Source organism: Micromys minutus, assembly GCF_963924665.1.
Source record: "Micromys minutus genome assembly, chromosome: X".
In the NCBI taxonomy this organism is placed as follows: domain Eukaryota; kingdom Metazoa; phylum Chordata; class Mammalia; order Rodentia; family Muridae; genus Micromys; species Micromys minutus.
Window position 1 is genome coordinate 13,707,030 of NC_137970.1, and position 288,358 is coordinate 13,995,387.

The following is a 288,358-nucleotide window of genomic DNA, read 5'->3' on the forward strand; positions in this document are numbered from 1 at the left end:
TGAAAATACAGTTGCTGGGAAAAAGGCAATCAAATGTACTACCCAGACAAAAAGCTTACAGACCCCAACAATGACTGGCCAGGCAAGATAACCCGAATGGTGCAACTGTGGCACTTTTATCTTTGAGGTAACTGACAGCTGTCTAATTACACCAAAGACACCTGTATTAGAAAGGAATTTGTATCTGGTGCCATGAACTTAGTCAACTAATTGTGACTCTAGAGGAGAACCTAATACTGCCATTTTTCTAACTCAACACATTTCTAACTCTATTCTAATCATGGACCCTTATACTCAGATATGTGTAGCTCTCCTCCCTCTACAAAGAAGCTTCATTTTTGCAGCAACAGCCACTACATAGATCCACAACTAGTCAAAGCTCAGAGAACAAATGGCTGTTCTAGTTTGCTTTCTGTCTCTGTGATAAACACTATGACCAAAAGCAACATAGATATATTGCACTTCACAACTCCTAGATCACAATCTATCACAGAAGGAAGTCAGTTCCAAAATTTAGGACAGAAACTGAAACAGAGGCCATTGAGGAGTGCTGCTTACTGGTTTGTTCCTCCACTGCTTTCTTATACAATCCAAGACCAACTACCATGTGTCATAACCCGAGTGATCTGGGCCCTCATTCAGCAACCTCATTCAGCAACCATTAATCACGAAAATTTCACACATTCTACAGACCAGTCTGATGAAGTCAATCCCTTTATTGAGGATCCCTTTTTCCAGATGACTCTAGTTGACAAAACCTAATAATCAAAAGTGACCTGTTCTACCTTGTATATCTACCATGCAACACCTACACCTAAGGCTCAGGGACCATAGAAGAAGATGAGGCTCAAAGACTGCAAGGACCAAGACTGGATGACCAATGCTAAATAGCATTTTTTAGTCTTGACAAAGATGTTGTACGAATAAAATCTCAATAATATGGTTGCCTAAGTAAGATTCACATAAGAATAACACCATTCAGCATGCCATTGTCAATGGTGAAAATTTCACCAGGCCCTGCCCCTAGATGAAGAGCTATAAGCAATCAATGACTGCAGAGCATGGAGGAAAATCACCCTCCCCCAGGATAAGAACCTTGATAGATTATCCAATCCTAAACTGTCAATCTTAAATACATGTACAGATGAACAACATTAAGTGGACTCAGTAGGTTTTATGTATATATATATATATATATATATATATATATATATATATACATTATAGATTAAACGATTGTGTATTTGAGAGGGAAGGACATGGGGGAATTAAAGAAATGATGTAAATAAATCAGAATTTTAAATAAAAAACCAGGACATATGCATAAAAGTCATTATACCAACACAAATAAAATCTCAATCAGTAACTAAGAAGGGATGAGGAGATTTGAAGAGAGATATACTGACAGTGTTTGAATTCTTGGGTCTTATCTACCTAGACATTTAGGCAACCTAGTTATTCTTAGTGAGTGGCTTTCCTAAGAAGCAGACTCTAAAGGAGAGATTGGTATGCAGCTTTATTAGGGAGATTTTTTTGGAGGTAAATGTCTACAGAAGGAAATAAAACCTAAGAAAACAGAAGTAGGCCACAGAAGAAAATGAATTATCATGCAGCAACACCAAGAACTCAGCAACCAAGTGGAGATCTCTGAAACTGGAGTAACCTTGGGGAATATGAGTATGGATTTTAGTTCCTTGGTTTGGTTTGAGACGGGGTCTTGTAACTCTAGCTAAACCAGAATAAAACTTACAGTGCTCTTCCTGTTTCAGCCTCCTGAGTGCTGAGATGCTCAGAGTGGGACACCATCCTTGGAAAAGATGGTTTTCACTGAGACAATCCCTGTAGGTATTTATAGTATGGTAGAAATCACTCTGCACACTTGGAGCTAAAGGACAGTTCTTTACTAAAGTTCCTGGTGTACTGGGGTTAATGCTCAAATAACAGTCAACCTTCACTAGAAGAGGTCCCTAACTTATAAACACCTTAGACTTAGGAAGTTAATATACCCAGTGCCATCCTTAAATCTCTTCCAGGTCCTGGATACACTTTGAATGACTTGATCAGAGACAGCAAACTGAACATCTGGCCACAGACAGGAGATTGACATAGCAAAGATACTGCCAGAATTCTTTAAGTACACCAGTGTTGTTCTGAGCAGTTGTTGCCCTGTGGTCATCTTGCCTACCTGGCAGAATTATGTCTCCTGATAAGCTTTTTAGGGCTTAATTAACATACATAGAGTTTTAGTTCAACCTCTAGTTCCTTGACAAATAGAAGAAGAGAAACAAAGAGCTTAAGTGAGCACACTGAAGCTGATAGTGGATCTATCTTTAAACTAGAAAAAAGAGACCAATGCTAAAGTTTCTTCAAGCTAGAACTTCTAGCACCAAGTCCTCTTAGCATATAAACTTAGATATTTTAAGTCATCCAGTTTATGGAACATTATGACAGCCAAAAGTAACAGCTAGGTGGAGTAGGTCTAGAAGCCCCCCAGAGAAGTCTGGGACTGGTTATGTGTCTAGGAAAGACCTAAGAAAATCACAAGGACTCATCTCTGACTGATTTCTAGGCCCAAACCAAATAGAAAATGAAGATGATAGTAGGTAGAAAGGCAGTTCTGGGATGGACTGATCAATGAGACACCCACCCACACAACAGGGCAGATAGAACACAGAGCTACTAATTCCAGATGGGCCAGTTCAGGGCCTCAGAAGCAGAAAATAAGGAAAATGGTGGTGATGGCACATTCTCACTGCAGGGTAGATCATTCATACTAGCTTCCTTAACACAAAAACATAGAGATAACGCTGTTAAACTTTTCCCTAATGATTTTTTTTTTTACTTCAGTACTTATGAATCTTATATTTCCACTTAGAATGAACGTTTGGTAAAAATTGGCTTCTGAGAAATGTATGCCCTTTTCCTGGAAGTCGTCACCCTGGAGGATGGCAAAAAAAGAGAAAATAACACAGGAAAAGAGATATAAGCCCCATGTTTGCAGAGGCAAAGCCTTTTCTTCTGGGTTCAGCCCATTCATTTCCAAGGAATGTATTCTTGCTTTTTTGCTTCCTCTAATTAAACACTTGGCTGATTCATCTGCCATTATCCTCATCTGAAACACAAGAACCAAGAATGGTTCTGGGTCAAGACCAGAAAAAAACTGGAGGCATCCCCCTAACTGTAACAAAGGATAATGCCAAATTGGGAATTGCCTGGATGAGTGTTGAAAGAGTGCCCTGCCTGGACACAAAACCAATTTTTAAGGACCAAGGTATGGCTTCTTTTTCCTTTCCTTTCTTTTCTTTTTCATTCTGTCTTTTCCTGTCCTGTCCTACTATGCTATATTTTCTTTAAAAAAAAAAAACCTACACCAGGTATTTAAAGACATCTCTGTCAAATAACCAGATAACTTAGCTAACATAAACTAAAGTACATGCAGCATCAATGGATATGAAATACAGTCTTTACAGAAATAGCTCTGAAAGTTTAAAAAAAGAACAGTAAGAAGGCAACACAATTCTGGAAGAGGGAAGAGAAACTGAATAATTTCATGGCAATATTAAAAATATCTAGTTTTCCACAGACAATTTCAAGTTATAGAAAGATTACAATAAATTATTGCTCATTCATAGGAAAGAAAACAAATTAACAAAAAATGTCCCCAAGAAATCACAGTAGTATTAAAAAATTCTCATGGAATTAAAGAAAAACATGAAAAAATTAAAGAAATGAAGGCCATCATTAAAATGGTTCTACAAATATAGACTATCAATTAAGAGAAAGAAATTTCTTTTAAAAATAGAAATTTGGAGCAGTGAGACAGTGGTGAGCCGGCGTGCAGTCCCCCTGCTCCCCCTCCCAGCCCCAGCTTGCTCCAGGGAACCAGTAACCCTGCATCAGGCTATTCCCAGCTGAACAACAAGGAGTGAGGAACCGCACTCAGACCACCTGCCACCAGGATCAGCAGTGAACCAGCAGTGAGCCAGGGACACAAGACTGACAACAAGATGGCAAGAGGAAAGGGAAAGAACTTACCCCAGGGAAACCAAGACAACCTGGCAATACCAGTACCCAGCTCTCCCATCACAGCAAACAGTGGAATGCCAAACACACCAGAAAAAGAAGACGCAGACTTAAAATCATACCTCAAGACGATGATAGAGATCCTTAAACAAGAACGGGAGGAAAAGCAAAAAGAATCAGAAGCTTTTAAAGAGGAAACAAGAAAAACACTCAAAGAGCTCAAAGAACTAGAGGAAAACAGAACCAAAGAGATGAAGGAATTGAAGAAGAAATTTAAAATGGAAATCGACACAATAAAGAAAACACTAAAAGAGATAACCCTAGAGGTAGAACACCTAAAAAAGAAATCAGGCGTCACAGATGCAAGCATTTCCAATAGACTACAAAAGATGGAAGAGAGAATCTCGGGGGCCGAAGACAACATTAAAAACATAGACAAAACAGTCAGAAAAGATGCATAAACCAAAAAGCTCCTAACCCAAAATGTCCAGGAGATCCAGGACACAATGAGAAGACCAAACCTAAGGATAATAGGAATACAAGAAGGCGAAGAATATCAACTAAGAGGCACAGTAAATATCTTCAACAAAATCATAGAAGAAAACTTCCCTAACCTTAAGAATGAGATGACCATGAGAATAAAAGAAGCCTTCAGAATTCCAAATAGGTTGGATCAGAAAAGAAACTCCTCCCAACACATAATAGTCAAAACGCCAAGTGCCCAAAGTAAAGAAAAAATATTAAAAGCAGTAAGGGGAAAAGGCCATGTAACTTATAAAGGCAAACCAATCAGAATCACACCCGATTTCTCAACAGAGACTATGAAAGCTAGAAGAGCCTGGTCAGACATCCTGCAGACCCTAAGAGAGCACAGGTGCCAGCCAAAGCTGCTATACCCAGCAAAACTATCAGTCACCATAGATGGAGAGACTAAGATATTCCAAGACAAAACTAAATTTACACAATATGTGACAACAAACCCAACACTACAACGAATTATAGGTGGAAAACCGATTACTATGAGGGGAACTACATCCCAATAAAAACAAGAAACTTCTAAGCAAGACAACCAAAAGAAGAAAGACATACAGGCACAATTCAACCTCCAAAAGCAAAAATAGCAGGAAACAGCAACCACTATTCCTTGATATCTGTTAACACAAATGGACTCAACTCCCCAATAAAAAGATATAGGCTATCAGACTGGATACATAAACAAAACCCAGCAATTTGTTGCATACAAGAAACTCATCTCAGAGACAAAGACCGACACTATCTCAGAATAAACGGGTGGGAAAAAACCTACCAAGCAAATGGCCCCAAGAACCAAGCTGGAGTCACCATTCTAATATCGAATAAAGTAGATTTTTCAACCAAAAGTTATTTAAAAAAGATAAGGAAGGACACTTTTTACTCATTACAGGGGAAATTTGTCAGGAGGACCTCTCAATCCTTAACATATATGCTCCAAATACAAAAGCACCGATATTCATAAAGAAACCCTACTAAAGCTCAAAAGATATATTGTGCCCCACACAATAATAGTGGGAGACCTCAATATCCCACTCTCACCAATGGACAGATCAGGGAAACAAACCTGAACAAAGATACTGTAAAACTAGCAGAGGTTATAAACAAACTGGAATTAATAGATATCTACTGAACATATCATCCTAAAAAAAAAATGCACCTTCTTATCAGCACCTCATGGCACCTTCTCAAAAATTGATCACATAATTGGTCACAAAACGAGCCTCAATAGATATAAGAAGATTGAAATACTCCCATGCATCCTCTCAGATTATCGTGGTCTAAGGCTGGTTTTAACAACAACAAAGACAACAAAAAGCCCACATACATATGGAAACTAAACAATGCTCTGTTAAACGATAGCAGGGTCAAGGGAGAAATAAAGAAAGAAATAAAGGATTTTCTAGAATTCAATGAAAACGAAAACACAACATACCCAAACCTATGGGATGCAATGAAAGCAGTACTGAGAGGAAAACTCATAGCTCTGAGTGCTTACAAAAAGAAACTGGAGAGAGCATACATCAGCAACCTGACAGCACAGTTGAAAGCTCTAGAACAAAAGGAAGCAGATACACCCAAGAGGAGTAGATGGCAAGAAATAATCACACTTAGGGCAGAAATCGACCAAATAGAAACAAAAAAACAAAAAAACAAACAAACAAACAAACAAAAAAAAAAAACACTGAAAGAATCAACAAAACCAAGAGCTGGTTCTTTGAGAAAATCAAGAAGATTGATAAACCCTTAGCCAGAATAACTAGAAGGCAAAGAGAGAGTATCCAGATTAACAAAATCAGAAAGGAAAGTAGAGACATAATTACTGAAACTGAGGAAAATTCAAGAAATCATCAGATCATACTACAAAAGCCTATACTCAACAAAGCTGGAAAATCTGGAGGAAATGGATGAATTCCTAGACAGATACAAGGTACTAAAGTTAAAGCAGGACCAGGTAAACCATCTAAATAATCCCATAACACCTAAAGAAATAGAGGCAGTCATGAAAAACCTCTCAACCAAAAAAAGCCCAGGTCCAGATGGGTTTAGTGCAGAATTTTATCCGACATTTATTGATGACATAATACCAATACTCTCCAAACTATTCCACAAAATAGAATCAGATGAAAAACTACCTACCTCATTTTTTGAGGCTACAATAACCCTCATTCCTAAACCATACAGAGACCCTACAAGGAAAGAGAACCTCAGACCAATCTCACTTATGAACACTGATGGAAAGATACTCAACAAAATCCTTGCAAACTGAATCCAAGAACACATCAAAAAGATCATTCACCATGATCAACTAGGCTTCATCCCTGGGATGCAGGGATGGTTAAATATATGGAAATCCATCAATGTAATCCACCATATAAACAAACTCAAAGAACAAAATCACATGGTCATCTCACTAGATGCTGAGAAAGCATTTGACAAAATTCAACACCCCTTCATATTAAAAGTCTTAGAAAGAACAGGAATCCAAGTCCATACCTAAACATAATAAAAGCAATATACAGAAAACCAACAGCCAACATCAAACTTAATGGTGAGAAACTTGAAGCAATCCTACTAAAATCAGGGACTCGACAAGGCTGCCCACTCTCCCCCTACCTATTCAACATAGTCCTGGAAGTCCTGGCTAGAGCAATTAGACAGTAAAAGAAAATCAAAGGGATACAAATTGGAAAGGAAGAAGTAAAAACATCACTATTTGCAGATAACATGACAGTGTACTTAAGCAACCCCACAAATTCCAGCAGAGAACTTTACAGCTGATAAACAAGTTCAGCAAAGTGGCTGGATATAAAATTAACTCACACAAATCAGTAGCCTTCCTATATTCAAAGGACAAACATGCAGAGAAAGAAATTAGGGAAAAGATACCCTTCACAATCGTCACAAAAACTATGAAAATACCTTGGTGTGACTCTAACTAAGCAAGTGAAGGACCTGTATGACAAGAACTTCAAATCTCTAAAAATGAAATTGAGGAAGATCTCAGAAAATAAAAAGATCTCCCATGCTCATGGATCGGAAGGATCAACATTTTAAAAATGGCCATCTTACCAAAAGTAATCTACAGATTCAATGCAATCCCCATCAAAATTCCAATGCAGTTCTTCACTGAGTTGGAAAGAGCAATGTGCAATTTCATCTGGAATAACAAAAGACCTAGAATAGTGAAATCCATCCTCAACAACAAGAAAACATCTGCGCGAATCACTATCCCTGACCTCAAGCTATATTACAAGGCAATTGTGCTGAAAACTACATGGTACTGGTACAGAAATAGGCATGTGGATCAATGGAATAGAATAGAAGATCCAGAAATGAGCCCTCACATATATGGTCACCTGATTTTTGACAAAGGAGCAGTAAACATTCAATGGAAAAAGGACAGCCTATTCAACAAATGGTGCTGGTCCAACTGGCACTCAGCATGCAGAAGAATGAAAATAGACCCGTTCTTATCTCCTTGTACAAAGCTCAAGTGTAAGTGGATCAAAGATCTCCACATTAAACCAGGTACACTGAAACTATTAGAAGAGAAAATAGGGAAAACCTTAGAACACATAGGCACAGGAGAAAATTTCCTGAACAAAACACCAATGGCTCAAGCTCTAAGGTCAAAGATTAACAAATGGGACTTAATGAGATTTCAAAGTTTCTGTAAGGCTAAGGACATCGTCAAGAAATCAAAATGGCAGACAACGGAATGAGAAAAGATATTTACCAACCCCACATCAGATAGAGGCCTAATATCCAAAGTATACAAAAAACTCAAAAAGCGAGATACCAGAGAATCAAACAACCCTATTAAAAAAAATGGAGTACAGACTTAAACAAAAAGTTCTCAATTGAGGAATATCGAATGGCTGAGAAACATCTAAGAAAGTACTCAACATCCTTAGCCATGAGGGAAATGCAAATCAAAACAACCCTGATATTCCACCTCACACCAGTCAGATTGGCCAAGATCCAAAACTCAGATGAAAATAGATGCTGGCAAGGATATGGAGAAAAAGGAACACTTCTCCACTGTTGGTGGGGTTGTAAACTGACATAACCACTCTGGAAATCAGTCTGGCGGTTCCTCTGAAAATTGGACATAGTACTACCTGAAGACCCAGCTATTCCACTTCTGGGCATATATCCCAGAGACACTTTAATATACAACAAAGATACATGCACCACAATATTCATTGCAGCTCTATTTATAATAGCTAGAAGCTGGAAAGAACCCAGATGTCCTCCAGAAGATGAATGGATACAAAAATTGTGGTACATTTACACAATGGAATACTACTCAGCTATCAGAAACAATGGCTTAACGAAATTCTTAAGAAAATGGCTGCATCTAGAGAATATCATCCTGAGTGAGATAACCCAGTCACAAAAGAACAGACATAACATGCAGTCACGGATAATGGGATACTATCCCCAGAAAGCCCTGAACACCCCAGAAACAACCCACAAACTGTGTGAAGATGAAGAAAAAACGAAAAAAAAGAATATATTTTAATTAAAATAGAACTGTTTCACATCCCCCTTTTTTTTCTACAGCCCCTCGCATTTTCTCTCTCATCTCCTCAAATTAATAACCTCTTTTCCTAAAACAAAAAAAAAATTACAAAACAAGAAAACTTTAACTATTTCCATGTTATATTTTGTTTTACATGTACTTTAGCTCATTGTAACTATTAAGTTTTCAAGGCATACTCTCAAACCTTGAAAAATATCAAGTACTGACTAAAAATATATTCATATAGTTTTATGTAAAAATTATGTTAAAATCTGAAAAAAAGTACTGACAAAAATGTATAATTTTAAGCAAAAATGTTTAAAATCTGTACATTTATCTTTGTTTTGTAAAATAAAGTTGTTTAAAAAAAAAAGAGAGTATTTTGATCCACATAAGATGATAAGAGGCTTTTATGGTGATGGTGAGTTTTCCTACAGTCTTAAAGTTAATTTACTGTAAATGAATGAAGTTTGTCATGGTAGGTGAAGAAATATAATAAAAATTTATATTTATCCTTTAAAAGATGAAAAGTGTCATATAAGAAGAAAGTAAAAATAAAATTTAGCTTAATGTTTTTGAGAAAAAAAATAACCTCTTTTTCTATATTATTGTTACATATATACATGTGTGTATTGATAGGTAGCCACAAATACTTAATTACAGCCTTATAAAAATGTGTTTCTAGAGAGCGGAGACTGGCCTACCTGCCAGGCGGAGTGGCGGCTCATAGAGGCTGAGCAACTGCGATTGGGAACAGAAAATTAGAACTTCTGTTTCCACCCGGAGGCGACTTCCGGACGCAGAGCGGAGCTTGGCCTACCTGCCAGGCGGAAAGGCGGCTCATAGAGGCTGAGCAACTGTGCCTGATCCAGCAAACAGAAACAGAACGTTGGAACTTCTGCTCATACCCGACGACTCTGAGGCATAGAACAGGGCTTGACCCATCTGACACCTCAACCAGTGGAGAACCAGGGACACAGACCAGATACAAAAGAAAAGTAAGAACATATCACTGACAACAAAATGGCAAGAGGATAGAGAAAGAGTATATCCCAAGGGAACCAAGACAATCTAGCAACACCAGAGCCCAGCTCTCCCATAACAGCAAACATCAGAACTCCAAACACTCCAGAAAAAGAAGACACAGACCTGAAATCATGCCTCAAGACGCTGATAGAGTTAATTAAACAAGAAAGGGAGGAAAAGCAAAAAGATTCAGAAGCTTTTAAAGAAAAAACAAGAAAAACACTCAAAGAACTCAAAGAACTAGAGGAAAACAGAACCAAAGAAATAAAGGAATGGAAGAGGGAAATTAAAACAGAGATTGGCACAATAAAGAAAACACTAAAAGAGATAACCCTAGAGTCAGAACACCAAAAAAAGAAATCAGGAGTCACAGAAGCAAGCATTTCCAATAGATTACAAGAGATCGAAGAGAGAATCTCGGGGGCAGAAGACAACATTGCAAACATAGACAAAACAGCCAGAGAAGATGTACCACAATGTTCATAGCGGCTCTATTTATAATAGCCAGAAGCTGGAAGGAACCCAGATGTCCTTCAGAAGATGAATGGATACAAAAATTGTGGTACATATACACAATGGAATACTACTCAGCCACCAGAAACAACGACTTAATCAAATTCTTAAGAAAATGGCTGCATCTAGAGAAGATCATCCTGAGTGAGATAACCCAGTCACAAAAGAACAGACATAATATGCAGTCACTGATAGTGGGATGCTAACCCCAGAGGCTTGCACTCCCCCAGAAACAACTCACAGACTGTATGAAGTCCAAGAAATAAAGAAAACAAAAAAATATACATATATTTACAAACAAGAAGACTTTGACTGTTTCCATGTTGCGTTTTGTGTTGCATGTACTTTACGCTTATTGTAACTATTGGGTTTTCAATGCATACTGTCAAGCCCTTGAAAAAAATCAAGTACTGACTAAAAAAAATATATTCACATGGTTTTATGTGAAAAATTATTTTAATGTCTGAAAAAACAGTACTGACAAAAAAGTATAATTTTAAGCAAAAAATGTTTAAAATCTGTACGTTTATCTTTGTTTTGTAAAATAAAGTCGTTTAAAAATGTGTTTCTATACTTTTATGCAAAAATGCTTAAAAATCTGTACATTTATCTTTGTTTTTTAAAATAAAGTTAAAAAAATAGAAATTTGGAGTCTGGTAAACGTAGTAATTGAAATAAAGATGTACTAGAAGATCTCAGAAAAGCAGAAAAGGCAATCATTGTACTAAAATATATGCCAAATTAAATTATTTACTTTGAAGAACAATGAGAAAAAAAAACAAAGAAAATGAAGAGCCTGTAGTCATCACAAACCATAATACACATGAAGTAGGAATTACAGAAGAGGAGTCACCAAGGAGATAAAGCTCTGGGTATGTCTGGGACTGAGTGTCTACATTGTATTGAAGTCTAAATGTGGGTGATACCATTCCATTATTAGCATAATATTTTTGTACACTGTAAAATGGTCATCTTTGTGTTATTCAAATTCTGATTTATCTGCCCTCATATCTTGCTTTAATCCAGACACAGTATTGTTATTATGTCTCCTGTCTCAATTTTGTGTAAACACTGCTCACCATTTATTCTCTGCCTTGCCAATAAGAGTTGACCACACACTGACTAGGCAGAATAGAGAATAGGCCAGGACTTCCAATAGCCAGAGAAAGGAGAAAAAAGGGAGGCAGAGATACAAGGAGGAACAAGAGAAATTCAGAACAGATCAGGTGAAGCATGGCAGGTCTTAAATGCATTGTTGGGATTTGGGCTACGAAGTAGCTAGATTAGTTTAGGGGATTAAGATAGACTGGTCAGGTAAACTTAAAATAAATTTTAGTCTCTCTGTGTTATTCGATGAGAACTAGCTAGGAGAAAAAAGCTATCATATTAATTTTCTGTATACATTTATATTAAAATTATGATTTACATTCTATGGGTTGGGGTCTTACACTGAATTGAAAAGGGAAATGGAGATGAATGTCAACATGCATTGTTCTCTGATTTCTGAATGCAGTTGTAATGCTTCAAGCTCCTGCTGCCATGAATTTCCTGATATGATTTATTGGCTATAGTCTCAAATTTTGAGTCAACCTAAACTATTTCTTCCTTAAGCTGCTTCTGTAAGATATTTTTGTCACTGCAAGGAAAGCAACTAATGGGTTGGAGCAATTACCTAGAAATTCAGATCACTTGTTGCTCCCTCACAGGACTCAAATTCAATTCCCAGGCTTTATGCAATGGTTCCCAACTGTCTGTCACTCGAGTTCCAAGGGATTCAATATACTCTTTTGGCTTCCAAGGGCCCTGGGCATGTGTGTGGTGCACAGATATATTTGGAGGCAAAATGTTCATGTCCATAAAATAAAATAAAGTCTAATATATAAAAAGGAAAGTGACCAATACAGAAGAAAAATACATAAATAGTGGTAAAAAGGACTCTCCAAATTTGGCAAAAGTCATGAAGATATTCAGCTCAACAGTCCCTGAGTGATGGAAAAAAATCTGTTTATAGTGAATTTGAGGCCATTTTTTATGGATTCCATAAAACTATATTTCAAAACCCCCAAATCTAAAATAGAAAAATAAAATCACTGAAAGGTAAAGGAAACCCGGAGTAGTGAAATTTTAGTAGATCTACCTTATAATGATGGCTAGAGTAGATCTACCTTAATGGCCAGAATGATGCATTTCAGGCTAAAATGAAAGGTTGCTAAATGTAATTTGAAATGAAGAAGCAAAAAGTAGCAATAAAATTGAGTATTGATTACTTAAGATTTTTAGGTTTTGGTCCATATTTTTATTGCTTAAAGTTTATTTAAATCAGTAAATAAGTTTCATTTTATTTATTAATTTGAATATTGTGAGTTAAATGGAAAACATATATACACATTTATACATACACATGCACATATAGATTTTAAATGTGTTAACATTTATCTAAGAAAAGGTTTTGAATCAAATCTTGATTTTTTTTAAAATTATTTGCTGCTTTATGGATTTGACTTGGAACATATGAAATCTTTTACACACTATAAATTTATAGTTGAAAGACAATCTTTAAAAGTCAAAGTGAAACGAATAGATCTGTAGAATAGAAGAGCTTCCCTTACTTGTCTGTCACAAAGATCAAATGCACTTACTTTTGCTTTTGTCACAGGGGGAAAAAAGTCTTGTGTCGTAACAATTTTGGAATTGTGACTTATTTATAAAGCACAGAAATAATATAAGAATATATTTTTATTTTAATCCCAGGTGTGGGATATGGAGCTGCTTCAGATTATCCACAGCAGCTGACTGTGATTCTATGATTGGCCTTGAGCTCTAGAAGGGGTGTGATTTTTGCCAAGTGCAGAGAGCTTCTACAACAGTGCGACATTTGGAATTCTGCGGACACGTCAGAGGGTATATAAATGCTAGGGCCCACCCAATAAGGAGTTGTCGTGAGTGGGGTTTTGGGTGGTTGCTGATTGTCATGCACAAAGAAGAAACAGCATAAAGAAATTAGCTATCCTGACAGTGAAGCTCAAACTTGCCACGAGGAACTTGATGCCCCTAATCAGCAGGAAATTGTCTAACATAACATTACCCTGTCCCCCTCCATCCCCCATCCCTGCTTCATCCAGTATTAGGGATGGAAAAGGGGAGAAGAAGGATGGAAGAAAAAAAAGAACCTACAAAGTAACCAAAGACCAGCAAATGGCCTATTTTCTGCCAAACATCACAAGGAAACAAAATCTGGTCAGTCTCCTACTAGAAGTGCAGGTATTAAGAGAATATAGTCATTATCTCACTTTCTTGCTGAATCAAAGGACAATTGCAGTGGCTCTTTTTATATAAAATTGCCCAAGAGTTTAGGAAGCAAATTTAACTACCCAGAGGGGCAGATAGGAAATATTAAACTTGTTCTTAAGGAAGACTGAATCCCCCTCTTTCAAATACTTTGCAAGGCTATATGGGAGAAGGATATTACATTCAAAATCCACATGGGAAACTTAGTTACCTCCTTTCTCATAATAGATGCCAACAAATAAATGTTAGGGCATTGCTTGGTGACAGATCACATGCCTAGAATGAGGAATGATTTGGATTGCATCTTCAGTATCACAAAAACAAAGAAAAGTTATTAAAAATGTATAAAATACTTAATAGAACTCATAGGAAGGATCAATATGCTAAGTAAGACAAGAGGCAAGGACAGAGGAGGAGGTACACTAAAGTGATGCCAGAGGACAGCATCTGTTTGTGCTTTCACTCCAGCTAACAGGGATCAAAGGGAGTGTATCTTTTCATCTCCTAATAAAATGGTCTATTCCTCAAGAAATAGAGCTTGTGGATTGGGTGGCTCATAAATGACATATATCGAGCATTGCTGGCGGGATGGGGAGGGCTGGCTGCAATGTGGACCAGAGCATCTGCCCAACATGAACTCACCAGAACAGGCAGGAGATCTCAAGGCTTTCAAAAGAATATATTCACTGCTATCAACTTGTCACTGGATGTTGGAGAATGCTTCTCATAGTGGTGTCTGTCTGTATAGCTACTGGTGCCTGGAACTGGCTAGTAGATCCTGAGACACAAAAGGTGTCCTTCTTCACGTCATTATGGAACCATCTGTTTTTCACCATTAGCTGCATAACTCTAATAGGCTTGTTCTTTGCTAGAATACACAGAAGAGTAGTCGCACCATCAATGTACCCTTTACCACGAGTTGAATTTTGTTCTCAGAACTAAGCTGAAGGATCTCAGGTAGCTATGAATATCTTATAAGGGATGTATAATTACAGGACAATTTGTCTTATCTAGGTGGACAGTTTATATCAATATCAATTGACTCTATCAATTGACAGTGAGTTCATTGTGTGGACGTTTTGTGGGGTGAGAATTAATTGATATAAATCTGATTGATAAAACACACACACACACACACACACACACACACACACACACACACAAACAAAATAACAGACCAATGATTCATTGCAGTGGACATTTGTAAGTAAAGTTGTTTGGGCAAAAATGTATACTGTGTGACATACTACTGCAGCTTCTATGGTGATATGTGTTTGGTTTTGTTTCTTGCTTTCTTTTTTTGTTTCTTGCAAGGGTGGTGGGTAGATATGGAGGGACTGGGAGATGAATGTGATTAGGGTGCACAATGTGAAATTCACAATGAATTAACAACATGTTAAGAAAAATACTATATATAATTTTGTGTGGGTTTGAATGAGAATAGCCCCCTCGGGCTCATTTGTGTGAGTACTTGGTCCCCCATGAGAACTGTTTGGAAAGGATTAGGAGGTGTGGCCTTTTAAAAATTAGGTATAGCCTTGTTGGAGAAGGTGTGTCCTGGGGGTAGGTGGGCATTGAGATTTCAAGCCCCACACAAGGCCCAGTGTTTCTCACCCTGCTGCCAGCAGCTGAGGATGTACAGTTCTCAGCTACTGTTCCAGTGTCATTCCTGCCTGTTTCCTGTCATGATGACTATGAACTAACCTTCTGAAACTGCAAGGAAGTCCCCAGTTAAATACACTTATGTATAAGCTTTGGTCAGTAGGTAAGACCAAGGGAGGGGTATTGATGTAACAGGACTAACTGTGACATTGGTTGGAGGAATATGGAATAATTTGGGACTTTGTGCTAGAAAAGTGTTTGATTGCTTTAATCAGGGATTAAAAATAATTCTTGTAGGAACATAGAAGTCAGTAATGCTGAGTGTAATTGGGACTATAGAAACCCAGTTCAAGAGGTTTCAGAGTGGAAGAATGTTAGTCTATAGACCATTCTTGTGATATTTTGGCAAAGAATGTGGCTGCCTTTGGCCCTTCTCTCCCCCCCTCTCTCCCTCTGTCTCCCTCCTCCCCCCCTTCTCTCTCACATACTTGAGGTCACATTGAAGAGTTTGGATTATGTTATTTACAGGGGTGATTTCAAGACAGCTTATTATTAACTATGTCACTTGGTTGTTAGTGAGCACATAACATTTTATCAGCCAAAGAAAATCATCTGGATAGTGACTTAGAAGGAGTGTTTTGAAGTTATAGGCAAAAGGTGTAGATGGAAGGATGCATTAATACCCAACTAGGTATTATGAAAATCAAAAAAACATGGCAAGGAATGGTCTTCCCCGTCCTCATAGAAAATATACCATAGTAGATAGTATGTAATTGTTAATAGGCAATTAGTATAAAGTATGCTAAGTTCTAGTTCTAGTTCAGTAGTAGAGCTCTTCCATGCCCTGGATTCAGTCTGCAGTATATTGTTTGCCAATACAGAGAGTCATAATTGGTATAATTGCAATGTGCCTGTTTCCTAATCAGCAACTTAAAGCATTTTTTTACACGTTTCTTACCAAAAACTCAAACCTTCATCTACCATAAAAAAATAAGGTCTGCTTTAGATGATTTTCATGCAATTTATTGAAATTTACAAATGAACCCTAAAATGTTTTATTTTGTTGGATAGAAAAGGAGAAGATTTTAAAGAGATAAAGTTCCTGTCCTTGGTGGTCTTAAAGTCTATCGTGGGATTTTAGTCTTTATTTTCTTGTGCTCTGTGTATGCCTTCTCTCTAGTTTGTCACCAGGAAGGGAATGGAGAGAGACACTCCTATTTAAAGCATTATTGCATTAATGATTCAGAGTTCGATACGGTGCTTGGCAAATAAGCAAGGATATTTTCCTACTATGTGGATACAGCTTTAAAGCTATTGTCTTCTTAGTACTTTTAGAATTAAGTAGGAATAGCTAGTCTGTTACATAGTCACTGTGTAATGGGTACCATTTCATTTGAGGTGTGGTTCAAGTCAGAATTTGTTAAAGCCCATCTTTCAGGAGACACTGTCATTCACACATTCATGGAAATGTGCCCTTAATGTAAGCCCGAAACCCAGAAAAGCTACGGCACCACAATTAGTCAATAGTTTAACCCTAACTCAAGCTCTGCCAACTAGATTATTTCATCCTAGATTCTCAGTAAATCCTGCAGGGTGGCTGAAGCAGTAATGTTTAAACATGAAGGTAATGATGTAGCCATAATTTTGTATGTGATAAGAAGCAAAGAAATCCTGGTTGTGTTCAGAAAAGCAAATATCACTAATGTACAAAGAGAAATAGATATGGGAAATTGAAAGTGGTGAATTGTTTTAACTTAGCGACAAATCACTAAGGCAATAACACATCTTGGCAGGTGGACCACAGTTACATCTACAACAAAGTCAAATCTCATTCATTTGAAAGCTACAGAATCAGGTTTTTTCTTCAAATTCTTTTTTGTAAGCATCTTGTTTAGACAACAGAATGACCTTTAAACAAGCCTGGGAGATAAGGAAATATTTCCTAGGAGAACTGAAAATAAGAATGCCATCTTATGAACGTCTAGGATTACCAGTCAGAAACAGCCAATTAGAAATGCATGCCGCTCTGAATTGTCTCCCCCAAAGATAAGTTGATGCCCTAAATACCAACACCTCAGACTATGAACTTAGTTTTAAATAATGGCACTATAGAAGTAATTAGTTAAGGTTAGGTCAAATTGGACTCAGAAGGAGCCTTAATCCAACACATTTGGTTTCCTTATGAGAAGCTGGTGTGAAAACCTGAGACAAGAACTATATATGAGGGCCGCAGTTGAAGCGCAAGCCCAGGGTTGCCAGCAATTTCTAGAACCTAGAAAGAAGAAGGAATGAGTGTTTGCTTCAGAGCGAATGTGGCCCTGCTGACACCTTGAGTCCAGACGTCTATCTTTTAGCAATCTGAGCAAATAATTTCATGTGACTTAAAACCACCCGGTTTCTGATAGTTTGTTAGAAGAGCCAGGAGAAAGTACTTGAGCTGCCTGGTAAGGGAAATAACATGGTCAACAGTGTTCAATGAGAGTGAGGACGGCTAAACCAGAGCGAGCAAGAAGCTCGGTTGTGAAAATCAGGAGAGAGAGGCTGCTGGTGCCAAGCAATGAGGCTGGCCAGTTGAACGAGTAGGGGCTAGACTATGCAGAAGCTATGACTGAAAGACAAAGTTCTTGGAATAATTTAGAAATAAATGATAAAGTGGTTAATTTTGTGTGGTAGAAGGGTACTATACTGCACTAAAAATACATTAACATAGATCTGGGAGGATGATTTAGACAGTGAAGTGCTTGAGCCACAGGTATGAGGGGACCCGAGTTTGGATAACCAGCCAGAGTGCCATACGTGCCAAGTGGGTGTGTCTGCCCACCTATAATTCTAGTGCTTGGAAAGTGTGAGTCTTGGAGCAAGGCGACTAGCTAGACTGTCCTGCATCAATAAGCTCTGGGTTTAACTGAGAGATTCAACCCCAACCAATTAGTGAAGGCAGAGGAGGATTCCTAGTGTCCTCTCCACATTATCTTTCCTTCCCTTTGGGAACGATGGACATAACCGGGCCAGTCTCTATTATACAATGGAAGGTATACACGAGGGACTGCTTTACATGTGTATACCCTCTCAAGCCTATACCAGCGCGCTATCTCCTATACCCCGCCAGCCAAAGCACATAGCAGGCTGAGAATAATTTCAAAGGCCAGGAATAGTATTCTGCCACCTGATAAAAGAAGCTAAGGCATGCATCTAGTAAAAAGGTAAAGAATCGAGATCATTAATGCAATCCATCCACCAATTCTATGGGAAATTACCTCCAAATACATTACTAGGAAAGCCATCCAAGAAGTCAAGAAAAATGCAAAATATAGTAATGGTGAATAATGTATATGGTGTTTGGGACTTCTAGCTTCTAGAACGGCAAGAAATGCATGTTTTGAGCCACACCATCTACAGGGTCGCATTGTGGTAACATGGGAGAATGCCATAGTAAGAAAGGAGGGACCTCCAGAAAGAAACATTCTTGGAGTTTGGGTTGAGACCTAGAGAGGAGAACTTTGAAAGGAAGAGGAAGAAATGCTAGAAGAAAAGCCCTGGGGCATCAGGGTTTGGCAACCATGGGAGACTCAAAACAAACAAACACACAAACAAACAACAATTGTTTGATGCCAAGAGTTAAGTATTAAACAGGTTAGCAATGGATACTTGAGATTAGAAATAGGAAGTTATGAATGACCTCAGTAAGAGGTTTCACTAGGGAGCATGAGGGGAGTCAGACACTATGCATGGATGGAAGTCAGGGACTGAGTCACTTCAAGGGGGCCAAGACTATGATAGGGAAGAGAGAGCTTGGCTGGTTGGTATGGAAAAAGAGTGTGCACACCTGAAGGATTTAATTTAAAAAAAACAAGTTTTTAAATACTGTGTAAGTGGAACATGGACAGAAGAAGGCAGGGCACAGAGGAGCGTGGATAGCATATGGTTTCTTTCTTTTTATTTATTTATTTTTTACTGAAACAACTTTATTTTAAAAACAAAGATAAATGTACAGGTTTTTAAAAGCATTTTTGCATAAAACTATATGAATATATTTTTGTCAGTACTTGATTTTTTTTTTAAAGGTTTGATAGTATGCATTGAAAGCTTACTAGTTACAATGAGCATAAAGTACATGTAAAACAAAACATAACATGGAAATAGTGAAAGTTTTCTTGGTGTGTAAAGATTAAACATAATATTGGACATAGTACTCCCTGAAGACCCAGTTATTCCACTTCTGGGTATATTCCCCAGAGACACTCCAACATACAACAAAGACACATCACCACAATGTTCATAGCAGCCCTATTTATAATAGCCAGAAGCTGGAAAGAACCCAGAAGTCCTTCAGTAGATGAATGGATACAAAATTTGTGGTACATTTACACAATGGAGTACCACTCAGCCATCAGAAACAATGACTTTATGAAATTCTTAAGAAAATGGATGCATCGAGAGAATATTATCCTGAGTGAGGTAACCCAGTCACAAAAGAACAGACACAATATGCAGTCACTGATAATTGGATACTAACCCCAGAAAGCTCTGAACACCCCATAAACAACTCACAGACTATATGAATTTCAAGAAAAACAAATGCCAAAAAATGAAAAATCATTATGCTTAATCTTTACACACCAAGAAAACTTTGACTAATTCCAGGTTATATCTTGTTTTACATGTACTTTATGCTCATTGTAACTAGTAAGATTTTAAGGCATACTATCAAATCTTTAAAGAAATCAAGTACTGACAAAAATGTATTCATATACTTTTATGCAAAAATGCTTTTAAAATCTGTACATTTATCTTTGTTTTTAAAATAAAGTTGTTCAATTAAACAAAAAGAAAATCAGTTTCTTTGGGACACAAGCTCTTGTATAACTTGTCCAATCCCAAGGAATGGGGTAGGAACACATGTACATATGAGCAAAACTATATGGACCCATTTATATGTATGTGTGTGTGTGTGTGTGTGTGTGTGTGTGTGTGTGTGTGTGTTTGTATTTGTGTATATCCACATGTCAATACATGTAACACATGATTATTATGAGAAATGTTACATATGAGGAACTGAAAGGAGAGAAGAAGGGGTGAGAATGATAGTCAGTGTTCATATATGACTTTTCAAAACATATGTAGAGGAAATAAAAAAAGAATACTCTTTGAACTGAAAAAAATTAAACATAATGTTCTTTAAGTACCAAGGATTGCCACAAGGCTGCATTATTAGCTCTTGAGTTATTAATGACTTAAGGTCTAGGTGTACCACACTCTGAGAGGGTGCTATACACTTTTTTTTCCTAAGAAGAACTGAGGCTTCCACTTTTTAGCCTTCCTTCTTTTTGAACTTCATAATGTCTGTGGATTGTTTCTTGGGTATTCAGAACTTTCTGGGGCTAGTATCTGCTTATCAGTGAGTGCATACCATGTGTGTGCTTTTGTGACTGGGTTACCTCACTCAGGATGATTGCTTCTAGTTCCATCCATTTGCCTAGGAAGCACATGGAAAGAAAGGAGTAGAAAGGCTTCTCTGGTAGGAGGCACCTGTTTGGTGAAAGCTGAGAATGTGGGGGTACAGACACAGTAGGGTTTCCAGGGCTGCTGGCAGGGGCAATGAGACTCTTCCTCTTTGTGGTCCCCATTTCCTTTGTGAAAGAAAGGGCAGGGTCATCTGTTGAAAGTTAAGTGGTGAAGAGACATTTGAGAAAATAGATGATAGCTTCCAATACTATAGTTGCCGCTCAGAAAGGGCGATTTGACTCTAGAAACACAAAATGACCTGAAGGCTGAGTTAATGGCCCACTTGAGCTTAGAGATCATGTGTGAATATAAATGAAGAAAGATGTGTAGACAGCAGTTGGGTTTCATCTGTCAGGCTCTTCCTATGTGAGCTGGGAGGGGGGTGCAGATTTCTGAATTTGCTAGGGCAAACCCAATCCCAAGTCCCACTCTTACAGCCATTGCTTATCTATTCATGTAACCAAGTTGCTTTCTGTACTGTGTAGATGTGTAAAGAGTTTAGGTTTTCATTTTGCACCATGGGATGAGAAGCCCAGATATACAGGTATACAGTGGAAAGCCTTGGAAGGTTGGGAAGCCAGAGAGCCATGGAGCATAGAAGGTTGCTACACACTACCTATTCCACTGTCAACCCAGAAGTCAACATATGATGACAGTGGCCCTGTTTTTTTTTTTTTTTCGTATTGGACAGATTGCTAGTGGTGTGTTCCCAGATGGCTCGATAACCAAACACCTTCCTCTTCTGCTTCCCCTGCGTCAGTTAGGTTGGTGAAGTATGTAAGTTTTCTTTTGCAGTGGGAAAATACATGAAAAAATCGATTTAAGGAAGAATTCCTCCTCCTCCTCCTCATCATCATTTGGCTTACAGTTCCACAAGGTACAGTCCAGTATATACAGGAAGGTAGCAGGGCTTGAGGCAGCTTATAAAAGAGCATTTACAGTCAGAAACGAAGTGGTGGTAGGGAATCTTGGTGCTTTGCTGCTCCCCCCCTCTCTTTCTCTCCCTCTCCCTCCCTACCCCTCCCTCTGCCCCCTCTCTCTCACTGAATTTCTGTCTGTCTGTCTGTCTCTTACTCTCTTTTCTTTTTCTTCACTCTAGAACCTTATCCCATGGAATGATAGTGCCTACATTACAGTGGATCTTGATATCTCAACACAATCCTGCATATACTCATGGCCACAGGTTTTTCCTCTTATGTGATTCTATAGCCTGTCAGGTTGAATCAATATTAGCCCTCATACAACAATACACATAATTTGGCTGAATAAACCCTGAGCCCCACACTTAGCAACTCTGTGACCTTGAAAAAACCTCTTTTCATCTCCTTCTTTTACTCTCCTTATCTTAAAAAAAAATGGGGTTACTATAAACCTTGCTAAATCGATGGGAAGCTTAAAATTAAGAAAATTTTCTAGGTACGATCTGACTGGCCAATACTGAAGTGAAATCCTGATTTCCTGTGTTGTAGAAACCACAAGTCAATGGTGAAATCCCACACCAATTGTATTGCCCCTCGAAGACTTGCCTCACTTTATTGGCTCATACAGAAGTGTGCAATCAATTACAGCTACCCGAACTTTCTATATACTTTGGCAATTGTATTGGAGTAATTGATGAAAGTATCTGTTCTGTCAAGTGTATGTAAATTAAAAATTCACTTAGACCAACAATGCTTTGTAGGTCTGCTTTATCAAAGCACGTCAGGCTGTAGGGCTTACATAACAGAAACTTAGTTTTTCACAGGTCCTTGGTACAAGCCCAAGATCAAGAGTTTAACTGATGAAGTTTCATTCTGAGGTTTTACATTGATAACCTTCTCCCCCCACCCCACACCCATGGTAATTTTCCTATCCCAAACCTTTGTTCCTTATCAAGACACATCCCATTGGAAGCTCATCTATTTCTCACATTTTAACACACATTAAAAGTCCAAAAGTTGGGAAGCGGAAGAGAACATGAAGAGCATTTCAGTTAAATAATAAGAAGTTGATGGTCTTTGTAACAAAGGAATGAATCTCTGAAGGATCGTTCACTGAGTGAAGGATGTAAATGGTCGTTGTCTCTACTAAAACTCTTTTTGAAATGCAAACTGCTGAGTTTAAGGAGCTGAAAAGAATAAGCAGATGATGGTGGTGGTGGTACTGATGAGGATGGTGATGATGAGAAAAGTCACAATGTGGAAGATGGACTTTTCCTGTAATTCTGAGAAAGGCTTGTTTGGGGGCATGTGTTTCCCACTGATGAGCATAGTGGATGCCCAAAGAATACCACCATCATTACTAAAAGTTATGTTGATTGAGAATTAAGTGGTCCCAACATGGTCAAATTGTGTAACCACATCTTTGATGTTTTCATCGATGAGATATTTTGCAGCATATGTATTCTCCTGCTTTACAGTGTACACTCATTCTCTCTTAATGGGGTTTATTTTTTCCTTTTCTGTTCTTTCTTTTTGATATTTTGAATCAAAGTCTTGCTATGTAGCCCAGGGCACCTTTAAACGTCTACTGTTCCTGCCTAAGCCTTTCAAGCGCTGGGATTACAGCCATTCCCTATCATGCATGCTTCATTACTTTTTAAAGTCTTTTTATTGCAGTGATAACATTTAATATGAGAGGCAGCCCCAACAAAAATTTAAGTACACAATATAGCATCATTAACTCCACAATACATTGCATAACATGTATCTAGTACTTCCTTTTCTCGTATAACTAAAACTTTGTATCTGTTGACTAGAAACTCTCAATTCTCTCTCTGGATAGGCCACAACAACCAGCAGTATACCCACAGTCTGTGCAACTTTTGGTCCTTAGGATTCCTCATTCAAGTGAGGTCAGTGTTTTTCCTCCTGTGTCTGGCTTACTCTACTTAGTAGAATGTACTCCAGGCTCACCATATTGTCCAAATGGCAGAGCGTCCTTCTTTGTAAGACAAACAATGTCCCATTGTATTTGCACATCTATCTAGCTATGTGTATGTAAGCCACATTTTCTTGATTCCGTTATCTGTTAATGAACATTATGGTTGTTTTTCTAGGCCTTGGCTGTTGTGAATAATGGTGTAACAAACAGAGAGTGTAGCTAGCTCTGTAAGATCACAAGTCCAATGGTTTATGCATAAGTACCCTACAGTACAATTGCCCCATATTTTGATTCTAATTTTAATCTTTCTAGAGTCTTGTTTCTGTTCTCATAGTGGCTGTATTATTTGACTTGCCACCAACAGTGTATTAGGTTCTCCATTTCTCCCTATTCTAGATCCCACTTAGATTTTTTTCAACCCTAAAGAGTGGTCAGCATCTACTCATCCAGTTGTTGGTCATTTGAAAGCCATCTTTGAGAAATGTCAAGTCTCTTTTTCATTTTTTAATCAGAGTTTTTAAAAAATGATTTTGTTGTAAAGCTTACATAGCTAGACCCTTGGGATGTTTTTTAGTGCTAGGAGATTCAATCTAGGACCTTGCATATAGTAATTAAGTGTTTTATACTCTCATATGTGTTTTATTTTTTACATTGAGTTATAACCATTCCCTATAAATTTTAGCCATTAACTGTTCATCAGATATACACTCCTCCTACTTCATATTATCTGTTAGTCAATTTTCCATTATTGTAATTTATATCTGAGATAAAATCAATTCAAAAAGTGTTTTGCTTTGGCTCATTGTTATGGAAGCATTAGCCTTGGTTGGTTGGTCCCACAGCTTCTTGGCACATAGGTGACAAAATATAGTAGCAGTGTGTGGTAGAGGAAAACAATAACTTTAACACAGGAAGAAACAAAAGGAGGAGAAAAAAAAAGAGGAGAGAAAGAGAATTCATTCATATGAAGAGATAAATTACAAGAAACCAAGGTTCTACAACCCCTTTTGAGGACTCCCTTAGTGAACTAAGTTATCTGTCTCACTAGGATCCATCTGGTCAAATTTTCTCCATGTCCTAACAGCTCTACCCTGAGAGGAGGCTCATCAGCTATGAGCACTTATACAAACTGTTGCCATTTGACTTTTGCTTCCTTTTGTATGCAAAGTTTTTTTTTTTTTTTTGATGCAGTCATGTTTGTCTGGTTTTGCTTTTGTTCCTTGTTCCTTGGCTTCATATTGACTAGATTGCCCAATACAAAGCCAATGGGGGAATTACATGAATTTATAGTTCCATTATCTGTATAGTTTAATAGAAGTTATGCCACCTTGCTTTAAAAATCAAGCACACAGTGAAACAGAATGCTCACCACTGGCTGCTTTCGTCTCTTCCTCCTGTGGCTCAATGGAAGCAGCAGGAAAGAGACGGTTGGTCATGGTGATCTACAGGAGAATAAGGTCAGTGTATGGACAGCTTCACATTGTAGACAAGGTTTGTCTTCTCTCCTTTCTTCATCTTCATAGTCATCATTATCACCATGTATTTCCTCCTGGTCCCTTTGCAGAGTTGTTTCTTCCTGGGAGTGGGGGGAATGGCAAGGGCCCAGATGGGACACACCCTAGCTCTGAGTCAGGAGATCAGACACTGCTAAGAGCTCCCTTCCCATTTCTCCACATTCATCAAAAACATTCAGCCCCATGATGCCCTGTAGACAGTGTATATTTTGTTGGCCATTTGCCCCTGGGCTGAGTGCAGACCACTATGGCTCCGAAGGGTGAAGGAGAACCTGGGCAAATAGGTTCAATGGGGCCTGATCCGGCTGCATGTATTACAGCTCTCAGAAGAAAAACGAAGAGGTCTGGGCTCAGAGCGGGTAACTGAGGCCCTGTTACTAAGGAAATGCTAGCACCAGAGCCAGTGCTAGCAGTAGGGGCAGCAGCAGGGCAAGCAGGCACAAGGTCCAGTGATGAATGCTTTATACAGCTCAGTAAAAACAGTCACTCTCACACAATTCTTGGTAAAATAGCTTGTGCACTTCATTCCATGTGTGGAAGGACTTTATAATCTTTGAAGACTAGGGTGGGATCCAGAAGTAGATGCTTCCCATTGGCTCAGTTTGAGATCCTAGAGATGCTCTATTTGCATGGAGAAGGACTCTGGGTGTTTTCCTTCTGTGAGTGATTGCCAGGGTCCTCTTAGTGAGGTGTTGTGGTTGCCTGTTTCAGAGTAGGTGCAGGAATAGATAGTGTGTGGCTCGACTCCTGCTGGTCTTAAGTCTCTGAGATTCCAGGGGTCTGAGCTCACTCAACCTTACCAGTTCTTATGCCTGTCTGACAACAAGGTCCTGCATCCCCTTCAGCTGAAGTAACTGAATAGGTGTTAGGCCTTTTTCCCATGTTACTTCGGAGGGACCTAAAGTAAAGGACCTCAGCCTTTCTGGGATGCTTGATTTCTCTGCATCCCGAAATGTGAGCTTGTGGTGGCAAGAAGTAATGACATGTGGAGCTTGTGGGAGTTCAGTGACAGCATCATTGTAGTTTCAGCTCTGAAATCAGAACATGTGATAGCCTGAAAGTCCTCCAAGGAGTGGGAGACTAAAGGCATGATGTTGAAAGAGGCTCTGGATGTAATTCTGGCTCTTCCTCTTACTGAGTGCGTGACACTTTTAAAAACGAAACTGTGCTTCCCACATACATAACAGTATCGGCCTGCTCTACAGATTAAATGCGGTGATGCATCTGAATGTGTAGCTGCTGTCACAGTAGCATGGGCTCATTACTGGCAGCTGCTGCAATTAAAGCATCGTTATTGCTCCGGCAGAGGGGGAGAGCAGCTGGTGATGAGACAGTGCCTTCTGGAGGGCGGATGCATCATGGAACATCTGGGAGGGCGAAAGCTAACCCACAAACATGTCCTTCCTCAGCAAGTCATTACACTTTGCCTTCTTGCATATTGGTCACAAGCTTCTAGTATAAATTTTCTAAAAAGGATTTTGAAGTCAGGGCAAGTGGCAGTGTAGGGATAGATAGCATCAGCTCTGACCATTATGGCATACACTGGACTCTCAGGGGGCGACTGTTGGCAGGCTCACTCAGACTTTATCTCTCCTAGTCTTTCAGGAAATAACATTTAATTTTTCACGTTCTACAAACTAGCTTATTTTAACCTCTGATTTCTTGTTAGTGCCTCAGTAAGCTAAATGGGTTACGCACGTAAATCTCCAACTCCCTTATGGAGGAGCACAGTGTCCAAAGCACACATTTTGGGAGATGGTTAGGTGGGAAAGCAGTGAAGGTGATGAGAAGTGGGGGAAATCAGTCACCAGTCAGAGTACGAAAACCCACAAATGTTAGATCCTAGGCAATTTCCAAAACAGTCTAAGGACCAGTGGCCAGAGTGCTAATGCCAGAAAGGCCTGTGCCTAGATGAGCAAAGACTGCCGCCTACTGGCCATGGAGAATACAACTGCTAACGATCATATGCAAACCCACCCTCTTGAAAAACACAGAACTGGGGTGAAGAGGAAAAAAAAAATACTTAAGACATAGTGTTTTGCCATGTGCGTGTAAATCTGTAGTATCAAAACCATACAGCAGAGGCAATGGGACTAATAGGTCATTTTCCAGTGTGCATCTTGTGTGTGTGTGTGTGTGTGTGTGTGTGTGTGTGTGTGTGTGTGTATGGTGGTGGTGGTAGTGGTCTTCATCTCCTGTTCCAGGACAACGTGGACATCCCAGCTTCTGAAGAAAATGGACCACACGTGCATGTCACCGCAGTCAGCAATAACATTCTAATTTTTCATAGCTGGCAAGTTGTAAATCTTGACAATGTGCCAGTCATGCGTGTAACTGCTCCACGTATCATATTCTCTATGCTTTACACCTGTGCAAATACACATAGAAAGAAAGTGTCCTAGACAAAGTTGATCAGCAAGGAAATGGATGTGTTTGATATCAACACATGTGGTGTAGTTCTGAGCCAAAACTGTATGCAAAATAGAAAAGAAGAAAAAGACTGAATGCAAATTCCAGAGGTGAAGAGAGTAGGCAGATAGGGCAAAGAGAGAAATGTAAGAGAATGCATGAAAACAATTTTATCTTCCCATTTGAATCAAATGCACAAATATATACTAAGCAGTCCCTATGTGTATATCCTACTGTGTTAGGGAATGTGGGCCTCCAAACCCGATAATGGATTGGGTCCTTGTCTTCAAGGAGGTCTGAGTCTACTTGGGGGTGGGGGTGGGGATCACATATATGTGCTAGCATCTGAAGGCACCATAGCTGTGGTGAATTGTGTCGGGCAGGGTAGGTGACAATCCGAGGAAACTACCAGGTAGTAAGGAATGGAGTTCTAGCCTGCAGAGCCTTTTATAAACAACATTAAGTAGAGGCCTGAAGGAAAGAATTAGAACTTCATGGCATCAGGTTAAAGACTATCTAAGGAGGAGGAGCCTTACTGATGACTAACCAGTTAACATAGTCTCTCTACACATTTGTCTTAAGAATGGGGGACCCCATTGCCTTCCAAGCAACACCCTGGGAGTAGATCCCTTGAGCTGCTCATGTGTGAACACTGCGTTCCTACAGGTCCTCATGTTTGTGTCAGTCAAGAGCCATAGTAGGAGTACAAAGGGCTGAAGAGTGCAGTGAGCTAGAGCACAGTTCCTGGAGTCAGAATACAGTCATGTCCCTGGCTGGCATTTAAACGCTGTGTGTCTTTGGGCAAGTCACTTAGCTTCACTGTTCCTACATTCTCACTACATTGCATTTAAAATCTAGATGGCTTCATTTCTATGAAGGGTGCAGAACAGAGCCTCGTGGTGAGGGGCCTGTTTCTATGTGGTTGTGCTAAGAGATGCTCTGAAGATTCATTTGAGTAAACTTTTCTCCTTCTCGTTGTTTGATCCTGTCTCTTAGTCACCATGAGTTATCATTGACCTGGGGTTGGAGAATGGAAAGAAGTGATTGGGGTTGGGACATGTGAAAGAAATTGAAATGTCTCCTTCCATCCGGACCTGGGGGAAAACACCACAGTTTTCAGGGTGGACGTCATGATCTTGAAATTCAAGGTTTGTTGTGAGCATGAACTCCCCTCCCCCCCCCCCGACTCTGACATACCACATCAAAAGTCAACCCTCTGAAACTGAGGCCACCTTGCTCCCCAGTGAGAATGCGCCTCTCCTCCAACATAAGAAACATCAGATATGGGATCTTCCCCACCTAGGGAGAGGAAAATGTAGAAGAGGAGGTTTGTATGTGTGTGTGTGTGTGTGTGTGTGTGTGTGTCCCACCCATGCCTGAGGAGCTATTGAAAGTTAATTATTGTCTATGGATAGGGTATCTTTTTCTTCAGTGTTATAGTCACAGTAAGGTTTTTATGGTTTTGTAAACAAACAGCAACAACAATACAAAACTCCTTAGGCTTGCTGATACAAGCAACTCCAATTAAACTCATCCACTGGAAGAGAGTCATGAAGGTAGGAAGGAATAGAGAACAAAGCTAGACAGTAGTAGGAAGAGTATGAGAAAGGGGGATGGGGAGCAAATGTGATCATAATACACTTATGAAATTGTCAAGATTAACGTTTTTTAATTTAATTAATTAAATAAGAAAAATGATCTGAGATGAAATCAGATTAAAGTTGTAAGGTTGGTGGAAAGGCCTCTCCCAGAATTGTGTCTGAGAAGAGGCCTATTACATTGACTGAGACAATATCCAATTTGGAGTATTTTTGTGCCCCTTTCTGTTAGTGGCTATTGACAGGATGCTTCTCTGCCCCCTCCAGATCCTAGCATTTAACAAAGGAAGGTAAGCCAGCTCTTAGATGAGGCCATGTGAACTCCAGAAGCCCAGCATTACCTGGAGAGGAGAGGATGAAAGACTACAGGCTGAAAAACATCTTCTGTGGCGCCCTCTGCTGGCAGGATGTGAAATCACATGTCTGAAAAGGGGACGGTGATCTATAGGATCTACAGGAATCACAAGGTTAAGATAGAATAACTATCAAACCTATAAAAGAATTAAGTACTAACAAAAATATATTCATATAATTTTATGCCAAAATGCCTTTAAAAATCTGTACATGTATCCCTCTTTTTTAAAAAATAAAGTTGTAAGATAAAAAATGACAAAAAAATAGAAAATAGTCATAGGAGGTAGATGGGGGGAGGGAACTGGGTGGGAGAAGGGATGGGGAGGAGAATGGAAGGCCAGGATCAGGTGTTAGAAGGGACAGGGAAATGGCCAGAGGGCCCTGAGGATGAATGAAAATATACATTTAGTAGGGGAGGGGAGCAGCTCAAGGAAATGACAGAGACCTGGGATAGGGGAGGTCCCCAATTATAAATGTGGGTGACCTTAGCTGAGACTCATAGTACTGAGAATATGGAACCTAAAAAGGTAACTTTCTGTATGTAGCCAGGCAGGAACCCTAGTGGAGGGATAGGTACACCAAAACCACCCACAAAATGTTCAATCCAAAATTTATTCTGTCAACAAGAAATGCAGGTATGGGGGTTGGAGCAGAGACTGAAGGAATGGCTAACCAGCAACTGACTTGACATCTATCCTGTATATTGTCCTGAAGCTGTTTGTATTTTAATGTTAATTCCACTTCCCCAAGAAGGGCTGCCTAGTCATATACTCATGAAGGTGACTTCATCTGAACATTCCCATTTTAATTAGTAAAATAAAGGCCAGAGCCAGGGTCATTGGGTAGGGTAAGAGAGGTAGAGAGAGGAGGGTCAGAGGACAGAGGAGGACCAGGAGAGAAGCTCTAAGATGGAAATCAGGAAGGCTGAATTAGACCCAGGTGGGCTTAACTGGCATTAAGTAGCTATGAACATTTAAGAATTTTACAGATCTAATATCTCATAAAGAAGGGTAGTTTGTATCTTTGTCATTTTGAAGTAGTCTTACTGTGTAAAGGATTTGTGGATTGAGAGTTGAATATATAAACCTGTATGAAAAGCTGTCAGGCCATAGAGTTGTGTTTGTGTTGGGATTTGGGGTAAAGAAACAGCCGGGGATGGAGGCAGTAGGGTAGGCAGAGTAAATCACTAGGGAAGGGAGTCATGCAGACAGAATGAGACCATGAAGGTGGCGTGGACCAAGTGAATGAGTTCATACTAGAAGTGGCACCTGCGGAGTGAGATGTGTAGCTTGGTCTTGGTCATTCTTTTTATTAATTTTTTATTAGATACTCTTTGTTTTTACATTTGAAATACAATCCCCTCTCTACACCCTGCTCCCATCCCCCTTCCCTCTCAAAGCTTGGTCTTCAGGTGGATCCCAACGAACTGGATCAGGGGCTATCTATCCCAAAAGCTGTTGTCTATTTGTGGGATATGTTCTTTTATCTGGGCTGCCTTATCTGGCCTCAGCAGGAGAAGAAGCACCTAGCCTCACAGAGATTTGGAGTGCTAGGGTGGGGAATGCCCAGAGGGGCCCTCCACTCTCTCTCAGAGGAGAAGAGGAGGCGGAGGGATTGTGGAAGGGGATGACTAGGAGGGGGACAGCAATCAGGATGTAAGGTGAATTTTTAAAAAATTTAAAGAAAAAAGAAAACCAAGGAAGAAAGCAAGCAGAGTGGTGAGGCCTCACCAGTGGCTGACTTTAGAACCAGCTGCCAGCAAGATTAGGAGGGAGGGAGGGAAGAGGGAGGGAGCAGTGAGTGAGGGAGGGAGGGAGGGAGAAGGGAAGAAGAAGAGGGAGGGGAATGTGTATGTAGGGAGGGGAAGAGAAAGAGAGACAGAGACAGAGAGATAGAGAGACAGAGAAATGAACTATGAACTTCCCTGAACTTCCCTGCTGCAAGGTCACAATGACTATCATATGCATGGTGACTGTCTCCTTGGTGAAAGGATGACAGGGAAGCTGGTCAGCAAGACCTCCTAATTTTAATCAAAGGTGTCTGGTTCTTTTTATTCCCCTTTAACTTTTGTTTCCAAATTAGATCACAAAGTATCAGGTTTCTTTATAAGGTTTCCATGAGCTCTTAGTTTCTCCTTGTTCCCATCCCTAGTTATATTCTTCATACTTCCAGGACTGTCCCTTCCACTTCTCTATCATATGTATGCTGTTATCATCCTTACCTATATTGTATGAAGACCCTGTTTTGCCCCTCTCATGGACTTCCTTCTATTTTCTGGGCCTCTATGCATAGGCACTATTCTATACACATATCTAAAACTTTATAACTTGTATATATGTACCACATTTTCTTTTCCTTTTTTCCTTTTTTTTTCCTTTTATTGAATATTTTTTACTTACATTTCAAATGTAAATAACCATTTTTGGTTCCCCCCCCAGAAACCCCCTATCCTCCTTCCCCTGCTTCTATAAGGATGCTCCCCCTCCACCCATCCACCCCCTCTCACCCAACCTCCCCCTCCCACTTCATCACCCTGGCATTCCATTACACTGGGGAAATGAGCCTTGACAGGACCAAAAGCTTCTCTTTCTGATGATGCCAGACGATGTCATCCTTTGCTACATATGCAGCTGTATCATGTGTACTCATTGGTTGGTGGTTTAGTCCCTGGGAGTTCTGTGGAGTCTGGTTGGTTGATATGGTTGTTCTTCCCATGGGGTTGTAAACATCCACCATTAGTTAACAAACAACAAACACAGATGAGCAAGTATCTCTACAGTAGGATACAAAGTCCTTTAGGTATATGCCCATGAGTGGTATAGGTGGACAGTATGGTATACCTATTTATATTTTTTGAGAAACATCCACACTGACTTCCATAGTATTTGATAGAAGTTTGCACTTTCATCAACTTCCTGGCCAGTAATTGTTAATAGCTGTTATCCTGATCTTATGATGTGAGCTAAGATAGATCTCAAAGTGATTTCATTCACATTTCCCTAATAATTAAGAATCAAGATTTTGAAAATATCCATTAGCCATTTCTTTTCTGGAGATGTCTCTGTTCAGTTTATTAGCCTATTTTACAAATTGGGTTAGGTGTTCTTTAATGGGCCAAACAAAATTGTAGCTGAGTATATCCTTATGCAATCTCTCCCCATATTTAGCAAGCAGAGCAGCTATTACACCCCAAAATAACTTCACAAGAGCTAAAGGAATCAGGTAAGAGAATGCCAAATCTACTTATAGTATAAAAAAATTGAAAGACTTGCTGAAGAAAAAAAAATTTCCTGTAACTCCCTTTGTAATAGCTACTTTCTCTTGCTCGATCAAATTCCATGACCAAAGAAACTATGGAAGAGTTTACTTGAGTTTCTGGTTTCAGAGGCATGAGTCCAACATGGGAGTGAAGGTAGGTGATACACGGTAGCTAGCAGGCAAGGCAATAGTAACAGGAAGCTGAGAGCTTATATCTTCAAACACAAGCATGAAGCAGAGAGAATGAACTAGAAAATGGTTTGAAGCTTTCCATCCCATAGTCTGGACATCGGTGCCTCAGTGACATGGTTTCTCCAGCAAGGCTTTACTACTTAAATCTCCTTAAACACAACACGGACCAGCGACCAAATGTTCAACCACCGAGGTCTATGTTGGATACTTCTCATTCAGACCCTTACAACTTTCCTCCAGGTCCAAGAAAAACTCAGAAAGATATACTTATCACTTGGGGAGGGGGAGAAAGAAATTTTTATCTGGGATTTAGACATGAAATCCAGGATTAGGCACAGGGAACAGCAGAGATCCAGGGACACAGGTCTGGTGAGAATGCGTGCGGACCAAAAGCTCAGGCCATCTGCCACCAGGAACAGTGGAGATCCAGGGACGCAGGCCTGGTGAGACTGCACTGCGAGTAGCTGGGGCACAGAGAGGTCTGGGACGAGCATGCAGAAAGCGTGCTCCCTCATTAGTTCAGGGGAGCAGGAACTCTGCTGTAGGGACTCAGCTTCCACCCAGAAGGCCCGTACGGGCAGACCAAACGCTTAGGCCATCTGCCACTGGGAACAGCAGAGATCCAGGAACACAGGCAAGGTACACGGGAGAGATGAGAACCAATCACTGACAACAAGACTCGTATAATCACAGACAACAAAATGGCAAGAAGAAAGTGAAAGAACTTACCCAATGGAAACCAAGACAACCTGGCAACACCAGAACATAACTCTCCCATCACAGCAAACAGCAGAATGCCAAACATTCCATTAAAAAAAAAAACTCAGACCCGAAATCATACCTCAAGATGATGATAGAGATCCTTAAACAAGAATAGGAGGAAAAGCATAAAGAAATAGAAGCTTTTAAAGAGGAAACATGAAAAACACTAAAAAAATTTTAAAAAATAGAGGAAAAGAGAACCAAAAAGATGAAGAAATTAAAGAAGGAATTTAAAATGGAAATGGACACAATAAAGAAAACACTAAAAGAGACAACCCTGGAGGTAGAAAACCTAAAAAAGAAATCAGGAGTCACAGATGCAAACATCTCAAACAGACTACAATAGATGAAAGAGAGAATCTCTGGGGCCGAAGACAACATGGAAAATATAGACAAAACAGTCAGAGAAGATGCAAAAGCCAAAAAGCTCCTAACCCAAAATGTCCAGGAGATCTAGGACACAATGAGAAGACCAAACCTAAGGATAATAGGAATAGAAGAGGGCAAAAAATATCAACTAAGAGGCACAGTAAATACCTTAAACAAAATCATAGAAAAAAACTTCCCTACCTTTAAGAATGAGATGACCATGAGCATAAAAGAAGCCTACAGAACTCCAAATAGAGTGGAACAGAAAAGAAATTCCTCCCAACGCCAAGTGCCCAAAGCAAAGAAAGAATACTAAAAGCAGTAAGGGAAAAAAAAAATTATGTAACATATAAAGGCAAACCAATCAGAATTACATCCGACTTCTCAACAGAGACTATAAAAGCTAGAAGATCCTGGACAGACATCATGCAGACCCTAAAAGAACACAAGTGTCAGCCCAAGCTGCTATACCCAGCAAAACTCTCAATCACCATCATAGATGGAGAGACCAAGATATTCCAAGACAAAACTAAATTTACACAATATCTGATCACAAACACAACACTACAACAAATTATAGGTGGAAAACCCAATACAAGGAGGGAAACTACATCCTAGTAAAAACAAGAAAATACCTGAGCAAGAAAATTAAAAGAAGAAAGAAACACAGGCACAATTCTACCTCTGAAAGCAAAAATAGCAGGAAACAGCAACCGCTATTCCTTAATATCTGTAAACATAAATGGACTCAATTCCCCAATAAAGAGACATAGGTTATCAGACTGGATACATAAACAGAATCCAGCATTTTGCTGCATACAGGAAACTCATGTCAGAGACAAAGACAGACACTATCTCAGAGTAAAAGGTAGAAAAAAACCTTGCAAGCAAACGGCCCAAAGAAGCAAGCTGAAGTGGAAACTCTAATATCGAATAAAGTAGATTTTTCAACCAAAAGTTATCAAAAAAGATAAGGAAGGACACTTTTTACTCAATACAGGAAAAATTTATCAGGAGGAACTCTCAATCCTTAAGATATATGCTCCAAGTACAACAGCACCCATATTCATAAAAGAAACCATACTAAAGCTCAAAAAATACATTTCACCCCACACAATAATAGTGGGAGACCTCAACGCACCACTTTCATCAATGTACAGATCATGGAAACAGAAACTGAACAAGGACACAGTGAAACTAGCAGAGGTTATGAACCAACTGGAATTAATAGACATCTACTGAACATTTCATCCTAAAACAAAAGAATACACCTTCTTCTCAGCACCTTCTTTAAAATTGACCATATAATCTGTCACAGAACAAGCCTCAATAGATATAAAATGATTGAAATACTCTTATTCATCCTATCAGATCAGCATGGTCTAAGGCTGATCGTTAATAACAACAAAGACAACAAAGAGCCCATATACACATGGAAACTAATTAATGCTCTATTAAACAACAGCATGGTCAAAGAAGAAATAAAGAAAGAAATTAAGGATTTTCTAGAATTTAATGAAAATGAAACCACAATATACCCAAATCTATGGGATGCAATGAAAGCAGTACTGAGAGGAAAACTCTTAACTCTGAGTGCTTCCAAAAGAAACTGGAGAGAGCATACACTAGCAACCTGACAGCACAGTTGAAAGCTCTAGAACAAAAGAAAGCAGATATACCCAAGAGGAGGAGACAGCAAGAAATAATCAAACTCAGAGCAGAAAGTGACCAAATAGAAACAAAATGAACCATTCAAAGAATCAACAAAACCAAGAGCTGGTTCTTTAAGAAAATTAACAAGATTGATAAACACTTAGCCAGACTAACTAGAGGGCAAAGAAAGAGTATCCAAATAAACAAAATCAGAAATGAAAGTGGAGACATAACAACTGAAACTGAGTAAATTCAAGAAATCATCAGATCCTAATACAAAAGCCTATACCAAACAAAGCTGGAAAATCTGGAGGAAATGGATGAATTCCTAGACAGATACCAGATACTAAAGTTAAAGCAGGACCAGGTAAACCACCTAAATAATCCCATAACACCTAAAGAAATAGAAGAAGTCATCAAAAGCCTCCCAACCAAAAAAAAGCCCAGGTCCAGAGGGGTTCAGTGCAGAATTCTATCAGATATTTATTGACAACCTAATACCACTACTCTCCAAATTATTCCACAAAATAGAGTCAGATGAAACACTACATAACTCATTTTTTGAGACCACAGTAACCATCGATCCTAAACCACACAAAGACCCTACAAGGAAAGAGAACTTCAGACTAATCTCACTTATGAACATTGATGAAAAAATACACAACACAATCCCTGCAAACGAATCCAAGAACACATCAAAACTATCATTCAGCATGATCAAGTAGGCTTCATCCCTGGGATGCAGAAATAGTTTAATATACAGAAATCCATTAACATAATCCACCATATAAACAAACTTAAAGAAAAATCCACATGGTCATCTCACTAGATGCTAAGAAAGCATTTGACAAAATTCAACACCCCTTCATGTTTAAACTCTTAGAAAGAACAGGAATCCAAGGCCCATACCTAAATGTAATAAAAGAAATATACAGCCCAACTGTAAGGCTACATACACTGTCAAGAAAACAAAACGGCAACCAACAAATTGAGAAAAGATCTTTACCAACCCCGCATCTGATAGAGGCCTAATATCCAAGGTATACAAAGAATTCAAGAAGATAGACACCAGAGAATCAAACAATCCTATTTAAAAATGGGGTACAGAGCTAAACAAAAAGTTCTCAATTGAGAAATATCGAATGGCAAAGAAGCATCTAAGGAAATGCTCGATATCCTTAGTCATCAGGGAAATGCAAATCAAAACAACCCTGAGATTTCACCTCACACCAGTCCAAATGGCTAAGGTCAAAAATTCAGATAACAGCAGATGCTGGCAAAGATATGGAGAAAGAACAAAACTTCTCCGCTGTTGGTGAGGTTGTAAACTGGTACAACCACTCTGGAAATCAGTCTGGCATTTCCTCAAAAAATTGAACATAGCACTACCTGAAGATCCAGCTATTCCACTTCTGGGCATATACCCAGAGAAGCTCCAACATACAACAAAGACACATCACCACAATGTTCATAGCAGCCCTATTTATAATAGCCAGAAACGTGACAGAACCCAGATATCCTTCAGTAGATGAATAGATACAAAAATTGTGGTACATTTACACAATGGAATACTACTCAGCTATCAGAAACAATGACTTAATAAAATTCCTAAGAAAATGGATGCATCTAGAGAATATCATCCTGAGTGAGATAACCCAGTCACAAAAGAACATAATATACAGTCACTGATAATTGGATACTAACCCCAGAAAGTTCTGAACACCCAGAAACAACTCAGACTATATGAAGTTCAAGAAAAATCAAAATCCCAGCCCCAAAAAAGGAAAAGAGAATGAAAAACCCTTTTGCTTAATCTTTACACACCACGAAAACTTTGACCATTTCCAGGTTACACCTTGTTTTACATGTACTTTATGCTCATTGTAACTAGTAAGATTTTAAGGCATACTATCAAACCTTTAAAAAAATCAAGTGCTGACAAAAATGTATTCATATACTTTTTTGCAAAAATGCTTTTAAAATCTGTACATTTTAAAATAAATTTTTCTTTTAAAAAAAGAAAAAGAAATTTGGGATTAGGCATGTCACAGTGACACTCTACTAAAAAAAAATCTACAAATTTTGTTTCGTTAGGTTAGTACCTGAAAACTAAGCCACTGTGACTGAGTATGGCAGCTGTGGAGATTCCACAAATTATCATTCCCCAACCTCAGGCTGAAGAGTGGGAAGCAGAATTCAACCAACTGAGGAAAACAGTAGAGAATCTGGGTTAGGGGTCTGTGGGTCTAGTAACAGGCTCAGTGTTAGACCAAGATTTAAGTAAAAAATGTTTAGTTAGGCTTTTTATTCCTGTACAAACATCATGACCACAAAGCAAGTTGGGGAGGAAAGGGTTTATTCAGCTTACACTTCCACATTGCTGTTCATCACCAAAGGAAGTCAGGACTGGAACCCAAGCAGGTCAGGAAGCAGGAGCTGATGCAGATGCCATGGAGGGATGTCACTTACTGGCTTGTTTCCCCTACCTTGCTCAGCCTGCTTTCTTAGAGAGCCCAGGTCTACCAGCCCAGGGATAGCACCACCCACAATGGGCTGGGCCCTCCCCCCTTGATCACTAGTTGAGAAAATGCCTTACAGCTGGATCTCATGGAGGCATTTCCTCAACTGAGGCTCCTTTCTCTGTGATAACCCCAGCTTGTGTCAAGTTGACACACAAAACCAGCCAGTACATGTATGTAGGTAGTCCAAAGCTCAGACAGAGCTTACAAACCAAAGATCACATGGCAATCTGTGTACCTGTATGTCAGAGCTGAGTTTCAATTGTATCAGTTCTCCCATAAAGTAGGCTTGGGAACACCTGTCTACCCTACGAAAGTCCAAGTCCCTCTGACTGATACATAGATGTGACTCAGCTTAACTTTTGTGGCCAGGGAACTGTCTCTACCACTCTCCCCCACCTTCAGCCAGTGCAGCTATTGCTGGAGCAGTACTCATATACAAGAATCCTTAACTGCCCCAGGACTGGTCCCGGAACCATTTTGTTCATCAATTGGGATGGATTTATGATTTTGCCTGCATCACTACTATCTGACGATTTTACAGTTTCTCACAACTCGTGAGATACATACAACCTAGCTGACCAGAAGCCTGAGATGACCAATATTCTGACTTCACCAATGATACACTAAGTTTAGGCACATTGTATAGTGCAAGGCTCCACTCACAGATGAGTAGCACACAATAATAAAGCATATAAGCCTCTGTCCTGGAACCTGCTTTCCTGCTGAAGCCACACATGGACAGGTCTTCCAGGCTTATACACAGTTCTGCCTGAGAACAGTTGATGGTGCAGTTCCTGTAAGGGAAGGTATGCATCCTCGGTCTATTGGACTTCCCATCCCACCAGTTGTAGCTAGCTCCAACAGTCCTGGGTTATGGGGCTAAGAACTGGCAACCCTTTGAAGCACAGCTCTTGTTCCTAACCCACTGTTGTACCAGTCTTCTTGGGCAGTTGTCTCAGAGAGTGACACAGCTTTTATGGCTCTGGTGGATCCAGGAGCTTGTGGCTGGTCCATTGACAGTAAACGAAGCCTCCGGGACAACCACTGCAGGGCCAGACAACTCTCTCTAGGTATTCTATTGCTTGTTTTGTTTTTTTTTTAAACTGGAAAATTTGGGAAAAGCTTAACTTTGCCTGCAACACTGAAGCAATAACAACTCACCAATGATAGATTTCTGACAGCTCTGTGCCTTGGTACTATAGAGTGCTAGGATAAAGCAAGTGACTAGGATTCCTTATAATTTCTTGAAAGACAGGCATAGAAAATACCTGATTTCTTCAGTGTCAGATGATGTCATGAGCCAACAAGCCTCACCAGCTTTCAGAAAACCATGACATAAAATGACAGAATATGACCAGGCAGTAACTAGTGTGATAGTATCCTCAGAGAACTTAAGGAATTTAAGGAATTATTTTAACTCAGGAAGCTTGAAGAAAACAGAGAAACATGTCATTATTATAACATGGAAAGAACAAAAATATAGGGGCAATTTAAAAGTCAAATAGAAATTATTAAGATGAAAAATATATTTACGAAAACTTTCAATGTGAAATGAGTTCTAAATAGAATAGACAGAAGCAGAATACATAGGCTAGAATATAATGTGCTTAAAATATAGTTGGAGAAGAAAAAAAAGAGAGAAAATGCTTACTGGTACTTCGGGAAACAAAATTAAAGAAGCAAATATATGTGATACCGGGGTTTACCCAAGGAGCACCTAAGAATGCCAAAGGGCCTGAAAGCTTATTTGTGGATTAGAATGATCAGTACTGTTTAAAGGTCCCTACTTCCAAAACCAATTATAAATTGAACACAATTTCTATTAAAAAAAAAAACAGCGGCTTTCTTCACAGATGTAAGGAAAATGTAAAACTTATATTAAACCATAATAACTCCCAATTGCCAAAGATATTTTGAGCAACAAGAACAAAGCAGGAGATACTATGCTACCTTACTTTAAAAGTTACTATAATGCTATAGTAGTCAAATCAGTATTGGATTGAAATAAACACACTCATGCACACAGCACAAAGAGCATCTATCACCAAATGGCTTTTGAACAAGAGTGTCAAAAAATATATTGTGGTGCAGAAACAGCCCCTTTACCAAACAGTGTTACAAAAACTGCACAGCCACATGCAGATGAATGTTTAAGACCTTAATATAAGACATGACTTTACCAAATTACTAGCATAAAGCACAAGGGAAATGCTTCACAATATTGAAATGGGCAAGATTTTGGGGATATGATCCCCCTGAAATACATAAATAAAACCAAAGTATACAAGTGGGATTATATCAACTATAAAAGCTTTAGTACAGCGAAGGCAACATTTAACATAGTGAAAAAAATAACCTACAGAATGAGGCTACATTGTTATCTGAAAACATTCTGATATCTAAAACATAGAAGAGATCCTAAAACCAGCAATTAGACAAACCAATATAATAGACAATTATATATATATATATATATATATATATATATATATATATATATATATATATATATATATATATATATATATATAAAATTGTTCATAAGTATCTAGGATAATGACTCTTTTACATGCCATGGGACATCAGATAGAAATCCCTGTGCTAGATGGGTATCATTTCTGTGCCAGTCGGTCAGAGGAATCCCATAGTGTCTCAAAACAATGCAGGCTATTGCCAGTGCTCTTGGGTACCAACCACAACTTGAAGGCAAGAGGCTCTTGCTGAAAATACCACATATTTAAATCATAAGACAGAGAAGACTTTTTCCCAGTGTAGGGAAATGCCAAGGTGCTGAGGTGGGAGAGGGTGGTTAGGAGTGGGAGCACCTTCATGGAAGCAATGGGAGGGGGGAGGTGGATGGAATTGTTGGAAAGGGGATGCCATCTGAAATGTAAATACAGAGAATACCCAAGAAAAAGAAAAAATGACAGAGAATTCAAGCTGGTACAATAACCTGGACGTTTCATCACCACTGGCTAGCTTTCAAGGTGCTACTAGATATCATTCAGGCAGCCTTCGGAGAAAAGTCATCCACAGTCTTACCCAGCTGTGATCCCTGAAAACTACAATAACAATCAGCCTAGTACAATCTTCCCATGGGTGGAACAGTGGCATAAATGGTTATAGGGGTAACCCAAACCACGTTCTGATTGAATTTAAGGCCTATTCCTCAGGATGAAATGCATGTTCAGCATTGTAAATCTAGTTTAGAACCTACAGCTAAAGAAGAGATCATAGACCCTAGGAGGGACTCTACTACTATTATTTTGATAAATGGCATCCAACTGTCCATTCAACATGTATCCTTATACCCATAGATGAGTACATCTCTTAACTGTTTTTTACAGTAGATGGTGACAATTGATACTGAGATACACAATGGACCAGTGTTGAGAATAAGGAAATGTGGAGTGTTCGGCTCTAAATGGGACACCTTGTCATACCCCTTCCTCCAAAGGCCCGGGGATCATTGCAAAAGCAATAGCATTGAGATAGGAAGAGCCAGAAGTTGTGGGGGAGGGCTGCAAAAGTATTGTTTGACAATAACAGGGCTTCATGTAGAGACTAACAGGTGCTGTGACTGCATGCATAGGGCCTGTGGATGACCAAGCCAGGCAAGGTTATAAAATAGATGAAGGATAGTGGTTATGAGACAGAGGCACTAGAGGGGAGGGGTGGGGGATACCTTTGATCAAAACACCTTACAATCATGTATTTAATTCCCTCTCCCAGATAAAAAAAAACAATTTAAAAATAGAAATAAATACAGGTTTTCATGACAGTATTCACCAGACCAAATGTTTGAAGCAGCACTGTCCACTTCAACACAGACCACAGAAGGAAACCAAGGGAGCAATTCTAAATGTACTAGTGGTCAGAAGAAACAGTGACTTGGGAGAAGGAACATTGAATTTTACTAAATGAGGTAAACTTAGTTTGATTTCTCTTTTATTTAGGCCACTAAACTCCAAATATTTGATATCATCATGTCATCCAAGGTGAAGGTAGTCATGGATAATATAGCCATTACTTTGTTTTGTTACTGCGGTTTTAAGATAGATATCCATGTTTTATATTTACACATTTCAATTTGAAGTAGACACACTTCATATGCTTAGTAATCATAAGTGGTTAATGGCTGCCACATGTGTCTCTACTGGTGTATACATAAGAGCATTAATTAATATTAGATGCTGAATATGAGTGCTATTTAAGGACATGACATTGTAGCATATAATTAATTTACCTTTGGAAATGTGTAGATAATATCAGGGCCTTCATAATATTTGTTTTATCCTCTAATTCCTGACAGCTCTATCGGGATACAAACAGCCCTACATACCTGAATAGTTCTTTGGGACTCAATAGAAACCTTGCTTATCTTTTTCCTTCAGAATCAGTTCTCCAGAGAAAGGAGAAAATGAATTCAATGTGAAAGCTAGAAACTGTGATACAAAGAAATTCTAAGGTGTTCTAAAACCCAGGAAATGAGGTCAACATTCAGGCAGAGGAACTGGGAATTTGCTTGCAAGATAACCCATACTACTAGGTGAGATGTAGGACCCTGGTTAGGTGATGAAGATCACCTTGCCGCAATGCACTTCCTGGGCCCTTTCTCTTCCCATTACTTTTCTTTTAAAATACATTTAGTCTGGGGAAGAGAGAGTGAACATTCTCCCACTCCCCGAAGTTATGCAGTTGAGTTTCCCACATTTGGGGACACTGCAGGAGTCAGGAGTCAGCACAACCGAAGGGCAATGAGAAAGCCTCATCTTGCAGAAACCGACAACATGATCATGGTATCGCTTCCGCTATGCCTGGACCCTAGTCCTACTTCAATAAAGAAAAGTTCAGAGTCAAGATCAGACTTGAGGTCCAGGATTAGGCAACATTAAGCCTTTTACAGGGGAAAGATTTACCCTCAGGTACAAGTGGCTGAACCTTTTTTCCCAGTAATCTTGTAAATCCATTTATTGACAGAATACATACATACATAAAATACTTTTAAGAAATATAACTGCATGTCCGGCCTCGGTAGGAGAGGAAGCGCCTAACCCTGCAGACATCAGGCTGTGGGGATACCCAGGGCGGACCTTACCCTTTCTAAAGAAGGAGATGGGGATGAAGAGACAGACTCTGGAGGGGGGTACTAGGAGGGAAGACAGCGATTGGGATGTAATAAAATACAACAATAAAAACATTGACAAAGAAAATATATACACAAATTGAAAAAAAATATAAGTACAGTTCAGATAGCCTGCTTTTAAACTCAGGGCCTTTCTAAACTATGGGAAAGCATCCCTCTACATGCATCAAAGCTCCTAACTAGAGATCCACATAGAGTTTGGAGGAAGTAATACAAATTTTGCTTCTCTCTTACTATCATCTTTTGTTCTTGAGAACCCCGAAGGGAGAAATTGATGTTCTAGGTGGGTACTGAATTATTTGGGGACCTGTGAGCTGATACAGCCAGCTGCCTAAGCAAACTGTGTTTATCCACAATGGGGGCTCTTAGTAGACAGTAGAAACTAGCTTCTCTGAGAAATTGCCTCACAGAATAGTTGTCCTGTAGTTTCAATGACAGTAAATGTTTTTAGGTTTACCTGACATGATAGTGATTCCATTTTCAGGTTTTAATTCTTGCTTATGGTGCATGCTGGGAGGACTTTGATGACTACTTTGACCACAATGACAGTTTTCACTCGTTTTCTCCTATGATTCACAACAGCATCCCCATTGGCTTGAAAAGTAACTGTACAAATGTGTGTTAGATATTTCTAGTTCCTAGAGAGGATGGCAATTTTGCCATTCTCTTTAAGACAGTCCTCTTAGTAGAGACGGTTACAGCAGGGTGGCCTTCTCTGTGCTGCTGTGGTGACAGTGTGTGGGGTGGTGGCCTAAAGCATTGCTCTGAAATAAGAATTTTCCATCCCGTTTTGTTTCTTGAGTTCTACCACTTCTAAACCTAACTCATTAACTATAGACTTGAGGTAATTAAGATCAGAAGCAAACTGATAAGAAATTAAGCCACTATGCATAATGCAGATATGTCAAGAGGGTGGTATTACCACGATTCTAGGAAGTAGGCGAATCAGGTTACAATCAGAAACTCATCACTGGGAGAGAAATTTAATTCAGGATGGGAGGAAGGCAAGGGGGAAAAAGCACACATAGAATCTTGAAATCTTTCTCCACAAATCTTTCTCCTCTTTGGATGTCAGCAAAGCCTGAAATGCCTCCCCTGTATAAGATGTGGACACACTGAAGTCACTGATGAAAGGTTTCTTCTCATCATCTGCTGTAGAGATGCTGTTGTATGCAGTTATACATGCTTCAAAGATGTTCTTTGGTCTGCACCTTGCTCAACCCAGCAGTGCTGGAAACCTAATGATTTGCAGAGAAAATACAATGGGGCATTGCCTAGCAGTTGAACCTGGCCTTTGACATTATAGAACAGCACTGTCATAAACAAAGTCCGTGCTTCAGAGTCATGCAATTGATTTAAATAGTTTGTGAAAACCCACACCACAATGCTCTAAATAAGCTTATGGTTCTGTGTTGAGGCTCCTGCATTGGTATCTTTGCCATATGTGATGACAAGGTGGACACACCTAGAGCATGGCTCTGCAGAAAGCTCACCATCTTGGCATATCAAGGACCTCATCTATCAGGGCTTGTTGTGTACCTGGAAAGAAAGGGCTAAGTGTTTCTGGATTATATACCAAGTTCCACTGCTAAAAAGTATCTTTTCATGAAAAAGAAACCCTGCTGAGAATGTTATTCATTTAATTATAATGTATAATTGGCATGCTTTTCCAGTTGTAAAGACATTCCTAAAATAGCTATGTTCCTTAAGTTATAGTTAGATATGAAAAGTAATTTCTTGTGTTCTATTGCACAGTATGTGACTATAGGTGGAGACACTGTACTGTGTTTTTAAAATACCTAGAAAAAAAAATATACTTTCACCATAAGGAAATGCCAAATATTTGAAGAGACAGACATGATTTCTTCTGATGTGAACATTGCACAATGTATATACATATTAAAATATCATTTACCTCCCCATAAGAATATATAATATTTTGTCTCATTATGTATTCCTGCCTCCTGAGTGCCACCACACTCAGAAGTCTGTATATTTTTTTTGGTACTTTATTGGTCCTGTGAAGGCTCAATGCCCTAGTATAGAGGAATACTAGGGCAGTGAGGCAGGAGTGGGTGGGGGTGGGGGAGCACCCTCATAGAAATATAGGTTGGGGGGTTATTGAGAGGAGAGTAGGCATTCCTCCCTCAACATGCTGCACCTAGAAGGCATTATCCAGCAGGGATGATGGCTTCTCCACCCCTGCACATATGAAGCCCTGAGTCAGTCACAACACACACACACATACACACACACACACACACACACACACACACACACACACGGGCATGCATGCACACATACAGAAACACAATAAAAACATATACATATATACTCTACTCCCTCCCCCACGCCACATGCAGCATTGTCAGTTGGGAGGGAACAGTGGAATGCTCAGTTGGGGGTGGGGTACAAACTGTCAACAAGCCCTTTGGGGGTGGGGTACAAACTGTTAACAAGCCCAGCTGGGAAGACCTTCTGCAAGGAGCACAGTTGAAATGCCCTAAGATGTTGTGAAGGACAGTCAGCATAGCCCTTAAAATTATAAAAAGAAAAAAAGAACCTTCTAAATAAAATAAAATAAAATAAAGATGTTTAAGAGACAACTGCACTTTCATGTTCATTACAGTAGCATCCCCAACAGCCACAATAGAAGAAGGATCCAAATGAATAAAGTAAAACATAGTATGTATGTATACACACACACACACACACACACACACAGACACACACACACACACACACACACAAAATGGAATATTAACTTCCAAAGAAAGGAAGCTGCTATTACTGTCAGTACACATAAATTTAGAGGACATTATATTAACCAAAATTAGCCAGACACAGAAGATCAAATATTTTGTGGCTGTACTTAAATGAGGTGTCTAAAATAATCAAGTTTATAATACAGATAGTAGTTGCTAATGGCTAGAGGGTAAATGATTGTTACTAGATGCATATGAAAGCTCAACTTTATATCATGTAAGTTCTAGAGATCTGCTACGTAACACAGTGCCTCAAAGCTGCTAGGAGAGTAGTATGAAATTTAAGAGAATGGTTCTTTTGTCCTGTTCTTCCAAAAAGAACAAAACAAAACAAAATAAAACAAACAAACAAACAAACAAACAAAACAGACAAGTGAACAAAAATGAAATTTTTTGAGCTGTAACACTTTGTTTGTGGTGATAACATCATGGGTGTATACAAATGTCCAACATACAACACAAACAACATGTGTGCTTTTGTGCGCCAATTATACTTCAATAAAGGTATTTCTAATAAAAAAAGATCTTAGAGTTACATCTTTGCAAACTGAAAGGACACCTTTAGAAACAAACTTCTAAAACAAACCCCATCTAGTCTATGGTCTCCAAGGACCCCTTTCAATGAGTGATATTTTCCACTCACAGAAGAAATTCATTTTGTAGTGAGCTTATGATCACACTAAGCGAAAGTCTTTCATGCTTGTATTTTATTCATGCTATCTAGAATGAATATATATATCATATCTGTCTTTGTGTCACATGCAGCAGAATCTCAGTAGCACTATCTAGCAGCATGGCTTCAATAACTAGAGCAAATTCTTACAAGACAGCAGTGTTTTCATGGATAGCTGTTGTATTGTAAGCCTGAATCTTTGCATTCTTGAACTTCTCTCCATTTTATATTTTAAAAAGTACATAACCACAACAAACATTTTCGAATTTGTCTTTCAAATGGGCCTTAAATTTAAAAAGAAGTCATTTGAGGATTATACAAGAAATAAAATGCAAGAGAAAATTGAAAAAAATTAATTTATTAGATGAAGAAACATAAACAACATTTGAGTCAATGACTCCAAGAAGCAGTCCACAAAGGTGCATACCCACAATCCACGCACGGGCTGAGATGCACTGGCACATACAACCATACTAATGTTGTAAGATAGATTCCAAGGAAATGCTGGGTTTTCAAGACAATCAATACTAAGCTTATTTTCCCATTTACAGAATTGAACAGATTTCATTCACATTTAATTAATAATTCAAACCAGCCATTTAAGTTGTAATGTACAATCAAAAGATGCTGCTACATTCTTTATAAAAGATATCAAGACAATAAATGTATTTGCTATCAGAAGCACTTTCTGAGATCCACCAAGTACTAAGGGCTTAGAGGCTATTTTTAAAGTCTTTATTTTCTGAGTGAGTGAGTGTGTGAGTGAGTGAGGGAGGGAGGAAGGGAGGGAGGGAGGGAAGGAGTGTGTGAGTGAGTGAGTGAGTGAGTGAGTGAGTGAGTGTGTGAGGGGGGAATTGTGTGCATCTGTATGCATGCACACACGCACCATAGTATGCTTTTGGAAACCAGACAGTGGTAGGATCTGGTTTTCCTTCCCCCATGTCGATCCCAAGGATGGAACTTGGGTTGTTGGGTTTGGTGGCACGATCTTTCTCCTGCTGAGCCATCACACATACCCTGGGTACTAAATTTCATAATCAACTGTTGGTAAGATAGGACGACTGCAGAAAAGACCCAAGACCTGTATGTTTACTGAAGATATGATACAGATAAAACTACTTATGTCATTTCAGGCAGGAAAATAACCAGTTTATGGATTTGAAGAAGATTAAAAACTCTTTATAGTACTTAGAAATATTTTTATATCTATTACTTAATAAAATCTTTCCAACAAGTTTGTGAGGTAAGTAAAAACAGTGTATCATGTTAATTTGGCAAGTTGGGAGAGTGAGGCATAGAATAATTAAGTAAGCTTGTGAGACAGCACAGGAAAAATGCCTACATACCAAGAAACTGAAATAATACCTAATTAGCTAAAAGAAGTACAAAACAAAACAAAAAACGCACCTGTCTTTATAAAGTGTGACCTGGGCCTTTGGTGTCTGAAAGTTTATCACTGCTAGTTTAGTTTGAGGTCATTCAAGGTGTTTACCAACTGTCTAAGGTAAAAGGACTTACAATATGTTTGAAAATTAAGAGTTTTAAAGTAATTTTGAGCCATGTTTCTAAACAAGGGCTGGAAAAACTACAAGTGTCCTTACCCTGGTCTAACTCTGAACCTGCCTGGCAAGTGTCAACGTGATGCTAGTGTCACTTTCAAGGCCTGACCTGGAGGTGGAAATGTGTACTACCTTCAGCCACTGGGGAGCTTCAGGGAAAGGCTGTCCTTCACATTAAAGACTGAAAACACCTAGTGTCTGTAAACATGAGGAAATGAGTTGACAGAGAAAAGCATTTTGGAATGACCTAGGAATGCTCTTTGTACTCTCTCAACCATTTCGGACTTCTTAGACTAGGAAACGAGCAAAGCAGGAGTGCTTTAGCATCTTAAGCTTGTTTACCTGCGCTTGTTATATATTTTCAACAGCTTTATACCTCTGAGCAAGAAAAGTACAAAGAACTATCTGTCATATAAAGTGTCATTCTGATGATGTACACTAACTATATCCAGATCTATTAAAAACAGGAAAAGTAATACACGGGTCAACAGAAAACAGAGGCAAACATCAAGTTGACTTTTATATGTTACAAGTGGTCAAAAAGGATGTACTGCCTATGCATTCTCATACAAGTAAACCATAAATCCTGACAAACCACAAGAATTACAAATGAGGAAAACTACCTCAGGAAAGGAAAATGGATGCTCTATGGTTCAGAACCTTACTGAAATGTGTGAATACACAATGGTGTAAAGATTAACAGTGTGAATGATATACCAAAGAATACTTACTAATTTATGAATCCTCTAGTATAGTTAAACATTTACTGAACTGAATTTTCATTTGTTTATGAGATTACTCATCAATTTGATACCAAAAACTTTTTAAAAAGCAACTATGAGGAGTATGATGGCCAGATGAATGTGTTTTATGAAGTTATGTGGCCAGAAAGTAAATCTCTATTCTATTCCATAGAATCATAAATAGAGGTGCCTTTGAAAGTGCATTAAATTTTGTTACAATTCTCATGTTAAGTTGGTGTGGATTTTGTGATCACTTGTATGTAGACATTTCTTCATCTGCATTTAGTGGTAGAAATCATAGCACTGCTTGCTGGTATTTTTGTCAGACTATTGACAATATTCTAACCAACCCTTTCAAATAAAATAAATAGTTCCAGACCAGAGAAAAATATTCATTAGATAAAATGGTGTGGAGGACAAAGCTGAAAATCTCAATGAAATGAACTCATATCAAGTCAAAATGGATTTCATGAGGAACAAAAACTTCTGATCATTTCATTACTTCCTATAATTTAGAAAGTATCCAAGGCCAACATTTCTACTTAAGCGTGGTAGTGAGGAAAACACTTCTTTTTCTTAAAACTGTGAAAATTGAAATCTCTTATATACCTGCATCAGGGAAGAGATTTCTATAGGGCTTTCTAGAAACAACAGCAAAGGAACTGAGGTAAGTGTTGTTTAAAACTTTCCTGGCAGGCAAGGAAGGGGGACATAGGAATAAAGATTATTAGCTTTATTGTCTTCTTTCTTAAAATATTAATCTTAGCAATTTCCACTAGAAAATTCTCAGAACTATAGGACAAGACTGAGTTGTGAGGTAAATTAAGCCTACCTTCTAACCAATTCATATCTTTAAACATTAAGCTATTTATATAAGTTTCTGTCATCTTGATGTTTTGACAACTGTCCCAGTCCAACTGATTCCTACTTTCTTCAACATGCAGAATAAAACGTGGCTTTCATAAATAACTAAATCTAGGCCTTTGAAACAAAATGCACATTGCATGCCAGAGTGGCTACAGTTGGTTATATACAAAAGTCTTAATGAGGTGAAAATGGAGCATACTGATAAACTTATAAATAGCTCTCCTGTAAGCTATAATTGGAACGAAGTTGTAAAATCCCTAGTAAGCAATTCCAGCCATCATGGGAACTTTTGTATAAAGCCATATTCAGTAGTAGGAAAGCATCAGGCTACTGAGACAACAGGCTGGAGAACTAGAAAGCAAGCATTTCTACCCGATGAATATGACCAGCCCAACAGAAACTTCAGGGATACTGTGTCAATCAATGAAATGGCGAGTGAGGCCTTCAAGAACATAACAGAGTCAAGTGTGAGACAATTGTGGGGTAGCAGGCTTCCCTAGTGCTCCCAAAGCTGCCTCAAATCCAAGAGCTTTATAAAAGGTAGCAGCTCACAGGAAGCTGACAGATCATTCCTGCCTTAGTGCCCGTGCACGGCTCATGACGTGTATGAAGTGCCATTACTTGTAAGAATCCTCAGGTTCCATTAAGCAGAGCACAGATCAACAGCAGTCCAAACTTCAGTGTCCTCGGCAGTTAGTTTACTGGTAGAAGGCATTGCATCTTGATCTGTACATGCCTTTAGGCCTGCGTCTATCCTTCCTACTGGCTCAGTGGATTTTCTCCTCATGGAGGACCAGCAGCCACACCTGAGACATGACCTAAAGCTTTCAGACACACTGGAAGAGAAGAGCTTTTTGCAAGGGTGGAAAAACTGATAGAACACAAGCATGAAAAGAATGCCAGTGCAGTACCCAATGAGCAGCTGCAAAATCAACAGAGGTGCACACACGTACATGTATATGTCAGTTTTAAAAAAATACCACAGGAGCAGGAGGACCGAGTTCTCGATGAATCTCATCATGTAGTAAATCAGCAGCCGGTACCAGTTCTGGGACTTGCTGATGAGGTCCGGATTGTCGATCTTCAGCTGGACGGCTGACCAGCAGAACATGTTGATACCAGCATAGAGCAAAGTGAGGAAACAGAGTACGATGGTGGTACCTACCCTACTCAGGGCCTTCTCTATGTTCTCAGGGAATGGGGAGCCACTGCACCAGAAAAGGATCCAGGGGTACAAGAAGAAGCTGAAGAAGTTGACAAGTACGACTGCCACCACCCAGATCTTCAGGACAGAGGTAAAGAGGACCAGGACGATGACCCGAGTGGCAATCTCAAAGCTTCTCCAGAGGAAGATACAGACATAGGCCAGGGGTTTGACTTTGACCTCGTACTCATCATACTTGATTTTGATGGCTAAGATGTTGCAACGTAAGGCGCCATAGACAATAGACAGCAGGGACAAGGTCATGATGAAGCCTGAAGAGAGAAGAGAAAGAGCACTGTCAAATCTCACCTCCTCCAGGAATCCTCTGGCCAATGCCCTGTCATCTCCCACCCACAGGCCCCAGACCCCTCTGTATTACTAAGTTCCACCTGGAGATATCTTGAGAATCACACAAGACTGCTATACACATATTCCTGGCAGGCTGAAGCACCAGGGGTTTGAGAGCCATGGGGGTACCCCTCAATAACTCAATTCATAGTGAGAGCTTGCGTCCTTGCCTGTTGTGTAGACCAGCTGTAAGACATGTGTTCTATGCTATTTCCAAGTGTTCACTTCTAGTCACCTACTGTGATTTTTGTCTAATAATGTCCCTACTAATCCCTTCCATTCCTCAGTTTTCTCTTTTTGTTATACACTCCTTTCGCATCCTTCTGGGGCCTGCCTCAGAGGCAACTTAGACTGAAACTCATTCCTGATGCCAATCTTGGTCAATGAGACAATGAAGGGTCTTTTGTATAGTACACATGCTAAAACTATGTCTAAATGATACAAAAAGGAAGGTATCAAGATCTCTCGGTAGGTACCAGTGCATAGCATGAACCCTGAAAACCTGAGTTTGATTCTGGGGACCCATACACTAGAAGGAGAGAAACAACTTTGATCAAGTTGTCCTTAACCTACATATGCACGCCATAATCCACTCAAAACTTAATTAAAATAATATGTGAAAAGTAAGTTTATCACCTTAAATTCTGAGTCAATGGAAAAACATATTTGACAGGCCTAAAGATTCACATGCCTTCATTTGTAATTTGCCCAAGGGAAACTCAATTTTACTGAAAGTATCAACTTTACTCAGTTTTTAATATTGATTTTAGAAAACAGTATTACTCATTGTAAAGACTGGCATCTACTAATAATTACAACAATTCCCAGAATCTACTAATGTTTTTTCTTGTAAGGCCAGCTATTTACAAATAATATCCTTTTCTCTATTAAGAGAATTAAACAATTATTACCCACTTGGTGCTGAGAAATCAAGCACAGAATTTTGAAAATACAAAGAAGTTACCTTAAAATCCCATACTTTAACCACACAGCTATAAATGGTGGATGCATATTGTAAAATATCATAGAAATTGGGCCAAGAAAGGTAATACCCGATGGCAGTGCTTCTCAATCTTCCTAATGCTGTGACCCTTTAGTATCATTCCTCATACTGCAGTGACCCCCACCCATAAAATTATTTTTGTTGTGGCTTCATAACTGTGATTTTAATACTGTTATAAGTTGTATTATCAGTTACAATTTATAACTGTGTTTTCCAGTGGTCTTGGGTGACCTCTATGAAAGGGTCATTCTACATCCCCCTCCATTCCTCACCCCACCCCTCACCATCGCAAAAGGGTCACAACCTACAGGTTGAGAATCAGTGTCCTAAGGAAACAAAAAGCAAACACAAAATGCTTATAATAAATATTTCTGCCTCTAGAGGTGAGTTGTTACCTAGGAAATGACTAGGATGTTGGTCATGTGTACACAAACGTATATAAACTTATATGGAGAAAAGTACATGAGAGGCAAAATAGAACCCTGAGGATTGGCAAAGAATATTCTCCACCCCCACAGACAACCAGACCCTCCCTGGTACTCCTCGGCCATGAACTTTCCTACCCCGTCTTCATCTTCTTACACTTACAGAGAAGACGTCTTTAGGGGCTCTCTGACATCATCTTCTAAACCTATCTACCCATAGTAAACACCAAGTGGGAATACTTGGCAATCTTGCTTATTTAAGTGGTTCTTTATCAAAGTCTAATAACATCCTTTCATAAAACTAGCCTCATCTTCTATCACCAGCAAGACACAATTTTAGGTTAAAAAGTAAAATGCAAAGGCTTCAGTAGATTCTAAATCCTTGCCACAATCTTGTTTCCTCTTTCCTAATTCTAGTCCATCAAAGTTCTGCAAGAATTCTGTAAACTTGGAGGTGTCACTAGGTATGAATTTGCTCATTTCTTGACACCAATACCTTAGCCTTTATACAAAGAAAGGATGATTACTTTTCCTCAGAATTCTGTTTGGAGAAGGAATTCTAGTTGTTGAACAGGATGACAGTTTCTATGTGGGTACCAATACACACCAAAGGGTGCCCGTAAGATAGAGGATGGTAGATAACGATTCTCTGTCTGAAGACACCATCGTTTCAAGAAAACCACAGAACTCATGAAATGCTTAGGTCAAACAGACTTTAATAAAATTAACTAGCAGAACATGTTGCTGTATGTTAGGAATCCCAGAAGACTAAGGCAGAAAGATGGTAAATTCAAAGGCGTCGTGAGGAACCTAACTAGATCCTGTCTACAAATAATAACAGACCATGTTATGGGGATGGGGCAGGAATTAAGAAAGCCCATAGGGATTTGGAGTGTAAGGGTAAGGGAAATTGGGGAGATATGATGCATACTGTAAACGTTTTGAGATGCACTGAATCTCATATTTTGTTTCTATCAATTCAGTAAACAAAGTATCGCTTATCTGGAGCCCTGACTGTTGACTGTTACCACCCTCTATGACTGGTTTTCTTTTCAAAACATTTATTGTATCAAGTATTGTCTTTCTCCTCCAAATTCTGAATTGCTCCTTCAATGCTGGCTCTTTTATGTAAGTATATGTATCTATTTGAGTAAGCGCTATCTAAAAAGTATCCTTCATTTGAAAAAAAAACAGAAAGATGTTTTGGGAGATTTCTGTAAGAATAAGGAATGGGAGGGGAGAACAGAAAGGAAAATGGAGAGGAACAGGAACAGTGATAGGCAAATGAAAGAAGAAAGGATTCCCCTTTTACACTATATTTTCTTTTGTCTGCTAATACAAACACACACACACACACACACACACACACACACACACACACACACACTCAGTTAGCCACTTTCCAGGCCATTCCCTTGAGCTGTTTCTAATCAAAACCCTCACTTCCTAATCCTCCACTCCATGCTGTCTGAGTCACAACTTTGTGTTCCCTCTAGGATACCTTCAGATGTTCACTATCCTCTTCATCAAATTCTGCCTGGAACATGAGCCACAGTATTTCCTATTGGTGACCATGTCACTTTCATGGCAGCCCCTATTCAGCACCTTCATGAGCACATCTTTCTTTATTTACTCAGGAAATAGTTACCTTTTCTCCCCCTATGCCCAACATATTTCTGAAAAAATACACCCCCAAGCAGATAGAGCAAAACCATTATTTCCCCAACAATGTCTTACACACCACCACCATCCATCACCCTACCCTATTCATAGATCTGTGTGTTAGCTGGAGCTCCTCTATCTTCTTCTCTCATTATATTCCAATAGATCTGAGTTCTTGCTATTCAGAATAGTTATGAGCCAACAGCTTTAGAATGGGGAGCATCCCAACTCATGTCACTGAATTAGAATCTATTTTTCAGCATTTTCTAAGTGATCTGTGGGAACATTCAAGTTTAAGATTTTCTCAGATTTTTCTCTCCTTGTCTCATTTTATCCTGTCTGAGCATCATATGCTCTTGCTATGTGCTCCTATATTTCTAAAACACAAGCCATCTTCTACATTTTCTGGCTGCCTAACTAAACCTTTTAATCCTTTTTTGTTGGGAGCAGTTTTTCATGTAGACCCAGATAGCTTAGACCATGTAATATAGTCATGGATAACAACACATTTCTTGTGTCTAGTTGCCGAATGCTGGCATTACAGGAGTATGCCACCAAGCCTGGTTTACTTCGTTTATCCTTTAATTAAGGTTCAGCTGCTATCATCTTATCAACAATGTTTTCTTCAACCTTCATTCATGTTCAGCTGTGCTAAATGCTTTTAAGGCTTTCCCAGGCTCAAATAACTGCTTATGTTTTTTTTTTTCCTCCAGGGCATATTGTTAGTGTCTTTTATTTATTTATTTATTTATTTATTTATTTATTTATTTATTTATTATTGGATATTTTCTTTAATAACATTTAAAATGTTATCTCATTTCCCTGTTTCCCCTCTGAAAACCCCCTATCTCATCCTCCTTTCCCCTGCTTCTATGAGGGTGCTTCCCCACCCACCCACCCACCCACTCCCACCTCCCTGCCCTGGAATTTGCCTACACTGGGGCAGAGTCTGACAAACGGAATGTTTTGAGCATCCACAGCTACCTTTATCTCATTACCTGACTTGTATAGGTTATTTTCGTTCCTATTAAAATGCAATCTCATCAAAGTAGCTACTCTTCCAAGTAGCTGACGTGAAAAGGCCACAAATCTGAGCAGAATAAGTGCTTGACTAATGGCAATGTACAATCGTACAATTATCTCTTCTCACTGTTGATGATGCCTTCAGCTTCAACACCCCCAAAGAAATAGCTGGAGAAAACAGTAAGAACTCTCAAACCTCTTTACCGTATGTTAACTTATGGGGTTATGGACCTACGTGAATCTGCCTGCCTCCACATATTTTTGTAAGTTTAAACGTTGCACCTTTCTCCAACATTCCAGAGAACTAGAATCCAAATTGGAAAAGGTGTTTAAGGTTTAAGCCAACAGTCTAATGATGCCATTTGAGGCAAATCAGAGGCCTGCTACACGGGAATATATAGGAACAAGGTAGTGTTTTCTGACCTTGAGGTTAATTAAAGAAGCTAAGTAAATGCTGTTTCAGAATATGGGGCCCAGGCAAGGGCTAAAACAATTCTGAATTTTGTTGTTAGTGCTGCAGTTTCCTGGCCAGCTAACTGCTTAATGTTTCTATGGATTCTAACACTTGCACTTTGGGGTTACCTTTGAATATCTAGTCTAGTGTTCAGTTTTGTTCTCATTATTTCCCAGCCTGACCTTGAAAGCCCTGAGCAAACTGAAAAAGCCATGGTTGAAAATAGGTGATTGTCACCATCGTAAGCTTGGACAAACCTTTGCCACGATTCCTCCTGGTTAACTTGCTCTCTGGCTTCTTTAGTTCTCCCATCATGAACCAGCTCCCTACCAGCTTTAATCAAGAACCAATCCACCTTCTGTCTCTAGAGATTTCCTTAATTTGGAGTTTCATATTAATGGAATAATATAGTATATTGGCGCTGTAAGACTGTTTCTGACTTAGCTAGGTTTTAAGGTTCATCCACGCTGTAGCATATATCAACTCTTTGTCTCAGCCAAGTAACATCTAGTTTGTTTCCAGTTCCAAGTTACTGTAAATAGTAGACTTGAACTATTTGAATACTGCTTTGAATAATCATGTACAAGTCTTTTTAAGCCACATTTCCCCTTTGACTAAATAAGAGTAGAGTTCTTGGGTGCTATAATAATTTTATATGTTTTTGTTTTTGTTTTGTTTTGTTTTGTAGAACTGCCAACCTGTTTTCAAAATCACAGCATTTTATATCACAACATGCAGAGGAAAGATTCCAATTTCTCTGTATTCTTTCTAACATTGTTTATTATCTAGCTTTTGATCTTAAACACTCTAAAGAATGTGAAGGTTTTTCTTAGGATTTTTATTTTATTTTCCAGATGACTTAAGGGTATTTTTATGTGCTAACTGGACAATTTCATTTCTTTGATTGCTTTAGTTTCTGAACTATGAATCAAACTTAGATTTTTGTCATAAATATATTCCCATAAACTCGTTGGTTATGTCTGCAAAGACTGAAAAACTATAGAATGAAACCTTTCATTCATATATACATGTCAATAAGCACTTACAATGGAAGGGAAAGGGGGAGGGGATGGGGTGGGATGAAGCAAAACCAGAAAGTATTTCCATGATGGTAAAAAGCAGATTAAACTTTTTGCTTCAATATTCCTGCCAAGAACAACTAATCAATCATGTGTTCAAATGCATCAAAAACTGACCAAAGCAATGAATACTTCTGTGGTTTAACATATTAGAAAGAAAAAAGGTCCCTTTGTAAAATTCTGAAGCTGTTTTTCCCCACAAAGTGTGTACTCAAATGAAAGTACATACTAAGAGATTAAAAATTGGAACAAAATTTGTAGCAGTCTCAAAACCTGATATGTGTGCGAGTAAATATTGACATCCAGCCTCAAAATATCACAAGGTTCCTGGCAGCAACACAGAGGAAATTAGGTTTAAATGTAACTGAAAAATGGACTGAGCCCTCAGGACTGAAGGACAGGTTTCAACTGATTGAGATTGAGATTCACCCAGGTTGATTTGCTACTTTGAGGCCTTGGTGTGATCAAAATAAAATTTCTAATTCAAACCTTCAAACCAAGAAGGATAAATACAACCCATTTTTAAAACATTATTTCCTGTATTTTTATATTATATTTTGATTACAGCATTTCCCCCTTCTCTAACATTCTCACATATACCTCATTAACCGATTTCAAATCCGTGACTTCACTAATAGTGTGTGTGTGTGTGTGTGTGTTGTGTGTGTTTGTGTGTATGTGCTTGCATGCATGTGTATCCCTAAATATAATCTGTTCACTCTGTATAGTGATATATATTTTTTTTTCAAAGCTGACCACTTGGTAGTATCTATTTTTCCCTATCTCAGCATGCCTTAATTACCTGTAGTTCTTTGTATTTATATATATATATATATATATATATATATATATATATATATATATATATATATATGAAATGTCTGGTGCCTGAAAAGCTCAGAAGAGGGCACTGGATCCCCTTGACATACAATCACAAGGGCTTGAGAATTGCTACATGGGTCCTGGGACCCAAATTGGGGTCTTCTCTTAAAGCATAAAATCATTCAAGTATTTCTCTGGCTATAAAACCCAAAATTAAAAAGACCTAAAAGACTAAATCACAGTACATGTGCATACACACACACACACACACACACACACACATACACACACACCCCAATGGCAACTAAAAATGTGAAAATAAAATCAAATTGGCTAACTATCAGAAAATGAAGATTCAAACTATCAGACTACTGCACAATCAGTAAATTATACAAAAAGAATAAAATCATCACATTTTCAGAAAAGGGATAGGACTGGTCATCGTTATGTTAAGCAAAGAAAGGCAGACTCAGAAACACAAATACTACACGATAACTCTCAGATGTCTGTGTTACAATAAATGTTTATTAAATTGAAATTTAAAAGACAACCCATTATCTTGCTGCCACTGTGAAGTTGCTGCAGTGGCACTTTCTGAGGCCTCTACCATTGCAAATACTGAATAGAAAATAACCTCAGTACAAGGTCAACATGCATTACTGCAGTGAAACTTGTTAACACGGATCTAAGCAGTATCATAGACACTCTACTCTGTCAAAACCTTCCATCTAGTGACAAAGACATTACCTTTTCCATTTTTTTTTTGTTCTTGAAAGCAGAAGGCTTTAGCACTTGTTTACTTAGAAACTTAAGACTGTTCCTAAAATCCAAACTTACATTTTATTGAGTTGTTAGATTGCCAGAGCAAGTATTTTGGCCCATCAGTAACAACCCACATGATGTCAGCATAGCTGTATACTCTACGTTCCACGGAGACAATCATTTCGCTCTTTTCCTCTGCAGACATACTTCAACTTGTTGATTTCCATAACACTGCCTCCTGACAGACGCTGTTTTTGTTCTCCAAAAGTAACCCTCCCCCACCTCTTTATCCTTTTGTTGTACTTATTTCATGCCAAAGACATAAAGATTTTTACAGGGGCTAATCACTTAATTATATCAGTTCTATAATATAAATTTAAATTAGATAGTGTTATCCTCATATACCAATGTTCAATAACCTCCCTGGTACCACTCAGTTCAATGAACAGTGCTGATATTAAAAGCTAATCAGTCTCGTTCTAGAAGTTTGGTCTCAGCTATTATGCTTCTCTGTGTAAATAAACATATGTGGGTCTATTTCTCAGTTTCTCCTTCTTAATCTCTATCATTAAGAAGAAAGACTGCTATCCTTCCAACTACCTGGAGCCCCACTGGGACCAGAGAATCTTTCCTGACTCCTTTTAAGTTGATCAGATCACACAGCTTTGCACTGATCTCACATTTCCACCTATTTTCTACTGTACACGTAGCCCATATCTAAAGACCTTTAGAAGTTATACTGCCTCTACCCAGAAAATGGATAAGCCTTACTTCACTAAGTTAATTTCTAGGAATCACCTCTGAGGTTACAAGCAATGCTCACAAAGAAGTGGGGCAGTGAAACACTCCTCTATCTGCCCTACCAACTTGTCTCCCTCCTTTCTTACCATCCTGTCTCAGGCAGAGTGAAGCATCATGAGTCAGTCTAGCTGGACAAGCAAACTCTGGCTTTGGTAGTACATCACAGCTGGGAATATGTGGTAAAAAAGACAACTTTCCTCATGGCAGCCAGAAAGCAAAGTGAGGGAGAGGGCCAAGGATCCAGGATCTTATTCAAGGGCATCCACTCAGGATGTAAATTGGGAGACCCGGCATAGTGGAATATAACTTTCCCAATAATGCCACAGATTGACAACTGTACCTAAAAACAAGATCCAAACTAGTTGTAGGCATTCAATAATTATGAGTTAGTAACAAAGATTTATTATTGAACCAATAAATACTACAGAAAAAAAGGAATCCTCTTCCTTTCCTAATTCATCATCCATATATGGCAGTATACATAGAAACATTTCCTCTGATTAATATTGATACCTGGATCCTGATCTATATGTACAATATGACACAGACAATGTCCAGAAGCACATAGTAACTTTATGTCTAGAACTGCAGCCCAAAGGAAATTCTCAGATATCCTAAAGATATGAACTTATTGTCCTAATTTTTTGTAACATAATAAATACCATGTGTCCTTGAACTAACCCTAGTATAAGACATATTGAATTTGTTCCATATTATTTGTCCTAGAGAAGGTTCAATTCTATTCTGAGTCTAAATCATTGATAGATCTCTTGAAGTACAATCAGAGATGCCAGAAATAGCTTTCAATGTGTAGTAGGCAGCACAAGCTACTTATACATGGAAATACAAGGACTGAATATTTAACCCATCTTTCTTAGTCTCCCACATAATTAACTGAAGAACCAGCATTAATAAGAAAAGGCCACTAACATCAATGACTCCTATGCATACAAAGACATCTCTATGAGGGCTACATATCTCTATATATTGCAAAAATGCACTGCCATGTGCGTCAGTTTAACTTTTTCTATATATTCACCTTATTTCTTTATGAATATATAGCCATTAGTCAACTTTTTATTTTCTCACTTAGCACATAGAGTGACTACAGAAAACAGAAAATGAGAAGTGAAAATATATGCATGCAATTCACCTTCAGAGAAAACCATAATAAATACATAAATATCAAGCAAGGGACTATAAGAGATGTGCTCTAGGCATTAAAAAGATGCTTAGAGTGATGTAGGAGAATTGTGTTGTTATGTATAATTTTTTTCTCAAACTCAATTACCTATATTAGGACAGTAATTCTAATACAATATATCATAAAAGTTATTTCAACATACAAAAGTATGTTGAAAACACCAACAAAATTGATAAACATCAATAAAGATTGATCAGCAAAGGCATGAATTATAACATAGAATAAGATAGTCATAAAGATATTACATGTATAAGGGGACTATATTAGTGACTTTTCTATTAATGTGGTACAACATCATGAGAAAAGGCAACCTACAAAAGAGTTATTTTGCCTTACAGTTCCAGAAGGGGTAAAAGTTCATCAGAAAGGAAGGACTGCAGGAGTCAGAGAGGTCGAGGACACCAGGAGCACACAGTCCAAAGAAGCAAGTAAGCAGGGTTTATGGGAACTCAGAGACTGAAGTGACAAACACAGATCCTGTATGGGTCTGAGCTAGGACCTCTGTACATGCCTTATCTTGATCTTGTGGGACTCCCGACAATGGAGGTGGGGCTGGCTTGGACTCTTTTGCCTAAGCTTGGGACCCTTTTCCTCCCACTGGGTTGCCTTGCTCAGCCTTGGTGTATATGCCTGGTCTTATGACATCTTATTCTGCCATGTTCAGTTGACATCAGTTGGGAGGCCTGCACTTTCTGAAGGGAAATGGAGGAGGAGTGGATCTGGGGAAGAGGGGAGTGGGGGAATGGGAGGGATGGAGGGAGGGGAGGCTATAGCTGAGAGATATTGTATGAGAGAATAAAGAAAAAGAAAATGAAAGAAAAAAGTCCATCATGGCAGATAAGCACAGTAGCAGAAGGAATCACATCTTCAAACACAAGCACAAAGCAGAGAGAGCTGTGCAGCCTCAATGCCTGACCACAGTGATACAGTGCCTCTGGCAACCAAATGAGAAACAATATTCTAATGCTGTCATAATCTCTCCCTTAACTTCTGCAACATTCCTGCAAATTTTATGTTGATATATGCAGTTTGCATATTACAAAGATCTGTGGCATTAGTGTGGCAACGCAACTATTTGGTAGAAAGCTATTATCCTTAGAGCCAAGAGTTCAGCAAAATAACAGCTTAGATTCGTGAAGAGGCTGTTCCACATGCAAACATGCCTCCTGAATCTATTATTATTGCACCACATCAAGAAGAAACCTCTAAGCAAGAATGCAAACCCTGTACTCTCTATGTCTAGGCATCTACAACTCCCAAATATCCAAATGCAAAGTAGCATATATCTTGGCAACCTAGGTTTCCCAATAACCTCATATGAATATGAAATTCAATTCTGGGACTCTTCAGGCCAAAATGAAAGAAACACACACACACACACACACACACACACACACACACACACACACACACACACGGGGGGGGGGACAGAAAAATAAGGTAAAATGAAAAAAAATGTAAAACAAATATTTACAATATTTAAGTCATTTTTTAGAAAGAATTATCTACCTTAAACCTTAACATGGTTTGTGTTAACTGTCACCTTGCAGAATCTAGAGTCATGTGGGAGATGGGCATCTGGCCATGTCTGGGGTTGGGAGACTATCTTGATCGTGTCAATGGATGTGGGTAGATCCATACACTGTAAGTGGCACCATTCTCCACCTAGGATGTAGGATTATATAAGTTGAGAAAGAGAACAGAATTGTAATGTGAAGCATTTATTGATTGCTCTGTTTCTTGACTGGATATGGTATGCAAGTTGCTTCAGCTTGCTGCTGTCTTGATTTCCTGTCATGAAGGATTTTACACTTGAACTGTGAACTCTAATAAGCCCTTTCTCCCAACGTTGTTTTTTTGTGAGTGTTTTGAAAAAACAAGACAATTTTCTAGCCTTTTAAGGAAACAGATGACAAAAATAACCATTAACACTTTTGCTCTAAAAGAACTTGTGCCAAGGAAGTCACACAAATTAAGGAGAAATGCTGATGTAGGTTGTAGCCATAGAGAACAGTAGATATCAAACTGTGTCCTATCTTTATATGAATCAAGAGTTAAGAATGTGACAAAGGGAAGCCATTCGCCACCTGAAACAGCAGAAATCCAGGAACACAGGCCTGGTGAGACTGCACTGCAAGTAGCCCGGGCTCAGAGAGGGCTAGGCCTGGCACGCAGAAAGCACAGCGCCCCCCCCCCAATTGGTTCAGGGGTGCAGGAACTCTGCCTTAGGGACTCGGTTTCCACCGGAAGGGCCTTGCATTCAGACCAAACGCCCAGGCCATTTGCCACCAGGAACAGCAAAGATCCAGGGACACAGGCCTGGTGAGACTGCACTGCGAGTAGCCAAGTAGCCGGGGCTCAGAGAGGTCCCGGCCTAGCATGTGGAAAGCTCGGCCCCCTGATTGGTTCAGGGGAGCAGGATCCCTGGAATAGGAACTTACTATCAACCCGGGAAAACCATCGCGTTCAGACCAAAGGCTCAAGCCATTTGCCACCTAAAACAGCGGAGATCCAGGGACACAGGCCAGGTACACGGGAGAGAAGGGAAACAATCACTGACAACAAAACCACAAATAATCACAGACAACAAGATCACAAGAGGAAAGCGAAGGAACTTACCCAATGGAAACCAAGATAACCTGGCAACATCAGAACCCAGCTCTCCCATCACAGCAAGCAGCAGAATGCCAAACACTCCAGAAAAAGAAGACTCAGACCTGAAATCATGCCTCAAGATGATGATGGAGATCTTTGAGAAAAACATGAATAACTCACTTAAACAAGAACGAGAGGAAAAACATAAAGAAAAAGAAGCTTTTAAAGAGGAAACATGAAAAACACTCAAAGACATCAAAGAACTAGAGGAAAACAAAACCAAAGAGATGAAGGAATTGAAGACGAAATTTAAAATGGAAATGGAAATAATAAAGAAAACACTAAAAGAGAAAACCTAGAGGTAGAAAACCTAAAAAAGAAATTAGGAGTCACAGATGCAAGCATCTCCAACAGACTACAAGAGATGGAAGAGAGAATCTCAGAGGCTGATGACAACATGGAAAACAGACAAAAGAGTCAAAGAAGATGCAAATCCCAAAAAGCTCCTAATCCAAAATGTCCAGGATCCAAGACACAATGAGAAGACTAAACCTAAGGATAATAGGAATAGAAGAGGGCAAAGAATATCAACTAAGAGTCACAGTAAATATCTACAACAAAATCATAGATGAAAACTTCGCTACCCTTATGAATGAGATAACCATGAGCATAAAAGAAACCTACAGAACTCCAAATAGAGTCGACCAGAAAAGAAATTCTTCCTGACATATAACAGTCAAAATGCCAAGTGCCCAAAGCAAAGAAAGAATACTAAAAGCAGTAAAGAAAAAAGGTTATGTAACATATAAAGGCAGACCAATCAGAATCACACCTGACTTCTCAACAGAGACTATGAAAGCTAGAAGATCCTGGACAGACATCATGCAGACCCTAAGAGACCACAAGTGTCAGCCCAAGCTTCTATACCCAGAAAAACTCTCAATCACCATAGATGGAGAGAACAAGATATTCTAGGACAAAACTAAATTTACATAATATCTGACCACAAATCAAGCACTACAACAAATTATAGGTGGAAAACCCAATACAAGGAGGGAAACTACATCCTAGTAAAAACAAGAAAATACCTAAGCAAGAAAACCAAGAGAAGAAAGACACATGGGCACAATTATACCTCTAAAACCAAAAAAAAAAAAAAAAAAAAAAAAAAAAAAGCATTTTGCTGCATACAGGAAACTCATCTCAGAGACAAAGACAGACAATATCTCAGAGTAAAAGGTAAAAAAACCTTCCAAGTAAACGACCCCAAGAGACAAGCTGGAATAGCCATTCTAATATCAAATACAGTAGATTTTCAACCAAAAGTCATCAAAAAAGATAAGGAAGGACACTTTTTACTCATTACAGGGAAAATATATCAGTAGGAACTCTCAATCCTTAACATATAAGCTCCAAATGCAAGAGCAACCATAATCATTAAAAAAAAAAAAAAAAAAAAAACTACTAAAGCTCCAAAAATACGTTGCACCTTACAAAATAATAGTGGGAGACCTCAATAGCCCACTCTCACCAATGGACAGATCATGGAAACAGAAACTGAACAAGGAGGCAGTGAACCTAGCAGAGGTTATGAACCAATTGGAACTAATACATATCTACAGAACATTTCATCCTAAAACAAAAGAATACATCTTCTTCTCAGAACCTCATGGCACCTTCTCCAAAACTGACCATATAATCAGTCACAAAACAAGCCTCAATACATATAAGAAGATTGAAATTCTCCCATGCATTCTATCAGATAACCATGGTCTAGGGCTGGTCTTTAATAACAACAATGACAACAAAAAGCCCATATACACATGGAAACTAAACAATGCTCTATTAAACGATAGCATGGTCAAAGAAGAAATAAAAAAAGAAAATAAGGATTTTATAGAATTTAATGAAAATGAAATCACGACATACCCAATCCTATGGGATGCAATGAAAGCAGGACTGAGAGGAAAACTCATAGCTCTGAGTGCTTCCAAAAAGAAAATGCAGAGAGCATACACTAGCAACTTGACGGCACAGTTGAAAGCTCTAGAACAAAAGAAAGTAGATACACCAAAGAGGAGTATACAGCAAGAAATAATCAAACTCAGAGCAGAAATTGACCAAATAGAAACAAAAACAACAATTTAAAGAATCAACAAAACCAAGAACTGGTTCTTTGAGGAAATTAAAGAGATTGATTAAACCCTTAGGCAGACTAAATAGAGGGTAAAGAAAGAGTATTCAAATTAAAAAACTTAGACAGGAAAGTGGAGACATAACAACTGAAACTGAGGAAAGTCAAGAAAATCATCAGATCCTACTACAAAAGCCTATACTCAACAAAGCTGCAAAATCTGGAGGAAATGGACGAATTCCTACACAGATACCAGACGCTAAAGTTAAACCAAGACCAGGTAAACCGTCTAAATAATCCTATAACACCTAAAGAAATAGGAGCAGTCATAAAAAGCCCCCCCCCCCCAAAAAAAAACCCAGGTTGGGTTCAGTGCAGAATTCTATCAGACATTTATTGATGACATAATACCAATACTCTCCAAACTATTCCACAAAATAGAGTCAGATGGAACACTACCTAGGCCACAATAATCTTCTTTCCTAAGCCACACAAAGACCCTACAAGGAAAGAGAACTTGAGACCAATTTCCCTTATGAATATTGATGCAAAAATACTCAACAAAATCCTTGCAAACAGAATCCAAGAAAACATCAAAACGATCATTCACCATGATCAAGTAGGCTTCATCCCAGGGATGCAGGGATGGTTGAATATACAGAAATTTATCAATGTGATTATATGATCTACCATATAAACAAACTCAAAGAACAAAGTCACATGGTCATCTCACTAGATGCTGAGAAAGCATTTGACAAAATTCAACACCACTTCATGTTAAAAGTCTTGGAAAGAACAGGAATCCAAGGCCCATACATATACATAATAAAAGCAATATACAGCAAACCAACAGCCAACATCAAACTTGACGGTGGGAAACTTGAAGCAATCCCACTAAAATCCGGGACTTGACAAGGCTGCCCACTCTCCCCATACCTATTCAACATAGTACTGGAAGTCCTGGCCAGAGCAATTAGACAGCAAAAGGAAATCAAAGGGATACAAATTGGAAAGAAAGAAGTAAAAACATCACTGTTTGCAGAAGACATGATAGTGTACTTAAGTGACCCCACAAATTCCACCAGAGAACTTCTACAGCTGATAAACAATTTCAGCAAAGTGACTGGATATAAAATTAATTCACACAAATCAGTAGCCTTCCTATATTCAAAGGACAAACATGTGGAGAAAGAAATTAGGGCAAAGATACCCTTCACAATAGTCACAAACAATATGAAATACCTTGGTGTGACACTAACTAAGCAAGTGAAGGACATGGATGACAAGAACTTCAAATTTCTGAAGAAGGAAATTGAGGAAGATCTCAGAAAAATAGAAAGATCTCCTATGCTCATGGATTGGAAGGATTAACATTGTAAAAATGGCCATCTTACCAAAAGCAATCTACAGATTCAATGCAATCGACATCAAAATTCCAACCCAATTCTTCATAGAGTTGGAAAGAGCGATGTGCAATTTCATTTGGAATAACAAAAGACCTAGAATAGCGAAATCCATCCTCAACAACAAGAAAACATCTCTAGTAATCATAATCCCTGACCTCAAGCTATATTACAAGGCAATTGTGTTAAAAACTGCATGGTACTGGAAGAGATAGGCACGTGGATCAATGAAATAGAACAGACAATCCAGAAATGAGCCCTCACGTATATGGTCACCTGATTTTTGACAAGGGAGCTGTAAACATTCAGTGGAAAAAGAACAGCCTCTTCAACAAATGGTGTTGGTCCAACTGGCCCTCAGCATGCAGAAGAATGAAAATAGACCCTTTCTTATCTCCTTGTACAAAGCTCAAGGGCAAGTGGATCAAAGATCTCCACATTAAACAAGGTACACTGAAACTATTAGAAGAGAAAGTAGGGAAAACCTTAGAACACATAGGCACAGGGGAAATTTTCTGAACAGAACACCAATAGCTAGTGCTCTAAGGACAAATATTGACATATGGGACTCAATGAGATTTCAAAGTTTCTGTAAGGCTAAGGACACTGTCAAGAAAACACAATGGCAGCCAACCTATTGGGAAAGATCTTTACCAACCCCGCATCTGATAGAGGCCTATTATCCAAGGTATACAAAGAACTCAAGAAGCTAGACACCAGAGAATCAAAAAATCCTATTAAAAAATGTGGTGCAGAGCTAAACAGAAAGTTCTCAATTGAGGAATATTGAATGGCTGAGAAACATCTAAGGAAGTGCTCCACATCATTAGTCATCAGGGAAATGGAAACCCAAACAACCCTGAGATTCCACCTCACACCAGTCAGATTGGCTCAGATCAAACATTCAGATGACAGCAGATGCTGGCGAGGATGTGGAGAAAGAGGAACACTTCTCCACTGTTGGTGGGGTTGCAAGCTGGTACAACCACTCTGGAAATCAGTCTGGCAGTTCCTCAGAAAATTGGACATAGTACTACCTGAAGCCCGAGTTATTCCACTTCTGGGCATATACCCCAGAGATGCTCCAACATATAACAAAGACACATGCACCACAATGTTTATAGCAGCCCTATTTATAATAGCCAGAAGCTGAAAGAACCCAGATGTCCTTCAGTAGATGAATGGATACAAAAATTGTGGTATATTTATACAATGGAGTACTACTCAGCTATCAGAATCAATGACTTTATGAAATTCTTAAGAAAATGAATAGAGAATATCATCTTGAGTGAGGTAACCCATTCATACAAGAACATACATATTATGCAGTCACTGATAACTGGATACTAACCCCAGAAAGCTCTGAACACCCTAGAAACAACTCAGACTATATGAAGTTCAAGAAAAACAAAGGCCAAACATAAATGAAAAATCATTATGCTTCATCTTTACACACCACGAAAACTTTGACTATTTCCAGGTTACATCTTGTTTTACATGTACTTTATGCTCATTATAACTAATAAGATTTTAAGGCATACTATCAAACCTTTAAAAAAAATCAAGTACTGACAAAATGTATTCATATACTGTTATGCAAAACTGCTTTTAAAATCTGTATATTTATCTGTTTTTTTCTAAAATAAAGTTGTTCAATTAAAAAAAAAAAGAATGTGACAAAATGTAGGCACAAAGCCAGCATACATAATTCTCAGGGCATACTGTCTCTACAGTTCATACATCCACTAGATTAATAAATACTATAACCTTGACAAGGAGAACTCATAGAAATTCCCCTGACAGGAATATTATTTCCTAAAAGGAAAAAAAAACATGTATCTAAAACAAATACATCATGTGAAGATTTGATTAATCCAGTAAAGAGGTAGGTAGTAATATAATTTTCTGGTCCTATTTAATAATACATTACCAGTGCTTTGAGTTAAAGTCTAAAAGTGTATCTGTAATCAGTACATGAACCGGCACTATATACATTAGTGTAGCTTTATCAGAAGGCCTCCAGGAAACAAAACAAAACCAACAGAAAATTGGGTACTGTAGCTTGAGATTGTAATCCTTGAATGTTGAAACACAGAGGCAGGAGAATTGTGGAGAGTTCTGGGTCAGACTGGACTAAAAAGTAATACCCTGTCTCCAACAAAAACTTCCAGAAATTTAAAAAAATGAAACAGCAAAAAAACACAAATAGATTATTTTCTCACAGTAACTTTATGGCTAAGTTTAGAAACTGCAAAAATGCTAAATCTAAGCACAGTTATGTGAGGTCACAATTAGTTAGGCTATGATTTTCAGGCTAAGATGGTTCTAAAGTCTCTGGGCTTTTCGCATTGCCCCTGAACAATATCAAAGTTGTCAACTTTGAGATGAAGACAGACTAATAGCTGGGGTAAAACTTGGAAGTTTTCCAAAAACCCAAGTCTAGAAGACCTAAGAATATAATGATTCAAACTTTTATTTCAGCAGTATGTTATCTTGAGAATGAATCCAAGGAAAGGAAATATAACAAAAACAATATTAAGCCTTTAATTTAAATATTTAAAATTATACTATAAGTGAGCACAACTATTTTGGAAAGCAGGGAGGAGGTCACTCAATCAAAAATGAAAAGAGAACTTCTGGATGATCCATCAATCCCTACTCCTGATTACATACCCTGAGGAAATAAGATCCCATAAGGTTATATTTGCTCACCCTGGCTTAACGAAGTACTATTGAAAAGAGCCAACGGAAAGAGAGGCAGGGGCTACAACAGAAATGTTTGCTCACTGATGAATATACATACCTATGAATATATGCATACAAAGGAATGCTATTCAGCTATAAAACTATTAAATCCTGTCATTTGTAACAACAGATGAAACGTTAGGTAGTTATATCAAATGATGAAACCCTTCACTCAAAGAAAAGTACCAGATAATCTCATTCATATGCAAGACAGTAGGCTGTGGAGAATAATGGGGTGTGACAGTGAGGGTGAGTGGGGACTGATGTGTCAAAGGATGAGCAATAAGTTGTAATCAGATAGGACTAGTAAATTCTGGCATGCTGTTACACAGCACAGCAATTATGGATAATGATAATCTATGCTTCCTAAAATAAAAGAGATTGTGTTGAATCATTTGATTATTGTGTCTGGTACCAGCAGAAGTCAGACGAGGGAGTTGGATCACCTGGGACTGCAATCAAGATAGGTTATAAGACAAGATTGGGATACTTGGAACCAAACCTAGGTCGAGTGTTCTTAACCACTCTGGGTGGTCATTTGAAGAAGCTCTGATAGTTAAAATGACAAAGATGACATTAGAGAGAGGATATAAAGAGTCAAATGGAAAGAGAGACAGGCTAATTGTTTGTGGATATATAGAGCTAAGTCATGAAAAGGGAGAGAAGATGTAGCATTGGTTGAGTTTGGGAAAAGGCTAGCGATTAGAGAGCTGGTTTCTGTGCATTTAAAGTGAAAACATTCTACCCAGTAGTGCTAATTCAGCAGGCAGGTTACCAAGGGAGGCATTTGCATCTGACTCTCAGTCAGGATTTCTGAAAACATGATCCATAGCAACTGACAGAATCCTTGGCTTATGGCTAGACCAAAGAGACATTGCAAGTTTCTATCCTTAGACTGTTTCAGAGCCTTGGATCACCAGAGTGGCCTACTGGAGAAGTAGAAACTATACAGAAGAGGGTAATTTTCGATGCAGCCATAATATATCAGACAGCTCCTAATAAACATCCATATCCAGTAACTCACATGGGTTCACCCTCCTGCCTCCTTCTAAAAACCTTACACATAAACATATTTTAAAAACACATATTCTCACTATGTCACCATTTCCATGTATTTTACACATTCGAAAGATCTTGTGCATGTGTAGGCATGTGAGTAAGCATATAAAACCCTGAGATGGATGAAATAACTGAAATGTGTAAGCCTAGCTCATGGAAAGGACTACATACATATACACACAAAAGCCTCTCCTCTAAATCATCCTCCTAATTTGTCTCCAAGAACGTAGAAATTGAAGCTACTACATTTACATTAAGTCATAAAATGCAGTCAATTCTGAAAACAAGCAACATAAGGTGTGTGTGTGTGTGTGTGTGTGTGTGTGTGTGTGTGTGTGTCCAGAAGCTACAGAATGTGTATGGGTAGTACAGAGCTCTAGAATATGACCTGGCCATACACATGGATTTATCAAGTCACCAAAGTTCAAAAATTGTATTATAAAGCTAAACCTATGTATCCTAGTCTATTCTTCTTTCACACAAATGTAGTAGAAATGACATGATGGGAGGGAATTATTAATTACGATTTCCAACAAACACCTCTAAACTAATTTAAGTACCTCACACTAGCCAGCCTCTACTTGTCCACCCAATGCACGTGTGTAAGAACAATTGTAACTGTGTCCTGGCTAATGCTTATTAAACTCTCCAGTAACATAAATTCTTTATTTCCTCCTGTCCAGCTTAGTGTAAACCTTCATTCACTCTTTCTGAAACCTAAATCATTCATTTTCCTCAAAGACTACGTAGATCTTGCAATATTTGTTTCCAGATGAAACTACCTTCCTTTCCCACAGTTGTACATGCCATGACTCAAGTTATCATCTCTATTCAGATGACTACTTTCAAATACCACAGGTTAAGACAGAAAAGCTCAATTGGGAGGCATGCCAAGAATGAAGTTGGGGGAGATAGAAGAGGGAAAGGCACTAGGCCGACAGAAGCATCATTAAGCTGGTTACCACTATAGGATAACGCATGCTATTCATGCCTACTGGGGATCCACAGAGATTCATCTAGACTAGATCCTAGTTATCCATTTGAAGGATACAATTTGAGGCTTTGCCTATTAACTGCCAGCTCCTGTGGTTTTAAACTGCTCCAATGACTGTTATCTTCCACACACCACCCAGCAGTGCCCAAGCTACATTCTCTAGCACAGGTAAAAGCCCTAAGAAAGAAAAGAAAACACCGTAATGTGTGTAAGGGTACGTGCTCAGAGCAAGGCATTGGCCATCTGCACTGAATCTTTTACCACAGCTGCAAGGATATGTGGCTCAGGGTATCCAAGAATCTGCCATGCTTCCCATTTTATCTCTCCAGTCTATATATTAATCCCCAACTGTACACAGAGTGCTCATAATCCCTAGGGTACATTTACTTAGATGTCTCACAAACAACGCCGGCTAAAAACAGCCATACTAGGAGAGAAGCCTGAAGCACATCGATAGATTTAAAGTCTGTGATATCTGATGATGGCAGCAGCAAACAATTTTCTGAGCTGTGCTGTGCTTTTGTCAAAGGATGGGGCTAGAATGGCCCAAAGGATGGGGCTAGAATGGCCCCGACCAAGCTCTAACTGCCCAAGCATCAGTATTTTTTTGAAACATGTCATCATCAATCGGTTGTACAGCCTCCGTGTAAAATAAAAGGTGGTTCTTACAGTTATTTGCTGCCATCTCCAAATCCTGGGGCAAGTCATCCCTGTGATTGTCGAAGGCCCTGCTGCTTACTAATTCTGGGCTATCTGCTGTCAGGTCACTCACATAAATAGGGAGCACGGTGAATATTCAGGTTTCAATAGTTTTCCCTTCAACAATATAATAAAACCAAATTATATCTAATTATACATTTATTTTAGTATTTCCGGTCAACATTCTTCTACTGAACTGGATACATTTGTCATTTCCTTCATGAATAGATAAAGAGCATATATTCAGGTAATATGATTTTACCATTTTATAAAAAGTGCCTTTTAAACACTTTGCAACATGGGAAAAAATGACCATAGAATCACACAGAATCACACAGAAGGCAGATATTGTTGACAAGTACACTTTCGAAGTAAAAGCCTGCCCTAGAATTTTCTTCTTGACTTGTACAGATGAATCCAGAGTGCCAACAGGATACTCATATTTACTATTTTTATGGATTTTGCTAACTTTATGCTTCTGTTTGTTTTGTGGGGGACAGATTTTTTGAGACAGTCTTACATAACTCACACTGGCCTCAAACTCACTATGTAGCTACAGATAGTCAAAGTCCTTATCCTCTTGCCTCCGACTCCCAAGTGCTGGGATTACATTCACTACCATACATTTAATACTGTTAAATGATTTCCTATGACTGGTAGAAAGAGGTAAGCATTTGACTTTAGGATGTTGGTGTTTTTCTAATTGTAGGCAAAGTTTACATAGAATAGAGTCATTAGGTGAAAGCCAGCAGAAAATGTGGTCTGTCATTTTTATTCATTGGTAGATCAGTTAATACATTTGAATTTCAAACTACTAAAAATTCCATGGCATACGGGAGAACATTTCTGATTTTAAAAATATTCAATAAATAGATCTAGATACAAGTTTAACATAAATAAGCATATCTTTTCTAATTTGTCAATGTTATATGTAATAATACAAACATGTTTTAAGTATCTTAGAAATGTTTTCCTAAAAATATACATATTCATGACCAAATGAGCTAGAATTACTCATAACAAATATTTACGATTATAAAAAGCCTAAATTTATGTTGAAAGAAAAGGAATCATTGTTCTATTGAATTATAATAAAATATTCTAGTCTGTTATTTTGATCACTATTTCTGAGGTTTTTAGAAAACCAAAGATCAAATATTCAGTGTATTTTTCAAAGATAATTTCCAAGTAATACAATAAAGTAAGAATGAATTGGTAGACTTAACACACACACTTTTTCTCTGGAACCACAAGAAGCTTCTTTAAAGTTATGTGAATGAAATTTTACTAGGAACCTCAAGATAATAAGGCTTATTAATTTTTATGACAGTTTCACACCATAAGTCAGGATGACCTGGGCTTCTGGATTCCAGACTGGCCTTGAAATTGTGGCAATTCTCCTGCTTCATTCAGCCTCCTAAGTGCTAGAAAGATTTCTTAAGGGCAGAAAAGATAATGTGTCTGCCCTAAAGTACAGTGATTTGCTGCTCTGGAATAGGAAAATGGAAGAATGGTAAATGACAAATTGGAGCATTCTAGAAAACCATAAATGTTATATAGAAAAGAAATCTAAACAGGAGCACAAATAGACACTAAAATTTTGCCAAACATGTGTTAATGTCTGTCTGTCTCTCTTCTTTGTGTGTGTGTGTGTGTGTGTGTGTGTGTGTGTGTGTACACAAAAGAATGAACAGTTATTTGTGGTACCACAGGTTAACCAAGAATGTCTGAGGACTTCCCCTTCCCAAGCAACAGTTAACTGCCAGTATTTCCTCAGGGAGGGGGAGGATATTTCATCAACTGCCTATGAACTACCTATAACTCAGAGAGCGGTCAGGCCTCTTGCTCCCTCCATGAGGAGATGGTGATGGCCTAATCTTGTATGGGCCTTATATCACAGCTGCTAAGAGTTCAAAATCGCAATACTGTCTTTTATTGGGTTCATTAGTAAGACAGTCAAAAGACACATTTGGTTGTTTTATCAAACAAAACAAAACAAAACAAAACTTAAAACTGATTTTCTTTCTGTGAAAATGACAGTTTTGGGGGTAGTAATCTGCTCTTATCACAAAGTGCTAAAAACATTATATTGCTTTTTCAAGGCATGAAATTAAAAATTCATGTTATCTCTCATGGTTAAACTTGTCTAAGATTTCCAAAGAAACCTTGAAAAGAAAACATTTGTTCTTTCAACTTGTAAGAAGCAATGCTAGGGAAATCAACTTTGCTACATCAATACCGAAAGTCAAAGCAAAAGAGGTGCTCAGCCTTATCTACATTAATTTTAATAGAGGAAACCATGTGAACATAAGTATGGTTAGGATTTTAATGTGCAGGTTCTCCATCTACAATTCAAGCAACTGTAGACTGAAACGTTAGGAAAATGTGCTTGTACTGAAGAAGTATAATTGTTTATCAACCTTCCCTAAACAATCAAGAAAAACCACTGTTTCCGTTCCATTTACACTGTGTTGTTTCTAAGTGACCCATAGTTGGCATGCATTTCAGGGAAGAGCCGAGTGTAGTGGTACCTGCCTGCAGTTCCAGATACTTAAGAAGCAGACATAAGAGAACCACTTGAGCTCCCAAATGTGACATCAGCCTAGGCAATATAGCAAATCACTGTTCAAATGAGATACTGAGAATAAATATAGGGAAATGCTGTATAAGTAAATGTAATACTACTCTATGTCATGAACTTAAACATGAATCAGATCTTCATATCTACAAGGGTCCAGGAACCAATATTGAATACTGGGGACAGTAGTATTTTCATTTACAAGTTCTAGGTTGTACTGGAAATTTCTGGAGCCCTACTTTTGATTATCAGGATCCTGTTGGTACTGTCCCTCATAATATTAGGCAATAAAATTACGGTGTTACCAGTTGTTATTTCTGTAAATTAAAAAAAGACTTTTAAATCTTCCTTCTTACAATTTGTTAGGTATCTTATAACAATAATTTTTAAATAAGGATGCATATTACACTTTTTATGTACTTTATTAACACATACACACCTACAAATTACTACATGTGTCTTTGAAATGCACTTAGTCATTATTAGTTATTTTTTAAATCCTTTTAGAATGAGGCAGAAATTCTAAAAATTCAAAAGGGAAACCACCTATATGTTTTATTTTGTGTGTTATTGTTTAATCTGTTTTACAGTGCAGTCATTATTCCTCTCCCGGACTGCCCTCTGACTATTCCTCACTGGTGTCTTGACTGTCTGTCTCCTCCTACTCTGTCACCAAGTGTTGTCCCTACCCCCAACACCACCCCATGAGACCTCCCCACTCCCTAGGGCTCCAAGTCTCTGGAGGTTTAGGTGCATCTTCTCTCACTGAGGCCAGACCAGGCAGTCCTCTGCTATATATGTGTCAGGGGACTCGGACCAGCGGGTGCCTGCTGCCTGCTTGGTGACTCAGTGTCTGAGAGAACTCAGGGGTCCAGGTTAGTTGAGACTGCTGGTCTTTCCATGAGGTCACTCTTCTCAGCGTCTTCCAGCTTTTCCCTTTACTTTTGGTTTCACCATCATTGTTCAGTGCTCCAGGAAGGCTTCTGACCCTTGAACCTCAGGCCAACATTGTGCCACTCATGGTGTCCCCACCCCACTGCCATCATCTTCTAACCTGAGACCTAATCTCCAAGGATGACTTTCCTACCACAATCCATGTCTCCATCTACCCTTCTCCAGTTAGCAGCATCCACTGGGAATCCAATGAGCCTGGGAGGCTGAAGCCAAATTCCTGGCCTCCCAAGGCCTTGTGGGCTCACAGACTATCAGCACAGCTTCTCTGCCCTCTACTTCAGCCAAATCTTCCCACCCCACCAGGGTCGACAGTGCTTACACCTCACTATCCCTCCCACCGAGATCACTGCCCACATGGCGCCCATTAGACATTTCCCCTAAAAATCAAGTTTCCCATATTAACCACAGCTTCGAACCCCACCGTCACCCTCCTGGGTGGTTCACGGCCACCTTTAGCTTAACACGAACAAACAAAAGGAGTCAGGACCACTAGCTTCAGTTTAAATGCTTTAATAGCATGCTTGACTAGCTTTCCCAGCTAGTTGCACACTGGGGCTAGTCGAGGCTGAAGGTGTGGTGGGCCTCCAGACTCTTGAGACCCAGGCATCATCAGTCCTCATCAGGCTCTGATGACTCGAGCACGGATGCGGTGCCGTCCCTGAAGAGTTGGTAGAGTTGGTCGTTGTTCTGTACCACGCGACACACATGCTCTGGGGCTATGCGCTTCCTTCCGCTGGTGTGAGCCTCCTCGCCAGCTAGTTCAAGGATGTTGGACGTCAGGTACTCGAGTACACCCGCGAGGAATACAGGTGCAGACAAGCTCAGGCGCCTAGAATAGTTCCCCTCTCGTAGTAAGCGGTCTACACGGCTAACGGGAAACTGAAGCTCTGCTCTCCTTGACCGGGACATGTTCTGTCTTCGTCTTTTCCCAGCCATGGTGCCTGTTCGTGATGGTTCTAGCTCAGCTGCACCTTTCTGCTGGCCTGAGTCTCTCCAAATAACCAGCCTTCTTACCCACGCATGCATTTATCCTTGAGAGGACATTGTTACAACATACATTATGATGTCACTGATAGCCACTGAACTCTGAGGTTCAGTGCAGAAATGCCCATATTAGGAAATATCTCACCTTACTGGATATATCCTTTATATCCTTTCTCATTTTCACGTATTTGAGGGCATGTTTGCACATGCTCATTTGTGGACACACAAATAAAGGCCTGAAGTTGATATATAGACACACCCTTGATCACTCTTCTATCGTATTTACTGAGATGAGATTCCTCAATCTGAGCCAGAGCTAACCAATATAGATATTTTTACCAGCCACCTTGTTCTGGAAAGTCTGCCTTAGCCTCCCACAACTAGAATTACAGGCAGGCCACCAAGCCCACCTGGTTATAGCCTCATCTTAACAAGATCTATGTGTGCATAGTTTCTTCTTGATATGATTTTTTCTAGATTTCAGAATCTAATATGATAGGTAATGGTTATCACAGCACAAGACTATAAATATATTAAAACTACTGAGTTTTTCTATGAATTAGACTGAATTTAAAGAAGGAAGGAAGGAAGGAAGGAAGGAAGGAAGGAAGGAAGGAAAAGAAAATGACTTTTCAATTATCATGTAGCTGGCTCCCATGATTCCTAGTCAAGCAAAAGATGACAGTTTCCAACTTGGAAGCAGTGCTATGCAATAAGGAAGTCTAAACTCTTTTCACATGGAAAAGAAGTGAGAGTCCAAAATCAGGTCAGTAAGTCAGTCTTCAATGATGTAAAGCTCCCACACATTTGTACGCCCCTCAGCTGGTCCACACTAGAGGAAGTGAACTTCTCCTTTTGAGCTCTGGCCAAAATACAGACTTTAAAACTACTCTCACCCCCCAAAAAGTGTTACTATTTTAACTCACTGGGATTTTAGGTTAGCAAATGGAGTATAGACGCAGAACAAATGAACATATTAACTGATTTTACCTGAATAAAACTTGTTTTGCTTCTCAGTTTGAACCCTAAATGTAAGCAGATTTTTTTTAAACAACAACAACAACAACAAAAGCATGTATACGTACCTCTTCCAGTAGTGATGTGCTGTTCCAAGACAGTTATATACAGTTGTAGGGTCAGTTGTGGAGCAGAACCTAGGAAAGCCTGTATCACTGATGCCCTACTGAATGCAGAACGGTGGGTAAAGAGCTTGCCTTCTGCCTGGCCGACCTCTTTCTCGACCTCTTCTGAAAGGCCATTTTTTGGCATCTGTCGTTTCTTAGTGATGCTCACATAAGGTTCTTCATTCTGATTGGACTGACAGTAGATGCAAAAGACTTCACAACACCTAGAAACAAATCAGTGAGTCAGAGACAATAATGACTGTCAGAATGCTGTCCTTTCTCCCAGTCATCCTGCTTTTACCTAGCCTAATCCCCAAACCCATGCCTGGCTATTATAAATCTCTCCAACTCATTCACTCTCGGAATCAGTTCTAGGGCGTTGGTTTTCTGCACGCCCTCCAGTCAACCAGTAAGACTTGAGAATCAAGCAAACGTGACACTGAAAGCTATTAAAGCTAAGAAATATTGAGAATGGGAGTTCTCCACACTCTGGAGGCCCTCCAAATGGCTTGGTTTTCTTCCTGAAACACTAACTGTGCAACTGTAGGTAAAGCACTTACCTGAACTTTCCCCCTCAATCAGAAAATAGAGAAAATACCTTGTCATCCTGCTGTGAAAGAGGACTAGCAGGGTGTAATGCCGTTGTGTGTAAACGTTCCACAGTTCCACATAAAACCAATGCCATAAACCACCCTAGTTTAATGTGTGTGTGTGTGTGTATGTGTGTGTGTGTGTGTGTGTGCAGGCTCAGCACTCTCTAGAGTCAAGAGTTCAAGGCCAGCGTGGGCTACATAGTAAGCTGGGCCGGAGGCTGAAGTGGGGAATATGAAGATAAATAAAGTTGGATAAGTGTACAGCACAGAATTGCTTGTCATTTAGAATTTCGCTGGAAGACCACAACTTATTACCTATTTCTTGGCTCTAATAAGCCCATGTGGGCCACAGCTAAATGCCAACTTGCCCAGGGTTTGGCAAATACCTTATTTAAGGAATCCCAAACCGGTTCTAGGACAGATCCTTCATTAGTGACCAACATTTTCTTCTTTAGATAGATACTGACAGAAAGAGAAAGTACTGATGCCTATGATTTACTTGAAGCAGACACAAATTCATACATACATACATACGTACATACATACATACATACATACATACATACATACATACAGAGAGATAAATGGGAAAGAGGAAGACAGAGGTTGAGCTGTTGCATGGAAAGATGGAAAGACACAAGAAACAAAATGACAGTTGTAGAAATTAGTTTGTGGGTCCTTGGGTGTGTAAATCAGAAAGATTTTCTTCTGTGTGTTTGAAAAGTTATAAAATGAAGTGCTGGGGAAAACATTTTCCCTAAGTGCAAGAAAAATGATCACAGCCTTGGGTTTTAACACTGGCAGACTTTTATGCCCTGAAACAGACACTTCCATAACAATCGTACAATGCGGTTCAATTTTATGGCTTCATCAGGTTTATTGAATGTTGTTAAGTTTATAATATCACCTGGAGGAGTCTATGACAAACTCGGTATATTTGTAATTTGAAATAATACAGCCTTTGATGCACAACAGGAAATATAAGAACCTTTCTGGTGAGCACAAAGTGGACAGAATTCATAATATATGCCTTTGTTCGTTTGTTTTTGGGGGGTGTGGTTTGTGTGTGAGAGAAATCTGTCTACTCCTTTGTAACAAATATGCAATAAAATATGTTTTAATGTATTACATCAAGACATGGTAGCATAGTAGTCTACTCTGTTCAAAAGAAAATGATAATATTTAAGTTTAGTTCATGAATTCAAGCCCATCTCCTCCAAAATGTAACCCTTTAGCTGACTACTGAACACCCCTCAATACTGTTGGACCACTGAAAGAATCAAAGTATAGAAGAAAGAATAAAATGGTCATAGTATTTATTCTCAAAGAGGTGATAGTAGCAAATGTACTTTACTAAGAGATCTTGAAGACTCCAACTACATTCATTCAGAGGGATTCACTATCTTGATGGGGTAATGGGGGCACAGAATAAGTATAATAAGTAACAAAACATTATTTATGCTGTACTTTTGGTTCACATGATAGTTTCTGATATGCCAGCTCATAAAGAAATCTTACCAAAAGAATTAAACCAGCATCATTTGTAATAGCAAAATAATGGGATTATTTTAGAGGTCCTCAAAATGAAAGGGCATTTAAACATATCATATCCACTCACTTAAATACTATGGAGTTATCAAACTGATCGCTTAGAAAAGCACAAGGCTTTGGGGATGGTGCAATGGCCTGGTGGGTAAAGGTGCTGCTTGCTGCCAAGCCTGAACACTTGAGTTTAACACCTAGGTCTCTCTCACATGGTGAAAACAGAGGACTGACTCTCCCAACTTGTCCTCTGACCTCCACACAAACACCAAGACATGTATGCGTACATGCACAGAAACACACAATCAATCAGTCAATCAAAATTTTAAAAATTAAATTAAAATACTGGGCTTAATAACAGTCTGCTTTGCATGTGTTAGGGTCTAGGCTTAATACCCAATACATTTAACTACTTAAAATAAAAATAAATAAACAATTATTATACTTTATAAAGTAGTTTATGATATTTGATAAGAAAAGCAAATTATAGGAGAAAACTTTATACATATAAATGTATAAAAACTCTACATACATGCATACATACACATATACAACAGTAGAATGACAGAATGGAATTATACTGATGCAAAATGCCAACTGTTAAATGAAATGACAGTTGTATATCCAAGTTATTAAACAACTAGTCTCTTAGTTAGACTTGATGGGGATGACTATATTTGGGCATTAGCAAACCGTTGAAATCCAAGCTCATTTTCCCTGATAGTTTACGATCATAACTATATATATATATATATATATATATATGCAAGTATATACAACAAAATCATTAAGAATTATTCTCTTTAGGCAAATGAAAGGTTTTATTTTCTTCACTGTGGAAATATTTTCAGGTTCTGTTATTTTAACAATTATTCTTTACTTGTGGTATAAAGTCAACCTTTTTAAAACGTTTAAGGACCAAAATAAACAACCAAAAAGGTAGAGCACACTAAAAGCTGATAAATGGAGGAAATAAGAGTTTGCAGGATGATGTGATTCTATTGATGCTTGGGAGGACTACGTAAAACAGAGCTTATCTGAAACTTCAGAGATCAACCATCCAAATGAAAACCGTTTCTAGGAAACAAACCAAAACAAAACAAAACTAATGGCACAGGTAGCCCTGAAGGTGGAGCTTCTCACAATCCACTGCTTTTCTTAAGTGATACTTGAGTGGCTCTTTTTTCCCCTTTCACACAGGATCTCTCTGTGTAGCCCCTGGCTGGCCTAGACCTCACTATGTAGACCACACTATCTTTAAAGTCACTGAGATCTACCTGGCTCTGTCTTCTAAGCTCCAAGATTAAAGGTGTGTGCCACCACACCTGGAATGTCTTAATATAGCTTCCTACTTCATATCATAAATTTGTCAACCATTCCAAGGCCTTTTCCTACTAGTACTTAAGACAATTAAGAAACAAACTACTATGGATCTCTAGACATTCTGCCAAGACTTATTCAATTATTCAAATTTTGTTTATTTTCACTGTTGAGTCTATGCATGAACTACTTGACTAAAATCACACAAGGTAAGAGCTACATGTGGAGCTCAGTGGTGGAGAACCATCATCTTTCATAAAAATTAGTAATGGTACTTCTTCAGTATTAAGTACTCCATGGCTCAGGAAGTTTCTGTGTAATGTATATACAAGTATTTTAGGTTCTACAGGCCTCTGATCAACTCTGCCTCTGCATTTCTAAAAGGAATAGTCAATGAAGGAATGACTATAGTTATGTTCCAATCAAGCTTTATTTATAGAAACAAATGGTGGTATGATTTACCCAGTGGAACATAGACCCCATGATGATCCCTGCTGAAGAGAATTAGTAATTTAACTCAACTGGTTTTTCACTTGGTTCCATCCTCAAGAATACTATAACTCAATTATCAACCATAACAGCAGTTTGTTCCATAGCTGAAACCAGACATATTGATGACAGCACAAATGATTTCAGATACCAAGGGCCCTAATGAAAATACCTTTTCCAGGGGCTGGAGAGATGGCTCAGCAGTTAGGAGTACTGACTGATCTTTCAGAGGACCCTAGTTCAATTCCCAGCACGCACATGGCAGCTCACAGCTGTCTGTAACTCCAAGATACATACATGAAGGCAAAAACATACCAATGTGTATAAAGTAAAATAAATAAATAAATTTTTTAAAAAAGAAAATTCTTTTTTCAAAGAAATACTATGATTTCCAATCAGCCACCTTATGTTCATGTAAGGCACATGCTCTGAGAAGCTGTACTAGATAACTATGCTGGTTAAATAGAAAATATTGGGAAACCTTTGACAAGTCACTTGCTTAATCTCCTGGATTATAGAAATAAGATCAAGCCAGTTAGCTCACAGGGCTCTACTCTAGATGGAGTTAAATAATGTGTGTACATTGCCTTACAAATGTGGGCTATTATTATTTTAAATTATTTTAAAGTGCCCTATAGAGAAAGACTACTGTGCACTACTTTGCAATATTCTCTAACAATTTTAGACTGTTTTAACCTACATTTTATATACCTAGTTTTTTTAACCTCTCATTTTGTTTGCTGGATTGTGCTAGTAATAAAAATAAGGGGATTTCTTGAAGTTATCATTCATTGATATTTATTTCTCTCAATTTATGAAAAGTTAACATAACTGGAACAATAATAGGAAACGAGGTTAAAAAAATAATTTCTCTTTAGTTTTTCCAGAATATCTGTGTAATTTACAGTAAGTTCGTTCCTTCAAATTAGAAACAAAGATAATTCAAGACACTGCAAATTTCATATTTAACCCCAGGCCTATGTAGAAAGAACTAAAGAAACTATAGCTATACTTTTAGACATAAGACTAAAATTATAGTAAATAAATGTAATAAGGGGTTCTACTCATGCCTCCCTGAAAGAAAGAAGGCACAGAAGTGAGTTAACAGTTTTGGCTCACAATCATTGCTGAAAGGTATCCATTTTCCAATACTGGGGATCTGACACAGGGCTTCAAGCTTGTTTAGGCAAGCATTATATGCAATAAACTGTTGCATATCACTTTAACTGGGTCATCATATCTCGTATGAACTCAAAAACTGCATCTACCTGAAAGTGATAGTTTGGCTAATTTGAATAGAAGTGAACTGCCCCACCCCCCGAAACAACCTCAAACTATAACTAAAAACCATTGCTAAGGAATAAAAGTGAGAAGCATTGTGAGTCTCTTGTTTGGGGGATAATTTGATCTTTCTGAAAAGCTGATGATTTAAGAGTTCAAATTAGAACCAGTCAGAAGGAAGAAATTCCACCAGGGTTCTTTTAAAGTCCAATTAAAAAAAAAAAAAACAAATTCTTTTCACTTTCATTTGAAAGCTAAGAGTTTTGGAATTACATTTTATGTGTGTTAAGTTCAAAGACCATGGGTCCAGTACTTTCTTGACATAAATTTAAAAAAAAATTTCAAAACCTCCTGTGATAACTGAAGGATACAAAAGAGTTTATAATAAAGGATAAAACTGTATAGGTTTATGTTTAAGAGAAAAAGCTACACTCCCAGTGTGCCACTGGGTAATACTGTCCTTAACATCTGAGTACGTTTCCTTGCACTCTAGTTTGGAGTTGCTGTGCCATTTTTTAATATGTGTAATATTCTATTCACTTTCTCTTGAGTGACTCTGAGCCTTAAGAGACACTTTTAAATGACAGGGAAGAGAGAGGAGTCTTACTTACCTGGTTATTTTGGTTGTTTAATGTTGCCCACAAATGATGGAGCATTTAAAACTTTAAAGATGGAACTGCTGATAAAATGTACTACTGCACACCCCACTTTCTTTTATGGCACACAGAGAACATCATGAACCTAATTGCATTTTGAAAGAAAGCAAGCCCTGGGAACAGGTTCCAGATCCTCATTTGCCCGGTGCATAAAATGTGGACAGGAACTGAGGGAGCCTTGTAGCCAATGGTGGAACACTGCTTTAGACCCAACCTCCAGCACCCAAATAATAAACATACAAACGAATGCATCCACTTCATGGAAAGGTGTCAGTTGGCTAAGGCATGTAGCTATGAAGCAAACCACAAGCAACTTTTGAGAATTCTCAGTTCCCCAAGTCACCCCACCCAAATATGCCCACAGGTGACATTAATGACAAGTGCCTTGTCAAACCTCACTTACTGAGCAGAACCATTCAGCTCAGTTAAGGACAAGGGTTCTCTACCAGCTAATTAATTATAAGGCTTCGTAAGTAGCCCTCAGCCCCCCCCCCCTTTTTTTTTCCTCATTCCCCATGACTGTTGGGGCTTCGAAGCAGTTTCTTCTCACTACATGTCAGCATGTTTCTTGTCCTTTCTAGAATTCCCTGGCTCTTCAAGAATGGGAAACCTGTTTACCAAGTTTGCCACAACTGTTGAACTGTAAGTCAATACAGTTAAGTTAGAAAGGTTGTGTTTAAAATGGCATGCAAAGTTTTAATATTGTGAGTGGTTTTTTAAACCTGAACATGAACTTTTACTTCTGCTTTTCCTATGGTAAGGTAAAGGATATGAAAACAATACATTTCCATTCCCTTCATGATCTGAGATTAAGGTTGTCTGTTCGTGTTTATGAAGATTAATTCCCAGGGTACCAGGACCTACATGCTGTCCACAGCACCACAAATAGCAATAACAACAAAAATACATTTTTTCCAGAAATGGCATTAATAGTTTTTCTTAAACACAAAGCATGTTCCTGTCTTCAAGGCACCCTGGGTACCAGCTTTCATGACTATGTTTAAAATTGTGCACAATCAGAAGACATCTCTAGACAACTTTCATCACACCAAGAGAAAAGTGAAGTTCATGGACTGCTAGACTTCAGTAGACGAATTAAGTACATTTTCACAAAGCACTTAGAATAGTGCCTGGTACACATGCTTGATAAACTAAATTAAATAACTCCCAAGGGCTCTGACTTGAACTGCACTTAGTAACTTCCAAACGCTTGTACCAGGGCCACACAAGCCAATCTTACGGGAGTCCACTTGACCACAAGGAAAGACACATATTTTAAGGAGAACGAAAAAAAAAAAGAGAGAGAGAGAGGCCAAACTAAAGTAAACAGTGGTAATTGTGTATGAGGACTCCCGAAAGCAGGGGCATCTCAGTTTCAGCGACACACTAGGATCCAGTTTCATTTCCAAGATTGGAATGGCAAGGCTTGGCAAGGCAGGGCGAGTGAAGCCCTGGTTCGAGCCCCTTGTCAGTCTCTTTCAAACAAGGGCCCCTCATCCAGCTGAGACAGTAGAGGTGGGGACACCCGGGGCCCTGGGGCCTAACGGTCGCCTGTGGGTTAGGAACGCACCTGTACAGGGGCCCGAGCTGGAGCAGGTGCATAAGCAGCGCCAGTGGGCGATCGCGGCTGAGGTCGCGGTGGACAAAGAGGAGCGTGAACTGCACCAGGGCGCAGGGCATCAGCGAGAAGAACAGCGTCAGCGCCTGCCACATACGGTCCCCTCCCGAGCGGTAGGTGCTGCTTAGGTAGAGCGCCGCCGTCGTCTCGGCCACGAACAGGAACAGGGACGCTAACACCGAGGCCGGGAATTTCATCTCCGCGCCTCGGGGACTCGCACCGCGGGTGGTGGTGGCGGCGACGGGTGGTGGCGGCAGTGGCGGTTGCCCGAGCTGCTACCAGCATGCCCAGCCCCGATCGGCCCTCGCGCAGCACAGCCCGCTGAGGGCACGCGGGCCCCGGCGCGCGCTGTAGCCCGGCCCGGGGGCAACTGAAACACTGGGGGGTGGGGTGGGGCGGGCAAGCGTGGCCCCGCTCGGACACGCCCACGCGCGCCGTGCGCAGCCGCCTGGGCGCCCCACACGGCTCTCGGGCGTCTCTCCCGGGACTGTTCCGGGCAGGCCCCGAACCCGCAGCTTCTGAAGGCTCGGGCGTCCCCCCTCCCCCCGCCCCGCTGGGGCAAAGTCCCCTAGGAAGTCGAGCGGGCCCGCCTTCAGCCTCTGGGTCCTAGAGTCCGCGTGTTCTGGGCCGAGTTGGGAGCCCTATGGCAGTCAGTTCAATACACAGCAAGCAGTAGACAGTAGAATTGGGGGTGAGGGAGTGTGAGCTCTGTATCCTCTGTCTGTTTTCTGGGCGGAAGAAAAGCCTGATAAAAAGTTCAGAGCCACTGAGATGCTTTTCAAGGAGCAAATGTATTGTCATGCTCTCCACATACTGGGAACTATGGTTCACTTTTCTCTGAAACTCTTGAACGCCTTCTTTGTCTTTCTAGTACAGACTGGGAAGGAGCATCAGAGGGGTTGTGGGAGCCAAAGTTTTCTCTACCAGATAAAACTGCATATAGGATATATTGCTGTATCACTGTGACTGACTCAAAACAGGTCAAAGACCAGAGCCTAATCAGGAAACAGTTTTCTAGCCCAACGCATACCTCTCTCTGTTGGTGTGCCAACCCTACAACTAACATACTTTTTTTCATTCACTGTTTATTTAAAGGAGTTAATACAATATATTCTGAATCTTTCCCCTATCCCACTCCTCCCAGATCCTACTCACCTTCCTACCCACCAAACATCATGCTCTGTCCCAAAACAACAACAAAACACCTAAAAGGGCAAATGGTAAGACAATATATATATATATAAACATATATATGTATATATAAAATACATACATATATATATATATATATATATATATATATATATATATATATATATATATATTAACACCAACAAAACGAAACAAAAAGTGCAGACGAAAACAAACACAGAGTCCCTTTTGACTTGGCCCACTACTCCTACCTGATAAACTCACTGAAACTCAATTGGAATAAAACAACAACAACAAACAGGATCCCCACTTCCCCACCTCTAAGCATGTCTCAAGCCTTCTTTGTTTGGAGTCAGACTTTGTGTCCACTTCCTCATCTCACTGCTGGGGTTTTGTCTGGGTGTAACCTATGCGGGTCCTGGGTACATTCACTAAACATTTGACAACCTTTTGGACATCCATCTGAAATCACCCCCCACCCCCGCACCCCACCCCCGCACCCCACCCCCAACAACACACACCCTCACACCTTCTGAGGTCATTTTCCATGAAGAAGTTGGGTGATTTTAATTTTCAGGCATCTTGGGCGTTTTTCTACTTTGGAAAACTGATAGAAATACAAATAAAACCTGAAGATTCCTAAGATACCGAGACAAGAATACTCCTAAAGGGAGAGGATGAGAGCTGTGCTGTTGTACTTGGTTGGCAGAATGTCATCGGGAAATCTATTTATAAGGATTGAGGGGAGAATTCAGCCAAGGACTGAGACGTACCAGGCCCTTTCTCCAAAAGGATTATGAAGGCCTATTTATAAAACCCAGCAGGCCAGCATGTCCTGGATCCAGATATACACAGTCACAAACAAAAACGACAGCAGTACTCCACAGAGTATTTGTGTAATATTTTATTTAACACCATCATTAGCTTTAAAGGAAAATTAACAGTGAAGCTAAGAATTATCAATTAGAACACAGAAATCATTTAGCATCTGACTTTAAGGCAAAGGATGATCACAGGTTTTACATTATTAAGTGGACCGTGTGAAGCAGGAAGGCAGTAAGCCAGAGACATCACTTGCAACACGATAAAGTCCAGTTTGTGGCAGATTATTTCCCACAGTACAGAACGACCACAGAAAGCACACTGGAAAGATCACAGGGTTTTGGCGAGATTGTAACAGTGGGTAAAAAAATAATAAGGTGCATCACTAAGTTTCTGAGTCTGTTTTGCTTCTGAAGAGCTTTCATTACATCATGCAGTAGACCGTTACCAACCCCCTCTGTGAAACCGAAGCAAATTCAACCGACAACTGTCCTTCCTGTACTTGGAACGACAGAGAACAGGAGCTAAATGCTGATGAGCATTTAGAAGTTGATTCTTTCTGGTCATGGTCTGCACATTGCTTTATCCCAAAGACTGTGTCTTTCTGAATTGTCATTTGCCATTTCATCCTTGAGAAGAACATATACAATCATAGCTTAGTTTCCCTGCCCAACACTTGAGTATATTTTCATTAAAAAGAAAAAAAAATCAATGTCATATATTGTAATATACTTCCTCATCAGGACCAAAACTCAGTTTTTAAAAAAAAAATTCACATATATTAATAGACTGAGAGAAGGTGATGTTTGGGTATAATCATATTAATTATTATGTCAGAATACTTGATAATTTGGTTTTATTAGAAAATACCATTGTAAGATATGTTCTAATATAGTAAAATGCTTAGCAAAATATTCCGCACTAAGTTTAGAAGTAGCTGCTACAGGTATATTTTTTTAAACAGTGCAAAGTACACCTAAGGAAACAGAATAATTAGCAAAAAGTTAAAGAACTTGATTTTTGGCCAAAAAAGGCATTCTTACAACGCCTCTCAACTGGTGTGTGAGTATCTCAAAATTCTTGCTAGCTATAACAGATATCATGTTGAATTTGATGTTACTAAAAATTAAAAGGATTTTAAAAGTACTAATAATATTTCCTATTATTTAGTTTATCTTTTATAATTTTTTGTTTTACTTATAATTCTGTGGAAAAAAAATACAGCAAATAGCACAACTTTATCAACAGTACTCATTTACTGAGTAGTCTTCAAAATTCAATAGTTCATTAAACGATGGTGCTTGGTTATTCTTAGGTACAATTAAGTGTAAGCGGTTATACTATAATGTTAATGTCAGTTTACTAAAAGATTATGGAATTGCACGTGTTTGCTGCTTGTGAAATATACCATTAGGAAGATGAGCATTTTAACCCAATAATAATACAATTATATTTTATAAGTAGTGTAAAGTGTGCAGAAATGAAAACCTTTTTGGTAAAGTAGATTCTATTCTCTCTAGCACATAATGCTTGACCATTCCCCACCGACATATGGCTTTTCAACATGTTTCACTGAAGTCTGCAAAATACATTTTAAAAGCTCTGTTTAGTTTCATTACATCCAAGAGACTAAAATTCAGACCCACCTTCTTCAAAAAGCTCCCCAAGAAGTTTCCAGCTAGAGAAGCTCTTATGTTATTAGAGACTGGATTGTCCTTTCCCAGATTCTGAGACTACACTATTGCACTAAGAGTGCTCCACTTTTACTTACAGAACACCTACATAATACATTTATACTGAACTTTCAAGAGCAAAAGGTGTCTACTGTTGCTACAGTCTTCAGAAGACACCTCTACTAAAATACTAAAGTCCTAATAGATGGAGACAAGACTGATTATTTGAATCAATCTGCTTATTTGAATATATCCACATATAAGCATTACTACATTCAACTTGAAGCAAATTCAGTGGCATAATTTATTTTACTGATAATTTCCACTTACACGGAGATATTAAAACATCAGGGGATGGTATCAGACATCCCATTAAAATATGTTGTAATAAGGACTGTTGCAAAGACAGTAGACACGTATAGAATTTGTGTCTTCTTTTACCTGATTGCTAATTTTTAACTACTTCACACATGATACGAGATTATACATTGAGGAATACAGAATACACAAAAAATATGAAGAAAATCCAGCAGAAGTGCATTATTCTCTATGTGTGAGTTCTGTTTGCACATAAACGCACTCCCCATCTTCATTCTTTTGTAATACTCTTCATTTCTGAAAGCATAAGAGGGAGCATATTTGGGTCCTTTCGAAAGAACTGTATCTATATGTAAGACCCTAAAGTCCCAATTCTTTAATAAATTTTTCTTTACAAAGTAAGGAGGGAGATTGCACTTCCAGTCAAGAACTTATGACCACAGGCAGAGTCCATATAGGAACTACTTCAGTTTTTGTTTTGCCCATAGATAAGCAATTGAAGCCAATTTTATATGTTGAAATCCGAGGGTATGAAAATGGGACACTAAGCCAACAAGGTACATATTTTACAAAAATTATTTTGTCCCAGTTCATGTTGATGATTGTAAACATACAAAGAGCCATACAGTATAAAAAGGATTGTTCTTTTCTTTGGTAAGATTCTTTGAGAATCTTATGAATATGAGAGGCCCTCTTTTCCAAAATAGGATTACACATACAACATGCATCCAAACCCACACAAATCCACTTTCATACAGCTCCATACGCCAGCACACACACAAATGTTTCTGGGAAGCAGAAGTCTATTTACAGTTCAAATAGTGCTTCCGTTTATATGGGGATATATGTGCATCAAACACACACACATACTTATGTATAGAAACATATCCAAATATCTAATGACTATAAATCATGACACTGTATACGGTACAGCTGTCTTCTTGACATGATGTCCGAACTTCAGTGGTTAAATATCAGGACTGCGGAAATCTCATGTTCTGTATATTGACAGCTGCTCCTATTAGTGATCAGCAATCCACTATGGACGCGAAAAATTTTCATAACTTGCATTTGTAGCAGAAGTAAACTATATATGATAACTAGAAGCAACTGGCATGATAACCAATCTCTAGTGTGTCCCCTGTTTTACAAGGTGAGGTGACAAGCCAGGGAGTTCAGTCCACTCCTAATGTACTAGGATGAAATGGAGCAACCTTCTTCCTAGAACCACTTCGAGTTTTCTCACCCCATGTATTTCACAGAATTCTATGAGATACAGAAATGACTTCCTTTCGTGATAAGTTACCCTTATGTGGGAGATGACTGGTTTTCACTGAAAGCATATTTTACAGTGTAATAGCTTCATAGACATCACAAAGATAAAGGCATTTGAAAAAATTACTGACATACACAACATACAGGTCACACTTCCAGTTGAGACAAACACATGGTATTAACACTTATTTGCTAGGTATACATTTTCTGTATCCTTTTTGTGATGTTTTTGTTGTCTTTTGCTTTGTTCTGTTGCTTGCCAAGGGGCCTTATGTACACTAAAGGAGCTACACACTAAGCTAGTGAGCTTAGACCCTGTCACTAAGCTACACTCCTTCCTGACCCGAATCTCACTATTCTAAGCTCTAGGGAAAAAAAAGAAACTAGGAAAAGAGATATCCTAAGGCCTAAGGCAGCTTCAAATTTCAATGTTCAAAATAAATTATGATATGTTTTAGAAAGTGCCCAGAATAGTAGTCAAAAATAAAATGAAATAACCCCCCCACACACACATACATCTCCACACATCTACACTCAGAAAAGAATTATGAATTTCAGTAAGTAAAGTCCTAGGACAACCAATGACTGCTTTGCCTGCCCTTCATCCTTACACTTGATCCCTGCTAAGAGTTTTTAACATGGCAAAATCCTTTTAGATTCAGGTTGTCTTCGCTTCTGAGTTTAGGGGTCTTGGGCAAACACACAAATCGTCACACCTGCTGTTCAGTTTTGAAAGTCTTGTCATTTTATCCCTGTCATCTCCAGCTCACATTTGTCTTTTGTTTCATGAACTGAAAAAAAAAACACTGAATGTTTTCCCCCTTTCTCTCTGAAATTGGGTTGGACATCTCTCCCCTGAAACATTAAATCGGTGGTTTTTAGATGAGTTGCGGCATCTTGGTTTGGCAGGCTCGCTCTGCAGTCTGGTACCCCACTGTCCTCATCAGACTCGTCTCATCCATTTGGCAGCAATGGGAAGGCTGATGGTCATGAGACCATCAGATGTGGATTATGTGGAAAACTGCCTAGAGGAGGCTCAGGAAATCTCAGGGGACTTACACCAACTGCAAGGGGAGATGGAACCTTTTAAACAAAGACGCTGAAGAGAGGAAATTCAGCCTGGTTGGGCTGTAGCAAATCGATGAGAAAGCAAACAGTCCCCGAGAAGCCTTCATACAAGCTGTATATGCTTTCAAGGACCCGTGAACCGGCTTTGAACTCTTCTGAGAATAAGAACTGAGCAAACCTGAGAAGAAGAAGAAGAAAATGTGAACAGTTTCAATACAAATGTAAACACTTTCAATACAAATATGTCCATATGACCAGACACGGGAGGCTATTCTTTCATGAAGTTAAAGGTTTTAGTGTCATTTTCTCATCATAAATATATAATTAATTTAAGAATACTCCATTCTCTGGAGAAAAAAAATGGTTAGTTATATGAATGTTTATATTTTGCAAATGGTTTTGTTGTCATACAAATCCAACTGTTTTTAGGAGTTGCAAATCAAAGCACATTAATATTTTCTTTTTGAAATTCTATTCCTTCCACTGTCCAATAATTAGAAATAGAAAAGCTCAGCATAAATCTTCCTACTTTCCTTTAACTTGAACTGAAGCAAACTGATACAGCACTGTTCCTTTAAAAAAAAGGAATCTAAGTATACTGTGTTTCTGGAGAGATATTTTTCTGAACTAGGTTTCATTTATATGTGACAGACAGCAGAGGCTGAAAATAAATATGCCGGATTTTACATAATCTGCTTTGGGCAATAAAGGACTAAGATGAATGGTAAGAACACAAGCAACTTTTTATATGATGCCAACAAATAGCAAATTCTACTATGCTGCATTATTGTTAGGAAAATCACCTTTACAACACTGACCTCCGACCTCTACAAGCTCGATTAAAAGCATTTTGTAGCCTTTCAAGTACTCTTGCCTATGTCATTGTTTCTTTAACTGTTTTTATTCTTTTTCTCATCAGCAACAAATGTAATCACCAATTCTGACACAGGTGTCTACCTGAGACTTGGTACTGTCATAAATTTAGATCACTGCTGCCACACAGGGGTCCTATAAAGAGTAATTACTTATTTAATCTTTTATGGAATGCTTGGAATTGTTGCAGGCAACTTAAAATACACAGGGAGGAAAGACAATGCAATTCCATTTGTCTCCAATGTTCTACCAACTGATTTCTTGAACGTGTAACCATTTAAATAGGATTTTACACTTTTAAACGGCCCCCAAATAAGGTGTTTTAAGAATCAATTCAGTATTTATAATTAAGTGATAACTAGGAATTAAGAAATGACTCTGGGGACCCTGCATCTTATGAATGTGATGACTTATTTGGAAGTCTGAGTATATCAGAATTGTCCTCAAGTGTATAAAATACAATATGTAAAATTCTAAAAGAACTCAACTATAGCAATGCATAGGTAGTGGATTGGGGTTTTGTTGTTGTTTCTTTTTGTTTTATTTTTGTTTGTTTGGGCTTTTTATAGATGCTGGGGATTAAAGCTAGGACCTTGGGCATGTTCTGTTATTGAGCTACAAGCCCAGTACCAGTTAAAAAAATTAAAACCAACCCAAACATTTGGCACAGTCACACGCATCATTTGTTAGCCCAATAAGCAGCACTATCTAGTGGTGGCCTATTAGGTACTAACATTGTTAAGTACTAAAAGACATAGACTGTATTTCTCACAATCTGCACCAAAAGTAATCGAACATGAGAATACTTCTACCAACTGCAGAGGTGTCGCTGTTGATAACGTGCTGTGAATTATTACGTATGCTCAACATTTAAAGATCATAACATCGAGCAATTATAATCCAGATTGAATGTGCACACAAACCCCAGACTTAAAGCCACCTAAAGATAAAGAACTTTGAATTGAGGTATTGGTCTTATGTTATATTATACATAACAAGCTTTCACAAATGAGTAAGCACTGGATAAAAGGAAACTACATTTTTACTTTGTGTGTAAATGTATTTTGACAGAATATCTGTATAACAGAAAACCAGTCCATCATACTGTGAAAGAAAACGTACCCTAAAACCATGGTTTCCTGCACTTTTTACCTACAGATGAGACAATGAACATCTTCTGTGCTTTTAAAAATAATTTCTAAGCACTGCACAACATTGTTCGTTTTTGAAAAATGTTGTCAATAGTAAAGTGAAAGTTATTGTTTCAAAACTGTGCCCAATATTCTGCAAATCAAATTAACCAACTAATTTCCCAAAGAATTCTCAGTCAAAATTGAAGCATAAATGGCAATTATAGAGCCAAAAGGAATGGACACTATAGGCCACAGTACATATAAAAAAATTTATTTTTAAAAACCTGAGCTAGAACCGTCATTATAAATGGCTTTATAAATTATTATGAATTGATCCCGAGAGGCTATCTACTTACATATTTTAAGCTCTAGACAATAACACAAAAGAAGGAAGAGTGGGGGAAAGGGAGCCAGATAACCATGAAGAATGGACACCTTGGCGGACAGTACAGGAGTATTGAATTAGAAAAATGTATAATGATACATGTGCATGACTGTGTCATAATGAAACCCATTACTCCATATGCTAAGTTTAAAGTCATCTAAAAGTTACAAGAGAAAACGAATATTGGAGGGTTGGAGAGATGGTTCAGTGTTTAAGAGCACTGGCTGCTCTTCCAGAGGTCCTGAGTTCAGTTCCCAGCAGCCACATGGTTGCTCACAACCGTCTGTAATGAGATCTGGCGCCCTCTTCTGGTGTGTCTGAAGACAGTGACAGCATACAAGACAAGTACAGTGTATATATATATATATATATATATATATATATATATATATATATATATATATACAATAAGTAGATGAATCTTAAGAAAAGAAAAGTAATATTGGGAAACTAGGGCAGAAATTTGTAGGAAGCAAAAAAAAAAAAACTAAATAAAACTAATGAACAAAACCAAGAATCTTTTCCCTGAAATGACAAACAAGAAAAGGGGGGAAAAAAAAGAAAAGGGGAAAATGTTACTGTCCCTTGACAACTACAAAGAGCACTAGGAAGACCATCATATATATTGAAGTCACAGACATCACAGCAATGTGGTATCAAATAACTATGTCAAATGTATCAACAGCTGAAAAACCCTTCTCACTGTGGACAACCACCAGAAAGCCATCTAAAGAGACCTACATCTTAGGTTGAGCCATTGCATGAGTTTGTGAGCCACTAACAGATAATAGATGCTCTATTGAGAAGAAATCAAAACATATTAAACTAGTTGGTTTTTCAGAAATAGGATTGCTAGAAAAAACAATTTATATCATACTTAACTTTGAAATATAATGAGATATAAAGTTTGCTACTCAGAGCAACAAAATTCAATGCCAAAACAATACTGAATTATTACCTGCATTTTACAATCTTCTATTTGTGAATGATAAATGTATATTTTATAGAAAGCTCTGGAATTCAAAATGTTATAATTACATCTCTAAACACTCACATTGGCCAGACAACAGAGAGGTTTGTCCAATATTTTCAAATAGATGTTTTAGGGCAAAAGGACCTCGGATAGGATAAAACTTGTTCAAGGGATGAAACCTATTGTCCTAGATTATGCCCTAATGATTTTCTTTTGATTTCTTTGGAAAACAACAGGTCAGATTTTGGTGAATCGTGTTATAGAGCTATGTCATTTGCATGCTAAGCAAGCACTGTACTACTGGGCCATATCTCTACCTGTCAATTGTACCTTTGGTGACAGGGTCTCACTAGTTGCCCATATGGCCCTTGTCTTCACTTTTATAGCACAGGAAGGGTTCAAGTTTATGATCCTCCCACATAAGCCTCTTAATTAGCTACAATTACAGGCCTGCATCATTACAGAAAACAAATAGAAGACTCACAAGTCTGTTCAGAGCATGTAGGCAAATAACAAGATATTTTTATTTTATTTTCAACACTGAGTACTGAATATGTTATAAATAGAAGACCTTTCTGGGTTATTTAAACATTTAAAGAGTTAGGAAACATACAGATAAAGCGAACATTATAGGTAAAGGGGCCTATAAGCTAAATGTAGCCACACTAGGAAATAAGGAGACATAGGTAGAAATTGTAAATTACAAATGGAGAGAACCAAAGTTTAAAAGGGATTGGGGTCTACCATATATAACATGTTAATGGAATCACAAGAAGTTCCACATGGTGGAAAGAACAGTGAGAAAGAGAATAGAATATAAAATCAAAGGGAAAGAGAGCCTAGGTCCTGAAGGACTTCTGAATCAAAGGGTAGACTTTGGCCTTTACCTTCAGTCATAGTGGAAATCTAATGGATTACCTTAACCATAGGAGTACAATTCTAACATCCTAGACATTATCAAAAGTAAATATAAAAGATCATGGTGAAATGAAGGTTTCTAGTATAATCAGCATAAAAGCAATGACGTTTTCTGTCACTCCTATTATTAAAAGTCGCTATGGGGATGCACTATTGTAGAGAACTCTTGCAAGAGAAAACCAAAAAGACTATGACTTCCTGTGAGCAAGAAAGTTACAGTCATCATTTTTATTAATTTATACATTTTATAAAATGTTATTATAGCTCACAAAATTTGTTACATTACAGTCACAATTAATTACACATAATGTGCATATATATTTAGATAATTCAATGGACTTAAATAGAGAACTGGTAGAACAAGAAAGAAACCAGTAATGTCTATGAAATATATAATAACAGTATATGATGACAAAAACTTAGACATTTACAAGGTACAGTGGGGAGTTACATGAAAAATAGACACCAATGATAAACAGTAATAATATGTTTTATACATTTTAATAGACACCAGCAATAAATAGCCCAAAATATAAAGGCTTGAGGAAAAATCATTTATAATAAGCTTAGAAATAAAATTAAAAATTTTAATGCTAATGAGAATTATAAAAATACTTCTTATAAGATCAAGAATTAGCCAAGTGGTGGAATTTTAGGGTTGTTTTGATTTACATTTCCCTGATGGGGATGTTGATCAGTTTTTTAGGTACTTCTTAACCATTCAATATTCCTCAATTGAGAGTTCTTTGTTTAGTTCTGTACCCCATTTTTAACAGGATTGTTTGAGTCTCTAGAGTCTAACTTCCTGAGTTTCTTGTATATATTGGATACTAGCCCTCTATCAGATGTATGATTGGTAAAGATCTTTTCCCAATCTGTTGGCTGCTGTTCTGTCCTTTTGAAATTGCCCTTTGACTTACAGAAGTTTTGCAATTTCATGAGGTCCCATTTGTTGATTCTTGATCTTAGAGCACAAGCCATTGGTGTTCTGTTTAGGAATTTTTCCCTATGCCTATGTGTTCTAAGCTCTTCCCCACTTTCTCTTCTATTAGTTTCAGTGTACCTGGTTTCATGTGGAGATCTTTGATCCACTTGGTCTTGAGCTTTGTACAAACAGATAGGAAAGGATCTATTTGCATTCTTCTGCATGGTGACTGCCAGTTGAAACAACACCATTTGTTGAAGAGGCTGTCCTTTTTCCATTGAACATTTTTAGATCCTTTGTCAAAGATCAAGTGACCATAGTTGTGTGGGTTCATTTCTGGGTCTTTGATTCTATTCCAGTGATCTACCTGCCTGTCTCTGTACTAATACCATGCAGTTTTTATTACAATTGATCTGTAATACAGCTTGAGGTCAGGGATAGTGATTTCCCCGAATTTTTTTTTTACTGTTGAGAATGGTTTTTGCTATCCTGAAATTTTATTATTCCAAATAAATTTGCAAATTGCTCTTTCCAACTCTATGAAGATTTGAGTTGGAATTTTGATAGGGATTGCTTTGAATTTGTAGATTGCCTTAGGCAAGATGGCCATTTTTACTATGTTGATCCTTCAAATCGATGGGCTTGGGAGATCATTCCATCTTCTGAGATCTTCTTCAATTTCCTTCTACAGAGACTTGAAGTTCTTGTCATACAGATCCTTCGTTTGCTTGGTTAGGGTCACCTCAAGGTGTTTTATATTTTTGGGACTATTGTGAAGTGTGTCATTCTCTAATTTCATTCTCAGCCTGTTTATCCTTTGAGTAGAGAAAAACTACTGAATTGTTAGAATTAATGTTATATCTAGCCACTTTGTTAAAGGTGTTTATCAGCTGTAAAAGTTCTCTGGTGGACTTCACACCAGTCAGAATGGCTAAGATCAAAAACTCAGGTGACAGCAGATGCTGGCAAAGATGTGGAGAAAGAGGAACACTCCTCTTTCTCCACATCTTTGCCGGCAACCACTATGGAAATCAGTGTAGCAGTTGCTCAGAAAATTGGAGATAGTACTACCTGAGGACCCAGCTATACCACTCCTGGGCATATACCCAAAAGAAGCTCCAACATCTAACAAGGACACATGCTCTACCATGTTCATAACAGCCTTATTTATAATAGCCAGAAGCTGGAAAGAACCCAGATGCCTTTCAATAGAGGAATGAATACAAACATTGTGGTACATATACACAATGGAGTACTACTCAGCTATTAGAAACAATGACTTTATGAAATTCCTAGGCAAATGGATTGAGTTGGAAGCTATCATGCTGAGAGAGGCAACCCAGTCACAAAGAACACTCATGGAATGTACTCACTTATAAGTAGATAGTGGCCAAAAAAGCTCAGGGTACCCAAGAAACCATCCACAGAACTTATGAAGCTCAAAGAGAAGGAAGGTCAGAATGTAGATGCCTCAGTCCTTCTTAGAAGGAAGAACGGGAGGAAATAAAGGGATAAATAGAGGAGCAGGAATGGGAGAAAAGATCATCCAGAGGCTGCCTCACCTCGGGATCCACCCCATATGCAGCCACCAAATCCAAGCACTATTGCTGATGCCAAGAAGTACTTACTGGCAGGAACCAGACAGAGATGCTTCCTCAGAGGCTCTGCCAGAGTCATACAGATACAGCTGAGCATACTTGCAGCTAACCATAGGACTGAACACCGGGATGCCAATGAAGGTGCTAAAAGGACTGAAGGAGCTGAAAGGGGTTGCAACCTTATGGGAAGAACATTATCAACCAAGGAAACCCTTCACAACTCCCATGGACTGTATTTACATTTAAAATGTTATCCTCTTCCCCCACCCCGCTCCCCTCCCCCATCTATCTCCACTTGTCTCCAGGAAGGTGAACTTGCTCCTAATGACCCTCTCCACCTCAGTAACTTGGCATTCCCCTACATTAGGAAAAGGTGCCCTCCCTGGACCAAAGGCCTCTTCTCATATTGATGCAAGGCATTGCCAACTTCAGCTACATATGCAATTGGAATCATATGTCTCTCAATGTTTGCTCTAGCTCCTTCATTTGGGGCCCCTGTGTTCAGTCCAATGGCTAGCTGCAAGCATTCTCATCTGTATCTGTATGACTCTGGCAGAGCCTATGAAGAGGCATCCATATCAGATTCCTGCCAATAAGTACTTGGCAACAAGAATAGTGCTTGAGTTTGGTGGCTGCATATGGGGTGGATCCTAAGGCAAGGCAGCCTCTGAATGATCTTTTTTTCAATCCTCACACCTCTATTTAACGTTGTATTTCCCTTCTAAAAAAGACTGAAGTACACACATTTGGGCCTTCCTTATCTTAGCTTCATGATGTTTGTGAATTGTTCCTTGGGTTTTCAGAGCACTCTTGGGCTAATATCAGCTTATCAGTGAGTGCATACCATGTGTGTTCTTTTGTGACTGGGTTACCTCACTCAGGATGATATTCTCTAGATGCATCCATTTTCCTAGGAATTTCATTAAGTCATTGTTTCTAATAGCTGAGTAGTACTCCATTGTGTAAATGTACCACAATTTCTGTATCCATTCCTCTGTTGAAGAATATCTAAGTTTCTTTCCAGCTTCGGCATAAATAAGGCTCCTATGAACATGGTGTGTCCTTATTATATGTTGGAGCATCTTTGGGGTATATGACCAGGAGTGGAATATCTGGGTCTTTAGGTAGTATTATGTCCAATTTTCCGAAAAACTACCAGACAGCTTTCCAGAGTGGATGTACCAGCTTACAACCCCACCAACAGTTGGAGTGTACCTCTTTCTCCACATCTTTGCCAGCATCTGCTGTAATCTGAGTTTTTGATCTTAGCCATTCTGACTGGTGTGAGGTGGAATCTCAGGATTTTTTTTTTTTTTTTTTTTTTTGCATTTTCCTGATGACTAGGGATGTTGAGCATTTTCTTTAAGTGCTTTTTGGCCACTTGGTATTCCTCAGTGGAAAATTCTTTTGTTTATGTCTGTACCCCATTTTTAATAGGTATATTTGATTCTCTGGAGTCAACTTCCTGAGTTCCTTGTATATGTTGGATATTAGCCCTCTATCAGATGTAGGATTGATAAAGATCCTCTACCAATCTGTTGGCTGCTGTTTTGTCTTCTTGTGGATGTCCTTAACCTTAGAGAAGCTTTGCAATTTCATGAGGTCTCATTTGTGGATTCTTGATCTTAGAGCATAAGCCATTGGTGTTTTGTTCAGGAAATGTTCGCCTTTGCTTATGTGTTCTAAGCTCTTCCCCACTTTTTCTTCTATTAGTTTCAGTGTACCTGGTTTTATGTGCTGGCCTTTGGTCCACTTGCATATGAGCTTTTTACAAGGAGATAAGAAAGGATTGATTTGCATGCAGACTTCCATTTGAACAAACACCATTTGTTGAAGAGGCTCTCCTTTTTCCATTGATTGTTTTTAGCTCTGTTGTCAAAGACCAAATGACCAAAGGTGTGTGGTTTCATTTCTGGGTCCTCAATTCTGTTCCATTGATCAACCTGCCTATCTCTGTACCAGTACCATGCAGATTTTATTACAATTAATGTGTAATATAGCTTGAGGTCAGGGATGGCGATTCTCCAGGAAGGTTTTTTTTTTTTATTATTTTTTATTTATTTTTTTATTGTTGAGAATAGATTTAGATATTCTAGGGATTTTTTTTTGTTATTCCAAATGAATTTGTAAATTGCTCTTTCTAGCTCTATGAAAAATAGAATTGGAATTTTGATGGGAATTGCATTGAATCTGTAGATTGCTTTTGTCAGGATGACCATTTTTACAATGTTGATCCTTCTGATCCATGAGCATGGGAGATCTTCCCATCTTCTGAGGTCTTCTTCAATTTCCTTCTTCAGAGATTTGAAGTTCTAGTCATACAGATCTTTCACATGCTTAGTTAGGGCCATACCAAGGTATTTTATATTGTTTGTGACTATTATGAAGAGTGTTTTTTCCGTAATTTCTTTCTCAGCCTGTTTATCCTTTGAGTAGAGGAAGGCTACTGATTTGTTTGAGTTAATTTTAAAACCAGCACTTTTCTGAAGTTGTTTATCAGCTATAGGAGATTTCTGGTGGAAATTTGGGTGTCACTTACGTATAATGTCATATCATCAGCAAATAGTGATATTTTTACTTCTAACTTTCCAACTCGTATCCCTTTGATTTCCTTTTGTTGTCCAATTGCTCTGATTAGGACTTCCAGTACCATATTAAATAGATAGGGAGAGAGTGGGCAGCCTTGTCTAGTTCCTGATTTTAGTGAGATTGCTTCAAGTTTCTCACCGTTTATATTGGTGTTGGTTACAGGTTGGCTGTATTTTTTTTTACTATGTTTAGGTATGAGCCTTGAATTCCTGATCTTTTTAAGACTTTTAACATGAAGGGGTTTTGAATTTTGTCCAATACTTTCTCAGCATGTAAAGAGATGTTCATATGTATTTTTGCTTTGAGGTTGTAGATAGATAGATGATAAATATAGAGATAGAGATAGAGATAGAGACAGAGGTAGAGATATAGATATAGGTAGAGGTAGAGGTAAATATAGATATGGAGCTAGAGATAGAGATAGAGATACACACTATATAATATATAGTGGATGACATTGATGGTTTCCATATATTTAACCCTGGGTTTCCATATATTGAACCCTGGGTTTCCATATATTGAACCCTTGTATCTCTAGGATGAAGCCTACTTGATCATAGTGAATGATTGTTTTGATATATTCTTGGATTTGAGTTGCAAGAATTTTCATGAGTATTTTTGTATCAATGTTCATGAGGAAAATTGGTCTGAAGTTCTCTTTCTTTGTGTGGTTTAGGTATGAGAGTAATTAAGGCTTTGAAGAATGAGTTAGGTAGTGTTCCCTCATTCCTTCTGTTTGTATTTTATAGAATAGTTTGGAGAGCATTGATATTAGGTCTTCAATGAAAGTCTGATAGTATTGTGAACTGAACCCATCTAGTCCTGGGATTTTTTTTCCCTTGGGAGGCTTTTGATGACTGCTTCTATTTCTTTAGGTCTCATGGGAATGTTTGGATGGTTTATCTGATCCTGATTTAACTTTGGTTCCTGGTATCTGTCTAAAAAAATTGTTTTTTTCCTCTAGATTTTTCAGGTTTGTTTGTAGTAGGACCTAATGATTTCTTGAATTTCCTCAGTTTCTGTTGTTATGTCTCCCCTTTCCATTCTGATTTTATTAATTTGGATACTCTCTCTGTGACCTCTAGTAAGTCTGGTTAAGGGTTTATCAATTTTGTTGATTTTCTCAAAGAACCACCTCCTGGTTTTGTTGATTCTTTGAATGGTTCTTTTTGTTTCTATTTGGTCAATTTCTGCTCTGAGTTTGATTATTTCCTGCAGTCTACTCCTCTTGGGTGTATCTGCTTATTTTTGTTCTAGAGCTTTCAGCGGTACTGTCAAGTTGCTAGTGTATGCTCTCTCCAGTTTCTTTTTGGAGGTGATCAGAACTATGAGTTTTTCTTAGTACTGCTTTCATTGCATCTCATAGGTTTGGGTATGTTGTGTTTTCATTTTCATTGAATTCTAAAAAATATTTAATTTCTTTTTTTATTTCTTCCTTGACCATGTTATCATTGAGTAGCACATTGTTCAGCTTCCATGTGTATAGGGATTTTTGTTGTTTTTGTTGTTATTAAAGACCAGCCTTAGTGCATGGTGATCTGATAGGATGCATGGGTGTATTTTGATCTTTTTTTATCTGTTGATGTCTGTTTTGTGACTGACTATATGGTCAGTTTTGGAGAAGGTACTGTGAGGTGCTGAGAAGAAGATATATTTTTTTGTTTTAGGATAAAATGTTCTGTAAATGTCTGTTAATTCTAATTGGTTCATAACCTCTACTAGTTTTGCTGTGTCTCTGTTCAGTTTCTGCTTCCATGATCTGTTCATTGATGAGAGTGGGGTGTTGAAGTCTCCCACTATTATTGTGTGTGGTGCAATGTATGTTTTGAGCTTTAGTAAAGCTTCTTTTATGAATGTGGGTGCCCTTATATTTGGAGCATAGATGTTCAGGATTGAGAGTTCATCTTGATAGATTTTTGCTGTGATGAGTAAAAAAAAATGTACTTTATTATCTTTTTTGATAACTTTTGGTTGAAAATCTGTTTTATTCAATATTAAAATGGCTACTCCAGCTCATTCCTTGGGATCATTTGCTTGGAAGATTTTTCCCCCGAGCCTTTAACTCTGAGATAGTTTCTGTCTTTGTCTCTGAGATGAGTTTCCTGTATACAGCAAAATACTGGATCCTGTTACATATCCAGTATGTTAGTCTATGTCTTTTTATTGGGGGAGTTGAGTCCATTGATCTCAAGAGATATTAAGGAATAGTGATTGTTGTTTTTTGTTATTTTGTTGTTAGAGGTAGAGTTATGTTTGTGTGCTTTACTTCTTTTGTTTTTTTTTTTTTTTGTACGATTATTTTCTTGCTTTTCCTAGGGTGTAGTTTCCCTTCTTGTGTTGGAATTTTCCATCTATTATCCTTGTAGGGCGGGGTTTGTGGACAGTTATGTAAATTTTGTTTTGTCCAGGAATATATTGGTTTCTCCATCTATGGTAACTGGGAGTTTTGCTGGATATAGCATCCTGGGCTGGCATTTGTGTTCTCTTAGAGTCTGTATGACATCAGTCCAGGATCTTCTAGCTTTTATAGTCTCTGTTTAGAAGTCTGGCATAATTCTGATTGGTCTGCCTTTATATGTTACTTGTTCTTCACCCTTTTCTATAACTTTTATTATTAGGTTTGGTCTCCTCATTGTGTCCTGGATCTCCTGAATATTTTGGGTTGGAAGCTTTTTGGTTTTTGCATTTTCTCTGACTGTTGTGTCAATGTTTGCTATGGTACCTTCTGCCCTTGAAATCCTCTCTTCCATCTTTTACAATTCATTCTGTGACTCCTGATCTCTTACAATTCATTCTGTGACTCCTGATCTCTTTCCTAGGTTTTCTATCTTCAGCTTGTCTCTTTTATTATTTCTTACTGTTTCTATTTCCATTTTCAATTCCTTCACCTGTATGGTTACATTTTCCTTTAGCTCTTTGAGTGATATTTTTGTGTTTCCTCTTTAAGGGCTTCTACTTGTTTATGTGTGTTCTCCTGTAATTGTTTAAGGGAGTTACTAATGTGCTTCTCAAAGACCTCCATCATCATCATGAAGTATGATTTTAAGTCTAAACCTTGTTGTTCTGTTGTGTTGGGAAATCCACTACTTGCTGTGGTGGGAGAACTGGGTTTTGATGTTGCTAGGATGTCTTAGGTTCTTGCGCTTTCCTCTTGCCATCTTGTTATCTCTGATGTTAGGTGATCTTGTTGTCTCTGACTGGAGCCTGCCTTTCCTGTGGGTCTGAGAGCCGGTGTGCTCAGGAGGGAGATTGCTCCTGAGTGTTTGGCTCTTTGTGGGCCGACAGTGAGTTTTTATGGCAGTGTCTTGGTTCTATCTTTTTGGGCTCCTGTAGGAGAGAGCTTGTGAGGCTCTTCTGTGTGATCAGCCTTCTGTGGGCAGGTCCTGAGTCCTAATGGCGGTGATCTATTTCTCTCTCTCTCTCTCTCTCTCTCTCTCTCTCTCTCTCTCTCTCTCTCTCTCTCTCTCTCTCATTCTCTCTCTCTCTCTCTCTGGGCCAGAACGTGATATTTTAATAATTCTCATGAAAATAACCCTTAACATTAGTGAAATTTACAGCCAAATTTTCTGGCACTCTTTTTAAAGCTGACAAATGGGTCCTAAATTTTAAGTTGAGAAATAAAAATGAGAGAGAGAGTAGTTGAGAAAATTTAGAAGTGAAGAATGAATTTGTGGATGTAGCAAAATGGCACAAGAACAATACGTAATGTTTTCATATAACAAAAAAAGGTTAGAAACAGTGTGGAGAAATGGCAAAGAAAGGGGCGAGAGAGATGGCTCTTCAGCTAAGCTCATTGGCTGCTCTTCGAGTGAACTGGGGTTTCATTTCAAGCACCCACATGGCAGCTCACAACTGCCTGTAATTCCAGTCCTGAGAAATCTGGTTTGCTTTTCTGGTCTCTAAAGGCATGAGGATTACATGTGATACACAGACATACATACAGACAAAACATCAATACAGATAAAGTAGAATAAAAGATTGTTAAGTTTTTTTTTTAAAAAGCTGTAAAGAAACATATTTCCAGCACATTTTGAGGGAGAGTTATTTATAATCATTAATATAACTACCACAATGAGAAGAAGAGAAAAAATAAAGATAGGTTCATTTTAGAGTAAGAAACAGTGATGAATGTAAAGGTTTCAATTCTGTAATTTTAGATCAGGTATCAAGTATTCAATGATAGACTGATTGCCCAGCTTGCATGCATGAAGGAGACTCTGGTTCTACTCCCATTACTGGGAATAAGAAAGGGCATATGGTAATTTAAAAATATTTCTTACATGAGTGCTTCTATCACTATAATGTGCATATATCGTATATTTTGATTATAGTATATGTATTTAATATTTGAAGCAATTTTGCCTATATTAGTAAATACTGAACACATATCAAGTTTCTATTATTTAGAAGTTAAATTAATTATAGTATACCTTTATTGAATAATTACTTAGCTGCTTAAAACAATAATGTTCATGTGTAAACTAAATTATTCATTTAAAGTAACTTTATATATGTATAATAGTCATAGGGGCCTATTGAAAATAGACAAAGAGCTGAGGTATGACATAATGATAAAGAATATCTTTAGCATATGTGAAGCCTTGGGTTTGATTCCTAGAACCAAAATTTAGACAAACACACACACGCGCACACACACACACACAATTGAGTGTCTATGCAGATATATGCACATAGACATGTATGAATATGTATTATATATACATAGACAAAAGTTAAGAATGAGAAAACTCTATTTTATAGTTATAACAATAGTTATCCCTTACATAAAGTTACTAGATTCCAGGCACTATTTAAAATAATTTTCTTGTATTTATTTGCAAGTTCCTTCTTATAATTAAGTTTATAAAATTAAAAAAAATTTCATGGATTAACTTATTTAAACCATCCAATAGCCCTGAGAAATGAACATTATTTTCCATATGTTGCAAATGAGGAAGGTATATGACTAGTTATGTTCATATAGCCATATGATTCTGAGCATATCCTTTTAAAGGAAATTCTTGCAACCGTAATGGAGGACTATTCTTTGAGCTCTACCAAGTACCAACTCAGATACAAGGAACTCAAATCAGATGGATGGAAGATGTTGAGAAGCTCCCTAGTTTAAAAGACGTTAAGTGCCACACAGAAAACTCCAGACCTCTTTTGACAACTTACATGGACAGCTTCCAGTGCTCTCAAAGGGAATACTGATTTCATGGTGCTCAGTTGTCTACCAGTTTATTTACAGTCTATTCATAGTCTTTCTGGCACAGTGTATACAGGGAATCAGTATGGGGTGATTTCTACTCAAAAAAAAATGCTGTGTGTTCTACATCTGATTTTCTATCTTTATCGGGACTTCAGGGAATAAACTACAGAGGTTAATTTAGCATTATTCATCCAAATTAGGAATTATACACACAATATACACATACACATATATATGTATATATCCTTTAGTTCAAAAACTCCACTTCTATGAATTTACTTGTTAGCAAAGTATCCATTACAAAACCAAGAGCAGAAACAAGAGAAGTGACAATTCATAGAAATTATTTCCCCCAAATTGCAAGGTCTGTATGCTCATGGTGAAATACATTGGTAATCCGGAACAACTCTGCCTACTCTGTAGCCTACTTTCTTCCTAGAGAGAAGGTGGGAAAGCATAATACAGCCACAAGGGTCTAAAAAGATAACATTCTTCTTTATAATTAAAATATTAGAAACAAATGGTGTAAAATATTTTTTATTTTAATACGAATATTTAACAAGAATGAGGGAAGAGGCCTTTATGCATTATCTTCATGATAACAAGGCACTAGCACCTGTGTGAGAATGATAAAATTATATATTCCCACATGCTTGATTTTTTTTTACAGAGAATATTCTTGGGAAGATAAACCTAGACAATGCATCCAGGAATATCAATTAAATGGCTGCAGGAGCTGGTTGCTCTGCTTCTTTCTTCCTCATTTGAAGTCAGGTGACCCTATTACCCACTTAGAAAGTTAATTAGATGAAGATTTCAAAACTAGGACTTAGAATGTAGCACTGGGTAGAGCACTTGCCTAGCCCAGGAGACGCTCTGGTTTTAATCCCTAGCACCACATAACATGCTGTGGCAGTGTACACCCATAATCCTAGAATTCAGAAGATGCAAGTAGGATGGATCAGAAAATCAAGGACATAGTTCACTATGTAGTAAATTTGAGGCCAGCCTAGGATATGTGAGATCTTGTCTCAGATCAGGAAAATAAAATGATTTCTACGAACATGCACATGAAAATAGCTGACCTTTGGGCACGGTAGATGTATTTGGAGTTTCCTGTAAGACGGTACAGAAGGAGGAAAACATAGGCACTGCCAGCCACACCGTGGCAAATCCCTGGCCCCTTCTTCAGCAGGCCTTTCTGCCATGTCAGCTCCCCACACCGGATGCATGTGTCCAGATACTGCGGTTTCTTGGAAATGAGATATGCTTTGGCAAACAGATAAGCAATTCCTGTAAAAACATCAAAGACATAGGAGGTGACTTTCAGGATTTAATAAGGTACAGTTTCTCAAAGGTATACACCTCACGAATCTCCACAGTGTTTAAACCGTGGCCTGAAACACTGCATTTCCTTTGGTTTTCCTTTTGTTTTTACATTCCTAGTTACATCTCCAATAAGAAGGCTTCTAGGTCCTATGCTTTTGTTAGCAAGACTATGCAATGTTCTCCATGAAAGTATGTTTTTTTTTTTTTTTTTTTTTTTTTTTTTTTTTTTTTCCCAGGATGATTCTCTCATGGAGCTGGCTTCTGGAGAAAGATAAACATTTCAACTGAAGTACACCAACTAATATGATCTATTATTTTTTACAAATGACTTAATATTCAATAATGCATATATACTGGTAAACATTATCCACATAGGGCTGTTCGAAAGGGCCATTTACACAGCTTACTAATTACCCCCATGGAAGTTCATAATTTGCAATGTTTACATATTTTTAACAATACCATTCTCCTTAAGAGTAAAACTAGGAGTCTTTCCAAGATTAACAGTGCAAAAATATCAAACAACCTCAATAAGAGGTCTACTCTAGCTTTGAAGTGAGCCCTTCCCATGGGTGGTGTTCCGTTGAAAGAAACGTTCTTTCAAAACTTGCCAACAAAGGTGATACCCTAGTACAGAAGCCAGAGCAGAGCACAAGAAGTGACAACTGTTCATTGACATGATCTTCTCCAAGTTGCTATGTCTGGATGCTCATGGTAAAAGAGATTAGTGATCCAGGATGACTCTGCCTCCTCCTGCATAGCCTACTTCCCTCCTATGCAGGAAGCAAAAAAGGGCTAAACCTGCTGAGTAGTACTGGGATTCACGTTCAGCCCCCTCCAAGATTCTATAAAAAGAGGGAGTGAAAGATTTGACTGGAGTAGGTATCTTGATGAGCTCACCCACTAAGATACTCTCTACCTTTTGTTGCCTTTGAACAAGGCATTTATATACAGCTTAATAGAGAAGAAGTTTTTATGTGGCCATAATACAAGGCAAGTGTCAAGGGCAAAGGAGCTCACCCCTCAAGGGTCCCATGCTAGCTTTTTGCTATTGCTATATTGAGATTATTAATAGCTTCCTTAAATTGGTTCTTCGTTTCTTGTACTAGGTCTCCCAAATTGCATAGCTAGTCCTGGCACGGAGGAATATGAAATACATGCTAATGATCGCATATTCCCTTCAGGTAGAAACTTGTGACTAGTATAAACTAAGGCATGTGTCCGTGTTGCTGTTGGGACATGTGGTGAATGGCATTCATTGTCAGGGAAACGAGAGATATCAGACAAAGTGGAATTGTCCTGGGGGATTTCTGTGGTTTGTAAGCTACAGAGGAAACTCTGGGCCCAAGATGAGGCAAGGAAAGCATCTTAGGTACCAAGATCATACAGGCTACTAGGTTCAGAGGCGTGAAGACTAAACTACTGGATCAGTGTGGAAGCATCCTTCCCATGGGCCAGTACGGTAGAAGAATGAATTCAGATTATTAGCTGGTATGCTAGCTTCTGGTAGGCATTTTAGACTGTATACTGTGGGTAACAGGAAACTCCTAAAAGTCTATTATGAAGGTGGTTGGCTTTGGTTTATTGCATAACAATGTGATCTCCCCCCAACTCGGTATTGTAAGAAAAGACCTAAAGAAAGGCAGGATAGCTCTGAGCTTGTTTTGTTGGCAAAAAGGTGGAAATAAAACTCACCAACGAGTAAGTTCATAGGCTTTGTTAGCTGTTCAGATACGAACTGAGCAGAAACTATGGCAGATGAAGATTTCAAAATGCTACCATCTTTAATGGCTTTCAGAGCTTAATCTCACTATGTTTAGACAAATATAGCCAGGGAACACACAGGAGGGCTGGAAGGAAAGGCAGTCATCGGCTAACCTAGTACTGGAGTATGCAGGAATCAGTGGGGTGCCCGCAAGTATGAAACATCTGAGTTCTTGTAACAGCTGGCTGCTAACAAAGCTCCTGGATTCCCATCTTTGGGGATTTCCTCACAGGCAAACACAAAGCATGTACTCAACCCTCCAAAGTTTACTATCACAGATAGACACAAATAACCTGCCCCCTTGCCTCCAGACAGAACCAGATTTTTCGTATATCTTGTGCGTATCAGCATCCCTGGATATCAGAGTAAATTGAAAGCCACATTTTCTGGTTTTACTTAGTCTCTCCGTCCTACAACCCTGTGGCCTACTAGGTTCCCCTGAGAGTATGCTCTGCTTCCAGACACTCAGAAAAGATTGTGTTAAGTGAAAACTGTTTCAGTCAAGGAAAAGCTAATGGGCTCCATATTATACAGGTGCCCTAACATGCTACAGAAAGCCCTTCATGATCAACATCTTGCGTGTCTGCCAACCTCTTCTCCATTTTCCGACTGAAGCTTTTCTTGTTGGTAAAATCAAATTACCTACAGTGCTCCCATCCTTCTTAGCACCCATGTTATTCTTGGAAGAAGCCTCCTGTTTTTCTTGGCACAACTTAACCCAGGAATTGCTTTCCTAGGAAGCCTTCACTGAATCTGGAAGCAGCATGAGAAATCTCTCCTCTTGCATCCGGTCTAACAGTATATATAATGTAACACTTATACAGAACCAACTTAAAACCATCTGTTTCTGCATCTGCCTCCACTACTATAAGGCACACCGGCAAAGAGCAGGGATTTTATCATATTTGTCCTTTTTATTCCTCGTATTTTTGGTGTGGTGTATTGCTACCAAATAGTCCCACAAATGTCCATTGGCCCTGTGATACCTCATTTATTCCCTAGCAGAAGCTGGAAGCAGAGCAAAGATTTGAAAAAGAAGATAGACCCAGATGGTTTGTTATACCAAGGCAGTAGTCTCAGACAACATACAGATCCTAAGGTTCTGGCCAGGGTCAAAAGTCCTTTATTAAAGCCTGGGATCGCAGAATGGTATATGTATAGGGATCTTGAAAATGTTCTAAATTTGTCAGCTCCTACTTTGACCTTAAAAAAAAAATCCAAGGCTTCTGACTCTTAAGGGGAAGCAAGTCATATTTCATTGACAGTGATGGTACCTATCACAGAATTTTCCTAGGGTCACTAATTAGCATTCAAGGATATGAACACAAGTCAGTGATCGTATATGACTTTGTCAAATACAGCCAGGAAATTCAATTATTATTTAATAAAGGTTTCAATTTTATTATGATTTTAATTGATATTATGTTTTAGTTCTATTTTTAATTTTATTTTAATTATAATTTAATAGAGATAGTTTGGGAGGCCAAATCATTGAAATGTGAGATCTCCAGAGTCTCGTCACAGGTAGAGTACACTCCTTTCAACCCACGGTAGGTGTGTAATTTTGCTGAGTCATTACAAAACTTAGTTACCAACATGCACTTCAGGAGCTCTGCTTCTTTATTCAAAGTCACCTACCCAAGAGCCTTTGTGGGATGCATTGTTAAAACTGCTCACACCTGTGTCTCACCCCGAGTAAAGGAAGCATGCCTGTCAGCGTTACCAGAGTAACGCTGTAACCAGATGCACTCGGGAAGGTTATTTTAGCCACAGCATTTGTTTTGGTGATTTTGCAAATGACTTCTCTCCTGTATTTCAGAGTGCTCAAGGTTATGAAGGGATCACATGCGTCTTCCTGCAATACTTTATTGAGTTTAGTGAGAAAAAGCTGCATGTCACTATGGGTATTTATAAATGTGGGTGTTTCTAAAAGCATCTGAGATATATCCCTTGGGAATGGCAAAGGTCCAAGTGTAAAAATATGTCAATGATGACAAAAATATCGAGTTCATTTCAGATTCTTTTAAAATGATTTTTCTCAAGGTCACTTAACTGGTCAGTTATAGTGCTACAATTAGACTCCAGAACTGTTAAGTTATGCTTAATAGTAATACATTTCATGCATAATAACTTGGGCATATGTGGGGTGGGCTGAAAGAAAGTCACTGGAAACAGAGGCATAGATAAGGTATCATTAATGAAGTTCCACGTTGTAGATTATCTCTGGCAGGATTTGAATCACAAGAATAACTTGTCATCCCAAACCATCTGTGCTGTTCGTAAGTCTATTTCTCAAAATATTTTTTCTCAAACAAACACAATTATCTTTCTAGCCAATTTCCTATTGGATTTGGGGAAATTTTTTTTTTTTACTGTAGTCAACTTCAGCAAGAACTTGACTGTCTTTGACCTGCGAATACCAGTTTTATAATCATGCTTAGGTGAGGGCTAGCATTAGCAGAAATAATGGGCCTCATTTCATTAGGGAATTGTTTTGCTTTGTTTTATTTTGATACTTCAGTGACTACATTGACTTAATAGTTCTTGTTTTGGAGCAATGTATTTATGCTACTCTTCTCAAAACACTTAGCATGACTGCTAAAGGATAAAGCAAGTCTCTAATGTCATGAATCCTAAGCTACGATATCAAAGTCCATGGCCTGCCAAAACACCTGGTACATAGAAAAGATAGAACAACAGCCATTTAAGCATCTACATCAAGAATAGGCTTGTCCCTATTTCGTGTGGCTAAGGACGAGGTGCTCTTGAATTCTCAACCCAGAGAATAATTCTGATGAACAAATGTACAAACCTAGTCCTAAGTAGCGGCAGCACTTGGGTGCTGAGGCTGGAGGATTGGGAGAGTCGGAGGGCAGCCTGGGCTGCAGAGTCCGGCCTGCTGGGGATTGAGATTAAACGTACTATACATAAATGGAAGAGATCCTGAGAATGGCAGTGTGTGGAGAGGTGAAGAAAATCCCTGTTCCTCGTGATCAATCCTGCCAGGTCTGTACAAATGCAGGTCTGTAAAGAGCTCTGGAAACACCTTCCCATCTTCTCTCTCAAAGGGCTGTGAATTCCCTCAGCCTTCACCTAACCACTTTTAGGGAAAGTGGGGGATGGAGAAGACCTCAGAAGTGAGGACTTCACTTCCTCTGTCCAACTGCTGCACAGACCTTGCTTGTCTTCTTAATCATTTTAAGTTATGGATTATGTTCTGTCAAGTCAAAAGAGGAACTTTTAAGTCATGCCAAAAATTATAATTTTTCAAAGACTTGTGATTCTTTTTTGTCAAAATCTTGAAGACAAGAGCCAATGAGAACCGATTGTTCAAAGAACCATTCAGCATTTCCCACCAGCCATATCTATCTAGCATCAGGAAGTCCCACAAAATGACCAGATTGGGTGATGATTGCCTCCTTAAGAGCATGCAAACAGTGACGATTGCTGAGCAATCACTCAGAGAAGCCAAACTGGACAGAGGACTCTCAGATAATTCCAGCCACCTGGAGCTTTCTGACCTGATTAGCTGAGCTCAGACTCCTTAAACCTCAAGCTTGACAACAGTAGGAAGGATCTGGACCACTTTCTGCCTACCACTACCTGTTCTGGAACAAGCAAGGAAACCCTACTGAGAGAGCCATGACAATCAGTCACATGGCATAAAATCTGGAATTCTCTATGCTAATGAGGTATGCAGATAGGCCCTGAGTGTTCAGCTAATGAGCTTCCCTTCCTGGGCATTTTTTCCTCTCACAAAAGGTATTTAATTCCCGGTTCACCCCAATAAGGTGTATACATTCTCATCCACCATCAAATAAAACAGGTGTGATAAAATAATAAAAGAATAGCCTTGTCTATTCATTTTAGTAAATTATCTTCATACTCTGGCAAGGGCTTTTACTAGCACACCGAGTCCTTTTAAACTATTCTACATTTAATTTGGAACATCTCCAAAATTCAAGGATGCTGGGATGTTTGGAGAATATCCAGAGACCATCACCAAAAATGATTAAGAGGGACAGGAAATAGAATTATTGAGCATAACAAGACACATTATTTCCAGGACCGTAAATAAGTGCTGTTTTCCCCCTAAAAGGTCAAAGCAAGAAGTAATGGGCACAAATTATACCTGGCAGCAGTTACCCTGAACATAATGTACTATGTCCTGGTACTTTTATAAATACAATTTGCCAGTCCTTCCTTAGTTAAATGTGGCAGGCAGAGAAAATACTGCAATAGGCAGTGGCTTGTATTACTCATCACTTCAAACTGTATCAAGGAGAAAACAGAACTCCAGTTGGATTAAGGAACATTAATTAAAGGTGGAAGGGAGGCAATAAAAATCAGGAAACAAGGCAAAGATAAATAAAATGTAATCTAAAGTCATGCTCTTTGGTTTGAAGCAGCCTTGCAAAACTGAACAACAATATCAACCAACCAGACCCCGCCAAAGCTCTCATGACTAAAACACCATCTAAAGAGTACACATGGAGGGACCCATGACTCCAGCTGCATAAGTAGCAGAGGATGGCATTGTCTGGCATCAATGGAAGGAGAGCCCCTTGGTCCTGTGAAGGCTTGATGACCCAGGATAGGTTAACGCTAGGCCACTGAGGCAAGAGTGGGTAGGTTGGTTGGGGAGCACCCTCATAGAGGCAGGGTGAGGGAGGATTGGATAAGGGGGTTGTGGAGGAAACTGGGAAGAGGGATAACATTTGAAATGTAAACAAATAAAATATCAAATAAAAATGAAAAGAAATCTGGAAGGTAAAAGTAATTATAAACCAATATACACATGTGGAATTGTCAAAGAACAAACTTAATAGCTGCATTAATTGATATTTCAATCTCTTTCTCAAATCAACTGAATTTGTTTTAACTTCTTTTAAATTGTTCCTTCTCCAAAAGAGTTGTTGGCAGTGTAATGGTATTTGTTAAAGGAGAAGTAGTTAATAAAGTCTAAGTTTCAAGGCTCAGTTTCATATTTCACTGGAGATGGATTTTAATTTCTTTAGAAAATTGATTAGTTGTTACTGGAAAGACTCAACTGAACACAAGTTTCAAAATGTCGCATCTCATATTTAAAGGCTCACAAAAATTTCATAAAGGTACTGATTAAATACATATTGTGATTTACAGGCTGTGAGTGGACCTGAGATTAGAAATTTACAAGCTGTCATGCTAATAGGCCAGGGGCCACCATATAAATGATCAGGATGCAGATGAACACCTTCATTGTAGCAAAAAGGGCTTTGAAATGTAGCATTTTATTAGCAAGTTATATAAGTGTAAAATTAACACTGAATTTTAAACATTGTCATAATTTTTAACGTTTTATTGGATATTCTATGTATTTACATTTCAAATGTTATCCCTTTTCCCCTTTTCTATTCCCCCTCCCTTTTCCCCTTGCTTCCATGAAGATGCACCCACTCCCAACTACCCACTCTCACCTCAGCGCCTTGGCATTCCCCTACACTGGGAAAACAAGCCTTCACTGGAACAAAGGCCTCTCCTCGCATTGATGCCAAACAATACCATCCTCTGCTACACATTCAACTGGAGCCACAGATCCTTCCATGTATATTCATTGGTTGGTGTTTTAGTTCCTGAGAGATCTGGGGGTTTTGGTTGGTTGACACTGTTGTTCTTCCAATGGGATTACAAATACTTTCAGCTCCTTCAGTTCTTTCTCTAGCTCCTCCACTGAGGTACCCATGCTCAAGAACATCATAAAATTGCAAAGCTTATGTAAGGCAAAGGACACTGTCAATAGGACAAAATGACAGCCAACAGATTGGGAAAAGATCTTTTCCAATTCTACATCTGATAGAGGGCTAGTATCCAATATATAAAAAGAACTCAAGAAGTTGACTCCAGAGAATCAAATAATCCTATTAAAAATGGGGTACAGAGTTAAACAATGAATTCTTAACTGAGGAATATCAAATGGCTGAGAAGCATCTAAGGAAGTGCTCAGCATCCTTAATCATCAGGGAAATGCAAATCAATATAACCCTGAGATTCCACCTCACACCAGTGAGAATGACTAAGATAAAAAACTCAGATGACAGCAGATGCTGGCAAGGATGTGGACAATGAGGAACACTTCTCCATTGTTGGTGGGATTGTAAGTTGGTACAACTAGTCTGGAAATAATTCTGGTGGTTCCTCGGAAAATTCTACATAGTATACTACCCATGGGCCCAGCTATACCACTCCTGGGCATATACCCAAAAGATGCTCCAACATACAAGGACACATGCTCTATCATGTTCATAGCAGCCTTCTTTATAATAGCCAGAAGCTGGAAAGAACCCAGATGTCCTTCAACAGAGGCATGGATACAGAAACTGTGGTACATTTATACAATGGAGTACTACTCAGCTATTAGAAACAATGACTTCATGAAATTCCTAGGCAAATGGATGGAGCTAGAAGCTATCATCCTGAGTGAGGTGACCCAATCATAAAAGAACACACATGGTATGCACTCACTGATAAGTGGATAGTAGCCCAAAAAGCTCAAAATACCCAAGATACAATTCACAGACCTTATGAAGCTCAAAAAGAAGAAAGGCCTCAGTCCTTCTTAGAAGGGAACAAACACTCATGGGAAGAAACACAGGGACAAATAGAGGAGCAGAGATGGAAGGAAAGGCCATCCAGAGACTGCCTCACCTGGAAATTCATTCCATATGCAGCCACCAAACCCAGTCACTATTGCTGATGCCAAAAAGTGCTTGCTGACAGGAGCCTGATATGAATGTGTCCTCAGAGGCTCTGCCAGAACCATAATGACACATTTCTATATTTTAAAAAAATGTGTACTCTCATTTTTTCAGTGCTCTAGATTGAACCCAGGTACTTCTTTGTCCCCGACAAGTGTTCTACCAACACCACTTTGCCCCAGCCTAACCATGTCTATTGTTCAATTAGTATCTTACTGACATAATACGATTTAGTTAATATATGATTAAAATAAATCTTACCCATTTCTATTTGCTTTTGAGCATGGAGACACCCATTCTTTTTGTGAGAATCAAACCCAGTATTCTGAGTGTACTAATCTCTCAGTCTTACCACTCAGATACCCTTAAAGCTTGCCCACATATGCAATTCACATTACATTTTAAGGGAACACTTGCTTAACATTATGGATGAAGAGATGTACTTTTTCAATCTATGGAATACTTTTCAGAAGGACCTTAAAGATTAAGGCATTTTTAGTTTTCCCAAATTTCAACTTGATACCTATGACCTATGGTGAGAAATACTCTCAAATATTATAACAATGGGTCCCCCTCCCCCCGCTTTGTGTAAGCTGGATGAATGACCCTGCTTTCAGACAAGAGTATGTGGGAGACCTGGAGCTCCGTGACACCAGTGGACTAGTTCATTCTCTCTCTCAATGGTCTCTCCAAGCTCTGGTGGCCAATTGCAATTCTGTTCCTGCTCCATGAGGAAGTCCACACACTGCCACACCAGCTCCTGATCCGAAGGTTTCAGATGCTCATGGTAAGAAAGGAGCATCTGAAGGATGGACGAAAGGCCATGAGCTGCCCCTGTGTGGACAAAAAAAAAAAAAAGCATCACTTATCCAACAAGGGAAGTCATGGTTTGACTTAGTAAAAGAAAGCCATGAGATCTCTTTTTAATTAAAACATTACTTGAAAGCACATATAGTATCATACCAACTGAGTTGTTAAAAAAATACTACTACTTTTGTATATAAAGTTTTATTGGAACATAGTTATAGTCATCCATTTGCACATGGATGCAGTGCAGTGCTCTGTAACAGGTCTGTATCCAGAGTATATATGGCAACTTAAATGGGCAAGATGCTGCCTAGGGATTTTGTTAAACATTGTTTCTATGTATGTCTTTTTGCGAGCTTGCGGAGACAATGAAGGTTGAACCTTTTCTTCAGACTCTTATCTACCATGAGAGGAGTAACTCTGAAATGTGCTTCGACTCTGCCTGGAACTTACAACACTGACCTTTTTAGATCTTGATTTTTGAGCCTTATAATCCTTTAGGCCAATTCCTTTATTATTTCTTCATTATTTATACAAACACACACCATTCATGTAAATATTTCTGTATTACCTGACATAGACGACCTAGACTATATATATAATGCATACTCTATAGTCTTAAGAGGAAGCTTAAGTTTTCAGGAAAGTATTTCCCCATTTACCAGAAATTTGGTTTATAATATGTATATCAATGGCCAGGATATTAATCTGTCTTTTAAAAAAACCAATTATTAATAAAATAATCTTAAAGACACTGCTGGCACCCTGACATATTTGGTACCTTATGCTCCATACTTTGTACTTTATATGTTTATTCTTTTGCCTGAGGTTTCTTTTTTGGACACAAAAACATGCTTAATACACAGAGACAAGGCAGAATTCATACGCCATGGATATTCCAGCCAATAAAACAGGGAATGAATCGATAAATGCACTAATTCCCTCAATCTTTGAGTTAGACAACTCTGAGGTATGTCCCATATGACCTCTAAGAATCCCCAGTGGGACTGAACCTGTCCAGTCTGAATATGAAATATTTCCTATCAAATTATACAGTGGATTCTTGTTTTCCACTAGATGGTATTATTTGGGGATGTTGAGGAAACATTAGAATGCGGGGCCTATCTGTAGTAAGTCAAAGATAAGTAAGTATGATTGAGGGTCTTCAGGCCCTCCTCTCCTCTGACTCTTATATACCATGAGAGGAGTAACTCTGACATGTGCTTAGATACCCCTGCTACCAGAATGTTCTTCCCTAATATGGGACCAGAATAAATGCAGTCAAGTGACAACAGAATTGACTTTCAAAAACCAGGAGCAAAAAAAAAAAAAAAAAAGTCTTAAAGTCTTTCTGCCCTTAAGTTGTTACAGTAGGCATTCTTTAAAAGCAATTCAAAAGTCTAACACAGAGCCTCTGATGTCTAGAACTGCTCCTTATATAGCAGTAGGTGAAATTCTTTCTCTTCCTTGTCTCATTTCTCCACCCACTTCTCAATCAATGCTTTTTAGGATTACATTTCAAATGAATTTTTGTATTCAAATCCTGGTTTAAGGTCTGGTCCTTCAAAGACTTAGGAAAAATTTCGTTGAGAAAACTCTAATGTTGCTCATTAGCCATTCACCACCTCCTTTGGGTACCCTCATTAAATGCAGGCTCTGTGGCAAAGGTCCAAGGATTACAAAGCTAAATGAATGAATCCTCATCCTGAATGTACACAAAACCTGACAGGGCAGTTATACAAGTGAGTCACAGATTATAATGTGATATGGTAAGGACTTCATTAACAGTGTGGACATGATGCCATGATGTCACCCTATTTGCTTCAAGGAAACATACCTGAAACATGTCAATGATTCTTAAGATAAGCTTTGACAACCTTTCCCCCAAGACACAAAGAGTTTTGAAGACTGTTAAAAGCAGATAAAGGGCTTGTGGGAAGGGAAATGTTCTAGGCAAAAAGGAACATAAACAATGGTTTAAAGGGGAAAGGTTGCTTTGTGTGTGACAAACTACACTAGACAGAGGATAGAGGAACGAGACATGGTTTAAATGTGACTTTCAGAGGGCCTTCCAAATCTTGCTAGGGAGTGTAAGGACGAAAACTGGGAGGAACTCCATTTTTCTTCACTTTTTTGTTTCTTACAAAAATCAGAGCTCGATGTTATTCATTGTAGTTTAGTTGCCTGTCACCAAAGCCTTAGTAGATTAATCTTACTCCCTTACTCAAAAGCATTACTTAGAATCCGTGTGACAAGTGTTCACCATATGTCAACAAAGTTAAGTAAGCTATGTCTGGTGATATATGCCCAGTTCCTTGTGAGGCTAGGGCAAGATATCTGATATCTTAGGCAATGTATTGAGACTTCTATCTCAATTAAATAAATAAAAGTTTTCGTCTTTAAGAAACATGAATATTAAAATAGTTACAGTTATGTCTTTCAGGTTATGAAACCATATTAAATTATATCTCAATTTTTGTTTTCAAATGTGTTAAAGCCATTCTTATTCCTGAATAATAATGGCCTATGGCCAAACTAAAAGCACTCCTTTACTAGGTGTTACCCTGAGAGACTCTCTCCAGCCTAGAGTGAGTGCCACTCACCCAGGTATTCCGTTCCGTAGTAAGAATACATCAGGGGGAATGGTTTTCTTTTCTTCAGAGCATACTGCTTCCCGGAGTCCAGAATTGCCTGGCATATTGCTTTAATTTGTGTTGGGCTCAATACCTGAATAAAGAAAGAAACCAAGAAGCCAAAGTCAGAGCAGGACCTTTATCTCTGTACCCCTGAAACATGAAAAAGGCCAACGGTATATTGCTACAATCCTCTTCCAGAAGACTTTATTTGCCACTCCTTCTCCTTATTTTAATTTGAGTTTATCTGCCGTCTTCAGATCGCTTGAAACAGGCACCTTTGCTGTGATAGGCCGTTATAAAATGCCAAGCCTACCATCCTGGTGTTCTATCATTAATCTCTGTCACTGGGACAAGAATTTTCTCAGAAAAGAACAAATGCTGAGGCTGATGGATCATGTTAATGAAGCCATGGCTCCAGACACAATAGGTGTTTCAAGGCTCGCCCAGACAGCAGGCCTGGAGTTTGAGCTGGTTAGGCTGTGCTTATAAAGTCACATTTACACAACAAGCTTCTGCTTGACAAATTCAGAGCTGCCACTCGCATTCCCAGAATGAAAGCAAAGTTCGATTTTGCCAAGACCAAAATCATTTAAACGCCAGAAGGACTTTGAATAGAGAGAGGCTGAAATGCAAGGACTGGGAGTCTTCCATTTTCTTCAAACTGTCCATAATCAGTTTCAGGATTGTGGAGGAAGAGTAAAAGGTTCTCAAGCCTCCAAAGCATCAGGGAGTTTCTTAAGAATCTCCTCTGGTTTGCTCAGTGTTCTGTGACCTGTCTTCTCTTAGGGGCCAACAGGATGCTTGCTTTGGTTTGTATCCCCTATCACCAGGCTTCCTGTTAGGATGAAACACTTGCCCTCCTGCTGCCTTAGTTCTGGTTCATACTAGACTATTACCCCTTAAGAGCAAAGATTGTGACATGTCATCATTTTTGATCCTTGGTGCCAAACACAGAAATTGAGATTGGGGGAAGAGGGGGCTTTGGCAACAGATAAGCAAGTTCTATATGAAGTCTAAAATACAGAGTTCTCCCTCCCTTAACCCACGTCTCTCTCTTTGCCTTCTTTTTGTGGTCATTTCTTAAGCTCGTGCAAGTTTACTGTAGGGGTTGGCACTAAGACAGTGACCATGATTGACATGGCATTTGCTCTGGGGGACACCGAGCTTCTCAAATGGCAAATGTGACTAGAAAAGAACGGGTTAGGTTGACCTGGATAAATGGCATCTATAGTCCAGCCTGATTGAATGAATCTCCCATCAAGAAAAACACTCACTGATTTTTGGACTCTCTCTTAAGGCATGCACATCTCATTCCTTTTTATCTGTAATTAGACCAATTATATTCCAGATAATACACTGATGATTGCAGCTATAACTCTCCTCTGTTTTGCCCAATATTATGAAAGAAAAATACAATCCAGTTTGTGGGTTTGTCAAAGTGAAGACTTGTTTAGAAAAAGAACTACCACAAGAGAAAAGTGTCGTTGAGAGTGGCGCACATCCTATCATTCAAGCACTTGGGACTCTGAGGCAGGAGAATCTCAAGTTCAAGATTTGCCTGGCCTATATACCAATACCCCATGTTAAAATATATTTAAGGGTAAAATAACATTTATTGAGTTCCTCTTCTAGTAAGGCCTTCACTAGATATCATGGGGGGAAATTCTTAGGCATGGGATACACTTTGCCCTACAGGGAGTGTACTATCTGCTGACAGAAATAAGACACAACTGAAGCTCGTGAGCCTAGAGATGGGAAGAAACATAGATGATGGCCTGCTACTCTTCAGCCTCCCTAAAATTTTACTCAATCCTCAGTTCCACTTTCTCAGAAGTAATAACCTTATGGCTTTCAACTTCAGTTTTCCTTTTATTGGCTGCCTGTTTCTGTTTCTTAATGCCAACCCTCTTTTATTCCTAGGGATGAAAACCCCATCTTCTTAAGGATCACCATTGCCACATCCACTCACACTCACACTTTTGCTTAGCATTTACCATATTTCTCCTAAATGATGTTACAGCTCTAAACTTACGTAAGATGCAGCCCACCCCCATTCATCTGCCATAGGAAAACATTCTCTGCACTTTAGTTAGAGCAACTGATTTTGCACTGAATCTTATTGTTCACATCATATTTCCTCCGGGGGGCATTCAAGACAGGGTTTCTTCTCTGTGCATTCCTGGCTGTCCTGGAACTCGCTCTGTAGACCAGGCTGGCCTCAAAATCACAGAGATCACCTAATTGGGGCTCATAGAAACTCACAGAGACTGAAGCAGCAATCACAGAGCCCATATAGGTCTTTTCTAGGTCCCCTGCATATATGTTATGATTGGTATTTATTCTTGTGGGATTCCTGAAGGCCTGGACCTATTGCAACTTGTTATGCTGTGTTCAGGTGATGTCCCTGGGAGGTCTGCTTCTTTCTGAAGGGAAGCAGAGGAGGAGTGGCTATGGGAGGAAAGAGATGTGGGAGTCTGGGAGGAGTAGATGGAGGAGGTCTATTGAAAACCAAAGAAGTCTTGCATCATTAATCTGAAGTCAGTCCCTCCATCCTGGTAAGATCCTTAGAGGGTTTGGACCTAATGGCATACTATCCCGGTTCTATCCACCCTCTGTTTTCCTAGGAACATATCTTGATTCTTGGCTATCTAAACGGCTTCTCTGTATTTATTCTGAGTTCACATGACAGACATTTTGTGTGTGTGTGTGTGTGTGTGTGTGGTAGAAAATGGCCACTCACTCAATTTTCAGGGCTGCACTCCTCTGAATTACTAAATTACTACAATTTTTCCTACTTGCTTTCCATATTCATAACTGAACACTGTCATATGCTCTCCCCCGTTAAACATGTGTTCATTGTCTCCTATTTGTTTTGCAGCCACGGGGAGAAAAGCAGCTTGTCCTGCATATGGTGCCCCTCCCCCATTCTCTTCATCCCACAGTTCAAAATATCGAATGAATTGATAAAAATAATATTCTTTCAAAACCTTGCCTGGTCATGCATCATGTCTGGGCGGTTTCTTCTTATCTCCCAGAAACACCGTGAAAAACAAAGCGAACCGTGCTGCTTGTTCAGCTGGATAGAACGCACACCGTTCTTTATCTCTGGGAACAGACAAGACCTACCCTTGAGTTTATTGATCAGCAAATAAAAACTGAAGATAGTTCTCCTTAAAAGTCTGCATTCGGGAAAGAATATTGAGAAAGAATGTGCCCCTCCTCACCTTCCTCCCCGAACAAACAGTACAGAGCAAAAGCAGAAGTGAATTGTAAGGGCGAGGGCTGGGTCTGGTTCTCCCTAGGCATCTGCTTTCTCAAACATCCCTTCATTTCCTGCTTGGAGCACTCAGGAAGGCGAACTTGCTTGAGCTCTGAGTAGATACCCTCAGAGTGCACTCAGACATCCTGGGATGAGGAAGTAGCATTTCACATGTGGAAAGGGACAGGAAGCTGCCTGTCCATCAGATCTTTCCTAAAACAAGCCTGATGCCTTCTCCTGTATTCTTCACATGGAGGACCTAACACTGTGTTTGTACTTTGGATTAATTAGGCTTTTTTTTCAACCTCCTTTGCCTATGCTGCATTAAAATAAAGACATGGCAAAGATGCAGAAACAGGTCTGTGGTGGTTGGCTTTAAACCGTTTCATTAGTTAAGTGATTCACTTCACTGACCCTGCATATTCATATTAGGCTGGCCTCTGAGGATAAAGAGATGAAAGAGCAATAAAACAAACGGTATGGTTCTGGATTCTGCCTGAAGGCTATGACTGAACCACATCCGTGCAGAGATGACCTTCATTAAGCAAACAAATAAAATGGACTAGGCTGCAAGATGCTTGCCCTACCCCCACAGATTCTGTCCTGGCACACAGCCCCTATGAAACAGCAATCTTTGCCAGCTATATCTCTTTGTCTGGGCATCAAATACCACTGACCTATCCCCCATCAGCAGTAATTAGATTTCCAGATAGTAGCAGTGAAATCCTAGGTTTATCAGTGTGGTAAGGCATCCTATGCTATCAGATTCCTCTTCTCGATGATTTGAAATGCATATTGTAGAAGAAGCTAAGCCATCAGCAATCGCAGCTGATGCTGACAGAACGTCAGGTGGTAGAGATGGGCCCAAGCACAAGCTGGGACTTCATGGAAACAGGCAGCAGCTATGGGAGAGAAGACTAGGTAAGCCACCAGAAGTGAGAATAAAAGGAGCCTGGGGCAGGTTCACCAGCAGAAACAGTGATGTGCAAAGAAACTTAGCATAGCTCATAATTCCTGACAGTTTAAGGAAATCTTGCCAAGTTTTCCTATGGCAGCAAACTCTTTTTTTTAATTCACATCTCCATCCTCCACGTAAACATATTCACTCTGCTGCCAACCAGTCTAAATCTACTCAGACAAAGCAAAAAGGAATCTCAAGGCACACATCCGAGAGACGTCAGTCTTGCTCTGTCCTTGGACTCCGTCAAAGACTCCCATTAACCATCTGAGATCTCAGATGTATCTGCTCCTCAATGTGTGGTCCACAGAGCAGAAGTCTTGCCATCATCTAAGAACCTTTAGAAATCCAGATTCCCGGGCTCCAGTTCAAAATCCACACTATTAGAACCTGTTCTTTAACAAGATCCCCAGGTGGCAGGCAGTAACTGACATGTTTATAAAAAGTTATGTTCCGGATTTCAGCACCAATGTTATGGAAAATATATAAAGAATAGAGGGGTATGTTCTATGGAGGTGTAGTGAGATATGGGGGAAAGAGGGTGACTCTGGTGGGCCCATGATGAGGCATCCCTTCCCACTGAAGGACCAGCCACACGATGGTATAGTATAGAATAGAGTTTATTTAGGGCTTGGGGAGGAGAGTTAAGGGAGTAGTAGGGGCAGAGAGAAGAGGAGTAGAAGCAGGCCATGAGCACGTGGAGAGAGGGGGAAAGGGAATGGGGAGAGGAGGGAAAAAAGGGCAAGAGCAAGAGGGCAAGAGAGGAGCAAGAGAGAGAGGAAGGGGCAAGCAGTCCCTTTTATGTCCCTGGTAACTGTGTGGTGGAGCATACCTGGCTGTTGCCAGGTAACTGTTGGATGGAGTTTAAAGGAGTGGTAATGGTAACATTAAGACTTGAGAAGCACAAGCTTTAATGTAAGATATTCTCCATGAATTCTTAAAGTCCCTGGAACTAGATGAGGGCCCAATGACAATGTATACTTAAATTGCCTAAGTAGGACTTCTCATATTCTAGGAACACTTTTTAAATTATTTTATTTTTTTAATTTTATGTGCCTGAGTGTGTAGCTGAATATATGTCTATGATGTGTAAGCCATGTGTAAGCAGTGCCCAAGGAGGCTAGGATCAGGACTAGATCTGCTGGGACTGGAGTTACAGACACTTGTGAGCTGCCATGTAGGTTTTGGAATCAAAGCTTGGTCCTTCAGAAGAGCAGTCAGTTCTCTTAACTGATGAGCCATTTCTCCAGCTCCCAGACCTCCATCCCCAACTAAAGCATCTTTGGCTTCTGTATGAAGGATAGGAAACTGACAAGGTTTTTGCATAGAGCTCTCTTTTAACTCCCCATAAAGCTCCTTTATAGTCTACTGAAGAAACCTACCAAATTGATATTTTGATTTTATTAAAGAAGGACTGTAAACATTTTGTCTTAAACATTGCATACCAGGAAAAAGAAAATTTGAACTCAGCATGGAATTCTTCATTTCCTACTTACATATTTTGTGTTTTTGAAACACAGTCTCACTATGTAGCCTTGGTTGACTTGAACTCACTCTGTAGACCAGGCTGATCTCAAACTCATAGAGATTCCCCTGCCTTTGCCTCTGGACTGCTGGGAGTGCCCCATGCCAGGTTCTTACCTATACCTTTTTGTAAAAGTCAATACTAGGGGAAAATAAAACAGGGTTATTACAAGTAATTAGGGTATGTACTCTCTCCTTCCTGATACTCGGGAACATGACAGCTTCAAGATTTATCTCATGTTTCAGGGTATGGTACCAGTAATGCAGATATCAACACATAGCATGTCTGCATGACAGAGAACAAGACAATTCTGTGTTTCCAGTAAGTACTAGGGAAGAACAAAATAGCGTCCTGTTTCCCATTGTACACTTTTTAAAAGTCATCAATTTAAACAATGACAAATTTTAAATGTCATGGGGGTTTTCTATAAGAACAATATTCACATGTTCTGATTTGCACTTTTGCTGTCTTTTGTCCGCTTGGAGTTCTCTGGGTTGCTGAGAAAAGCCAGGCCTTTCTCTTTAGTGGATGGATATGTATATAAGGTAGTGAGAAGGCGGAAACTTGGAACAACAATGCATACAAAAATAAATCCGAAGCTCTTGATAAATATGAAGATTTTACATCTCTTAGGTCTAAGGGAAGGCTGGGGTTCTCCATTTTTAACAGTCGCCAGATGATGCTGAAGTTGGTGCCGTTGCCTCCGGACCACATCTGAAGTGGCAAAGGATGATGGAAGCAGAGACTGGTTTTACTGCAGAAGTTTTTCTCTTAGGTAAGGTAAGAAACTAGAATAAAGGAACTATGGGAAGTTTGAAAACACAGTCAGAGAAGAAAGCGTGTCAAGCATAAAGTTATACAATCATTAAATTACGCAGAAAGAGGAAGCAATAATGGCGAGATGTCTATCAATATACTGCCTGCAGGAAAAACATGTTCAAATTTACAGACCCCGGGAGGGAGCTCTCTTAGCCAATGTGGCCAGGTTTGTTAGTTTCTTAATTAGCCTCCAAATGGGGCATGTGTGCTGGTGCAGAATGAGCAAGTTCTTTCCATCTGGTTTTCCTGATGCTCCCTGACTATTATTATGCTGGGCAATGAGGAATAAGAAGGCAGGTTGCTAGAGCAATGATTATTCTCCAGTCATTAAGGGAACTCAGCAGGGAATTCCAATTGTAAACAGTTGGTCCAATACCATTTTGCTGTTGTCTCTATTCCTTTCTCTTGGCGAGAAACATGAACCAACAAAACACTGGAAGGCAGAAAGGAAAAACAGGTTCGACTTCATTTTTGTGGAGTGCTGACTTTGATGAGTCAGAGGTACTCGTCACCCTGTCAAGATCCAGAGTCAGTAGATGACTCAGAGCCTGAAGGAAAATGAGATCAAGACACCTACCACACCTATCTTCTCAAGTGATCTCCAGACTCCTACAGAAAGGTAGTTCTTAGCATATGGTTGTACACTGCTGTCACTAGGCAAAATTTGAAAATTCTTTTTTCGTTGTTTTTTTCTTTGTTTTTTGTTTTGTTTTTTTTTTGAGACAAGGTTTCTCTGTGTAGCTTTGAGTGCACTGGAAATCCCCCTGTAGACCAGGCCAGCCTTCAATGCAGGGATCTTCCTGCCTCTCAGTCCCTAGTGCTGGGATTCATCACAGAACCAATAGAGCACGAGAAGAAAATCTGTATACGTTTGCTAAAACACGGCTTTCTAGGCTGTGGAATGAGACCCATGATACTGTATTTGCAATAGTATTTTGGATGATGGTGTTGCTGTTTATAAGAAAGCATTCTCTGAGTTATTTTGTAGTAGATGACCACCTAAGGTCCCTTGTCGTTATTTAAGGTATCAGAGGGGTCTGGTTTTTTAATATAATGAATACAGCTTAATGATACAAAAGATTATGGTGTTGAAGCTAGGCCTAATGACACGGACCTATGACCCCAATATTTCCAAAATAGTGACAAAAGGGTCAAGAGTTAAAGACAGCCTAGGTTATGCGGTAAGATAGGGCAAACCTCTGCTACATCGATCAATCAATCAATTAATCAATAAATCAATAAAATAAAAATTAAAAAAAAACCCTCAACTGGTTTGAATATGCTTGGCCCAGGGAGTGGCACTACTAGGAAGCATGGTCTTGTAGGAGGAAATGCGTCATTGTGCAGGTGGGCTTTTAGACCTTCCTCCTAGCCACATGGAAGCCAGTCTGCTCATGGCTCTTACTTTGGATGAAGATGTAGAACTCTCAGCTCATCCTGCACCATGCCTGCCTGGATGCTACCCTGCTCCCACCTTGATGATAATGAGCTGAACTTCTGAACCTATAAGCCAACTCCAATTAAATGTTGTCATTTATAAGAGTTACCTTGGTCATGGTGTCTCTTCACAGCAATGGAAACCCTAACTAAGACAGAAGTTGGTGCCAGGACTGAGTGATTGCTGTGATAGCCCATATCATGTTGCTGTTTGAAGAAGTGTGGATTTGGGGACTTTGGATTTAGAAACCTGTGGAATGCTATAAGTGGGGTGTAATATACCATCCTAGTAGTAATATAGAAAACATTAGTACTGAGGGTGATTTGAACTGTACATACCTTGCCCAAGAGGTTCACGTAGAGAAGAATTTTAGTATATGGTTGAGAGACTGTTCTTATGATGTTTTGGTGAAGAATGTTGCTGCGCTTTGCCCTTGTCTGAAAAGTCTACTGGAGGCTACAGTAAGATGAAAGGCTTAAGTCCAGGTGTGGTGACACATATCTTTAATTCTAGAACTCAGGAGACAGGGGCACGCAAATATCTTGAGTTCAAGGTCAAGCTACAGAATAAGTTCCAGGACAACCAAGCTTAGGTAGTGAAGGAGATAGAAAACAGAAAGCTAGTGATAACGTAATAGAACAAGGGGCCATGTTCCAGCCCCAGTAAGCAGCAGAACTCAGCAGCTTTAGCCATGTGGCTCTGGCTTTAGAGTCCAGAATAGAAGGGACTACTGGGACAACTGGTGCTGGTTAGTGGGAGCTAAGAAATTAGTGGTGATTAAGAAGAGACCAGCATCACTGAGGTCAAATCTTCTGGGAAGTGTCTTCTGAGAGAAAGAAAGAAGCTGTGTTCCAGAGATAGCCAAGGTTGTACTTTGTGTGGTGGTACTGGTTTTAAAGACATGAAGGGGTCATGGAGAGCAGCTGAGGCTTGGTATTGTGAGGGGCATGGAAGGTCATTGGTGAAGGTGGAGCTTCAGTTGTAATTGGAAGACCAAGACTAAAGGGGTCATGCAAAGAAGTTGAGGCTTGGTATCATGAAGGAAGCCTATGAGAGGCTATTGGTGAAGCTTAGTTGCAGTGGGAGACCCCAGCATATTGGAGATGTCAGATGATCACCAAGAACAACAGCAGTAGCGGAGTCAACTAGAGCCTTGAGTGCTACAGAGGGCAGAGCTGGAGATGTGATTTAAGCCCTTTTGAGAAGGCCAGAAGATCATGTGTGTAGATCCCAGATATTGGAACAAGAAACTGTGAAGTTGAAGTTGCCTTTGATACCCGAACGTGTTAGAAATGACAGAGCCATGGCATACCTGCCACAGAAAGCTGCTAACAGGGAGTGGAGCCAGCCAAAGAGTAAGAATTGTGTCGCAGCCAACTAAGATGAAAGGAATTGGAGATCTTAAGAGAGATTTGACATTGGACCTAGAGATGTGGAATTTGGAGTTTGCCCAGATGGTTTTCTGTCTTGTTTTGGTCCAGTATTTCCTCACTATGAAGTTGTGGAATGGTAATATATAACCTGCATGATATTGGAGGTAAGTGATCTGCTTTTTGATTTTGATTTCTTAAAGGATTACAGTTTAGAGATTGCACGAATCTCAGAAAGAGACTGAACTTTGGATTTTTAACATTGTAGAGATTGTTATGGAACTTTTGAAGTTAGACTAAATGATTTTGTGTTATGCAATGCTTAGGTTTGACCCCCATAGACTCATGTGTTTGAACAAGCCTATGGGAGCTAGGGAATGGAATGTAGTGGTTTGTATATGCTTGGCCCAGAAAGTGGCACTGTTAGAGGGTGTGGCCTTATTGGAGTAGGTGTGACCTTGTTAAAGGAAGTGTTTCTCTGCGGGGGTGGGCTTCTAGAGAGCCTACCCCTATCTAACTGGAAGTCAGTCTTCTAGAAGCCTTCAGATTAATACATAAAACTCTTAGCTCCTGCATCATGCCTGCCTGGATGCTGCTGTGCTCCTGCCTTGATAATAATGAACTGAACTTCACAACCTGTAAGCCAGCCCCAATTAAATGTTTTAATTGAATGTTTTTAAGAGTTGCTAAAATCACAGTGTATCTTTATAGTAATGGAAACCCTAACTAAGACACTCAACAAAACACGAAACAAAACCACGACAAAAACAAAAACATGGAGTTCAGAGTTAGACCAAGGCCCGAATCTTAAACATAGATTTATTACATGCTAGTAGTCTGGATTTAGACAGATTATAAATACATAATATACATACATACATACATACATACATACATACATACATACATACATACATACATACATTTATTGGTTTACCTATAAAGTATCCCTTAAAAAACCTTTATATTAAATGACTGGTGTTTCTATTTTAGAAGCCCTGGAAAAAAATGGGAAGTGAGGCTTGCTTAGAAGAATTAGGTCAGGGGGAGGGGGGAGCACTAGTACTTGGGGGCTGTTTCTTCTCCTAGGCAACTCTCTATCTCCATGCTTTCTGCAAGCTCCTTCCAGGCTCTAATCCGGTAACAGGAGAGTTTTCTGTTCAACCATACATTAAAAACTGAAACAATGAGTCAAAATAAATATCTTTTTCTTATACGATGTATGGTCAGTGAGACTCTCACAAAGCAGTGAGAGTGTGACATACTGATACCAGAGAAGTGGAATTGTTGCTGTAAACATTTTTCAGAAGCCTTTAGAACTGGTTGGTAGGATCCCAGAAGGTTAATCCTTATGAGATGAAGGCGATGCACTTGACATCAAGCCTGACAACCCGAGTTTGATTCCCCTACATGTTAGAAGGAAGAAGAGAGCTGAATTTCCCAAGTTGCCCTCTGGACTCCACATGCTTTGGCAAGCACATTCTTCCACCTGGGCCCTTCAAAGATCAGTGAATAAAATTTAATTAAAAATTGTTTTAAATAAATCAAACACTTTGCCTCACAGAAACAACAAGGATATCTTAAGAACATCACATGAATTGGACCAATCCTACCCACTACAGGTTCAAGGGTCTGAAAGAATAGTCATTTGAAAGACTGCCTTAAAAGAAGTTGCGGAGGGTCCTCAAATGGGGCTTCCTAGACAGGTACTGTCTAATATTCAACAATGTAGTCACTAAGAAACCACTTGAGCCATGCTCAAATGGAGCCAAGATAACTCAAGCTGGTACCATACCTCTCAGTAACCAACTTTCTCCAACTTAGCCCAAACCCCTAAGCTTTTGAGCATTGATAACTAGGCAGGGGCCAACATTCCAATGTATAACGCTGTAGAGAACCTTTTTGACTCACACCATAACAATATCATTAAGCATAAATGTTCAGTTGACCACTGCAGGGTAGATCTTCCCAGTAAGCCACTGTTAAATAAATATGTTATTGTAGTGTTCTTAAACGATGGCCCATGTTTTCAAGTATCTGATGGGCATATGATACAGGGCTAGAGAGATTATCAATATAACATGGGCTCTCCCCTCTCCCCACATGCCTCTGCTTCTTGCTGCTATGAAGAGGGCAGCTTTGTTCTGCTTTATTTTTCTCCTCTACCAAATACCAAGAAAAAGTAAGCTATCATCTATGGACTGAAACCATGGAATCGAGGAGCCAGAATGAATTCTTGCTGTTTAGTTGGGGATCTTGCAATAGCAGCAAGAATTCTAATTAACATACCCTTTTAGGCTTCAGTTTTCTCACTTGCCAAAAAGGAGTTATAATAATTCTAACTCAGTGACTTGTTAAGATTCTACCAAAGACCATGCTATATTGTTCCTGGCACGGAGCACATGAAAACCACAGGGAAACTACCAACATGTGGAATCTGAGGTCCAACAGTGACTCAACTCACATTCTCCAGTAACATAAGCTTCAGAAGATTTCTCACAAAGTAACCCTGCTGCTGCCCATACCCCATACCCTCTCTCCCACCCAGTCCATGCTTATGGGATGTCAGCTTCCCTAAGTTGTTGTGACATGTGACTCATTATGGACTTTCATATCTGTATTTACTATATTTCTTCATAACTGAGACTGCACTGCCATTCTTCTTCCACGGCCTTGTTTCTTTGTTCTTTCACAATAGCCCTCAGGCTCATCTGCTTTCTAGAAAAGATTTTGTCACTACCTAAGTAACTAAACAAACCAAACAATCTCTCTGGACCCGAGTTTACTCATCTGAATGAAAACAAAACAAAATAAGCAATTATAGAAAGGCGATCATTAGTAGGACTTCAACTATACTATTTTGCATTTTGTGATTCAACATGTTATGACAAATATTGACAACTCTGTATTTATAGAATTAATTTTAGAATGTGGATGCGATGGTATAGTACATTTGCTTAATTTCTTAGAGTAGGCATAAAGTCATATACTAGACATTTTATTCCAACACAAAGCCTATATTGTTAATATACTTTCTTTCTAGTAGAACAATTAATGGACCAGAATACTTTATTAAAAGGTGTCTATATATTTTGGGTATGATAAGAAAACAGTTTGCAGAAGTTGGTTCTCTCTTACCACGTGGGCTTCCACAATCAAAGACATTAGGCATGGTTGGCAGCAGGTGCATTTACATGCTGAGAAAACTTGCTGTCCCTACAATTATTTTTACATCAGTTGCTTGAATATCAGGATTCTTCACTCATCCAAGAGCCCTAAAATAACTGACTATAATTGGGTAAGTTGAACTTTGTCACTGTGACAAAATACCTAGCAAACAGAACATATGTTTGGGCAAAGATTTATTTTAGCTCATAAATGCAGAACTTTCTGTCCACAGTCCTCAACTCCATTTGTTTTAGACTCATAGTGACACAGAACATAGTTATGGAAGCAGGTTTCAAAGAAGGTGTGTTGGTTGTCTTTGTCGACTAACTTGAAACAATATCAGGTCATCTGAGAAGGAATCTCAATTGAGAAAATACCCCTATCAGATTGGCCTGCAAGCAAGTCTGTTGGGTTTAATTTTAACTGAAGATTGATGTGGAAGGGCCCAGCCTGTTGTAGGTAGTGCCATTCCTGGGAAGGTGGTCCCGGGATGTGTAAGAAAACAAACTTATATGTTGGAAAGATGGATTAACAGTTAAGAAAGCATTTATTCCTCCAGAGGACCTAAGCTCATTTCCCAGCACCTATATAGCAGTTCACAACTGTCTGTAACTCTAGTCACAGAGGATTTGATACCCTCTTCTGGTCTTCTCAAGTATCAGGCATATATGAGGTACAGAGACATACATGTAGGCAAGATATTCATACACATAAAATAAATACAATTTAGAAACAAGAAATCAGATTGAGTGAGCCAGGAAGAGCAAGCCAGTGAACACAGTAAGCACAGTCCTTCATAGCCTCTGCTTCAGTTCCTGCCTCCAGGTTCCTATGTTGCTTTAGTTCATGTCCTGACTTCCCTAGATAATGAAGTGTGATGGTGGCATGTAAGCCAAATAAACCTATTCCTCCCCAAGTAGCTTTTTGTCATGATGTTCTATCACATAAATGGAGTTTATGCTATAAGTATGCTATTTATCCAACAGTGGGCAAGAAGCAGAAAAGAAGGGAGGAAAGAACTGGGACCAGGAATATCCTTCTAAACCATACCTCTCAGTGTCCTACTTTCTCAAGCTATGCCTAAACTCCTAAAAATCCCAGCATCTCTCTAAATTGTTTCTCCAGCTAAGAACCAAGATATCAATACATAAGCCCACGGAGGACATTTTTCATTCAATCCATAGTAATAACATTAAACTTGACAACTAATGCATATTGCACACTAGTCCCTCCCCTGTAGGCCAGCGTTAAATGAGAATGTCGTTGTAGCATTCTCAAGCCACAGCCCATCTTTTCAAGTAAAGGCACCTGCTGTCAAGCAAGCTAAATGTTTGATTCTGAGAGCTTACCTGGTAGAAGGAGAGAAATGACTCCTGCAAGCTGTCAGAGCTAAAGCTATGGGATGGAAGGCGAGATTAAAGGAAGAAGGGAACTATGCTTGGGAAATTATAACCTCGAGGGATTTAGAACACCATCAGATGGTGAGCACACGATAGTGTGCTAGAGAGTTAGAAATACAGAAATATGTGCTTACTTATACTCACAGAAACAAACGAAGCCTTTCCTGTCTGAAAAGGCTAATTCTGGTCTGTATTTGTGACTTCCTCTTCAGGTTACACTCTCAGCATTCACTCACACCTCATGCCTTGATAAATACATTTCAATTTTGTTAAAATGACAGTAATATTCAGCCCCACGTGATGGTGTATAACCTTAGCCAAACGTTACAATTCCCATTGTTCCTCGAAAGAAACACAGTATTCTGCATGTCTAGGGTTGGCAGCATATTTTGATCAGTGTGCAAATCTGAAGAAACTTTTTTGTTTTACATTTTCTTCTTCAAAATAGATAAAAATAAAATGGATGAAGTCAACTGTTAGGACTTTCATTTTGGTGTTATTGCTGGTGTGAATCGTACATGAGAGACATGTATTTTGTATCCGTGGCAATCTTCATATTAAGAAATTATGAGAGATAGAGGAAAATGTGGGAGGCTTGTGAACATCATTACAGCATGTGTAGCAGAACCAGGAGCACCCAACTCCAGACTTCTGTTATGAGAAATGTAGTCTCTTTAGTCAAGTCATTCTTTCTAGAGTTATTTACAAACTTGTCAATGGGGTAGCCACTTGCCAAACTAACATTGCCAACATTCATCTCCCTGTAAAGCAATCTGCCTATGTATATCTGTTTATGCAAAATCATATACTGCTGGAGATTTTTAAGGTGGGGCCAACTGTCTAAGCAGGCAAATTCAAATGCTATCTCTAGTTCTGTCTGTACTGTAATAAACTTCTCTTCTTAAGTGCTATCCTAGAGCTCAGGGACAAGTAATGGAAAATAAACTGTCACATTTCCTATCACTGCCCTAGATGATACTTCCAATATGCCATTATGACAGTTGATCTTCGAATCACCAAGACTGCTTCGGTAAGCAGAGGAAGCCCTTGAGAGTCACAACAAGGTGCTCTGGAGCAATTATCTCATTTTTGAGGACTTTATGTTCTCTCAACTGAAGTGACTGTGTTAGGTACTGCCTACTCTTGACACCTTGGGGGACTATTCCCAAAAATGATTCTTGATGAACAATACTAGAAAAATTTGCAACATTTAGCATCTAATCTTCCTCCTAGAGGCTTTCCACAGGAGTAGCTAAGAGATGCTTTTGTCTGTAAGATTGGAAATTGGGGGAGGGGGAGAAAATGAAGGGTCTTTTGAACCGCTTAGATCTTTCTTCCTTTCCACTTATACCTTAAAATATGTTTTAATGAGCGTGCTTCTTGGGGATATGGTATGCAGTGTGATATAAGGATGACTTGGTCATGATTGGTACCTTCTGCATGTGCAAAGTTAAAGCTATTGGCTAGGAGGGAAGGATAAAGGAAGAGGGTAACTGTGCTTAGAAAATCAGAACTGCAGATTCAGTCATTATATTACCCTCAACAATTTAATCTTTCTGACTTCATTGTCCTTATGTGTAAAATGACGTGGCTGATATATTGACTTCTCTTTAGCCTTTTCTTGGTTGTAACAATACCTAAGTAAGGTATTAAAGAGAAACCATCCTTTTGGTCCATATCCAAAGCAATTTTATTGTATTGACATTACATTTTCCAATAGTTTAAAAGTCAAGGAAATTATCAAATTCAACAGGTTTTTAACTTGTTAAGTGAAATTCCAAAGTAATCACAGCAAAGAACATTTTAAACCATGCAGAAAGACCTATTACCTGCAGCATGGAAGGAGAGTTATTTCTAAAATGATTCCTCCAGAACAGAGGAAGTATGAGGATTTCATTCTCCAGGGAAGCTATGTTGTTATTCATACAGGACATGCATCCCATGAGCATATTCAGTTAAGAGTTATATTTTTGAGCATGCTCAGTTTAAAATCATAGCTGAAGAAGGAGAAATGGCAGTCCTACTTTTGTGCAGGTTTATCTCAAGGTCATTGAAGACATGTTTGAAAGGTTAATCGTAGCTAAGGAACACTTGTTGATCTTCATAGCTCCTTAGCATCAAAATGGACAGAAACCCATCTGGGATGCTGAGAACCTTTATCACAAGGTTTTAATAGACAAACAGAAAGGATACTTTGAGGGTGGTTTTAATGTGAGAGTTTTGCCTTGAAGGTGCCTTTCTGACTTAGGCAGCTAATAAAATGATTCTGTTTCTTTTGTTGTTGTTTTCCTGTTTTCTTTTAAGAAAAGGCTTTACCAAGAGATCTTCAGAAAAGCTAGATTTTAAATTTTAGATAGAATTATTTTCTATATAAATGACACATTGAAAACGGAAATTGGAGGTGCCCTAAAAATAAAGATGTAATAAAGGGACCTGCCATCAACACTGCCTCATGGAAGTGGAGGGTTGGCTAGGTGGCACTTAGTCATAATGAACAGAAACATTTCTGAGGCTAGTTTTAGTTGTAATTTTATGACTCAGAGGAAACGGGGGAACAGAAAATTTCAGAAGGAACCCAGGCTGTGGCTGAAGAGAAGAGTAAATAAAAGCTTTCAGTCTTTTAAGAGCAAGAAATTTCTCCAAGAGGAATTCTTAGATTGAGCTTTGACAAAATCCAAAATTGTTAGCATAGAATAAAGGAAGCAAGCAGGCACCTGGTCCTCAGAAAGGTTAAGAGCAAGCAGCTAGTGAATGCAGCTAGTACAAAGCAAAACAGGATTTACAACCTTGTAAGTCTGTAGCTAAAGTTCCTTGTCTTAGACAAAGCCTTATTGTGTAAACATTTATGGAGCCCCAGTGTGGCTCACTAGGAGAACAATGATCATAAACGGAGAAAAATCTTTGCTACCATGGAGATCTAGTGAACAGCCTATATAAACTCATACCCTGTTCCATATTTTATTCCACCAACATGTTCTATTTTGCCAGTCTCCAAAAAATTATAGTACTGTTCTAAGAGGGCTGTTTTTACAAAGTCAGTAAATTTACTCACTGTATGCCGTTCGTGGAAATGTTTAACAGGAAAAGAAATCCATTATGCCCCTACTGAGCCAGTGCCCATTCAACTAAGACCATTCGAACTATAAATATGTGCATAGGAAAAGAGTTGCCAACTTCTACAGGTACATAATTACATGAGCACTCTTGAAAAGCTCCTTAAAATTTCTTTTTAGTGGTAATGGTAGGATCAAACATCTTCCAAAAATTCACTTGTGATGCTGGAGCCACATATCCTGATTTCTAGAGCTCTGCACGGCAAAACTAGTGCTATTTATTATTGCAAATGACACAGGGGGTTGCAACAAGAAGCACAGGTTAGCATCACAGAGCTTGATGGGATTGATCCTGATTCACATACTAGATCCTTAATTATAGGCTTAATGATAGGTACCCTCCAGATAAATTTGGCTCATTAGCTATCCTGCAAAAATATTACTGACCCTGATCATTTGCTAGCTTCTAAATAAACAGAACCACGCCAATCCGTGATGATGCAGAGAGGAACCTCATGTTTAATGTGTAAAGGGTACATACAGGTACGTTAAAATGAAAACAGGTAAAGAAAGATATTTACAAATTAATTTCTCAATTTACTCTCAGAAGCAGTAACTAAGACAAAATTTACCTAGGTATGTGAATGTGCTTAAGTATATTTGCACGCATGTATTATATATAATGCAATATCTATAATTCAGACTTCTACTACAGTACATTGGTGTACACAGGAAATAAATATTTAAGTTTTCCCATACAGCAATGTTAACAGTAGCACACACTTAGATCCTGAGCTCAATCTTCAGCAACAAAAATTTTTATGGTCCAAAGCAACTTTATTCATAATAATGAAAACTTAGAAACCTTATTATCCATCCAATAACAGATTAATAAATCATGGCATAGTTACATATAAACAGATCCTACACACATGTTGAGCAAAAGAAGAAGTCATACTCAGAGTATTTTCTGTATTGCTCCATTCATAGAAAGTTCAAGGATAGGTAAACTTCAAGTATGGTGATAGAGGGCAGAAAACTGCTTTTCTTTTTGTATCTGTTTGTATGTCGTGAGAGAGAAGGGCATTAATTATAGTTACAGGGATAAGGGCGTTTTTCGAGATTAGTAGAAACACTCTGTGGTTCTGTTTGTTTGTTTGGTTTTTTTTTTTTTTTTTAAGACAGAGTCCATAGCTGTCCCAGGAACTCACTCTGTAGACCAAGCTAGCCTCAAATTCAGAGATCTGCCTCCCTCTACCTCCCTCTGCCTCCCAAGAAAATGTTGATGCAGATCACCTGTATATGAATTGTGTGGTTAAGTCATTGTGCTGGCTACATTTTAAGATTTTTTAAAATATATTTTGTTATATGTAAATTTTACCTCAATTTTATTTTATTTTATTTTATTGGTGAGTCAATTGGCTTTATTGTAGTTACTTACAGAAGTATAGGTGAGGGGTGAATGATATGACCAGAAATGGCTCAAAGAGAGCTGCATTAGCAAAAGTCCACCTCAACAAGGCAATGGCTCACAAAGCCTGTAAACCTGTAGCCCAGTGCACATCATGTATGCAGGTCAACATGTTAGATACTGTCTCTGTCGGGAAGCTCGGCTGCTGGACTAAGCCTCTTTAGTCTGAATTACCTCAATTTTTATTAGCTTTTTGTAAAGGTTTATATGTTCAACTCTCAATCCACAAACCCTCTACACAACAATATTACATCAAATAGACAAAGATACAAACTGCCTTTCTATATGAGCTATTAGACATATAAAACCCTTAATGTTCATAGCTTTTTAACACCAGTCAATCCCACCTGGGTCCATCTGGTCCTTCGGAACCTCCATGTTCCATGACCTTCACCCTCCATCCACTGACCTCCTCTGACCTCCTCAGACCTCTCAGCCCTCTCCACTCCCTTGCCCCGCCCAGTCACTGGCTTTCCTTTATTTTACTAATTAAAATGGGAAGGTTCAGATGAAGTCAGGTGACTAGGCAGCCCTTCTTGGGGAAGTATAATTAACATTAAAATACAATCAGCTTCAAATAGGTCACTCTATTGGACAGTCTATCCATCCAATAGTAAAACACATTTTTACTATTTTGGCTATTTATACATTTTGTATAACTGTCAAAGTCCTTTAGCTATTAAGCAGTAGTGTGCACCTTTACTAGCTGTCTGCAAGAAGAGCCTTCCTACACCTTTTTGTGGAGTAGCAAAAGCAATATTCCCATCTAAGTAGATAGATAACATTTAAACAACAACAAAAAAGTCACCTAAGATCTACTGAAGCATGGGCCATGGCTTAATGATCAATCAAGCCATGGAGGTAGGATTTCTCTTTCCTTGTCCTATTGGCTGCCATATAAGATATAACCTTGTAACTACTCAAGGAAACTGGGAAAGCTCTTGCAACCTGAGGGCAGTCAGATCTAAGAAGGCACTATTACTTGGAGCAGGAGACTTACCAAGCTGAAGGCAGAGCGCTCTCTTGGTAACATTGATTCTGTCTCTCCTTTTCCCTTTACACAAGCCTATTTTCTCCACTTCTTTCAAGCTGACCTGCTACCACACCATGTCATACCCACACATACACTAGCATAAAACACACAATGAACAAAAAAGTGGGGGGGGATGAAAAACTCCGACAGTCAGTGGCTCAATTACATGACAGACCATTTTTTCTTGCACAATTCTAAAGCTGCCAACTGCTGGTATTATTCAATGACTTGTGGTATCAGAGCCAGGATGATGCAACTCCCCCTTTCATCCTTCATTTGGACCCATGAGCACAAAATGGCTGCTATGACTCCAGACATTGTGTATCTATCCAAAGACAAAAGAAACAGAGAAGGGTCACTAATATGGCACTAGTAGTTTTGCTTAACATGGCCATCTATGTTGAAGGTCAAGATGGGAAACTCAAGTAATGGTCATATAATTTACCATGCCAACCAAGGCTTGGGTCCCTTCAGTAAGACAATGGAAAATGGAGGTCTGCTAGGTTACAAAATGCCCATGACCACACTGAATTTTAGGATTCCATTTTATCTGGAAACGTGATAACTATTCATGACCATGTCTGAACAGAAGTGATGAAAGGCACATTTGATTCTTTTAAAAATTCATTGAGGGTTGGTGATCAGGTATTGGGAAGAAGGGGAATAGAGAGAGCTAGGAGTAAGAAAGGAGATCATGGGGGGGGGGGCATCTCTGGAACTGGCTGGAGGCCTGGGTCGGGGAGGATATGGAGAATCTATGAGGGTGACCCTAGTTGAAATACCTACCAGAGGGGATCATAGAGACTGAAGTGACCACCTCCTGTAGCTAGAGAGAACTTTCAGTAGAGTAATAAGGACATCACCTCATTCACAAACCTTCCCAAAATTTGTCCTGTCTATGAGATGTGCAGGGATAAAGATGGAGCAGAGACTGAGGGAACAGCTAAACAATGATCAGCCCAACTTGAGGCACACACAGTGGGAGAGAGTCAACTCCTGACACTATTAATGATGCTCTCCTATGCTTGCAGACAGGTGCCTAAGATAACTGTTTTCTGAGAGGCTTCATCCAGCAGTTGATGGAAACAGATGCAGAGACGTGAAGCCAAACATTAGGCAGAACTCAGAGAGTCTTGTAGAAGAGTGGAACATAGAAGTGAATAAGCTAGAGGAGTCAAGGACACCACAAACCCTACAGAGTCAAATAACCTGAGCCAATGGGGGCTCACAGAGGCAGAACCACCAACCAAAGAGCATGCAGGGGTTAGACTTAGGTCCCCTACACATTTTTAGCAAATGTGCAACTTGGTCTTTATGTGGGTTCCCTAACAAGTGGGTCAGAGGCTGTCTCCATCTCTGTTCTCTGCATTGGATTGGTTGGGCCTCAGTGGGAGAAGATATGTCTAGTCCTGTTGGAACTAGATGTCCCAGGGTGGGAAAGAATCCAAGGGATTCTCTCAAGACAAGAAGAAGGGATAATAGGGAGGGATTTGTGAGGGTGGGATGGGGAGGAAAAGAAGGGGGCTGTGACTGGGCTGTAAAGTGAGTAAAATAAATAAGTACATAAATAAATGGAAAATGTCATTGCTTCTCACAGAACAATAAGCTGCTATCTACTGAATTTAGTATTCTACCACCTTTGATGCTTCATCTACATTTTGCATTGCATTTCAGATGCCATGGTGCAGATATTTGTCAAGTCCTATTTCTCAGCTTCCAGCATAGCTAAGCAGTATACAAATACCTTTTCTACCAACATAACAAAGGATTCCAGGAAGCACGCATAGAGGATGCTTCAGTTCCTCTTAATATACTGTCATTTCAGAAATACCTCATGATAATTAATTCAAAATATGAAGATAAATAAATAGCATTTCCTTAACATTTTGACCAGTTTGAAAGAGGTGTAGGAGACAAAGGGAGAATGTTTTCATTCACCAATGAACCAACTACAGTCTGCATTTCCCTTTAAGAAGAGTGGGTGGTAGGAAACAGAGAGATGGTTCAGTAGATAAATATGCCTGATGCCAACCCAATGACCTCATCTCAGTCCCCAGGACATACATGATTGAAGGAGAGAGCTGACTCTAACAAATCACCCTTTCGACTCCACAAATGCACCATGGCACTCCTGGGCATGCAAGCTCATGCATATGTGTGCCCTCCTTTCTTCCCTCTCTCCCTCCCTCTCTCTCACACACAAGACAAATAAATACGTAATAGAAAAATTTAACAGATGAATTTGTGGAACAGGATCGCTTCTCTGCACCCTTCTATAGCTGATGTGACAGTTTTGAAATGGACTGCAATTAAAATCTCTCCAAATCATGAGGGGTATTGCTAGAAACTAGTCCCAGTTAATGTTAATTTTAAATGGAGAGTCAATGCACTCTCCTGTATGAGAAAATGGCATGGAAAAAAAAGATAGAATATACTCATTCAAACTGGAAAAAGAGAAATTCAAGTCCAGCCAACATTTGTATATAAATAAGATTGTGGGAATTTTCTTTTCTTGCGAGATGAGGTCTCATGGAGCCCAAGCTACCTCAAACTTATGATGTAGCCCAGGATGACATTCAATTTCTAATCCCACTACCACTACCTTCTGAGCACTAGTATTACAGTGGTCTGCCATTGTCCCTGGCTTATGTGTTGCTGATGCTGAGGCTCAAACCCAATGCCCCCTGCATGTCAAACAAGCACTGTCAGATGAGCTACATCTTTTCATTAACAGTGTCAACAAGACACCATGTTGAAAGAAAATTGCCAGCATCTTTGTCTGTTTAATTTTTTATTTACTCTATGCCCCTTTGAATATAAACAACAAAAGAAAAAAAACCATGGTGAGTGTGAAAATGGAGAGGAGATGTTTAGATATTTGTTCATTGAACATATAGCAATTTTTTTCAGTTTCTTTCTCATGGTGATTTTGTTCTTCTTTCAATTCATATTCTTCTTAAAAAATATAAGAAAAAAAAAACAAACACCAGACATTTGTTAAATAGTCATGCATTTATCAACTGACTTTCACTGGACTTTGGGGAAACCCTTGAAAATCCGCGTATAATGGGGTCTTAATGCCTGCAGTTGGAAACTCTAATTATTGGCTACGTCTGAACCCTTGACAATTAATTTTGCCATCTGGGTTACACTCAAGGACCTTAAAGCTCACATAGTTGTTCTAAGGTTCTAGGTTTGTCTAGGTTATTCTCCAAAAGGTTGATATGGAGGGGAGTTTGCTGGAGTGGCATGAACCCTTACCTCCAGCTCCTCCCATCCTCTGCATATATTGTCCTGAGGCTCACAATCTTTCCGGTAATTCTCTGAGGTTTCCTAATACCCCGCTACTGACTCTCCATTCTATGTTAATTATATAAATTTTAATATATTATTCCAATACAGTATTTTTTCATGTATTGCTTACCCATAGTTATTTATCTCTTATTAACAATTTGACACATTTGCTTTTACAATCTATTTGATGTAAAGAGGCGTTATAGAGTATAAATTGTAGATATAATATCCTTTTGCCTGGAAATCCTTTAGTATATGCATCATATAATCATAGACATTTTTCCAACTAAACCACAATGTAATTATCAGAGTTGGAAAATTTAACACTGATATAACATCAGCATAGTCCATTTTTAAAGTTTCCTAACAATACCAATGTCTCTTAAAGCTATTTCATTTTCTAATACAGGAGTTAATCCAGAATTGACACACATTGTCACTTATTTAAAAGGGACATTTAATTGTCATACCCCCTTATACTTCATCATTATGGAAGAAATATTAAGCTCTTTTCTTTTTTTCCCTCTTCATTTTATTTTTTAAAGGGTATGAGTGATTTATTTAATAAGCTCTTTGTTAATTTGCATGATTCTCATAAAATTCAGCTAGTGCATTGAGACAGGGAAGACCCCAGAAGTGATATGCTGCTCTTGTAGAAAATAGCACTAAGAAAGATACAGTATTTAACTCATATATTGATTCTTCCACTTTTACAAGTAAGTTACTATGTGGTGGATTTCTATTGCGTTTGAGTGTTTAAAAATCATGTCAACTCTACAGTTCCACTGCTAATGAGCCAGGCACTTTTTACACTGGTTCAACAGTAAGGTGTGTCATTGTTTAGGCCTCGCTACTTCCCAACTGAGGAGGTTCAGAATGTCAGACTCTGAACAAAAGATGACCAGCCAATAAGTTCAATGTGTTATGGAAGTCAGATATATCAGTCAAATCAACAGAGGGGTAGACAGATAGGAAGTCGGAGTCCACAAGGCCAAAGTCACTTCACCAGTCAAAAAAGAAATATTGTAACCTTTGATTTCAGGGCATGGGTTATGGGCACAATTCCCAGTGTGATATAAATTCCCAGTGTTATCAAGCTAATGGGCAAACTGGCTCTGAGCCAGTTTGTTAGTCATAGGCTTTAGTGAAATGCAAAGTAAGGTGTTCCTGACTGCAGTGGAGTCTGGTAAGCCAGTGCTATCTCATAGGCATCACTGCTGACATTACCACTGACATTACACTAGAAGTCTCATGGAAGGTCAGCATCCACACCAGCAGAGCCAGTGTGTAGCACAAGATTGTATGTCTCTTACAAGTCCACAGATGATGCCAGTGGGGCTTCTTCTGGCCATCCTTTGACTTTCAAATATGTGACTGGACTATGAGTGAAGCATACTACAAGAGTTAATATTACTATGAAATAACTCTCTACATCACTGTATAGAAGCATCTTTGAATCAGCTAATTCGGAACTCACTGAATGCCCTACCAAGTCCTTTATATGCAATGTGTGTGTGTGTGTGTGTGTGTGTGTGTGTGTGTGTGTGTGTGTATGTATATATACCCAGCAGAGTAGAGTAGTAAGGAAAGAGAATAAGACATACATGGCTGGTTGCCAACACAGAAATGAAATACCATAAAAGTTAGGCAATAAAAAGTGACTTCATTTAAAAAAAAAATGAAAACATATCCTTCTGATAGTCTTAAGAATGGGTGTGTCCCCCCCCCCCAGAGAAGTAGCTCCTGCTGGGAGGGGAAAGATTGGCTTTGCAGCCGTGCTCACTTTTTCTCTATGGAAAATTATAGTCTACCTACCAAATGTAACAAACCTGGTGACTCAGGATAATTTCCTCTTAGCAAGCACCTCTAAATAGGCCTGTCACAAGCTTCCCATAATACTCCCAGATGTTCTAAAACCACAGCTTTTAGAACTGAAGTAACAAGGGCACTCATTACTCACAGGAAGCAGAGACCTGCTTATTATTAACAATTCCCATTTCTTTAAAAATTATTTTAAAATCAGGTTCTTTTGTAAGGCTCTATTTTGAAAAAAATAATCAGCACCAATTTCTATGTACTGCTGTGACAGGTAAGTTCAGGCCACGCTACCAGAAACACCATATAAAAAGGTTGCCTAGAGATGGAACAAACTGTTTATTACTGTTTTTATCAACTAAAGGGACAGTATCTATTTAATTTATTTTTTTTTAACTTATTCACTTTACATCCTACTCACTGTCCCCTTCCCAGGCACTCCCTCCTATAGCCCTTCACCCACTCCCCATTCCCTTCTCTTCTGAGTGGATGGGGCCCTACTGGATCCACCTCCGCCACACACACACACACACACACACACACACACACACACACACTGGCACTTCAAGTGTCTGCCAGGCTATGCAACAGAAGGTATCTTTACATCTTGAGAACAAAATGCTGTTTGGCTCCAGCAGAGGGAGCCTCTGAAACAGCCAAAATCAACCCTAAAATGCAGTGTTCCTGTGTTCTTGTCAGAAAGAGTTAAAAGTCATTGGCCAAAGACAAACAAAACAAGACAAAACAAAATTAAAAACAAAAATAGAGAAATGACTATAGATTATTGATTGGTGTGTAAAAACTCAATGACTACAGATAATCACTACTTGCTTAGCGAACAAACTTTTTTTTTGTCTGGGTTATTTTCGTGTACTCATCAACCTCATTAAAATCTCAGCATTAAGTCACATTTTTGTATTCTGAAAAAGAAAGCACCTAGTAAGCAACCATGTTTTTGAGGGAGGAGGAGTGCTTCCTTTTGTCTGAGGTCTCTGAAAAACAATACTGGCATGATTGCTGTTCATGACAACCCAAGGAATAAAGGTTCCATCTTGATTGGTGCTAGTTTTGATTTTTTTTCATCTTCACTCTGCTTTGATAGAATTGCATGTTCTCATCTCTGTCATATTATCAGAGTGTCCCATTGTAGCTACAGCATTATCTGTCTGCTGCTGGCGGTCTGGATCGTTTGAATTGCTCTGATCAGAGGTATGTTAGTAACATGACCGAAATTTGCAAATGCCTTGCATTACTTCTGGTCTATGAAAGACGTGGCCTTCCACTGAAACTACTCAGAACCCCGTGCCTGACGCAGAGCTATATACTAGATGATCCATAAACCTACTACTAATCAAATTCTTATTATAAACCACTAATTTTTATGAAGTGAAATTTGGCTAACATAACAGTGTTGTGAACAGCTCCAATATGGAAATCAAATTTGTGAAAGACTAAGAAACTATGTTGTTGCGACCAAACAGGGAAGCTCTCAGGGACACCCAGCAGAACTATACCCCTACTGCTTTACTGACCAGAACTGTGTGATATGACTCCGCACGGTGGCAAGAAGGGAGGCTAGGAAAGGATTTGCTATTGTAAACTTCTACTGGAGATGGCAAGATCCATCACCATGAAAAGGAATGCAGCTGGGTTGCTGTGGAGTGTCTAATAGTACCTGCTTAGCCAGTGGTGACAGGTTCTGGGGTGCATGAACTTTATTTTACCAGTGACCTGTGTTGATGCCATGTTTTATTATGAGTATTCAGAAGCAACTCAGAAGTCCCTGCAATCTGGCCTGGGTCATATATACATATGTAATGATATAGGTTTTCCTCCATATGGAGGCATTGGAAAGAAGGCCAAATCTTACCCAGAAAAGGGTTTCACAGAGAGGCGGTGAACAGGAACTGATCCACACCCTGCCCGGGGCTTTCCCAATGCTCTTAAGTGTGCTGGGGAGGAAGTGGCAGAGAGCAGGGTGAAGACTGACTCCCAAGATACCTGATAGAGGTGCTGGCCCTCTTCCACGGCTGCCTGCCTGCTGCTGCCAGCAAATGCAATGGGATTGCTAATTTTCCCCCAAAGGCAGGCCAAAATCTCATTCTAAAAGGAAGCCAGGAAAAGGAATAACAAAAATACCAAAAATAGGATACTCGGTAGGTACACTTTGGGCCACAGTTGATACTTAATAAATGTATCAGACACTATGTACAATGACTAATAAAGTAAAATTGGCCCTCATTCTTTTTGAACTTAAAGCAAGTTCAATAATATCATTTTGCAATAATTTACTAAAATAAAACATTTTGAGCCAGAAAAATGAGTAATTGTAATTGTTGTATAGAAAGAAACCAACTAACCAAACAAACAAACAAACAAAAAAAAAAACACCCAGATGACCTATATGACAGATTATATTAATAGTTAAACTTTATAAGCAAAGGAACAAAAACATTCTATGAAATAAATGGAAAATGAACATGCAATATCACATATAGTGATGTGCAAAAGGCTTAAGACATGCGCAAAGCTTATCTTCGTAATTAGAAATATGCAAATTAAAATGAGATACCGTTTTCCATCTAGCAGAGTGCATAAATTATGAGACAAAGTGACAGCACGGGCCACTGGTGGGGAACAGTCACTTTCATATTCTATTGAGGGAGAAGGCCAATATTCACTGCCAAATTAACTTGAATTAATTTGGCAACACTGATTTTAAAAAAAAAAGACCTTAATAATTCCAATGACTTTTCTTTTTTTGCTGCTGTCCGAATAAGTATGTTATATTCGGCAGTATTGCATTCTAGGTTACAAAGTAAACAATACAACAATCATTAGATAAAGTATAGTTCATCATTGTACAATGAAGTACTAGTTAGCTAGGGAAGGAATACAGTAAAACTATGTGTCTAGATGTGACATTTTCCTAATATGTTGGGTCAACTAAATAAACATGCCACATACAATGTGTGCTGTACACCTTGTTTATGGATAATTTTTGAAGGAATCTCGTTAGATTCAGAAGTAGTACATAGACATATGGATGAAACCTGTAGACTGGGAGTCTAAAGTGAGAGGAAGACACATTTTATAACCTTGAACGCATTTGGGTTTGGTTTGTTTGTTTGTTTGTTTGTTTGTTTGTTTTTTATTTTTGTTTATTTTTTGGTTTGGTTGTTTATGTTTGTTTTGTCTTACCAAGAGCATGAAATGCTTTCAGAAAGAAAATCCAGTTTACTTTATATAAAGTAAAGAATAGGTTGGGCATAGGGGCATATACACTCAAGTCTAGCACTGGGGAGGTAGAGGCTGGTGGATCTCTGTGAGTCTGAGGCCAGTTTGTTTTACACAGCAAGTTCTAGACCAGCCAGGGCTACTTAATGAGAGGCTGTAACAAACAAAAAGCATAACAAACAAATGACTGAACGAGCCAAATAGTGTGCAGCAAATAGGAACAGAACTAATATACTCTTCCTATTACTGCTAAAAGGAATTCATGCTTTTAAACGAATCATTTTTTTTCAAAGAGTAATTTATGATGAGACTGTAGAAGGCGGGATTTTTCAGGCTATCAATTTGATTACTCAGTAGTCAGAAATTGAATGGCAAACTAATGATAGTCTTTAATTTTTTTTTTTTCAGTTAGTGGAGGAAGTGGGGTTATTTACATAACTTTGAGGACATGGAAAAGACAATGTTGACTTTATCTTCAAGGAGAATGAAGGCTTACTACCCTCATTTACACCTATTCTGTGACTGTTTGAGGGTAATTAAAGTGTTTTTCAAGCACTGAGCCATAATGAAACATCATGAGAGTCATTTCCCACTGAGTTGGAAAAAATAAAAAACAACCACAATATTCATTCTACCCACAAGTAGAAAGGCTCTCGTGGGGGTGGGTGCAAAGTAGAAGGCATTTCAGGGAAGACCTGAACTGTACTTGGTTAAAGAAACTGCACGCAGTGCAGAGGACTGTTTGGCAAAAGCAACTGTTTCAGGGATGTGGAGATAGCTCAAGTATTTGGACCAGAGCTCAATTCCTAGTACCCCACTGAAAACAAAACCTGAGTGTGAGCACGCCTGCTTGGAATCCTAGTGCCAAAGTGACCAAAACAGAGAGATTCACAGAGCTTGCTGGCTAGCTAGCCTACCTTCTTGAGAAGTTACATGGCGGAAAGGGATCATTTCAAAGTGCATGACAGCACTTTGGGACTGGCATCTGAAATATTCCTTTCATTTCTGCATGTATGGGCATCTGTGTGTGTATACACAGATGTGTGCCTGCACAACACATACATGCACACACAGACACCCACACAGGCACAAGGCTACACACTGACACACATGGACACATGGACAGAAAAAAGAAGTTGTTTGTTTAACTTTTATATTCTTAAAAGGAGCTAAGAAGTAGTCCAGTTGATGGGATATAACCATAATGCCTCATAGGAATGTCTAATTATGCCTGGGACAACATGGGTTTTTTGGAGTTGTTTGTTCCTTTGTTTTTTTGAGACAAAGTCTCACCGTGTAGCTCTGGCTGATCTGGAACTCTCTATGTAGACCAGGCTAGCCTCAGACGCCTAGAGACCTGTCTGCCTCTGCCTCCCAAAGTCATGTGTGACCAATCCCAGCTAAAACATTAGATTTTAATCTTACACAGTGCAGAATGCAGTCTATGCAGTTGAATAAAGGACAGACTGGAGGCTTCACACAGGATTTGTAACATAAACTGTGCCTAAGTGTCCAAGTAGGCAAAATAACATGAGCAAAAAAGCCTGTTGGTAGGTCACTGGCAAACTGAGTAAGCAGACACCAAGGAAACAGCATGTTGTCAGTAAAGAAAGGAGAGAGTGTTCTGGTTGAATGAAGCAACTTCTACTGTGGTGAGTGAGCAATAAGAAATGGAAGAACAGGGCACAAGAATCTGATGGGGAATGGGACAAATGGTAGAATCTTTAACTAGATGGGGGGGAGATAAATACGGAAGAATAAAGTAAAAAAAAGAAACCAAAGATGTCTGGAAAATAATACATAAGGAATCCTATTATTAAGTATTATACAGCATATATAATTCTGTGTATAAATATACATATAAATAAAATTTTCCTATATGGCTTATCAATGCTCTGTCCAAGAGTCAAAGACATCTATCAAAAACCCTACCATAAACACTACCCCATCCCCAGCCCTACTAGGCAGTCCCTGGGAACTCACAGGCTACTTTGGACAGGGAAGCAGAAAGACTAATTGCAATTCCTCACCTATCCATCCCCTCCTCAGCTTTGAATCAGACCACCTGATGCAGCTTCCCCTTTTTTCTTGCCTCTGTCTCCAGTGGATCACACAGATCTTTTCTTCCAACCTTTCTCCACCTCTACTCATCTTTTTGTCTCATCCCAGCTCTGGTAGGAACTCCCTGGTAACCTACCGTCCAAGCACATCAAGTGGTTATGGAATATCAAATGGTCAGTCCTGAAAACATATATACAAGTAACATTGTGCAGACTGTGTGTGTGTGTGTGTGTGTGTGTGTGTGTGTAAAACAACAATTAATGTCAAAAAATTCCAAAATGGAAAACGTCTCTACTGAACCTGAAAGGAGCATGAATTCTCTATTATGAAAACTTGAGTTGCTTCTCAACTAGAGCTTTTCTCATTCTATACATATTTTAAATCTTGTCTTCTCCATAAGAATTAGAATTCCAGAAAATTACAAGCTGGAATGGTAATTTTGTGCTTTGGGAGCTCTTGGGGAAAAAAAGAGAGAAGCTAAGAATTAGGGGATTAAATAGATGGTAAAGAGTAGGAAGGGTGCTGTCAATGGTGTCTTGGGAGAGATTTCTGGGAGACATGTGGCAAGAACTGAAAGTGAGTTGTTTGGCCCAAGCTGCAGAAGCTGGGGAGAGAGGGCACTGCTATTAAATGCAAAGAATCGGGGACTGAACTGAGTCAAAATTAGAATATTCTTTTTTCTAAATCTCAACCTTGAACATGTCTTCATGACCTTGAGGTACACAGTTCATGAAGGTGAACCACTTGGAATCAGGGTCAACTATTCTATGCCATAAAATCAAAAAGCATTTGGATGTAAGGCCAGACATAGACCACAGTTACCATTTAATACCTTAGTAATTGCCATGACAAAGCAAACCATTTAACTAAAATAGAGTGGAAAGACATACTTTTTCAGTGAGCTGAAGGAAATTGGAAAAAGAAATCATTATTAATTTAAGGTGGCAAGATGTTATCAATATTCTATTTAATGCTGCCTTTAATGTTCTAATTTAGTAACCTGAAAGTGTTTGTAATGGGTTGACATTGATCCACCAACACTTATTTCCACCATAAAGATGACCTTCAACTAAATTTTTCTTTAGCAAAAGAGTTTTCATAATAGGCACAGAATGCTTACAGAATCTGTGTCCTTCAGAAGGAACAAAACATCTCAAATTTACATGCAATAGTCAAGCAATAGTTTCTGTGTGCTTTGCAAATTCTGTGCCATGTTCTGTGCTGTCTGAAAAGATACTCAGATATGATCCATGATATCCAGGCATGAAAAATGGGACAACAGAGGAAGAGCCATTCAAATAGAACAGGCTTCCCAAGGAGCAAAATAACGGCAGGAAGACATGGAGGCTGGCTCTTAGAAGATCCAAAACCAGCTTGGCACAAAATGTGGGGAAAATGAGATATTATATTTAAGGGTTTTTTAGGTATATGAATATTATATCTACATACATGACTGCATTCCAGAAGAGGGCATCAGATCCCATGGTAGATGTTGGTGTTTGCTGGGAATTGAACTCAGTACCTCTGGAAGAGGGTAGTCAATCTTAACCACTGAGCCATTTCTCCGGTCCAGTACTAAGAATTTCTTACTTGGATATAAATTAGACAAGGAAGCTATCAATGTGTCCGAAGCAAGACTAATTTGTAGAGATCTGTATAGAAAAGTTGTAAGCTGGGAATGTACTGATGGTTCCCCAGTCTTTTGTGTTATTGCAGGGGTGTATCATTAAGGGGAAAGTGAAAAATAATCCTGGATACAGTCTCATTAAATTTTATTCTATTTTTATATATACAATGCTTGTCTTCATGTAAGTTATATATATATCTTTTGTGTCTAGTGCCCACAGATGCCAGAAGAGAACTTCAGATCTCCTGGAACTAGTTGTAAGCTACCTTGTGGTGGGTGCTGGAAACTGAATTTCAGCCCTCTGACAGAGCAGCTGGTGCTCTTAACTGCTGCACCATCTCTCTAAACACTGGAGACAATATGTTATTACTCAATACAAAACACTCTCATTTCTAGACTGAAAGGATTACAGAAAGTAAATGAACCTCAGTCTGAGCCATGGTCTCATAGTTAACACTATAGTGTTGACCATATTATTTTTTGTTGTTGTTTGTTTTAATCATTTTATTGGATATTCTCATTATTTACATTTCAGATGTCATCCCCTTTCCCCCAACTCCCATCCCTCCTTCCCCTCCCATTGCCTCCATGAAGATGCTCCCTCTCCCAACCACCCACTCCCACCACAGTGCCTTCGTGTTCCCCTACACTAAGAAAATGAGCCTTCGCTGGACCAAAGGCCTCTCCTCCCATTGATGCCAGACAATTCTATCCCCTGCAGCATATGCACCTGGGACCATGGGTCTGTCCATGTGAACTCATTGGTTGGTCTTTTACTCCCTGAGAGTTCTGGAGGGTTTGGTTGGTTGATAATGTTATTCCTCCCATGGGGTTGCAAACCCTTACAGTTCCTTCAGTCCTTTCTCTAGCTCCTCCATTGGTGTCCCTGTGCTCAGTCAGATGGTTAGCTGCAAGCATCCTCATCTGTATCACTATGGCTCTGGCAGAGCCTCTGACGAGGCATCCATATCAGACTCCTGTCAATCATATTTTTAAAATTTCCGCAGCTTTGGGGAAAAAAAAGTCATAGAAATGCTGTAATTCTTGGCTCTAGAAGTGTATGATACAAGAATTTTGTATCCAAGGGCCGTGCTAATACAGGTTCCATTTCATTCATGCCTTTGGAACATCTTAACAAATTGTCTCAGAATGTAAAACCACATGGCAGAGGAATTGGTCCCTGTTCCCCCAAACCCAGTGAGAAGTCAATATTTGGATTTCATTGATTTAGGAAAGATTTCATCAGCTAGGAGCCAAGTGCTGCCAACTGTCTTTCTCAGTCGAAGACTCAAAATCTTTTCCCAACCTTAAACATTCTTTTACTACAGATTACTGTATTCTTTGGCTTTCTCTAGAGGTCAACTGGGTCTTATAAAGGTATCATTCATATTACTGCTTGAGAGGTCAAGAATGCTGAGCACCTTAGGCATGGCAGGCAAGTCTGAGAGAAGCAAGCCTTGTCGCATGAAGCTGTTTATCGGCCTTTCTGGTGACTTTCTTATTTTCTTTCTTCACATACAAGCTTTAGAATTCTTCCTGGGTAAGTCATGAAGAAAGAAAAAATGTGGGTAGACCATTAAGAGGGAAAATCATTTTAGTCACGAGTGAGCAACTGCTCTCCTGCTTCTATGACGACAGTGGCTCTGAGCTAAGAGAAAAAAATTCTCTGAAAAGGAGAGATGAGTGGAGGTTGTTGATAGATGGAGATAACGGAAGGAAAACAGGACATGATGGAGGCGAGGATCTGAACACAAAGAGAGCTAAATGGGGATTCTGTGCAGCTGCTTTCCGTTTCCAGGAAAAATGGGATCAGAAACAGTTTCCATGGTGAGCAGTCCTCATACCTGACAACCGAACCACTTACGAGAAAGGGAACCCTGCAGACTTCTTTTCCCTTCTGTGGTCAAGAGCAGATCGTGTCACTAAGAAATAGCATTCAATTAGGAGCTTTCAAAGTTTTCTGCTAAGGTTCTGGCATTAGGACCACATAACCTCAAAATAAAATGACTCCGTTAAATTCAAAGCCCATGTCTGTAAATGTCTCACTCTTCCCGAATGGTGGCTTTTAATTTTCATTTTCTTTCTTCCATCCACATTCAATGTTTCTATCATCCTTCGCTACGGACTACTAGGGCAGCCATAGGCATCCCACATTACTTCTGGCTACAGCATGCTTTGAACTCCTTTGTAAACTGAGCTTCAACCTGATGTTCCTAATGAATAAAGGGTTCCAAGGATTTGTTTTTATTTTATTTTATTTTTGCAGTTCTAGGGAGCAAAGCTGAGGACTTCCACATGCTAAATAGTATTCCCAGCCCCATGCACTTATAAATGGCTCAGAATTTGTTTAAGTCCCTGTACTGGCTTGTTTTGTGTCAACTTGACCCAGGCTGGAATTCTCACAGAGAAAGGAGCCTCAGTTAAGGAAATACCTCCATGAGATCCAGCTGTAAGGCATTTTTTCTACTAGTGATCAAGGGGGGAGGACTCAGCCCATTGTGGGTGGAGCCATCCCTGGGCTGGTAGAACTGAGTTCTATAAGAAAGCAGGCTGAGCAAGCCAGGGGAAGCAAGCCAGTAAGTGACATCCCTCCATGGGCTCTGCATCAGCTCCTGCTTCCTGACCTGCTTGAGTTCTAGTCCTGACTTCCTTTGGTGATAAACAGCAATGTGGAAGTGTAAGCTGAATAAACCCTTTCCTCCCCAACTTGCTTCTTGGTCATGATTTTTTGAGCAGGAATAGAAAGCCTGACTAAGACAATCCCCTAAGCCTCATCCAAACCCACTAAGTAACCACTTTATCCCTACACTTCACATTCCGTGCCTCTGTTCCTGTTTGCCCCCTACCTGAAACTGCCCTCGCCCCCCGATTTCACCTATAATATTAGTGTCTTTCCCTGTTGCTGTGACAGAAGAGCTTCAACAAAAGAAACTGAAGGGAGCAACAGTTTACTCAGCTCACAGTTCAAAGGTTCAGTCCATCACAGTGGGGAAGACATAGTACAAGGGTGTGAGACAGATAGTCACATGGCAGCCACAGTCAAGAAGCAGAGAAAAATGCATGCCCTGCCCCTACATAGGCCCATCTCCCAGGTGACTCAACATGCTGTCAAGTTGACAGCAATATCTGCTACATCTACTCAAGTAATCTTGTAGAATATACCACGGAAGACTTATACTAAAACTCTGTCACTTAAGAAAACATGCTAACATTTTAAAAGAAATCCTCTTCTAAATATGGGGTGGTATACCTAGTAGAAATAGAAAGTAGACCAGATTTCAAAATGGTGGAAATTAATGTCCTGGTTCTAGTCAGTGAGACACCAGGACAATTTGCTCAGAGGTTTTTAGACACTAGTTGTCTTTTTGATAAGCAAGCAGAAGCAGGAATGTTTGTGCTATAGATCTGTTTCGCATTTGAGTATACTTGGACAAAAAATTGATTCTTAGAGCTCCAATAGTTCTCATGATCACGAACAGTGGGGAAGAAGAGAACAAGACAAGACACCGAGTCAGAACCTAGCCCCTAAATACCTGAATCAGCACTAGCAGTAACTTACATCTAGGCTGCTTCTGGGATAAGGAACAACTCTTATGCTATTCGAAATCAAGGTTTCTGTTTTAGTCAGGTGCACTCTGAGCTAATAACTTTTTCTAATCCTCCAAGGGCCCCTAGGAAACATTTGATAGACCTTCCAACCTGCCACAGGGCAAAACCTGCTTCTCTCTCCTTTATTCTTGCAGTCACATCTTTGCCTGTTCCTTATTTACATGTTGTTCATCTTTTTTTTATATCCAACTTTTCTCTTTGAATTATAAGATGTTGCGGATCTTTTCATCCTGCAAAACTGATCCTTTAAAAGCATGTGTATAAAATCTTAGCAGGCTTATACATCACCTGAGGATCCTGTAAAAATGCAGATTCCTGGATCTCAAGCCACTGAAACTCTGACTCCGTAGGTCTAAGGAAGAGGGAGGGGCTCAAAATGTGACTTTAAAAATAAATTCCCGACTCCCCTCCGGCCCGCAGCCTGACACGCCTCGCAGTCCCCCAGTCTCCCACGGTCGCCTCCCCAGGCATGGCACAGGGCCTCGCCACACTATGGCAGCAGCAAGGCACAGCACGCTCGACTTCACGCTCGGCACCAAAGCTGATGGTGAAGCCATTCTGAAAGGCCTTAAGTCCATTTTTCAGGAGGAGGGGATGACAGAATCAGTGCACACCTGGCAGGACCATGGATATTTAGCAACTTACACGAACAAGAATGGCAGCTTTGCCACTTTGAGAATTTACCCACATGAACTGGTGTTGCTGGACCTTCAGAGTTACGACAGTGATGTGCAAGGCAAACAGGAAACTGACAGCCTTTTGAACAAAATAGAAGAAAAAAATGAAAGAATTGAGTCAAGACAGTACTGGGCGGGCGAAGGGATTACCACCCATAGTTCGAGGAGGGGCCATTGACAGATACTGGCTGACTGCTGATGGACGCCTGGTTGAGTATCACATAGATGAAGTCGGGTATGATGAAAATTCACTTTATCAGAACATTAAAATCCTACACTCAAAACAGTTTGGGAATATTCTCAAACTCAGCGGGGATGTTAATCTGGCAGAGAGTGACTTGGCATATACCCGGGCCATCATGGGCAACGGTAAAGAAGACTACACTGGCAAAGATGTACTGATTCTGGGAGGCAGTGATGGAGGGATATTATGCGAAATTGTCAAACTGAAACCAAAGATGCTCACTATGGTAGAGATTGACCAAATGGTAATTGATGGATGTAAGAAGTACATGCGGAGAACTTGTGGAGATGTCTTAGACAATCTTAAAGGAGACTGCTATCAGGTTCTTATAGAAGAGTGTATCTCAGTACTGAAGAGGTACCCCAAAGAAGGGAGAGAGTTTGATTATGTCATTAATGATTTGACAGCTGTCCCTATCTCTACATCTCCAGAAGAAGATTCTACATGGGAGTTTCTCAGACTGATTCTCGACCTGTCAATGAAGGTTCTGAAACAGGATGGAAAATATTTCACACAGGGAAACTGTGTCAACTTGACTGAAGCCCTGTCGCCCTATGAAGAATAGCTGGGGCGCCTGCATTGTCCTGTGGAATTCTCAAAAGAGATTGTCTGTGTCCCTTCATACTTGAAATTGTGAGTATTTTACACTGTTTGGAAGAAAGCTAAGCCTTAAAGATGAGCATCCCCTGAATGACGTGCTGCCACCTTCCTGACCTCCATATTCCGCATATGCCATCACATGAGTCAGACAACTGTCCAGGAAATCCTTCAAGTGGTTTTCATTTTTAATTATTATTTTTAATTTTAAAAAACCAATGGGAAAAAATGTATATTTTGATGAGTTAGGGAGTTAATTTTTTAAAGTCAGCCGAAGGACAATTAGACAGCCCAGCAAAGACTGCGGAATGCACTGACCCCCTAGAATGTGATTTTACTATCTTTTTTCTCTGTATGGGGTTTGGGTTTTGGTTTCAGTAAGACCTTTAATTTGGACATGGGGAGGAACGAACATCATTGTTTTGTTCTGGAGAGAAGTTCCCGTTAGTGTTTCTCCCCTCTCACCCCCAAATTGACTTAGTTATTAAAATCTGGCACTTTGAAAGTGTTAGAGTGATTAGCAGTGCTCCAATTAAAATGACAAAGAAGAAAAAAATAAGTTCCCATATATGTCAAATTATCTTCTAAATATGTTTGTTTATATGCATATCCATAGGTTAGTGAACAGGTGGTTAATAAGACACACTTGCATAGCTGGTCAAGGTGCCCAGAATAAGTGACTATCCAGTACTCAGCATTACAAAAGGAACATTTGTTTCACTCCTTCCAGAGTTCAGGAGTGGGGAAGATGCTTATGAGGAGCCACTGACAGTTAATGGCTGATGGGGGGAGGGTAAGTCATCCATCAGGAGCTGCCCATACCTACGGATAACTCCACATCCATGCCCACATGGGTCATGGACAAATAATGTATCAAAGTTGAGTGGGTACATTTTTGAAGCAGGAGAGGAGCTACTAAAATTGAAAAGAGATAATGGTATGGCCAGAATGTAATATATATATTATTATTTTATTTATTTTATTATATATATATATATATTTATATGTTGAATACAAACAAAAAAGTTATTAATGAGGAAAATTTGGAAAATAAAAGATAAAAACAATTTCCCAGATTATAAGGATGAGCCTGGTCCAGGAGCCATTTTCTCTAAGGAAACTCTGATAGAAGACACTACATGGTATTTGCATTATTTTTATTGAATATTATATTTATTTACACTTTAAATGTTATCCCCTTTCCTAGTTTCCCCTCAGAAAAGCTTCTATCCCTCCCTCCCTTCCCCCTTCTTCTGTGAGAGTGCTACCACACCCATCCACTCTCTCCAACCTCTTTGCCCTGACATTCCCCTACACTGGGGCATTGATGCTCCACAGGACCAAGGGCCTCTCCTCCCACTGATGCCCCACAAGGCCGTCCTCTGCTACATGTGCAGCTGGAGCCACAGGTCCATCCATGTGTACTCTTTGGATGGCGATTTAGTCTCTGGGAGCTCTGGTTGGTTGCAAACCCCTTCAGCTCCTTCAATTCTCTCTCCACCTCCTGCACTGGGGCCCCTGTTCTCAGTTCAATGGTTGGCTGTGAGCATACACCTCTGTATTTGTCATGATCTGGCAGAGCATCTCAGGAGACATTCATATCAGGCTCCTGTCAGCATGCACTTCTTGGCATCAGCAATAGTGTCTGGGTTTGGTGTCTGTATATGGGATAGTTACCTAGGTGGGACAGTCTCTGGATGACCTTCCCTTCAGTCTCTGCTCCACACTTTGTCTCCATCTTTCCTTTAGACAGAAGCCATTCTTGGTTAAAAATTTGGAGATGAGTGGGTGGCCCCATCCCCCAATGAGGAGCCTGGCCTAACCTCAGAATATTGGTCTCTACAGATTATACCTCCCCTTTGTTGGGCATATTATCTAATCTCATCCCTGTTGGGACTTGGGAGTCTCTTGCTTTCCTGACATCTGGGACTTGCTGGTGGCTACCCGCAGTTCCCCATTCCCATTGCTACACACCTTTGATCCTCTCTGTATATCATCCCAGTCTCCTCCCATACCTTATCCTGCCCTTTTCCTCCTTCCCCTCCTCTCTTCCTCCCAAGTCCCTCCCACCCTCTACTTCCCAAGACTATTTTCTTTCCTCTTCTAAGAAGGACTGAAAATCCACACTCTGGTCTTCCTTCTTCTTGAGCTTCATATGGTCTATGAATTGTATCTTGGGTATTCCAAACATTAGTTTTATCATACATCATCTTCTGTTGGTGGTTTCCTTTCTGTTTCTGTGTCTCCAGTAGCTCTGTGAACTCTTTAGGGCAGACATTATTCCCAAGAGTGTCCAGCCCATTCTATCTCTATCCTCCCCTTACACACACACACACACACACACACACACACACACACAGAGAGAGAGAGAGAGAGAGAGAGAGAGAGAGAGAGAGAGACAGACACAAACACACACAAGCACATGCACACATACATGCAAACTCACAACGCAGCCCTTTTCATTCTCTTAGAAAGCTTAAGGGTTATGTCTAAGTGGACTAACTTGTGCTTAGTATATATGAGGTCCTAACTTCCATGTTCAGAACCACACATACTAACAAAACCTCTACTGAGTAGCTGAATGAATGAATGAATGAATGAATGGATGGATGGATGGATGGATGGATGGATGAGTGATGTGAAGTCAATACAGGCACTAATCTGCAAATCAGGGTTGTTGCTTCTAGCATTAATAAGTGAAATAGATCTGTACTAGATTGACATTTATACAGAGACCGGAGGCTTTCACCCCTATTTTCTGTTGAATGGAGTCACATATTTTTATGGGTCACATATTTTGTATTACACACTTTATTCCCTCCACTTCTCTAAGCCAAGAAATGCTTCTTGAAACAATCAAATAAGTAAATCAATTTCTGCCCAGGCAAAGGCTCTGACACATATTTGTGTTATTTGGTTGCAAAGCATTATCGTGCATGTTGGGAATGAGTAAAGATTTCTTCCTGGAACAGTAATGGCTGAATTATTGTCGGAAACATGAAATTTGATTCTTTTTTATTCATATATTTATTCATCCACTTTACATCCCAATAGAAATTGTATTCTTATGTGGATGGGTCTTGTTTTTGAAAGGCCCCTCATTAGGGGAGTTCATGGTCTGAGGACACAGCGTGGGAATGAAGCCCTAAACTGTATATATCATACAAACATAATGAATGTGAGTCTAGACTACTGACTGAAATATTTGCTTTCATCTTGTAATGGAAAATAATCCCTCTTTGCCAATGAACAAACCTTAAATAATGGCAGTATCTGTGAACAAATATATTTCTTCTGGATCTGCTGGGACTGCTGTTCAGATGATTTAACAAGAAATATTCATAGCAGCAGGGTACTTTAAAAGTGCTACTTTTTTTTCAAAAGTGAAGGCAGTGGTAAAAAGACTCACAGAGTAATACCCTCAATAAAAACTTGCTGAGCTATGTCATTTTGATTCTTGTCTAATAACATGGATCAAACAATGTGTTTAAACCATTAGAAGAAACTGTTACAAAGGTAATGGCAGATACTAGATTTATTTCCAAGGTTAGAGGAGTCAATATGAAAGGGCATATATTGCTTGAATTCCATTAATTTATTTTCAACTTTTGACTATAAAGTGCTAGACTATTGGCTCCAATATTGAATGACAGTTGAATTATTCATTTAATAGTCATTTACAAGGCGCATAATCATGGTTTTTAAGTAATCACTTTTGAGCTGTAATTGCAAGAATTCTAAGTATAGATCACTGTATTTTCTGCAGGAAGCTAGAGAAAGTATGGTCTTCATTGAGCCACATAGTATTCACCTGAAAATAGGGATGATATAAATTACCTCAAAATGTAAAACCTTATTTCTCACAATGTGGTCCACAAATCTGCAGCAGGAACACCACCATCTACATAGTAATTAGGATGTTGGCTAGCCCAGGATGTTGGATGTCTACTAGGATGTCTAATAGGCTAAGTGCTACTGAGAGAAGTAAATTAATTAATATGTTGGTACATAAATGAAGCTTGAAACAGGGCATAACCCTCAAATGTACTACTCATTCAAATTATAGCTGTTACAGTGAAAACTGACTGGAGTTGCCACCGTGGAGAATAAATGACAAAAGTAGAAAGTATTGAGTAAAACCTGGGTGTGCTGTCTTAAGCCCATAGTCCAGTGACTGAGAAAGAGAAATTGGGAGTTGAAGGCTAACATCCAATACCCAAGACTATTGTCTTCAGAACAGAAAGGGAAACACTGAGCTGCAGTGGACAGAATATAGTGAGTACTGCCTGGTAGATGATTTAAAAAAAAAAGAGTACACAAAGTCAGGTGGGTAGGAAAGGGGAAGTAGATCTAAGAGAAATTGGGAGAAGGGAGAGAGTTGAATAGGATTAAAATACATTGTACTAAATTCTTGGAGAACTAATTAGGATGAGTAAAGACAGAGACAGGAGGGAAGGAGGGAGGGAAAAGAAAAGAAAGCCAGCTACAGTAGCAGGTGCGTGTGATGTAAGCACGCACTCCGGAGAGGAGGCTGGTGCAAGGAGATAGTAATTGTGAGGCCAGCCTGGGCTAAATACGGAAGATCCTATCTCAAAACAAAACACCATCAAAGAACAGATTCTTACCTTAGAGTATGTGTAACTTGGACCTAATTCTGCTTACATATAGTCCCCATTGGAAAAAGAAAGTTACAACAGTCTTCTAAGTACCCATTGAGACAGTTAGTGAAGACTTCCCTGCCAAGAGCCTGAAGCTTAAATTGTAACTCATCAGTCACACTTTTAACTAATGCTGCTCTAGACATCACAGAATGACTAATATGTTGGAATAAAACAACCACATTCCTTAACTCTATTTTAATGCAAATCTCATATAAATTATCGTCTGAGATTTATAAAGCTGACAGCATTGAAAAGACTCCCATCTGGCAAGCTGTGTGGAAACAAATTGGTTCTGACTGATGTGGGTGAGGGGTTACTGGAATCCTACAAGTCTGCACAATTTCCTCAGATAATCTAGTCATGCAACGGCTCTCCAATTCGGCTGCCCGTTAGAAATGCTGGAGAGCTTTTCAAAAATACTGCGAACTGGGTCTTACCCCCAAAGAAAGCAATTTAACTGTTTCAGAGTGGGGCCCAGGCATGAGAATTTTTAAAAGCTTCCACGGATTATACTGTGCATCCACACCTGAGAACTATGGCTCTAGAACACAGTAGGTCCAGAGATGTGCCCATTAAGCTTTAGTGGGTAAGTGACTAAATGCCTAACTTGGACTTAGTGACTAAGTGAAAGAAGTGAGCAGAAAACAAACAAGAACAGAAGGCAAAAGAGGGATTGAAGAAAAGGGTTCAGATGGAGGAGCACATGAGCATTCTGCTTTTATGTCCTGAGACAGATCAGCATGAATGTGGGATTTCCATACCAGTATACTAGTAGTTTTCTAAAGTTGATTTAGTTCTGGACAACATCACAGGGCCAAGTACAAATTTAAAAATGCTATATGAGAAAAAAGCAATAGCTGTAGAAATGTAAAGCTGACAAAATGAAAAAACCCATGTAATACAGTTGCCCTAAATCTATCTCAAAATTCATTTCCCATAACAGCAAAACCTGAGTACAGCCTACATATGAGTAGAGTGAAGTGAATAAATGCATAGCATTCACCCAGTGAAAATGACAGGGAGTAAAAAGGCATGAACGTCTACTGTTCAGAGCATGATGAACTTCCTTGACCCAATGTTGCCTGAGACACGTGAACATGAGAAACACAAATCAATTTTAATAATCATTACAAAGTTGGAAAAATCAGTCAGTGATCAGTGAAGTTTGGATGAGTGGTTATCTTTTGGGAGAGGTCCTGACCTGGAAGTATAGAAAGGAGCTGAGTTGGGGTGATTTACAATGTATGCACATACCACTGCATTCAATGAATCAAACTACTAAGATATCTGTGTTTCTATTAATAATACTCTGTTTTGCTTGCAGAAAAGAGCCTAGCATAACTGTTCTCTGAGAGGCTCTACCCAGATGCTGACTGAAACAGATGCTGATACCCACACACATTGGATGGAGGTCAAAGAACCTTATGGAAGATTTGGGGGAAGATTTGAAGTCCCTCAAGGGGATAGAAACCCCACAGGAAGACCAACAGAGTCAACTAAACTGGGCCCTTGGGGCTCTTAGTAACTGAGCCACTAACCAAAGAGTATACACAGGCCAGACATAGGTCCCCAGCACATATGTAGCAGATAGCTCAGTCTCCATGTAGGTTCCCCAAAAACTAGAGTGGAGGTTCTCCTTTAAAGCTGTTGCCTGTCTGTGTTATCTGTTCCCCAACAGGGCTGCCTCGTCTGACCTCAGTGGGAAAGGATGTTCCTAATCTTGCAGAGACTTGATGCACCATGGTGGGGGAATATGCAGGGGGTGTGACACCATCTCAGAGGAGAAGGGGAGAGGGAATGGGGGAACTCTGAGAAGGGAGGAAGGGGCAACACTTGGGATGTAAATAAATTAATAAATATGTGTGCTTTATTACATGCAGGGCATACAGCACTAAAAAGGAAACTTAAATTATAATTTTAAAATTTTATTGATTTTGATGTACTGAAGTGTTTTGCCTACATGGACATCTGTGCACCACATGAGTGCGGGGTGCCTAACAGAACCCAGAAGAGGGTACTGATTTCCCTGGGATGGAGTTACAGATGGTTCCAAGCTGTCATTGGGTGTTAAGAGTAAAACTTACTGAGTTTCTCCAGCCTCTTATTTGCCATGATTATCACTCATCCCATAAATCCTAAGAACTTACTCTGAGACCATTGGGGTTTTGGTGGTAGGACACAGCAGTTTCCTAAATGAACAGAACCTCTGTCCTACTTACTCTCGCCTTGTATTGTAGAAGATAGACTATGGGACTGAAACAAATAGATGTCCCATGATGTCAGGCAAATACATGTTACAAAGCAAACTAGCATAAGGGACACAGAGTTTGTGTGAAGGCAGGGTATGTATTTTAGATGGCATGTTCAGAGAAGGCCCTTTTGAGAGCACCCTCATTCATAAAGTTAAGATCTGAGGTTTCCAACCTACAGAAGATTAGAACCATCACATTATCTGAAAATGTCAATGTCACCTGGAGTCAGAAAAGGTCAGGAGTATCAGCTGACAACAAGCATAGGCAGCCACGGGAGCTACAGTCTAGCATATCTAGATGCTCAGGGGTCAAGCACTTTAATACTTTTTAGAACAGCCTATGATAAAATTAAAAACATGTCCTATGACTTCTTTTATATCTTATCGAATTTTCTTGGTCTCTGTGAACTTGAAAGTGAGCCTCACAAATACAACGGTGTGGTCCTTTAATCTTCTATACTCAGCACTACCAGAATGAGGAGAATAAACAGAAGCAGTGAATAAACCTTTACTATCTGCCTGGTTATCTGATGACACCAGACACTGATGAATGATCATTTCCATAACTGTCTGCTAAACAATGCAGTGGCATTCAGAGTTAAGGATGAATAACACACCAATTTTTCACTTTATATTGAGTATTTAAAACAAGAAGAGAGTCTCATTTATCTACAGAGCTCTCTTACACTAAACTACTCTCAAATATGCTAGGGACATGAGGTAGAGCTTCACAAACTGATCCTGCCTTGATCATATTGGAGCTATTTCCCTGCCATCCCATCCAGAAAAGCGCTGCTTAAACTTTGGGATTGTCTTGCTTAGTTTTCACTGTCAACTTGACACAATCTAGAGTCATCTTGCAAAAGGGAACCTCAATTGAAGAATAACTTCCAAGAGACTGGCCTGTGGGTGGGGGTCTATATGGAATTTTCTTGATTATTTATTGATGTAGGAGGGTCCAGACCACTTTGAGTAGTAGCATTAGTAAGCAGCTAGTCCTGGGCTATATAAGAAATCTAGCTGAACATGCGCCAAAGCAGGAGCCAGCAATCAGAAATGAAACTAGAATGTTGTATCTGGGTTGTAATGAGAAAGATACTGGCTAGAAATGGAGATTTCCAGATTCTATCCTCAAATGATTCAATAAGTCCAGGACTAAGAATAAGAATCGAAACAACAACTTAAATTCTTCGACATCAGTTAACTGCCAAGAGTCATATTAGGATCACTTGCTGTTCATTCTAAGGTTATCCACATACTAACCAATATGTCACAGGTACATTTAACCAATGAAGAAAATGGCTATGAGGGGTAGGTTTTGTTAAATTGACACCAACTAGAGTCACTTGGACAGAGGTGACTGGGCTGTCAGACTAGCCTAAGGACATGTTTGTGAGACTTCTTCTTCTTTTTCTTCTTCTTCTTCTTCTTCTTCTTCTTCTTCTTCTTCTTCTTCTTCTTCTTCTTCTTCTTCTTCTTCTTCTTCTTTTTTGAAAAACTGGTGTGGGGGAGCCAAGCCTACCATTATAAATGCCAGTTTTGGGCAAATGGTCTTGGATTATATAAGAAGACAAGCTGAACAAGCCATTGTGAGCAAGCCAGTAATCAGCATCCTTCCATAGTTTCTGCTTCAGTTATTGCCTTAAGTTCCTGATTTGTGCTCCCACACTGACTTCCCTTATTCATGGACCTCTAAGCCAAATAAAACTTTTCTTCCCCCAAGTTGATCTTGTTTTGTTTATCACAGTGATGCACAGTAAACAAAGGCAAATGTGCAGAGAAGGTTCTAGTCATATTTCTAGATCACACGGTAAGTAAGGAACAGTTGAATTTAAACTTGAGCATTATGATTTCAAAGTCTATGCTCTAAAGTTCTTAATCTATTGTCTCTCCATAGATGTTATGGAGATGTTATGCCCATAATCTGGCAGCTTGTCTAAAAGGAAAATATATTTGATATCTATAACTACTTTTATATTGAACTTGAAAATCTTAGTTACTTTTCTATTGGTGTGATAAAACAGTATGACCATGATAACCTATAAAAGAAAATTAATTGGGTTTTACAGTTTCAGAAGACTAGAGTTTATGATGGTGGAGCAAAGGCATGACACAGGAATTTCTGGAAGCTTACATCTTCACACCCAAGTTGTATGCAGAGAAAGATAAAAAATACCATTGTCTTTTGAGACATCAACACCCATCCTGAGTGACACACCTTGTCCAAGAAGGTCATACCTTCTAACCCTACCCATACAGTTCCAATAACAGAAAACAAGTAAGTATTCAAACTTAGAAGCCTATGGGAACCATTCTTATTCAAACCACCGCAGAACATTGGAAGAACTCTTCCACATCCCACTGGGTTTATGAAAGAGGGTGAGTAGGTCTTTTATGGAGAGGGTAGAATATAGGACAAATCACAAGTGAGTAAGCAAAGGCATGTCAAGCAAAAATTTGAGATGAAGGCTAAAAAGAAATCATGATAGCTGCAAAAGAAAGTAGCTATTCAAGTTCAAGCGTTAGTGGTATTCACATGAAAAGAGGAGACAGCTGAATATAGTGTTAATAATGCCCAACACATATGTTGGAGACAGGAGAACTTCAAGTCTAGCTTTTGATATACAGGAGATTCTCTTATTTAAAAAAGTACAAAACACAAAAGTAGAAAAGAGTCCATTCTGTGTCTCCTTCTGTCTGGACATGCCCACCAGCATTCACCCAGCCATACTCTGCTGGAAATCTTCCTTTGGCTTCTACAGTGTCCTTGGCTCTAATCTAGGCCAAGCTCAAAGTATCAGAGGTCATGCTCTTCAGCAATGAAGAACAGCAAATGATGAACGTTTCTTTTCCATTTTTATTCTTCAAACAGGACACTCTCAGGGTGCATTTATCATCATATTTCCATAGGGTTAAGTCCCAGTTTTCTATGGTAATACCTTGCTTATAATCCCATACTCCCTCAGTGTTCTTGATAGAATTACCTTTCAAATGAGCTGTTCTCAAATCTTTATTTCAGAGGGTACTCTCCAGTAAGACAAATTAAGATAAGGAATTTGGGGATCCAGGGACAAGAATGTATACATGCATGCATACAAAACTACATATACACACATACAGAGGTCACAGACACAAAGCTAAAACATGTAGAAAAAGTTCTAAACTTGGTAAATTTCTTTTTCTTATTGGATATATTTTATTTAAATTTCAAATGTTATCCCTTTTCCTCCATACCTGCTATTCCATCCCCCTTCCCCCTGCTTCTATGAGGGTGTTCACCCACCCACATACTTACCCCCTCCTGCCTCCCCACCCTGACATTCCCCTACACTGAGGCATCAATCCTTGGCAGAACCAAGGGCCTCTCCTCCCATTGATGTCCAATAAGGCCATCCTCGACTACATGTGCAGCTGGAGCCATGGGTCCATCCATGTGTACTCTTTGGATGGTGGTTTAGTCCCTGGGAGCTCTGGTTGGTATTGTTGTTCTTATAGGGTTGCAATCCTCTTCAACACCTTCAATTCTTTCTCTAACTCCTCCATTAAGGACCCTGTTCTCAGTTCAGTGGTTGGCTGCAAGCATCCACCTCTGCTTTTGTCATGAATTTATTAATATGCTGAGGGAGGCCATCCATGCCTGGCTGGAAAACTGACTGGTTAATGCTACCAAGTTCTTTTGTTTCATCTGGCTCAAATGAAAGTTAGCGGTTAGCTATCTTGCTGAATCCTACCCATATTAAGTAAAATCAAACTTTTGAGCAAATTAAACGTCTGTTGCTACTTTGAACTGTTAAATTTTGGAGTTATTTTCAAAATACAGCTATAGATATGAAATAAACTAGTTCCTGGGGAACAGAAAGCAGACTCAAAGGTTTTTTTTGTTTTTGTTTTTGTTTTGTTTTGTTTTTTCAATCAAGACTTTAAGACACCGTGCATTTTCTCATTTTAGGAGGGCTGTGATGTCAATTCGTCTCCTGCATCTCTTTCACTCTCTAACTCTACTGCACCAATGGGGGAAATGTCCTGAGTCACCAACAGCAAGAGCTTTCAGGTGACTGTATTTGTTAACTTATAATGTTTTTCCCATCCCATCTACCCTGGTTTCCTTGGAAACGTAATTTTTACGGAGTCCCATGCTTCTCTCTGAAAAACAAATTTTATTAAAGTAGAAACAGAGCTTTAGGTACTTTAAGAAAACTTAATAATTCTAAGAACTCACATGGTTCAATCTTGAGGTGATACCTCCTTTAACAGACATGAATAATCAATCTTAAAAAAAATAAACCTTCTCTTTCAATGTGCAATAATATAAATCCATTAATAGTCACAATAATGTTTCTGCAAACCTTTCCCCCATTTTGAAATTCCTTTGTCCTTTAAAGTTGTTAAAACAGTCTTTCACATGTCTAGGTTTTCTCAAGATACAGAATCAATCTATGTTGCTTTTGTCCCTTTCTCTATTGCCTCTTCTCTCCTCCCACAATCACGAATTAGTTTCTATATCAACAAGAACACCAATTGGTTGTCTGGTGCCAAGAGTGAGCTCTTAAATCATGCATACAGGTAACATTAGACAGACTGAATAGTTTATATTTAGGAATACTTAACTCTGTATATGTGTTTACAAATGCATAATAAATGCATGCACTAAAAATTACTTTAAAAAAAGAAGACCATAAATTTAAGGGAGGTATTTGGGTATATGGTAGGGTATAGAGTAAGGGAGCAGATGAATGTTGAAATTAAGTTATAATATAAAACTTAAAAATGGAAAATACATAAAGGAAAATATAAGACTATTTTTAACATGTAAAAAGTTGCTAGATAGAGGTGGACGGGACAAATATTGCTATAGTTTGAATATGAAGTGTTCACCCTCACCCCAAAGTTTTATCCCTAAAAAGTTTGACTTCTATCCAAATGACTTTTGGGAAGAAATTGAATCTTGAAATTCTGATCCAATCAATGAACACATTCACTCAGTAGTGAAACTCTCACTGCTGGAAAATAGAGACTGTCAGGACTATGAAAATAATGGGTTTCTAGGGCGCCTTTGAAGATTACATCTTATCTCAGGCCTTTGTGTCTGTCTGACTCTCTGCTTCCAGGCTGAGCTGAGCTACTCTATTTCAGCACGCAGATGCTCCTGTCATCGTAATGTTCCATGCACAGGCCCTGAAGTAATACAGTTGAGTAACTATGAACAGAGACTCCTGAAAATATGAGCTAAACGACACCCTTTCTGCATTGAACTGCTTTCTCAGGTACTTTGCCGCAGGCACCAAAAATCTTGACTAACACAGCTGTTACCATTTTAGCTATAGACCATATTTCATCTGTACTGGCTGGTTTAATGTCAACTTTACATAAGCTAGAGTCATTTGGGAAGAGAAGACCACAATTGAGAAAATGCCTGTACCAGATCTGCTCGTAGACAAGGCAGGGCAGCTTTATTTTTATTGATGTTTGAATTGGAAGGAACCAGCTCACTGTGAGTGGTGCCACTCCTGAGCTGATATCTATCGGGTCCTGGGTGCTATAAGAAATCAGGCTGAGCAAAAAAGCCATGGAGAACAAGTGAATAAGCAGCCCTGTTCCATGGCCTTGTCTCATTTCCTGCCTCCAAGCTCCTGCCTTGAGTTTTTGTCTTGACTTCCTAGAAGACAGACGATAAACTATAAAATAAAATGAACCATCTCCTCTTCAAGTTGATTTTTTAATAGTGTGTGATGTGTCCCTCATACTCTGCTGGAACAGTTTGGTTTTCAAATTTAATCCTAATATCAGGAAACTTTTTCTATTCTATAGTTTCCAGGAAAACTGGAAACATTTTGTTAGCAACTAATTTGTTAAGTGGCACTGACAAACACAGTTTTGGATAATTACATTTTTATTTTAAGGCAATTTCTTCTGTCAACGCATCTGCTCATTTCTCTTTTTTATATGTTAATGTGGAAATTCAAAATGAAAAAAAAAATTAACCTCCTGGTAAGGATTTGGACTCTAAAGAACGACATACAATCACTCACTGCTTCGTGTCATAAATAATTTCTTAGGTGTGGGTTTGCTTCTCACCGGCATTCATTTGTCAAGATCTTTTCCCAAGGATTTCCTTGGTGGGGATGATTTAGAAATATGAAAGAAGTTTTTGGGAGCTGGGAAGACGGCTCAGTGGTTTAGAGCACTTGCTTCCAGAGAACTCAGGCCTGATTTCCAGCACCCACCTTGTGTCTCAAAACTGCCCTTAAGTCCAGTTCTAGGGAACCAGGTACCCTTTCCTGACCTCTGTGGGCACTAGGCATACATGTGGCACACACACACACACACAGAGAGAGAGAGAGAGAGAGAGAGAGAGAGAGAGAGAGAGAGAGAGACAGTAAATCTAATAAAGAAATTTGTGAGACATCACCTTTGGAGTAGTTAAACGAACTACATGTACCAGAAGGCTCTCCGAGTCTCTCAGTACTAAGGTGTCCAGGATTTGATCCACTCCATCCATCCATCCACCCACTCACCCACCAAACGACCATTTTCTCTCTTACCCTACAAGAAATTCCACAGTCAACTCTGTTTCCTTGCTGTCCTCTCTACATTTTTCTTAACTAATGGTATGTTCCCTGAACAAACACCATCAGTCTATCACTTGGAACATTTGTAGAAATGCAAATTCTCTGGCCCTATCCCAGACATTTGGAAACAGAAACTATGGTATAGAACCAGGCCGTCTATATTAAAACTTCAGGTGACTTGAATGTCTGCTGGGTTGTGAAAAACATTGCCTTAGAATGTAAAAATGGGCCAAAGTGATATAGTGACCTAAAATACAAAAGACTGTGTGTTTACTTCTTCTGCACTCTCCTAATAGTTTACTGTATCAAATACAAATGGACCTTATTTTTTTAAACTATTAAATGAAGGACTTGGTGCTGAAATGTACATTGCAGAAAGCCACAAAATCACCACAACCAAGAGCTCTAGCTGAGTACTATAAAATTTTCATATGTGATTCCATTTTGGGAATTATTGTTAGCTAAGGTCTCTTGTAGCCCAAGTTGACTTTTAACTCTCTCTGTATCTGAATCTGACCTTATACTCCTCCGCATTCTGCCCCTGCTCCCAAACAATTGTATAAATCACCATACCTAGCTCATCTCCATCTTTTTTTTCAAAAAAGGCTAACCCAACCTCATCCAAATGACTAACTACCTCAAATAACTAGAAGCAGTGTTTAAAACATTTCTCTTAATGCCAAGTACTTTGTAGAAGTTGCTGGTAAATGCTTTTTGACAACTTATCTCTTCTGGAATTTATTGTGTCACATCTGATTTATTGGGGAGTATAAGAGTCAAAGTATTTTTTTCCATGACTTTCAACAGATTCATAATTACCCTTCAATTCATACAAAATAATTTTCCCTGAACAAAAATAACTCAATATTAGAACTGTTATTAAGATTCAAACATAACATAGTACATTTGTATCAATATTTAATACATTACTGCTGCAATGATATTAAACATTAATTTTAATAACAAATATAAGATTTATATCTTCACATGATAGTATGACACATTTTAGAGATCATTCATTGTTTTCTGCTGATGAATTCAACTGAGCAGTTTCTGAGCCGTGGCCAATCTTAAAGCTGTAACACAGAGCACGGATTGGGTGCTATTTGTTTGAACAAATGATTCATCACATCCATTAAAACTTCAGATGTGACAAGGAAATTTATAGTGAAATGGACTTTTCAGATGGCTAAAATTTTTACACAAGTAGATTTGAAATTAGCTCAATCTTTCTACTACTGAGTGAGTTCAGGAAATAAAAAATGAGCTTTTTATCTAAAAAGTCAATGGCTAATACATGAACTGAAGGGCTTACATAATCACAATGAAAAAAAAGGGGGGGGGGTCCAGGATCAGCAAAAAGAGGTCAAAGAAGGAGATGTACTTTACATGGAAAGGAAATCCCTGGCATAGTACTTTACCTTTAAGAATACAACCCCAATACAGAAAATGTGGTACATTTATACAATGGAGTACTATTCAGCTATTAGAAACGATGACTTCATGAAATTCCTAGGCAAATGGATGGAACTAGAGACTATCATCCTGAGTGAGGTAACCCAGTCACAAAAGAACACACCTGGTATGCACTCACTGATAAGCAGATACTAGCCCCAGAAAGCTCTGAATACCCAATACCCAAGAAAAAATTCACAGACATTATGAAGCTCAAAAAGAAGGAAGGCCAAAATGGGGATGCCTAAGTCCTTCTTAGGAAAGAGAACAAAACTCTCATGGGAAGAAATGCAAGGTCAAATAGAGGACAGGGATTGAAGAAAAGATCACTTAGAAGCTGCTTCACCTGGGGATCCACCACATATGCAGCCACTAAATCCAAGCACTATAGCTGATCCCAAAAAATACTTACTGGCAGGAACCAGACAGAAATGCCCCCTCAGGGACCATGCTAGAGTCATATAGATACAGCTGAACATGCTATCAGCTAACTATCGGTCTGAACTGGGGGATCCCAATGAGGTTGCTAAAGAAAGAACATAAGGAGCTGAAAGGGGTTGCAACCTCATGGAAAGAACATTATCAACCAACCAAATCCTCCAAAACTCTTATGGACTAAAACACCAACCTTTGTGCAGACTTTGAGAGTCCTATTGATCCAGTTGCCTATGTAGCTGAAGATAGCAGTGTCTGGCACCAATGTGAAAAGAGACTTTAGATCCATAGAGGGCAATGTAGGGCAATGCCAAGGCAATGGGCTGGAGAGGGGGATCAGAAGGGAGTGCACCTTTGTGAAGGCAACAGGAGGGGGAGGGGGATGGGAGCAGGGCAGGGTAAAGGGATAACATCTCAAATGTAAATTGAGTATCTAATAAAAATGATAACAAAAAGAGAATACAACACCATAGGAAGAACAACAACATTATCAATCAACCAGACACCCCAGAACTCCCAGGGACTAAACCACCAACCAGTGAGCACACATGGAGACACCACGGCCCCAGATGCATTTGTAGCAGAGGATAGCATTGTCTGGCATCAATGGGAATAGAGGCCCTTGGTCCTGCCAAGGCTTGATGCCCCAGTGTAGGAAGAGGCTACAGTGGTGAAGCAAGAGTGGGTGGTGGGAGGGGAAGCACCCTCATAGAAGCAAAGTGAAGGAGAGGTTTGTAGAAGGGAAACTGAGACATTTGAAATGTAAACTAATAAAATGATTAGTATAAAATAAGAATAATCATTAAGAGAAGACATAAAATTGCTGACATAAGAGTCACAACTAGATTCAGGAAAAGTCACAGGCACACCTTGGCTAATCTTTAGTCCTCACTAATGAAGAGATGTCTAAAGCCAACAGCATACTTTACTCTCTACCAGGAAAAAGCAAAAGGAGCGAGAAGGAAAAACATACCAAGAGAATTGGAATGTCACAAAAGAGATAACTAGTCATGGTGTTCCTGAGCAAAGGAACACTAGAAGACTCCGTTCCAACACTTCTCCTGACCAATTCCATCATATGGGTTTTTTAAGTTGTTGAAAAAATATACATCCAGGTAAAAGCATCACAAAACTCCATCACATGATGTTAGACCCCCTGGACAGGGAATTTCTTGGGTGTAAAGTGAGCTTTCTGACAACTCCAATTCCCTATGGAAAAAAAATTAGGGAATCTTTCATAATTTGCATGATAATTCTACCACAGAAAATTTAGTACTGGCTGCATTTCATTCATTCATTCAAACAGCACTTATTGATAACCCATGGCACACTAGGCATGGTTCTCAGGGTTATTCTATAGAATAAAGAAGAATATCTCTGTGCTCAAAAAATTTATACTCTTGTATGGCGCGGATAAAATGGTTACTATAGCAATCCTGAGCTTTTTTTTTTTTTTTTTTTTTTTTTTTTTTGAAAATTCTTTTTAGAAAGATTGCCTTTGGTTGGATTTGAAAACCTGGATTTCGGAGCAACCATTCCCAGGACTAGTAAGAAAGTCTCACCGTATGTCATTTGTTCACATAAATAATTCGCTGTGTGTTCAACGCTTATTTTCAGTTTGGGAATCTGGAATTGGGGTATACGGTGAGGAAAGGGTCCTTACAACCTCCAATAAGATCTTCAGGCACTGAGTCATTTCCAGTCATTACCAGTGTCATTTCCTGGTAAACAATGTTCCACATGTGTTCTCACTACTCCTTCCTGAAGGAATTATGTGCATATTTTTACTTCCCTAGAAGACTCTAGGAAGCCTGTATCTAGTTCCCAGTAGGCTTCACTCCATGGACTTTTTGACTTTATTTGTTTCCAACAAAAGGGAATCATAGTCGTGATTGGGTCTATGTGCTAGAAAATCAGAGTAGTGATTTGTCTATATGCTAGAGAATCATAGTAGTGATTGGGACTATATGCTAGCTCTTCTGAGCTCTCCTACCAAGTCATATAGATCCTGAAATGGTCTTAGCAATGATCCACATGAGGGAGGAAGATCAGACACTATGCACTTTATAAGTGAGTAAATCCTGTAACATGCCTGTTTGCATGAAAGTCAGCTGGGTGCACTGGAGTGAAAGGGTTGCCATGTGCTGTAATAAATAAGGAAATAAGCAGAGGCCTTTTCATCTGGCCAAATAAGTAAAGAAGAGGAGGAGATTAAGGTGAGCTGTGAAAGAAATTTTGGTAGGCAGAGAAAATGGTTTGTGCAACAGCCCTAAGGTGGAGTGCACTCATTCAAGGTTCACTTATAAGGAATATGTGTCTGGAACCACTTGAACCAGATGGGAGATGGGGCAAGCATAGACAAGAGTTGAGCTATACAAGTAGGAGCAGGAAGTGTTATTCATCATTTAGACCCTTGCAGGTTATCAAGGGGATAAACTCAACTAAACACAAAGAATAGGATGACTAAGAAAATGTTACATATGAGGTGAAAATAGATATTCACTACTGATGATCACAGTCATTAAATGGTTTTTATCTGTATTGGCAGGAAGGGTTACTCACAGCTCTTAAATCATAGCATCTCTATCTTAAGGCTAGAACAACAGTGACAACATTATAGCTTAACCACTAGACTGAAGAAGCATCATCCGTTTTTTGTTGTTGTTGTTGTTGTTGTTGTTTGTTTCTTTGAACATAAACAATAAATAACAAGTAGGTATTAGTGAGCACTACACCAGGTGTATCTGGCTTTACTCTGGGTTAATAGATGTTGAGTACCTGGTACTGATTATGAGAAAGCAGTGGTAAGTAGTTCTAATACCGGTGAAGTAAAGAAAGCGGGTTGAGATTCTTTATAACAGCCCCAAGAAGAAGTGCTGGATACAAATGGACTATGCAAGTGTGAAATACTACTCAGGACACACCTTACTCAACAACCCTGTCTCTCTATACTTTACAACTCTGAAAACACACATCCATGTATTCATTCCTAATAAACTCTGTCCTGGGACATCACCTTCTCCGGCATATTCTAAACCCCATCTTAATGTCTTTCCCTAGAGGAATCCATCTCTTTGTAGTTTGACTTGGTACTTCTTCCCATACAGAGAAAGAGAGCACAGTTGTCACCTTTTGGAACTGGGTTAGTGGAATGACTTGAGTGCTTCTATAGAATGCTATCCAAGAGAGTTTACATGCTTTCATCCCTACTCTAGAAATTCAACCATCCCCATCTTAGCACTCTACCCCCAACTGGTTAACTGAAAGATATAAGGGAGGCTATCCACTCTAGATCTGCCAGCTAACTATAGATGTATAAGGAAATCCAACCAAGAACAGCCATGTAAATCACTTAAGAGCACCACCAGATGACCTGCAGAATTGGGAACAATAGCAACAAACCCCATAGTCCACAAATGTTGAGGTAATTTACTGGACGGCAACAAATAACTGACCAACATATTCAGGCTTGAATGTTTTGAAAAAGTTCTCTAGTTAACTCCCAACAGAACTTCCAAAGTTGAAAATTCTATGAAACACTCCACAGCACCTCTAAGGTAAAAAGCCCTTCTGTTGTTGTTGTTTTGTTTTGGTTTTTTGTTTGTTTTTTTTTTGTTTTTTTTTTTTTTTTTTTTGAGTTTCAGTTCAGATCTGCTTTTTACAGAGCGTCAAGTAGTAACACAAGAGTTGGCCATTGACTTCAAAGATGAGCTGCTTAACTTTTGGAAAGTCCTTATCTTTTGGTCAGAGAGTCCAACAGTTATGATACTGCTTCATAATCTGTGTCTCCCTAAAGCACCAGGAAAAGAACAACTGAAAGGTTGGAATCATTCTCAGCTCAAGTGCACGAAAGGGCATATTCTCATATGGCAGAAGGCCAAGTGTGGGAACAGCAGGAAGGTCACGGGCAGAGTAATAGAACACTCGGTGTCTAGGTGAAATGTCAGCAGGCTGCCCAGAAGGGAAGTAGGCATCACTTCAAAATCACAACCTCATTTTAGAGAGCTGAGATAATATTGTCATCTCCAAAGAATAGCGGAGTCACGTTGTATTTTCAATTTCTTAGGCAGCAATATGTAAAGTTAATTTAAAACCAGAATGTGTCCATGATAACCATATTTAACATTTTTCCTGTTCTTTTCACCCCATTCACTTATATTCCCTCATTGTTGGCATACAAAGTACTTTTGAAGTATTATGCCCTAGAAAGAAAAGTTCAAAATATTTCTAAAATTTTTCAAAGTCATTAACGAGAAGTCTTTCAATACAGGTTGATTAAGAAAGCAGAACAAGTACCCAGACCTCCCGCCCCGGTAGACAGCAAGTCTCACAGGAGTGCTGACACATCTGAGAGCACAGGTGACACTACCACCTCTGCTCAAATTCCTGTCCCAGGAGGAACCCATCCAGAGCCCTCAGGACACAGGAACTGAGGAGCAGTCTGAGACAGGATCCTTCCGGTTTTTACCTGTGACCAGAGCTGACCATGTGCAGCAGCTCTCTATACTCAGACCTCACTAGGAGAGAACTGGTCCCCCAGAAGTGCTGGCATACCTGACAGCAAAGGTAAGAAGAACACTAAGTCTGCTCTGTGAGACCCACCAGAGCCCTCAGGACACAGGAACTGAGGAAAAGTCTCGGACAGTATCCTTCCTGTTTCTTTCTGTGCCCTGTGCTGAACCTGTGTGCCACAAGTCTCTGTACCCAGACCTTGATGGGAGAAAGCTGGTCCCCCAGTAGTGCTGACACACAGGCTTACAGAAGGGTCAAGTCACTGTCAGAATCAGCAAGACCAGCTGTAGTGGCTATTTCTGGTTGTCGACTTGACTATATCTGGAATGAACCACAATCCAAAATTGGGAGGCTCACCTTTGATCTTGATCTTGAGGCACAGAGGCTAAGAATCTTAGGAAACTAAGGCAAGGAGATCACTGAGCTCAAGGTCATCTGGAACAAGCAAGTCCTAGATCCAGGTGTGGTGGTACACACCGTTAATCTGGGACACACCTTCAGTTGGAGACCTACATAAGGACATTGGAACAAGGAAGGCTCTCTCTCCACCTGCCTGTCTTGTGGGACTTTGCCTACTTGCCTTGTGGGGCTCTGCCTGCTTGCCCTGTGGGGCTCTGCCTGCTTGCCCTGAGGGATTGAGCATCTGCTAGATCCTTGGACTTCACAGCTTCTGCCAGCCATTATTAAGGAATTGGACTACAGACTGTAAGTCACCAACAAATACCTCGCTATATAGAGACTATTCATAAGCTCTGTGACTCTAGAGAACCCTGACTAATACAGAAGTTGGTACCAGAAGTGGTTCTAGAGGAGCAGAAGTATAAAGATGGATCTTCTAAGAGTCTGGAATTGGCTTATTAGTTCACCGGCACCTTCAACTACTGAAACCTCTCCAGATACTCTCTTTGGGAGCTCGGAGAATATTGAAGATCTGTGGTTGAAAGTATATTTCAAACTTAAAGAAGCTAAAGCCTTTGATTATCTTGATGAATTAGGTGACTCGCTTTACAAAAGTTTCTGCAAGATGGGGAAAAATTGGAAAATGATTTTGTTGGCAAGTTACTCCTGGTATCTCTGGAAAAACTGATGAAGGAAAAGAATGAGCTGTATGATGAGATAGAAAGGCTCCAGATGCAAGTAAACAATCAAAAGGTGGCTAGGTGTCCTTGAAGAGAATCTTCTCTCCAGCAGCCATAAAACTCGAGTTGCAGAAAATCAAACTGAAGCCCTCATTATAAGGTTGATGGAATTACAGTGAAAATTCAAGTCTCAGCCTCAGAGGGTGTCAACAGTTAAAGTAAGGGCATTAACTGGCAAAGAATGGGATCCTATAACTTGGGGTGGGGTTGTGTGGGAAGACCCTGTTGAAACTGAGAATTTTGACTCTTCAGATTTTCAAGGGTTTACCGCACCTGAGGAAGTAGTGCCCTCGACCCCACCTCTTGAACCAATGCCTCTTTCACATGAGGAAATTGATTCCTCAGAGCCTGATAAACCATCAGTAACCTCCACTTTAAAAAATGCCAGAAAAGACAATACTGATGATTCTCAAGGTCCGCCAATAGTTTCTTCTAGACCAATAACCAGACTCAAAGCAAAACAGGCCCCTAAAGGAGAGGTAGAAAGTATAGTCCATGAGGATATTCGATACACTACTAAGGAGCTTAATGAGTTTGCTGATTTATTCAAGCAGAAGTCTGGGGAATATGTGTGGGAATGAGTTTTAAGGGTGTGGGATAATGGTGGAAGGAACATAAAACTAGATCAGGCTGAGTTTATTGACATAGGCCCTCTGAGTGGAGATTCTAGGTTTAATGTGGGAACTCGCACAGTTTAAAAGGGTGTCAGAAGTTTGTTTGAATGGTTAGATGAAGTGTTTATCAAAAGATGGCCTACAGAGAAGGAGTTGGAGATGCCTGATACCCCTTGGCTTAGTGTTGATGAAGGGATTTTAAGGCTCAGAGAAATTGCAATGCTAGAGTGGATATGTTCTGTATCTAATCCTCCACAATGGGAAGACCCAGAAGACATGCCCTTCGCAAATCCTATAAGATGCAAACTGGTGAGAGGGGCATCAGCACATTTGAAAGGTTTTGTTTTTGCCCCTTGTCTTGTGCCAGACCTTAGGGTTGGAGATGCTGCTGCTCAACTGAATGAATTAAATGCAATGGGTTTAATTGGGATCCAAGGTAACAAGGGCCAGGGGCAGCACTGAATCACCAGAGACAAAGTGATGGTAGTTATCATAATGGACAGCATAGACAAAACAATGTTTATAATGACATAGCCCGTAATGGCCAGCACAGGAGAGGTGAAATTTATAATGGCACGATTTGTTCAGACCTTTGGTACTTGCTAATCAATCATGGTGTTTCCAGGCATGAAATACATATGAAGCCTACTGAATATCTGTTTAATCTGTATAAGGATAAAAATTCTCAAATAAATGAAAGAAAAGCTACATTGGATGGTGGCAAAAGGCAATCTCAGCCAGTGAACCAATTTCCTGACTTGAGCCAGTTTGCAAGCCCAGAACCCCTTGAATGAAGGGGTGGCCAGGTTCCGCTGAGGAAGGATAAGACACCTAAAAGTTTTGCTGTTAGCCTTTCTCCAGTTCTTCCTCAGAGGGACGTACAGCCTTTGACAAGGGTATCTGTGCACTGGGGGAAAGGAAATAACCAGACTTTCTGGGGTCTACTGGATACTGGTTCTGAATTGACACTGATCCCAGGAGATCCCAAGAAACGTCATGACCCTCCAGTCAAAGTAGGGGCTTATGGAAGACAGGTGATTAATGGAGTTTTGACTGATGTCCTACTCACAGTAGGTCCAGCAGGTCCCCAAACACATTAGAAAATAAAAAGAGATCAAGGGGATGCAAAATGGAAAGGGAAAGTCAAAATATCATTATTAGCAGATGATATGATAGTATACTTAAGTAACCCCAAAAATCCCACCAGAGAACTCCTAAACCCAATACACAACCTCAACAAATTGGCTGGATATAAAATTAACTTGAACAAATCAGTAGCCTTCCTCTACTCAAAGGACACACAGGCTGAGAAAGAAATTAGGGAATCGACACCGTTAACAATAGTAACAAAGAATATAAAATACCTTGGGCTGACCCTAACCAAGCAAGTGAAAAATTTGTATGACAAGAACTTCAAGTTTCTGAAGAAAGAAATGGAAGAAGATCTGAAAAGATGGAAAAATCTCACATGCTCATGGATTGGCAGGATCAACATTGCAAAAATGGCCATCTTGCCTAAGTTAATCTACAGATTCAATACAATCCCCAACAAAATTTCGACTTAATTCTTCATGAAGTTAGAAAGAGAAATTTGCAAATTCATTTGGAATAACAACCTAGGATAATGAAAAGTATTTTCAAGAATAAAAATACTTCCGGGAAGAATCACCATCCCTGACCTCAAGCTGTATTACAGATCAATAGTGATTAAAAACTATATGGTATTGGTACAGAGACAGGCAGGTAGATCAACAGAATAGAATTTAAGACCCAGAAATGAACCCACATACCTATGGTCACTTGATCTTTGACAAAGGCGCTAAAATCATCCAGTGGAAAAAAAGATAGCATTTTAACAAATGGTGCTCATCTAACTGACAGTCAGCATGTAGAAGAAGGCAAATTGATTCATTCTTATACAAAGCTCAATTCCAAGTGAATGAAGGACCTCCATATAAAACCATATGCACTCAGACTAATAGAAGAGAAAGTGGGGAAGAGCCTTGAACACATGGGCACTGGGGAAATTTTCCTGAACAGAGCAACAATGGCTTATGCTCTAAGACCAAGAATTGACAAATGTGAACTCATAAAACTGCAGTTTCTGTAAGGCTAAAGACACTGTCAAGAAGACAAAACAGCAACCAACATAATGGGAAAAGATCTTTACCAATCCTACATCCGATAGAGAGCTAATACCCCATAGATACAAAGAACTCAAGAAGTTAGACTCCAGAGAATCAAATAACCCTATTAAAATGAGGTGCAGAGCTAAACAAAAAATTCTCAACTGAGGAATAGTCAATGGTCAAGAAGCACCTAAAGAAATGTTCAACATCCTTAGTCATCAGGGAAATGCAAATCAAAACAACCCTGAGATTCCACCTCATACCAGTCAGAATGGCTAAGATCAAAAACTCAGATGACAGCAGATACCGGCAAGGATATGGGGAAAAAGAAACACTCCTCTATTGTTGGTGGGATTGCAAGCTGGTACAACTACTCTGGAAATCAGACTGGCGGATCCTCCGAAAATTGGACCTGAGGACCCAGCTGCACTACTCCTGGGTATATACTCAAAAGATGCTCAAACATATAACATAGACACATGCTCCACTATGTTCATAGCAGCCTTATTTATAAGAAGCTGGAAAGAACCCAGATGTCCTTCAACAGAGGAATGGATACAGTAAATGTTGTACATAACACAATGGAGTACTGCTACACAGCTATTAAAAACAATGACTTCATGAAATTCTTAGGCAAATGGATAAAACTAAAAAATATCATCTTGAGTGAGGTAATCCAATCACACAAAAAAACCCTACCCATGGTATGCACTAACTGATAAGTGGATATTATCCCAAATACTAGGATTACCCAAGATACAATCCACAGACCATATGAAGGTCAGGAAGAAGGATGACCAAAGTGCAGATGCTTCAGTCCTTAGACGAGAGAACAAAAATATTCACAAAAGAAAATACAGAGGCAAAATTTGAAGCAGAGACTAAAGCAAAGGCCATCTAGAGACTGTCCTACCTGGAGATCCAGCCCAGATACAGCCATCAAACCCAAGCAATGTTGCTGATGCCAAGAAGTGCATGCTGACAGGAGCCTGATATATCTGTCTCCTGAGAGGCTCTGCTAGATCATGACAAATACAGAGTTGGATGCTCACAGCCAACCAGTGAACTGACAACGGGGTCCCCAGTGGAGGAGTTAGAGAAGGATTGAAGGAGCTGAAGGGTTTTGCAACCCCATAAGAACAATACCAACCAACCAGAGCTCCCAGGAACTAACCCACTATCCAAAGAGTACACATGGAGGGACCCATGGCTCCAGCTGCATAGGTAGCAGAGGATGGCCTTGTTTGTCATCAATGAGAAGAGAAGCCCTTGGTCCAGCCAAGGCTTAATGCCCCAGTGTAGGGGAATGTCAAGGAGGGGAGTTGAGAGGGGGTGGGTGGGTAGGGGAGGACCTTCATAGAAGCAGGGGGAGGGAAGATCTGATGGGGGTTTATGGAAAGGAAACCAGGAAAGGGGATAACATCTGAAATGTAAATAATATATATCCAATAAAAAAATTAAGCATCTTGGTTTTGTTGCTCCAACTCAAAACTAAAATAAGGCTGATAATATCTATGGCTAAATTATAGAAATAAAGAGAATATTTCATCAATTTATAAGACATGGTACATGCCCAATTAATGTCTAATATAAAAGAAAGCAAGCAGGCACAATGCAACATCAACTCTAAGTGTTGCAGTAAGATATTTTTCATCCATTCTTCCTTTTACTGGGCACCAGATAGAGTGGTGAATAATCCTTGTCCCCTGGAACTTGAGGTCCTTGGTCAGCACTTGAAGAGTTCTTGACACAAAGTATCAATCCAAACATCTTTCAAGTCCTGTGCAGGACAAAAAGAGGGGGCCAAGCTTACAGTTATATGTCAACCAAAAAAGTCGAAGCCATCTGACGTTAAAGAACAGCATTTCTTCCCGTGCTCGCAACAACCAGAAGATGAGACTTCCAGTTATGCAGTCTGAAACCCACAAACATTTCCCTGGAATTCTAGTTATGATAACTCTGCCACAGTCTCCTGCCAGCACCATGTCCTTCATGTCTGCCTGGCCACAACATATTTTACACTACTTTTTGAAAGCAGGAAACTCTCCAGAGAAACCAACCTGAATCAATAGAAGGCTACTTTCTTTCATCTTCATTATTCCCTGAAGGACTTTATATGAAAAACACATTTATTTCCTTTAGAAAAGTGTATCAAAAATAATCTGTTTTTCATATCATTGTTCTCCAGAAATTCTATAATATGTAAACATGGAAATTATTCCTTTTCATTTATTGACTATACCATAGATTTAAAAAAAAGTATGAGACAATTCTAAGCCAAAAAGGTATAGAGATGATTAAAACAGGTAATCACCTTTTAAAATGCGATTTCTAACTGTAAAATAAGAGTTTCTTTCTTAGAACATAAAAAAATACTACAAAAACTGAAATTTTCAATTGCAAACGATGAGTTAAATCACTAAATTATTTTAGTAAGATCAAATAAAGGGAGAATAGTATCTAAGTTCAAGAGTTTGCAAAAATCAAATAGAAATCTAATTAGGATTCGTTGATAAAGTAAAAAAGATTACCTAAAGCCTAAAGTGAAAACACACCACTAGAATAAAAGAAATCAATCTTCAAAGATCCTTTTTAAAAAGAAAATATACATGAGTTCAAGATTTTCATGTTCCACACTGCTTCATTAGAAAAACAAAACTTATTGATTGCTCTTTATCAACAGCTGAATCTTGAAGCATCCCAAGAGGCGTTCTAATTATAATTAATAATTCAAGGTTTTCTTTCAGAATCATTAGGGATTCATTAGGCTGACAACACAAGTTGTTTAATACTTGACTTTCTAAAAGGATGGCAGGATAAGGAGGGGCCACCAGGACTGTGACTTTGAAAATTCTGCTATTGATTTTGAAAACAACTTCATATGCAGGATGTGAGGATAATTTATGTTTTCTTTGGAATCAAGTCAGAGTTTGTGCCTTGAGACCAGTGTGTGTGTGTGTGTGTGTGTGTGTGTGTGTGTGTGTGTGTGTGTGTGACTAAAAGACAAAGATTTCAGGTACTGAGAACCTGTTTGACCTTTGTTTCTTGCTGCTATCAAATCATTCTGGTATACACTTTATTACCAGTACTGAAAAGTACATTTTTCAAATAAAAGAACAAAGCTGTAACACAGCAGGAAGAGGAATTCTACCTCTAGTTATTTTTGCATACTCAAAGTAGGCACACAGCTTGTACTGGCTGGTTTTGTGTCAACTTGACACAAGCTGGAGTTATCACAGAGAATGGAGCCTCAATTGAGGAATGCCTCCATGAGATCCAGCTGTGAGGCATTTTCTCAACTAGTGATCAAGGGGGGAGGGCCCAGCCCATTGTGGGTGGTGCCATCCCTGGGCTGGTAGACCTGGGTTCTATAAGAAAGCAGGCTGAGAAAGCCAGGGGAAGCAATCCAGTAAGCATCATCCCTCCATGGCCTCTGCATCAGCTCCTGCTTCCTGACCTGCTTGGTCCGGACTAATTCCAAGTTACATCTTGTTTTACATGTACTTTATGCTCATTGTAACTAGTAAGATCTTAATGCATAATATCAAACCTTTAAAAAAATCAAGTACTGACAAAAATGTATTCATATACTGTCATGTAAAATGCTTTTAAAATCTGTACATTTATCTTTGTTTTTTTTAAAAATAAAGTTTTTCAATTAAAAAAATAATAAAAAGCCTTCCAACTTAGAAAAAATCTCTCACAGTTTTGATAATATAGTAAAGATCAGAAGTAACCTTTATCAATATAGCATTACGTTATTTAAAAAGTTCTTATCCCTAGAACATTAAAAAGAAAGAAATATTCAATATGTTGACTAAAAGATGATAATATTGTTAGCTTGGTTACTAAATTTGTAATTAAAGGCTAAACTGTATTAAATGAAGTTTTTCACTGTTAAAAATTAAAGGCATGCTTATTCAATGCTACAATAAATTCCTGTGTTGTTAACACAACTATATTATTTGGGTATCATAATAAATGTATTGAAGGAACATTAAAATAAAGAAGAAAAAAGAAGGAAGTAAGTGTACTTTTAAATTTTTTCAGAAAGCTACTCTTTCTTGTTCGCAAGTGTGTTTCAGAGCAATCCAGATCAATGCAAGCTTTTCCTGACACCCTCATGTGGCCCATGTGATAGTTGTAGTCTCACCTTGTTCTTTTGGCTTTTTATTGGTTTTGTTGTTGGTGTTTGTGGTAGTGTTTTGTTTTGTTTCTTTTCTTTTATATTGGATATTTTACTTATTTACATTCAAATGTTGTCCCCCTTTTCCCTCCAGAAACCCCTTATCTCATCCCCTTCCCCCTGCCTCTAAGAGGATTCTCCCCCACCCACATACTCATTCCTGCCTCACTACCTTAGAATTCCCCTACACTGGGGCATCAGAACCTCCACAGTTGAGGATGCTTGCAACTAACCATCAGACTGAACATGAGGACCCCAATGAAAGATCTGGAGAAAAAAACCTATGGAGCTGAAAGGGTTTGCAACCCCATGGGAAAAACAACAATATCAACTAACCAAACCCTCCACAGCTCCCAGGAACTAAAACACCAACCACTGAGCACACATAAACAGACCCATGGCTCCAGTTGCGGAGGATAACATTGTCTGGCATCAATGGGAGAAGAGGCCTTTGGTCCAGTGAAGGTGTGTTTTCCCAGTGTAGGGGAATGCCAAGGCGCTGAGGTGGAGAGGGTGGTTGGGAGAGGGAGCACCTTCATAGAGGCAATGGGAAGGGGAAGGGAGATGGGATTGGGTAAAGGGAATAACACCTGAAATGTAAATACAGAGAATATCTAATAAAATGTTAAAAAGTCAAGGCACTTATGCCACTCACTCATTGAACAATAGCTAACAGTTATACTTCCAGATTCTGTATGCATTGGAGAAGTCACCCTAATTCAAGCCACTGCAATTCAGGTTTTCTACCATTTTTTAGCTAAAAACTTTCCTAACTTAACTGACCCATTTGGCCAGAAAATAAAACAGCATCCATTTTCAGATCAAAGTTTCATTGTCCAAAGCAATACCTGTCACTTTATAAGATAACCTTTGGGAAGAGATGTATGATAGCTTTCTTAGTCAGAGTTTCTATTATTGCAAAGAAACACCATGTCCAGAAAGCAAGTTGGAGAGGAAAGGGCTTGTTTGCTGTATGCTTCCACATCACCATTCACTGAAGGAAGTCAGGAACTCAAGCAGGTCAGGAAGCAGGAGCTGAGGCAGAGGCCATGGAGGGATGTCACTTACTGGCTTGCTTCCCCTGGCTTGCTCAGCCTGCTTTCTTATAGAACCCAGGTCTACCAGCCCAGGGATGGCACCACCCACAATGGGCTGGCCTCTCTCCCATCAATCACTAAGAAAATATCTCACAGATGGATCTCTCGGCGGTTATTTCCTCAACTGAGGCTCCTTCTTTTCTACTGACTCTAGTTGTGCCAAGTTGACACACAAAAGCAGGCAGTACAATGTCTATATGTAAGTACAATAATATTTCTCATTATTCCTATCTCGCTCAAGACCAATGAAATGCTCATTTTGTTACAGTAGTTCTTGTCTCGTGTGCTAGTGGCCACTGATGACTAGTTAAAGGTTAATAACTGAAAGCAGAGGACATCATTAAGTAATGTATTCCAAAGACCCCATTTTGTCTTTTCTTAGATATGGGGCGTTTTCTCTGATAACCTGTTTTAGAATTACCCTCAGATTGCCATTCATGATGACCTTTCCCTTCAACAGCATTTTTTTTTGTGTGTGTGTGTGTGTGAGAAAGAAACCTGACAAACTTTGGATGAGAATTGTTTCCAAAAATTTACATGTGATATACATATGCTTTGTGATTGTGCTGTACCCTGAGCTCCTGAACTCGGAAATTCTGACAACTAAAGTAATATGAAAGAAATTACATATTTTTGTATTAGAAATTACATATTATGGTTCTATGCATATAAGGATTCAAGGAAAATTTACTCTGGGCGACCAGGATAAGCTTCCAGTGGAGGATCACACTGGTACCCCACTTAAATAATTCAGACATGGGGTTTCCCTAGGAAAGAAGAGGTCCAAAACTACCTAGCATCTTGCCCCTTCACATGTGTACCTTAGACTAAGGAACGCTGGCATCAGTTGAATCGTGTAAAAATACATGACCTTGGGCCTCACCAAGGAACTCTAGCATGTGTCCCAGGCAAGTCAAATGCAAGGGGTTTCAGAGGAAATTTTCTCACAAGTTATAAAACCCAAACTCATGGGAGGCTCGTTCCTACAACTTCAATGAAGGGCAGATAACATCTAATATTTAGAGTGACTAAGGGCAGTGAAAAGATTTGTACATTTGTTATAAGGACAGGAAGGGACGCTACTCTGCCTGCAGCACCAGCAATTGATCTATTTTACAAGTCCTAAGTTGATGTTCCCCTGAAGGTCATTTTATAAAAGCTTTTAAGGTTAGTATACACTCTTCAGGCTGACATGTGATAATAGTTATTACTGGAGAACTTGCTGTGGATATGCAATGCAAATTTTCACTAAGAGATTGCCTGTGCCACCTCCATGAGAACCATGCAAATATCTCAAAATGTAATGTGCTGTGTCATTTAAACTACAAGGAAGGGCCACCCCAGCCATTTGTGCTACTTGAACAGTCAGACCTTCTACAGTGCTGTCAACAGTCTGTCTAAAACCCTTGTCAGAAAACCAACAAACAAAAAAGCGTTAATTTGCAACCCGATCAGCGTTCCAGTTCACCTGAGAAGTAAAACATACATCTTACCCTTCTAAGAAGAGTGTCAGTGTCTTATCAAACATGACCAGAAATATTCTGCAGCCTCTCCTGAGGTGGACAGCTCCAATAGTCAGTGGTTTTCTCCAGTTGCCAGGAAAAGATTCACACTAAGCTTTGGTCTAACTCTACTAAACACAGGCACAGTCACTGGAAGAAGAAAAGCTTTTCCAGTGAACATCAGGAGCTTCTGTCCAACACACCAGCCTGGAAATCTTTGGCAGCTATGTTTCTGCCACCAGCAATATGGTGACCTTAGAGGCAAGGATCATCAAAGCATCCGTGGACCATAAATATGAACACTATCTGGGAACATGTTAGAAAAGCAAATTTTCCCACTCCCTACCTACACTCCCTATATAAAGACCAATATCCTATATTTTATTAAGCATTCCAAATGATTCAATGAATGTCAACATTTGAGAAGCATCAGGATCAATACCATAGAAACTGTCACTGGTAGGTGACTAGTTTTCTTTTGTTCATTTTATTTCTAATGTATCAAGGATTGTGACGTTCCTGAAATAACATATCGATTGATTCATCAATACAGGAAAGAGAAATAAAAGAGACATACAAAATGCCAGCCCCCATTTTGTATTATTAGACTCAAATGGCAAAAACTTACACAGTTTAATTGCACAAAAAGTTCAGCACTTACTGCCAATTTGTGTGTGTGTGTGTGTGTGTGTGTGTGTGTGTGTGTGTGTGTACTTGCATCCTTGTAAATCAATAACATTTTCACAGAATGGCACTGACCATCAAGGTACACACTGAATAGCACTGCTTCATACAGCCGTAAGTGACTGTATGAAGTCATAATTTTCCCAATTCCAAGATGTCCTTTTTTTTCACATTGTAACATTTGTAAGGTAATTATTGGCCAGAAGGTAGCAGACATAGCTCTCACAGCGTGCATCAGCGCACCCAAACTGTAAGTGATGTCAAATTACCGGTAAAATAAAATGACAGAGGACGGGACGTTATTTGCTTTTTAAGAAAAAGAAATGCTGAATCACCAATGCTTTTTATGTCACAACGGGTGACATTTTGTGGAAAATCTTCAGCAAAGTAGAAAATAAACTAGATTGGTGGTACTTAGCACAGTAGGAGCAGATGATGGGTTAGAGAACACCAAAGGAGACCCTGATAAAAGCTTCTAACTTCCTTTTCCTTTAAGTTGATAGGAAGACTGAATTCACTGGCTGGATGACTATACAACTGTATGAATATATTAAAACCACCAAACTGTATGTTTTTATGAGTGGATTGGATGTCATGTAAATGGTTATCTCAAGGTAACTGTTAAAATGGTAGGAAAAACTAATTAAAGATATAAATCCACAGATACAAAAAAAAGCATGGCACATAACAAAGGGGATAAACATACTGAGGCTGGGAGAGCCAGCCACAAAGACATATTTGCTGATTCACAGCATCTTAATTCCCAAACTGACAGAACTTCATAACAAGATGCTACTCAAACGGTGTCTGTTTTAGTTCATTTTCTGTCACTGTGACCAAAAGAAACTGAGGGAGGAGAGAGTTTATATCTGCTTACAAGTGACAGTCCATCATTGAGGGAAGCCAGGACAGAAGCTCAAGACAGGGACTTGAAACACAAACCATGCTATAGTACTTACTAGCTTCCTCCTCCAGCCTTGCTCATGTACCTTTGTGTGTGTGTGTGTGTGTGTGTGTGTGTGTGTGTGTGTGTTTAAAATATTCATTTAGTGACTGTAAATCTGTATTTTGTACAAGGAATATCATATTCATAAAATCTATTTCTGAAATAAATTTATAAGTGAAAGTATATCCTATATGTATATTTAAGCAAAAAAAATTAAGGTCACCTACCTTTCGTATACCCACAATTAGCTGGGAAGTCCTACAATTAAGACAAGGCCACAGGCCAGTGTGACTGAGGCAGTTCTTCACTTGAGTGTCTCTTGTCAGGTGACTTGATATGTCAAGGTGACAGCTGCAGCTAACTATAATAGTATCTCCTTAATTAGACAATATTAACAAATACAATGATATTACTCTGCCTGTGGCTCTCATTTTGGTGTGTCAGGATAGGCAGGCAGCTTGCCAAATGTAAACCATAGGATCCCCAAAGCTTGAAAACCAAATGGTTAAGCCACTTGGGTATTAGAACCGCTAAGAAAGTATCTGCAACACTGGAAGAACTGAATACCTCCATATAAATGATTGTTAAGTCTCTGTTGGTCAAACTATAGTTACACAAAGAAGCAACAGTTGTGCCATATAGGCTGTCACCTCGTTATTAAAAAGCTCAAGTTACTGAACTACTGCAATATTAAATCAGCATATGGCCAAGAAACATTTGGAATGTCCAGTTTTCTTTGAAACATCAGGTTTAAGCATTTGCTCAGGTCTTTGTGTATTTGCTGTAGGGAAGGTGTGATTATATACTCATTTCTTGGCTGCTGTGCAAGGAAAATTACTAGAAATCAGATTGAAATCAGCGAGGTATGATCCATATTTAACAACCATTTAGGGAGCTGATGCTTTAATATAAGAACGCTACCATTTTCTATATAGTGTTTAACTTGCTTGCATCAATCCCCCTGCCCCTCTCTATCTATCTCTCTCTCTTAGGAAAATCATCAGTGTGCTAGAAAAAAAAAAAAAACAAAAGGAAAAACTCTAATTGCTTTCGGTCAGTGTTCGCTATGCCAGGAGAAAAATGCAAACCTTAAAACAGTAAATGAAAAAGTTCCAGAAGCAGACACAGGATTTTATCACCTGCAGGAAGATAAGCATAAGGGTGATTATTTAAAATTCAAAGTAAAAGCTTTTTAGATGCAAGGCTTCATGCAATCCAAAATTATACTTAAAAAAATGGTGCCCTTCATGTTAAGAATCAGATTTCTATTTGTTAGAATGGCACAAGTGGATCATTTTGACCGGTTACAAGCTAGCACATTTCTCATTCTATAATGGAAAAAAAGAGCAAAATTTACCATCCTATGACTGTCAAAAGGCTGATCATAATTGAAAATATGACAGTGTTCATGACTAACCAAAAAGTATGTCCATCAAATACGGAACCCTAAGTATCTCTGCTGTCAGATCCCTAAAAGTAAAAACACATTTAGGAAAAGAACTGGTGAAAAACAAGACTCAAATTATGGCTTCCCTTCTGGATACTGGATAGCTCTCAGTCTCAATGGCATTATTAGGTTTCATGAAATTAAAAGCATTTCATCTACCTTATGCCCTCTTTCAGTAAATGTGTACAGAGATTATTCACAGTCAAACGCTGATGGCAGAAAAAAATATGGAGCTGCCCAGTGTACGATGCAGGAAAGGCTCCCTAGGAGACATATAGAATGAACACAAATGTGGTATGTGTGCTGTAGTGGCTATTCCTGGTTGTCAACTAGACTATATCTGGAATAAACCACGACCCAGAATTGGAAGGATCGCCTGTGATCCTGGTCTTGAGGCTGGAAGATACAAGTTTCTGATCTGGATCTTGGCATGGAGATCTTGAGGCATAGTGTCTATGAATTCCAGGACACTAAGGCTTGGAGATCTCTGAGTTCAAGGTCATCTGGGACAAAGTAAGTCCCAGATCCAGGTGTGGTGGTACAAACCTTTAATCTGGGACACACTTTCTGTTGGAGACCTTCATAAGGACATTGGAGGAAGGAAGGCTCTCTCTCTTTGCCTGCTTGCCTTGTGGGATTGAACATCTGCTAGATCTTTAGACTTCCACTCACACCTGCTGCCGACCACTGTTGGGAATTGGACTACAGACTGTAAGTCACCAACAAATTCCCCTACTATATAGAGACTACCATAAGTTTGGTGACTCTAGAGAACCCTGACTAATAAATGCAATAAACAGTACACACAAAAGAACAGCTAAATACATTATGGCAAGTTGTTGAGAAATAAAAATATTATAAAAAATAGTAAAAGAAAATTACTGGAGAAGTGTAATATTGGAAATGTTCTACTTAAGATTGCATATGGTGCTTCTTTCCATTAGACCACTACCAATTATTTTTCTGTGTTCTATTCAGAAATTTCTATCTTGTACCCAAATGCCTTTCATCTGGATCTGAATAATTTTTTTATAGACAACTAATTTGGTCCCAATTTCTCAGATTTGTTTAACAGCTCTAAATGGTCCCTTGAAGGGTCCCCACACTAAACAGAATTTGTTTGCCATTCATTCAGTATTTCTTGACATAGGAATTTGTATCTAACATTTATGTTAAAGTATATAAATGATGTAAAAAAATCACAATGCTTGAAAAGAATTTGGGTTCTAGACTCAATGCTTTCTCAATGAGAGACCAGAAAGCACAGAGGTCAGACTTGGTTTGTAAGATTTTTTTTTCCTTAGATTCCCAAATAGTTGGTGCCTATCAAAAGTATCATATTTAAGGAGAAGGATTTTGTAGATAAAAGATAATGGTTGGTGTGAGGATAAGATGGGTGAAAGGTGGGGTGAATATGATTCAAATATATGTATATGAATATATGTAATATATATTAAATTGGAGAAAATAAATTTAAACAGCACCCTACTTAGGCAATAAGTGTTACAATTATCCTACTTCTTATTTCATATATCCCGGTAATGATTTTTAAGCTCTTTCAAATATTTTATATTTTTTAGTCTTAAAAATGAGAGAAGTTTCTAACATGAGATTTCATGAGAATTACACAGGATAGCTTAAGTAGCAAAGGGTATCTGGCAACACGTCGCTTATGTAGTTATTATCCAGTACCAGTAGAATGGGTTGGAAGCAGTTTAGATTTTGAGGCATCTGAATCATGGTTATGGGAAAGTTTTTGTTTCATTATGTGTCACATAAATGCTTCAGACTCTTGTATCCTAATCATCTGTCCCTTCATTTTAATTATTTTAACAAAAACCTTGTCTCATCCCCATGTAAAAAGCATAATACATTTATTTTCGTAATTTTACTCAGTTCCTCTCTAAGACACAATCTTATGTTAAAGCATATGAAGGGTTAAATTGGTACAGGGTACTTAGTTTAAAGTAATTCAAAAGAACAAAATGTCATCATTTTAATTAAATCTTAATTGAGTGTGACTTTTAAGACTATAAGGGTTATAGGAAACCTTAGTTCTAATGTTAAATATGGGTTGACAACATTCTTTTATAAATGGCTTAATTATTTAACATGTGCACTTGAGGCTATTGGTTCATTATTGGGCAGATACAAAGCTGCGGATGTTTAGGATAATGAAACCTAAAGAGCAAACCTACATGGTGCAGACCTACAGGTAACAAAATTATATTGTTTGGGATCCATGTTCCTGCTACTGATGCACACAAAAAATAGTAAAGAACATTAAATTGGGTGAGGAGGGAGGCAGGGTGGGTCTAGGAGTACTTGGTGAAGAATAAATAATCAAGATATATTGTATAAAACTAATAAAAATTAAAATAAGGGTAACCATGCTAGCACAGTGGATCAGCTAATTTGCTTAAAGATAACGTTTCAACTGTCCCTATGTATCCCTTAGCATTGTGCTGGACATCTTAGTTGTCCATTAACAAAATTTATTTTTTAAAAAGTGAAAGAAAGGGTAAATGTGAAGTACAGAACAAATTGTGGCAAGATTTTAGCACACTATATAGGTAAGGCCAGTAAAGAAAAATGTCCCTGATAGTCCCATGTCTCAAAAAAAAAGTCACACACAGTCAATCTGAGATAATTAGCAGGTATCCAAAATAATAGCAGGTCCTTGTTCTACCTCTGGCTGCCCATATTCTAAGTCTTAGGTAAAAGTCTAAACCGCTCATACAAACCATGGGTTCTTCCTAATGTCTTACCTCTGCATATTAGAACTGTATTTCTGTCATTTCTATCCCTCCTTTCTCTTCATCTAACTCCTCCATGACCCCACTCTCTCTCAAGTTCATGACACCTTTAAATTGTTATTATACATATATATGCATTTGTATGTATACAATCTACTAAATCTGTTTAGTTTACATATGTGTTCGTAGGTTTTTAGAGCTGACTCCCTGAAGAAAATTAGCTCTCCCCCTCTCAGCAGCCAAGAGGAGGACTTGTGAAGTTTCTCCCATCAAAGTTGGAATACACTTTTCATTTGAATTAATCTTATTACCTTTTGTTTGAGTTTCTGGGGGCATTTATTCAACAATAGTCTAACCCTTCAATGGAAGTTGTTTTGTTTTGTTTTGTTTTTTCTGCTAAGACATAATTTCTCAGAGTTCTTTTCTGTTACCTTTGTTCTTCCCAAGAATATCCTTCTTTGTTCTCTACATGTGGTCACCTTCTCCTCTGACAATATCAACTTGCACATTGGGGACTGTTAGACATTTGAGAGTTTTCTTATACTCCTCGAAATTAGTGTGCTTGCTGTTACTGTAACAACATATCAGAAATGGCTTGGTCTCAGTTTCCGAGGTTTCATGCCATAGTTGACGGCCTGATGCTTTTGGACAGGTTGTGAGAGGGCAGGCACATCATGTTGGAATCATATGATAGACGAAGTCCTTACATCAGAGCCAGACAAAGGTGGAAAAGAAACTGATCTCCAAAAATAACATTTGAGGACACCTCTTCCTTCTACTAACGACTAAATTCCCTGATTAGGCCCCTCCTCTTAAAGGCTCTCCCACCTTCCAATAGCACCAGCTGAGGCAGAGCCTTTGGAAAAAGTTACCTGTTTCCTCCACGTTCAGTTTCTTTGTTATGCATTTGAGCTCAAATGTTTTCTTCAAGTGTCTTTTAGAGAACGATTGCTTTGTTGGTTTCAGTGTTAAAACCTCAAAAGGGAATTGGGGCATGGAACGTGCTATTGGTGGCCTTTAGTATTGGGTGACAAGGCAATGTAATTGCATTGGGGTAGAGTATTCTTCCAAATATCAGTGTCTTGGGCTCTTTTCTTCTCCAGTCTAAATGCCATGCATAGTCTTCAAATTTGCTGCTTGAGTCAGAGCATGGAAAGTGACCTGAGCAAACAGCCCATGCCTGAATGTGCACAACGAGATCCTCACAATTAATTTGGCATGAACATTTGCATGTCACGCCATGATTATTTTATGACCTACCTTCTACTTGGAAGGGGAATGATACAAGCATCATAGTGGCTAGTCTACAGTAAGCGCTAGGATTTGGTGCACCTTCTGGTGGATAGCCTACGTTTGTAGCACTACGATCATAGGTCTTCATCTAGTACCCATATCTCAGAGATGTTTACACAAGTTTAGGCTAGTGATCTTCTCAGAATGCATCCTACAAACCACTAGCAGCGAGAGAAGCATAAATGTACAAAGTCTCAGGCCCAGTTCTATTCCTACTATGTCAAAACAGTGGGGAGAGAGCCAGCTATGTGTGTTTCACAGACCCTCCAGTGGGTCTGATGCGTGCTCAACTGTGAGAAGCACTAGACCTGGAGAAAAAAATATAACGGGCCAACACAGCTATTACAGCCAAGACCTAGACTTAATTGGTGTGATAGTGAAGTTTAAGCAGACCTAACGAATACATAGAGGACGGCACTGATAATGAAGAAGGAAAAGTCGCAATTACAAATCACGAGTACATTAGGACTTAGTACTAAAAGCACGATTATGGATGACTACATACATCGGAGCTAAAGAATGAAATACAGATTTTGTCTGTAAAATTACTGACACAAATCAGAACATGAATTAACACAAAAACAATTCACTTCACTCTCTAGAGACAGAAGAAACTGTGAAAGAATCATTAACTGTAGTCATCTTTCTTCAAAACAAGATATACTGGATATACTGGTCTGGATCATTTGCTAAGGAAAGGTTACTTAAAAACAACACTTCAACAAATCACAAGGATCAAAATTACTCTGAAATCCTGAATTAATGCCACATAAATAAATGAGCTACAGAAGGAAAAAACGTTGGGGGACAGGCAGACCAAGAAATTAATATTCCAACATCAGTTTTTAGCATATTACAATAGCTCTATGTCAATGAGAAGATTTCCTAGGGACACAGCAAACCCAGTGCCTGTATTAAGTTTGGAAGTAACCTGTTTTCTTTGAAACAAAAAGAAAGAGCCTTTTCCCCAGAGGAAATAGTAACTCATATAGTTTCATATTTCAGGGATGATGCCCAGGCACTCAATTTATTTTGACACATAATCTGTCTGAGCAGCTCAGCTTAATCTCCTGTGTGGCAGAGCAGAGGATCCTTCCCTCTAGCCCTTTGCATCCTCTGTGGGAAAAAAAAAAAAAACATCTCAAAACTCTGCTCTAGCCTTTTAGGGCACAACAGCTATAAAAACCACCTCAAGGAATATCAGACAGGCTGCCTGAAAGTCCAAAAAAAAAAAAAATACCTGTGCTATTTTGACAACAGAGTATCCTTTCACATTAGGGATGAGATTCAAAATAACCATAAAATAATACTTGACATACAAGGCCTTCTCTATACCTAGAGGGTCCTCCTTAAACACACGAACATATCCTCAGTGACTCATCCCAGCATCCTAAGAGGTCAGTGCTATTTGTTTTACACTTCGCAAAGGAGAAAATTAAGCTTCAAAATGCTAAGTAGCTTTACCTAAAGTCAATAAATGGATGCACTGGAGCCAGGATTCAACCCCAAAGCTAGTGAATCTGAAAGCCCTGTTTTTCACTACCCCATTTAAGCACCTTGGCTGGGACTCCAATCTATCCCAACAGCTGCGTTTACTCTTTTTGCTTCACAGGCGAATCAGAAAAAAAAAAAGTTTTTAAAAGCAAAATTTATCAGGTGTGATTACAGACACAGGCCTGTAATCACAGCACTTGGAAAGCTGAGGAAGGGGGGTTGGATTGGGAGTCTGAGGACAGCCTGGGCCAACACAGTTCAACACCAGCAAGAATTACGTAGTATTTCTATCTCAAAATAGACAAAAAAATTAAACAATAAAGCAAATTTGTATGTTGAAGATAATTCTCTTTTGGACTATGTTTTGGACTACCTTTTTGAGCTTAGTTAGATACGTGCAAAATCTGCTAAGAATGTGGTTCGTTCCTGAAGACATTTTATGAGCTGAGGGAGATTTAGCTGGTCCCCACAGTGCTTGCTTGGAGAGCAGAGATGCTTTGGTTGTCATGGACACCAGATTTCAACACACCACTGAGCACTGGAATCTATTCCATGCGAAGAAATCAGCCAGCAGATAAGCACAGTAACATCTAACTGCACATTAATGCCATGGCCAATATTTGTTTTGCCACCTCTCATTTAGATGATGTTCTTACCAGTGAAGTCTTGTAAGACTTTATCTGTTTCCCGGAGACAGCTTCGTTAGGAATCAGATAACAATGCTCACACTTCAACATGTCAAAGTCATTCATTGTTGGAGCTGTTGAATGGTTGAAGTTACTCATAAAGAAAAGTCTGGTCTTATACAAAACAAATGAATTAGATGATTTCATGAAAGCTGAGTTTGCCCTAGTAGCCAACACCCTAAGTATAAGTGATCTGTTAGTTTTGTAGGTTTTCTTAGTAACTAAGTCCACAAAGCAATTAATTAAAATGAGATAAGCAGCACTAAGATTTCTTCCTATCTATCTATATAGATAGATATATAGATATAGAGAGATATCTATATACCTATATGTATATAGTTTTTAAATTATATATATAGAGATAAAAGCTTTAAAAATTTAAAGAAAAATGTTCAATCACCTTCTATTTCAATTTTTATTAGGGAGAAATGGTACTTTATGACATACAGGTAAAAGTTAATTGTACAATTATAGACAGACAGACAGACAGACAGATGATAGGTATTTCATGAAAGCAACATTCATTGTTTGGTTGGTATAGTTTTTCTGAAACAAACCACATATTCAAGGGTTTGTGTACTTAGGATTAGGTCTTGTACTTAAGACTAGGTCAGATATCAGTTTGTGCAACTGAGTCATCATGAAACACAAGTGGACACATCTGATTAATTTCTACTCTATGAGAGATTTTCAAAATGTCTCTTACACTTGGACAAAATCCTCTCTGTATTGTGTACTGAACAGTCACATGACCAATAGATTAACCAATGTAAGTAAAATTAGCCAAGAAGTTAATGAGAAATTAATATAATCTGTAATTTTCACATGCAGAAATTGATAAATCTACTACAGTTTAATTAAAAACCATCTTCTTAAATCACACGAACAGTTTGTTATTAGCAAAATTCAGCACATTTAAATTTTAGTATACTGAAAAGGATTTTACTGTTTTTACTTTCCAAATTCATTCAGTAACAAATCAAAATTAACCAAGCTGTTTTAAAGTAATTACAACTAGAAAAATACTTTTAAGATTTAATGGAATATATATATATTCCAGAAGTCTTCCAGAAGTCCTGAGTTAAATTCTCAGCACAAAACACATGGAGGCTCACAACCATCTGTAATGGAATCTGACGCCCTCTTCTGGTGTGTCTGAAGACAGCTCAGTGTACTCATATATAATAAATAAATAAATCGTTTTGTAAAGATCTATAAATTTTATCTAAACCTAAATGGGTTATTTTGTTTAGTATTTTGACTTTACCATGTCTGTTAAACTACTGCATCAAAAAAGTTTTAGAAATTAAAAGAAAAATAATCAATCACCTTCAATTTCAGTTTTTATTGAAGGAGAAGTGGTACTCTCTGTCAAACAGGTAAAATTAACTGTTCAATTCTAAAAGGTAAAGTGGTACTGAGCACATGTTTTCTATTTAATCTGGAATGTTATAATAAAGAGCCTCTTCTGGCGTTATTAAATAATGCAAATTTCCTAGAATGTGGTTAATTAGGCCCTTTAAGAACAAAACCTTCTGGGGCTTAGTGAATAATAAATAGTTTTTACTGTGCAAATATGAGGACCCAAATTTAAGTCCTCGGCTCCACATAAAACTTATGTGCTTATAAGCCCAGCTTTGGGGCTTGTGGTCGAGTGGTCTGAGCAGCTCACTGGCCAGCCATTCTAGCTGAAACAGCAAGTCTCCAGTTCAGTGAGGGGCCCTCAGGGGAATAAGCAGAAGCTTAGCAGCATGACGTAATGCTGTATTCTCTGTACGCACGTGCACTTACTCATTCACATTCATGCACCACACACAAGTACACAGTTCTCTTCACCACACACAATTTATTTTAAAAAGAAAAAAGAATTCTGTATCCAATGGAAAATACCATTATTATAGGAAAAAGTCCAAGGTTCCATCTGTTCATTCAACCTGTTAGTAGAATGCCTAAATGTGTCAGGTGATGCGCTAGCTATTCAGTGATCTTTCCTTCAGTATAAACTGAAAAGTAGAAAGCTCATATAATGGCACCCATTTAAGAGGGTGATTCTTAATGAAGGACAAAGGATGAAAACCACAACAGTGGGAGGAAGTCAGCAAAACTTTATAGGAAATCCCAAAAAATGAGGAGATGCTGTATTCACAACTGCACAACAGAGCAACGGTGGCAACATTACACATAGACTTTCTCAAAAGACAGAGTTAAGGGTCTCACAGTAGACCCACCAATCTCAAACCTGACCTTGAACAATAGTGTCAGCTGTGTGCACGGTAAAGTGGAAGAACACCAACCGAAAGCAAATACTCAATGACCAACTAGTGGAGCCTCAAGTCACATCACTACCACTGTGCATTCTTCAATCTCCCTCGGCCTCAGTTTCCTTACTTGGTATTAGGAAAATAGTAATGGTGTCCATGTTATAAGGTTGTTGGTAGTATTAACACACATGGGCACACACACACACACACACACACACACACACACACTCCAAGAAATTCATAGAAATATAGAATATAGTATAGTCACCAGTGGTTACCAGAGGAAAGGGAAGATGGAGAAAAGGGAAATGAATTTAATCAGAAGAAGAAACTTGGTAATATAACACAGCAAATGTATACTGTTGATACTAGTGTGCTTTACGTCTCAAAATTGTTTAAAAGTGGATTTAAAATGCTCTCACACTGAAACAGGAGTATTTGAGGTAATAGATGTGTTAATTGGCCCCATGTGTTCATTTCACAATGTACTGACATATTACATAGTACCTGATACATATCAATAATTATTTTGGCACTTAAAAATAAAAGCAAAAAAAATAAAGAAAGTTACAATTTACTATGCAAGAAGTATATATTGAACATAATATATTCAAATGGCTCACATCAGTGTATGGAAATAAGTGATTATGCATATTAGTTTCTTTAATGCCTTTTCCTTCGGAGGGCACTCAATTGTGACACACGATCAAACTGTAGCTCATAGGCTCATCCTACTTTTTTGGCAGGTCTATAATCAAGCAGTTAGTCCTTGGGCCTGGCCTATAATAATCAAGCTTCCCCAATGCTGCTGTCACTTGAACTCAATATTTAAGGTTCACATGGGGAGTGTGCAACACACACCTGCTTTTAGTAAAATGCTGATTCCTCATATCCTTTACCCGAGTGTTGCTGGGTTGAGAATTAACAATAAAGGGACTCAATTTTCTGCCATAAATAAAATAACAATTAGAGAACTCATGTCCTACCATAGACACACCCATCCTCATTTTACCTCATTAGCTAGATGCCCACTGGATTCTATTAAATCGTCTATTGAAAAGAATGTGAGAACAGAGGTGTCTCCAAACATCAGTGGTGGGAATGAAAACTGACACTATGGCTTTGTTGTTGATTTCTTTGTACCAAATCTTAAAGCTCCATAAAGCTCTAGTTTGTTTGGAACTCGCTAGGTATCCGAGGCTAGCTTTGAACTTGCAGTAACCCTCCTACTTCAGCCTCTCTTGATGTCATATTTTTGAAAAACAATCTGATCATCTATACCAGATATAAGACTTGTGTAAACTTTGATTCAATCTTTAAAAAGTGTTTTCTGCATGCACACTTGCAAAAGTAGGTAAAGATGTGTATATGTATATGTATTTTGTGTGTATGTACATATGTATGTATTATCTTTGGCATTATTTGTGATAGAAAAAAAGAAAAAATGAAACCAGGAAATTTAAGTGTCCCTCCATAAGGTTATGTTACAGGCAAATAGAACCAAAATAAACAAATAAATAGAACCAAGAATAAATAGATAGTTTTCTATGTAAGATTAACAAATATGTCAAAAGTATATTACACAGAAGAAACAAGCTACAGAGGACATATATAATATGATCATTTGTGGAATGAGAAGATGCCCGAAAGTACATACTGCTTTTGCTAGGGGCCTGAGTTTCATTCCCAGCATCCAAATCAAACATGTCACAACTGCCTGTAACTCCAGCTCAAGGGGTATATAACCCCTATCCTATGTCCTCCTACACACACTTGGAAATAAAAGAATCTTAAAGGTCTTATCTGTGCAAGTGAAGAAAACACACTTATGAAATACACTTTAGTAAAAAAAGAAAAGTGTGAACAATTATTAGTTCTCAGAAAGCTCATTTTACATTATCTCACTGGGTTTGCTATATTAGTGTAACAATAATAATTATTAAGAAAATAGAGGTCTGATGGAGATCTCCAATGTAGACTCATCCCACACAATGTCTGACTGTGGATCTCTGTGCCCGCTCCTGTCTACTACCAAGGATGCCTCTCTAATGACAACTGCACAAGGCAGCAGTCTATGAGTACAGTTACAAATTATTTCCCTGATTTTTTTTCTTTTTTGCCGGTTGTGTTTGGTTCTAGTTTCTGGTTGCAATATGAGAACTTTTGGCTTGTTTTATTGTGTTGTGTTTTGTCCTGTTTGGTTGTTGTGTCCTGGAGAGGTCTGTTCTTTTCTGAAGGGAAATGGAGGGGAGTGGATCTAGGGGAAAGGGGACGTGGGAGGAGTAGAGGGAGGGGAAAGTGGTCAAGATGGATTGTATAAGACTAGAATCTATTTTCAATTAAAAATGATAATAAACCTTTACATGTAACCCGAAGAAGAAAGAGAGAGGAAGGAAGGAAGGGAATGTGAATAATTTCTGCTATAAAATACATTCCCAATATTTACTAGAACACATTTTAATTAAGTTAATATTGTAGCTTTTGTTTGATTAATAGCTAACCAACAGAAAATTATAACACTCTACATTTGCCATGGCACATAGAGGTGACCTGCAATGGGAAGGGGAACACCAACAACAGGAAACATGAGTGGGTAAAGGTGAGAAGTCACAGACACATCATGCCAAGGGAAGCCAAAGGGCAGACCACTTGGTAACCTGCCAAAAGCCACTTCATTCTTTCTCCTTCCTTGTCAGAAACGCCGTCCAATTTTAAAGGTTAAAAATGAAAGACAATTAGCCCTCTCTGTCTTCCCTAAATCTAGAACTGGCTGGGGACCAAGTGATGGGCAATGTGTCAGAAAGGAAAGTCTTCTGTATAGAACATTCTCTATGATTTACACACACAAAAGAAGATGCTGGGAAAATCACAGAACACCTCCCAACCCCAAAGCCAAGCCTTTACTTAAGTTGTACAAGAGCATGATGATTAGAACGGGCACAGCCTACCTTGACCATAAAGGTGAAATATCTAGGAAGAGTGTGGGTTCTCTTAAGCTTTTATGGCTGCCGAAACACCCTCAAACAGCTTAGGCTCTATACTTTCTTCATTAAATGAGTTCATGCATGTTCTCCTTAGCCCAACCATGTTTTCTCTTGATTGCTTTTTTTTTTTTTTTTTACTATATACAATAATGTGAATAGTTAAAAGTTAAATATGACCTGATTATTCAATTTAGGGTTTCTTGTAAGGATATGATTTTCCCTCTTTTTTGAGATTTCTGTGCTACATAAGCTGGCCTCCAGTTCTACATAAGCAGGAGGATCAAGTGATTCCCCTGCTTCAGCTGAGTGTGCTACAGCTACAGCTGTGCACCACCACATATGGATTCAATCATGATTTCTTGGTCATTCTGTTATTCTCAGATAAAAGCATCCAGAGGTGCAAGTATGAATGAGGATGACAACCATAGGCTCATACGTTTGAATTCTTGGTCCTAGGTAGTAGAACTATTTATGAAGGATTAAGGGGTGTGGCCTTATTACTGGAGGTGGGCTTGGAGATGTCAAAGGTCCAATCTGATCTCAAATTCTTGGATCCTCATGTCTCTGTTTTTTCAGCACAACCTAGCTGTTCACTAGAAGTTGCTTTATGAATATGCTAAGGATCCAATTGAGATCTTTGCGATTTTTAAATCCCATCAGGAAGATCAGATCATGTAGAGAATAGGATTTGTCTACCCAATATTCAGAATTCCACTGGATTATCTGTTAGTGGGAGCAGAAAGGGCTAACATTACTTTTATTAAACAGTTATTATGTGCCAAGCATTTTATTTAGTCTATCACAGCCACTTCCAAAACAGTCCCTTTGGCTGGGAAAATAAAATCAAATATCTCTACTAATTCACTGAGCATTTTCTTCCACTATAAACATAAGCTTGGTATGATGACTCATGCCTATAATTGCCAGAGCTTGGGATGCTGAGGCAGGAAACATATGATGAGTTTCAAGCCAGCGTAGGCTACATAGTTAAAGGCTAGCAAGGTTCAGCCTCAAAGAAACTGCCAAAGCAACAAAACAAAACCCCAAACCAAATGTTGGCCCTGGTATAAGGGTATACACTTTTAATCTCAAAACTTGAAACAGAGGCAGACATATCTCTGGAAGTCAAAGCCAGCTTCATGTATATAAGAAGTTCTAGGCCATCCAGGCCTATATAGACTCTGTCTCAAAAATTATTTTTTTTAAAATGCAGACTACATGAAATTCTTAGGCAAATGGATGGATCTAGAAAATATCATCCAGAAAATATCATCCTGAGTGAGGTAACACAATCACTAGATAGATAGATAGATAGATAGATAGATAGATAGATAGATAGATAGATAGATAGATAGATATAAAACAAACCAACAAAAATACATAGTATCCCTGATAAGTGGATATTAGTCCAAAAGCTCAGAATACCCAAGATACAATTCACAGACCACATGAAGTTCGAGAAAAAAGATGACCAACATGTGGATGCTTCAGTCCTTCTTAGAAGGGGGAACAAAAATATTTACAGGTGGAAGTACGGAGACAAAGTTTGTATTAGAGACTGAAGCAAAGGCCATTCAGAGACTGCCCCACCTGGGGATCTAACCCATATTCAGCCACCAAACCCAGACAATATCGCTGATGCTAAGAAGTGCATGCTGATGGGAGCCTGATACAGCTGTCTCCTGAGAGGCTCTGCCAGAGCATGACAAATACAGAGGCAGATGCTCGAAGCCAACCACTGGACTGACAACTGGGTCCTTAATTGAGGAGTTAGCGAAAGAATTGAAAGAGCTGAAGAGGTTTGCATCCCCATATGAACAACAATACCAACCAACCAGACTTCCCAGGGACTAAACCACTAACCAAAAATTACATATGGACCGACCCATGGCTCCAGCTGCACATGTAGCAGAGGATGGCCTTGTGGGGCATCAATGGGAGGAGAAGCCTTTGGTCCTGCCAAGGCTCGATGCCCCAGTGTAGGGGAATGTCAGGGTGGGGAGGATGGAGGAATGGATGGGTGGGGGAGCACCTTCATAGAAGCAGGGGGAGGGGGTAGGATGGGAGTATGGAGGGAAAACCTGAAAAGGGGATAACATTTGAAATATAAATAAAATATATCCAATAAAAAAAGAAAGGGAGAGATACTTATCAAAAAAATGAAGACTCCAATCACCAGTAATTTTTGTAACTGTCACCTACAGAAGTCACAGATATGTATGTATCATACTGAAGTTCTTGAAGATATCACTGCCTCCTGTTTCAAAAATACCATAATCATAAGATTTATTGTAAAAAATTCTAATGTGTTAAGTACATTTTGTTAATGTTTTATCTTTGAATTAAATACAATGCTTTGGGGTTTTCTTCTTTTGTTTGTTTTTTTTGTTGTTGTTGTTGTTGTTGTTGTTGTTGTTGTTGTTTAGTTGGGGTTTTGTAGTTCTGTTTTAATTTGTAAATGTTATCCTGAGAATTCTTGAAAGCTTACCAGAATGACAAAGGAGTTCTTGTTGCCAAAAGGATTTTAGAAGAGTCACATAAACACCTCTTACAGTGTATGTCTATGTGTCTGAGTGTCTGTGTGCCTAAGTGCATGGGCACACATTCACACTATAGAACAAATTTAGGAGCCTTTCACATGCTAATCACACATACTTCTACTTCTACCAGAAACTACATTCCTGTCTTCTTACCATCTTAATATTGTCAGTCTACTCAACATAGGTAAAGAAGATCAACATACTCCCTGGTTTAAACACAAACAGATGCAAGCTCCTAATTTTGGCTTACTTGGCCCCAAGGGATCTGATTGTAGTTTCCTTCCAGTTGGGAGCCTCCCAAGCCTTTGAACTTCTTCATCTCCTGCTCTAGTTTCTTTGAGCCCTCTAAACCTGGTCCTGGCTGGTCTCTTTGCCAGAATGGTTGCTCTTAGGACAGCCACTTGATTTTCATACTCCAGTTTTGAGACATAGTATGCCTTCACAAAGGAGATTTCTTCCTATCCATTCCCAAACAGCAGTTCTACCTTCTCTAACCTGACCACTCCATCCCCTTGGTGCCTAGCTACTTCCTTCAGATTATTTCTAACAATCAAATCAGTTCGAAATCCTGGAATCTACCACAGTGCTTGGTATAATGGCAGAAAGACCTGAGACTTGTTGAATGAACAAATGACATGCAGAAAAGTTCATAAGACTCGGCTTATCTGACCTTTTAAGATTCCCTAAAATTCCTTAAACCCTCCACTATTCCTCCATTATTCTCTACCAATCAGTAGAAGGCAGAAGAGGCTAAGTGCATGGTTTCTTGGGACTTCAGTGACACACTGTGTAAGGTTATGTGCCTTATATACTTCAAACCCATTTTCCTTAAGTGTTTCTAGGAGGGCTGGATCCACTGAAACATGTATGTCATGTAGATAGAGTAATTCAGTGATGTTCCTTCCTCTCTGCATGTGACACATGTTAAATGTTTCTCAATTTAATCAACACAAATGGAAACTTGAAAGTGAAAGGTAGAAGAGTAACCTAAGGATGGAACCAATTAGATAAACCTAGAGGTAAGTGCTGATGTATGAAAATATATAAAGCATTGTGTTCCCAGGGACAAGATCCATAATTTGGGCTTTATGCTCTCTAGTAGCCAACAAAGTGAGAAATGAATCATCACAAGACACGTCTCAAAGACTAAATTGATTTTGTCAGTTGTGAAAAAGAACACAACTATTTGTTTCCACCTCCTGAGACAGAAGACTTCATAACAAAAGCACAGTATTATATTGTAATGAACATTCTAAATTACAGTCCCATAAATCAATACACCAAGCTCCATAAAACCAAGTGCTGCAACATGAATAAACAGACATGGTTGGTGAGATATCCAAACCCACACAGATTCATATTATAATCTAAATTGTGATCTGTGAATCAACCACATCGGTACACCTGGGGACTTGTTAGAGATGCCAACTATCAGACTGTATACCAAGGCTGAATCAGACATTTCTCCTATATTTTACTATATATTCATAATAATTATGAAAATATCCTGTATTTTTGCTGACAAGATCTCCAGATGATTCTCATGCAAAATGTTTTTTTCAAACATTCTGACCCCGTGAGTCAGTTGCATTGGAAGAAAATTTTGTAAGAACCTACAATTTACTCTGTCCACTCATTCAACAGATATTTACTGAGAAACCAGAAGTAGGAAATGCTTTCTTTAAACATAGCACCAGAAGCACTAACATAAGGGAAAATATTGATAAGCAAGATGCCATTTTCAAGGTAGGTTAGTCATGTAGTTCACAGACAGAATTTGCAACAATACAGTAGAAAAGTCAGGTCCATATGTGCTGGGCACTATGTTAATATTGATGTTACAGCAAAATAAAAATATGCCCATTCTATGGAATTTATAGTCTAATTAGTGAAGACATAAATAAACAGACTGAGTAAAATAAAGAACGAAGAAGGGCAATTCTAAATAGGGCTGGCAGGAAATGCAAGGTCATGGAGCTATAAAAATATCTGGAATAAGTGTTCCAGGCAGGGAGAACAGAGAGTCCAAAAACCCCGAGAAAAGAGAATGCCTAAGACAACAGAAGATGTACAGCTCCTGAACACCAAGGAAGAAGCTACATGGGCCTGATCATGTGAGGCTTTCACAGACATTTTCAGTGTTACAGTTTTAAGTGGGAGATGGGAAGCCACTGGAGAGAAGGCAATAGGGAGCCACTGAAGGATGCTGAGCAGGAAAATGATGTAATGAAAAGTGTCCTTAAGAAGCTAATTTTAAAAGGTGGATGGATGGCTTAGTGGGGGGGGGCATCCTGGCTCAGAGTGATTCATTCCTTCCATTACTTATTACGTGGTACAGATGTGTCAAATAATGTGAGAAGGACCTAAACTAGGGTGGTAACTATGGGAAATGACAGAGGAAGGTGAACGTAAATGACATTGAATGAAATAAAAAAGATGCTGAAACACAATGACAGATTATTTATAGAAAAAAATGACACACGAGTTGGAAATTCAATTTAATCAAGGTTCATCTACTGAGAGAAAAGCCGTTTTCTGGCAAGGAGTTGGGGAGGGGAAGTTGTTCCAGTCCCTGCCCTGCACATTCAAAGCCTGAATTTCTTGGATTGTTAAAAACTGAGGCCAGCACTAGTAGTAAGGGATATAACAAATCAAAAACTGGTCTTTTAAAATTTTAGGAGCATGTGCTCTTGCTACATCTCCTGGGAGCAGCCAGGGAACCTCAATTTGATTAGTGCAAAAAGATATAGTTTGTCAGGAGGGCAGAAGAAAGCTCTTAAATGTTTTTGTGGTGCCAGGCTACATCTAGAGTGGTTTTGGACCACCAGAATCTGTGCGGTATCCTTCTGGCCTTTTGGACCATTCTATTATAGACAAAGACTCAAAGCCATAGGAACGAAATAGGCTTAAGGAAAGCAAATGAGGGAAATGAAGGAAAATGTGGGATATTTCTTGGGATTGTTTTTGGTTTTGTTTTTTTTTTAATTTTATTTTAATTACCTACCAATGGACTGCAAGGTTTGGGAAGCAGATGCAAATATAACGCAAATGATATGTAAATCTCTTGGTGGCCTTCTAAATGGTTGTATATGGGCAGGGCCCTTGGGAAACAGCTAGCAGATAACAATGACTCAGAAGAAGAGCAAACTATTTCAAGACAATTTCATCACATGGTCCTTTGCTGCATCCTTCAGACATTTTTTTTTCCTTCACTTGAATCAACTTCGCCTGCTGTAATTTTTTTTTTTTTTTTGAAATCTAAGCATTTAAGGCGCTTCGTATGTCTTTATTTTTTTTTCTTCAAATGTCTTTCTCACCATATCAAGCCAAGTTAAATGTGTCACTTCCTCTGTAGAACAGCACATTGTTCCAGTAGATCATGAATGAAAGTGCCTCATAGTTTTGTTTTTTTAATTCCCTCAACGCCACAGGAACTGGCACATTTTCTTCCTAATATTGAATCCTATATTCAAAGACAATTCAGAAAAAAAAAAAAAAAAAACGTGTGTTTTCGCATATGTGTCTAATTGTATGTGTGTGTGGGGGGGGGAGACTGAACTGCCTTCAAGGAGCCCCTGAAAAAGCTATTTATCCAAAGCTGCCTGGTCATAGATGCTGTGACCAAAGGGTCATCCTAAGTACTGATTTTGAAATGGATTTTTAAAAAAACACATTTGATCAAACTGAGTATATTTCTGTTTACACTTAGTTATTTTAAAACCATAGTCGCATCAGATACACATGTATTATGAGTCACAGGCTGAATTTAATAGTAAATAATACAGTATATACCTCAGACCTATGGCTTACTATTAGTTACAGGCCCAGGAGTCCAAAAGCAACTTTCCTGCACATCACGCCCTAAAAGTTTCATTGCTTTTTAAAGACTCTAATGTTCAAAGGCATTCACTCCTCCACCCCCACCTTTACTCTTTATTTTAAAAAACACTCACTTTTAAGGGCCATAAGTCCAACCCCTAAAAAGCTATGAAGCAAAGAGGGATCTGGAGTCATGCCACAAACTTCACTGAAAAAAAAAAAAAACAAAACAACAAAACAACAAAACAAAAAACCCCCAAAAGCCAGGAGTAAGTAAGGCACAGAGCCAACAAAAGAGAGGGAGAGACAGAGACAAACAGGCACACGCGCACACACACACACACACACACACACACACACACACACACACACATGCGCGTGCACGCAGAGACAGAGATTCAGAGACAGAGACAGAGATATATACAGGAAAGGGGGGGGGGCAAGAGAACAGGAGCAAGCACAGTGCATAGACAAAGAAGTAACAAAGAAGAGCCAGAGGTGCAGGAGCAGGGGAAGTGCTGAGGGCGTCGAGGAGTCCAGGCAAGCAGGCCCCACGGGCGCGGGCAGAGGGCGAGCGCCCTCCCGCGGCCGGGGCTACGTCTTACCTCTTGGGCGAGCTTCTGCTTGAGCACGAGCGCAGCGCAAAGGTAGCCGGCACGGCCCACGAACAGCTCGTCGGAGCCGCAATCCAGGAAGGAGACGGGCGCGCAGACGGCGCACAGAGCCCGGAACTTGCCGAGGGGCTTCACGTAGTCGGAGCGGCCCAGGGCGTGGTAGACCAGCGTGGCCACCGCATACACGCCCGCGCCCCCGAGCAGAAAGGCGGCGCGGGTGTCCGCGTCTGTCTCGCCCCACTCCTCGGCGCGGGCGCACGCGTCGATGAGGCGCTTGGCGAAGCGCAGGTACCGCTCCCGGGCGGCAGCGAAAAGCGGACTCTGCGAGACGTGGTAGAGCATGTAGGCCACCCCGGCCACGCCGCTGTACAGACCCCCCTGGCAGCTGCTGCCCGAGGCCGTGGCCCCCCGAGCCTCAGCGCCGCTCCCCAGAGGGGGCAGCTCCTGAAGGATGCGTTCGATGGTGGAGGTGACCAAGGGCGCCACTGCCTCCTCGCACTGGCCCGCCAGCAGGCTGCCCTGGTAGTCTTCGAAGCGGTTGGCGAAGCAGCGCTGGGTGTCCATGCTGTCGCCTGCGGGGGACCCCCAATGTCGAGCTGGGGACCTTTGGAGGGCGCTCCCTGCAGCCCGGAGCAGCACCTCCTGCTCTCAGAAGCGCGCTCGCTCAGATGGCTGTGGATGAGGTGGCGGTGGATGGAGTGAGGAGGGTGAGACGGGAGGTGACAAGACGAGGCAGGCGCAAGGAGGGATCACAGAGCCAGTGGCCAAGTGGGGCAACGAGCTGCCGCGAGGCTCCCGGGTGGCCTGAGGCAGAGCTGGAAATGCGTGTCGCACGTCCCTTTCCGAGAGGCCGCGCCCTCGCCAAACCGCCCCCTCCTGCGCCGCCGCAGCTCTGTGGCTCTCCAAGGGGCCGAGGTGATCTCTTCAGGCAGGACCCACGCGGGGCCCGCGCCACTCCTCCCGCTCCGCCCTCGGCTCCTCCCCTCCCTGCAGAAGGCCTGGGACGTACAGGGCACAGATCGGGAATGCTGAGGCTGGCCATTAGCACACCTGGCAGCAGAGGTGATGACTTCCAGTCCCCTGTGTCCTCAGTCTTTGCTTCAGTTCGATGCCAACAGCACATGGGGACGAGATTAAAGGAGGGTGGGGAATGCATCCCTGTATGTTTCACCTCAGACTTAACTGAATAAAAAGTCAGAGTATATACCAAGAGCCGTAAGTTATAAACATCCTCAGATAAGTTTGTGACACTTCTGAACTAAAGTCCTAGAGACTTGACAACTGGGTGTCGTTTTTCAAGCTCGGTCACAGTGGCGTTCAGTACCAAGAGCAGTAGCGCGATGTGACTGGGTGGTGTGTAGCATGGTTTGTGTTTTCAGAGAAAGAGGAGTCCTTGGTGTGTGCCTCCTACGCTATCATTTTGCTTGGCGTGCACAGGAATCAAAAACCCAAAGAACCACAATAGATTTTGGAAGGAAGTGGAAACTCCCCTACTCCCACCTACCCCTACGCCCTTCTTTCCCTTATCCCTCCTGGAATTAGAAAGAGGCCAATAAGCATCTCTGGATCATTAGCTAGTTGATGCAAGGATAAAGCTTAGGTGAGAATTTAACCCATCCTTTTACCAGCCCATGTCCTTAGTTTACTATTCACTGGCTTGCTGGGTCCCTCCTGTTTATCCTTCCCAGAATTATTCCCATTCTGCTCTCTTCTATGCTTTGAAACTTAATAATAGAGTAACCCCACGTGTTCCAAGACCAGTTGACGTTTTAGTTGAGTGGAAAAGACGGCAAACAAAACACATACTCTACTTTTTTTTCTTATGTTCAGACCTTTTCAAATAATTCTTTCTTCCACAAAGTATTGCCTACTGTAGGCTAAACTTGTGTTTTCAGAGAGACTGAAGACACAAGTGTTTAAGTTACTCATGGGCAAGCGTTTGGCACTCTGTACAGAAAACAACTACTTCACTAATTTTCAAGATCGCTGCTGTTGCCAATGGCTACCACTTATGGAATAAGTCACGAGGATCTAGTTTCCATCTGAGGTGTGTTGAGAGCTCATTAGAGAGTCACAGCTGGTGCTAGATGCTCCCAGTTCATCCTAAGGTTGAAAAGTTACAGGAAGTTTGCTACATGACTGAACCTATTTATCAGAAAAGGAGGAAATCAGGATTGGGAGTTTGATCTGCTGCTTCTGCAAAGACTCTGGCTTCAGTTCCCAGCACCCACATAGTGACACACAACCATCTTACTCCAGCTCCAGGGAATTCAAGACCTTTGAGAGTGCTGGACACATACATAGTATACTTATCTGATGGTAGGCAAATATTCATACACTGAAAATAAATCAAATAGAAAATATTTTAAACAAAACAAAAGGATAGAATCTCAAGCCTAGAAATAATTTAGACAAGGCTTTGCATCTTAAATCCATAGGATGGAAAATTTGGGAAAGGAAAAATATTAGATTGCAGGAAGACTATACCTCCCTGAGGATCTCAGCCAGTGAAGGATTCAGGGCACAGGGAAAAGTTAGTAGTAATAGAAAAACCAACATTTTACACCAAATGTGTGCACCAGCCATTTTTGCTTGACTTTGCAAGGTCATAAAATACAATACTTCATTTTTGCTGACTCTCCAGTAGGCATATTATAAAGTAAGAATCATTGTTTCTTACAATTTGCAGGGGGGGCACTCAGGGAGTTTTTGTATTTGGTAAGCTAACACCTGGGCCTCTGGAGAGTGGGAGACATATCCTGCCCCACCGTTGTGTGTCCTGCTTTAACAGACTTGATCTCTTCCCAACACTTTAGATAAGACCAGAGGTGCAAAACAATGGTTTAGATGACAGAGCATGTGTATTCTCGTGGTTCTAGCTAGAATACAGAGTAGGCATAACCCCATAGTTGGCAAAAAAAAAAGTCATTTCAATTTTCTCTATTTCCATCCCTAATTCTATCAAGGGTTCCTGGTGGGACCCAATTTATAACTATAAGAACCCTTGACTCACCTTCTCTTCAAAGGTGTTGAGTGCCCTCCTCTGTATTGTAGCTAGAACAACAGTAATAAATGTCTTCTGCTATCTGAAAACCGCAATTACAGGGTTAGTGCAAGAATTTCTGGCTCTTTATGTAATTTGCGTTCTGCTTACCTTTTCCCATTTACAAGGACGTTCTCACTTCTCAAGGTCATTGATATCTCCGAAGGCTCTTACAAGAAAGTAAACTTTCTCTAACTCTCAGGCTGTATTAGATCAAAATGGGGGAATATATAAAAATTAAAGTTGAAAGATAATTTGCCTGAGACTTGAAACTCACAACAGGAAAAATGAACTATGATTCCTCTTCCTCCTCTTCTTCCTCCTCCTCCTCCTCTTACTCATTCTCCTCTTCTCCCTCCTCTTTTTGCCCCTTCTGTAGCCCTAGGTGTCCTGGAAGTTACTAGATAGACCAGGCTGGCCTCTGCCTTCTTAGTTCTAGGATTAAAGATACATACATGGTACCACTCTGGTAAGAGGCTTATATTTAAGACTGTATGGAGTATTAATTTTTTACAATGTGCCATATATATAATTCAATTAGATTCAATTCTTATTTAAGGAAATGAAATAAACAGTAAGCATTAGAGAGAGATTTTTATTTTAAGTAATACAAATATGAGGCTATAGTTTTTGGTAAAATAGTTAAAGAGAAAAGAAAATATTCTACATGTATGCATTTTGTATCATCAAATAATATTTTCTCCTGGGAATAAAAACCAATAGATGAAGACCAAAATAGAAAAAGAAAAAGAAAAAGAAAAAAAAAAAAAAAAGAAAGAAATCAAGCTTAAAGCCCAGATAGGAACAGATTCAGAGACCTGCAGTCAGATCCATGCAAAGAGAGAGTCTCCGTCAAATACCTCCCTTTAGAGCTCAGGGGATCCCAAGAGGAGGCAGAAAGAGTGTCAGAGCCAGCAGAGATGGAGGATACCAAGAGAACAAGGCTCTCTAAATCAACTGAGCAAGGTGCATATGAAGCAGCAAGCATAGGATCTATACAAGGTCTTCTGCAATATTATAGCACATACTTGCTACATATACTACTCGTTTAGTATTTTTATGGGAAGTCTGACTGTTAGAGCAAGAGGGTCTCTGGGTCTTTTGCCTGCTTCTTAGGACTCTTCTCCTGTTGGGCTGCTATTTCCAACTTTGATATGATAGTTTTTGCTTCATCTTTTTATATTTTATTTTGCCATATATCCCTTAGAAGTCTGTTCTTTTCTAGAGACAGAAAGGGAATGAATCCAGAAGGGAGGGGAGGTTGGGAGAAACTGGGGGAAGTAGAGGGAAGGAAAACTATAATCAGGATATATTGCATGAGAAAAGAATCCCTTTTCTAATGGCTGCACTTGTTAGGGGCCCCAGGTGAAGACCAACTGCACATTTGCTACAAATGTGTAGGGGGCCTAGGTCCAGGCCCTGCATACTCCCTGGTTGGTGATTCAGTCTCTGTGAGTCCCCATGGGCCTGTGTTAGTTGACTCTGCAGGTCTTCTTGTGGTGACCCCTCTGGCTTGCTTAATTCTAAGCCCTACTCTTCCACAAGACTTCCTAAGCTCAGCCTGATGCTTGGCTATGGGTCTCTGCATCTGCTTCCCTCTGCTGCTGGATGAAGCCTCTCGGGAGAAAGTTATGCTAGGTTCCTGTCTGCGAGGATAGCAGAGTATCAGTGTCAGGGGTTGGCTCACTCGCATGAGATGGGTTTCAGATTGGGGCAGTCACTGGTTGGCTGGCCCTTCAATCTCTGCTTCATCTTTATCTCTCCACATTTTGTAGGCAAGATACATTTTAGGATGAAGGTTTTGTGAGTGCATAGATGTCCCCCTCTGTCCTCTGGAAGTCCTTCCTGGCTACAGGAGGTGGCTACATTAGTTTCTATATCCCCTCTGGTAGGAATCCAAGCTACAGTCACTCCCATAGAGTCCCAGTATCCTCCCCTGTCCCAGGTCTCCAGCCAGTCCCAAAGATGCTCCCCACCGATTTTTTTCTCGCCCCAGCCCTTTCCTGCTCCCCTTTTATGCACCTAATAGCCACCACTGTCCCCCTCCTCACTCCCTTGTGCACCCAGTTCCCTTTGTCCATCCACATCCAATGACTTATTTAGCTTCCCTTCTAAGTGAGATTTGTGTATCCTCTTTTGGACCTTCTTACTATCCAGCTTCTTTGGTCTGTGGATTGTAGCATGGTTATCCTGCACTTTATGGCTAATGTCCATTTATAAGTGAGTGTATAACAAAGATTTCTTTCTGGCTGCGGGTTAGCTTACTCAGGATGATATTCTCCAGATCCATCAATTTTCCCGCAAAAATTTGTGATGTCCTTATTTTTTATAGCTGAATAGTATTTTATTGTGTAGATGTACAACATTTTCTTTATCCATTCTTTAGTTGAAGGACATGTAAGCTGTTTCTATCTATAACTATTAAAGCTGCTATTAATATAGTTGGGAAAGTATCTCTATGGCACAGAGGGACATCTTTAGATGTATGCCCAGCAGTGTTATAGTTGGGTCTTGAAGTAAAATTATTTGCAGTTTTCTGAGAAACCACCAAATTGATTTCCAAAGTGAATGTACATTATAGGAGTCTCAAAATTCAAGAACAGCAGCAAAAAAGATAATTAAGGACAAGGACCTGAGATAGACCTTAAAAAGTAGAAACCAGTTATGGGAGATCGAATACTTGTATAGGATGGGTTACATTTGTGGAACTTGTGCTCAATGACAGTGATTGTTATACTTGTGTAGCAGGATGTCCCAGGGCTCAAGTAGTAGTATTCTTTCCCCTTGAATGGTACACAGATTCAACTAGCATAAAATTCATGCTGATCATGTTTCAGGATATGAAGTCCTGAAAAATGAGATTTGCCAGTGTCTGCCCCTCCTGTAGTTAACCCACCTGAATTCCTCCATTCTCCATAGGGAGGATGAATTACTCTGCGCCTCTTGGGACATTATGATAGATCCTCTCACCCACTGAGGGATCATAGATCCTGTACCTGTGTCCTGGATGTCTCTAATGTCACATGGGTAAATAGCAGTTACTCTGCCCTCAATGTCTACCAGGATAATGTATTATTCTCAGAAGATGTTGCACCTTTGTTTCCAATAATACAGTTCCTGAATTCACAATTCCTGAGGTCTTTCACAGAGCACCCTTGATAATTAATTCTCAAAAAAAAAAAAATAGCAGAAAATTCAGAAAGTATTGATTCATAGTTTAGTAGTTTAGAAGGGGTTGGTGGTTTTGGTTCTAACTTCCTTTGTAATTAGAACTGGAGAATTAACTGTAATGGGGTTAGCTGCATTATCCCATGTATAAGGAATCTAACTCCAAAATCCTTGAACTGTCAACAAGCAAATGCCCACAACACATCAACATGAGCTAATGCTTTTAGATACTAGATCAGATGACTGACCAGCCTTTAATAAAGTCAAAGCATGTCAAAGGATGCTAGACCAATTTTAAAAGTTCAAATAAACCCTGAAATATGGTCAACAAGAGTAAGAGCAAAAGGGAAGAAATTTTAAGAAATAAATCACTATGATCCATTTTCACTATGGGGCATATCTATAACTCTTCATAAAATCACAGATAAACAGGGCATAGGATGCCTCATGTCTTCCCTAGCTGGGAACTGATACTTGCCTGTCTAGGTGCTGTCAGTTCATCTTAGGGTTGAAACATTACAAGAAGTCTTCTAGATGACCAAGCACATGTATCAGAAAAGGAGAGACTCTTGAGCCTGTGGGTATACATTAGCTTTGTAGCCTGAAATGATGGGGTGGGGCAATGCGAGACACTGCTGTTCTTGCCTGAAGAACTTAGCCACTGATGAATTCAGGGACACAGTAATGCAATTGGGGATCTAAAATACAGTTTGGAGCCAAATTGCTGTGCTAGCCATGTTTGTCTGTTCTCAATGCTGATGCCTGACTTTGTAAGGTCAAAAAATAAAGTGCTTTGCTCTTGCTACTCTGAGCCTATAGTATACTTATTTGAAGTGGGCTCATTGTTTCTCACAGCTATTTAGGTGTGAAGATTAAATAGCTTGTCCTCCACCCTCCCATCTTGATGAATGCAATTTGAGAAAGGACCTCAGCTAGCCAAGATGATTTCCAGAACTGAAGCATCACACAGGGAAAGATTGGCCTCTATCTTCCTATAATACTTACTAAACTGGATTTTGATACTACTACTACTAATAATAATAATAATAATAAAGGTAAGTCCAATTTTTAAGCAGAGATCTTGATAACTTAAGGGGAAAAGAAAGGTACCAAAAATGAGACTAAAATAGTTGGTGTAATCGTAAAGCTTCCTTCATCTCCCTTATGGAGACATTAAAATACAAGACTTAACAGGGAGAAATGAAGCCCTGTGCCTCCACACCCCAACCTTTCATGATTTTAGAGGCACTTCTGTGAATTCTGATTCTGACTATACTTCCACACGCCCCAGCCACACCAGCCACAAAGAAAAGACCTGTGATTTTGAAAAGTTCAAGTTAGAGCTATAAGCCTCCTGTCAACAGAAAGAGCTCTGTTTCTTTGCTGCCCTCCTACAAAGCTACAACCTTGGCTTACATCCTACAGCCTCGGTGTGGTAAAATAATCTCTAACCAGAAAGAATCTCGATTGGATCTACCCAAACAGAGGTGGAATGGCTCTTTCTTGGGAAGACTGAGGCAACTGGTCTCTGGTTCAAATGTCCTCGTCCTCCAGCAAACCCATCAAATATGTTTAGATGTCAAGATTTCCAAGGATTTCATCTCAGTGCTGATGACCTCTTCTGTCTTGCCACATTGGCAAATGACCTAAGAAAATATAAACTTTCTTTATGGAACATGCAGAGTTCAGTGACTAAAGGCATGAGTACATGTCAAAGTTTTCTAGATAGCACTTTTGAACATTGATCCTGACAAAGAAATCCACAAGGCCGATAAGAACGATTTGGGAGAAGTAAGAAGTTGACAATGCCCAGAAGCCTGCTTGAGCCCCTTAGTCTACAAACTGCTTTCTGAAAGGCTGACACACAGTCACATAACAAAATGCAAGCTCAAAATATCCACATAGGTAGAGCAAGCTCTTTAAACCACCCAAAATCCCACTTCTGGCTGTGATTTAATTAGCAAGGAGTGTTACTTATTTTAAAACGATTACTTCACTAGAATGTAATCTTCCTGAAGGCAAGGTTTTACTTACTGATGTGCACCAAAAAACCTAGGACAGCCTTAAAGTATTCTCTGACACAGCAGGAACTGACTAAAATTTTATCAGATGAATACACTAGCGTAAGAATATCATTATTAAAATGCCCCGAAGTACAGAAAGCAATGTGGGAACATTGTGATAATGTTAACCTAATTCACTTAAATGCTTACATCATTCTTGGATCCCTTTGTTCTTGTAAAGCATGAGAACGTCAACATTGTATCATTTCTGCCTTTTTGTCAGTTTCTCCCCAGAATCTGGTAGCCTCTGTGCTGTACTTTGATACCCTGTGCAACAAATACACTTTGCAAATATGGCCACAATTATGTCCTATACCATATGCCCTTCCCAACAGTGTACGTGACTTTGGCATTCCTCTCTAAGAAATGGGCACATGTCGTATTCTCTTGAATTTGGGTAGTATTGTGGCTCTCAAGCAATAGATTGCAATGGAAATGTCACAGCATGACATCCAAGGTGAAGTGACAGAAAGTGAGTCAGCTTCTGAATTACATGCCAGACTATTCATATTTGGAGACTCAAGTGTTTAGTAAAAAAAAAAAAATGACTACCCTGAAGTTCCCATAATGTGAGAAAGCCCAGACATCTGATATCATCAGCTGGCAGTCATATCAATGAGCCACTTTGAAGATCCAGCCCAGTGAAACCTGCAAGTTAGCCCATCCAGAATTACCCAGTCACAAAACTGTGAGCAAAATAAATTGATCATTTAAGGTACTCATTTTTAGGATAATTAAAAAGATAGCTAAAATATTCTGCAAGCTTATAGCTTCCTGTCATTCAATGATTTATTAATTTTTATCTTATGTGCATTGGTGTTTTACCTGCCTTATGTCTGTGTGAGGGTGGCAAATCACTTGGAGCTGAATTACAGACAGTTGTGAGATGCCTTTGTGAGTGCAGTAAATTGAACCTGGGACCTCTAGGAGATCAGTCAGTGCTCTTTAACAACTGAGCCATCTCTCCAGCTTTTTAGAAGTCCCTTCTTATAAATAGCATCTGCTTAACAGGGACAAAGGTAGTTGGCAAAATAATTATCACAGGGGGAACGAGAAGAAATAGAAAAACAGAGATATCCAGAAGATTATTCCTGAAAATTCCTGTTGATTTTCTCTTCCTTTCTTTCTTTTTTTCTTTCTTTCTTTCTTTCTTTCTTTCTTTCTTTCTTTCTTTTTTCTTTCTTTCTTTCTCTTTCTTTCATTCTTTCTTTCTTGCTACACTTTTATTAGATATTTTCTTTACTTGCATTTCAAATGTTATCCAGTTTCCTTTCCCAGTTTCCCCTCTGGATGCCCCTATCCCGTTCCCCTCCCCCTGCTTCTATGAGGATACACCCTTCCCACCCATGCCCTCCTGCCTCCCCACCCTGGCATTCACCTACACAGGAGAAATGAGCCTTCACAGAACCCAGGGCCTCTTCCTCCCATTGATGCCAGACAATGCCTTCCTCTGCTACATATTCCTCTGGAGCTATGGGTCCCTCCGTGTGTACTCTTTGGTGGGTTGTTTAGTCCCTGGGAGCTCTGAGTGCTCTGGTTGGTTGATATTGTTTTTTTCTATGAGGTTACAAACCCCTTCATTTCCTTCAGTTCTTTCTCTAACTCCTCCATTGGTGTCTCTGTGCTCAATCACATAGTTAGCTGGAAGCATTTGCATCTGTATTGGTCAGGCTCTGGCAGAGTCTCTCAGGAGACATCTACATCAGGTTCCTGTCAGCAAGCACTTCTTGGCATCAGCAATAGTGTCTGGGTTTGGTGTCTGCATATGGGATGGATGCCCAGGTGGGGAAGTCTCTGGATGGCCTTTCCTTCAGTCTCTGCTCCCCACTTTGTCTCAATATTTTCTTCTGTGTGTATTTTATTCCTCCTTATAAGAAGGACAAGTAGGGATTACTCAAGAAAAAAAGGGGTGGGGGAGTCTGTAGAAAATTTTACCATAGCCATTTCTTTTACTCTTATCTGCAAGATTTACCCTGATAGTCACAGGATTTCCAGCAGCATTTGCTGACACAGAGCTTGCAGCACATGGTTTCTGCAATTTTGCTGAACTGCTCAGTTCTAGTTCTTCCTCAGTTTTCCCTTATTATGTGAATTGTGTAAAACTATGGGTAGGAAGCAGTTTCTGTGCTTTTACTAAGAAAAATCACATGCAATTATGCACAACTTGGCAAGAAAAAGAATATTAAAATAAAATGTTCTTTATGCAAATCACTGATATCTCAGAACAAGTATGAAAAAATAAGTAAAATTGTATCTCATAAACCTAGACTCTATTCTATGGGGTAGGTAAGCCATCTTTAAAAAAAAAAAAAAAACTTTCAAAAATATTTCAAACTTCTTCCCCAAGGATTCATCTTCAAAATGGTTAACGTAACCAAATTGTACTATATCCAATCTTTATACCCTCCCTGTGTGAAAATTCACCCTTTATTTATTAGGTTAACATGATTGGTTAGATTTGCAGGTTAGATGAACATGATTGGTTAGATTAGCATAATTGGACACTTACCATTTCTTCTGCATTCTCACCCTTTCTCTTGCTGCAAAGAAACACAATAACCATAAAGCTAGCTCGGGAGGAAAGGATTTATTTGATATTTCACATTGTAGTCCATCATTGGAGGAAGTTAGAACAGGAAATCAAGCAGGAAAGGAACCTGGAGACAGGAACTGATGCAGAAGCCATGGTGGGTGCTGCTTACTGGCTTGCTCCCCATGGCTTGCGCAGCCTGCTTCCTTATAAAACTCAGAACCACTAGCCGAGGGATTGTACCACCCACCATGGCCTGGATGCTTCCCCATTGATCACTAGAAAAATGTCAGATTTTATGGGGGTGTTTTCTTGTGGGATACCCTCATCTCAGATAACTCTAGCTTGTGTCAAAACTTAACAAAAACAAACAGCAACTTTTAACCAGAACACTGGATTAGGATAATAGTAGAAGGAATAGAGAGATCTGTAAATTATTAACATATATAAGCCGATGAAATATACAGAATGTGCTGACTAGCTGAATGGGGGAGTAAGGCAAAAGCATGAAGGCTTAATTCTTTCTGCACTGAGCAAGTGGGTCAATGAAGGTAATATTCACCAAACAAAACAGCATATGAAGCAGGATAGGAATGAGGTACAGGCAGAAAAACAGTCGTAATTCAATTTTCAAATCTGAGTGTGATTTTACAGTATTATGGTAGAGAAATTGCATGTTATTATACACATACATAAGCCATATATGGAAACACCATCCCTCATTCCCAAAACGCATGATGTAATGGGAGCCAAAACAGTCACGTGTATTCAAGGGTCGGGGTGTGTGTGTATGTGTGTGTGTGTGTGTCACAAGCCTATCCAACCAGAAACAATTATGAGCTCTATTATCTAGAATCATTAGAAACTCCGCATTGCTAAAGTAGAATTAACCTGCAACCACTGGGAGTCTGCATATGATTGCAAGAAGAACGCGTGCTTAAGGATAAACCCACACAGAGGAAAACGAAAGCAAAAAAGAAATATAATGCAAGTACATTCTGCTCTCGATAGAGCGCCCATACCTGGCCTTACTTAAAGCTCGTGTCTCTTGTAGAGCCCTATAAATGATTCTTCTGCTTGTGTATGTATCTGACACAAAAGAAAGAGGTCTGGATTCTTGCAGGTTTTGACTTTTTGCCTTTCTTCTAATTTTCCAACAAGGTCCTGTTCTGTAGTTCTGTTTGACCTGGAAATTTCTACATGGACCAGGCTGAGCTCACAGTCACAGGGATCTTCTTTCCTCTGCCTCTTAAGTAGTGGAACTGTTGGTGTGTGCTACAATACCTAGCATTTTTCCCTATGATATAATTAATCAGTTAATTCGTGTGTGCGAACATATGTACACCTGCACATGTGTTTGTAGATACATGTGTCCATGTGCAAACGGAGGTCAAAAAAGTGTTGCAGATTCCTCAGAGTTGGAGGGACTGATGTTTGTGGGGTATAAGGCTGAGGACATGTGTGGTGAGATATGAACTTCAGTTTGCATGGTTACCCAGCAAGAAGCCAACTGTTGAGCCATATCTCCAGCCACAGGTTCTGTTTACTTGAGGTACAGCAGTGTGCTTTTTTTTTTTTTTTTTTTTTTTTTTTTTTTTTTTTTTGAGAAACTAGATAGCTTCAGAAGGAAGCACAAAAGGAAAAGAATGTGTATGCTGTCCAAGTTCAATTTGAAGGAATGAGAAAGACTAGACTATTCCTAAACTCCTGAAGGGTAAATGAATGGAAGTATGAAAATACAACCTGATATCACATTCCTGCTCCATCAAACCTAGCTCTGTGACCTTGTAAATGCTTTTAATTTTTCTAAGATGTAGTTCTTTCATTTTTAAATTGACAATTATAACAGAATCTTTTTCATAGGATGACTAGATCAACAACTACAAAGGGTTAAACTTGGTATGTGGTTCTGCATAGATGTTAAACATCGGTCTCCAAACCCTACTGTTCTGTCTGCATTTGACTCAAGAAATGAATTGCTGCTGCCCATTAATCAACCAATTGTATCTTCCTAAATCAGTTCTTTATAGAAAAGAGTCATAGAAATGGAGCTTTTTGTTTTACTGATTCTTACTCAAGGATTCTTAAACTAAATGTTTCCCACTCACAAGCCTAAAAAGTGTGTGTGAGTGTGTGTGTGTATGTGTGTGTGTGTGTGTGAGAGAGAGAGAGAGAGAGAGAGAGAGAGAGAGAGAGAGAGAGAGAGAGAGAGAGAGAGAGAGATGGGGGGGAGAGGCTGATTCATTTTCTAAAGTGAAAGGAGAAACCATGCTGATAATAAAGATTCAAGATGACAAATTTCCTTGTTGGTGCATGAGACAGAATAAAATTAATCTTTTTGCGGGGCTATCTGGCTTTGCAGTGGGGAAGCTAAGAATGTGTGACAGAAAGCCATGTGTGTGGGCAGATCTGTAAAGAGGGATTAAAGAGTACAGGAGTGAATGAATGCTCTTGCCTCCTTTCCTTCCAGTCCTTTAAATACCAGGAGAGAATGCAATCATTTAATCTTGCTTTACTAATATCTCATAATGGAAAAAACAGTCCTGAAAAGGACTTTGGGCTCTCTGTAATTTGAGCTCCTTCTTAAAAACCAGAGAGAGAGAGAGAGAGAGAGAGAGAGAGAGACAGAGACAGAGACACAGAGAGACAGAGACACAGAGACACAGAGAGAGACAGAGACACAGAGAGAGACAGAGACACAGAGACACAGAGAGAGGAAGAAGGAGGAGGGAGAGAAGGAAGGAGGGAGAGAAAGGGGAGAGAGAAGGAGAGACACACACAGAGAGAGAGAGAGAGAGAGAGAGAGAGAGAGACAGAGACAGAGTGAGCTTCTGTTTACCACTGATTAGAACATAATGCAAGTCAGGCTTTGTTAAATATAAAAGAAAACATCAGTTTCTTCAGCTTCTAATTATATTTTCTCCTTCAACAAAAATATTCCAGAACAATCATTAATATTAATCTATTCTATCAAGATACAGCCCAATGCCTCTTATTTAGTAAAAAATTCCCAAGGACAAGAACTAATATATATTAGAATATAAATATATTATATAAATATAAATAATATGAATATATAAAGTATAATTTAGCTCCCCATTTTTGTCAAGAATAGAAAATTTTGACTTACATTTTGCATGAGAGAATTAAATTAGAATTCAGAAATGGTAGTTAACAAGGTTCAGATGAACCATGCAGGTAAACTGCAAGCCAGTAATCTATGGAAAAGCCTTTAATACATTTAGCGTTCTAAAAAACATCATGATAACATAATGGCCTTTTGATGCCAGATAAACATCATGGAAACTTGGATATATTTATCTTATCTCATGTATTTTATTTAAGGGCTATTATATCTTCTATTGGGCTTATTTCGTTTACCCAATCACTAAATGTAAATAATATCCAACCAATTATTTACTACAAGATGATTCTAGTTTCTGCTAAGGATTTGTATCCAGCCCAAAGGAAGATATACAATTTGAGGTCGACTAATGAATTAACACCTGTTTCTCTCATTCATCCTTTTTAACAAAATAAAAGAGAAAGCTATTGTTTTGTTATGGTTAAACAAACAAATAAATAAATAATAGAAGGATTTGATGAGAAAGTAGGGAAAACCTTAGAATACATAGGCACAGGAGAAAATTTTCTGAACAAAACACCAATGGCTCAAGCTCTAAGGTGAAAGATTAATAAATGGGACTTAATGAGATTGCAAAGTTTCTGTAAGGCTAAGGACATCGTCAAGAAAACAAAACGGCAACCAACAGAATGGGAAAAGATCTTTACCAACACCACATCAGATAGAGGCCTAATATCCAAGGTATACAAGGAACTCAAAAACCTAGACACCAGAGAATCAAATAACCTTATTAAAAATGGGGTACAGAGCTAAACAAAACGTTCTCAGTTGAGGAACACCGAATGGCTGAGAAACATCTGACGAAGTGCTCGACATCCTTAGCCATCAGGGAAATGCAAATCAAAACAACCCTGAGATTCCACCTCACACCAGTCAGATTGGCCAAGATCCAAAACTCAGATGACAGCAGATGCTGGCGAGGCTGCGGAGAAAGAGGAACACTTCTCCACTGTTGGTGGGGTTGCAAACTAATACAACCACTCTGGAAATCAGTCTGGCGATACCTCCGAAAATTGGACATAGTACTACCTGAAGACCCAGTTATTCCACTTCTGGGCATATACCCCAGAGGCACTTTAATATACAACAAAGAGACATGCACCACAATGTTCATAGCAGCTCTATTTATAATATCCAGAAGCTGGAAAGAACTCAGATGTCCTTCAGTAGATGAATAGATACAAAAATTGTGGTACATTTACACAATGGAATACTACTCAGCCACCAGAAACAATGACTTGACCAAATTCTTAAGAAAATGGCTGCATCTAGAGAATATCATCCTGAGTGAGATAACCCAGTCACAAAAGAACAGACATAATATGCAGTCACTGATAGTGGGATGCTAACCCCAGAGGCTCGCACTACCCCAGAAACAACTCACAGACTGTGTTAAGTTCAAGAAAAAAAAAAAAGAAAACAAAAAAAAAAGTCATGCTCAATCCTTACACACCAAGAACACATTGACATATTCTGGGTTATACCCTGTATTACATATACTTTTTGCTCATTGTAAAAAAAAAAAAAAAAGAAAAAAGAAAAAACAAAGCCAAGTACTGACTTGTAAAATACTAAGTTGTATTTTAATACATTTATGCAAAAATGTTTAAAAAATTTTTATCTTTGTTCTTTAAAATAAAGTCTAAAAAAAAGAAGGATTTGCTTTCCTAAGAATCATATTTTATATACTCTCATAATGTAAATATCATTTAGTTCCCCATTTTTGGTCAAGAACATAATTTGAAATTTTTTTCTTGCAAAATATTTGGAAGAAGAAAACATTGAGCTTTATATATTCTAGATTTGTAATGTTTTAAGGATTGTGTGGTTTAATCTACTATGTAAAAAAAGCTTCTCTCTTTAACCATTAGGATAAGATTTTGCTGCATAAAAAGTAAATATACCACCCAGAAATAGTGTCCCCCTGACTTTAATCCCGGTACTCAGGAAGCAGAGACAAATGGATCTCTGTGAGTTTCAGGACAGCCAGAAATACAGAGTGAAACCCTGCCTCAGAAATAAATAAATAAATAAATAAATAAATAAATAAATAAATAAATCCTAAAAAAAATCACAAGCACATTATAATTTTATTTCTCCTTTACAGAAGCCCTAAATCATAGAGTAAAATCATAAGAGTGCCAGGATTATTCTTTATTTCATAGAGACACAGATTCACACAGATATTGATCGACTCTATCTGTGAGACACCCTGAAATTAGTGATATGTTCCCTTTCTGACGTGCGAACTTGAATCGAACCTCATTAAAAGCCTGTGGGAGATTTAGTGGGACTCTCATTACAGTGCAGTGTTACTGGGAGGGAATTTCTCTTAGTCCCATGCTTATCTCTACAGACAGAAGAAATGACTGAGCTTATGTTTTTGACTAAGGATAATGCTTATGTCTTGACTACCAGGAGCTCTGATAGAAGTTATCACATTCTGGGGAATTGCTGTGCACCTTTAAGGAAAAAAATATTCTCATTAGTAAGCTGTTGCCACATAGGACTTGCGGAACAACACTCAGAAGTGACCTTTCACTTCAAGGGAAACAGATGAAATATCATGATACAACTGAAAGACTGGCTTGTACTGAGCTTGATTTGGAAGCCGGCAGGACCCAGCAATGTTTAAATTCTTTGAGGACAAAAGACTTAGAAGGTGTACTGCCCACTTCAGGATGAACCGTAGTATAGCACACAGACACGAAGAGAACTTGAGATTATTACTTCCTGCAAACAGCAAACTGGCAAATCCTTTGACTGAGGTGCCTACATGTGTACGTCTAGAGAAGACATATTCACACACACCAAAATTTGAAGTCTCTAGAATTTTTTGGCCATGATGATTGGTTAAGATTTTAATCCTTGTAAGCTCTGTTCATAACGACAGAGATGTCTGTACTGTTCAAAACATAAATAATAACACAGAATTGTCAAAATCTTATATATGCAGTCAGTGGTTGAAGGGTTAAGAAAAGGAATTTTCAAAATTCTGGAATCTGAATCTAAAGAAATTCAAAGTATATAAATTATTTTTAAAAAGGTATACCTAAGATAAAATGATCTATAAGTTCATAAAATGAGCAAAATTAAATATATCAATATATTTGTATATGAAAGAACCAAGAAAATATTTCATAGACAAGATATGAAATAAATAAATAGGAAATTCACTAAAGAAATTTGACAGCAGATTTGATCAAGCAGAACAAAGAATTTCTGAATTTGAAGATGAAAGTATCTCTTTTGAAACTCTCATAAGAACAAAAGAAAAAGAAAATGGAGATGAGTGAACAGAACCTAACTTTACATATAACTATAGCTCTCTCTTTCTTCTCATCAAAGAAGAGTCTTTCTGTAGCAGACAGGAAGTGTTACAGAAAGATGTACTGGTCAAAATGCAAAAGCCCCTAAATGATACATCTACAATCTAGTCCTTACACACAGAAGGCTTAGGAAATATTTACAGGGGAAGAGACCAATAAATTAAAACAATAGGAGCAGGACGTCTACTGTGAGGTAGTATCATTCACACACACACACACACACACACACACACACACACACACACACACACACACATCACACATCACAGGAAAATGCACCTATGACACTACCAACTGGTTGGTGAGTCTCATGCTTTCTTGTTGCTGATTCATGTGCGGTCTGGTGATTCACTGCTGACTAGTGGACTGGTCTACAGCTGCTGATTTTTGTTTGCTGTTTGCTGTTTGCTGTTTGATAGTGGACTGGACTGAGAATAATGGAGATTGGAATGGATCCAAAAAAAAAAAACTATTTCTAAACAGGTTCATGTCCGCTGTACCATAATAACATGTCTTTCCCATTACTTCTGGTGGATGGTGGGTTAGTGGGGAGGTTAAACCCTTATTAATGTAGATTGTGAAAAGTATATGAATATAACAATCAATAACTTATTCAATATGCCACCCTATATCTATAGGATTTTGGCATCTCTCAGTCATTATGAACGGGGTTCACACATGTAAAAATGTAACCAATAATCATGGGTAAAAGATTCTAGAGGCTTCAAATCTTTGTGTGAATGTGTCTTCTCTGGGTGTCTGACTGTAGGCACCTAAATCAAAGGATTTACCTTTGTTGTTGGTAGAAAGTAATAATCTCAAGTCCTTTCCATGTGGGAAAACCAGTCTTCTCAGAAACAAGTTCCCTGAAAGGTTATCCAGTTCTAAGCAACATCATAGGAACACTATATGAGCAACAGCAAATGAACTCAGAAGGTTATATCTACAAATTTCTATGTAAATATGCAGTCATAATAACTAAAAAATAAGAGGCCATGAATTTGTGAAGAAATGAGACATATGGGAGGATCTAGAGGTGGAGGGATAGTGAAAATCTAGCGATAACATATGATATCTCAACAAGTTAAATATTTGTAAATAAATCTAAATGTCATATGTGATATGATCAAGTGGAAAAATATATGTTCCATGGGAGTTTTAGATAAGAAAAAATGGAAAAGACAAAAAATGCGCGCGCACACACAACACACACACACACACACACACACACACACACACACACACACACACACACAAACCCCACTAAAGACACAAACCTGCTAACCAACCTTCAATATCTGGCAAAACTTTTACTCAGAAATGAAGGCAAAGATAATCCCAAGTAAGAAAAAATTGTGGGCATGCATCATTATTTTCCTTATAAGATATACAAAATGTGAGTTATTTGAGTTGAAATGAACAAAATAAAAATGACTAGAGAGAAACTGAGCACATGAGAATCCAAAGTTTTATGGTCAGGAAAGCTATAGACAAATACATAATTCTGTAATACTATAATAGTACTGCTCAATTCAATTTAGGCTATTGCACAGAGATTAAAAGACAAAAATCTAAACTCTAAAATTTGTTTAATGGTCAGGAATATAAAAGATTTAAATTATAATATGAATAGCATAAAAAGTCTCTGGAGATAGAGATGGGAAATTGAGGGCTTTGTGTGTGATTAAAGTTAAGTTATAATCTGATTAAAATAGCCTTTTATAATTATGGGTGTTTTATGTAAGTCCCATGGTAACCAAAAAAAATGTATCTAAGATAAAATTTTTAAAAATCACAGTCCAAAAGCACATCAGTACAAAACAAAACAAAAAGAATACAGCATCACGGGAAAAGAATGGCAAGATCTACAAATTAGAAAATAATGAGCAACAATTACATTAAGTGATAATGGATTAAGCTTGCCAATCAAGTGACAGAAGATGTCTAAATGGATTTTTTAAAATCAATATTGAATTACAGACTGTCTACAAGAGACCCAATTCAGACTCAAAGACAGACAGTAAAAGGCTAGAAAAATATCATTCGAATTACAACAAAAAGGGAGCAGAAATGGCCACATTTGGGGAAAACAGAATAGACTTTAAAGCTGTCACACTAGATAAATAAGGATGTTATGCAACAATAACAGTATGAATTAACCAGAAAAATGAACAATGATAAATATGGTAGGCACGAATGTCAGAGCATCTAAATTTGTTAAAACTCAAAGGAAGAAAAGAGTAACAATAATACAATAGTAATATGGGATGTCAGGAGAGTTCAGAAGATCAATAGGAAACAGAGGCCCTAAACAACATTATATAGCAAATGGGCTAAACCCACAGGACAGCGAGCCTAACCACAGCAGAGCATACCTTCTTCTTAGGTACATATGGAACATTTTGTATGGCATGCTATGTGTTATGCAACAGAAGAAGTCTTCAAATGTTTAAATGGAAGTTACACCAAGTTCTCTTTTCTAACCACAAGGATGAAATTAAACATAAACTGGAGAAAGCAAATGAACAAATGTGAGGGGATTCATTGACACATTAGCAAACAGCCAAATACGCAGAGAATAAATTTAAAATTCTGGTAGAAAATATCCTGAGAAACATGAAAAATATAATAGCTAAGCATGCAGATTTTGCAGCCAAAGCAAAAATAGTAATAATACTGGTAATGGTGACTATGAAGATGAATAGCCACCTTGTAAATGAAGAAATAAATCAAACAATCTAAATTTTCAACTCCAAAGAACTTGATGTGGTAACATATGCTTATATCCCTAGTGTTTGGGAGTCTGGGGCAGAGGATTCTGAGTTTTGTGAGTTTTAAATTAACCTGGGTTACCTGAGGTCCTATGTCAATAAAGTGTGAAAAGAGAAAAGAAACCAAGCCAAAAGTTAGCTAATAGAAGGAAAAATTAAGATTAGAAATGGAAGACATGACATATAGAAGTGGACATTAGCAGATCAGTCAGTGAGGTTAGATTTGCTTTTTATAGACTCACACAATTGACAAACTTTTGGCTAGAAAAAGAGAAGATTCAAATAAATAAAATTAAGAATTCAGGAGGTGCCCAGTACAGTTTCATCAGGACTGGCAGCCAGCCCACAGTTTGCTGGGCACCTGGAAGAGCTGCAGGAGGGCTCTCACTCCTGAGCCCAGGGGGCAAGTCCACACTCCCTTCCAACTGACTATCCGGAAGAGGCAACCCGGAACTCTCAGGCCCCAGGTAGCAGTGCTGCCTGACAAGGGGTACTTCTTGCCCAAGGCCATACCTGACCCAGTTTCATCAGGAATTGTGGCCTGCCCACAGGTTGCTGGGCACCCAGAAGCGCCACAGGAGTGCTCTCACTCCTGAGCCCAGATGTTGAAGGACAGCCTGAAAAGCCAAAGTCCACACTCCCTCTCCACTGACTATCCCAAGGGAGGCCACCCAGAACTCTCAGGGCCCAGGTTGTTGTGTTGACTGGGAACAGACACATCCTGCCCAAGGCAAGACCCTTCCCAGTTGCATCAGGACCAAGCACTGCCATCTGAGCTCACAGTCTACCCAGAGAACCAAACATACAGGAGCAATCACCTTCCAGAAACCACAATCCCACAGACCCACAGGTGAGAAAAGCTCTATTCAGAGACAATAAGATCACCTACCAGTACCCATAAGAAAATGGCAAGAGACAAACAGAAGAATCTAAAAAATGGAAACCAAGATAACCTGACAATAGCAGAATCCAGTCCTCCCACCACAACAAATAGGGGATATTCCAACTGACCAGAAAGAAAAGACTTAGACTTAAAATCAAGCTTTATGATGATGATGGAGATCCTGGAGAAGCACATAAATAACACACTTAAAGAAGTACAGGATTTCCAGGAAAACACATGCAAACAAGTTGAAGCCCTTGAAAGGAAACACAAAAAAACACAAAAATCACTTCAAGACCTATAGGAAAGCACAACCAAACAGGTGAAGGAATTGAAAACAGAAATAGAAACAATGAAATCACAAAAGGAGACAACCTTGAAGTTGGAAAACCTAGGAAAGACATTGGGAGTCATAGATGCAAGCATCAGCAACAGAATAAAAGAGATAAAAAAGAGAATCTCAGGGGCAGAAGACACCATAGAAAACTTTGAGACAACAATCAGAGAAAATGCAAAAACTCAAAAAAATTCTAACCCAAAACATCCAGAAATTCCAAGACACAAAGAGAAGACCAAACCTAAGGATAATAGGTGTAGAAGAGAGCAAAGACTCCCGAATAAAGGCCCAGTAACTATCTTCAAAAAATTATAGAAAAAAATCCATAACCTAAAGAAAGAAATGACCACAAATATACAAGAAGCTTACAGAACCCCAAATAGATTGGACTAGAAAAGAAATTTATCCTGACACAAATAGTCAAAACAACAAATGTTCAAAAAAAAAAAAAAAAAAAAAAAAAAAAACAGAATACAAAAAGCAGTAAGGGAAAAAGTACAGGTCACAAACATATAAAGGCAGACCAATCAGAATTACACCAGACTTCTCAACAGAGACTATGAAAACTAGAAGATCCTGGACAGACATCATGCAAACCCTAAAAGAACACAAATGTCAACCCAGGTAACTAAATTTACACAATATCAGTCCACAAATCTAGTCCTACAAAGAATAATAAATGGAAAATCTAACACAAGGAGGAAAACTACACCCTAGGAAAAGAAATAAATTAATCTTCTTGCACCAAACCCCAAAAAAGTAAAGCACACAAACAGAATTCTACTTTGAACAACAAAAATACCTGAAAACAACAATCACTATTTCTTAATATGTCTTAATGTCAATGGACTCAATTCCCCAATAAAAACACATAGACTATCAGACTGGATACATAAACAAGATCCACCATTTCACTTTATACAGCAAATACATCTCAACAGCAAACACAAGCACTACCTCAGAGTAAAAGGTTGGGAAAAAAACTTTCCAAGAAAATGGTCCCAAGAAACAAGCTGGAATAGCAAATCTTAATATCAAACAGAATAAATTTTCAGCCAAAAGTCACCAAAAAAAGATAAGGAAAGACACCTTTTATTCCTAAAAAGAAAAATCTATCAGTATGAACTCTCAATCCTGAACATCTATACTCCAAATACAAGGGCATCCACATTCATAAAAGAAACCCTACTAAAACTAAAAGCATATATTGTACCACACACAATAATAGTGGGAGACTTCAACACCCCACTCTCATCAATGGACAGATCATGGAAGCAGAAACTTAGCAGACACTTAGTGAAACTAACAGAAGTTATGAACCAAATGGATTTAACAGATATCTATAGAATATTTCATCCTAAAACAAAAGAATATACCTTCTTCTCAGCACCTCACAGCACCTTCTCCAAAATTAACTATATAGTCAGTCACAAAACTGGACTCAACAAATATAAGAAGATCAAAATAATCCCATGCATCCTATCAGATCACCATGGACAAAGGCTGCTCTTTAATAACAAACAAAAACAACAAAAAGCCCACATACACATGGAAGCTAAGTAATGCTCTACTCAATGATAGTTTGGTCAAGGAAGAAATAAAAAAAATTAAAGACTTTTTAGAATTTAACAAAAATGAAGCCACAACATACCCAAATATATGGGATACAATGAAAGCAGTGCTAAGCAGAAAACTCATAGCACTGATCGCCTCCAAAAACAAATGGGAGAGAGCATACAGCTTGACAGCACGCTTGAAAGTTCTAGAACAAAAAGAAACAGATACACCCAAAAGGAGTAGACAGCAAAAAATAATCAAACTCAGAGCTGAAATCAACCGAATAGTAACAAAAAGAAATATACAAAGAATCAAGAAAACCAAGGGATGGTTATTTGAAAATATCAACAAGATTGATAAACCATTAGCCAGAATAATCAGAGGGCAAAGAGAGATTATCCAAATTAACAAAATCAAAAATGAAATGGGAAACATAAAACATAAACTGATGAATTTCAAGAAAGCATCATATCCTACGACAAAAACCCATATTCAACAAAACTGGAAAATCTAGAGAAATTGTACAATTTTCTAGACAGAAACCAGGTTCCAAAGTTAAATCAGGATCAGATAAACCATCGAAACTGACCTATGACCCCTAAGTCGTCATCTAAAGCCACCCAACCAAAAAAAAAAAAAAAAAAAAAAAAAAAAAAAAAAAAAAAAAAAAAAAGCCCAGGAACTGATAGGTTTAGTGCAGAATTCTGTCAGAACTTCATAAAAGACCTAATACAAATACTGTCCAAATTATTCCACAAAATAGAAACAGAGGGAATATTACCCAATTCATTCCTCAAAGCCACAATTACACTCATTCATAAACCACACAAAGACCCTACAAAGAAAAAGAACTTTAAATCAGTTTCCCTCATGAACATTGATGCAAAAAATAATCAATAAAATTCTTGCAACCTGAATCCAAGAACACATCACAACAATCATTCACCATGAACAAGTAGACTTCATCCCAGAAATACAAGGATGGTTTAATACGCAGAAATCGATCAATGTAATCTACTACATAAAGAAATTTTAAAAAACACCTCTTGATCATCTCTTTAGATGCTAAGAAAGCATTTGACAAAATTCAACAGCCCTTCATGTTAAAAGTCTTGGAAAGATCAGGAATTCAAGGCTCATACTTAAACATATTAAGAGCAATATACAGGAAACCAGTAGCCAACATCAAACTTAATGGTGAGAAAATTGAAGCAATTCCACTAATATCAGAGACTGGCCAAGGCTGCCCACTCTCCCCCTAGTCAATACAGTACTGGAAGTCCTATTCAGAGCAATAAGACAGTAAAAAGAAGTCAAAGGGATCCAAATTGGAAAGGAAAAAGTCAAAATATCACTATTTGCAGAGGACATGATAGTATACTTAAGTGACCCAACAAATTCAACCACATAACTTTTCAGCTGATAAACAAATTCAGGAAAGTGGCTGGATATAAAATTAACTCAAACAAATCAGTAGCCTTCCTTTACTCAAAGGATAAACAAACTGAGAATAAAATTAGTGAATCGACACCCTACACAATAGTCACAAAGAATATAAAATACTTTGAGGTGACCCTAACCAAGTAAGTGAATGATATGTATGACAAGAAATTCAAGTCTCTGAAAAATGAAATTCAAGAAGACCTCAGAAGAAGGAAAAATCTCCCATGCTTATCGATTGGAAGGATCAACATAGTAAAAATGGCCATCTTGCCTAAGGGAATCTACAGATTCAATGCAATCCCCATCAAAATTCCAACTCAATTCTTCATAAAGTTAGAAAAGGCAATTTTCAAATTCATTTAGAGTAACAAAACAAAAACGATAGCAAAAACTATTCTCAAAAATAAAAGAAATTCCTGGGGAATCACCATCCCTGACCTCAAGCTGTATTGGAGATCAATTGTGAAAAACTTGCATGGTATTGGTACAGAGACAGGCAGGCAGATCAAAGGAATAGAACCCAAGACCGAGACATGAACCCACACACCTATGGTCACTTGATCATTGACAAAGAAGCTAAAAACATTCAATGAAAAAGAAGAGCCTCTTCAACAAATGGTGCTGATTCAATTGGCAGTCAGCATGCAGAAGAATAAAAATAGACAAAGCTAAAGTCCAAGTGGATCAAAGATCTCTACATGAAATCAGGTACACTGAAACTAATAGAAGAGAAAGTGGGGAAGAGCTTGGAACATGTAGGCACAGGGGAAATTTTCCTGACCAGAACACCAATGGCATATGCTCTAAGATCAAAAATGATCAAATGGGACCTCATGAAATTGCAAAGCTTCTGTAAGTCAAGGGACACTGTCAAAAGGACAAACCAACAACCAACAGATTCAGAAAATATCTTTACTAATCCTACATCTGATAGAGGGCTGGTATCCAATATATACAAAGAACTCAAGAAGTTAAACTCTAGAGAATCAAATAATCTTATTAAAAATGGGGTACAGAGTTAAATAAAGAATTCTCAACTGAGGAATATTGAGTGGCTGAGAAGCATCTAAAGAAATGCTCAACATCCCTAGTCATCAGGGAAATGCAAATCAGAACCACCCTAAGATTCCACCTCACACCAGTCAGAATGGCTAAAATCAAAAAACTCAGGTGACATCAGATACTGGTGGGTATGTGGAGAAAGTGAAACACTCCTCCACTGTTGGTGGGGTTGAAAGCTGGTACAACAACTCTGAAAATCAGTCTGGCTGTTCCTCAGAAAATTGGACATAGTATTTACTACCTGAGGACCCAGCACTACCACTATTGAGCATATATCCAAAAATGTTCCAACATCTAACAAGCACACATGCTCCACCTTGTTCATAGCAGCTTTATTTATAATAGGCAGAAGCTGGAAAGAAATCACATGTCCTTCACCAGAGGAATAGACACAGAAATTATGGTGCATATACACTATGGAGTACTACTCAGCTATTAAAAACAATGACTTCATGAAATTCCTAGGCAAATGGATGGAACTTGAAGCTATCATCCTGAGTGAGGTAAACTAGTCACAAAAAAAAAAAAAAAAAAAAAAAAAAAAAAAAAAAAAAAAAAAAAAAAAAAAAAACCTCATGGTATGTACTCACTTATAAACAGATACTAACCCAAAAATCTTGAATACCCAAGAAACAATTCACATTACTTATGAAGCTCAAAGAGAAGGAATACCAGAAAGAGCATGTCTCAGTCCTTCTTAGAAGGGAGAACAAAACATTCATGGGAGGAAATAAAGAGAGAAATAGAGGAGCAGGGATTAAAAAAAAAGATCACCTAGATACTGCCTCACTAGGGGATCCACCCCATATGCAGCCACTAAACACAAGCACTATTGCTGATGCCAAGTAGTTCTTACTTCCAGAAACCTGGTATGGATGCCTCATCAGAGGATCTGCCAGAGTCATACTGATACAGAGGAGGATACTTGCAGCTAACCACCAGACTGAACACAAGGACCCCAATGAAAGAGCTAGAGGAAGGGCTGAAGGAGCTGAAAGGGTCTGAAACCCCATGGGAAAAACAAAATTGTTAACTAACCAAACCCACCACAGATCCCAGGGACCAAGACACCAACTGATGAGATCACATGAGGAGATCCATGGCCCCAGGTACATATGCAGCAGAGGACAGCATTCTCTGGCATCAGTGGGAGGAGAGGCCTTTGGTCCAGTGGAGTTTCATTTTCCCAGTGTAGGGGAATGCCAATGTCCTAATGAAGGAGAGGGTGATTGAGATAGGGAGCACCCTCATGGAGTCAATGGGACGGGGGTGGGGTGGAGGGTATTGGGGAAAGGGGATAACATCTGAAATGTAAATGCAGAGAATATCCAATAATGTTTTTTTTTAATTCAGGAGATAAATTATAACTGCTGCCACAAAAATGAAAAAGTAAACCAGAAGAAATGAATCAATTCCTAGAAACATAAAGCCCACTGAGTGAATTATGAAGAAATATAAACTATGACCAGATTTATAATAGTTAAGGAGATTATATAAACAATCAAAACTCTCCCTACAAAGTAAAGCTTAGGACCAGATGGCTTCAGAAATAAATTATACTGCCCTGGGATCAAAATTCTGAAAAGAAAAATTCTGGATGCCATCATCATAAATGTTAAAACATCAAAGTTCCTAAAATCTAAATTCTGGAAAGCTCAAAGCATTACTATGTTGAATACCAACTGGAAGTGTAAAAATGTTACTCTTGAAAAATACTTTTGAAATACTTTCAAAGCACATATTTGCATTTGTAAGTGGGAATTTATTTGAGAAACTCGAAATGTGACTGAATATTTTTACTTTTCAAAATAAAGAAGATTGCAAGGCATATAACACTCAGGTTTCTTTTTCACTCATTTTTATTTATCAGTTTATTCTCCATATATTATACCTTGACCTCAGTTCCTCTTTTTTCCTCCATCTCCCACCTCCTCCCTCCCCATCTACTCCTCCTCTATTTCCCTTCAGAACAGGGCAGGCCTTCCAGGGATGTCAACCAAACATGGTTTATTAAGTTGCAATAAAATTAGGCACCTCCTTTCGTTTTAAGGCAGCATGAGGAGGTAACCCAGTAGGAGAAAAGGAGCCCCAAGAGCAGGCCAAAGAAAGGCACCCCCATTCCCACTGTTAGGTGTCCCACAAGAACACCCAGCTACACAAGTGTAGCTTCTACGTAGGGGACCCATGCATGCTACCTGACTGTTGGTTCCATCTCAGTGAGTCCCTATGAACACAAGATTATTTTTCTTTGGGTTTCCTTGTGGAGTCATTGACCCCTCTGGCTCCTACAATTTTTCTTTCCCCTCTTCTGCAGGATTTCATGAACTCTACCCAGAGTCTGGCTATTGTTTCTTGATGACAGTTGCACAGACATGATAGTTGCAAGTAGACAAAGCATATTCATAAATTTTAAAGTGTTTGAATGTGTCCAATTACAGATATATTTTTGTGCATTTCAATGTATAGCTATAGTTATTTGACATACTGAAGTGAGCAAATCAAATGCTGATGATGAGATTAATAAAAAGCCTTGATTAATTACCACAGCATATGCACCTAGCCAAGGAATAAAAATCAAAAGAAATTTTATTTTATCACCTAAACACAGGTGGGTAAAAGCAACACCTCTTAATTTATTAGGAAAGTTTAAGTATGTTAACACACATGAATATTTCTTACACATAAAGTCAGTGACATGATAATACACTTTTGTTAAATCAAATATTGTCTGCTCTGGCCTCTGACCTGAGGGACTGACCTTAACTGAGAGCAGATTATTTTTCTTCATCTAGTTCATTCAGATTTACATTACTATTACAGCCGAACACAAAACAACGGATTCCCATGTTTGTAGGTATTCCGTCCTGACATGGGGCAACTATCTTGTGCGTAACCATGTCAATCACAGTTCATCGGTGTGGGAAGTCAGCAGAGGAACTCTAGAAAAAATAGAGACAGGACTTATGGAGAAATGCTGCTTACAGGTTTGCCTGCTTTACAGCTTGCTTTCTTACATAACTCAGACCTTCTTGCTAGGGGTTGTACCACCTCTGGGCCCTCCCACATAAATCATCAGTCAAGGAGATGTCCCCACAGACTTGCCTATATGCGAATCTGATAGAAGCAATTCTTTAATTGATGTTTATTTTTTCCAGATGACCCTAGCTTGAATCAAGTTGACAAAAACTAACCAGCACAGTTAATCTTCTTAGGACAACAAAATTCAATGCCTTATCAAGATAAGAACTCAACAAATGAAGAAGGAAAGTCAGTCCTTAAACTCAATAAAACTATACAGTAAAAAGCTCATATTTAAAGTCATACAAAACAGTTAAAAACTTGAACCTTTTCATCTAAGATCATGCATAAGACAAGAATTCAGCTGGGTCTGGTAATGCTGGCTTGTAGTCACAGCACTGAAGTGGAGGCAGAAAGATTAGGAGTTCAAAGTTATCCTTTGTTACAAAAAAGTTCAAGGCCAGTTTGGGGCAAACAAACCTCTCTTAAAACAAATAAAAAACCAAAGAGGAGCCAGAGCGGTATCTCAGTGATTAATAGTGCTTACTGTCATTGTAAAGGGCCTGGGTGTGGTTCAAACACTTACATCACCTCAATTAACTCCTACACTCATGTAGAAATAAACAATTAGGTACATACATATAAAATGCATGCATGCATACATACATACATACATACATACATGTAAAATGAGAGAGAGAGAGAGAGAGAGAGAGAGAGAGAGAGAGAGAGAGAGAGAGAGAGAGAGAATAATTCCTCCTTTTGCCGCTACTACTCAACATAAAACTGATCAGAGGACTTAGACTAGTTGCAGACATAAAACCTATCTGTTATAAAAATGAAGAAGTCAACCTAAACTTGTAATTTATTTTTTATTGGTTATTTTATTTATTTACATTCCAAATGTTGTCCTCCATTTCCAGTTTCCCTTTCTAAAACCCCCTATTCCATCCCCCTCCCCCTGCTTCTCTGAGGGTGCTTCCTCACCCATACACCCACTCCTGTACCCCCAGCCCTAGCATTCCCCTACACTGGGGAATTGAACCTTCACTGGACCAAGGGACGCCCCTCTGCTACTTATGTGGCTGGAGCCATGGGTCTCTCCATGTGTACTCTTTGGTTGGTAATTTAGTCCCTGGGAGCTCTGGAGGGTCTGGTTGGTTGATATTGTTGTTCTGACTATGGGGTTGCAAACCCCTTCAGCCCCTTCAGTTCTTCCCCTAACTCCTCTATTGGTGTCCCAAAGGTTGTCTATAAGCATTCACATCTGTATTTGTCAGGCTCTGGCAGAGCTTCTCAGGAGACAGCTGTATCGGGCTCCTGTCAGCATGTACTTCTTGGTATCCACAATAGTGTCTAGGTTTGACCCAACAAAGATTAAATTAACTGAAATACCTAACAAATGATTTTTTTTTGATTTAGAGAAGATTTGGAGAGCATATCCAAAGGTTAGGCATGGCCCTGGTTGAGGAATGAAATGTAAATAGGGCCACCCACCTATCTCAAAACTATTAACCCATAATTGCTCCTGTCTAAAAGAAATGCAGGGATAAAGAGTGGAGAAGAGACTGAAGGAAAGGTCACCCAGAGACTGCCCACCTGGGGATCCATTGCATCTACTGACACCAAACCCAGACACTATTACTGAACTTGTAATTTTATCTGTAGAAAAAACCTAAACTCCACAGAACTGAAAAAAAATAACTTCAGCAATGTTCAAGAAACAATTGTGCTTCCATGTATATGTGGGCTTTTGTTGTTTGTGTTGTTATTAAAGACCAGCCTTAGTCCATGGTGCTCTGATAAGATGCATGGGAGTATTTCGATTTTCTTCTATCTGTCAAGACCTGTTTTGTGACTAACAAATATGGTTAATTTTGGAGAAGGTACAATGAGGTGCTGAGAGAAACTATATTCTTTTGTTTTTGGATGAAATGTCCTGTAGATGTCTGTTAATTCCAGTTGGTTCATAACCTCTGCTAGTTTTGCTGTGTCTCTGTTCAGTTCTGTCTCCATGATCGGTCCACTGATGAGACTGGTGTTGAAGTCTCCCACTATTATTGTGTGTGGTGTAATACATGTTTTAGATGGAACTAGAGACTATCATCCTGAGAGAGGTAACCCAGTCACAAAAGCACACACATGGTATGCACTCACTGATAAGCAGATACCAGCCCCAGAAAGCTCTGAATACCCAAGAAAAAATTCACAGACATTATGAAGCTCAAAAAGATGGAAGGCCAAAATGTGGATGCCTCAGTCCTTCTTAGAAAAGAGAACAAAACTCTCATGGGAAGAAATGCAAGGTCAAATAGAGGAACAGGAATTGAAGAAAAGATCACTCAGAAACTGCCTCACCTGGGGATCCACCACATATGCAGTCGCCAAATCCAAGCACTATAGCTGATCCCAAAATGTACTTACTGGCAGGAACCAGACAGCGATGCCTCCTCAGGGACTATGTTAGAGTCATATAGATACAGGTGAGTGTGCTTGCAGCTAACCATCGGTCTGAACTCGGTGATCCCAATGAGGTTGCTAAATAAAGAACCTAAGGAGCTGAAAGGGGTTTTAACCTCATGGGAAGATAACATTATCAACCAACCAAACCCTCCAAAACTCCCATGGACTAAAACACCAACCTTAGAGCACATATTGAGAGATCTGTTGATCCAGGTGCATATGTAGCTGAAGATATCAGTGTCTGGCATCAATGTGAGAAGAGGCTTTTGTTCCAGAGAGGGCATGTTTTCCCAATGTAGGGGAATGCCAAGGAAAATGGGTGGAGAGGGAGATCAGAAGAAAGTGCACCTTTGTGAAGACAACTGGAGGCGGGGTAGGAGAGGGGCAGGGGAAAGGGATAACATCTCAAATGTAAATACAAAGTATCTAATAAAAAGGAGAAAAATAACTAAGTGAAGGAAAAAAAGAAGAAACAATTATGCAAATTAATTATGTTTTTGCATACTAATATTGAGCTGTCTGAAGAGGAAATTAACAAAGCAATCTCATGTAGAAGAGCATCAAAATAAATATCTATGTAGGAATACAGTTAAAAAAGGAGGTAAGAAACTGGAAACTAAATTCTACATAATACAACGCACATCCTCCAATAAGGCCATACCTCCTAATCCCTATCAAGTAGTGTAAATCCCTAATGGCCAAGCATTCAAAACTATAAGCCCATGGAGCCATTTCTATTGAACTTATCACCTTCCACTCCCTGGCCCCCACCTGCTGTTAGTCATCACATAATGCAAAAGTGCATTCAGTCCAACTCCAAAAGTCCCCTAGTCTATTACAGTCTCAACACTGTTTAAAAGTACAAAGTTCAAAGTGTCTTCTGAGAGTCATACAATCTCTTAACTGAAATCCCTTGTAAGATCAGATTCAAAAAGCAGATCACATAATTTTCAGCATATAATGGCACAAGATATACATTACCATTCCAAATGGAGGAAAGGAACCATAGTGAGACATACTACCAAAGCAAGACCTAAAGCCAGCAGGGTCTCAGACCCTCATTCTGTAACTCTGCTTCATATCAAAGCACTCTTTATTTCTCTAATTTCTCTCAGCTTTGTTGACTGCAACACCCTTTTCTCCCCTGGGCTGGTTCTACTTTCTGTTAGCACCTTTCCAGAGCAGATACCCCCATGACTTTGGCATCTGCAACATCTTGGGGTTCCCAAAGCAATCCAGGCTTCACCTGCACAGCTTCAGGCAAAGGGCTCTCTTGTCCTCTGGACAGCCTTGACACTCTCCTGGACTCTGAAGCTTTCCTTAGCATTGAAGGGAGATTCCACAGCTCTTTCCTGTATCCTTGACACTAAAACCAGAGCCATGTGGCCAAAGTTGACAAGTTCTTTTGCTTCCTAGAGCTAGAATATGCAACCCTCACTCAAATACATTTTCCAAAAACTTTCCTTGGCTGCTAAGCTTGGCTGTCCTAGAACTCACTCTGTAGATCATGCTGACCTCAAACTCACAGATCCACCTGCCTTTGCCTATGATGCGCTTAGATGCATGTACCACTACACTCTGCAATAAATTTTTCTCCAATTCCTTTTCACAAGCTGGATACTTAGCTGAGTGTGCTCTTGCCCTAAGGTAACTACACTCTGTTTTCCTTTAGGATTCAGTTTTTCTTTATTGTTTTTTATCTCCTTCAACACCAACTATGATGCTTCCTTTGCTCCTTTTCTCCTCAAACATTTTGTATTTTGTATTTTTCCTAGCTCAGCTTGCTCCTTTTCATTATAGATCTGCATTGAGAGTCACCGCTAATAGCCACACAACAGAATCAATACTAGGCTGCCTTGAAATTTTTTCTGCCAATGCCATCAATCCAAAAAACCTTCAATTTAGCCTCAGGCAGATTTTTTAAACAAGAGCAAAAAGTCATACTCAAAATACGAGAACAATCTATCAGCCATTTACTGATATTCTTCTCCTCTGAAACTTCTTAAGCAGGGTCATCACAAGCTACATTGCTCTCAGCTCCACTGTCTTCCCTGGTCCTATGAGTATCACCTACTAATCCCTACTTAAAGAGTTCTTTCAACTTCTTGCTCAGTCCAAAGTCCGAAGTCCCCATTTTGGAAATAAGAATAATCAATTCTCTCACAGATATGTCCCAGTCCCTGGTACCAGTTTCTGTCTTAGTCAGAGAAGACAAACCATAGCCACAGCAATACTTATGAAGGAAAGCATTTAACTGGAGTTTGATTAAAGGTTCCGAAATCTAGTCTCTTATCAGCATGGAAAGTAGTGTGGGAGCATGCAAGCAGACATGGTGCTGAAGGAAGAGCCAGGAGTTCTACATCTGGATCATTGGCAGTGGTAAGAGAGAGCAACACTGGTTCTGGCTTGAGCATTTGAAACCTCAAAGCTTACTGCCAAATGACACACTGCCTTCAACTAGGCCACACCCCCAAATCTCTATCAAGTACCACCATTCCTTAATGAACAAGCACTCAAATCTATGAACCTATGAAGGCCATTCCTACTGAAACCACCACAGCACCATTGGTGATCATCATAATTTTGCCAAAATTGTCTTCCCAGGGTAGAAAAATTAGTATCATAGTGGCGGTATACATAATGTCCAGCACAATGGAAGTTTGGGCACTAATTATAATAGTGAAAATTGAATCTTCAGTGGATGATTCCATTAGATGATTTTGAACATTCTCTTGGCTCTTAGCCTATGCTCAGAATTCTAGACATTCTAGATTTGCTATCAGCTATCCAGTTTCCTCCTAATAACTTTTTTTCTTTTCTAGTTGCTCTTAGTTATTTTGTGTTGACATAACCTCAGATTGTTATAAATGTTTTCAGTTTCTATTTTCTGCTGACCTTTATTGTTATAATGTTTTCTATTTAAAATCAATATTTCTCGATGCAAAAGCAGACAAACAGAAAATCAGTGGAATAAGTTTCCTTTACTATATGGCTCAACTACTATTTCTATAATTTTTAATATCCTCTTTCTCATAAAATAAACTAAAACCAAATTATAGCATCTATTACTCTATACCTGAGACAGGGTCTCCCATTGAATTTGAAGTCTGCCATTTCAAATAGACTGGTAGAAAGGCTCTGATAACCTCTGATCTCCACCAACCAGTGCTGGGAGCCAGCCCGGAGAGGGTAGTGGTGGGGTCACAAAGCAGGACTCTAATGATACCTTTAACGTCGGAGGGTCTCTGAATGTTCCAACTCTCTAACTGTACTGAAATGCTGATGATAACATCTTTTGAAAAACCTAAAAACTTTCTTGCTCTTTCTGAGGGTAAAAGGCTGCTGGCTTAAGTGATTGACACCTATAGCCTAATAGCAGGGATTAAGTAATGTGACCTTTGTTTTATCCCAGCAGAAACTGTGCTGCACTGACTTTCAGCCTGCTAGTCAGAAGTCATAGGAAGATAAAGAGACATTTTGAGAAGTGATTATAGCATTTATTAATAATTTGTAAAAAGTTTCCTATGAAAGCTAACTAATGGAAAATAGAAAGGTACTAAGTAGAGAAGAAAAAAATTCTTAAGTGGGGAAAGGGGAAAAAATTCTCTCTCTTCTTTCTTATCTCTTTGTCCTCAGTACTTGTACATCTTTCAAAATGCATGATCTCATGTTAAAAAGTTCATTACAAGTTCACAAAAAAAAGAAATAATAAATTGAAATAGAAGTTGACAAAAGAGACTGTTTACATGCATATCCATTAGGAGAAATTATCTGGCTAAACATTCATCACCTCTCTCATCTCCACAGATTCTCTGAAGGTTTGAAACCATAAGTAATTAGTGAAGTTCTGTATATATAAACCCAGTCAATATTTTTATCTTCTGCCCTAGCACCTATAATAAATCATCAGTTCCCCTATTACAACCTTTGGTTAATTGTTTCACAACCTCTTGGAATACACTATGAGTAGGAGAAAGTCTGGTTACTATCTAAGAGCAATTAACTGGTAATTCTTGGGAGACTAGCAGAGTTCTCATTGCAGTTTTAACTATTAGAAAAGGACTTAGTAATTGTTCTGCTACAAAAGAGCTTAATAATCACTGATATAATCTTAGGAATTCTTTTTTTCCTCACTTACAACTTTATTTTTTAAAAAAAGAGGAATACATATACAGATTTTAAAAGAATTTTGGCATAACACTATATAAATATTTTGTCAGTACTTAGTTCTTTTAGAGGTTTGATAGCATGCATTGAAATTCCACTAGTTACCATAAGCATAAAGTACATCTTATACAATTATCATCAAGACTTAAGAAGTCATCTATTTGTCTATATAGCATCATTTCAAGACAGTACATCTTCGTAGATCTTCAGAGATCTACTCCAAAAGGGTGGGCTAATACTTAGTGATTATTATATGTGTTTAATAATAACAGATAAAGTATATTAATAGCAGAAATCTTTCCTAAAATGAATTCTTTTATGGCCTTGAGTAAAAAGAGAGAATCTATCTCAGATTATATAATAATACCAAGAAGATCCATTTTAGAAAGATCACCTGCTTGTCCTATTATGGCTCCTGACATAGCAGGGCTGGTGCTACAAGGATGTGCTGCAATACTTGGCTTTTCCTGTACATCTACATTGAAGGAAGTACTTAACCCACTGAGCCTTCTCCCAAGCCCCGTCTGGTACTATTAAGATTTCATGTTATTCCTGTCCATTTATATTTTGAAGTTGTTCCCATCTTTGTGAGTTTTTTTAAGAAAAACATTTGTCACTTGGTAAATTCTTTCTAGAAGTTCACTGAATTCTTCAGATACTCCAATAATAGACAAAAATCCACATGAAGCCAAGTTTTGCTAAAAGGAAATCTGTAGGCACACACCCACCCTCCTCTTTACTCCCAGTTACAACTGATTCATTTCAAAGCTGCTTTTATATATAGCTTAACAATCTTAATAGAAAAATGCACTTTGAAGATTTCTGTAATTTGGCCTGGCTTTAATCACACACTAATTACAAAACTAATCTAAACCACCACTCTCTTCATCACGTGCACAAGCTTAATTATATTTTTGGAGTGAGAAATTATTCTCCACTGGAAATTATTATATTCACTGCAAGGTAAAAGGTGATGGATGCTGGGAAAACAAAGTATTTTCAACTATTCTATTTTTCACTTTGACACCTAAGCCAAATTTCAAAGGAATCATTTTGGATTTTGACATATACAAGGTATAAGTCAGGCAATATTTTTTTGCAATGCATTATCTCTTCAGATTCCTAACATTTCTGAATCTGCATCAGGACCACACAGTTCTCCCTTGTGGCTGTATTTAAGTCAACTGCACCGGCTCCCCTTCTTATCCCCACTCTTTGTTGATAGATAGTACCTTCACTAGAGCTAGACAAGACTTCAATAGATAATTCTTTCTTTAATAGTATAAGATTTCTGCAAGGATTTTGTGGCTTAAATATCTCACTCCTGATTCACTTTTGCTAAGGCTAAGCTGATCAGAAAGCATAACAGGAAAAAAAAACAATTTGAGCATTTCAATCTGTGGCAAGTTACATCTTTAATTTTCTTATTAAGAAGGAAATGTTTTCCATTAAGAAGAAAACATCAAGAGCATTTAGTCTTTGTCCTTACAAGCACTAGTATATGATGTTAGTGGTAAGTCTTCCTCTTTACAACACAGGTTTTGTTTTCCACTTCAGATTGAAAGTTAGGTTATAGACTAATATACCATAAAGATAATATAATAATTTACAAATAACATAAGATTCTGGATGTATTTATAAGAATTTAGTAAGTTTCAAAAGACGGATACTAAATCAGAGGCATCTGGACATTAAATCCAGGCAATTTGTTAAATTAAAAAAAAAAAAAAAAAACATGACAGAGAAATAGCTAAATTCTGAGCGGTAAATAGAATCAGGCATTTGGGTGTTGTTGGAATAGTCTCCTGGTTCTATTCTTGCTCCAAACAAAAAGGAATGGGGTTTCCTCACAGTTCTTGATTCTCTGTTCACAGGAATTTGAGACAAACTCTATTAGGTCAGTTACAGAAACTCTGTGTAGGCCTCCCTATTTGAGGTATGAGAGACACGCCAGAAACCAAAATTTCTGATCATACTGTAGCTTCTAGTGGAAGGGCCATGGCATTTAAATTCAATGAACTTTCATTGGCAGTTTTTTAAAAATGGGCTTATTCTAAACAAAGAATTCTCAACTGAGGAATATCAAATAGTTGTAAAGCACCTAAAGAAATTTAGTCATCAGGGAAATGCAAATCAAGCCAACCCTGAGATTCTACCTCACACCAGTCAGAATGGCTAAGATCAAAACCTCAGATGACAGCAGATGCTGACAAGGATATGGAGAAAGAGGAACACTTCTCCACTCTTGGTTGGGTTGTAAGCTGGTACATCCACTCTGGAAATCAGTCTGGCAGTTCCTCAGTAAACTGGACCTGAGGACCCAGCTATACCACTCCTGGGCATATACCCAAAAGATTCTCCAACATACAACAAGGACACATGTTCTACTATGTTCATAGCAGCTTTATTTATAATGGCCATGGACTAGAAAGAACCCAGATGTTCTTCAACAGAGAAAAGGATACAGAAAATGTGGTACATTTATACAATGGATTATTACTCAGCTATTAAAAACAATGACTTCAGAAAATTCTTAGGCAGATGGATGGAACTAGAAAATAACTTCCTGAGTGAGGAAATCCAGTCACAAAGAACACACATGGTAAGCACTCACTGATAAGTGGATTTTAGCCCCAAAGCTCGTAATACCCAAGATACAATTCACAGACTACATGAAGATCAAGAAGAAGTATGACCAAAGTGCCTATTCTTCAGTCCTTCTTAGAAGGTAGAACCAAACTCAGGAGGAAATATGGAGGCAAAGCTTGGAGCAGAGACTGAAGTAAAGGTCATCCAGAGACTGCACCACCTGGGGATTCAGCCCGTATACAGCCACCAAACCCAGACAATATTGCTGATGCCCAGAAGTGCATGCTGACAGGAATCTGATATAGCTTTCCACTGAGAGGCTCTGCCTAAACATAACAAATACAGAGGCGGATGCTTGCACCCAACCATAGGACTGAAAATGGGATCCTTAATGGAGAAGTTAGAGGAAGAATTGAAGGAGTTGAAGGTGTTTGAAACCCCATAAGAACAACAGTACCAACCACCCAGAGATCCCAGTGATTAAACCGCTATCTACAGAGTACATACACATAGATGGACCCATGTCTCCAGTTGCACATATAGCAGAGGATAGCCATGTTGGACATCAATGTGAGGACAAGCCCTTGGTCCTGCCAAGGCTTAATGCTGCAGTGTAGGGAATGTCAGGGTGGGGAGGTAGGAGTGGGTGGGTGAACACCCTCATAGAAGAAGGGGGAAAGGGTATGTGATAGGGAATATGGGGGGGAATCTGGGAAAGGGAATGACATTTGAAATATAACTAAAATATATCCAAAAATATCAGGAAAGAGAGAGGGGGAAGAAAGAAAGGAAGAAAGGAAGGAAGGAAGGAAGGAAAAAAGAAAGAAAGAAAGAAAGAAAGGAAGGAAGGAAGGAAGGAAGGAAGGAAGGAAGGAAGAAATGGGCTCATTTCTGAACCAGTCTGCAATGATCATGTAAAGCTGGATTAAAACAAAAAAAGGTGGATCATGTCTCCAGATATGTAGATTCAAAGGATAGATCCTGGAAACTTTCATTTTCAATAAGCCCTTCCAAAATGATTCTAACTTAAATCAAAAAAAAAAAAAAACAGGAAAAAAGCACTTCTCTGTACACACATGTTGTCATTGACTTAGGGAGCCAGACCTTTACACGTGTCCTTATGCTAGGAGAAAGATTTCCTTCCAGTAACACTTCCTGCTGTACTGGCAATAGGAACCAGTCATAACAATAAGTGAGCAACTATAGAATGAACGTAAGAACTGAAGCAACTGTGATGCTCATGAGGAAATGACTCTTCTTTCTGTTATAAGTGATAAAAAGTACTTTAGATCTTCCCAATTTTTATGACAACTTGTTTCTCTCCTTTTCCGGGCTCTGTGTTTAGCAAATCTAATTTGCATGGAAATTGGTTGATGGTGGAGATCAGTTTTATTTCTTGTGGTTGACTTCTGAAATTTATTATACAACGACCTAATGGGAGGAACGCTGAAAGATTGGAGGTAAAAAGAGTAAAAGCAAACAGACCCTGCAAGGACCGCCGCTTTTCTTCTGGGAACTGTCCCTACTGAGCAGCGTTAAGCAAGGCCCTTTGGCTATTAGCCAAATAAGATTTGGAATTGGGCAAAATCTTTTCCCATTTTGTAGGCTGTCATTTTGTCCTATTGAAAGTGCTCTTTGCCTTACAGAAGCTTTTCAGTTTCACGAGGTTTTATTTATTAATTGTTGATATTGGTGACTGCACTATTGATGTTAATGCAAGTTCAGAAAGTCATCTCCTGTTCCAGTGCCTTGGAAGCTAGTCTCTGCTTTATCTTATCTGGTTCAATGTATTTAGTTGATGTTGAGGTCTTTGACTTACTTTACTTGAATTTTATTCAAGATGATGGATAAGGATGCATTTGCATTCTTTGCCATGCAGACATTCAGTTAAACCAGCACCATTGGTTAAAGATGATTTCTTTTGTTCAGTAATTATTTCTGGTTTCTTTATTTAAAAAATTATTTTTAGATTTCCTTCGGTTTGGGATTTCTCTGATTCTATGTCCTATTTTAGGTCAGGCCAAGAGTCCTGACTGCAGTGTGCCGGTTCTACCTGCTCTAGGCACAGATGGAGGCCGGACCATTCTGATCCCCTGTTTGTACTTTCATAGACTTCTTTAAGTGAATTATTTATTTCCCCCTCAATGGATTCTATCATATTCATAAAGCCTACTTAACCATCTTTTTCTTATGCTCCAGCTATGTTGGAATATTCAGGGCCTGCTGTGGTAGGATAGCTGGTCTTGAGTGGAGATGTATTGTCCTGGTTGTTACTGTGCGTTACTGATGTGTATGCATCTGGGATTAGGAAGATTATAATTGTAGGTGCTGATATCTTGTCTTATCTTTCTTTATGGGTGTTTAGTTCCTTGATTTCTGTTTCCTCTCTGGTTTTTAGAAGAGTATGCTGTTTGTATGCTGTGTGTAGGATTTTTTTTTCTGGAGTCCTGAGGGGTGTGATTATTGGGGGTCCCATGTAAAATGTGTTTCTGGGTGCTAGGACCTGACCCTTAGGAATGGGTATGGACTAGAGGCAGTGGAGCAGCTTCACAGAGGGGAAAAAACAGAGTGTTCTACCAGGACCTACTTAGTCCCATGGTAATTGAGGCAAAGAGTGAGAAGAAGGCACAGCAGAATGTCTCTTACAGAGCTAGGAATATGACTGGGGTGAAATTGGATAAAGGGAGGAGATGAAGATCTGTAATTAGCCTACTTGCTTACCTGGTCAGAGTGGCTGTGGGTTCCCAGGGAGTGCCTGCTGGAGTTGGGGGCTGGGACAAGGGAAAGAATAGAGGAAGGACGGTTGGAATGTGAGTGTTTGTGTGATCCACTAGAGATTTTGGGGCTGCCACAGATTTTCTGCTGCAGAGCTAGGGATGAGACTAGAGACTGGATCTGGACGGGGTGTGGGAAAGATAAAGTTCTATAGTTAGCCTACCTGCTTCCATGACAGGAGTGCCTGAGGGTTTCCATGGAGTACTTGCTGGAGTTAAAGGCTAAGATAAAGCAAAGAGGGGGAGGAGGGAGGTAGGAGGGGAAGATCTGCACTGGATGGTATTAGCATTTACTCTAGGCTCCACCCAACAGTTACCTAGCAACAGCTATAAGGACTGTTTAGCTTTTCTCTGTGTCTCTGCCTGCCTGTCTGTCTGTCTGTCTGTCTGTCTCTCTCTCTCTCTCTCTCTCTCTCTCTCTCTCTCTCTCTCTCTCTCTCTATTTCTCCCTCCCTCCTTCCCTCCCTCCCTCCCTTCTTCTCTGTCCCCTCCCTCCTCTGCCTCTACAAGAGACTGAGGTGCATATTTTAAACACCAAACCAGACCTGGTCTCCATGTTCTCCCAGCAGTCCTCAGTCCCTACCTGGCATACCCTGTCTCCTATCCTAAACTTTCTAGTCCAGGGGCTGGGCTCCCTTTCCCCCCAGAGACTCATCCCTATTTAATCCAGACATCTCCCCCCCCCCCCCGCTCTCTCTCCCTCCCTCTCTTTCCTTTCTCTCTTCCTCTCTCTCTCTCTCTCTCTCTCTCTCTCTCTCTCTTTTCTCTCTCTTCTTCTCTTTTATCTCTGCATGCATGCCCCCCCTCTCCTTACTGTCCTACCACCTTCCCCCATGGTGACTTCCCAGGCCTTGGTCCTAGGGGCCAGTAAACTTGCCCACCCAATAGCATAAACCCGCCTTTAATATAATCCAATCTGGCTCGACATAGCTCTTTTCACCAGCAGCAGAGAAATAACATATCATCGACCTCCTCTTCCAGGTACCAAATAAATCTCCTTTTATATTAGGCCTATCACATGGCTTGATTGTTCAGGGGGACACATTCACAAGGCCTGTTAAGACACCCCTACACTGCCATTTTATTAGATACAAGATGTGAGACTTGTAGAAGGTCTACAGTCCACCTATCTACTTCCCTTGCGGGAGTGGCTTGAGGATTAGCAGGTAGTGCTGAAGCTGAGAGGTTGGAGAAAGCAAGGAGTAGGCAGAAGGAGGCTAGGAGAAGAAGATCTGTGTAGTCCACTTGAGCTTTAGGGCAGGGGTAAAGAAGGGCTTCAGCAGGTGGTCTATGCAAAACTGAGCATGGGCCTGGAGGATAGGTTCAGAAGGGCTGAGGAACTGGTGAAGATCTGGAGTTAGCCTACCTGTTTCCCTGACTAGAATGAACCCTTTCATTTTCACAACCAGATTATTTCTAGTGGTTGTTCTATTCTGGCTATGTAGAACCTCTATCATGCACCTGGGAAATATTCATGAGCAGATATGGTTCATTGTTTTAAAGTTCAATTTTATTCATATGTACGACAGAGACTGTAAGGAGTCCTAGGAGTTCTGAGACATTTCATTATTTTCCTGGACTAAGACATTCCAAAGACTCAGCAACACTACCCTCGAAGATGAACTTCAGTGAGACAAGGTGACAAACAGGATGGTCCTCTGGGATAAGAATGCACAGGGTGAGTGAGACTATACCAGGATGCAGTGTTTGAATGGTAAGTTCACATTTGCTAGGAGAAAAGGGAGCAGAAAGGACTTTTCACTCACAGGGTTTTCCCATTTACAGGTAGGAATATTGGTCTTAGTGATACAGTAGATAATCAGCAAGTATGAGGCCCAGGATTTAGCCCCAGCACTCAAATTTAAATAATATCTACTATCTAGTATCTGGTGAGGGCTTCCTATGACTATGCTGTGCAAACTATGAATGAAAACAGACAGTGGAAGATTTTGAGGTTTAACCTATGAGGAAGTGAAAAGAATTTGTGAAAATCCTTGGGGGAATTAAAGCTCATAAAGTACTTCAACCATTTTCTACGCTGCCGATCTTATTATTTACAAAAGTAAAGACTCATGATGAAGCCTCAGTATGAAAACTGAATGAATCTATAAATATTTTATAATTAAAACATTTTTTGTTAATGGTGATTAGTTTGAGCTTTACTTCCCACTTGTGCAAAGGAGATTTGGAGTGCAGTGACATAGCCATTCCATGTCATTCTTGGCTATTCAAACATCTAGTTGCTTATTTGGAATATGACCTAATGCCAAAAAGATATATAGAAATTACTCAAGACCCGACAGATTCTTAAAATAGATATGCCACACTGTGGAAAGAGTTTCCTGAAGAGTGCAGCCAGCTTTGCTCTAAGTTGTCTGAAGGAGTATTTATTACTAGCAGTAAGTGAATAGTAACTCTCGTTATTTAGTTTGATGGCTTAGAGACATCTTTTTTCAAATTATTAAGGATAACAGTTGGTGGCTTTACGATTTCATTAAAATTTTCTTAATACTTAATGTGCATATTGCAGTCAGTGCTAAGATTGTGGAAATAGCATAGTTCACTTACTACTGTCTTTTTAGTTGGATAATTTGAAAATTATACATTTCAGATATTCTGTATGCTTTTACTCTAGAGATTGCTGCAATTATATATTTTATGCTTTTCATTTACATTAACATATAAAATTGCATCTATATCCACTTGATATGTTGATAACCTGTATTATACTATTCATAACTTCTTCAAGGAACGTTTCTATCAATGTTGGTTTTTTAGATCAATCTGTAATGATTGCTACAAGTCACGCATTCATATTGTGTGTGTATATAAAACACTAATATTATTGTATACAGATTATGATGTTACAGTATTTTTTCTTATTTTACATTGATAAATATTATAAATGTATTGGTTATTCTACTAGTGTATGTACTCAATTTTTACACATGAAAAATTCTTTGGGTATTGTGTTAATCAGCTTTGCAATTGAGAAAATAAATTTAAAGGAAAGTTACATTTTTGGCTTTTAAGTCTTCAGAGGTTTCAAATTACAAAGACTTTTTGCCTGTGGTAGGCAGAACATTATGCTAGTAAAGTGACACTTCTCACCACATGGTGATAGCTGATCCAAGGAGAGAGGACAGAGAGGAGAAAAAGGGAGAGTTTCTGCTGTCTTTAGATAGCCCATTAAGTTATGAATTCACAAACAGATTAATATATTTATGAGGGCAATCACTCATAATCCATTTATCTTCCAAATTTCCCACTTTTTAACATTTACATTAGAGACCAAGCCTTAAACATATCCACATTTAGAAAATAGTTAAAATCTAAATCATGATATGGAGAGAGTTCAGCAGACCCATTGCTTGCTAGTCTATTGTGAATAACTGAGTTTAAAGTCCCAGAAACCATGTAAAATCTAATTGCTGTAACTGAGTCTCTAGTGTTCCTATGCAGACACAAGAGGCAGATAGGAAAATGCCTGGAAGCTTATGGTCCAGCTAGCCTGGACTACGCAAAAGGAAACAATAAAAAGACACTGCCTCAAATAAGGTAGAAAATGGGGACCAAGACCTGATGTTGTCCTATGACCTCCACAAACAAACCATGGCATACATCCTCACTTACAAACATGAAAATGGGTACAAACTTATATGTACATCACACACAAACATGCATACACACACACACAAATATACACACAAACACACACACACAAACACACACACAAACACACACACACACACACACACACACACACACACACACACACTATTTTTAAAAGAATAAAATCCAAATAGGGAAAGGTCAGGAATGTTAGGTCATAAGAAATGTACACCATTTTCCTAGAAGTTGCCCAATGTTAACCAAAATGTACAAATAACAATAACAGAGTGATTGAGTTTCTTTACATCCTCATCAATCTGTGTAAATCTGATTGATGTAAACCGGCACCTTATAGTGAGTTGCTAAGGTAGTTATTAAAAATGCAGATTAATTAATTGCTTCTTTCTGCCTTTAGGCAGGTTTTGACTGCATGCTTTTATATTGACTTATAGTAAGTTTTAATATAGTTTGATAATTAACCTTGGTGGTTTTATGTGTTGTAATAATCTTCTCCCTCTTGCCTTGGTGTGTCCATGGTATTTTTTGATTTGTAAATCTTTGAATATTTTAGTAGTTAAATTTACCAGTTTTTCCCATCATGCTCTACCCTTTAACATCTTTAGTCCTTTAAGAACCTCTTTTTGGCCTCAAATCACAAAGAGAATTTTAAAAAAATGAACACCATCTAGTTGACTTCTAGGCTTAACAAATTTTATATTTACACATTTAGAAGTCAGAATGGACAAAATTGTATCGACATATGGTATGACGTATAATATAAAGTTACTGTTTCTGATGTTGCTAAGCAACTTCCAATGCTATGTATTAAACTGGTCATCCTTTCTGTACGTATATGCAAAAGTACTTTATGAATGGTTCCTGTGCTTTCATCATGAGACTCATCATATCTAGATGTCCTTAGTAAAAGTTAGATGACCCTGATGACTGCTACCTCCATTCATTACACAATTAGGAGGTCATAAAATAGTAGTACTCTAACTTTATCATTAATTCTTTATGTATTGCTGGAGTATCTCTAAGAATATACATTCACAATCCTTCTTGAACTACTTGGTTACTCTCACATACAAAATCAGGACAAACACTGCAATCATTAACATTTTCACCACCTTTGATAAATGTTAGTTGGTTTTTTTGGGGGGCAGCATATTTCAATATGTTGATAGGCTATAACTGTTGTTATTATTATTGTTGGTATTTAACCATATTTTATAATTAAATTTGTTTTAAATGAAGGTTTACATAGAATCTCATCTGTTGGGGTCCAGGAGTTGCCTCACAAATCAACACAGATCTCAATTAGACAGAGATAGTTTACTGAGCATAAGCCTCAGGACTGGACAACTAAGGCCATGGTCCTGATTCGGGAACTGAACCATGACCCTGAGTTAAGATTCTACAGGGGTTTTAAGCTCAAATCCAAAAACATCTGTGCCAAGTTATTTTACCAATCAGGATTTAGGGATAGGGGTTTTTCTTGGGAACCTATCTTTAACATGTACCCTGCTCCCATTGGTTGGGGTATTCAACTGTGGCAGGGGACTTGCCTTGTCTAATATATCCATATCCCAACTTGTATACCCAGACAGGACTTGTCTAACATTCATGGCTTAACTTGCCAACCAGGATATCAGTTACCCACTTGCATGTCTCATTTTGCCAAGTAGGATGTCAGTTTTCAGGCAGGTCTTGAGAACTTAAACTTTACTTGACCATTACTCAAAATGAAAGCCTTATTCCAAATAGTTTCTTATATTGATGCAGGTGTCTCTCTTATGTTGCGGTCTTTCCCAGGCGACCTTATGCCACAAAAGCTTATACACCATGTAGGAATTGCTGTTGGGTGGTTGGTCAAGGTCCAAGCTTATTGTGGATAACTATAAAGCAGTTCCATTGACTTTTATTGTGATTGGATTCCAAGTGCACAGAATATAACAGAATATGCAATCAACTTTGGCAATAGAAACTGTTTTAGCAACAGCAGAAACATATGAGAAAGTTCCCTTATAATGGCAGACTAGCCAAAAATCTGTTACCTAGGCCTTAACATTTTACCTAAGCCTTAATTAGTTACCTAGTCAAATAAGTTTCCCTTTCCACACCAAAGGCAACAAATTCAAATCTTTTACAAGTCAGTTCCACCCATTACTATGTCTACGTATTTGTTTTTGCATAACCTCAATTTTACATGGAGTTCATGCTTGCAACTGGTGGTTTTTTTTTTCCCTCAATTTTATACTTTCAGCTCTATGCACAACTCCCTATTGGTTGTATACATCTCTTCTTAAAACATTTAGTGCATAATACTCTTGCCATTGAAATTTTAAATAAGTTTTCTGAAGTCTTCAGACTATATATGGTGCAATTGTGTAAAGGTACCATTCTATGGTTTCCCTTATGTGGTAGGCTATGAGTTTCTGTTGCCTTTTTTTTTTTTTTAGGTAAAGCAGTTTTATTTTAAAACAAATACCAATGAAACCAACAAATAACTTTATCAGTATAAATTATTTTTAAATATAAACAGAACACATATGCATCAAATTGCCCTTTCATTCACTGGCATAAACATACCTCCAAAACAAAGTAACACAAAAATATATAACTGTAAAATACATGCTAATAGCAAGCTACCATTTTCCAAAACCATCATTTTTGGTCATCATTTTCCAAGACCATAATTTTTACAGAAATATACTAGCAGAGAAAACTCAGTGCATACCCTTAACATATACAGGCTAGAATCCAAAGCACCATGTAACTATAACGCTGGTGCTTATATAAGCATAAACACAGCTTGGTCTGAAACAGGATCTGTGCAAAAATGTGATTGTGTGAGCAATCTCAAACGTAGAGACTGAGATTCAAGAAATGCCCATGCCCTAAGCAAACAGTGAAGGAACCAAACAGGAAGCCATACATCCTACTGCAGGAAAACAGTATTCAAATAAAAAAAATGATCTAAATTATTTTTGCTTTAAAGGCCCTGCTGCAGACTTGCTGCTCTGCTTCATGGTTTTGAGACACAAAACTAAAGACAATGTTAATGAGTTCATGTGGGAGAACACACACACACACACACACACACACACACACACACACACACACAAATGGTCTGAACTGAACATCTTCATTTCCACCACCTTGATTCCCAACTGGTGTCCAGTCCAAAGAAATCTGTGAGCTATTCCCTGATTGGAAGTCAAAGACTCCAGACTGTGGGATCATAGCTGGTTCCAGGGAGCCTTCTTGGCTAGCAGTAGTGATATTCCTGAGCCTGAGGCTATCATCAAGGCCTTGGAGCTTTTAGTACTGGTGATTGCACGCCATAAGTTTTTCAGAGATATCACTAAACTTTTTCTTGTATTCTTCTAGAACTTTCTTCATGGAGGTAACCTCCCCTTTCAGTGAGGTCATTTCTATATTCTTGCTCTGTCTTTGTTGTGTATATATCCATCTGTTTTAAGTGGTTCTCGGCTTTGCTGAAATTATATTTTTGATAGAGACATTCCTGGTATACCTGGTATGTCCAGAAGGCCAATGCTTCAATCCCTGGCTGAAGCCCTGCCAATATCATAGCTGTGTACTCCTCTGATGGACTGAGTTCTGTCCTGACAACATCTAGCTTTCCAGAAATGGTACTGTTGCAAGCAGAGCAGACTGAGTGACTAAGCTCACTACTGCCATACTGATCACAAAAGATGTGAGAGCAGACAGTGACCCAAGCATAACCAGAGAGCTTGATGTGACACTTCCAATAATTGCAAACAACATATCTTCATACAAAGACACGGTGAATCTCTAAAAGAATCCATTAAACAATGCAACTATTATTTTTTATACAACCGTGACTTACAGCATGAAGGTCCATTCAGGAAATGTGATTGATTGGTATCACAAATGAGTACAGTTTGATCTAGGAATCCAAATTGAAATACCAGAGCAACTGTTTACCATCATCTGCATTTATGGTGATATCAGCTTTTAAACCTTCCTCATGAGAATATTCAAGCCCACTTTATAAAAAATTTTGGGGTTTTCATAGGGCCTCTGAGTCTGTTCTGGGTTAGACTCAGCTGCTTTGCTGAGTGCGACAGTCCCAGCGCTTTCCTGGACACATTTCATCTTCAACTGGAAACAGACCATCAGAAGCTAGAGGTATAGTTCTGTTGCCTTTTTACTAATATACATTAATCCCTGGCCTTCTTACCATCTTTCTCTTTGGTTTGTTTCCTCATTTCGATGAAGCACATACTGTGCATGCTTTTAAAATAATACATAGCAAATCTAGTTTTGAAATTTGCATAAGAACATTTTCATTCCATTCCTATACTCAGTTTATAATTGAATAGAATTCTAGCTTGGGGCTTATTTACCCTCAGCAATTTTGAACACTTTATTTCATTGCCTTTGACCTATGGGGTTGCAGTTAAAAGCATTGATGGTATTCTAATCCTGGCCTTTTGAATATGAACATTTTATTCCTCTCTTCAGAATTAGGGTACATCGAATGTTTGTTCTCAAGGTTCCGGAATTTAGTAATAACATGCCTTGGTGTAGGCTATTTGTAGTTTGGAAATAGATGTCCTTCAGTTATAGGACATATATATAATTCATCATTCTTTAATAATCTCTTCCTCGGTGTGGTCATTGTTATACATGTTGTACTTATTAATTTGATGTATGACTAGCTTGTGTTTGTGCTGTGTGTATGTCTCTGTGTGTGCATATGCATGAGCGTGTGTGTGTGTGTGTGTGTGTGTGTGTGTGTGTGTATGTATGTGTATATGTGTATAAGAGTGTGAACCTATGTGTACAAGCAGAGACTAGAAGAGAAGACAAGGGTGTTTTCCTCTATTACTCTTCACTTTATTTCCTTGAGATAAAGTTTCTCACTGTACCTGGGACTTGACATTTCAATTACACTAGCTGGCCAGTTATTGTACCAAGTGTTTTTTCTGGGTACTAGAGATTTGAACTTGGGTCCTTCTACTTGCATTTCAAGTGCTCTTATCCACTGATTAGAATCTCCAGACCTTAACTGGATAATAATTGATACCTTCATTTTCTTATCTTCTAATTTAGTAAATAAAATATTCTCTTTTCTCGGAGAATCTTAATGAAATTCTCTTCAATAAAATTTTCTTGGCCTTGCAATCTTGTTTTATTTTCCTCCCAACACTTGAACGTTTATATGTTATTGCATTGGTCTGTGTCTTTTAAGATATAAGCTTTCCTGGAAAGAATCCAGATGTCCTTCAACAGAGAAATGAATACAGAAAATGTGGTACATTTACACAATGGAGTACTACTCAGCTATTAAAAACAATGACTTCATGAAATTCTTAGACAAATGAATGGAACTATAAAATATTATTCTGAGTGAGGTAACCCAGAAACAAAAGAACACACATGGTATGCACTCACTGATAGGTGAATATTAGCCCAAAATCTCAGAAGACCCAAAATATAATTCATAGACCATATGAAGCTTAAGAAGAAGGAAGACCAAAGTGTAGATGCCTTAGTCCTTCTTAGAAGGGGAAACAAAATACTCACAAGAGGAACTACAGTGACAAAGAGTAGAGCAGAGACTGAAGAAAATGCCAACTAGAGACTGCCCCACCTGGGGATCCATCACAAATGCAGCCACCAAACCCAGTCACTATTGCTGATGCCAAGAAGTGCATGCTGACAGGAGCCTGATATGGAATTCTGAGAGGTTCTGACAGAGCCTTACTGATACAGATTAAGGTGTTTGCAGCTAACCATTAGACTGATCATGGAGACCCCAATGGTGGAGTTAGAAAAAGGACTGAAGAAGCTGAAAGAGTTTGCAACCTCATAGGAAGAACAACAATATTAACCAACCAGACATCCAGAGATTCCAGGGACTAAAGAGTACACATGGAGGGTCCCATGGCTTCAGCTGCATATGTAGCAGAAGATGGCATTGTCTGGCACCAATAAGAGGAGAAGCCCTTTGTCCTGTGAAGGCTGGTTTCCCCAGTGTAGGGAAATGCTAGAGTGTTAAGGTGGTAATAGTTGGATGGAAGGAGGAGTGTTCTCATAGAAGGGAGAGAAGGGATGGGAGAGGGGGAATCTGGAAAGGGGATAACATTTGAAATTCAAATATATAAACTATCCAATAAAAAAAGATAGAGGCTTTCCTCAAAAGATTACTGTCTTGGCTTTGTTTATCTACATTCAATAATTAAATAATTAAAATATGACTAGATGACATATGGGAATAGGTAGGTTTTGTTGAGCATAGAGAATGTGATAATGTGGTTATGTAACTGGCATATTCAGAGGGTTCGCCTATGATGTTAGCATCAAATCTGCCATTTCTGTAGAAGTCCATTAGAAGAAAGGAGCTGGTTTATCATCTCAAATGCCCTCTAGTCCCTTATTTTTAATGTAGTTTTTCTCACAACAGTGCTTGGTGTTTCCCTGATAGAATCTCCCTCTTACCTCCTTCCAAGATCTAACCTCATTTTTTAGTAGTGAGACAGTATTACTGAAGTGGAATTTTCTGATTTCTTTGGCAACTCAGTTAAGTCATATGCTGTTTTGCTGGGAAAGGCAGGTGAAAGAATGTCTTGCTGAAGCAGACATGTGAGAAGACTTGGTGGTGCTTAGAAAGAATACAAATATAACCCACAGGCAGAGGGAGGAAGCTCTGGCATTGGTTTGCCTTGCTCTGCCTCACTGGTCTTCCCTGACAATGCACATGTACTGATTGGCCTTACATTGAATTGCTGATTTTTGCTTCTCCTGACTTCATTTGGAGGAACTCACCAAAGAATTTCTCATGATATTACAGTGGCTTCTTGCCACTTCCACTGTGTTGTAGTAAATATTAAAAAATAAAAATGGCTTATCTCTTTATCGGCCCCGCGGGCCCACTTCTAGTACGGACTGTCACTTGGTCCAAGCAGCCCCCAAGATCTCATTTTATCCGTGCAACTCTCTTCCCTTGACAGTTTTACTCTGCCTGTTACTACCTCCATCCTGGGGTGTTTCTTTACCCCAAATCCCAACACAAACACAACTCTATTGCCCGTTAGCTTTTCACACAAGTTTATATATCAAACTTTCAATCCACAAACCCTCTGTACAATAAGTTTTCATCAAATAGGCAAAGATACAAACTGTTCTTCTATAAGAGATATAAGAACTATAAAATCCTTAAATGCTCATAGCTATTTAATGCCAATTAAGCCCATCTGGATCTAGTTCATTCTTCTGGATCTCCAACTAAGAGTTTCCTCCTGCTCATCCTCTTCCATCCTCTCATCTCTGACCCTTTCCATCCATCTCCCTTACCTTGCCCAGTCACTGGCTATCCTTTATTTTACTAATTAAAATGGGAAGGTTCAGATGAAGTCATCTCATGAGTATGTAACTAAGTAACCCTTCTTAGGGAAGTGAAATTAACATTAAAATACAAACGGCTTCAGGACAATCTACACCATTGATTTGGTGTAGATTGGTATAGTGTTGTGGTTTCTTCTGGATTGAACTGCCATTGCTGATTCATGAGTGGTGATTGCCAAGGGGACTGCACTGCAGCTGCTGATTCATGTGGGTGTTTTGCTAGTGGATTGGACTGCAGACAATGAAGATCAGTATAGCCCCCAAAGAACTATTTATAAACATGTCAACAATCCCCATTTGTTAATAACCTTTCTTTTTCACTATCTCTGGTGGGTAGTGGGTTAGAGGTGAGGTTGAAGAGTTTAAGAACCCTTGTTAAAGTAGGATTTGAAAAAAATCTAAGACATGATCTAACAGTGAGCATAGTGAAGTAAGGGATCTGGATTCTAAATGCTTCAGACACTACATTTCATCCGATGTTTTCTGCTTCTAATTCTTCCCTTGACCCAACTTCTAGGTTCACAGTTACACCAATTCCAAAACCTTGCCAGGCTGCTGCCATGCACATCAGATTATTTCTCAACTTTCCTTTATGTGTCTTTCCTCTGGTCTACTTGCTTCTTTCTACTTTCCAAATTCTATTGTTGTTGCCTTATTGCTCATGTTCCTTATCCTTTCATGTTCCTTATCCTTTCCAGCTTCTATCTTAAAGAAAAACCCTTTCTATCATTCAGAGGAAGCTTGGGAAAGATAAAACCAAATCAAACAAAACAAGCCATTCATTTCCTGCTTCACAATTTCTTTTCAAGTTGGAACTTTGTGTTCTTCTATGTTATCTTTATCCTTTTGTTCTCTCTGTTTGGCCACTCGTCTTCAAGAAATAAAATTATATCCCGATTTTCCAGATAGACTATTTGAAATAGGAGAAACCAAGTTATCTTTTCAAGATGACAAAATTGGGAACTGAAAATAGCTCCACGCATTTGAAGGAAATACAAACAAACTGCTTTACCACTATGCAGTTGCTACAATTCTGATATAAGTTATTGAATCCCGACTGCTTATGGCTTTCCAGGTGACTTCTACCAAGGTCATTGCCAAGTGATAAAAGCCAGAGTTGGGTGCAGAATATAAAATGATCTGATGAAACATTCACACATTTTCCTCTTCTGCCAAAGAGGAGGACTAATATGATAAAGACTATAATTAGCTAATCAAGATCCTTAGAATTCATCGGAGAGAAGACAACCAGTGCTGGCTTTAGGAAGCTGGGGGCAAGACAAATTTTTGAGTTAGTTCTGGTAGAGACAGAAAGAACAAAGGCTGAGGGCATCTAAACTTGAATTTAGCATTTGAAAATAGGTGTCAGAATGGAAATGATGCTTTTCCCTTTAGAAGCAGTTTTTTTTTTTTTTTTTCTGGAGTCCTATGCCTTCTGAAGTGATTTATTGTATGGAATTCTCCTAGGTCAGTGTGATAGTTACACCAAGTTTGAGCAAAAAACAGTTCACCATCAATTTTAACTCAGATTCTTGTTGCTAGCTGTCACCTTTTTGGCATGACTAGAGGTAAGCCTACCATTGTTTTTGCAACTGTTCGTTATCAATATTTTTGCCCTTTAATTGTTGCATACCTAATCCAGCACACCATTATGAAACTGTATTCATTGTGCTGCAATTACTTTAAAACAATACTTTTGACTTACTTATGCTTTCTATTCATGCAATTCTATTCTAACATGCATTAAATAATATTTGTAGAGATGCCTCAAAGTTGGCTATTGGTGCCGATATGCATCTTTACTCTCAGAAGAAAAGTTACAATATCAAACTGGTCAATACATTTGAAAAAGAATTTAAGGTTTTTCACACTTGCAGTAGAGATATAGTAAGAGAAGTTTTGCAAAGTGTGAATGCCAAGAAGATGTTACCTAGATCAACCTTTTTATTTTATAGAAAACCAAGTTTCAGAGGGATTCTGAAACTTAATCCTGTGACTTTCAGTAATTTGATACTGTGTCTAGTAAAACTGGTTCTTAGATAATTCAAGCTGTCTTTCCATTGGATAACTGAAGCAAAGTTGCCCAGAAACATTATTTCATGTATTTATTTTAGATTAAATTATAGTTAATATTTGGTCTTTACAATTTTCAGTTATAAACAGTTTTAACTTACATAATTAAATATATTACACAAACTCTTTATGCCTTTATATGAAAGTTAGCATTTTCCCCTATACAATATAGCTAATTCAAACCCATATTTCTTAAAAACAAGGACTCTTTTTGCAAAACAATGATTCATAAATCCTTTTGTAAATTCACTGTGCAGTACAATACCAACCAATCTGAAAAAGCAAGGTCTGGTAACATACATCATTAATCTTAGCACTCAGGTGACTCTGTGTCAAAAAAGAGAGAGAATGAACATTGGCAGCAGAAGTGGGAATTAGAAGATACCTGGCAGGTCCAGGCCAAGGTGTCCCCTGCCCCTGGTGACAGGTGATACCAGGTGACAGGTCTTCTTAGTCTAAAAAGAGACTTTAATAATAAACAAAAAGTTAGTAAAGATTAGAAACTTTTATAATTGCTGCTTCATACCATTTGGTCATCTTAAGATGGTAAAGTCACATGACAGGTTGAAAGTCATAGGACAGGCATGGGTATTAGTATTTAAAATATTGTTTCTAGTAGATCTATTTTAATATATTTTTCCTAAATGAGAATTGTATCCAAGTTATATGAACATATACATAGAGTTAAATTTTAAGTTTCATACATATATGTATGCTTTTTTCATTTTTATTGGATATTCTCTGTATTTATATTTCATGTGTTATCCCCTTTCCCTCTACTCTTATCCCCCCTTCCCCTCCCCTTGCTTTCATGAAGGTGCTCCCTCCTCCTCCCACCCACTCCCACCTGAGCGCATTGGCATGGGAATACACTGGGAAAACATGCCTTCACTGGACCAAAGGCCTCTCCTTCTATTGATGACAAACAATGCTGTCCTCTGCTACATATGCACCTGGAGCCATGGGTCTCTCCATGTGTGCTCATTGGTTGGTGTTTTAGTCCCTGGGGGCTCTGGAAGGTTTGTTTGGTTGATAATATTGTTTTTCCTATGGGTTTTCAAACCCTTTCAGCTTCCTCAGTTCTTTCTCTGACTCCTTCATTGGGGTCCCTATGATCAGTCCAGTGGTTATCTGCAAGCATCCTCATCTCTATCAGTATGTCTCTGGCAGAGCCTCTGAGGAGACATCCATAATCAGGCTCCTTCCAGTAAACACTTCTTGGCATCAGCAATAATGACTGGGTTTTGTGGCTGGTAATGGGGTGGATCCCCAGGTGAGGCAGTCTCTGGATAATCTTTTCTTCAATCCCTACTCCTCTATTTGTCCCTTTATTTCCTCCTGTGAGTATTTTGTTCTCCCTTCTAAGAAGGACTGACACACCCATATTCGGACCTTTCTTCTTTTTGAGCTACATAAGGTCTGTGAATTGTTTCTTGGGTATTCCAAGGTTTTGGAGTTAGTATCCAATGCTCAGTGAGTACATACCATGAGTAGTTTTTTGTGACTGGGTTACCTCACTCAGAATGATAGCTTCTAGTTCCATCCATTTGCTAAAGAATTTCATAAAGTCATTTTTAAGGGCTGAGAAGTACTCCATTTTTAAATATACGACAATTTCTGCATCCATTCTTCCTTGAAGGACATCTGGGTTCTTTTCAGCTTCTGGCTATTATAAATAAGTCTGCTATGAACATGGTGGAGCATGTGTCTTTATTATATGTTGGAGAATATTTTGGGTATATGCCCAAGAAGGTATAGCTTGGTCCTCAGATAGTACTATGTCCAATTTTATAAGAAACTATCAGACTGATTTCCAGAGGGGTTATACCAACTTGCAATCCCACCAACAATAAAGGAGTGTTCCTTTTTCTCCACATCCTTGCCAGCATCTGCTGTCACCTGAATTTTTTATCTTAGCCATTCTGACTTGTGTAGGTGGAATCTCAGGGTTGTTTTGATTTGCATTTCCCTGATGACTAGGGATGTTGAGTATTTCTTTAGGTGCTTCTAAGACATTTGATATTTCTCAGTTGAGAATTCTTTGTTTAACTCTGTACCCAATTTTCAATAGGATTCTCTGAAGTCTAATTTCTTGAGTTCTTTGTAGATATTAGATATTAGCTCTCTACCAGATGTAGGATTGATAAAGATCTTTTCTGAATCTATTGGTTGCCATTTTTCCTATTGACAGTTTCCTTTCTCTTATAGAAGCTTTGCAATTTTAGGAGGTCCCATTTGTTAATTGTTTATATTAAAGCATTAGCCATTGGTTCTTTGTTCAGGAAACCTTCCCTGTGACCATGTGTTCTAAGTTCTTCACCACTTTCTGTTTTATCAGATTCAGTGAACCTGGTTTTATGTAGAGATCTTTGATCCACATGGATTTGAACTTTGTACAAGAAAATAAGAAAGGATCGATTTTCATTCTTCTGCATGCTTACTGCCAGTTGAACCAGCACCATTTGTTGAAGAGGCTGTCTTTTTTCCATTGAATTTTTTTATCTCCTTTGTCAAAGATCAAGTGACCATATGTGTGTGGGTTCATTTCTAGGTCTCCAATTCTATTTCATTATCTACCTGACTGTCTCTGTACCGATACCATGGAGTTTTTATCACAATTGATCTCCAATACAGCTTGAGGTCAGGGATGGTGATTCCCCAGGAATTTCTTTTATTTTTGAGAATGGTTTTTGCTATCCTGGTTTTTTGTTACTCCAAATGAATTTGCAAATTGCTCTTTCTAACTTTATGAAGAACTTAGTTGGAATTTTGATGGGGATTGCATTGAATCTGTAGATTGATTTTGGTAACATTGACCATTTTTACTATATTAATCCTGACAATCCATGAGCGGGGCAAATTTTTACATCCTCCAACTTATAAATATACTTAACAAGAACTGAATAAAGCTAAATATTTTTGCAGATTATATAGACTTTATCCAATAAATAACTTACAAATGCTTAGATGAGGGTAATTTTGTTTGTTTGAGAGAAGAACATAAATCAAAGATAAACGATTTTTAAAAGTGGGAATGTAGAAGTTTAAGTGTAGGGCAGAACATTATTAAATATAAAATGTGTTTGAGAATCATTCATTTTGTAGGACCCCCTTTCGGGGACCCCCACTCAAGTCTCGGGACACGGGGTCACCCAATGAAATGCGAGAGACTTCTTGTTGCAAAAGCATGAGGTAGTTTAATGGCGGAGCTCAGGGTGGTTTTGTATCTCACGCAGGAGACAGAGGTATCGACCCTGAGACTCGAAAGATAGGGGGTTTTATAGGGAGAAGGTTGGGGGCTGGGAAGAATTAGCGTGAGTACAAGGTTCACCCACAGCGTGACTATGCATCAGCAGAACAGTACCTGCAGTCAGGAAGTCAGGAGACAGGTAGGGCGGATGCTTATCTAAGTCAGGAAAACCTGTGGTTAACATATAACTTTTAAATAGACTCAGGATGGGCTTATTTGACCGATGACTCAGTTGTAAAAGACAGCCTGGACAAGCTTCTGCATTCCTATCTTATCTTTATGGTCAGTTAACCTAGCCTCAGGAATGTTTTAACAATGGGCTTAGCTAGACATGCCTGGACTTGTTTTACAACGTTCTCAGTCCTAGGCCTTTAAGCTTACAAACTACCTTTTGCCCCAACTTACATGAGTTTTCAGACCTTAAATTTAATTTCCTTTCATTCCCCTCTTCTTCTGTGTAAACTAATTCTAATCGTAGAATTTAGAGGTCAGTGTCCCCTAACTCTGCTTCTATCTGAACTATAGGTTGATATTGTCTTTGAAGAACCATAAGCTTTACCACATCTATCCTACTCTGAATGAAAGCAACTCCTTTGTTTATTATGCAGGGGTCAAAAACTAAAACTAAGCACACAATGAGGATTGGTTCAGCTAAAGAGGAAAACAAAGTGGTCATCCATGGGGACCGAGAATACCATGACTCAAATGATCCCTGCTGTTCTTCTCTGTCTCTTTTCCTTTTGTCTAGTCTTTCTCTCAGCTTACTTCTAGAGTCTTTAATCACTCCTGAATGGTCTACGGAAAAGCATCATTCTTCTCTTAAGGCAGCACACAGCCCCACCCTCCTTTAAGGAACAGTAAGTCTAGTCCCCTTCTGTTTTGCAAAACCACCTCGGAGAGTGAGCTCAGTGATTCTTCAAGCTTAGATATGGATTGTTCTAAGGCTCACAAATCTTTATCTATTGTGGATCTCAATGAGTGAAAATATTGAGGGGTCTGTATTACTGCTGCTGTGCCCGTTCCCACACCTGTGGCTACTCCAAGTCCCAATATGACTGCTAAGGTCAACTAAATGGGTTCCCTACGGGAACGTCTCGGGTGCTGATCAAATTCATTTTGAAGAGTGCTGACAGGGTGATAATAAATGGAGAGACCAGATGGATGAGTATACAATAGTCTTTGGTATCATCAAAGACAGAAGTGAATATAAAATGGGTTAATCCCAAACAACATGCCCACCATTTATCAAGCATGGGTACCAAGAATCTGTTAGTAGATGTCTGTGGGCTCTTAAGGGTCTCATTACAAAGATGTCTATAAGCAGCTGGTGGGTTCCCTATGCAGAACCCTTTTCCTGAGACCTCTGTAAGGGTTAACTTGTTCTTACTGTTCCAGACACAGGTGTCATGGTTGGTGGTGTTGTTAAAGTCCCAGACACCGCAATGCCTTCATAATAAGGGGGTCCTGAGGAGAGGCAAAGCCAACAGGATTCAGTAAACTTTCTAAGCTTCCACAACATCAAGCAGTGGCCCAGTCTCGGCCATCTCAGGGGCAAATGTCAAATCCTAGTCTCCCCAAGTGGCACCTTGCCTCTGGATTCCCACACCCAAACTTGCCTCCAGGTGAAAATCTTTTAGGGACTTGTAGGGGCATATTTGGAGGATCTGTGTCAGGAATGTCCCAGGAGTGTAGCCTAGCTACCAACTGACAGAAGTCAGGAGTGAGCGTAGGCCACCACGTGGATGGTGGGGCCACATTGGAGGTGGACCATATCACCTCCCCAGTCTGTGAGGAAACTTGCCAAGTCAGTTTTTGAGGGGCATGGGGGTTTTTACCCACTACCAGTGAGACACCTGCAGTACAGACTCAACTTCAGAGGATCAGCAGTCTTTTCTAATTTCTATTCATCTTGGGATGGCTCCAGGGTGCTCTTTTGATGTGGGATGCATGGATTCAAGCTGAAATGCCTGCAACCGTAACCACTGTACGAGTTGTCAAAAGCACCAGATACGGCCCTTTCCAGCGAGGTTCTAGGTTTCCCACTCGATTAAGTCAGACCAGGATAGCACCTCCGACCTGGAACTGGTGGGGTACTTCCGAACTCCCAGTTTCGTAGGCCTACTTCAGCTGTTTCCAGGTTTCATGTCTCACTACCTCTAGGGCTTTTAGGTGGGCAAACAGAGGTTTAGAAAGAACAGTATCAGGATCATGCACTCCTCCCGACTCAGTGAGCGGTGCCCCCCACACACACAGAATTTCGTCAGGGGTGAGTTTAAATCATCTAGGGATGTTCTGTACTCGGAATAGGGCAAAGGGAAGGAGAGCTGTCCAGTCATTCCTGCCGGTCTCTAAGGCCAAATTTGTTCTCTTTTAGGGTACTAGTTATCCTTTCCACCTGACCTGAGCTCTGGGGTCGTAAGCACTATGTAATTTCCAATTGGTCCCCAATAAACAAGCTAATTAATATCTGACTTACCTGGGCAACACAAGATGGCCTATTGTCTGATCCAATTATCTTAGGGATGCCAAACCTAGGGAAGATCTCTTCTGGAATCTTCTTAGCTATGACTGCTGCTGCCGTTTCTCTCTTTGTAGGGAGGCTTTCACCTGCCCAGAAAAGGTATCTATAAAGACTAATAGATACTTATATATCTATATCTTCTTGGCTCAGTTCTGTAAAATCCACTTCTCAGTAAACCTCAGGTCTATCTTCTCTCCTCCCGGCCTTCTACATACATTTGCTTTCTGGCATGGCACACAGTTATCTACTCAAATCTGGCACAAAAGAATTTGACCTCAAGACAGTCTTTACAAGTTTGTCTACCTCTAGATGAGTCCATTGATGCGTTTTCTTCAAGTCCAGTACTGTAACCAGGTTCTGGACGGGGGCAATGAGCTCAACAGGTTATTGGTTCCATGTTTCCGCACCAGTAGGAGAGGCACACTTTAGGCTGATGGACACTTACGAAGTTGTTGGAGTAACCGAATGATGCATGTCTTGACCTCGTCTCGTGCCTCCTTTGACATGGGGTACTGATGCACTGCTGGCCTGGACTTTCAGCTCCATATGGGCGGGGGCTGGTCCTTAGCCTCCCTCATTCCTGCAGTTTCCGCCCAGGCCTGTGGATGTGCCTGCAGCCACCAGTCTGTCTGATCTGAGGCAGGCTGTTTAGAGTTGGTACTTGTCCTCCAACTGGATGGTTGGAACCTGCACAGGCTCCCCTTCTGAACCTCTAACCTGTGGTCCACCAGAGTGGAAGTGAATCTGTGCCCCATCTTAGTCAGGAGGTCTCTCCCCAACAGGGGGCAGGGACAGTCTGGCATTACTATGAATAAGTGGGATACCCAGCCCACTCCGAGATCCACAGATCTTCAGGTAGTCCATAAATATTCAAAACTTTGGGGTCACAGGTCTCCTTTTCTTCTTGTTGGGGCAATTCTTGTCCCAATGGCCTTTTTCTTTACAGTAAGCACTTGATCTTTGTCAAGAGGCTTCCTCCTAGTACTAGACTTGATTCTTAACTCCCTGGCCCTTCACTACTGTGGCCAAAATCCTACAAATTCCTTTCTTGTCTACTACCCTCCGGTCCTCTCTTTCCTCTGCCTTCTGCTTCTCTCTTTCTTGCTTTTCTTCCTCAGTCTCCTGCTTATGAAACACTTTCTCTGATTCCTTCACCAAATCCTGCAAGGTATAGTTTTACAACCCCTCTAGCCGTTGTAACTTTCTCTTAATATCTGACACTGACTGCCCTATAAAGGCCATAGCCACCTCTGCCTGCTGACCCTCAGAGGTTGGGTCAAAGGGAGGTTAACCCCTGTAAGCCTCCATTAAACATTCAAGAAACATAGACGGCAGTTCAACAGGTCCCTAAAGAACCTCTCCTACCTTAGCCAAATTAGTGGGGTGCCTAGCGCCCCCTCTGAGACCTGCCAGGAGAGCCAAGAGATAGACTGTCAGCCGCTCCTTACCTGCTGCTATATTGAAGTCCCAATCAGGTCAGTTAGGGGGGAACTCGGCATCTATTTCATTCTGAATGTTGGTTGGTGCCCCATTTGCTCTGGGGACTTTTTTTGGGCCTCCTATATGGTCTTGTCTTTTCTTTCGGAAGTGAAGAGGACCTGCAAAAGCTACTGACAATCATCCCAGGTATGTTGGTGGGAAAACATCAAAGACTCCACCATCAGGCTGGCAGGGTTTTCTGAAAAGGAAGGGTGATTAACTTTCTAATTATAAAGGTCAGAGGAAGAAAAAGGCCAATACTGTAGGAGCTGTAAATCATTCTGGTCGGCTGCGGGAGCCCCAACAGCCCTGAGGGAAAGTGCCACAGTTGAGTTGGCTGGCATCTCAGAAGTAGTGGCTCCCCCTCTGATCCCCAGGGCCTGAGCTGGAGGTGGGGCCAGGGGAGCTGAGAGTTGGGGCACGGGTTGGGGAACTTGGGGATAGGGTGGAGGTTGCAGGGCGTCGGGCCACTCAGGGGGGTCTTCAATCTCTGGGTAAATCTTGGGGGGGCACACTGATGGTGTACTGCGTTCGCTGTCTCCCTGGGGCGGGGTTTCGTTTTCTCCTTTTCAGCATTTTCACAGGACCGCTAGGATCTTAGTACCAGGGCGGAGGGGTGGGAGGAATGGGCGAACCCATGGGGGTGGGAATTGTGCTGAGTCCTCCCATACAGTGATGTATGGTTGCTGGTCCGGGTGCAATCCTGGTCCTTCCTGAAAAACAGTCCTAGGCCTTTAAGGTTACAAACTACCTTTTTGCCCCAACTTAAATGAGTTTTCAGACCTTGAATTTAATCTCCTTTCAGCAGGAGGTAGAGAGGGGTACATGGGCTGGCCAAGAACAAGTGCCCTGTGGATTTTAACTAGAATTTGGAATGAAATCACAGACAAATGATCCATAAAACTTGAATCAGTGACTGAGATCAGAACTTAAAAAGTAGATGTGAGGAGAAAAGAGACAGGGTGATTGACTGACTAATCTACCCTTATTTCTCTGGCCTATGGCAATCATTGTTCACAGTTCCCAGGGGCTGGAAGTAGAGTCAGCAGCTGTGCCAGAGGCATATGAAAGATACAGGTGTGTCTTAAGCCAGCAGCGCAAGCTCTGCAGTCATACCCTCTCTAGAGTGGAGGGGGACCAAGGGCAGACTCCAGAACAGATAGAGTTTACCCAGCACCAGGTAGAGATATAGGGGGGAGGGAGAGGAGGAGAAAACAAGAGAGAACAGAGAAAAAAGAGGAGTAATAGGGCAGAGAGGAAGGGGAAGAAAGAGAGGTGGGAGGGGAGAGTACGGGTAAAGAGGAGAGAGAAGGAAGAGGGGGGAGTAGAGAGAGATGGGAGAGGGGAAGGAAATGGGAGAGGGGAGAGATGGGAAGAGGGGAGAGAGAAGGAAGGGGAAAGGGAGGGAGAGAGGCTGGAAAGAGGAGGAAGAGAAGAGGGAGGAGAAAGAGGAGGGAGATAAGAGAGGAGATGAAGAGTGGAGAAGAGAGAGGGGATGGGGAAGGAGAGGGAAAGAAAGGAGAGTGTAGAGCAAAGAGGGACAGTGAGAGGGGAGGGAGAGGAAAAAGAAGAGGAAGGGGGAGGAAATGTATGGAGATAGAAAGGAGAGGGGAGAGGGAAAAGAGAAGGAAGACTGAGAAAGAAGAGGGAGAGGAGGGGAAGTGGGAGAGAGGAGGAAGGGGGAAGATGTAGAGAAGGATAGGGAAGAGCAGATGGATGGGGAGAGGGGAGGGAGAAACGAATAAGAGGGGAGAGGGGAAAGGAGAGGAAAGAGGTAGAGAGGACTGAGAAGGAGGAGGGAGGAAGGGGGAAAGTACAAAGAGAAGATAGAGAGAAGAAAGGAGAAAGGGGAAGAGAGAAGAGAGGAAGGAGACAAAGAAGTTAATGGAGAGGGGGGGAGAAGACAGTGAGAGGGAGAGAGAGGGAAAAGTGCAGAGAGAGGAAAGAGAGGGTAGAGGTAAGAGACAGGGGAAAGAGGAGAGACAGGGGAGAGGGGAGGGACAGGGGAGGGAGAAGGGAGAGGGGAGTGAGATGGGAGAGTTGGAATAGAGAGGAAAAACCCCTGTTGGCCAAAAAAACAGACACCCAGGGAATCCTAAAGAGGGAGAAAGACATAGGTTTATGTTATCTCAACTTTGGTCAGAGACACTTCTTTTGTATAGCAGGTTGTAGTTAACTGAGATTCAGAACTGGTCCGAAACTGCGTGGATCAATACTCCCCTTGGTCAGCCAAGGATTGGAGAACACAGAAAAGGGAGGCACTGCATGTGAGAGCTGTATACATTTACTCCTGGCATCTGTGTCTATGTGCTCCAGATCAAGCACGTTCAAATCCCTGCATGTAATGGGAAGAAAGCTTCAAGACTCCACCCTTGGACAGGCAGCTATTGGCAGTTTCTGGATGCCAAGAGAGGGAGACTCATTCTTATTTGGGGGCTCCGGCAGCTGGTAGGTTACACATGTCCAAGTGGATGACCCCACACACGTGGGCAGCACTAACTAGATTCAGGTTATTTTTTTAAGGGAAGGGAATGAAGCTGAGACAGACTGGGGAACATTGCCCAACTTGGAGGAATCAATGCTCACAATTTTTTTTTCTGGAACTTTATCCTAGATTCAAACAATGTTTAACAATTTGACTTAATAATCATGTTTCTCTAGCCAACTCTAAAAAGGGTTAATTCTTTGCCTGTTTATTTTTTTCTTTAACTTTTTTTTTTTTTGTAGCATTGATGTTCTTGTTGAGTACAGGACAATTGTTTTGTAGACTGACTCCTGTACGATTGTATTATATTTTACCATGATTAGATTTGGATTATGAATTCTTCTGACATAATTATGATATAAATGTCTTTGTGTCTGTCTCAGAACATCACATTAGGTGGCACACTATGCTGGTTTGTCTATAAGTTGTTATGATAGTTTTAACATTTCTATTAGTAGGGTCTTTGAGGTCTTTTCATAGGATAATTTCAGCAAAACATGAAAAGCAAAGAATTCTACATGGACGGAGATTGCTTCAACTATTGTGGACCTGATCTACCTAGACCCTGGGCATATGCGGTGCTTAAAGTTCTTATAGAATGTGATGTAATGTGTGTAGATCTCAGATTTTTAAGTTTCTTTAGGCCTCTTTTTCTCTTCAGTTATTATAGTATGCAATATGTATATAATATAAATTTTTGAAGGAGCCCAATTTTCTTTTCTTAGTAAGTAATCATTATATAGTTATTCTTTTCCCTACAAGGATTCACCATTTTTCACCTCAAAATCTAAATCACATGAGTTCAATGACTTCAGAATCAGAGATAATTATTGATAAGTTTCAAGGATGTTTAGTTGCCAAGTTCAAATGTGTTTGCTTATATGATAGGCAGAAGTAGTGACAGGAATTTATTTGCAAAGGCTTTGTCTACAGTTTCACTGTCTTGGCCTTTTTTATGTTGAGGTAACTAAGTAGATGAGGTCTTAATTTAAAAGTAAAAGTTGTGCTGGGCCAGCAAACTTGTAATGACATCTAATACAAAGGCTGAGGTAGAAAGATCACAAGTTCCAGTCCTGCCTGTACTGTAAAATGAGTTCAAAGCCAGCCTGAGCATCTCAGTGAGACATTCTCTTAAAATAAAAGGAGGCATAGGGTTATAGTTCAGTATTAGATTCCTTGATCTCAGTCTTGAGTTCAAACTCCAGTACTAGAAATAAGAAAAACACAGGGCTCTAGCTATCTGCCTCGGAGGAGTCATCCTATTCCAATGGAGTTCTTACATGCTATGTGTGTGCCCCTATCCTCTGTCTTTCTCCAACCAATTCGGAGCACAGGCTTGTTCATTTGAAGTTTCTTTGGGTTGGTAGGAATTCTTAAACACTAGAATATAAAACTAAAGGTCAAGTCATAAAACACACATACAAAGCCTTAGGAATAGGAAAAAAATGGGAAATCCCCACCGGTTTGGGAGCTGGTCCAATGTTAAGAATAATAAAGTGAATGGTAGAAAGCAGTCTGTTTACAAATGTTTCTAGATATGTTTTCCAAACTTCAAGGGGTTTTAGTGATGATTTACTTACTGTTGGGTATAGAGTGCCTCACACAGTTTAGAATATCATGATTGGAAAAGACTTTTATTAATGAGCAACCCCATTAGCTGCTTTAGTTTCTCAATTAGAACTTAGAGTGTTCTTGTAGAACTCAGTATACTGGTTGAGTCAATGGAGGTTAGCTTGAAAACAAGCTACAGGTAGCATACTCGACTGGCAATGAGTAAGCTCGTGGATGCGGAGCTTGCAGATGAAATAAAGACTCAGGCCTTATAGAGGTCTGAGATAAAAAGGAGTTCTTTATCAAACACTTGCCTAGAACAAGCCATTTCTGTTGCTCTCTGTCTTTACACCCTAAAACTCCACAGTTTCTGGCGCAGCATCACACTACACATTGACTTTCTGTCTGTTATCTCTCTGACTCAGTCCCTCTTCCCACTTCCTGAGAAATATGAGTCTGCTAGACTTTGAGGTAATTGGATAGTATGAATTATCCTAAAAATATGTCCTGAGAAAAGGATTTGAATATAAGTAGTTTATTTTATGTTTTTTTTTTTAATTTTTGTTTATTCACTTTATATCCTGCTTACTGACCCACCCCATCACCCCTTCTTACAACCCTCCTCCCCATCCCCTTTTAATCTGAGAGAGTGCCATACCCACCCTGGCATATTAAGTGTCTGTGGTGCTAGGCACATTCTTTCCCACTAAGGCAGACAAGACAGCACAAAGCAGCTCATTTGAATGTGGGGGTAGCGGGGGCATGGGAAGGCCTGCTAACCAATTATTATAGAATAATTGGCTTAAATAACAGAAAGTCATTGCTCACAATTCTGAAAGGTAGAAGTCAGAGATCAGGGTGCCATTGTGTTTGGTTTTAGACAGGTTTTCTGGTTTGATGGTGAAAGCACTATTGCTTTATCTTTGTGTAAACAGAAAAGCAAAAGGCATTAAGTTATTTCCTGTCTTATAGAGACCTCATGACCCAATCACCTCCCCAAAGCTCCTTTCCCCAATGTCATCCTACTGACATTTCCTGGCCCAGCACCTAAGTTGTCCTAGCATTCTTCCACTGCCAGAAAATGTCATAAGTCAGAGGTAGACCCTTCAGGTAAGAGATCTATGGTGATATGGTACAAGTAATTATCTGCTGAAGTTTCAGTTTATATCATGAGAAATTAAAGTTTCTCTGGATGGAAGAGTATCCATAATTGATGTGTGTTCAGGAGGGAAGCAAAAGTCATCTAGTCCAACATCCCAACAATAGCTATATGCAAGACCCCTTCCAAAGACAGGCATTGTGACAGAACTGGAACCTTAAAATCTGACTGCTAATGAGGAAAATTCTTAACAGGATGATTAATGTTGTATGTTACAGATGCCACTTCACTCACAAAGCATGCGTCAAGGATGTATACTCTCATGATGGCCTTCTTATGTTCTGGATCTTTGTCTGGATCTGTTAAGTTTTACCATAGCCTCTTACATGACCCTCCCCACAAGGCACTCCAGCTGTTGTTCCTTATTCCTTACCCCTTTTACCAGTTTGAAACTGGAGTAGCCTACAACCCCCAAGACCCATAACAGCAGTTAGGGTGACCTCTGAGAGGGCAGAATAAGAACTAAGAGTTAGATAGAGTCCCCAATAGGCACATGGATGAGGGGGAGAGCATCAGTAGATAACAAAGATGGTGAACTTCTAAGATAGCTGGCATTGTCTTCACTCTCCTCACCAGAACAAAAGCCTGGCAACTTAATATGAACATTTTTGGCAGGCTTTTTTTCTCACATCAGTAGGGTTACCTGGCTATGGACTTGTCTCACAAGTTCAAAGTCAGAGCAGGATGTGTTACCCCAAACTCTTGGACCTATGGGACTTGTTCAAGCTGTCCTTGTTCAAACTAACAAACCCTAAATTGGAGGAGAAAGATGCCCTTAAGTTCTGTAAATCCACAAACAAGAGGAAAAACCAACCATGTTTTCACTTCGTTTTTAAAAATTGGTTATTTTGTTTATTTACACTTCAAATGTTTATCCTCCCTCCTGATTCCCCCCAAAAAACTCTACCCCCTTTTCTACCTCCATGATGGTGTTCCCCACCCACCCTCCCACTTCTGTTCCACCCCCTATCATTCCCCTACTCTGGGGCTTCAAGCCATCACAAAACAAAGGGGTTCTCTCCTAAATATGGCAGACAAGATCATCCACACACTTACAGCTGGACCCATGGGTCCCTCCATGTGTATTCATTGGTTGGTGGTTTAGTCCCTGGAAACTCTAAGATTGGTTGATATTGTCATCTCCTCCATAGAGGGTTTTTAGCCCTTCAACTTCTTAGTCCTTCCCCCAATTCTCTACTGGGGTTCCCAGTGTTAATTCTAATGTTTGGCTTCAAGCATCCACATCTGCATCAGTAAGACTCTGACAAAACATCTCAGGAGACATTGACATTAGGTTCCTGTCAGCAAGTACATCTTGGCATCAGCAATAGTGACTGGGTTTGGTGGCTACACATGGAATGGATCTCTCTGATGGAGCAGTCCATGGACAGCCACTCCCTCAGTCTCTGCTCCATTTGCTTAAGGATTTCATGAACTCGTTATTTTTTTATTTTATGGGATATTCTCTGTATTTACATTTCAAATGTTATACCCCTGCCTCCACTTGCTTCCATGAAGGTGTTTTCTCTCCTAACCACCCTCTCCACTTCAATGCCTTGGAATTCCCCTACACTGAATCTTCACTGGACCTTCTTCCCCCATTGATTTCTGACAAAAGGGAGAATAAAATACTCACTGGAGGAAATACAAGGTCAAATAGAGAAGCAGGGATTGAAGAAAGGATCATTCAGAGACTGCCTCATCTGGGGAGCTCATTACTTTTAATAGCTGAGTAGTAGTACTCCATTGTGTAAATATACCACACTTTCTGTATCCATTCCTCCGTTGAAGGACATCTGGGTTCTTTCCAGCTCCTGGCTATTACAAATAAAGCTGCTATAAACATGGCAGAGCATGTGTCCTTGTTAGATGTTGGAGCATCTTTTGGGTGTATGCCTAGGAGTAATAGCTGGGTTCTCAAATACTACTATGACAATTTTCTAAGGAACTGCCAGACTGATTTCCAGAGGGGTTGTATCGGCTTGCAATCCCACCAGCAATGGAGGAGTGTTCCTCTTTCTCCACATTCTTGCCAGCATCAGCTGTCACCTGAGTTTTTTATCTTAGCCATTCTTACTAGTGTGAAGTGTAATCTCAGGGTTGTTTTGATTTTTATTTCCCTGATGTCTAAGAATGTTAAACATTTCCTTAAGTGCTTCTCATCCATTCAGTATTCCTCCATTTAGCTTCTATACCCCATTTTTAATAGTGTTGTTTGGTTCTCTAGAGTCTAACTTCTTGAGATCTTTATATATTTTAGATATTAGCATTGTATTAAACGTAGGATAGGAAAGGGCTTTTCCCAATCTGTGGGTTGTCGTTTTGTCCTATTCACAGTGTCTTTTGTCTTACAGAACCTTTTCAATTTTATGAGGTCCTGTTTGTCAAGTCTATCAGAGAACTCCTACAGCTGACAATCAACTTCAGCAAAATGGCTGGATATAAAATTGAATCTAAAAAATAAAATCAGTACCCTTCTTCTACTCAAAAGATAAAAGAGCTGAGAAAGAAATTTGGGAAACAACAGTCACAAATAATATAAAATATCTTGGTGTGACTCTAACCAAGCAAGTGAAAGATTTTTATGACAAGAACTTCAAATTCCTGAAGAAAAAATTTAAAGAATAACTCAGAAGATGAAAAGATCTCTCATGATTATGGATTTGTAAGATTAATATATTAAAAAATGACCATCTTACCAAAAGCAATCTAGAGATTCAATGCAATGTCCATCAAAATTACAACTCAATTCTTCATACAGTTAGAAAGAGCAATTCTCAAATTCATTAGGAATCACTAAAAACCCAGGATATGGAAACAACAATATATGCATTTTTTCCCTAGAGGAATCACCATCTATGACCTCAAGCTGTATTGCAGATTGTGATAAAAACTGTATGGTATTGGTACAGAGTACAGAGTCAGGTAGATCAGTGGAATATGATCCAGAAATAAACCCACACAAATATGGTCACTTGATCTTTGACAAAGAACCTAAAACTATCCAGTGGGGAAAAATAGCATTTTCAACAAATGGTGCTGATTCAATAGGTGGTCAGCATGTAGAAGAATGCAAATCGATCCTTTCTTATCTTCTTGCACAAAACTCAAATCCAAGTGGATAAAAGATCTCCACATAAAACCAGGTACACTGAAACTAATAGAAGAGAAAGTGGGAAGAGCTAAGAACACATGGTCACATGGGAGAGTTTCTGAATAGAACACCAATGGCCTATGCTCTAATATAAAATAATTGACAAATGGGACCTCATAAAATTGCAAAGTTTCTGTAAGGATTCACTCTTGAGTTCCTTCTCTACTTTGCCTATGTTTCCTCACCCTTAATAAGAGTCTTTTTTCAGCTGCTGGAAAAAACTGAGTAAAGTATACATGACTCCCAAGTTTCTTCACTAAGCATAAATGTACTTACCAACATCCTAGGAAAGCCTCATGTTCATGGTCCAGGTAATCTACATCTTTAAGTAAAACTTAGATCCACCTTTATAAGTAATTGTTCCTTTCAGTCATCATAATCTGCCATTCTGTTGAGCCTTTTATGGTAGTGTATTTGATTATTTTGTTTAAAAATGAAATAACTACAGTCTACAGTAGGAAACTCACTAGAGGATTGTTGAATCATATGTAATAAATTTTCATAATCACACTATGGTTGAAGGGATAAATAAATGATTCCTTTTTATTTCCCCTGTGCCACAAACTAAATGAGACACAAAGCAGAAGAATAAAACAGATGTGAATACAATCTCAACTTTACCACTCTAACAATGAATCAAACTGGACCCAATTATACTGTGTGCTTTAAAACTTCCTCCCTAAGCATACACACAATGATATCACCTCTGACTTCCAGGAGAATGCCATTCCCTGTGAAAATTAAGCTACATGGATGTGTGAGGTGGGGAAGCGAGCGAGCGAGAGGGGGGGGGGCAGACAGACAGACAGACAGACAGAGACAGAGACAGAGACAGAGAGACAGAGAGCAGGGAGAGTTTTTAAATAATGCTATCTTCTGACATCCATCCAAGGAAAGAACAGTAAAGCAGAATTCAACAGGGAGAGCTTGAGCATGTTCTCATTGCAGATTGGACAAGGTTTTAGAGAAGGCAGTGCCTTTAATGAAGTCTCACATTAGCAAAAGTTCACCAGATTCTGACTCTTTTATTTTTGTTGTGCTTAGACATTGATTACGCTGTCCAAGAATAATGTGGCCTTAAAACCCTGGTGGCTGTCAATAATTATACATACATTTTTTACAAAGAAATGAAAATCCATGTCTTGATGATGAGCTGCCATGCACACCTATTTGTTTGTTTTGCTACTGCCTGTAGTGAAAAAGGTTACATTATTCCTACTGGAAAGGAATGTAAATGGGTTCAGAGAGAAAGTACAGTGTTGTTTCATGATTTTCTGTCTCAGAGAATACAGTCAAAACCAATTGGTAAAAAATAAAGATTAAGGGAAAGGCCGTTGCAGGGCATAAGAAATAGTCCTATTTACATGTTTGGGATGGGAAACCCTCAATGCCCCTGACCTGGAAAACTAAAAGGAACTCAAGGGCATAACAAGCTAAGGGAGAACAGTGAGTGTCTCGCGCCCATGCTTCCCGCCACTAGGAACAGGCGTGCAACAAAACAAACAGCTTCTTCTGCGGATAATCTTTATTGAACAGCACTTTGAGCAGGGGCTTCATGAGCAGGAAACTTGTCTCTGAGTCGGGGACTCCCTACCGAGTTCTACTGTCTAGACGGCCTCTCACGCGCAGTCCCCCACGAACGATCTCTCTGTCCAGTCTCTGTCCACACGGGACCTCCCGCAATCTCTTTTACCGAGTCTCTCTCCACGTGGTGCCTCTCCGCCATCCCTCCACGTGGGGTCTCCCGCAATCTCCCCACTGTCTTCCTCTTCTTCTCACGTGGGGGAGAAAATGCATTGCTATATATGCCTCAGAGACTTGTGTTGCTACCTGATTGGTGCATACTCCTGTAGCTCAATCACGTGCCCCAAGAGTGGGCTGTGACTTATGTGGTGCATTCTCATTAAAGTCTCTTGGCTGGGCAACAGCTCTGTTTGCTGAGTTCTCGGCGGGAAGCCGGCACCATGTTTGGGTGCAGCACAAACGGCTCCCTACAAGTGAGGAGGATGAAGTCAATGCTGGCCATTGGATACAGGAAACAGATAAGCACTGGATGAGCACTGAGATAAAGGAAAGCGAAAAGCCATTATATCAAGAGGGCAAACATGTGTGTGTGTGTGTGTGTGTATGTGTGTGTGTGTGTGTGTGTGTGTGTGTGTGTGCATACATATACATATATCCCTTTATTTCCATCGTAGACTTTTATCAAAGTGTTCATTGGTTTCAAATATGCTTATGAATGAATATTTTTGAACATTTTGTCTTATATTTTCTTTATCGTGCATGTGCATAAACATGTGTGCATTGTGGCACATACGTAAAGGTCAGAGCACAGCCTGCAGTTGTCAGTTCTTTTTTTCTACCATATGGAACCATGAGGGCTGAAGTCAAAGTATTAGGCTGCTGACAGGTGGCTTGACCTATAATGCCATCTCTTAGGCATGAAAGTATATTCTGCGTAGGAAATTCAGGGAAATTTTAACATTTTTAATGAATGTATATGCCATGCTGATGAGTTAAATACCTCACACAGTACTGGACCCTGGCTCTGCCTGAAGATGAAACTCATGCTTTAATCTACAAGGCTTAAACTGATTTTAATTGGCACTGCTTTACATAGTCAATGAAACAACCCAAGAAGTTGGCCCTGAGCATGCTAAGATATATGTGTGCCATGGTCATGCCTGGTGCTTCTGGAGGCCCGAAGAGGTTGTTGAATCCCCCACAACTGGAGTTATAGACACATGATCCCCACAAGGTCATACTGAGGCATCTTGTTAGCCCCAAAAGGATTAACTCATCTAGTTAACATCATGTAGAAAAAAAATGTTATTTTTACAAGACCAATTTTACTTACCCACAAAATTTTCCACAACAGCATTTTTAATCTATAAAGTTGTTACCTCATTAATATTATTTTGGGGAACGCCAAATGTGGCAAATACTATGTGTGCCACATTCTATCCGTTTGACATTTACCATGTCCCTATATTATGTTCAATATCAAGCTACCAACATTTGAAGTCCTTTCTATGATATCTTCATCTGGATACTAGAGCTCCCTCACTCACTGTCTCAGTCAGTGTTCCTATTCCTGCACAAACATCATGACCAACAAGCAAGTTGGGAAGGAAAGGGTTTATTCAGCTTACACTTCCACACTGCTGTTCATCACCAAAGGAAGTCAGGACTGGAACTCAAGCAGGTCAGGAAACAGGAGCTGATGTAGAGGCCTTGGAGGGATGTCACTTACTGGCTTGCTTCCCCTGGCTTGCTCAGCCTGCTTTCTTATAGAACCCAGGTCTACCAGCCCAGGGATGGAACCACCCACAATGGGCTGGGCCTTCCCCACTTGATCACTAGTTGAGCCTTACAGCTGAATCTCACTGCCTCTCTCTCATACACACCTTCTCTCCCTCTCTCCCACTCCCTAACCTTCCCCTCCTCTTCCCTTCCCTCTCCCCTCCCCCAAAGCAGCCTTAAACCAGTAACTGATGAAATTCCTGGATGTGCATCCCAGTCTATTTCATCACAAGTGAGATAAATCTGACAGAAGCTACATTCTCCGTGGCTTTTGTCATCTTTCAATTCTCTAACTCTCTATTTACTTGCTGATATTCTGTGCATTAGCTGCTAGATCAGTGCGTGCACTTAAAACCATTATCTTACAGGCTTTTCTAGAAAAATACAAACCAAGATCTGGTGCTTGCACACACTAAATCTATCGTTAGAAGTTTATTTCCTTTTGGGAAAAATTTCTGATAAAAACTGCTGAGAATCTGCACTGGTAGTTTGTATTGGAAATATTGTTGTTTTTTATTACATACTTTATTTATTTACATCTGAAATGTCATCCTCTTTGCCCACCCCATCCCCTCCCCCTCCCCTGTACATGTCTTCAGGAGGGTGCACTAGCTCCCAATCACCCTCTCCACCTCAGTGCCTTGGCATTTTCCTACATTGGGAAAATGTTCCTTCACTAGACCAAAGGAAATTTTGTTAATGGGAGTCAGTCCTCTTGAAGCAGAACTGGCAAGCCAAGGCTTCTTGGTCAGATTTATGTCTTCACTTGTTATATACAAGACAACATCTTATACAAGGTATAACGACATATCTTCAAATTGTTTGTGGTTTCTTGCCCATTACAATGGCAGAGTTAAATGGCTATAACAAAAACTGTATAGCTTATAAATTTTAAAATGTTATCAATTTTTTTCTCCTGTAATCCGCTTACTTCTAGATTCACTAAGGAATAAGAAACATACATCTTTATAAGTAGCAGTGTCAGAACATTTGTCAATGACATTTCACTAAGTGGCAGGCTAGTAAAAATCTCAGCTTGAAATAAAAATTTATACCTCACTATTTAATTCCTTCTAGTATTTGATGATGGCAGGTTCAGAATTGTGGTGTGGAAAGTAAGGTAGGAATTAGGAAACATGGGAAGAAAAATTGATAATGTCTATTTAAAAAGAAAAACAGGTTATCACTGTGTAGCCTGGGCTGACCTAGATCTTACTAAAATGTCTTTCAAATGGGGTTCATCACCATGCTTAAGAAACGTAACTTTCCAAAAAAAAAAAAAAAAAAAAAAAAAACTATTTTACTTTTCATCTAGTTCTTGCTAATCATCCTATCATATTGCTTTAAAGTTCAGTAGTATTGGTGAATTACCTTAAAATGGATAGCCAATGCTATGGTTTTTGACACATTATCTAATGGTTTGTTGTTCTTCTAGCTGGTTCAAATTCCCGCAACAGAGGTATAGTTTCTATATGTTCTTGTCAAATTACTAGAACTTAAGATCTGATAGTCATGTTCTGTACATAGCCCATGTTCAGGAAAATTGCTTGGCTACTCCATATCCACCATAGATTCTTGTAAATGATGCAACATGGTGATCAAATGCAAATCATTTGTCAAATATGAAATAATCTTACATAACATTTCTTTGGGGTGATAAGAAAGGGTTTTACAAATGCTAACAAAATTATGAAATCTCTACTTCTGCACACAAAGTCTTGTTTTCAGATCTTTAATTGAAAAAAAAAAACTTCTAAGTCACTAATCTAAAACCTTAACCCTTTCTGAATATGTAGTAATGAATCTGGGAAAGAAAGAAAAAAGGTATAGGACTTATTATGTAAATTAACTGGATTGAATGAATAAATTTGGGGAAGGAGGCAGGTGTGTATCTGTGGGTGTTTGTGAAATCGTACTTGACAAACTACTAAACTTGGTTTTTACTTTGTCAGTCAAAATTCACTTGGAAAATGAAATGGGTGAAGCCATAATGACACTCTTGGGTAGAACACACAGAGACATTAGAATGAGCAACTTGTGATTACATGCACTGTCTCCACACCCATGCCCACTTCTTTCTCATGTGCTGTGATGGGAGTTTTACTTCGCATTAAGTTCAACTTTCCACTTTATTGATATCATCTAAATTAAGACTTAGGAAGAACAAAATGTGAATATTCCTTTCACTTAAGGAATCTGTAGCCTATTAAGGAGGACAAATGTGTATAACATGCCATACAGAGCTGTAGGCAAAAGAAAAGTCAGAATCACAGTAACACAAAAGATAGCGGTTAGCTATATTTGATGATGAAGACCCCTGATAGCAGAATCAGAGCTAAAGGTGTGTTAAAGGGGAAATGTGTATACTGGGTGTTGGGCAGGGTTTGGAATGAAGTAGAGAGTGACTTTATGCAAACTCTAACTCTATCTGGATTGAATAGAGCACTTGGAACACAAATCTCATTGGTTTTGTTCTTCACCATCAGGGGATATCTTACTGTTGCACATAGTCAAGGGAAAACCTTCTGGGAAGGTTACAGGCATAAGCAACCTGCTGCACTTCCGCCTAGCAGCTGGGTTTTCAGATGCCGTTTGTCATGTGGATCTGGCCAAAGCACCAATGTCCTCTACTAACATAGTGTCAGACAAACTAGATTTACATCCTCCTATTTAGTCAGTCCACTATCTGAGCACATTTGCTCGATAAAGGAAAAGATTTAGACAAATGAGAGAATCAGGACTTTTCCATATGAAGCTTCATATTTCTTGACTTGGTTCTATAATTTTCCAAGAATGCTACTGGATAGCCTTCTAATTTTTTTGATAAGTCAGAGCCAAATTTTGTACCTCTTTGACACTTTTGTCATCATACTATAGTTTGAAATTAACCAAACGACTGAAAATTACACTGATGTCTGAATTTGCACAATTTACCTCGATGTACCTTTTCACACAAGTAAGTACTAGATAAAGAAATGACATCTTATAGAGATGTCAATGACTATTACCAAATAATCATTAGTCAAGCCAAGTCTAGTAGGTAATGTCTGTAGTCCCAGCACTTGAGAAGTAGGGGCAGAAGGAGCACTGGAAGGTCCTGCTCAGCATGGGCAGCACAGTGCATGTGAATCTAATATACAAACAAATAATTAAATATGGTCACACACACACTCAGACACTCTCACACATACACACACACAGAGAGACACAAACAGGCACGCATGCAGATGCACAAATATGCTTTTATCCAGTCTGTTGCATTTCACATACTGTTTTTTTTTAAACACTACCTGAAATCAGATCTGCTTTGTCACTTTTTTAAAAGATATATTTATAATTATTTTATATGCATGAGCATTTGGCTTACATGCATGTGTGTATACTGTATGCACGTCTGGTACCTTAAAAGACCAAAAGGAAACATGTGGTCCCTGAAACTGGAGTCAAGGATGACTGTGAGCAGCCATGTGAGTTCGAGGAACAGAAGTACCTCTCCAAGAGCACCTAGTTCACTCACTGCTCTTAATTACTGAGCTAGCTCCTCAGCCCAGCCCATTTATAATTCTTTGATAGCAAAATTGTATTGGAAGACAACCATTGCTTTCAGTTACCTATTTTTGTCCGTTTTATACAACATGTGAGTTAGTTTATTGCAAAGACGTCATATGAACCACAAAGGCAAAGTGTCTACTATTCAACCCTTTGCAGAAAATCACTGCCAATGTCTGTTTTATAGTTATCCTGATACTATTATTAATTCAACTATCGAAAATAAAAAATTTCATTTACATGTACATCTGTGTGATAACATTCAGATGCATAGTGACTTGAAGAGGCAAACGGGGGTCATGGGTTGTCCTAGATGTAGAAGTATTTGCAATCATGAGCCACCTGCCATGGGTGCTCTGTGGTGAACTATGGTCCTTTGCCAGAACAGCAAGTGTCCTTAACTGCTGAGCAACCACTCCAGACCTTGTTAGATACCTTTTTATGCATGATCACTTTTTACTCCTGAAAGGTTAATTTTTGCATTAAGTTTATGGAAATCAAGAGTCTCTATTTAAAATACAGTTTACAAAATTCAAAATTTACCTAACAGAAAAATACACACTGAAAAAGCATCTATTCAAGGTTATTGTTGGTTTATCTTTTAAACTGTAAAGTCATTCCTTCAACAAAACATATTGCTGTTTGTGGTGGGTGCTGCCCCACTATCTGCAGTCTTCTGCATCATGATTATCCCCTTGGAGTCTTTCTTCCACTCTCTCCTGGGTCCCCTGCAGCAGATAAGAATACCAGAGCAGGGTTCCTGTCCTCTTCACCCATGAAACTCCATTCAGACTTCCAAAGGCAATGGAATTTCCTCAGTAGACGTTTCTCAAGTCCTATCAGAATTTCTCTTCCCTCTGGGAATTACATAGCACTTCCTGCTTACTTCTTTAAGTCTCAGCATATAGACAGTGGTAGCTTGCGATCCTCCAGGGCAATGAGATTTTTAATGTGGGAGCGGCTGGAGAAGCTTGGTGTGGAATCTCGTAGAGATTTATGGATTTTAATTAGAGCATTGTCAGTAGGCTCTGTGGAGTTCTCCTGGCTTATTCTTTTCCCACTACTAAGTAACAACTCAGAACATCTGACAGTAACAATCAGAGTCAGCACTGCACCTTTGTGATCTTGTGCACTGAGGAGTAAAAGCTGAGGGACACGTGGAGGGGGGTGGGGCTCAGGCAGCTCCAGTGGAGATTATGCATAAGAGGTTGCAAGAGGAAAAATAGAAAAAGAACCATCTAGATCACTATAGGAAACTGCCACACGAAGAGCTACCTCCAATCTCCAATTTTAGACAGTGAAAGGGGGAATGCACCTTCCCCAAATCTGGCTCCAGCCAGGCCTTCAGCTTTCAGGAGAATATTCCATTGGAAGTAGGCAAGGCAGAATGTTGTTAAAAATGAATGCAAGAGAGACCTCCAGTGGTGAAGTGTGAGTGTGATCTCCAGTTCTAAAGTCTAAGTGTCACAGAGCTTACAAGTTAATGATACCAAGGACAATAGAGGAGGAAGAACACAAAAAGGACTTAATTACTCACCACAGCAGATCCATTCTTATGAGTTATTTACTCACCAGAGGAGAGGCATTCTTATGAGGTCCTTCCATACCATATCAGCTAAAATTTTCTGTCTTTGTTGCTAAATGTCTACAAAATGAAAATGTAAACAGGAAAGAGTTGTTATGCCCCACAGTTCTAGAGGATTCTGTCTGTGTGGTGGTGTAGAACAGTTCACATTATGAAACCCAGGAGAGTCTGAAAAGGGACTGGCGAGTTGCCTTTCCTCCTTTTCTCCTTTCCTTTGGCCTAGTCTATCATCCTATAAAGTGTTGTTGCTACCTGCATTCAGGGTGGTTTGCCCCCATCTTTCTTTATCAATTCTGGGATATCTCCTATGGAAGCACCTAGAAGTATACATTACAAATCTATATAGCTCCACATCCAAACAAAGTGATCAATGAAATTAGGTATTAAACTTCCTTTAATTTCTTTAGTCTCCAGGACTCAATGACTAATGTATTATTCTTACATTACACATGAGGAAATGGAAAGAGGAACACTAAAGACCTCAATCACCCATGTATGCAGCTAAACTGAAATTTGAACCCAGGTAATAAGAGCTGAGAAGTCACAACACCACATTTCACCACCCAAGCGGCAAAGGAGAAGATTCTTCAGCAAAGTTAAAATCCAACACAATGGGATTTGCCCAGAAAAGCTGTGCTTGCTGACCAGACGCCCAGGTGCTCTGCCACTTGGACCAGCAGATAACCTGGAGCACACAGTCCTTGTGAGACTGCACCTTGAGCACCCAGAGCACAGAGACTGCTTAGAGGCAGTGCTGGTGGCAAAAATTCATTTCTGACCCACAGTAAGAGAGTATGGGGATCTGCCTGAAAGAGCTGTGCTTTTAGACCAAACGGCCAGGTGCTTTCCACCTGGACCAGCAGATAACCTGGGGCACAGACCTAGTGAGGTTGTGCACTGAGTACCCAGGGCACAGAGAGTGCTTGGCAGTGGTGCCTGGGCCTGTATCAGAGAGAATCATGATCTACCTGGGGAAGGCAGTTCTGGGGAAATAGCTCTACAGGTGCTTTTACGCCTGGACCAGAGTGAGCCTGACACATAGTCTCAGGGAGGAAACACTGCTAGTTCTCAGTGAGCAGAGAGTGCTTTACTCACTGGAAAAGAGTCCTTTTTGGACTACAGAAAGAGCCAGGTCCCCACCATTAGTAATCAGGACCAGTGGGCAAAGGGCTGAGCTCCCAGCACAGCCTCACAAAAGCTCCCACATTTGAGCCCACAAAGACAACTGAGTACCTGCCACCAGAACTCACTGCACACCCACAAAAAGCTGGAACCTCAGAAGCAATTTTCTTCTGAACCCACGGGCCCTAAGATCCACGAGAGAGACGGGTGCCAGTCACTGACAACAAGACCACATATAACCACAGATAACAAGATGGCAAGAGGAAAACAAAAGAACTTAAGCAATGGAAACCAAGATAAGCTGGCAACATCAGAACCCAGCTCTCCCACAACAAGTAGTGGATTGCCAAACAATACAGAAAAACTTAGACTTGAAATCATACTTCACGGTGATGATGGAGATCTTGGAGAAGAGCATGAATAACTAACTCCCTTGAACAATTTCAGGAGAACACACAAAAACAAATAGAATCTTTTAAAGAGGAAACACAAAAATCATTCAAAGAACTGCATGAAAACACAACTGAAATGGTAAAGGAACTGAAATTGGAAATAGAAACAATAAAGAAAACACAAAAAGAGACAAGCCTGGAAATAGAAAACCCCAAAAAGAAATCAGGAGTCACAGATGCAAGCATCACGAACAGACAACAAGAGATGGAAGAGAGATTCTCGGGAGCCGAAGACAACATTGAAAACATAGAAAAAACAGTCAGAGAAGATGCAAAAATCAAAAAGCTCCTAACCCAAAATGTCCAGGATATTCAGGACACAATGAGAAGACCAAACTTAAGGATAATAGGAATTTAAGAAAGCAAAAGAATATCAACTAAGAGGCACAGTAAATATTTTCAATTAAATCATAAAAGAAAACTTTCCTATCCTCAATAATGAGATGACCATGGGCATAAAAGAAGCCTATAAAACTCCAAATAGAGTGGACCAGAAAATAAACTCTTCCTGACACATAATAGTGAAAATGCCAAGTGTTCAAAACAAATAAAGAATATAAAATCAGTAAGGGGAAAAGGTCATGTAACATAT

General features: G+C 39.2%; 2 protein-coding genes and 2 pseudogenes across 5 annotated transcripts; 1 reads left to right on the forward strand and 3 right to left on the reverse strand.

The window, feature by feature from the left end:
* Positions 1-47,852: 47,852 nt before the first annotated feature.
* Positions 47,853-87,626, reverse strand: XK (X-linked Kx blood group antigen, Kell and VPS13A binding protein). 2 transcript variants are annotated; one of them, XM_080910005.1, is made up of 3 exons: positions 87,499-87,626; positions 78,280-78,542; positions 47,853-51,738 (listed from the first exon to the last, which is right to left on the reverse strand). In XM_080910005.1, the coding sequence occupies exons 1-3, from the start codon at positions 87,516-87,518 to the stop codon at positions 50,906-50,908; spliced, it is 1,116 nt and encodes a 371-aa protein (XP_080766131.1). In that variant the 5' UTR covers positions 87,519-87,626; the 3' UTR covers positions 47,853-50,905. The 2 variants fall into 2 exon arrangements, with proteins under 2 accessions (XP_080766131.1, XP_080766130.1); XM_080910004.1 differs by lacking the exon at positions 87,499-87,626 and adding an exon at positions 85,770-86,643.
* A 4,517-nt stretch (positions 87,627-92,143) lies between these two features.
* LANCL3 (LanC like family member 3) lies at positions 92,144-209,295 on the reverse strand (the record flags this gene model as incomplete). Its single annotated transcript, XM_080910821.1, has 5 exons — positions 92,144-92,303; positions 107,817-108,024; positions 117,196-117,393; positions 119,970-120,093; positions 208,723-209,295. The coding sequence occupies 5 exons, from the start codon at positions 209,293-209,295 to the stop codon at positions 92,144-92,146; spliced, it is 1,263 nt and encodes a 420-aa protein (XP_080766947.1).
* LOC308415378 (spermine synthase-like) lies at positions 155,608-156,733 on the forward strand (annotated as a pseudogene). Its single transcript has one exon. The product of its transcript is annotated as a spermine synthase-like (transcript).
* A 46,369-nt stretch (positions 209,296-255,664) lies between the features above and the next one.
* LOC308415855 (E3 ubiquitin-protein ligase CCNB1IP1-like) lies at positions 255,665-268,433 on the reverse strand (annotated as a pseudogene). Its single transcript has 3 exons — positions 268,373-268,433; positions 266,794-266,870; positions 255,665-256,504 (listed from the first exon to the last, which is right to left on the reverse strand). The product of its transcript is annotated as an E3 ubiquitin-protein ligase CCNB1IP1-like (transcript).
* Between the last annotated feature and the right edge of the window lie 19,925 nt (positions 268,434-288,358).

Coding starts and splice junctions, on each gene's coding strand:
- XK (XM_080910004.1), bottom strand. CDS start 86,014: ATGAAATTCCCGGCCTCGGTGTTAGCGTCCCTGTTCCTGTTCGTGGCC. Junction 78,543..85,769: donor CAGCTCGGGCCCCTGTACAG/GTGCGTTCCTAA, acceptor ATTTGTTTCTAG/GTGTTGTGAAGTCTTTTGCA. Junction 51,739..78,279: donor GCACATCACTACTGGAAGAG/GTACGTATACAT, acceptor TTCTCTCTTCAG/GCTTCATCATGACCTTGTCC.